Source organism: Rana temporaria, chromosome 5 (genome assembly GCF_905171775.1).
Source record: "Rana temporaria chromosome 5, aRanTem1.1, whole genome shotgun sequence".
Classification (NCBI taxonomy): domain Eukaryota; kingdom Metazoa; phylum Chordata; class Amphibia; order Anura; family Ranidae; genus Rana; species Rana temporaria.
The window spans coordinates 266,332,471-266,620,828 of NC_053493.1; the positions used below are offsets into that span (position 1 = coordinate 266,332,471).

Sequence of the window (288,358 nt, forward strand, 5' to 3'; positions counted from 1 at the left end):
CAATGTTAAGTATGGCCATCGTTCCCGTGTGTAAATTTGAAAATTTTACGTCGTTTGTGTAAGTCGTCCGTGAATGGGGCTGGATGCCATTTACGTTCACGTCAAAACCAATGACGTCCTTGCGACGTCATTTAGCGCAATGCACGTCGGGAAATTTTAGGGACGGCGCTTGCGCAGTTCATTCGGCACGGGGACGCGCTTCATTTAAATGAAACACGCCTCCTACCCGCCGCATTTGAATTCCGCGCCCTTACGCCGCGAGAGAAACGCTACGCCATCGTAACTTACGGCGCAAATTCATTGTGGATTTGAAACAAAGCAAAGTAAGTTACGGCGGCGTAGCGTATCTTAGATACGCTGCGCCGGTGCAGATCTTTGTGGATCTGCCCCACAGATTACAAGGTTACCCTGTTCGAATACAAAGCCTACATCAATCATCAAGGAGGCACCCGGAGCCGGGATGCTCAGAAAGAGGTAAATCGGATTTTAATACCCCTGTGATTTTCATTCCAGGGGTAAAAAACTGGCAAGCGGACTATCTAAATCGCCAGCAATTGCTGCCAGGAGAATGGTCAGGCAATATGCCAGAAATGGGGGACCCCGGATATAGACCTGCTAGCCTCCAGACTCAACAAGAAGTTAGCCAATTTTGTGTCCAGGACAAGAGACCCGCGAGCCTACGGAGCGGATGCTTTGACAATTCTATGGGATCAGTTCTCACTGATCTATGCGTTCCCTCCGATCCCTCTCTTACAGAGAGTGCTGTGCAGGATCAAGAAGGAGGGAATACCAGTACTTCCTAGTGGCCCCAAATTGGCCAAGGAGACCCTGGTATGCCCAAATGATGAAGATGGCAATAGGAAGACCTTGGGTGCTTCCGCTCCTTCACGACCTGTTGTCGCAAGGACCAGTATTCCATCCTTCCTTACAGAAGCTAAATTTGACGGTCTGGCTACTAAGACCTACATGTTGAAAAAACGAGGAGTCTTGGGTCCAGCCCTTTCTACACTCATTAGTGCAAGAAAGCCAGCCTCTAGGCTAATTTACTATAGAGTCTGGAAAGCGTATGTTTTGTGGTGCGAATCCAGGAAATGGAATCCCTTAAAATATGACATAAGTAGAATTCTAGCCTTTTGCCAAGTTGGAGTGGATATGAAATTAGCCCTGAGCAGTGCCATCTTCTTAGCATCATGGGCCCCCGGGCAAAGAAATGCATTGGTGCCCCAACAATGAAGATGGTGACCTGCGGCGTGCTACGCTGTCTGAGTCAAAAGATGGCAGGGGAAGGGGATGGAGCCGATCTAGTTTTCCAGCCACATTGGCGGCACGTTATGAATGCTGGGGCGGCCCCGGCACGCTCTGAAGGTTGGGGCGGCCACTGATGTCACTAGTTGCTAGGCACCAGGCGGCCGCCAATTCTAGCAACCAGTGCAATCAAGTGTCATGCCACAGCATTGGCGACTTGGTGCCCCTTCTCTGTGGCAGCTTACAGCGTCGGGGCATGGTGCACCCACTAGGATTAGCCCTGCCTGTCCTGATGGGGCCCCATGGGCACCTGGGGCCCCTGGGCTGTGCCCAGGTGTGCCCACTGGATAAGATGACCCTGGACCTGAGTACCATCCAGGGTCAAATATCAGCTCTATCAATATTTTTTCAAAGACCATTGGCATCTCATTCCCTAGTTCGGGCATTTATTCAGGGAGTACTGCGAATAAACCCGCCAGTCAAGTCACCCTTGTGTCCTTGGGATTTAAACCTAGTATTATCAGTTCTAAAAGAGCACCCTTTTGAACCTATGCATGAGATTCATTTGATTCTCTTGAGCAAGAAAGATATATTTGCAAGCTACAGCTCAGATACGTAAAACAGATGTTTTGTTCATTATACCAGACGGTCCCAAAAAGGGCCAACCAATATCAAAATCCACCAGTGCCATGTCGATTCGTCAAGTGATTATTCAGGATTATGATTTGAAGGAGATTCCTCCCTTTCCTGTTAAGGCGCACTCGACTAGAGCGATCAGTGCTTCATGGGCAGTGCATCACCAGGCTTCAATGGCTCAGATCTGTAAAGCTGCAACTTGGTCCTCAGTCCATACATTTACAAAATTATATCAAATAGATGTAAGAGCACATGAGGATTCTGCCTTCGGGCATAGTGTGCTGCAGGCAGCGGTCTAGGGCTTCTTGTCTATGGGGGCCTGGTGGATCTGTGTCTCCCACACTTCATATTGAGCATTGCTCTGGGACGTCCCACTATGTAATGAATGAAGGCTCTGTGTCCCGTAGTCTACGATAAAGAAAGTAGGATTTTTAAATAACAGCTTACCTGTAAAATCCTTTTCTTTCAGTACACCACGGGACACAGAGGTCCCCCCCTTCTATGGGATACTTACTGCTTTGCTACTTCCTGTATGGGAGGGGTTATATAGAGGGAAACTTGTTCTCATAGGTTGTGCAAGTGTCCAATCACCTCTGGTGACCATACAACCCACTATGTTATGAATGAAGGCTCTGTGTCCCGTGGTGTACTCAAAGAAAAGGATTTTACAGGTAAGCTGTTATTTAAAAGTCCTACTTTTCTTGACAAACATAGAAGCGCACTGTCCTTTAGTAGACGCACAGCAGTGCCATTGATAGTTAAAGGCACCCCTACATATCTGCTAACGCACACATTTTCACACATACCAAACCACATGGTGCTGCAGCATTATGTGGTTGGGTGCAGGACATTTTTAGAAAAGGGTCATGGACTTCTTTTCCACATTGATACAACTGACCACTACCCAATATGTGTTCACCCATTACTCTTGGGTTTCTGCAGTGCAACACTGTAGATACCATTATAGTGTATGTCACAAACATTACATACCTTACACCACTATTGGGGTCATTTCATACGGTCGAACCACCCAAAGTACTCTGCTTTGAAGTGAGAAGGCGGTTGACAGGACTGTCTCCGCTCACAAAACAAACATACAGTATATGCATGTGCAGCATAAGAAAAGTCTCCCTCTCTCAAAATCGATTTTAATTTAATAAAAGGAAAAAGAAAAAAAAGATTGTTTTTATGTAATGTAAAAAATTACAAAATTAGTATTTTCCAATTAAGTGAGAATCATGTTTTTTGTGCAATATGGGAAAAAGAAAAAATGTTCTGTGATGTGGATTTGATATTTTATATCAGCTTTCTAACACATTTAATTTTTAATGGCCTTTTGCGGGACATTTCTGAGAATGAGCCATTCTCTATTTACTACGGTACTTTGTTATCAATCATTCATTATAAGCCAATCCATGTTCTTGGTGAAAATATTTAATTTCGCACGTATGTCACGTATGTCGCACGTATACAAGTATTTCAGCTCTTGCTGTTCTCTATGGGGAACTGTTTATCACACTACTCCATTTAATGCGGATACGTAATTTGTAGACCAAGGGTCACTAGTTAACTTTTTAGTTTTGTGCCAGCATTAGGGACTAAGAATTCAGGTTAAAGGATCTATAAAGCCAAGAGTACGAATAGGTTGAAACCTGACAGATGTTCCTCTCTAAGACAGTTTACGGCAGTTGTTATGAGACCAAGGTCCTCTTTGAAAGATTTTCCCTCTATTCCTAACCAAGTGACAACTTAACATTAAAGATTTTGGCTTTATATGCAATGCATAAAGTTTTAAAGCTTACTTTTAGAGAAACATAAAAGAAAAAAAAAAAGAGAAAAGAGAACCACATGACTTATTAAAATGCATGAAATTTATTTTTAAATGTAACTAGGTTAAGAACCTGAAATTTTAAATTGCAACATAAAGAGTAATAACTATAGGGAAATCCTCCATAGTGCTAACTCTCTATTTTTCCTGTGATTTTTTTCCGTGTGGTTGATCTCCAGTAGTTCTAATTTACAGAGCAATAGCTGCAGATGTGCTTGTCTGTAACAAAAATACAGTATTTATATACAGAATACACTTGCATAAGGTGATTTAGTAATGATTATTCTCAAAATTGTGCATTGAAGCAATATAAAATACAGTGTTAGTGTTTCTGGTTATATAGGGGATTATAGATACCAGTGATTTTTGCCTGTGCCCTGAATAAAAAAATATGATATGGCATTATAATACTATATCATGTGGTGCAAAATAGTATATAGTCATGCAGCAAAATATATATGTTCTTTCATGGTTATATTACAATAAATTCAGTAGTTTTATGTTACTTATGTACTTTTCCTTATTTTCTGCTGTTCTCTTTACATATAATTACCACTCTAATGCAATTTGAAAGTGTAAAACAATGGATCATTATAAAAACACCACCATCTGATAAAAATGGTGAGCCTAAACACAGTGTTGTTTGGAACTGTTTTAAAGTACAATGTGCTATACAAAGCAAGCAAAGCATCTAATCATCAAAGTATTTGCAAGTTAAATAAATACATTTAATAGACACTATTATCTGTGACATTAGAGCTTATTAAATTCTCAGGTGTAAAAGTGTGCTACTGCCTTTGGTTAATAGAATTGAGAACCCAATTAACACTGTAGGTTTTTACATAATTAAATATAAAAAAAGTAGAAGACAAATCGTAACTTGTAAGCACTATTATTCTCTGTGTACATACCTAAGTTCTGTTCTAGTAAAGGAGCAGCACTGACAGATAAGATGAAGCAGCAGGTTGCAAAGGGCAAGGTATGCACTGTCTGAGATGAGAATAACAATTTTATCTTTTTTTCTCTCTGACTCCGCCTATATTTAAATGCAGTAATTTAACAAGTAACCTAGCTGCCATCTCCATGATAGTCAAAGAGGCAAAATATATTTTCTTAAAATATACAAACTTAACAACACTTTGCAACCTATATTTAAACAGTATTTTGTAAAAAAAAAAAGTGAGGAGCCTTTTTACCCAAAAGTGGATGTAAACCCTCTATACACCCAGTGACGTGAACTGAACAGCATCAGATGATACACAGGGATGAACCAAATCTCCCTACATATGTATTACATGTATATCTGCTGTCTTCACATTTATATACTGTTTAGAAAGTTCAGATCGTGTTATGCTGCGTACACACGATCCGTCCATCTGATGAGAACGGACCGATGGACCGTTTTCATCGGTTAACCAATGAAGCTGACTGATGGTCCGTCGCGCCTACACACCATCGGTTAAAAAAACGATCGTGTCAGAACGCGGTGACGTAAAACACAACGACGTGCTGAAAAAAACGAAGTTCAATATTTCCAAGCATGCGTCGACTTGATTCTGAGCATGCGTGGATTTTTAACCGATGGTCGTGCGTACTAACGATTGGTTTTGTCCTATCGGTTAGGAATCCATCGGTTAAATTTAAAGCAAGTTGGATTTTTTTTAACCGATGGTTAAATAACCTATGGGGCCCACACACGATCGGTTTTAACCGATGAAAACGGTCCATTAGACCGTTGTCCTCTGTTTAACCTATCGTGTGTACGAGGCCTTAGGAGATTTTCACTTCCTGTTTAAAGGGGTTGTAAAGGTTTGTTTTTTATTTTCTAAATAGGTTCCTTTAAGCTAGTGCATGGTTCACTTACCCTTTCCTTCGATTTCCCTTCTAAATGTTTTTTTTCTTTGTCTGAATTTCTCACTTCCTGTTTCTCCTCAGTAAACTTGCCACCATCATTCGAGCCGCCAGAACAGCCTACTGAACAGCTTACTGAGGAGAAACAGGAAGTGAGACATTTAGACAAAGAAAACAAAGAAAAACATTTTTTAGAAGGGAAATCGAGGGAAAAGGTAAGTGAACCAACAATGCACTAGCTTAAAGGAACCTATTAAAAAAATTACATTAGAGTGTGATGTCTGGGCACACAGCCACGATAGCCAACATTGCTGATTGCAGGAAAGGCACACACCCCCTCTCATCATAGGTAGAGACTCTCAGAGGTGATTTGTAATAGGGCCAGCTCCCTGTTAATCTATTTTTGAAACCTCCCCTGACAGAAATTTCAGACTGCTTGTATCTAAAGTGTCAGAGAATTTGTCAGGAGTAATCAGGCTGATAAGAGAGGAACAGTTCAGGAGAGGGCTATGGAACTTGGCTCTAAGAAGAGAGATAACAAAATACTACAGATATATGTGCCCAGCTCTAAAATGTAATGAATTGGGGTTACATCCACTTTAAGGCTGGGTTCACAACTGCAGCACAGAGCGGCTCGCAGCAGGGGTCCGGTGCCTCCCTGTTCAGAATTTCAGGTCCAATAGTGTGAACCCAGCTTTAGTAAATCAGCTTCATACACTCAAGTTGATAGACTAAAAGAAAATGCACAGAAATGCCAAGTTTGAGAAATAATTTTCCCCTGCTGATAGAACATGTTTGGAACCACAGATGGTGAGAAGGGCTTCTTGAATATGCACCTGTGCTGCAATAGAATGCACCAATCGCTTAGTAAATACCCGACCATGAGGGTGTGGATCATCTGCTTTTGCTGGGGAATTCTGCTTTAAAAAGTTTGTTTTTCTGTGTATCTCTTGAATACTTTGTTTATTGTTCTCAAAGTGACAGATATTTGTAGAACTTCTCTATCACTGTCAAATTAAAACACACTGCATGGCTGCTGCCGTTTGTCAAATACATTTTTCCTGTCATGAGAGCAACTCTATCTGGCATTCCTGTGTTACAATTATCCAAAATTGGACCCCACTGAAGTGTATCAGGTCATATATAAGTAATGACATCTTATTATTTAGGAAGTTTATATATCTGTAGAGCCAGGAAGTTTTACAGCTGGAATCTGTTGGTTAAAGAGTAACAGAAAGCATGTTATGAGCATCATGATTGTCAATGTCAATCCTTTTTTTTTTTACTACTTGTTTAAAGTGTAACATTAAACTTCTACTGGAAATGAGTTATAGGGGCACTTATGTACTCTATACTGTACATTTAATATAGTATTTTATTTATTTTATACAACATTTTATTTTTAATGCTACATTTTGGAAGGGCCGAATTTCCTTGTCCTTCCTTATAGATGGGATCTAGGGATGATGCCCATGTCTCCTCAATATGAGGGACAAGGCGCTATTTTGGGACAGCCCACAATGTTGACAAGCATGTGGCGAGAGAGGAGGAAGGGGTGCTGCATGCTCGCTTTCCTACTTTTTCCTGGCCACACAAGTTGCAAACCTGGATACGGGTCAGGTTACATTTGTACACATCATTTATTCATTAAAGGACTCTTTAAAAAAAAAAAAGGGCCTTGCCACACACCCAGCCATGGGTGGCATGATGTAACCTGGTGAAGAATGTTTTGCGTTGATAAAATAAAATAAAAATAAATTCTATGTGCACATATACAGTAATATACGCATAAATATATAACTATAAATAGATATACAGTGCATGCGAAAAGTATTCACAAGGCTTCACTTTTTTCACATATTGTTATGTTACAGCCTTATTCCAAAACTGATTAAATGTATTATTTTCCTCAAACTTCTACAAACAATACCCCATAATGGCAATGTAAAAAAAAGTTTGTTTAAAATCTTTGCAAATTTACTAAAAATGAAAAAAATCACATGTACCGTACTCAAGTATTCACAGCTTTTGCTCAATACCTTGTTGAAGCACTTTTAGCACCAATTACAGCCTCAAGACATTTTTGAGTATGATGCTACAAGCTTGGCACATTTTTGGTCAGTTTCTTCTATTCTTCTTTGCAGCACCACTCAAGGTCCATCAGGTTGGATGGGGAGCGTCAGTGCACAGCCATTTTCAGATCTCTCTCCAGAGATGTTCAATCAAGTTCAAGTCTAGGCTATGGCTGGGCCACTCAACGACATTCACAGTTGTCCCATAGCCACTCCTTTGTTATCTTGGCTGTGTACTTACGATTGTTGTCCTGTTGGAAGATGAACCTTTGCCCCAGTCTATGGCCCAGAGCACTCTGGAGCAGGTTTTCATCCAAGATGTCTCTGTAAATTGCTGAATTCATCTTTCTCTTGATGCTGACTAGTCTCCCAGTTCCTGCCTCTGAAAAATATCCCCACAGCATGATGCTGCCACCACCATGATTCACTGTAGGGATGGTTCTGGCCAGGTGATGAGCGGTGCCTGGTTTCCTCCAGACATGACGCTTGCCATTCAGGCCAAAGAGTTCAATCTTTGTTTCATCAGACCAGAGGAGTCCTTCAGGTGCCTTTTGGGCTGTCATGTGCCTTTTACTGAGGAGCGGCTTCTGTCTGGACATTGTACCATATAGGCCTAATTGGTGGAGTGCTGCAGAAATGATTGTTCTTCAGGAAGGTTCTACTCACCACAGAGAAATGCTGGAGCTCTGTCAGAGTGACCATCGGGTTCTTGGTCACCTCCTGACTAAGGCCCTTCTCGCCAGAATGCTCAGTTTGGCCAGGCAGCCTGCTGTATAAAGAGTACTGGTTCATTCCAAACTTCTTCCATTTACGGATGATGGAGGCCACTGTGCTCCTTGGAACCTTCAGTGCTGCAGAAATTGTTCTGTACCCTTCCCCAGATCTGTGCCTTGATACAATCCTGTTTCGGAGATCTACAGACAATTCCTTGGACTTCATGGCTTGGTTTGTACTCTGATATGCACTGTTAACTGTGGGACCTTATATAGACAGGTGTGTGCCTTTTCAAATCATGTCCAATCAACTGAATTTACCACAGGTGGACTCCAATCAAGTTGTAGAAACATTGCAAAGATGATCACTGGAAACAGGGTGCACCTGAGATCAATTTGGAGTGTTTTGGCAAAGGCTGTGAATACTACGTGATTTTTAATAAATTTGCAAAGATTTAAAAAAAAAACTTCTTTCACGTTGTCATTATGGGGTATTGTTTGTAGAATTTTGAGGAAATTTTGGAATAAGGCTGTAACATAACAAAATGTGGATAAAGTAAAGCGCGGCAAATACTTTCTGGATGCACTGTGTGTGTAAAATATATATATATATATATATATATATATATATATATATATATATATATATATATATATATATATATATATATATACACACAGTGGTGAAAATAATTATTTGAACCCCTGCAGATTTTGTAAGTTTGCCCACTTACAAAGAAATGAAAGGTCTATAACTGTTATTATAGGTGTATTTTAAATGATAGAGACAGATACCCTTATCACCTGTGGTGGCCAGAATCCCAAGTAAGTGGGCTCATACTGCGCCCCCTTTTCCAAGAGATTGTAGGCCACACTCCTTAAAACCATACTTAATCGGGGGGCGCATGCATGGCGCCGAACGTGATGGACATCTGAAGCACCAGCTCCGCTCCATTTGGGCTGATAACGGCTTTCAGAGGGCTACAAACGCTGCAATTTTAACACCCCTCGAGCCCTATAGCAGTGTTGCATGCCGTCGGCTAAGAAAAAAGCACGGGGCTCAGCTCAGAAGTCGCTTACCCACTACCTCCTCCGCATGAGGGAACTCTACGGCATAGCTCAAGATGGCGCCGCTGACGGAGCACACTCTCCAGCTCCTGTCTCTTCCCAACCGTTAGCACCCGGCTCGTCCGAGGACCGCAGCCGTGAGTACTCTGCTTCTTTCTCTAAGGCAGATCTGGATTCCAGTCTGGAAGTCATGTATACCAAACTAGCAGCGAAGTTCCAGACTGATCTCCACAAGACCTCCCACATTCTGTCTCAGGAGATCGCGGCCCTGGGCACAAGGACTGATAGATTATAGACGAAGCATGATGAGCTGGCCCTAGCCCATAGTGACCTCAGCTGTGAACATGACTCTCTAGCATCGGCCTTTTCTCAGATCCAGGCCCAGGTCGAGGACCTTGACAATAGAAACAGACGCAATAATCTGTGCCTGCGTGGGATCCCTGAGTCTGAGACCGACTTAATCCCAACTGTTATCCGGCTCTTCAAGTCCCTTCTCCCGGACTGTGACTCTGCAGCCTTCATGTGTGACAGGATCCACAGGGCCCTCAGACTGAAACCCCTTGCAGACAAGCCACCTAGGGACATTTGTATGAAAGATTTCCTGACTAAGGAGGGGATTCTGAGGGCTGCTAGGAATAAACAACGCATCACTTTGGATGAACATGTTGTCCAAATCTACCCAGATATCTCTCCTGCCACTCTGGATAGACACAGAGGCTTAAAGGAGATAACCACTGCTCTCCAATCAGCTCACATCCGGTATAGATGGGGATTCCCCTTTAAACTGGTAGTTCCGCACAACGGTACTACATACTCGGCTACCACACTTCTAGAAGGACAAGACATCCTAGTGAAATTGGGCCTCATGGATGCCGAAGCGATACACTGCCCCCCTTCAACTCCCAGACCATCTCCTATCTGGTGCACACCTCCTCCTCGTTGTGACTGGAAAAGGATTCATTATGACATCGCAGAGGCATTGACTAACAGCATTGACCTGTTTGCTTCCCCACTTGTACAAACCACAATGTTGTTCCACATGTACCTCTTTTTTAGCCCATAGATTTTGGAGTTCATCCCCTGGAGCCGCTGCATGACCTCCACTCCCAACCGCCATTTGACTTAACTTGTTTGTTTACTTCTATGACTGCTGCACACAGCAAGATCCGTCACCCCGGCTCCCTGCTCTTGGAGCTGAGTTGGCAATATGGCTGGGTAAGAAGAGACCCGGTTGTCTCGTATGGTTGTTCCTATTATCAGGTTGTATATCATTACCTGATCCAATTCACTGTTCTATTTTTTTGCTTTGGTTTTTAACCGCTTCAGCCCCAAAAGAATTTACCCCCTTCCTGGCCAGAGCACTTTTTGCAATATGGCACTGACAATTGCGTGGTCGTGCAAAGTTACAGTGACTAGTGCTATACAAATTTACTGATTACTGTGTAAATGACACTAGGGGTTAAACACTAGGGGGTGATCAAGGGGTTAAGTGTGTCCTAGGGAGTGAGGGGGGATGGGCTACCACTGACATGACAGAGATCACTGCCCTCATCGTGCGGCAAATTAAGGGGGACTTACCTGTACGCCCATTTTCCAACCGCTGCCATTGTGCCGACGTGCAGCGGTCGGCAAGTGGCTAAACACAAGATCCCCATTATTAAGAGATTCACAATATCACCCATCACAGATTATAGTCATAGATTTTTTGCATCAAGAATTTTAAGGTTGGCATCCACACAAACTTCCCTCAGCTGGTGGACCCAAGCAACTAAATAATTTTCAAACATAATACAATAGTGCTATTTTTAAAAGAGCACAATCAGACAAAATCACAACCAAAAGGTCCTGCTTTCATGGAAAGTAACTGACCCAATTGTGTCTGTCACTAGCTATTAAGTAGGGATAGTCCCGATGTTCAAGTCAAATGTGAGTTTGACTCAAACATCAGGTGTTCGTTTGTTCGCAGAACAACAATGAACAAAAGGGACGTTTGCGGCAAGTTTAAGCGCTGCGGAGCGCTCCATAATACACTGTGAGATCGCAGTGCATTGACAGCTGATTGGCCAAAGCATGCACCTGACCTGCGATGTGCTGTGAGAGCTATGATTGGCCTACGGCAGGGTGCCTTTGACCAATCGTAGCTCAGGGGCTAAGTCCACGCCCCACACTATATAAAACAGCTGCCATATATAGTGAATAGCTGCCGTATATAGTCAATGAATGGAGATTGGGCAGGTAGTGTAGTAGCATACAATTCAGAGTATATAGTGTAGTATATAATACAGTTTAGAGTATATTGTGCAGTCAGTGTAAATGGTGAAAACTGAAAGTACGCAAAAATCTGAAGGTTTGTTTTCATGGTTTCTTGACAGCTTTCAGAGTTTGTTAAAGACCCCCCAAACCAAATATTTTCTGAAAGCATAGGACCGGTAGATTAAAAAGAAGGTGCTACTGATTTTTAAGACCCCATGATATTCACGCAAATGCTTATCAAACAATATATTTGCAAAAAATTCTCTAAAATAATTTTTAGCAGATATAAACAGCAAGGGGCAGATCCTCGTACAGCGGCGCATCTGTACCTAAGATACACTACGCCGCCGTAACTTATTTATTTTATTTCGAATCCTGAAAGAATTTGCGCCGTAAGTTACGGCGGCGTAGTGTATCTCTGGCGGCGTAAGGGCGCGGAATTCAAATAGATGTAATTGGGCCGTGTTTTATGTAAATACGTCGTGACCCGACGTAAACGACGTTTTTCTTTAACTGCGCATGCGCCGTCCGTGGGGGTATCCCAGTGCGCATGCTCGAAATTAAATCGGAACCAGCCAATGCTTACGACGGTGATGTCATTCTACGCAAATTCCTATTCGCGAACGACTTACGCAAACGACGTAAAAAATTCAAAATTGTACGCGGGAATGGCGGCCATACTTAACATTGAGTACGCCTCATAATAGCAGCTTTAACTATACGCCGGAAAAAGCCGAACACAAACGACGTAAAAAAATGCGCCGGCCGGACGTACTTTTGTGGATCGCCGTAACTAGCTAATTTGCATACTCGACATGGACTTCGACGGAAACTCCACCTAGCGGCCGGCGGAAAAAATGCACCTAAGATCCGACGGCGTACCAAGACGTACGCCTGTCGGATCGACCCGAGATGCCGTCGTATCTTGTTTTGTAGATACAAAACAAAGATACGACGCTGGAATTTTAAAATTGTGGATCTGCCCCCAAATTTACAAAATTCCTGATAAATTCCTACTAATTTTAAAAGCTTAACCTGTATTGAGTCAATAAATAACAAATATTTGTTATTTTTATATTACGCCTTGTTGCAAAATGGTGAAAGTTGAAAGTAGGCAAAAATGTAAATAACCAAATTTCTCAATAAATCGCAGGGTTTTCATTGTTTCCTTACAGCTTTTAGAGTTTGTTAAAGACCCCTCAAACCATATATTTTCTGAAAGCATAGGACCGGTAGATTAAAAAGAAGGTTCTACTGATTTTTAAGGTCCCACGATATTAGCGCAAATGTTTATCAAACAATATATTTGCTAAAAAAAAGCAGATATATACACAGAACATTTTATAAAATTCCTATTAAATATTAAAGCTTAACCTGTATTGAGTTAATTAACCACTTCTGGACCGCCGCATATACATTTACGTCGGCAGAATGGCACGGACAGGCACATCAACGTACCTGTACGTGCCTGCCTAGACGTGGGTCGGGGATCCGATCGGGACCCCCCCCCATACATGCGGCGGTTCTCGTGGCTTCAGGAGCGAAAAGGGACGAGGGTGCGGCTATTCGTTTCTAGCCGCCCCCTCGCGAACGCTCCCTGGAGCTGAAGAACGGGGAGAGCCGTATGTAAACACGGCTTCCCCGTGCTTCACTGTGGCGGCTGCATCGATCGAGTGATCCCTTTTATAGGGAGACTTGATCAATGACGTCAGACCTACAGCCACACCCCCCTACAGTTGTAAACACACACTAGGTGAACCCTAACTCCTACAGCGCCCCCCTGTGGTTAACTCCCAAACTGCAACTGTCATTTTCACAATAAACAATGCAATTTAAATGCATTTTTTGCTGTGAAAATGACAATGGTCCCAAAAATGTGTCAAAATTGTCCGATGAGTCCGTCATAATGTCGCAGTCACAAAAAAAATCACTGATTAGTAGTAAAAAAAATAATAATAATAAAACTATCCCCTATTTTGTAAACGCTATAAATTTTGCGCAAACCAATCGATAAATGCTTATTGCGATTTTTTTACCAAAAATAGGTAGAAGAATACGTATCGGCCTAAACTGAGGGAAAAAAAAATTATATGTTTTTGGGGGATATTTATTATAGCAAAAAGTAAAAAAATATTGCATTTTTTTCAAAATTGTCGCTCTATTTTTGTTTATAGCACAAAAAATAAAAACCACAGAGGTGATCAAATACCACCATAAGAAAGCTCTATTTGCGGGGAAAAAAGGACGCCAATTTTGTTTGGGAGCCACGTCGCATGACCGCGCAATTGTCTGTTAAAGCGACGCAGTGCCGAATTGTAAAAACCCCTTGGGTCATTTAGCAGCATATTGGTCCGGTCCTTAAGTGGGTTAATAATAAATATTGGTAAATTTGAAATTGTGCCTTTTTGAGAAATAGTGAAAATCGGAACGTACGCAAAAAATTCTTAACAAATCTGGAGGTTTTCATTTTTCACTACTGTGTACTGTGCCCAATTATTTAGACATAAATTCTAAATATTAAAATAAAATGTCCATCCATGCAAGGTGGTGATTGCTTGTTAGTAATCACTCTCCTTTATTATGCAATTCCGTGCTGTGCATGCTGTCCACTGCAAATATTGTGTGAAATCCTCCAACATCCAATTCTCACTCACCAGATAACCATCAATTATAAGCAGGGCCGTTTGAAGGAATTTGGGGGCCCCAAGCAAATTGGACATGGAGGCCCCCCAACCCTCCCCGCACGCAAAGCCTACATGCAGCATGTGACAGTGTGTGCGGTATGTACAGAGGAAGCCACGCACACAGTCAGGGCTGACATTGCATACTCTTCCCTGGCAGACACTCTCGACTCTCCCATTACACCCCTTTACCTGAGGAGGTGACAGGACTGGAGCCAAGACACCTCTGGGCCCTAGAGGAGGTCCACTGCAGTGCAGGCAGCGGGACACAGAGGTTGGGACGGACCGGGTCCAGCTGAGCCGAGGTCACTGGGCTGCTGCTGGGCAGTGGGCTGGAGCGGTGGAGGAGATCGGAGGGCTCGGTCTGCTGTAAGTGACTCACTGTCTGAATACAATGCTGCTCAGTGGCGTAGCGTGGGTTGTCAGCGCCCGGGGCAAGGCAAGTAATTTGCGCCCCCCCCTAACCTGTGGACTTTTCGCACTCCCCGAGTCCCGTCCCTTCCTACACTAGTACTGACCAACCTGACCACTAATCTACCCGATTCCTATACTGAACACTACACTATACAATCTTCTATCCACTACACAATCAACTATACTATACAATACACTGACCACTACACACCACTAACCTACCTGATTCCTATACTGACCACTACACAATACACTGACTCATCTCATTCCTATACTGACCCTTACACTAACCTACCTGATTCCTACATCGACCACTACACCACACCGACCTACCTGATTCCTATACTGACTACTACACTATAAAATACACTGACCACTACACACCACACTAACCTACCTGATTCCTATACTGACCACTACACTACCCACAGACTGCTACACAATACACACACACACTGACCAATACACAAACACACTGACCGCTACGCAATGCACACACACACTGACCAATACACAAACACACTGACAGCTACACAATACACACATACACTGACCAATACACAAACACACTGACCGCTACGCAATGCACACACACACTGACCAATACGCAATGCACACACACACACACTGACCAATACGCAATGCACACACACACACACACACACTGACCAATACGCAATGCACACACACACACACACACACTGACCAATACGCAATGCGCACGCACACACACACACTGACCAATACGCAATGTGCACACACACACTGACCAATACACAATGCACACACACACTGACCAATACGCAATGCACACACTGACCAATACGCAATGCACACACACACACTGACCAATACGCAATGCACACACACTGACCAATACGCAATGCACACACTGACCAATACGCAATGCACACACACACACACTGACCAATACGCAATGCACACACACACACACACTGACCAATACGCAATGCACACACACACTGACCAATACGCAATGCACACACACACACACTGACCAATACACAATGCACACACTGACCAATACGCAATGCACACACTGACCAATACGCAATGCCCACACTGACCAATACGCAATGCCCACACTGACCAATACGCAATGCCCACACTGACCAATACGCAATGCCCACACTGACCAATACCCAATGCCCACACTTGACCAATACACAATGCCCACACTTGACCAATACACAATGCCCACACTTGACCAATACACAATGCCCACACTGACTAATACACAATGCCCACACTGACCAATACACAATGCCCACACTGACCAATACACAATGCCCACACTTGACCAATACACAATGCCCACACTTGACCAATACACAATGCCCACACTGACCAATACACAATGCCCACACTGACCAATACACAATGCCCACACTTGACCAATACACAATGCCCACACTTGACCAAAACACAATGCCCACACTTGACCAATAAACAATGCCCACACTCACCAATACACAATGCCCACACTGACCAATACACAATGCCCACACTTGACCAATACACAATGCCCACACTGACCAATACACAATGCCCACACTTGACCAATACACAATGCACTACACGTTACAGTACAACGACTTTCTGGGTGCTGCCTCTCCCCAGACAAATACCTACTCCCCCCGGGTCAGCAGCAAAACTTACGAGGGAATCTCTCACCTTTTTTTCTTCCTGCTCTGCCTCTGCGCTGCCGCCTGACACACTGGCTGGCCGCCCCCGACGGGGACATGATGACGGATCCATTCTGGACTCAGAGAGGAGGAAGAGACAGCGAGCGTCCACAGCTCGCAGAATATGCCAGGCCAGCCCCGTTCCCCCGAGATTAAGGATAGGCCAGCCCCGCTCCCCCGCTATTGAGAATAGGCCAGGCCAGCCCCGCCCGCCGCACATGTCCACTGTACCCAATCACAGGGCGCCAGGGGCCGGCCTGAACCTAAATATGGCCGCCGGAGCGGGGTCACAGAAATTAAAATTATGCATCGATGGTGACACATACTGGCGCGGGGCCTTTCTCCTCCTCGCCCCCCCCTTACGCTACGCCTGCTGCTGAACTGCTCTCTCTGCTGCTTCTTTTGCCGCGGCTGGAGGAGGAGGTGGGTGGGTGTCGTCTCAGAGAGAGCGTGGCGCTGTGCAGGCAAAATGTGACGTCACTGGTTGCTACACGCCAAGCGGGGCGGCCCTAGCAACCAGTGAGTTATGAATTATTTAATTACAGCGGCAGGCAGTCCATTTTTGATTCTGGGATACTCCTGGGCCACGCTACAGGCTGCAGCACTTATAGCAAGCGGCTGCTGGGGGCCCCTGGCCAGCTCGGGGCCCCAAGCAATTGCTTGCTTTGCCTGTCCTGTTCCGACGGGCCTGATTATAAGCGTGATCATCTAATCCACCAGGGACCCTGTGTCCACTATTATGATCCCCCCTCTCACTCAGACATGTAATAAGAGAATGCCATCATTGCGCAACATATTTATTCAATATATAAAAAAAACATCCAGTTCTTTCACAATATTAACTCCACTTGGTAATACTTAATTACCCTAGTTGTGATTAATCTCTTGCCTAAATTAATATCAGTATGATTCCCTTGTTGTAATGGCAATGTGTAATCCCTTATGGGTCAATGAAAAAGCTGAGATAGGGTGGCTGGATAAACTTTTACAACATCAAAACCCCCTGAAATACATAATCTATTCATTCAAATTTCATATATATTTTTTGCTGTTAATATTGCAGGTGCATACTTCAAGCAGAAGTATTTAGAGATTATATTTTTCCAACCAGACGGGGTGGCATATAGAATGGGTAGTAATTGTATAATTTTATATAAGAATTGCATAATAATATATACAGTAAAACCTTGGTTTGAGAGTAACTTGGTTTGAGAGCGTTTTGCAAGACAAGCAAAATGTTTTAATAAATTTTGCCTTGATATACAAGTGATGTCTTGATATAAGAGTAGCGTCATGTCACAACTGAGTATAAAAAAGAAGTAAGGAGCCTCTATGTGTAGCAATATGGTTACATTTAATGAAGGTACAACATTTAGCAACATATTGCTACACTTAGAGGTGCCTCTCTTCTCTTTTATACCCTGTAAAAAAAATACTTTGATATACAAGTGCTTTGGATTACAAGCATGTTTCTGGAACAAATTATGCTCGCAATCCAAGGTTTTACTGTAAAGGAGAGTGATTACACACAAGCAATCACCACCTTGCATGGATGGACATTTTAATGTTTTGGATTTATGTCTAAATATTTGGGCACAGTACTTGCTAGTGTTGGTATATTTGAACGTGTATATTGATATATATTACAGTTGGAAAGGCTATCTATACATATAATTTTATATCTCAGAAAAATCATACAAACAAGGCTCTACTAAAAACAATAGATATAAAAGATGTATTCATAAAGGAAACTCTACACAGGTGGAATCTCATTGCATTAACAACAGTAAATTTAGGAAGTGGAAAATAAGGTTAACCACTTGTTGCCTGTGGCAATTTTTTTTAATTTTTATACACATGTTAAAATCAGCATTTTTTTTTTGCTAAAAAATTACTTAGAACCTCCAAACATTCACTTTTTTTTATCTTTACTTTTCTAACTGGCTTTATTACCACAATCCAAGCCTCATCCCTATCTCTTTCTTCAATTTTCCCAGTTTATGTTGGACTTGAAATAATTCCTCATGCATAAATATCTGAACATACAGTATGTCACCTATAAGAATCACAGGACACAGTTCTTCTGATTTTATGGCTTTATTGCGTACATTCCACTCATTGCCAATACAATTTCTAAAGTTGTAAATTTGTACAATTAAAAATCGTATCAAAAATAATGTTATAGGATTTTATATGATACATTTTATAAAATATATTTCAATATTATTCAAGTAATTATTGTTTACAAGAAAAAAAAAGTAAGATAAGATGGAAACTGAATGAAGTCAGATTAACAAGATGAAAAATGGATTCATGTTGCTTTTTAGCAATGTTAAGGGTTTAACCTTATGCTCTAAATTATATCGTTTTTTTTTGTTTTTTTTTACTTATTTGCTAGACTAAAGCGAACTGTAAATGGATCATATATTGACCATCTGAACAATACAATATGAGACATGCATTTGTGGATACTACCAGGTAAAGACAGTTTTAGTAGTTCACATTAAGCCCTGGTTCACATTGGTGCGTTAGGACATGCAAATTTGCTGGCAATGGCACGGTCCTAATTGGTGCGAGGTGGCATTTACGGTGCTGGTGCATTTGCGGTGCTGCACCGATTTCATAAAGTAGTCTCTGTACTATTTTTTTGCGATTTCGGGGTGTGATTTCCATTGACATCTGTGCAGAAACCTGTCTGTAAAATTGCCGCCGAAATCGGGACTGACATGCGGGAGTGAAATCCTGCGAATTCAGCAGAAACTCGCACGGCTTCATTCCCGCAGCTCAGTGTGAACCTGGGCTTACTGTCTATTCTTATATACAATGGCCCGGATTCACAAAGCACTTACGCCAATGTATCTCGAGATACGCCGCATAAGTGTAAATATGCGCCGTCGTATCTATGCGCCGTGCCCATAAACTGAGATACGCTTCATCCGACCGACGTAACTTTCCTACGCCGGCGTATCGTGGGCGCATAGTTACGCTGGCCGCAAGTGGCGCTCCCATTGATTTCCTATTCAAATATGGAAATTAGGGAGATACGTAGATTCACGAACGTACTTGCGCCCGGCGCATAATATACGCGGTTTGCGTAAGTCGTACGTCCGGCGTAAAGTTATTCCCCATATATGAGGCGCAACTCATGCTAAGGTATGGACCAGGGAACACAGCCGTCGTATTTTACGTTGTTTACGTAGTACGTGAATAGGGCTGGGCGTAGGTTACGTTCACGTCGTAGGCAGTGATCCGTCGTATCTTAGGGAGTAGTTCCGACGTGATTCTGAGCATGCACACTGGGATACGTCCACAGGATGTACGTTTTAAGTACTTTTATGGCACTCGGCGGGCGCCGAAGAATTACACCTACGATCCGAAGGCGTACAAAGCCGTACGCCTGTCGGATCGAAGCCAAAAGCCGTCGTATCTTGGTTTGAGGATTCAAACTAAAGATACGACGCGGGAAATTTGAAAATACGCCGGAGTATCAGTAGATACTCGGCATACTTCTTCTGTGAATCTGCCCCAGGGTGCGCGTTATACGCCGGTGCGTGTTATACGCCGGTAAATACGGTAATTAACTAATTGTTACCATTAAGCAATAAATCTGTCTATTATTCACTAATGAATGCTTGCCACTTGTGGCCTTTCCAGCCTGAAAATGTTGGTTGCTTGACTGTCAAGTTATGAATACGATAAGGAAAATGTATTGTTTATTATTATGTAGTGTTAACGACATTTATTTAATCTTCTTAAATTAGTAAAATCACCCCGAAGCCTCGTACACACGACCGTTTTCCTCGGCAAAAACCATCAAGAAAACTGCTGGCAGAGCTTTTTTGCCAAGAAAAAAACGGTCACGTGTTTTTCATCGAGAAAACTGTTGTGCATCTCGACGAGAAAAAAAGAGAACATGCTCTCTTTTTTCTCGTCGGGATTCTCAATTTCCTCATCGTGTTTCTCGTCAGGCTGGTTTACGACGAGAAACATGTTTGTGTGTATGCTTAGAAACCTGCGCATGCTCAGAATAAAGTATGAGACGGGAGCGCACCTTCGGTAAAAGTAGCGTTCGTAATGGAGATAGCACATTCTCGGTCGTGTGTATGAAATAATTTTTTGAACTTAGACTTGAGTTACGTCCATCCCTATTCACGGACGACTTACGCATAAAAAAAAAATTCAAATTTCGACGCGGGAACGACGGCCATACTTAACATGGCAATTCTATCTTTACGCCGCAAAATACCAGCTTTAACTATACGCCGGAAAAAGCCGACTACAGACGACGTTAGAAAATGCGACGGCCGCGCGTACGTTCGTGGATTGTCGCAAAACGCTAATTTGCATACCCGACGAACAAAACGAAGTGAACGCCACCCAGCGGACGCCGAAGTATTGCATCTTAGATCCGAAGGCGTACGAAGACGTACACCTGTCGGATCTAACCCAGAAGCCGTCGTATCTTGTTTTGAGGATTCAAAACAACGATACGACGCGGGAAATTTGAAAGTACGCCGGCGTATCAGTAGATACGCCGGCATACTTGCTCTGTGGATCTGGCCCATTCTGAATAGGCTCAAATCGTAAAAGGAACAGGCGTGGGCAGCTTTTCAGCATTCCTGTGCGAATCACATGCAGCGTCACAGTGTGAACCGGGATTAAGCTTCATGTCAAAAGTTGCTTCTGTTTTGTCTGCAATCGGCAAGGTACTTTACCTTAATGCATTATGCAGGGGTGCCCAACCAGTGGCCCGCGGAGCCTTCTGATGTGGCCCGCGACCTCCTGTTCTGGGGTGGAATAAAATAGAATAGAATACTGTTATCAAAGGTAAGTTTATTACTAAAGTCACAGTGTATATATGGGCATATGTGTTCTGCAGTGGTTACTGGGCTGCTTTCAATCTGCAGAAAAGTGCACCTGCGGGTTACTTGCACTGAGCCATAGACTTCTATTACCTGCAAGTTTGGTGTGCTGAGAGTAAAGTGGGCTCTATAGAGCGGAGTGAGCTGCCATCCACCCGCTCCGCTCATTGTGGCCCGTGACCGGTTACCAAGTCGCTTAAGTGGCCCTTGCTCTTAAAAAGGTTGGGCACCCCTGCCTTAATGGATAAAAAGTTGCTAAAGAGATCCATTACCATACTAATGTAAGGCATTGACTAAGTGCTTCTGCACAGTTACTTAGCGCATCATAAATAATATACATTTTATACCATACAGTTGCAAATTTGATTTCATTCCAAAGCCAGGTTCACACACATTGGTTCTCTGAAAGTGATTCACTGTGGATCGCTTTTCAGAGTGCAGCTAAGCAGCCACTGTTAGGCGTTCAGGAGGCGATACTGCTGCCTCCTCAACGACTGTCTTTACTTTTTTTTGCCAAACGGGAATTTTCAATGTGCCCCAACCAAGAGCCAAGCATTTGGCATGCGAGTGTGGCGCAGCCCTATTGACTTGATTATGCGAGTTTGGCAGATGATGCTGCCTGTCTACTCAACAATTGAACAGCCCTTACTAGCTGTATGGTAGGCATTAGGTGGAGGTAAAGTCATGGCTCTACCACCTGTTTTTACAGCCCCCCAGCCACCCATGTAAAAGAGGTCTTAAGGTTAAAAGGTTTAACCCGTACGTTATAGGAATGACACTACTGCTGTCAATATAAGTTATGTGTCACTAGTGCAATGTGTCAGAACTGTCATAGAAAACTAAGAAAAACTCTTGTCTTATAAACTGTTCTTTAAACCCCTTTCCCCAAAATACACTTTGCAATACTCTCAATCTTTTTAAACTGACAATTTTCTGATATATTCTACAAGCATATTGTATGTACAAACAAGTCAATAAATAAAAAAAACTATAAAGAAAAAGAAAAGCATGTGCATTAATGTGCATTACATCACCCACTAACCTGTATTTATTCTGAATGGGCTGCCAATGCACTGATTGGTCAGGAAAATATACCTGTAGTGTTTTTTCTATATCAGCACACCAAAAAGCTTGGTTGTGCATTACAGCCTGCTGCAGTTCACTGCAATGCATGAGTGTTGTGATGGCATTAAAGTGGATGTAAACCCCCAAAAAATGTTTTGATGTCACAATGTAGAGAATAAGATTTCCTATAATCTGTGCCCAGTCTTGCCACACAGAGTTAATCCAGCTCTGAGCAATCCTCTTTTTATTGTTCAGGGAAATAAAACAGACTTCTAGATAAAAACCAAAGTCCTTGCTTGAGTGACAGGTTATTTACATATCTTGTGCACTGCTTGCAGACATACACAGCTTCTGTAAAAATTGCTCAATTCACATCCCCCTCCCCTCTTCCCTCCAGCTCTATGTATATTCTGATGGCTGTTGCATTTCCTCATGGCACTGAACTGTGACTCACCCCATATTTTGAAAACATTTAATCAAAACACAGGGGAGGGGATGTGAATTGTGCATTTTTTTTCAGAAGCAAGGACTTTGGTTTTTATCTGCAAGTCTGTTGTTTTTTACTGAACAATAAAAGAGTATTTCTCAGAGCTGGATTAACTCTGTGTGGCAAGACTGGGCACAGATGATAGGAAATCGTATACTCTACATTGTGACATAAAAAAATCATTTTTTGGGTTTACATCCACTTTAAAAATCACTGCAGAGGACCAATACACACAATGTGCATTACCGCAAAACTAGGATGTGAATGAGCCCAAAATTGATTGATTGATTGATTGATTTTAATATTTCTTTACAGCGCCACATACACCCTGAAGGGTGTGTCTAAGCGCTGGAAGGAGGTCCGCTGGTCTATTCTGGACCAAAAAACAATCCAGGAGAAAAAGAAAAAAGACTTCGTAGACGAACTGATGGCTCGTGTACATAAAAGAAAGAGAAACCATATAAAATATCAACAATAAAAACAAACGGTAGCAAGGGGGTTTGGAGTGAGGGGGACATAGGGTGAGGGGAGGAGGGGCCAGGTCAGTTTAATAGGCGTGGTCATAATCAACTTGCCCCAAAGAGGAAGGTTTTCAGAGCCTTTCTGAAGGTAATAAGAACAGTGGACTTCCTCAAAGGCAACGGGAGAAGGTTCCAAAGCGAGGCAGCTCTGGCTCTGAAGGATCGGCCACCGAACGAAATCAACCTTACTAGAGGGATGACAGCAAAGTCCTGATCGGCCGATCTCAGTGCCCTGGGGGGGTGGTAATGTATGGCCATGTTATTAATGAACAGTGGGCCATGTTGTTTGAAGGCCCTGAACATAACACACAAAGCCTTGAATTCGATCCTCCTTGCGCATGGGAGCCAATGAAGTAGTCTGAGAACGGGTGATATATGGTCCCATCTTGAGGGATGGGACATACAGTTGTGTGTCTGATGTGTATTTTGATTGACACTATGCACTGGCCTATCTAAATTAATCTGACATGCATAATGGTGCAAAGGTGCTTTGGTGCATCTAAAGCTAGTCACATAGCCCAATTTTACAAACTCATTTAGATTTAATAATGCATGCCGTTTGAGGGCCTACCTGATCAGATATACAGGATTATTTAAAAAGATGATTTCAACTTTTAAGTCAAGCAAACTGGAAGGGATAGAAGTACATTCTACACATCACTGGATAGAGGAAGGTGCAAAGTTTTATGATTCTAGAGATTGTATGCACTCAACTTGAATACCATTTGATGCACAACACCAAAATGGTAGACCATTTTTTGCCACACACAAATCCACTGGTCATTAGTTACTGATATTTGCAGCTTTAACGATTCGCTTTCTCAGATCTTGAAGAACAACAGGCATAGGTGGGACAAATACCCTTTCTTTAATGTATCCCCATAGATAAATTTTGCAGGGGGTGAAACCTTGTATACATGTACGGGATTCCCGGCGGTAAAAAGTCGGCCGGGAAACCCAAGGGGAAAACCGAGAACCTGCTCGGTAACTTTTTCCCCGCTACACACGACCGGGTTTCCCAAAAGGAAAACTGCCATGAGAGCTTTGGCCGGGAAAAATGGCCGTGTGTATGCTCCATCCCGGTGTATCCCATAGGAAAAATGCCGGGTTAAAAACCGCCGGGAATCCCGGAGGGAAAAAAGAGAGCTGGTTCTCTTTTTTTTCCGGCAGTTTTCCTGTCGGGAAAACTGCGATGGAGCATACACACGGCCGGTTTTCCCGGCCAAAAGCTCTCATGGCAGCTTTCCCCGATGGGAAAACCGGTCATGTGTACGAGGCTTAAGTCACAGATGATGAACAAGATCTTGTTGTCCACCTCTTCTAATCCATCATCCTGGAATGGTGTCATTCACATAACACTGGACCTCCAAGTGGAAGAGACACAGGGCATCACATCTTACATGAAAATCAAGTCATTTGAATTTTATTGAAGTTGCGGAAACAACCAGTTTTGTAGCAAGTCCAGACAGGAAAATCCTATCACAGTTTCAAAAAAGAAAGGTCCATAACTTTGTTTACAGAAATGGCACAAAACACATCCAGCTTCGATGTGTTTCTTTCGTTTTCCACAACTATGCAAACATTTTCATTCCCCCAAATTCTTACATTATATTGATTAACCTTACCAGAGAGATGAAACGTTGATTCTCCAACAAAATTAGTTGTTTGGAAAAATTGTTCTCTTTCATATACTGCAGAATTGCAGAGCAAAATTCGAACCTTTTGTTATGGTCATCAGGATGCAATGCCTGTAGTAACTGCAACTTGCACAGCTTCATATGCAAATGGTTTTTAAGAATACGCCATACAGGTGTGTGGCATTGAATGGGACTTCAGGGTGAGCTTTTGATTTTCAAACCTTCCTTTATCCCAGGGATGCTTTTGAAGAGCGAGGGCCACTTAAGTGACTTGGTAACCGGTCGTGGGCCACAATGAGTGGATCGGGCAAATGACAGGTCTGTGTCCACTCTGCATATTGAGAGCAGATACAGCCCACTCTACTCTATGGGCCCTTCGATCCAATCCACCCTGGATCCTCTTCTTTTTTTTTGGGAGGTAGGTGATGCACCTGCTGATCAGTTTGAAAACTGCCCAGTAACCACCGCAGAACAGATATGCCCATATTTGGTATCACTCCACCTGTGACAGGAGCCGGTGCTATACAGGAAGCATCGGCTTATGCGTCTCTGCCTCGCAACCACTTGCTTTCTCTACTGCCGGCTTCATTCACAACACAGGTCGTGGGCCACATGAGAGGGCTCCACAGGGCCATTGGTTTGGCACCCCTGCTCTATCCAGTGATGTACAAAATATGTGTCTATCCAACACAGTTTGTTTGAAATAAAAAGTAAAAATTTGTTCCATCTTTTTGAATAATACTGTAAATGGAATGGATAGCTAAAAAGAGCACTTTCACTATATAGTTTTTGGTAATTCTAAAGGAGAATATCAGATTTTGATGTTTGGACCTCCTAATTATCATAAAAACAATAGGCACTCATTGCCAGATTTGAGATTAAAAGGAGTTCCAGCAGCTACTTCAGGTTGTGACATATTTTCTGGTAATGATTTACATTACACTGCAAATCTGTGCATTATTTCCACTTTGTTTCTCTTGTTCCAAAAATGCATTCCAGTCAGGTGGTGTTATGGGCAGCTTGATCTGAAAATGGTTCCAGAATCTAGAAGAGATTGGCATCAGTGGTGTTAATGCAGAAACCTCATTATATATTATAAAAAATATTACACATTCAGACAAACCTTGCAGGTGCTCACAAAAATACCTATAGTACATGCAATAGGTGTATATATAGTGTTTATGTCTATATTTCTATAGTATGGAGACACATTTCAAAGAACCTACCAAGGGACACACAGCCTGCAACTCCAGCCCAGAGGAACAGATTGTTCATGCAGCTCCAGCCCAGAGGAACAGACTGTCCATGCTAAAGAAGGACACCCTGCAACAGCTCAAGGACTGAATGCCACTGCGACACACCTGCATCCAAGATTGATTGATCGCTCAGGGGAGGACCGCTGACTGTGTACAGGATTTGGAGAGGGGGCTTTGCCCAGGAACCTTTAATGCTTTTCATAGAATACCACATCCAAATATTGTCCACAGAGCTCCTACATTGACAGTGAAGATAATAAAACGCAAAGCTTTGCATCCAAGACATTACCGCGGTTGCTCTTAAAGGGGACACACCACGGGTATTGTGTATTAGAGGTATCGTAGGCCGGCCTGGGGTTCCCCTTTAGCCACAGCATCCCACACACCAAAAGTTATTGGGGAGTCTATTTAATCTGTACATATTGTTACCTATTGCTTTTGTTGTTTGCATAGTGTTCCTGACGGTTTTTTACAAGAAGAACTGTGTTGTGTATTCCTGCTGAGTTATTCTATTAATCACATTGCTAGGTGTGCCAGAGGGGCTGGGACAGTTCATTGGGGTTGAAAGGCAGAGTAACGGACTGAACAAACAAAAGCAGCTCCCTCGGGGGTTTGCTGAAAAAGCAAAGGAATGCCAGACATTATTCCCTGGATGCATAGACCCCTAAACTCCAGTACAGCATTCTGACCCATCCAGCTGCAGCATATTTCAGCCTGTCACAGACTTCGGCACGCTGCAGGCAGTAGGGATAAACGCTGTACCTGTACCTCCCAGATGCACTACAACACCAGGATTGAACAAAGAGGAACTATACACCTGAATCCGCGTACACACGGTCGGAATTTCTGACAACAAATGTTCGATGTGAGCTTGTTGTTGGAAAATCTGACCTTGTGTATGCTCCATTGGACATTTGCTGTCGGAATTTCCGACAACAAATGTTTGAGAGCTGGTTCTCAATTTTTCCGACAACAAAAGTTTTTGTCGGAAATTCCGATCGTCTGTAGCCAATTCCGATGCACAAAAATCCTATATCAATTTGACGCATACTCGGAATCATTGAACTTCATTTTTCTAAGCTCGTCGTAGTGTTGTACATGACCGCGTTCTTGACATTCGAAATCTCTGACAACATTTGTGTGACCGTGTGTATGCAAGACAAGTTTGAGCGAACAATCCGTCGGAAAAAAAATCAGTGCAAGGGGCCTTATGTATTTTTGTCATTTTCAGTTTGTGTTTTGTTTGATTGTGTACAAGTCCTACAAATTTAGCAATACAGTACGTGGATAAATGTACAAATATTTGTAAAAGAGAAATCAGAAACATACTGGTGATGGTAGATATCTGGGTCCCTCTGAAGTCGTGTTTGAAATCCAATGTATAAATCATCCCAGAGTAGGCCATTTTTCACAACATGTCTCATGACGGTAGCTCTACTTCTTATCTGTCATAACATAAAACATAAATGTTTTAAATACGGCTTTGAAAATGTTCTTGGAAAAATCAGAAAGTAGTCTAAAATCTGCAGAAATACTGAATATCAGATGATTTGGTTCAAAATCCTGGATCAATTAGTGTTGAATTTCCAACAAAAGACACCTGAACATGAATTATTGTTACCATTACCCCACAGGGGTGTAAACAGACTGTAGAAAGACACATGACTAGGGTAGCTAAGAGCTAACCATACCACTTACTTGTGAACTACCACACACCCCCTTTACCTTTAATAAGAAACCACACTTTTGGGGTAAAATGGCCGAGCCCGGCCTATTAATAACAACCAAATATTAAATTAACAAAAAATAACATTTTTAATAACCAAAAACAGACCTAATGCTTTTGAGGTCCTTGACGGTACTGATCTAACCATACCCTTTTCTTGTGTCAGAGGCACCAGCTAGCTGGGTAGCCACCCCAGTCGCTAGTTATAGACTCAGGGCCTAAAACCCGGCTGACCTCTGCCACCCAGGGTCCTTAATGCTCTCCATTCACTACCCAGTGAATCGTTCCCACTCAAGGATACCATACCTGAGATGAACCAAATTATACCGCTGCAAAGGACCCCAAACTTACGCACATAAGCACACAAACCTAACCAAATATTACGGGCGGGAGGGAGGGATGTTCTTCCCTGGTTATCTCACTAAACTGCTAGGGCCCCACCCCCATTACCCAGTTAATATCTCCCTGGCTACCCCCCCCCAGCCTCCTAACCTACCAATAAGAAAGCCACTATTCAAATACTAATAGCTGCCTAACCCTTTGTTTGCCTGGCTACCCTTAACACCCTGTCATGTGCCCCCCTCTACTGACTCCGTTCCTGCTCAGCTACTGGGCTTTCTTTTTACTGCATGCCAGAGGTGCAGAACTGATCCATGACGCTCGGAAAACACTGACAATATTATATGACTCCTCCTAAAAAGTTGACCAAAGGTGACTGGGTACATATTTTTGTTTTTTTACTATATATAGTCAGGGCTAAGAAATGTTTTTTCTAAATATATGTATTGATATTATCATATTTATTTAAATTTTGGTAAATAAAACTATTGCACATGAATATTATATATTTTCACAGACAGCCAGCAAACAGAGCTCCTGGCTCCCTTTCACATATTTTTTCTGTTTTCTCTTTACCACTTTTTTTAAAAAAAAGCCTGTTGTATATAAAGCTCAATACCTCAAGCTGCAATTTGCACACCTAATTGATTAAACAATTTTCCACAATCCTGCACTCCTGGGGAGATGAAACCCAATGTAATCTGCTGTTGGATCAAACGAATCAAAAAAAAAATTCTCCTAGGCGCCAAACTGACTTAACCCCCTCAAAATGGTAGCCAGTGATTATGCGTGAAAGTGAATAAAGTGCCATGCTCAATATAGAGTATATTATCTAAAAAAAAAAAAAAAAAAACAGTGCACCATACTTAATTTCTTTGTGTCTAAAGCAATTTGTAAACAAATTTTTGAATTTCCATACGTTAACCAGTGTCCATCTATTATCTGCAAAAGCAAAGTCCATACAATATCAAAAAGTCCCAAATCTAAACAATTATCAAATTATACTTTTTGTATTCCTTCACCGTGCTTTGTTACTCATAGATGTGAACTACAATTCACCTCCGTGCTCACACTCAAAAGCAGATATACTCACCTGACCAATTGATTCCTTAAAGTGATTGTAAAGGCTTGTTATTTTTCCTATAAAAATAATAAACATATTATTCTTAGCAGCTCTGTTGCAGTGGATTTGCACAGAGCAGCCCGGATCCTCCTCTACTCAGGTCCCTCTTCTGTGATCCTGCCCCCCAGCTTGCTATGGGGGCACCCAAGCCAAGTCACAGCTCCCTGTGTCCATTCAGACACAGAGCCCCGACCCTGTCCCGCCCCCTCTCTCCCCCCTGATTGGCTAGCTGGCTTTGATTGATAGCAGCAGGAGCCAATGGAGGCAATGGCTCAGGAAGCCAATGAGCCAATGGCTCAGGAAGTAAAATCTCCAAAGGCTATGACACTCGTGGACATCGCTGGACAGAGAGGGACCTCAGGTAAGTGTTAGGGGGGCTGCTGTACACAGGTTTTTTTATCGTAATGCATATTCTATGCATTAATGCATTACGATAAAAAAACACCTGCCTTTACAACCCCTACAACCACTTCAGCCCTGGAAGGATTTGACCCCTTCCTGACCAGGCCATTTTTTTGCTATACGGCACTGCGTCATTTTAACTGACAATTGCGTGGTCGTGCGATGTTGTACTCAAACAAAATTTATGTCCCTTTTTCCCCACAAATAGAGCTTTCTTTTGGTGTTATTTGATTACCTCTGCAGTTTTTATTTTAATGGCCTATAAACAAAAAAAGAGCGACAGTTTAAAAAACAAAAACACAATATTTTGTACTTTTTGCTATAATAAATATCCTAAAAAAATTACGAATTTCTTCATCAGTTTAGGCCGATATGCATTCTACATATTTTTAGTATAAAAACCCCCCGCAATAAACGTATATTAATTGGGTTGCGCAAATGTTATAGCGTCTACAAAATAGTAATTTATTATTATTTATTATTATTATTATTTTTATTTTTTACTAGCAATGTTGGTGATTTGCGATTTTTATCGGGGCTGCGACGGACACTTTTGACACTTTTTTGGGACCAGCAACACTTATACACCGATAAGAACTAAAAATAACCACTGATTACTGTATAAATGTCACTGGCAGGCAAAGGGTTAACACTAGGGGGCGATCAAGGGGTTAACTGTGTTCCCTAGGTGTGTTCTAACTGTGGCTGGCTAGAGGAGGAGAGAGATTGTGTGTTCCTACTTAGTAGGAACACACGATCTGTCTCCTCTGCCCTGACAGAATTGGGATTTGTGTGTTTACAAGTTAAAAGGTAAAAGTGGCAATAAAAAAAATAAAACAAACGACAGCAGCAATCATCATTACCTGATAAATTATGTCTTATCCAATCATAAGGGACAAAAATAAAAAAGTCCAATGATGAAAACAATGAAGAAGAAAGTTCATATAAAAAATGTGATATATATAAAAAAATGTGATCTAGCAAATAATGTGATCAGTTCGGTGAGAAATCAAATTCAAAAACAGCTATCCAAAAAAATAAAAGAAAATCTGGATCAGAGTATAAACCACGGACATGGATCACAACTTCCTGGTATTACTGACCCTTACCAGATAGGACGATCCAAATGGATCAAGCCAAGCAAGTAGCCATACACCTGGGCTGCACAGGGAATCGGAATCTTGAAGCGATCCTCCCAAAGGTCCTCCAGCAGAGTATCCAGGAAAAAACAAATGAACTAAAATAGTGTGATACTGTATGGAGCACTTGCATGTATCATCCCCCAGTGACTGGCAAACGAACAGTGTGACACATACAAACCACCTACACCACTGTACACACTGATCCTTACCAGAGCCCTGGAAATAACAATCGCAAACAGCATATGTAGTATGTGCAGCAGATGAAGGCTTTCCACAGAGCGATCCTCAGACAAGCAATCAAGCGATACACGAGCCAGTTCTTATAAAAGCGTCTTTTGCATTCATCACTGATGTGCTCTGCAAATATGGTCTTCAGACTTTGCAAGCCTTGAGGGGTCTCCACGTATCCCACAATGCCAACCACAACCAGTGGGGGCGTCTCAATGATGGTTACCGCTTCCACTCCTTCCCGCTTGGAAATCTCAGACCCCAGATATTAATAGGCTCCAAGGTGGTCTTTTCTTTATCCGTCAGTGGGTGTTACCTCCTTTTTCCTTTTACAAGGTATCCTTAAATCCTCAAAGACAAGGGGCTCATCATGGTGTAGTATGTTAAAAATATATTTATTTAAAAAAGGTAAAAAATAACACTTACAATATAAAGTGCCTCTGACCGTCACTGAGTGTCTTTGGCAGTGTCAACCGTTAAAAGCCGCTGACCAGCATTTAAATGGCGTCCTAAGAGGTGTGCATGCCCCGCTTTTCTCCGCATGTGTTGCTACAAGGGGTCCTTGCGTGCTAATGTGCTTCACCCTCTATGTGTGTGTCCAGGCAGCCTCTACGCGTTTCGCTATTTGCGTCGTCAGGAGAGCCTTGGCATTGTGGTATACGTGGAGACCCCTCAAGGCTTGCGAAGTCTGAAGACCATATTTGCAGAGCACATCAGTGATGAATGCAAAAGACGCTTTTATAAGAACTGGCTCGTGTATCGCTTGATTGCTTGTCTGAGGATCAGTGGTGTCTCCAGCTTTCATATTTAGGGGGGGCACATGGGGGGACAGGGAAAAAAGTAGGGGGGCCAACTATAAAATGCAATTTTATATATATACAGTATATATATATAAAATCTCCTGGGGCCCTTTACTACGATCCCACAACGGGCCCTTTTACATGTTCTGTCATGAGCTCCCTTCCTACTATACTGGGGCCCCCCAGGGTGGCAGAAAACAAGAGATATATGTCACCAGCACACCAAGAAAATATAAGGGTCCAAAGCAGTGGGAGAACTTTCAGGGTTGCAAAGGTTGTCTTGCCACCGGGGCCTGGTGTTCTGCCACTGTGGGGTTCCCCAGCTGTCATGTCCCTGCTATTTACAGCGCTGGTCTGGCGTCTGTCTCCTTGGCAGGGGCGGCAGTCTATTAGGACCTAGTGCTGGTGACATTATGGGTGCATGCAGGGGAAGGCTGGCACTATTGGTTATAGAGAGCTGAGCCCCCAGCTGGTCACCTAGCAGCAGTAATGCTGTATAACCTTCTCTGTTGACATGCTGATCGGGATGTGATCCAGGTGATGCTCCCAGTCAGATCTAATAAACACAATATTTAATAGCATCAAGAGTACAACCACATATATATATATATATATATATATATATATATAATCAAACGTATGTTCCGCAGCCATGTGGGCTCTATGCCTTTAAAGTGTGGGCTTTGATCAATAAAATCACTGATATTTATGACTAGGATTTGACTGGGAGCATCACCTGGATTGCATCACAATCAGCATGTCAGAGAAGCGCCACTGCTGCTAAGCAACCTGCAGGGAGCTCAACTGTCTACAACCAATAGAGATGGGCTTGGGTGTGTTTGAAATCCCACATGCCCGATCCCGCCAGGAAGCCGACACTCCACAGCGCTAATCACAGGCAGTGAGACCTTTCCTGATCTGTGCAGTTGCGGACCGGGAAATGTCTCACTGCCTGTGATTAGCGCTGTGCAGTGTGGGCTTCCTGGCAGGCTCTGGCATGTGGAATTTTGAACATGCCCAGCCCATCTCTAACAACAAATTGTGCTGGCCCTCCTGTACATCAGCCCCATAAAGTAACCAGCTCTGGGTTCCAATGTCCTGCCGCCGCTGCCATGGAGACAGAGACCAGCGCTGTGAATAGCCGGGACAGGACAGTAACTCTGGTTGTTCCAGCACTGGTCCACACTGGGACGATTCCCCCATCCACCTATAATGTGTAGATGGGGGAATTGGATCATTTCTTTTTTTTTATTATTCAACCTAATAGTTGAATGAAAAAAGTGATCAATGTATGGGCTGCCTAAGAGCTAAGACCAGCCATAGACCGTTTAAATCTCAGCTGGTTCAGCAGGAACTGGCTGAGATTTGAACCATTAATGAGCAGATTCTCTTATGATTATCACCAGTGGTTGCTGTATAGAATACAATTGCTGGGCAGGAGGGATATTCCCGTCAGGACTGTTTGTGTTGATGGGGGAATCATGCAAGTTTCTTTCCTGCAATCTGTGGATGTAGGAAAAAAATTTGCATTGTATATTACCTGCCTAACTGAAAGTGAAAGTGTAACAGAATGGCCCGTGACACCCAGAGACTTTTGAAGGATGGGGTTTACTCCTGTGCCAGCGTCACTATGCCCTTTTGGGCATAGGGTGACTGAGAAATGATAATTATAAATTACATGAGATGGGACATTACTGATAATTCATGTATTGCAGGATATCTTGAAATATTACAAGTTGTTAAAGTCTGACTCCGACAGGTCAATAGAGTGTTTTCATTCAATGGGGGGACACATGCTTTTGAGGTGTTAATTGAGTCTGCTCCTAGACATTCCTTTGTGTGATGCTAATACTGTTTTGTGTCCATTGTGCTAATTAGGTCTGCTCCTAAGACCTGTTCATTGTGTATGCTAATGACACTGTTAAGATGTGGAATGTGACTTGTCAAGCTGTAGTAATTAACCCCTCTAAATGCGGAGCCAGACCATCTGGGTAATAAGTAGTAATTAACTCATCGGAATGTTATTATCTAAAAGAATGTGTATGAAGCCCCCCATTGTGTGATGTGTGGGTGGAGTGTGTCTTTGTCCCTGTGATTAACTGTAACATGCTTGTACTGTATATAACAAAGCTAAGTTACCATTAAAGGATTGATTCATTCATTTCGGAGCCAGTACCAGAGCTTGTTTTGTCTCGTTTATTCTGGGAAATGAAATGGGTCGTGTCTGATGTCTGTCGGACTGTCGGATAACCTGTCGTGGGGCGATGGATTGGAATATCGTAAACGGTGGTGACCGTTACAGAAAGTAAATTGTGAATGTCTTGAAAGAACAGGAGAGGTGGAGGGAGACAGATGGGGGAGAGAAGGGATAGAGATAATGCAGTTCAGTGATTACAGTGTACTGCAGTCTGCAGTGCACACACATACCCACGGTCCAGGCTAGAATCTCAGGCATCATTCACACACATGCTGCTGATTTTCATATTTCCTGAACACACATCCCCTCTCTTCAGATACAGCACACCGAGATAGTGTGGGCGGGAATGAAAGGAGAAGGAGGAGGAGCTTTATTCCTCCCTGCTCGTATGTGAGGAGAGTGGGGGGGGGGTGGCTAGACTCGCTGGGCTGTAAAAGAGTGTCATAGACTGACACTTGGCTCAGCTTGCAGTCACCACTCTCGGAATTTACAGGCTGGTTCTCCTGTCCTAAGGACGGGAGAAATCAGTCTGTTTTTTCAGTAACTGAGATGAAGGCTTGGGCCCCCCTCCCCCACAGTGCTCATGGAGTCCTTTCTGCAACTTGCTCTTCTCCGTGCCAATGAGGATGCAGGGGAAGGAGCAGATCGGGCGGCTGTGGTTGTGTGAACGCTCGCATTATGCAGTGTCAGCGAGCAGAGGGAGGGGGAGGAATGCCCCGCAGAGCTGACTGGGGACGCTCTCCCTCTCAGGAGAGACTGTTACTCCAGCGGCGGCCCGAAAAAAAAAAAAAAAAAAAAGCAAAAAAAAAATAAAAATTTTTTTTGGGGGGGGGGGGCACATGGTGGGGCACAGCATAATGTTGGGGGGGGTCAGGGCCCCCTCTGGCCCCCCCTAGAGACGCCTCTGCTGAGGATCGCTCTGTGGAAAGCCTTCATCTGCTGCACACACTACATATGCTGTTTGCGATTGTTATTTCCAGGGCTCTGGTAAGGATCAGTGTGTACTGTGGTGGTGGTGGTTTGTATGTGTCACACTGTTCGTTTGCCAGTCACTGGGGGATGATACATGCACGTGCTCCATACAGTATCACACTATTTTAGTTCATTTGTTTTTCCCTGGATACTCTGCTGGAGGACCTTTGGGAGGATCGCTTCAAGATTCCGATTCCCTGTGCAGCCCAGGTGTATGGCTACTTGCTTGGCTTGATCCATTTGGATCGTCCTATCTGGTAAGGGTCAGTAATACCAGGAAGTTGTGATCCATGTCCGTGGTTTATCCTCTGATCCAGATTTTCTTTTATTTTTTTGGATAGCTGTTTTTGAATTTGATTTCTCACCGAACTGATCACATTATTTGCTATATCACATTTTTTTATATATATCACATTTTTTATATGAACTTTCTTCTTCATTGTTTTCATCATTGGACTTTTTTATATTTATTTTTGTCCCTTATGATTGGATAAGACATAATTTATCACACATTTTTTAGCGCGACTCCACCTCTTTCTATGTTAATTTTTGTTTGTATAAAAATTTTGAGTTTGCAGCTGTATATTGCACTAGATAAGCACACTTTTTTTCCCTTTTGAAATCATCATTACCTACACACCTGGTATTTAATGCATACAAATGAAAAAATCTGTGTTGCGCTATCAAATTATATACCAATTAATATAAATGCATATCAAAAAGTGAATCATTAGTTAAGATTTAAGTTCAATAAAAAACGCATAACTAGTAAAAAAAGGCATCAAATACATATAATGCTGTGAATAAATATTATAAAAATGAAAACAATTCATAAATGAGTCCCACAAGAAAAAAGTGCAACAAAGCCCTCCACATAAAAAAGTGCCTTCAATGAGGAAGAAAAAGGCAGCACAGGATCATATATAAAAGATTTTTCAAATCACCTCTGTGCGCCAAACCACCTGTGACACTAAAAACAGCTTATGAGAAAGTCAGACCTCTAATTATACAAGGTCTAACAATGCTTATAAGGAAAGATCCTAGGAATGCATGGATGAGAAATGAACCACCATTCCCACAGCAGATCATATTAAAGTAATCCATTGATCAAACATAAGGCAAACATTGCATGAAAGATAAAGGAAAATCTCTCATGGTGTAGCATTAAAAACCCCTATTTATTATGAACTATAGTATCTTATGCCACGTACACACGATAATTTTTCAGCATGAAAAAAAACATTGTTTTTCAGCATGTCCAAAAAATAAAGGGCCAGATTCACGTAGAATCGCGGCAGCGTAACGTATCCTAGATACGTTACACCGCCGCAATTTTTCATCGCAAGTGCCTGATTCACCAAGCACTTGCGATGAAAACTACGCCCGCGCCTCCGGCGCAAGGCGGGCCAATTCAAATGGTCGTGTGCCATTTAAATTAGGCGCGCTCCCGTGCCGGACCTACTGCGCATGCTCCGTTTCCTAACTCCCGCCATGCTTTGCGCGCCGTGACGTAATTTTTTTGAACGGCGACGAGCGTAGCGTACTTCCGTATTCCCGGACGGCTTACGCAAACGACGTTAAATTTTGAATTTCGACGCGGGAACGACGGCCATACTTTAGACAGCAATACACTTGCTGACTAAAGTTAGGGCACCAAAAAAACGACTAACTGTGCGACGGGAAACTAGACTAGCGGCAATGTAGCGAACGCGAAAAACCGTCGTGGATCCGCCGTAACTCCTAATTTGCATACCCGACGCTGGTTTACAACGCGAACTCCCCCCAGCGGCGGCCACGGTACTGCATCCTAAGATCCGACAGTGTAAAACAATTACACCTGTCGGATCTTATGGATATCTATGCGTAACTGATTCTATGAATCAGTCACATAGATAGAAACAGAGATACGACGGCGTATCAGGAGAAACGCCGCCGTATCTCATTTGTGAATCTGGCACAAAGTTTTCCCAACTTCATCATTAAAACGACGTTGCCTACACACCATCGTTTTTAAAAAATGATCTTGCAAAGCGCGGTGACGTACAACACGTACGACGGCACTATAAAGGGGAAGTTCCAATCGCCTTTGGGCTGCTTTAGCTGATTCCGTGTTAGTGAAAGACGTTTTTTTCAAAATTTCCTGTTGATTTTTGTTTAAAAAAATAAATAAATAAACCCAATTTTGATTAAATACCACCAAAAGAAAGCTCTAGCTGTGTTAAAAAAAAACTATACAAATTTCTTATGGGTACAGCGTTGCATGACCGTGCAATTGTCATTCAAATTGTGACAGCGCTGAAAGCTGAAAATTGGTCTGGGCAGGAAGGGGTTAAAGTGCCCGGTATTTAAGTGACATTTCTCTCTGCTGCGTTCTTTTCCTGTCAGAATGAGTCATTTCTGGCAGTTTTTCTGGACAGCGCTGCAGCGCTCAGCCTGTGACTAGCTGAGCTTGTTCTCCATACTGTGTAAAAGGGGGAGGGTTGCTCCCCTTCTGCTATAAGTGCTCAGAGCTGTCTTTCAGGTCCCTGCCCACTGCTCCTCAATCTAAGAAGAAATCCTTTCCTCTTTGACTTTTCAGATTGATATACAGAAAAAATGGCTGCAGATACAGATACAACTCATGCAGGAGGATTCATTTTATCTCTGTGTATAATCTCAGCCCTCAAAATTTACACTCGCCTCTCGCATTTTGCGAGTAAATTTTGAGGGCTGGCGAGTGTCTGTCTGGCTGCTTTTTGGGAGCAGGGGGGGCGAGCGAGGAGAGAAGAGGAGGAGCCGCCGCCGCGGCGTTCAAACTGCAGGAAACATTACAGCTTTCAATTCAATAGCTGTGTGTTCCCCGCAGCGCGCGTCTTATACAGCCCCCCCTCCGGGAAACTGATAGGCAGATCACCCATCACAGTCTTTCAAAGTTTCCCGGACAAGAGGGGAGGGGCTGTATAAGATGCGCGCAGCGGGGAACGCACACAGCTATTGAATTGAAAGCTGTAATGTTCCCCGAGAACCATTCTGCGGCGGCTCCTCTTCTCCTACCCAACACAGGTAGGATGTGGGGTAAGAACTCTGGCTAATATGTGCGGCGGTGGGGGGAAGAGCTCTGGCTAATATGTGAGGTGGGGGGGAGAACTCTGGCTAATATGTGTGTGGGGGGGGAAGAACTCTGGCTAATATGTGTGTGGGGGGGGGGGGGGGAAGAACTCTGGCTAATATGTGTGTGGGGGGGGGGGGGAGAACTCTGGCTAATATGTGTGTGTGGGGGGGAGAACTCTGGCTAATATGTGTGGGGGGGGGGAAGAACTCTGGCTAATATGTGTGTGTGGGGGAGAACTCTGGCTAATATGTGTGTGGGGGGAAGAACTCTGGCTAATATGTGTGTGGGGGGGGGGGGAAGAACTCTGGCTAATATGTGTGTGGGGGGGGGGGAGAACTCTGGCTAATATGTGTGTGGTGGGGGGGGAGAACTCTGGCTAATATGTGTGTGGGGGGGGGGGGAAGAACTCTGGCTAATATGTGTGTGGGGGGGGGGGAGAACTCTGGCTAATATGTGTGTGTGGGGGGGAGAACTCTGGCTAATATGTGTGTGGGGGGGGGGGAAGAACTCTGGCTAATATGTGTGTGTGGGGGGGGGGGAAGAACTCTGGCTAATATGTGTGTGTGTGGGGGGGGGAAGAACTCTGGCTAATATGTGTGTGTGGGGGGGGGGGAAGAACTCTGGCTAATATGTGCGGGGGGGGGGGGGGGAGAACTCTGGCTAATATGTGCGGTGGGGGGGGGGGGGTAGAACTCTGGCTAATATGTGTGTGGGGGTGGGGGGAAGAACTCTGGCTAATATGTGTGTGGGGGTGGGGGGAAGAACTCTGGCTAATATGTGCGGTGGTGGGGGGGGAGAGCTCTGGCTAATATTAGCCAGAGTTCTCCCCCCCCCCCACACACATATTAGCCAGAGCTCTCCCCCCCCACCACCGCACATATTAGCCAGAGTTCTTCCCCCCACCCCCACACACATATTAGCCAGAGTTCTTCCCCCCACCCCCACACACATATTAGCCAGAGTTCTACCCCCCCACCACCACACATATTAGCCAGAGTTCTTCCCCCCCCCACACACATATGTGTGGTGGTGGGGGGGTAGAACTCTGGCTAATATGTGTGTGTGGGGGGGAAGAACTCTGGCTAATATGTGTGTGTGTGTGTGTGTGGGGGGGGGGGGGGAGGAAGAACTCTGGCTAATATGTGTGGGGGGGGGGGTAGAACTCTGGCTAATATGTGTGTTAGGGTGGGGGGGGGAAAGAACTTTGGCTAGTATGTGTGTGTGTGTGGGGGAGAACTCTGGCTAATATGTGTATGGGGGGAGGGAGAACTCTGGCTAATATGTGTGGGGGGGGGAGAACTCTGGCTAATATGTGTGTGTGTGTGGGGGGGAGAACTCTGGCTAATATGTGTGTGTGTGTTATCTCTGGCTAATATATGTGGGGGGGGGGGACTCTGGCTAATATGTGTGTGGGGGGGACTCTGGCTAATATGTGTGGGGGGGAGAACTCTGGCTGCAATATGTGTGGGAGGGGGACTCTGGCTGCAATATGTGTGGGAGGGGGACTCTGGCTGCAATATGTGTGGGGGGGGGGGACTCTGGCTGCAATATGTGTGGGGGGGACGGACTCTGGCTGCAATATGTGTGGGGGGGACGGACTCTGGCTGCAATATGTGTGGGGGGGACGGACTCTGGCTGCAATATGTGTGGGGGGGGACTCTGGCTGCAATATGTGTGGGGGGGGGGGACTCTGGTTGCAATATGTGGGGGGGGGACTCTGGCTGCAATATGTGTGGGGGGGACTCTGGCTGCAATATGTGTGGGGGGGGGGCTCTGGCTGCAATATGTGTGGGGGGGGGGGACTCTGGCTGCAATGTGGGTGAGGGGGGACTCTGGCTGGAAAATGAGGACATTTTGCTGCATTGGTAGACATGGGCAGGCTGCATTTTTGGGCACGGATTAAGTTGTTGTTAATATTTATTACTTAATTCTGCATAAAACATTTAAGTGTAATTTGTGAGATTTATGAGGGCGTGTATAGGGGCGGGATTATGGGTAGTACATGGTTGGGGTTGGGCAACTGGTGGCGAGTATGCCTTGAGGCCTGGCTAGTAGCTCAGGACTTGAAATTTTGAGCCCTGTATAATCTAATGCTGGTCACTTCACTCGGTATATGTCAGGGTTTACAACCACTTTAACCACCCCATAGCAGTTTTACTGCTACAGGGTAGCCACGCTGCGTAGGATCACATATATATTTACGTGATCCAGCACGTCTGAGTATCAGGCGCTAGTGCGCGCTGGCGGTGGCTCGCTCCAGCTGTGATATTACACAGTGGGAGCTGATTAACGGGTCCCGCAAACCCGATGTCCACAGGCACCTGCTGATCATTCGGTATACAGACAGAATGGCAATGTAAACAAGGCAGATTACCATTCCGTCAGTGCAGAAGGCATGGATCCTTTGGTTCTGTAAAGCAGAAACACCAATCCATGCCCTCCACTAGTAAAAGTACCTCCCCCACTACATTGAAACATTAGCTAGGCACACAGTTAACCCTTTGATCGCCCCTGATGTTAACCCCTTCTCTGCCAGAGTCATTAGTACAGTGACAGTGCATATTTTTTTAGCACTGATCACTGTCATAATGTCACCGGTCCCCCAAAAAAGTCAAAAGTGACGGTTAGGTGTCCAATTAGTCCGACGCAATATCGCAGTCCTGCTATAAGACACTGATTACCATTACTAGTAAAAAGAAGAAATATGTTATAGTTTGTAAATTATATAACTTTTGCGCAAACCAATCAATTTATTGGGATTATTGGGATTTTTTGTGTAGCAGAATACATATTGGCCCAAATTGATAAAGAAATTCGATTAATTCTTTTTAATTATTGAATATATTTTATAGAAGAAACAAAATTGTTGGTCGTTCTTTGTTTATAGCGCAAAAAAATAAATGCAGAGGTGATCAAATACCACCAAAAGAAAGCTCTATTTCTGGGAAAAAAGGACATAAATGTTATTTTGGGTACAGTGTCATAGGACCGCGTAATTGTCAAAGTAACGCAGTAGTGTTCGGAAATAATGGCCTGGTCAGGAAAGGGGGTAAAGTTTCCGGAGGTCACGTGGTTAACTGAGGAGGCCTTACATTTTTCATTAAACATTGTGTACAGTAGGTTTCATTTAAGATATGATTGAAGAGACAGAACTAAAGGCTTACTTCTTCATAAGGATGATCACGGTTTGGTCTTTTAGTAGGAAAAGAAAGGTCTGAGAAATCTACCAAGTAGTTGTAGCCCCGAGGCAAGTCAACAAAGTCCTCATCAGTTTCAATCATCTACAAAAAAATAAAAATATGACATTATAATACATGAACAACTTGACCTAATGTGTCTTTCTAGCACATGTTTATAACAGGTGAGAAAAACAGATGGTGTATTCATAGTAAAGGTCCAAGAACACATTTGGGTGATAAACAAGGCCAGAACATCCAATGTTTTTGTTTATCCAGGAAGATTCAGGACACAGGCTTCTCTTAGGGCCCCTTTTCACACTGTTCTGTAGCAAAATCACGGTAAAACCACATATGCGTTTTACTGCGATTTTGCTGCATTTCAGATTGTGTTCCTGTGAGTTCTGGTGCGTTTTGGGTTGCCTACACCTGTGAAAAATTAACATGTGACTCAAAAAACGGACCAAACGCAAATCGCGGTGTGTTTTTACCTAAATTTTACAGCGATTTCCATTCATTTTAATGGGAAGCAACGTTTTTGAAAGATGCAGGACTTTTCAAAATGCACCGCACTCACAGCGCAGTGGTGTGAGAAGTCCCGGAGGAAAACATTTTTCTTGCAAGATAAAAACGCAGGAAAACCGTATCAGTGTGAATGGGCCTTAGTACTCCTCTTCCTATTGCACAGCACTTTCTCTTGAGAACTATACATTTGTTTTGCAAAAGGAGATCCTAACTGATTAGCTAGTGCTTTATGTTTGATAGTTAGTGGAGTCTTTATCCCAAATAAGGGGCCGCAGACCCCTCCAATCTTGAAATGCTTACTCCCCTTAGGGCAGGGGTGCCCAACCAGCGGACCGGGGGCCATATGTGGCCCGCGGAGCACTCTGATGTGGCCTACGACCTCCTGCTTTGGGATAGCAGGTTCGCAAGCGCAGATCGCAGGTTGCTGACCCGTGTGAAAGCAGCCTTAGGCCCATTTCACATGATTGGTTCAACCCACACAGACCCTCCATTCATCTCTATGGAACAGCAGATGTAAACAGACTTGTGTCCATTTGCACCCACCTACCTCCAATCCAATCCACTAAAAAAAAAAAAACAGAAGGGGATCTGTCCCCTTCCATCTGATTGGATCGGATGGGAGGGCCCACAGAGTAGAGTGGGATGTGTCTGTGTCCGCTCTGCATATACAGAGCGGACACAGATTCTGTCTTCTGTCCGCTCCACTTATTGTGGCCCGTGAACAGTTACCAAGTTGGTTATGTGGACCTCGCTCTTCAAAAGGTTGGGCTCCCCTGCCTTAGGGGGACAGAACAGAGTCCTCTGACCTCAGCCATAGAAGTGATGATCGGCTTTGACTGTTGACCAAGTACTCTATATGAATGTGTCATCTCCAGATGAAATAAGCATAGTATTCCCTGTAACAGGGCCTTATATGTTAACATAACAGAGCCTGATTGGCCCCTAATGCTGGCCCTCCCTTTCCTAGCCTGAGATACAGTATATTGTGCAGCAGATTATAAATGCTGAAACCAACTCAAAGTCAGCCTAATGCAATAGCTGAGTTAAAAAAAAATTATAATATATATATATATATATATATATATATATATATATATATATACACACACACACACACACACACACACACACACACACACACACACACACACACACACCCCGGTATATAAAATAAATGCTGCATTGTTTTTTATTTCTATGCAGAATTCAGCTTTAAGAAATAATAGTGATAATACGGACTTAATAAAAGTCATTGTACTTACCCTGACAACCAAGTTATAGTCTTTGAACCCAGCCCAGACGAAATATTCTTTAATCCAAGATGGATAGTTAAAGATCTCATCAGTAAACGAAATAGACATGGCATCCAGGTATGTATCAAAGTCCCAAGAATCTTTGAAGATTTTGGTACCTTCTGGTGGATCAACAATGGCCTCTCTATTCAATGAAAAAGCAGAACTTTATTTAACAAAATGCATGAATATACAGACATAAAACAAGTGCCTGGTCCTTATTTTACAAACGTATAAATTACTAGAAGTATTTTTCTGAACAACGTTTTAAAACAAGAACATGAAATAAAAAAAGTCTGCTGGTGGAAGAGGTCCCATAAGCCTACCAGGTTTTTTAATGTACAATTTGATATGTAGGATTTTAGTGTACAGCAGTTAGTGGTGTACTTTGCACTAGCTTTGTGGTCATTTATTGGGAATTTCACATTTTTTTATTTATTTTTTTCAGAAAAAGGAATTCTAAAGTTTTTTTTTCAGGTTTCAATGTCAAATACGGTGTGATTATACATGGGGGATATTAAAAAAAAAATTGCTGTGGGAATGTCTTAGAATTCACAAAGCCATCATGAATCGACCAACTGTAATGTGCCTAATACGCGTATTTCCTATAATTGTTAGCACCATCTAGCGGTTTTGATGTGGTATTTTCCTGATTGTGACCACTAGACTGAGCTTACAAATAATAGGAAATATACTGGTCTTTGGCAGAGCACGCTTACCATCCAGCAAATAAGGACACCACTCACTGCTAAGTATGATTGAGGAGGAGAAATGCTTCCCAGGCCCAAGGTAGAAAAGTACAGTATCATTACATCTTTATGCACAGAAGAACCAAATATAGGAACCAAAAATAATTGAATTTTCAATAATTTCACTCAGCTTCCCATAGCCCCTTTAAGCCCCGTACACACACCTGGGTTTCCCATTGGGAAAACTGCGGGCAGAACTTTTGACCGGGAATCCTGGCCGTGTGTATGCTTCCTCGCAATTTTCCTGACAGGAAAACTGCCGGGAATCCCGGCAGGAAAATAGAGAACCTGCTCTCTATTTTCCCACCGGGATTCCCGGCGTTTTTAAACCCGGCAGTTTTCCTATGGGGAAACACTGCGAGGGAGTATACACACGGCCGAGATTCCCGGCCAAAGCTCTCCATGCAGTTTTCCCGGAGGGAAACCCGGCCGTGTGTACACGGGGAAACTTACCGAGCAGGTTATCGGATTTCCCCTCGGTTTTCTCAGCGGACTTTTTACTGCAGAGAAAAACGAGCGTGTGTACAGGGCTTTAATCCCAACCAGTCAAAATTAGTCTGCTAAAGTATTTGGATACCATTAGGTGGATTATTTGCAAATAGAAATACTGACATAATAATTTTCAGAACTTTTTTCTTGAGCCTAATTACACCTTTGTGGGTCAAAAAACTCTTGTTTACTATATTATTCAATAAAGATAAGGCAAATATTGCATTTTCATTACCTGTCACTTGGGTCCTTTAATACCCTGCCAACGTCCATCACTGCTCCTGGCTTTGGAGTCCAGGTAATAACATTTGACATTTTAGTTATCAGCTGATTCAATGTTGCAGCATCATTTTTAATGTTTGTCTCCTTAATATACCTGCAATGAAAATAAATCACATTGATGGATGACAGGAAAGCAGGGTTGTGAATATATATATATTTATACAATATAATATACTAAAATAAAGAAGAGAAAATCTGTTACTTCACTTTTGAAAATACAGGTGATACTCGAAAAATTTGAATATCGTGCAAAAGTTAATTTATTTCACGTATGCAACTTAAAATGTGAAACTAATATACGAGATAAATGTAACAGATAAAATATTTGCGCTGTAGGGTGTGTGACAGAAAGTGAAAATAAATAATGAAATTACAAAGTGACTGGTGGGGGTAATACTGCTGTGACAATAAAGAAAAAATCCTTAATAGGACACGGCACTCAGAAAAAGTCCAGATCTAGCACAATCCTGCCGTGTATTGGTGTATTTCATCAAAAGTGGATCCAATCGCCAACAGTGTAGGTATTGTGTAAATAATAATACAAAAACACACTCTTAAGTGAGAAACAAAGAAAATAGTTCTGGAAAATATATATATATATATATATATATATCCCCTGATGAAGTCACGTGTTGTGACGATACGCGTCGGGATTGGCAGGCAGGACACACTCCAGCATCTGACGAACAGACACACGAGTTCGCCACTCGTAGGATTGTTGCAGAGTTCCTGAGTTTTAAATGTGAGTTTTTATTTTGTTTTTAAATAAACCTTTTGTACCGCTGATCGGGCTATACTATGGGTGTTTGTTCACTTCTCCCCCATGTATAATCACGCCATCTGAGCGCTCCATCTGAGGCATCGAGAGAGGGAATAGGAGCCGCTGCAAGCCCATATCAGCTGAGGTATTTCCACACACCGCGAACCATTGGGGAGACTAAAACAGCTAGCCTACTACTCCAGAGACCTAGCAGGAGAAAGGATAGAGGGACTAACGAGCTCGGCGCTCGTGGATACGAGCCTGAGATCTCTCACTTACATGTGAGTGCATTCCCACTCGCCAAGACCCCAGCTACCAGCCCCCTCTGACGTTATTTCACCATCAGCTTTTTGTTTTCTTTTTGCTTTGTTTTCTCATGTAATACACCGGACGGAGACCTGTATGTGTTACCTAACTGTGGACTATACCTACCAGGACCAGGTTGATCTAAACACAGTGTGTTTAATTTGAGGTGAGCAGCTGGGTCCACCAGAGGTGTATACATGTGATCTTGGTGTTGGCTCAACTACTCTATCTCACCCATACTCCGGATCCAAGGGTCTTATATATATATATTTTTTCCAGAACTATTTTCTTTGTTTCTCACTTAAGAGTGTGTTTTTGTATTATTATTTACACAATACCTACACTGTTGGCGATCGGATCCACTTTTGATGAAATACACCAATACACGGCAGGATTGTGCTAGATCTGGACTTTTTCTGAGTGCCGTGTCCTATTAAGGATTTTTTCTTTATTGTCACAGCAGTATTACCCCCACCAGTCACTTTGTAATTTCATTATTTATTTTCACTTTCTGTCACACACCCTACAGCGCAAATATTTTATCTGTTACATTTGCTTCACCTTAGTCTATCGAGGTAGACCTTTATATTTGCAGCAGTATTTCTAGTTTGCCCTTTGTCCCCCTTTCCTTCACTTTTTAGACAGCGCAGGAGTTCACTTTATCCTTATCCCTAATATACGAGATAGACTCATTACATGCAAAGCAAGATAGTTTAGTCCATGATTTGTCATAATTGTGATGATTATGGCTTACAGCTCATGAAAACCCCAAATCCACAATCTCAGAAAATTTGAATATTACATGCAATCGATAAAACAAGGATTGTACATAGAACGATATCGAACCTCTGAAACGTATAAGCATCCATATGTACTCAGTACTTGATTTTGGCCCCTTTTGCAGCAATTACTGCCTTAATGCGGTGTGGCATATAAGCTATCAGCCTGTGGCACTGCTGAGGTGTTATGGAAGACCAAGATGCTTCAATAGCGGCCTTCAGCTCTTCTGCATTGTTCGGTCTCATGTCTCTCATCTTTCCCTTGTGTTCTGTTATATTGTGAGGATAGGACCCTGTGCTGGGTGAGAAATGGCTGTTTTATGCCAGATTCTGTAGAGAAACACACGTTAATGGGTCAGCTGTGGTTTGGGCTTTTTAAGGCTGATCTAAACAGCATTCAGGGCCCCACCCCACAGCCAGGAGGTCTGTGCTAAGGAGTCAGGTGACTCCCAAAAGCTCTGTGAGAGAAGACAGAGTGGATGCATCTCTGCAGGAGGCAGAGGTGATTACTGTTGGAGCAGCAAGAGATAAGCTAGGTGTGTGCTTAGCTGCAGCAGGACTTAAGCTAGACGTGTGCTTATGTCTAAGAAGCTGGTAGTTCTGAGGAGCAGAACTTGGGGCCTAAGCTAAAGGCCTGAACAGCCGGATGGCAAATGTGAAAGCCGGGAGGCTGAATTGTTGATGTATTTCCAAGATACAGGAATGATGAAAACCCCCTGCGAGGGCTACTTTTGTTTTCTTTGAACTTTACTTTTAAATAAAAGTGGGCTACTAGCCCTTAAAAGCTCAGTATTGGATTGGCGTCTCACTGAAAAACGCATCTACCCTTGGAGTCTGATCCCCCAATCTCACTATATATATATATATATATATATATATATATATATATATATATATATATATATATATATATATATATATATATATATATATATATATATATATATATATATATTACACACAGTGATGAAAATAAGTATTTGAACACCCTGCTATTTTGCAAGTTCTCCCACTTGGAAATCATGGAGGGGTCTGAAATTGTTATCGTAGGTGCATGTCCACTGTGAGAGACATAATCAAAAAAAAAAAATCCAGAAATCACAATGTATGATTTTTTTAACTATTTATTTGTATGATACAGCTGCAAATAAGTATTTGAACACCTGAGAAAATCAATGTTAATATTTGGTACAGTAGCCTTTGTTTGCAATTACAGAGGTCAAACGTTTCTTGTAGTTTTTCACCAGGTTTGCACACACTGGAGGAGGGATTTTGGCCCACTCCTCCACACAGATCTTCTCTAGATCAGTCAGGTTTCTGGGCTGTCGCTGAGAAACACGGAGTTTGAGCTCCCTCCAAAGATTCTCTATTGGGTTTAGGTCTGGAGACTGGCTAGGCCACGCCAGAACCTTTATATGCTTCTTACAGAGCCACTCCTTGGTTATCCTGGCTGTGTGCTTCGGGTCATTGTCATGTTGGAAGACCCAGCCTCGACCCATCTTCAAAGCTCTAACTGAGGGAAGGAGGTTGTTGCCCAAAATCTCGCAATACATGGCCCCGGTCATCCTCTCCTTAATACAGTGCAGTCGCCCTGTCCCATGTGCAGAAAAACACCCCCAAAGCATGATGCTACCACCCCCATGCTTCACAGTAGGGATGGTGTTCTTGGGATGGTACTCATCATTCTTCTTCCTCCAAACACGGTTAGTGGAATTATGACCAAAAAGTTCTATTTTGGTCTCATCTGACCACATGACTTTCTCCCATGACTCCTCTGGATCATCCAAATGGTCATTGGCAAACTTAAGACGGGCCTTGACATGTGCTGGTTTAAGCAGGGGAACCTTCCGTGCCATGCATGATTTCAAACCATGACGTCTTAGGCCCCGTACACACGACCAAACATGTATGCTGAAACTGGTCCGCGGGCCAGTTTCAGCATACATGTTTGGTCGTGTGTAGGCGCGAGCGGGCCGAATTCCAGCAAACATTTGCCCGCCGGGCCTTTTCCCAGCGGGCAAATATTTGTGGACGTGTTTTAAAACCATCCGCTGGAATCCTGCCCGCTCGGACATGTACGGTCGTCAGTACAGACCTACCGTACATGTCCAGGCGCCCGCCGTCCCTCGCATGCGTCGAATGACTTTGACGCATGCGTGGAAGCCTTTAAATGGCAGGCCCGCCCACGTCTCCGCGTCATCGTCGCGGCGACGACGCGGACACGCCCCGCGTATTGTTTACGCGCGGACTTCTGTACGATGGTGTGTACAACCATCGTACAGAAGCCCTCTGGCAGACATGTACGGTGAAAACGGTCCGACGGACCGCTTTCACCGTACATGTTTGTTCGTGAGTACAGTAACCTTGGAAACGGTGGTCCCAGCTCTTTTCAGGTCATTGACCAGCTCCTCCTGTGTAGTCCTGGGCTGATTTCTCACCTTTCTTAGGATCATTGAGACCCCACGAGGTGAGATTTTGCATGGAGCCCCAGTCCGAGGGAGATTGACAGTCATGTTTAGCTTCTTCCATTTTCTAATGATTGCTCCAACAGTGGACCTTTTTTCACCAAGCTGCTTGGCAATTTCCCCGTAGCCCTTTCCAGCCTTGTGGAGGTGTACAATTGTGTCTCTAGTGTCTTTGGACAGCTCTTTGTACTTGGCCATGTTAGTAGTTCGATTCTTACTGATTGTATGGGGTGGACAGGTGTCTTTATGCAGCTAATGACCTCAAACAGGTGCATCTAATTTAGGATAATAAATGGAGTGGAGGTGGACATTTTAAAGGCAGACTAACAGGTCTTTGAGGGACAGAATTCTAGCTGATAGACAGGTGTTCAAATACTTATTTGCAGCTGTATCATACAAATAAATAGTTAAAAAATCATAAATTGTGATTTCTGGAATTTTTTTTTTGATTATGTCTCTCACAGTGGACATGCACCTACAATGACAATTTCAGACCCCTCCATGATTTCCAAGTGGGAGAACTTGCAAAATAGCAGGGTGTTCAAATACTTATTTTCCTCACTGTATATATATATATATATATATATATATATATATATATATATATATATATATAAAGAATTAGAGGCCAGATCCACAAAAACCCGGCGCAACGTAACTTTTTCTATTTAAGTTAAGTTGCCCGATCCACAAAGCACTTACCTAGAAATTTTCGGCTGTGTAACTTAAATCCGGCCGGCGCAAGGCGTTCCTATTCAAATGGGGCGAGTCCCATTTAAATTAGGCGCGCTCCCACGCCGGCCGTACTGCGCATGCTCCCGACGTAATTTTCCCGACGTGCTTTGCGCGGTTTTACGTTGCGCCGGGTTTTGAGAATCGCGACGGGCGTAAAAAAAAATACGAGTTGCGGCGGGAAAAAAAAAATTTGAAAAAAAAAAACGGTGACGCGGGGTAGAAGGGTCTACTTTTACAAGGCCTAAACAGTTTAGGCCTTGTAAAAGCAGCCCTAATATTGCGATTGCAAACTAATACTTACGGAGAAAAAACGAAGCGTAAAAGCTTTGTGGATCTCCGTAAGTGCTAATTTGCATACCCGAAGCGGCATTTCGACGAGAAATGCCCCCAGCGGCGGCCGAGGTACTGCATCCTAAGATCCGACAGTGTAAGTCCCTTACACATGTCGGATCTTCTCCCTATCTTTTGGAAACTGATTCTGTGGATCAGTTCCAAAGATAGAAACAGGGATACGACGGCGTATCAGTAGATACGCCGTCGTATCCCTTTTGTGGATCTGGCCCTAGGACTCTTGTACAAAACTCTAAAAAGGGCCATTTAGGGTCTATTGAGCTTAACACTCTGCCGAGACTGAGAGGTGGATTGTACAGCTGCGTACAGCCAGCCTGTACAAGTCTATGACAGGTCTCCTGAACCCATGGCTGTATGAGTATACAGTGGTACCTTGAATTACGAGTATAAATCGTTCCAGAAGAATGCTTGTAATCCAAAGCACTCGTATATCAAAGCAAGTTTCCCCATAGGAAATAATGGAAACTCAGATAATCCTTTCCGGACGCACTGCTAGTGTATGCAGTACCGCATGAAACCAGAGGTGGGGGGGGACCAGAGACATTTGAAAAAACTCGGAGCCGCACAGATGCACTCGGAGAGGCTTGGAGATACTCGGGAATGGAGTGCTCCCGCACCTCTGGCCAAATGCGGTACTGCACACACACCAGAGGCTTTAATCCTGCTTGTTTTGTGAGACAACGCTCGCAAACCAAGTCAGAATAAAAAAATAAATAATAGCTCGTATTATGAGATGCTCGTATGCTGCGTTTTACTGTATAGGCCAAACACATTGTTTACAGTACTTATGCACTGCTCTGGATGCCTTAGTCCCAGTACGCATGTACACATACTTTTGCTGCTTTAGCCAGCTTGTACAGGTTGGCTGTATGTTGCTGAACAATCCACCTGTCACTCCTGGGCAGAGAAATATATTCTAATGTATGCCGTATGACCCTCTTGTGGCTATGAACAAGAGGCCTTAAAGTGGTTGTTAAGCCACTATCTCAATTTTATGTCATCCCCTCTGTCAGATAAAAAGCTGCATCCTAGTGACTGTGCTTTATAAAGAAAAAACGATTTCTACCTGTTTAACCAGTAGAGTACCGGGCCATCGTCAAATGACGGCTCCACGGTGACTCTGAATATTCAACAGGACGTCATATGACGTCCTGTATTCCTGCGGCCACTGGGGGCGCGCGAGCACGCGCCCCCGAGATGCCGATGCGCGTGCCTGGCGGTCGCGATGTCCGCCAGGTACGCGCGATCGGTAACGACAGAGCAGGGACGTGGAGCTCTGTGTGTAAACACAGAGCTCCACGTCCTGTCAGGGGAGAGAGGAGACCGATCTGTGTCCCTTGTACATAGGGACATAGATCGGTCACCTCCCCCAGTCACCCCCCTTCCCCCACAGTTAGAACACAATACAGGTATACATATTAACCCCTCCCTCACCCCCTAGTGTTAACCCCTTGAATGCCAGTCACATTTATACAGTAATTAGTGCATTTTTATCGCATTAATCGCTGTATAAATGTGAATGGCGCCAAAAACGTGTCAAAAGTGTCCGATGTGTTCGCCGCAATGTCACGGTGACAGTAAAAAAAATCGCAAATCGTCGCCAATACTAGTAAAAAAATTAATAAAATAAAAATGCCATAAATCTATCAGCTATTTTGTAAACGCTATAACTTTTGCGCAAACCAATCAATATATGATCATTGCGATTTTTTTTTTACCAAAAATATGTAGAAGAATACGTATCGGCCTAAACTGAGGGAAAAAAAAGTTTTTAAAAAAAAATTGTGATATTTATTATATAAAAAAGTAAACAATAGTGTTTTTTTTTTTAAATTGTCACTCTTCTTTTGTTTATAGCGCAAAAAATAAAAACCGCAGAGGTGATCAAATACCACCAAAAGAAAGCTCTATTTGTGGGAACAAAATGATAAAAAAATTGTTTGGGTACAGTGTAGCACGACCGCGCAATTGTCATTCAAAGTGTGACAGTGCTGAAAGCTGAAAATTGGCTTGGGCAGGAAGGGGCGTAAGTGCCCGGTATGGAAGTGGTTAAACAGCATATCCCAGCGAGAAGATGATTCCAGGCTGTCTGCTCTCCCCATGTGATATCTCCAATGGGCGGGCCCCTGCTGACATCAGCCAAGGAGGAGGGGAGGAGAGGAGCTGAGAGCCTGGAGTCATAAAAATGCTGTAAGACCCTATTAAAACAAGTAGAAATTGAGGGGATGATATACAGATCAGGTTGTTTTGAAGCAGCAGGGAGAGGATCAGATCAGCGATAGTGAGAGATGACAGGCAGGGAGGGGAGGGGGAGGAGGAAGAGAACAGAGAGAGACAGGAGAGCTGTTGATGGCAGTGTATGATGGAGGCCAGGGGCGTAACTAGAAATCACAGGGCCCCATAGCAAAATGTTGTATGTATACAGCGTGACCTGTGCCCCATACAGCGTGACCTGTGCCCCATACAGCGTGACCTGTGCCCCATACAGCGTGACCCGTGCCCAATACAGCCTGGCCTGCCTGTGCCCAATACAGCCTGGCCTGCCTGTGCCCAATACAGCCTGGCCTGCCTGTGCCCAATACAGCGTGACCTGTGCCCAATACAGCATTGCCTGTGCCCAATGCGGCATGACCTGTGCCCAATACAGCGTTGCCTGTGCCCAATACAGCCTGGCCTGCCTGTGCCCAATACAGCCTGAACTGCCTGTGCCCTATACAGCGTGACCTGTGCCCAATACAGCATTGCCTGTGCCCAATACAGCCTGGCCTGCCTGTGCCCAATACAGCCTCACCTGTGCAGAGGAAGAGGCAAGCCGGCCGGATCAGCAGAGCGCGGGATTGCCCGCTGTAATAGCTTTCATTTGAATTTCCCGTCTTTCCGGGGCTCATCGTCACATAGCCCCACCTCCTAGCCCAACGCCTTTGATGACGTCACATGTCCGACACTGGACCGGCTTTCTGTCAATCAAAGGTGCCGGACCAAGAGGTGGAGCTATGTGACATGAGCCCCGGGAACACTGGAAGTTCTAATGAAAGCTATTACAGCGGGCAATTCCGCTCTCTGCTGATACGGACAGCTTGCCTCTTCCTCTCCTCTCTCTTCCCCTGGCTGGGAGACCATGCCGGCGATGCTCTTATCCTCACCGCCCCCCCCCCCAGTGTTGCCAACCTACCAGAGTGAAAATTACTGGCGCGACACCCAAAATTTACTGGCACAGCCAAGTTTTTACTGGCATTTCCAAAAGTTAAAAAAACAACAGTTTTAAGTGCAAATTTCAGTATTTAGGCTACAAACAAGCAACATGTGCAATTAGCAATGTGATTTAAGGTAGATATTAAGTCAAAAAATATATTTCTTACTTTCAGTATAGTAAATGCAAATTATTGTAACCCATCAGTATTTTGTCACCTATGTCAAACTGGAGAGATTTCCCCTTAATTTCTGTCCCCAAAGAGAGAAAGGGACAGCTCCCACATCACCCCATAGAGAGAGACTCTCTGCCCAGCAAACAGAATAAAGAGACTGCTGCTTACTGCTTCTTATTCCCGGCGCTTTAAGTCGGTTTACCTGATTCAACTTCACACACAGTTATGTGATAAGATCACAAAGTATTGCTAGCACTTACTGGCAGTGGCGTGACTAGGGTTGGTGTCACCCTCCTCCCCCAATAATTGTATTCCCATATAGATGCTGTGCAGGCTAGAATTGGGCCGGAAGCACATGGTCAGGGTGTGCACACCAAGCCGGCTTCTGTAAATGTGGATGTTGGTGCTGGCACGCTGATCTGTGTGCCAAGACGTGCTCTAGGGGTTACTACACATTACGCTCACCATTTGGTTGCTAGACGTAACTGCTCACTGAGTGCCGCTCATTGATTGCTTGCTAGAGGTTACTACACACTACCACTCACTATTAGGTTACCGCTCACCATTCGGTTGCTATACATTACCGCTCACTATTTGGTTGCTAGGGGTTACTGCACAGTGATTTGCCTGCAACTCAGTGTCCCCCTTTGTAAATTGCTCAGTCCTGCTGCTTTAATCCCACGCCCGCTGCTGGCAGAATTGCGATAGGTTACAGCGCTCATGGTGTCTGTATACACAATCAATCATTCATGGGATATATACAATTTAAAAGAAAGTAGCACTAAAACTAAAGCCACAACATATGTGTGTGGTCAAATAGTCCATAGAATAGTTGGTCCAATAAATTCCAGTCCATACAGGATACTATAGGGTTAATGAGGATGGCTGACAGGTTCACAGGGCAGCTCTTCAAAAGCGAAGCCAGCTCAGAATATGCAAGGAAATAAAACAAAAGGAAAAGCACCTCTAAATATTCTGTTTTTAATGATATAACACTTAATGTATCCAGCACTTACATCACTACATCACAGTAAACATGGTGAAGCTCGGGAAGCTGGTGCAGTCCTGGCTGAAAATTAATCCAGAATCAGCTGCTGGAAGAAGGGTGAGAAAGAAGTCTTTAATCATTGTGCTCACTCGTGCTGCTGACCGGAGAAGGAGGAGGGGGGCCGGACATCACAGAGAGCTGTCTCTACGTCACTCACATTCAGACTCACAGCCGCTCTGGTCCCGACAAACAGAGAAGCAGGCTCTAAAGAAAATGCAGCCCGCAGCTGTGCCTCTCCTCTGTCACGGTGTGGCCAGAACAAGCGGGGGTGATGGTAATGTAAACCGTAGGGAATGGAGCAGACTCCCACCCGCCTCAATAGTAGTACAGCCACACTTACGGCTGTCTGTATCCTATCCTCTGGTCAAATCTGGCGGGCTGCAGGAGGAGGGCGGGTTACAGTACAGCTCCAAATGCTGATTGGCTCAGAGGCGGTGGTGGGTGGAGCAATTATCAGCGGCGAAGATCAGTCATTTTTACTGGCACTTTTTCCGTTCTACGGGCATTCACGGACAGGGGGAAAAGTGCCCTGTTTTTATTGGCTGTCCATAAAAATACGGACGGTTGGCAACACAGGGCCCCCCTGATCCTCACTCAGCTGCGGGCCCCATAGCGCCTGCGTGGGTCGCTATGGCGGTAGTTCCGCCACTGATGGAGGCATATACATTGATTATGGTGTCAGGGCTTAGAAGCCCTGATATATATGTCATGGTCTTACCTCTTTGCAGGCTTCTCATCACTGACATGTGCTGGCGGCCATCTTGCTTCATGGGGTTCTTGTAACCTGCCTCACTCTGCGGCTCCTCCTTCCCACTGGGAGGAGCTGGCTGCTCTGCATATATATATATATATATATATATATGAAGGCAGCTGCAGCATTTCCTCGCTTGGGCCTCTCGTCTGTTACCCCTTCTGTGATCGTGCTGCTTGTTCCTGGTTACCGACCCGGCTACGGACGTTCCTTCTGGTTCCTGATTCCCGGCTTCGTTTCACCCCGTCTCTGGCTACAGACTCCGGCTTGGCTGACGTTCTTCCCTGGCTATCGACCCTGGCACTGTTGGACGACTCTTCTGGCGGTTACGATCGTCAGCGTGGACTTTGACCTTGCTGTTTGGTTTACAATAAAGATCCTCTTATTCATTTATCTGTTTTGTACGTCTGATTCATGCTTCCATGACATTAGGCCCAAGCCATGAATCCTGACGGTGCAGTGCCATCCTCTCTACCCATGCTGGTTGCCAGACTTGATAAGCAGGATCACCTGCTGGGTCAGTTTCGCTCAGGCGTTGCAAACCCTGCTTGCACGCACTGCTCATCTCGCTCCTGCTGCTGTTAGGCCGGTTGTCGCTCCTGTTTCCGCTCCGGTTGTTGCGCCAGAGTCTACCCCGGCACCCGTTGTTGCGCCTGCGGTGTCTCGGGGTATGACCGGTTCTGGGTGAGCCAACTCAGTGCCGAGGCTTCCTTAACCAAGTGGGCATTTATTTTGATTTTCTGCCGCATGCCTTCCCCACTGAGAGATCGAAGGTGGGCTTCCTGATCTCGCTGCTCTCCGGTTTTGTTGCTTCTCTTCGGAGGGCTTTCGATGTGCCGGCTCGCTCTGCCTCTGCTGCGAAGCTCCTCATGTCCATCAGACAAGGTTCACGATCGGTAGCCGAATACGCCATTGAGTTTCGTACCCTGGCAGGAGAGGTGGGCTGGAATAATGAGGCTCTGGTGGCTGCCTTCTCCCATGGTCTCTCTGACACCTTGAAAGATGAGATTGCGGCTAAAGACCTACCCGTGGAGCTCGAGGCTCTCATTTCTTTCCTGATATTGATTGACACCAGACTCAGGGAGAGACCTTCCTTTAAGGAGAGCCTGCGGAGGCCTCCCAACAGATTGGCGCTTACGTTTGCTTTCCCACCCGTTCCTCCCTCTCCTCCCACGCCTCCTGGGGTTGACGTGTCTGGGGGTGAGCCCATGCAACTGGGGTTTGCTCTCCTGTCTGAGGGGGAGAGGGCACTTCAGAGACGTGAGGGTCGTTGCATGTACTGCGGCCTCAGTGGACATTTTCGGTTGTCATGTCCGAACCGTCCGGGAAACGCTCGCACCTGAGATCCTGTCGGGGACAGATCTTGGGTGGAGTTTCCTCGTCCCCGGTTTTCCGTGCTGAGAAACCACTGCTCACCGTTGTCCTCTCCTGGGCCGGGGGCTCGGTGGCGGCCCAGGCGTTGGTGGATTCTGGTGCTGGTGGCCTTTTCATCGACAGTAGATTTGCTGCCGCAAACTCCATTCCTCTGCAGTTTCGAGCTTCTCCGCTGGTTCTTGAGGCGATTGACGGCAGAACCCTTCAGCCGCCGCAGGTGACTCATGAGACCCTTCCAGTGGAGATAGCCATTGGGGCCGTTCACAGGGAATCGGTCTGCCTTCAAGTCATTTCGTCTCCTCACTACTCGGTGGTCTTGGGGTACCCCTGGCTCCAGAGGCATAATCCGACTTTCGATTGGAGATCGGCCGAGATACTCTCGTGGTCCCCACAGTGTGGGGCTAGTTGCATCCATGGGCCTGTTAAGGTGTTGTGTGCCTCCTCGGACTCCGTGTTGCCTTCTGAATACAGGGAGTACCTAGATGTATTCGATAAGGTGCGCGCGGGTGCTCTGCCTCCACACCGCCCATACGATTGTGTCATAGATTTACAACCTGGTGCCATTCCTCCTCGTGGCAGGGTATATCCACTGTCGGTTGCTGAGAAAAAAGCCATGGAGGAGTACGTGAGGGAGGCACTTTCCCGGGGGCACATTCGCAAAGCCTCTTCCCCAGCGGTGGCTGGATTTTTCTTTGTAAAAAAGAAGGGCGGAGAATTGAGGCCTTGCATCGACTATAGGGGCCTAAATCGCATCACAATTAAGAATGCATACCCGATTCCGTTGATTTCCGAGTTGTTCGACCGTCTCAAGGGGGCTACGGTTTTTACCAAACTCGACCTGAGGGCTGCATATAATCTTGTAAGGATCAGGGAGGGTGATGAGTGGATGACCGCGTTCAACACCAGGACCGGTCATTACGAATCCCTGGTTATGCCCTTTGGGTTGTGCAATGCACCCGCAGTCTTTCAGGAATTTATCAATGATGTTTTTCGTGACCTGTTGCAGCAGTGTGTAGTGGTCTATTTGGACGATATCTTGGTTTACTCTGAATCCATGGAGGTCCACATTTCGGATGTCAAGCGAGTGTTGCAATGGTTACGAGAGAACAAGCTTTTCTGTAAGCTCGAGAAATGTGAATTTCACCGGTCCCAGGTAACCTTCTTAGGTTACATCATTTCCACGGAGGGGTTCTCCATGGACCCCGAGAAGGTTTCGGCAGTCCTACAATGGCCACAGCCCACTGGTCTTCGTTCCCTGCAGCGCTTTTTGGGCTTCGCCAATTATTATCGGAAGTTCATCAGGGACTTCTCCATGCTGGCCAAGCCTCTCACGGATCTGACCAGGAAGGGCAGTAATTCCCATGATTGGCCGGCCGAGGCCATCCTGGCTTTTGAGGCTCTAAAATCAGCCTTTGCTTCGGCTCCCATACTGTCTCATCTTAATCCTGGGTTGCCCTTCGTCCTTGAGGTGGATGCGTCTGAGACGGGAGTAGGCGCCCTTCTGTCTCAGCGTCAGACACCAGAGGGTCCTCTGCTTCCCTGTGGGTTCTACTCCAGGAAACTGTCGCCCGCGGAGTGCAACTACCAGATTGGTGACAGAGAGCTGTTAGCTATCGTGCAGGCTCTCAAAGAATGGAGGCACTTGCTCGAGGGTTCTGTGGTTCCGGTTCTCATCCTGACGGACCACAAGAATCTGACGTACCTTTCGGAGGCCAAGAGATTGACACCCCGTCAGGCCAGATGGGCTCTGTTCTTGTCACGCTTTAATTACGTGGTTTCCTACTTACCCGGTTCCAAGAACGTCAGGGTGGATGCCTTATCACGTCAATTCTCCGAGCTGTCCAGGGAGGATTTGATACCAACTTCAGTCATACCTCCAAATCAGATCCTGGCCATCCGCACCAGCTTGACCTCTCCCCTTGGAGAGCAGATTCTGGCGGCCCAATCCGGTGCTCCCTCTGGGAGACCCAATGGTAGATGTTTCGTGCCTGAGGAGTTGCGTACCCGGTTGTTGCGAACCTACCATAACTCCAAGACCGCGGGGCATCCTGGAAAGAATCAGCTGTCCTGGGCTGTCTCACGTTTGTTCTGGTGGCCTTCTCTACGGTCTGACATTGCCGCATATGTAGCGGCATGCTCTGTTTGTGCCCAGAATAAATCCCCCTGGCACCTTCCGTTGGGACTTCTACAGCCCATTCCCAATGGGGAGCGCCCATGGTCACACCTGGGGATGGACTTCATTGTGGACCTTCCGGTGTCCCGAGGCCATACGGTCATTCTCATGATTGTGGATCGGTTCTCCAAAATGTGCCACTGTGTTCCATTCAAGAAGTTACCCACTGCACAGGAGTTGGCCACGGTTTTCGCCAGGGAGGTCTAAAGAGATAGTTTCGGATCGAGGGAGTCAGTTTGTGTCCAGGTTCTGGCGTGCTTTTTGCTCTCAGTTGGGTATTTGACTCTCCTTCTCTTCGGCTTACCACCCTCAGTCCAATGGGGCCGCAGAGCGATCCAATCAAGCACTGGAGAAATCCTTTGTTGCCATGTCTCCGATCATCAGGACGATTGGGTTGACCTTCTGCCTTGGGCTGAGTTTGCCAGGAACACGGCGGTTAACTCTTCCTCTGGGATGTCTCCCTTCATGGCCAATTATGTATTCCAACCTGCCGTATTACCGGAGTCATTCTCTCCCCAAGATGTTCCGGCTGTGGAGAACCACCTTTCTGCCCTACGTGCTTCATGGGTACAGATCCAGAGGTCCCTCGGGGTCTCTGCGCAGCGCCAGAAGCTCCAGGCTGGTCGCAGACGGTTGCCTGCTCCTTCCTACCAGGTCGGAGATTGTGTATGGTTGTCCACTCGCAATCACAACCTCCGAGTGCCTACTCCTAAGCTGGCTCCTCGCTTTGTTGGTCCCTTCCGTGTGCTCCGCAGGGTGAACCCAGTTGCCTATGCTCTCGCGCTTCCACCTGGTATGCGGGTTTCCAATGTGTTTCACGTTTCCCTGTTGAAACCACTAATATGTGGGCGATCATGAAGAATACGAGGTGAGCAATATCCTGGACTCACGCTTGGTCCGTGGCCGGTTGCAGTTCTTGGGCCACTGGCGTGGGTATGGTCCAGAGGAGCGTTCCTGTGTTCCTTCCGCAGATGTCCATGCTCCTGCCCTCCTCCGAGCCTTCCACGCGCGCTTTCCCCAGAAACCGTATTTTGTGCCGCGGAGGAGGGGCCCTTGAGGGGGAGATACTGTCATGGTCTTACCTCTTTGCAGGCTTCTCATCACTGACATGTGCTGGCGGCCATCTTGCTTCATGGGGTTCTTGTAACCTGCCTCACTCTGCGGCTCCTCCTTCCCACTGGGAGGAGCTGGCTGCTCTGCATATATATATGAAGGCAGCTGCAGCATTTCCTCGCTTGGGCCTCTCGTCTGTTACCCCTTCTGTGATCGTGCTGCTTGTTCCTGTTTACCGACCCGGCTACGGACGTTCCTTCTGGTTCCTGATCCCCGGTTTCGTTTCACCCCGTCTCTGGCTACAGACTCCGGCTTGGCTGACGTTCTTCCCTGGCTATCGACCCTGGCTCTTCTGGCGGTTACGATCGTCAGCGTGGACTTTGCTGTTTGGTTTCCAATAAAGATCCTCTTATTCATTTATCTGTTTTGTACGTCTGATTCATGCTTCCATGACAATATAGGAGTCAGCATACAGATGGTAGAGTAGAAGCTGGCAGGATCAGAGAATACAATACAATACACACAATACAAAGATCCGAAGGGAAAATTCATAAGACGAGCTGTCTGCGGATTTTCGGATAGTTAGTTTGGTGCTTTCGACAGCCGATTTTACTTTTTCGTCAGACAAAAGCTCGATGTGCAGGCAATAAAAATGTATGTCGGATGTGAACTCAATCGGCCAGATTCTCAGAAGAGTTACGACGGTGTATCTCAGGAAACACCGTTGTATCTGTTTTTTGACCCGGGTATCTATGCGAGTGATTCCTAGAATCATTTTCGCATAGATACGGCCAAGATCCGACAGGTGTAAGTGACTTACACTGTCGGATCTTAAATGTAATTCGCTAGGTGGCTTTAACGTTCAGGTCTCATTTGACTATGCAAATGAGCCTGATACGCCGATTCCCGAACGAATTTGCATTGCGTAGTCGTCGCTTACGTTGTTTCCGTAGGCGTAAGGTTACCCCTGCTATATGAGGGGTAATCTTACGCCAGTCCGCCGTATGCCATGTTAAGTATGGCGTCGGGTCCGCGCCGTCTTTTCCCGTCGGGTACGTCGTTTTCCTAAGTCATTCTTGAATACGACTTTACGTCAATGACGCACACGTCGGCGTCATTGACGTTTTCCGTCGTGAGCTGGAGCATGCGCACTGGGCTTTTTTTCAGCCCGGCGCATGCGCAGTTCAATCGACGCGGGGGCGCGCTTAACTTAAATACAAGCCGCCCCCTTTGAATTAAGAGGGAATACGCCGGGCCATTTACACTACGCCGCCGCAAATTACGTAGCAAAGGGCTTGAGGAATACGGCACTTGCTCCAGTAAGTTGCGGTGGCGTAGTGTAAATGGCTTACGCTACGCCAACGCACAATCTACCAGAATCTGGCCCAATGTCTGAATTTCAGATAGTCAGTACAGAAATTCATAACACAAAAGTCAAAAGTACAAACACGCATTCTCTGAATCAAAGAACAACTGGGAAGAGTTTGGTCTCGTAAACTACTGTTCGTAATCTAGAATTAACATTCGTGACATTGCAATTAATGAAATGTTGAAATGCAGTGCACATTCTCATATTCTTTAATGGGATAATAATGAAGCTGCTTTGCTGGTGATACTGATGTAGTTATGCCAAACATTTTTTAAAAGGCATTTGTTTTGTCCTATTTGAAAATCGCGAATCAATGCTTACCAAACTTCTAACACAAAATTAGCAGAAGGGGCCCAAAGGGTGGCGTTTGTTAGGTATGCTAGACAAAATCCTGCACACGCCCTTTTGACAATAATCAGACGCTCTGTCATACAACAATAAATATTTGTGTAAGAGGCCTTAACCGAACCACCCTGAAAACAATGGGAGCTGAATCTGTCAAATCAAAAATGCCTATTTTGTGGGCTAATATAAAAGGTGCTGTAAAAAAAAAAAAAAACATCATGCGGGGGGGGGGGGGGGGGTGAGTGGTCTGCCCTGCCCTGGGGGAACATGAAACAATGCCAAAAATTCATGCCGAAAGGTGTGGCACTGACACTTACAAAATAAAACTTCTTTGTTGTAAAATACATTTTAAGATTTTCATTTTCATCTTTGTAAATGGCTTTTTGGCTGTAGCATATGAGTCAGAAATTAACTTTAAGAGAGTACTTCACAATACACAAAAATAATGCATCAGGTCCCCCAAGATATCCATACCAAACCCTTAAGATTTGGTACAGATTTTAAAGTGGAGGTTCACCCTCAAAAAAAATTCTGACATCACATGGAGTCGAGCCATCCTACCGACAGAATGCCGGTGTTTTTTTTTTTTTCTCAGCACATACCTCGTTATCACGATTTTCACCCCCCGGCAATCCCGCGGGACTGGGCGTTCCCAAGCACTGCCTGTGATTGACAGGCTTCCGAATGGCGCATACTGCGCGTCACAGGTTGCCGAAAAAACCCGAACGTCGGTGTGGGTCTATACGGCGCCTGCGCACCAACGTTCGGGTTCTGTCGGCAACCTGTGACGCGCAGTATGCGCCGTTCGGAAGCCTGTCAATCACAGGCAGTGCTTGGAAATGAACAGTCCCGCGGGATTGCCGGGGGGTGGAAATCGTGATAACGAGGTATGTGCTGAGGGAAAAAAAAAACACCGGCATTCTGTCGGTAGGATGGCTCGACTCCATGTGATGTCAGAAATTTTTTGGAGGGTGAACCTCCACTTTAAGGTGGACTGTTAAAAGAATGCATGAGGTACCCCTAAAAATCCATACTAGACCCTTAATGCAAGCACGCAACCTGACTGGGGAGTAAAGGGGGGTAGACAAGCCTGCGCCCCCATACTCCTGAACCATACCAGATCACATGCTGTCAACAAGCCAAGGAACCCCCCTGGCAAAGCACCTTATCCCCATGTTGATGAGGACAAGGAACCCTTCCCCACAACCCTTGCCTGGTGGTTGGGCTGGTTTGCAGGCACTGGGGCTTATCGGAATCTGGAAGCCTCATATAATGTAACACTCTTTTCCCTGTTTGCTTCATTAACGGGCTGGGTATTTCCAGCCATGTAAATGAATGGGCCGAGTGACGTCAGTGGTTGGTAAAGAGGCATCAGCTTTCTTAATAACCATTGACAACATTGCCTAAATATGGATATGTGGCCATATTTGGGCAATGATGTAAGCTGCTCAATTCATTGACCATTTGCTTATGTGAGTGGGGATTCCAGGTCAAATAAGTGAATAGCCCTTGGGCTTTCACACTCGAGTGAAAGGAACGGCTCTTTCAGGGCGCTTTGCAGGTGCTATTTTTAGCGCTATAGCGCCCTTCAAAGCGCCTCAGTTCTGAAAACAGCCTTCTGGTAGGGGGTCATTGCCAGCTATGTGGATGTAAAACTGTCTGTTTCCTTGTAATTTTTACACCAAGGGCTCCCCGTGTTTGCCCACACAGTTTTGGGGTGCAAAGACTCCATTATCATCACGCATATTGTAATCTCTGCATTTCTGAGGACTTTCTGAGGACTGCTTAATGATGGAGAAGATCAGAAGTGCCTGCATGTCACCTGACCAGAAAAAGAAATAGCATAACGTACAGCAAGTGAAGCCTGTGGGGGTTGTCCCAGACTTGGGCTTTAAAATTAAATCATGTGGAATACATTTACTTTTAAATTTGTCAAGTACAGTACTAAAATGAAATATATACTTTTATTTTTAACCACTCAAGGGCCCCCCTATAGCAGTTTTATCTGGCTCTTCTGGGTAGGGAAGAGCTAATTGGCGGGTATGGCAAACTCTATGGGCCAGATTCACAAAAGAGATACGACTGTGTATCTCCTGATACGCCGTCATATCTCTGAGATCCGCCCATCGTAACTATGCGCCTGATTCATAGAATCAGGTTACGCATAGATCTCACAAAGATCCGACAGGTGTAATTGACTTACACCGTCGGATCTTAGGCTGCAATTCTAGACCGGCCGCTAGGTGGCGATTCCATTGCGGTCGGCATAGAATATGCAAATGACTAGTTACGCCGATTCACGAACGTACGCTTTGCCCGTCGCTCTAAATTTACGTAGTTTCCGTAGAGATACGCGGCGTAAAAATAAGGGTGCCCTCTAGGTGGCCTAGCCAATGTTAAGTATGGCCGTCGTTCCCGCGTCGAAATTTGAAATTTCACGTCCTTGCGACGTCATTTAGCGCAATGCACGTCGGGTAATTTTAGGGACGGAGCAAGCGCAGTACGTTCGGCGCGGGAACGCGCCTAATTTAAATGGTCCCCGCCCCATTTGAATTAGGCGGGCTTGCGCCGGGCGGATTTACGCTATGCCGCCGCAAGTTTACAGGCAAGTGCTTTGTGAATCAAGCACTTACGCTGTAAACTTGCGGCGGTGTAACATAAATGAGATACGTTACGCCGCCGCAGCGTAACACAAATCTATGTGAATCTGGCCCTATGTCCATTGGCACCAAACGATGATTCAGCAGAAATTAAAAAAATATATATATTTTTTTAAATTGTCGTTTATAGTGCAAAAAATAAAAAGCGCAGAAGTGATCAAATACCACCAGAAGAAAGCTCTATTTGTAGGAAAAAAAGTACATAATATTTAATTTGGGCACAGCATCGCATAAATAAATAATGCAGTGCCGTATAGCAAAACATGGCCTGGTCATGAAGGGTATAAATCTTCTGGAGTGGCAATTGATTAATTAGGTAAACACAAAAGGCTGAAATTCATATTTTTGTACAGCAGGTGGGGCTCTATTCAAGCTTTTTTTTAATATATATGTCTCTGAAGATTCTTTATTTGGGCACCTGCTAAGCAGTGGATAGAACTGAACAATTTAGAGGATAAAATCAGTTTAACTATGGATTATCATAGCCTAACAGAAAACGTAAAAGTAGTACTGGGCTAATAATTAACGGGTCCAGAATGCTTTTCATAAAGAGTGTCGTGTATTCAAAAAATTGCACATTGCCCTTATTTTACAACTCTAAATTATTTATTGTAATGCAAATTTTGTGATACTTTGATGACATGTTATATATTTGTATGTTTCACTTATGTAAATGCATTCTTGTTTAGCATTGTAAGAGAAGAATTCTGCCATCTGTGCTCTCACTGAAGCTGGTAGAAGTACAACGCTGTTCTCTTTGTGTCTCCTACTTGTTGATGGAGAAATTGAATACAGAGCAGCATTGTGTTATTTCACCCTATGGAGATGGTATGGGTTTTGGTTGGCAAACCAACTTACCATTGCATGTTATTGATTGGCAAAGTAATCACTGGGAGTGTTAGCTTACTTTTATATTTTCCTGTCATACTAGCTATTGAAATAATTATGGTCTCTTAATAATGCATTTACAAAGGACCCTGAGCTGCAGAAGATCATTGACAATAGGGTTGATTTACTAAGATTGGAGAGTGCAAAATCTGATGCAACTCCACATAGAAACCAATCAGCTTCCAGGTTTCATTGTCAAAGCTTAACTGAACAAGCTGAGGTTAGAAGCTGATTGGCTACAATGCACAGCTGCACCAGATCCTGAATGCACCAGTTTTAGTAAATCTCTCCCATTGTGTCAACATACACTTGTTATAGTTTTCTATCCAACCAACTTTGAAACAGCATTGAAAAAAACTTTGAAACTGTTTGGTGTACAAATAAGACTGGGACTCAAAGTTTATTTATCCAGTCAAAAAAAAACACTATTTCTGCTTATGAGCAGTTTGGATAACAAATAAGGAGCTTATTAGGCTTTTGGTAAATGATAATCCATAACTAATGATGTTTCTTAGGTGCCAAACATACACTACACATGTTTGGCTATAAAGGATGTGGTGCCCTTGATTATCCACCAATTACTTTAATTTAGCTTTTGTTAAAAGATAAATAACCCAAGAACAAAAATGCAGTATATTGCAGCTTAAAGTTCATAGATGTAATGACTAAATCACTCTAATTTAGCTTTTGTTAAAACGTAACTAAACCCAAGAACAACAATGCCGTATATTGCAGCTTACAGTTCATGAATGTGATGGCTAAATCACTGGAGATAAAGAGATACAGCATTGGTTGTAGCCCGTATCAGGAGAGCTACCAAGGGTGTTTTTGCAGAATTATCAGGTGAAAATATAGCAAAGCTTCAAAAAGAAAAGAAAAATGAATGCAGCCACCACACCATAGCCTAGTAAACTAGTAAAATGCAATAGATTCCATTTTCTGTTTTGAGTTTAGTTAGGCTACTTTCACACTGAGGTGTTTTTCAGGTGCTTTAGTGGTAAAAATAGCGAATGTAAAGCGCCTGAAAACTGCCCCACCCCCCCCCCCCCCCTAGTGCTTTGACACTGGGGTGGTGCGCTTGCAGGATGAGAAAAAAATTCATGCAAGCAGCATCTTTGTTGCGCCCTGCCCATTGAAATCAGCGCTTTGCGAGTGCTTTTAACCCCTTCGTAAATCTTTTCTACACTTTTATACTGGGAATGATAGCCTGTAATAAAGGCCATCTCACCCCGTATGTCTTTTTTATTTTATTTATTTCTTAGCAAATCTTTTCTCTCCATTTGACCAACCTCTTCTCTAGTTTTTAATAAGTTTGATTTCCTATACCAGGGGTCTCCAAATATTCTAAACAAAGGGCCGGTTTATTGTCCTTCAGACTCTTGGAGGGCCAGACTTTGGCCAGCGGGAATAGAAATTTTCCTGGCATCATTGTTGGTGAACATCTGGTATTAGGGCGAGGAATAGTGCTCTATTAATTGTGTCAGTGGGATAAAAAGGTGCTCCATTGTTGGTGTCAGATGAAAGAATAGTGCCATGTATCAGTGGGAGGAATGGTGCCCCGAGGGCCGGTTAAGGCAAGCAAAGGGCCGCATCCGGCCCTCGGCCACAGTTTGGAGACCACTGTCCTATACCCTTTTTCTTGAAACCTCTCTATTAATTTATCTGTCTGAAGAATATTCTCTTTTTCATCACAACAATTTCATTTAATCCTTATAAAATGACCCTTGAGGATTGCTTCAATCCACCTAGGGTGATGGTAGTTCCTGGTGGATACATAATAATTTTGTTCACTTTCTTTCAAATAAGTACGTGTGCATAACTGATTTCCGCTCTTATATAATTCCATATCCATAAATGTAATAATTTCTGGATTCCAATTTACCATTAATTTGATATTATAAGCATTATCATTTAATGTCAAAAACTCTTTTTTTTTCTTCAGATCCTTTCCATATTACCAAAATGTCATCAATAACTCTATGATAACTAACCAGCTCTGGCCAACCTGTTGGAAAAACGTCCTCCTCTTCCCATTTATTTAAAAAATGTTGGCTATGCTTGGGGCATATCTTGCCCCATTGCTACATCTTTAATTTGGCTATAATATTCCCCTGGGTGCAAGAAATAGTTATTAGTCATGGCCACATCTAGTCCTTCCAAGATGAAGCTGTTTTAGCTCTGAGTATTTGTGCAGGGCCATTGAGCGGTGGCCGTGGAGGAGCAGCACGGTGTTCTGTCATTGGTAAAACCAGCTGATCCAAAGGAAACTCCAGGTGTTACAATTTTGTCTATGGTGACAACAAGCTTTTTTGACCTCTTTTCTAAACGAGAAAGGTCAACATTTTGCGGTAAGGGGCCATCCTTATATGCACTATTGGGTGTCTTGCATCTGTGAAGGTGGAAACCTGCTTGTCTTTATTGCATGCACAATGCAGATTGCAAGGAATATATGAACACTCTTCATTCAGTTTTATGGACACTTTGCTTCCTTTTTTTCCACAGCTTTCCTTCATGTACTCAGTATATGTATGGGACTAATGCACTATTGCACTTTTTTCTACCCAGCATCCGTATTCTATGGATATTGCACATTGCACATATGTGATACTTCATTGTGATTGTTTTTGATTAATCAATTTTTGGATTTTTTGTTTAATTTATTATCACTAATACTGTCTCACGAGCGCCTCCTGTTTGTTTTCCACTTCTGCATTCATACTTTGAATTTTTGGGGAGCAGCTCATATATATATATATATATATATATATATATATATATATATATTCATTTATTTCTTTTATTATTGGCGCGAGATCCTTATCCACAATATCAATGTAACGTTCAAATTTAACCATACATTTTGGAGGGGCATATTATCCCTCGTTGAGAACCAATAGTTCATTATTCGAAAATTGTGCCCCAGCAAGATTAAAGATCCCTGTATCTAGGCAGCTCGTTTTCTCTTTCTTTCGTCCGCATCTACATCCTCTCGTTCTTCTCTTAGTTCTTGTGGGATTGGGGTATGTTGGGGTGGGCGGTTATTCCTTAATATCTCTTTTTATGTCCTGTATTGATAAAACTAATTTAAAAATAAAAATGTATTTTATAATAATCCTATAGATATATTAATTTAACCTGATTATAGTGGCTTTGAATTAAAATTACTATTTATAATGGATTCGAATTCCCAATTAAAATGAAAATTAGAATTACTAAGTAAAATTACTATTTAACAACTAGTAATTGATTTTTGGTTGTTTCATTAATAATCGGAAATCCAATGTAAATCTGGTGAAGATACCCATGTTGTGTTACTCCTTTTCAACCACTAGATGGTGTCATAAGGTTTGTAACATATTGTTTGATATGAACCTAATGGGTATCAATCTGACTGTTCCCTATAATTATTAAAGTCTATTAATGTTCAATGTAGTACACATCAACTTTAATTAGATCATTATCCTATTGATGTTTTTATGTACAGTAAAACCTTGGTTTGAGAGCGTTTTATAAGACAAGCAAAATTTTTTAATTTTGCCTTGATATACCAGCAATGTCTTGATATAAGAGTAGCGTCATGTCACAACTGAGTATAAAAAAAGAAGAGAGGAGCCTCTAAGTGTAGCAATATGGTTACATTTAATGAAGGTACAACATTTAGCAACTAATTGCTACACTTAGAGGTGCCTCTTCATTTTTTTACCCTGTAAAAAATGCTTTGATATACAAGTGTTTTGGATTAAAAGTATGTTTCTCGAACAAATTATGCTCGCAAACCAAGGTTTTACTGTTTTATGTTATTTTATTAGTGGATTCATTCAATACATTTTAACTATTATTCATTGTATTATGGATTGCGCTTTTAGATTGTATACATGCTAGAGGTTCGCTTTGTGCTATAGTTACCGTATTTATCGGCGTATACCGCGCACTATTTTGCCCTGAAAATCAGGGCAAAATCGTGGGTGCGCGATATACGCCGATACCCGCTTTCCCGCCACGAGTTTGAATACTGCGCCGGCATATACCGAGCGCAGTACACTCGTGAATCTTCGGGCAGTCTTGGCGCCTCTCGCACTGACGTCCTGAGTGTACAGGACGTCAGCGCGACAGTTGCCGAGCCTGCCCGAAGATTCACGAGTGTACTGCGCTCGGTATATGCCGGCGCAGTATTCAAACTCGTGGCGGGAAACGAGTGGGGATGCCGCAGAAGGACCCCCGACCCGCCGCAGAAGGACCCCCGACCCGCCGCCGCAGAAGGACCCCCGACCCGCCGCCGAAGAGGACCCCCGACCCGCCGAAGAGGACCCCCGACCCGCCGAAGAGGAACCCCGACCCGCCGAAGACGGACGCCGGACCCGACGAGGCCGCCGATGGACGCCGCGCAAGACACCAAAACTGTAAGTACAAAAAAACTAAAAACCTTTTTTTCCACAGGATTGGGGGCCACTTTAGGGGTGCGCGGTATACGCGGGAGCGCGTTATACCGCGATGAGCACCTGGCATGTACAATTGCTTTGTAATTGTTTAAAGTCAAGTGCCTTTTGGGGATATTTTATTAATCATGTTTGATGAGTGCTAAACTAGACAGCTTTGGCTTGTCCCTTTGGGCTATATAAGGCTACAATAAAAATGGGCTATATAAGGCTACAATAACAATGGCAGAGCGCAAGCTTCTTGACGATGTGAAATCACGAAATGCATTGAGGCTGCGCACTCGCACGCACTGACGTCACTTCCGGTACACCTGTTTCCAGTCTCTGGATTTTTAGAATGCCGAGAGTCAGAGGAACGGTGTCTTTCCCCACTATAGAGCTGTATAACTAATGCAAGTGCACAATCTATAAGATCTATCAGTTGATGCCAAAAAAGCCATGGAACACCTCCCTTTGATTTGGCTTATCCTTTTAAGGATCTGAATCTTATGCAAGTTTCTATTCCATTAAGCTATTTGAGTTAGTTTCTTTTCACACGAGTGTTGGTGGAACACTGACAATTAAGATCACCTATTACACATTTTTTTTTGAGTGTGGACTCTTTCTTCCAGTACTGTTAATACTATATTATGCACATTTACATATGTTTGATGTAATCATATATATTTTACATTTTTTTTTTATGAATTAGCGTCATCCTTCTGTTGTATATGTTCATGGGTGATTAGTTCACTTGAAAAAGGGGCAGCTTTTTTGGATTTTGTTAAATGCCAATTGATTTGTTTGGCAACATCAAAGGCTGCAATGATGGGCACGGTGACGCTGCAATGATGGGCACAGTGAGACTGCAATGATGGCCATGGTGAGGCTGCAATGATGGCCATGGTGAGGCTGCAATGATGGGCACTGTGAGGCTGCAATGATGGGCATGGTAAAGCTGCAATGATGGGCACTGTGAGGCTGCAATGATGGGCATGGTAAAGCTGCAATGATGGGCACAGTGAAGCTGCAATGATGGGCACAGTGAAGCTGCAATGATGGGCACAGTGAGGCTGATATGGACTGGCACAGAGGTTGTAATGATGGGCACAGTGAGGCTGCATTTGATGGGCACTGATGAGGCTGTATTAATCTCTTGTATCATGTCTGCAGTCTCTGACCATCTCTTGTACCATATCTGCAGTCTCTGACCATCTCCTGTATCATGTCTACATTCTCTTACCATCTTTAATATCATATCCTCAGTCTCCAACCATCGACTGTACCATGCCTGCGGCCTCTGACATCTTTATGTCTCTTGTACCATGCCCGAAGCTTCTGACATCTCCTGTATCATGTCTGTAACCTCTGACCATCTCCTGTACTATGCCCGCAGCCTCTAACCATCTCTTGTACCTCTGACTATCTCTTGTCTTATATCATGTCTGCAGTCTCTGAGGGAGTCTGGAGAGGAGTCAAGAGTGGGAGCGCCGCCGGGATGGGGGTTATGGGAGAAGTCAAACGTGTGTGGACTGAGGAGAGGAGGACCGTTTTCATCGGATGAACCGATCGTGTGTGGGCCCTATCATTTTTTTTCCCATCGGTGAAAAAAAATAGAACCTGTTTTAAATGTTTAGTATGGTTAAAAAACCCAATCAAGTCGACGCATGCTCGGAAGCATTGAACTTAATTTTTCTCTGCACGTCGTTGTGTTTTACGTCACCACGTTGGACACGATCGGATTTTTAACCGATGCTGTGTAGGCAAGACTGATGAAAGTCAGCTTCATTGGATATCCAATGAAAAAATCCATCGGTTCGTTTTCATCAGACGAACCGATCATGTGTACAGGGCATAACTGAGCCCTGCAAGTTGCACCTGGGAGGAGGTCCCTAGCCCTATGTGCTTTCATCTGTTTATATATATATATATATATATATATATATATATATATATATATATATATATATATATATATATATATATATATATATTACACTCTTCAAATATGCTTTAAAATGCATGGTTTTCCCTTTTATGAACAAGAAAATAATGACGTTATGCTGTTGGGCTGTTATAATAATGCTATAGGGCTGGAAATTATTTCCAGGGCTGGTTTTTATTCCCAGTCCGGCCCTGACTATTAAAGTGTTACTAAACCCACAAAAGTCAAATCAGTCTTTATATGCACTAGATCATGCCGGTTATACTCACTGTGGAACCTAATAAGTTAATCCTCCACATTGTGTAAAAAGGCTGTTTGATCCTGTCTTCTCTGATCTTCCCCTCCTTCCTCTGTTCCCTGATCATTTCCTAATAACACAGAATCTATGGAGTCAGGCTGCACATGCTCAGTTTGGTGTGTATTGCTAGAGAGGTTTTTTTGGGGAGAGTGCATATGATCAGCACAGGGCCAATCAGCACTGTCCAAACAGAGGGTCAAGGTTTTTTCTGTCTCATAGGACAATCCTAAAACTCCTTCAACACACTTTAACCACTGCTTGGCTGGACACTGATAGAAGTTATAAGACTTCTCTAACTGGTGATGAGAAAAGGTATTTAGCAGTTTATAGATACTAAAATCATTTTAATGTTCTATGTACTGTGGGAGACCAGATATAGTGAATGCAGAGTCCTGGGTTTAGTAACACTTTAAGGTTGAAATTTAAACAAAGATATAATCAATTTAGCAGAAATCATTTCCTAATTACATTTTTGATGACTCTGCTCATACCAAGTAACGCCTGATGTATAAGGTCAAACATACTTATCTGATGGATGTGCCTCCACAAAGTAACCAGCAAAGGGGCAATAGATACGAGGGTTTAAGTCCTTGACAAGTTGGGCTTTGTAATGCAGCAGTTTCTTTCTTTCTGTCTTTATAAACTGTGCCTTCCATTCCTCTGCAATTTAAGAACAGTGACACCATGCTTAATTAATACTTCATGAATTCTCTATCAATATTAGATGAGATGGAGAAAATGAAAAGTACTATACAGAGGTAAAGTGTTTTAATTTAAAGTTGAAATTTAATAAGCTTATATGTAATTCAGGCAATCATGGTTGGTGGCAGGGCCTAAAGGGTGCTGTACTTAGTTTCCTGAAAACATCAAAGCACCCTACTGCAGTACTCCTCAGCCCTGATGTAAACAATGGCCTGGATCTCGAGAGGAGTTGTGCAAATAACAAAATGTCTTGATGGGTAGATGCCAATCTGGAGGAGTAGATGTTCCTGGGCAAACTGAATTGCTCTAGGTCAGTGATGGCGAACATTGGCACCCCAGATGTTTTCGAACTACATTTCCCATGATGCTCAACTACAACTGCAGAGTGCATGAGCATTGTGGGAAATGTAGTTCCAAAACATCTGGGGTGCCAAGGTTCGCCGCCATCACTGCTCTAGGTAATGCCCACATATGATACTGAGCCTGTATGATTGAAAAAACTGAAGTCCAATAAATGAAAGAGGTAGGTCATGCACAGTAAGGGTATGAAGGAAAGAGCTAGATGACGCTGCATGTCCTCCATTGAGGAAATGAGGCAAGCTCTATTTCCTTAGCTAAAGCAATAAAAAAAGTGGTGTAGTACCACCACCCAGAATTCAGAGCCTTCATATGTACTAAGCAAACATGGTTTCCCCCATTTACATATATAATTATTAGTCATACAGAAAAAAGTTTTAACATGTATTGATAAAATTGTATAAATCAAGTTAATTATTTTTTCATGTTTATATAGAAATACATTGAATGTATATTAAACTCACTTTAATAACTATGGCCCGGATTCAGATTGATCTATTGATACGCCGCGTAACTTCTAGGATGCGCCGGCGTATCTTTTTTTTGTATTCAGAAAACAAGATACGCCGGAATTTTGCTAAGATCCGACTGGCGTAAGCCTCCTACGCCGTCGTATCTTAGTTGCATATTTACGCTGGCCGCTAGGTGGCGCTTCCGTAGATTTACGTGAGGAATATGCAAATTGGGTAGATACGCCGATTCACAAACGTACGTACGCCCGGCGCATTTTTTTACGTCGTTTACGTAAGGCTTTTTCCGGCGTAAAGTTACCCCTCATAAAGCAGGGGTAAGTCATGTTAGGTATGGACTTCGGAAACGTACGAACAGCGTCGTATTTTACGTCGTTTGCGTAAGTCGTCTGTGAATGGGGCTGTACATAAGTTACGTTCACATCGAAAGCATTGACTATTTGCGGTGTAATTGGGAGCATGCGCACTGGGATACGTCCACGGACGGTGCATGCGCCGTTCGAAAACAGCGTCAATTACGTGGGGTCATGATAGTTTAACATAAAACACGCCCACTACCCAAATTTGAATTAGGCAGGCTTACGCCGACACATTTACACTACGCCGCCGTAACTTAGGGCGCAAGTTCTTTCTGAATACAGAACTTGCGCCCTAAGTTACGGCGGCGTAGTGTATCTGAGATACGCTACGCCCGCCGATAGATACGATAATGTATCTGAATCTGGCCCTATATCTTTTTGTCTTCATTTGCAGTCAGGCTCTGTCTAAGGCCTCGTACACACAACAGTTTTCCTCGACAGAATCCATCAAGAAACTTGGTGGCAGAGCTTTTTTGCTGAGGAACACGGTCGTGTGTATGTTTTTCATCGAGGAAACTGTCGAGGATCTCAACGAGAAAAAAAGAGAACAAGTTCTCTATTTCCTTGACGGGAGTCTCAATTTCCTCGTTGTGTTCCTCGTTGGGCTAGTTTTCGACGAGAAACACGTTCGTGTGTATGCTAAAACTCACGCATGCTCAGAATAAAGTATGAGCCAGGAGCGCACCTTCGGTAAAAGTAGCGTTTGTAATGGAGAAAGCACATTTGTCACGCTGTAACAGTCTGAAAAGTGCAAATTGTCTCTTACCAAACTTTTACTTAACACGCAGTAACATGAGATTAGCAAAAGCAACCCCCAGGGTTGTGCCAGTGGAATCGAACTTCCCCTGCCGTTGTATGTGCTGTAAGTCATCGCGTTTGAGAACAAGGAGATTTTGTCTTGACAGTGTGTACGCAGCGCAAGCTTGTCAAGTTTCTCCACAAGCCTGACAAGGAACTCGTCAAGGAAAACGATGTTTCATTTACGACAAGTTCCTCGGTCGTGTGTACGAGGCCTCAGACCTCTAAAAACCAAGAATTGGTTTGATGGCTGATTGATTCTATATTGTTTCACCTTTTCAAGGATTTCCCTGTTTTAGTTTTTAGTGTCAGCATGGAGTAATAGTAAAAATGATGGCCCGGATTCACAAAGCACTTACGCCGACGTATCTCGAGATATGCCGCGTAAGTCTAACTATGCGCCGTCGTATCTGTGCACTGCGCCCACAATCTGAGATACGCCTAAAAATAGGCTTCCAATGACCGACCTAACTTGCCTACGCCGTCGTATCCTGGGCGCATATTTACGCTGGGCGCATTTTCCGCTCCCATAGATTTTCTATGCAAATAAGGGAGATGCGCCGATTCACGAACGTAGTTGCGTAAGTCGTACGTCCGGCGTAAAGTTATTCCCCATATAGGAGGCGCAACTCATGCAAAGGTATGGACCAGGGAACAGAGCCGTCGTATTTTACGTCGTTTACATAGTACGTGAATAGGGCTGGGCGTAGGTTACGTTCACGTCGTAGGCAGTGATCCGTCGTATCTTAGGGAGTAGTTCCGACGTGATTCTGCGCATGCGCACTGGGATGCGTCCACGGGACGGCGCATGCGCCGTACGTTATTCGTATCTTTATGACGCTCAATCCATCATTTACATGGGGTCACGCCTCATTTGCATGGCTCACGCCCACTTCCACTTACGACGAGTTACGACTAAGAAACCCAGCGTAGATTTGGAGGCAAGTGCTTTGTGAATACTGTGCTTGCCTCTCTGCGTCGGCGTAGCGTATATTAGATACGCTACGCCCCCGCATAAATACGCGCCGATGTCTGTGAATCCGGGCCGATTTCTTTAATTTATCATGCCTTAAGCTTGGAGTTTATGCCTCCCTCCTTGGAAATGTACTACATCCAAGAACATATCATTTAGGCCCCTTTTACACGGTCGGACCATCAGGTCCGCCTGTCAGTTTTGACGGCGGACCTGAACGGCCACTCCATACAATACTATGGAGCATCGGATGTCAGCGGAGACATGTCCTCTGACAACCGCCCCGATCAGCCAAAATCAGGCGATTCGTCCCCATCCGTCCATGGCGGATTGGATTGAGTGAGATCTGATGAAGACGAACATGCTGTGGGTTCTCATCAGATTTCTCCATAGGAGACAGCGGCGCTGCACAAGACTTGTCATCTTCCGGCTGATCGGAGATCAGCGGAGAGATCTCCCGCTGAGCCGGCGAGAGCTGACGGACTCCGTAGCGACAGAGTCCGCCTCATGTGGAAGAGGGTTCAGATTTTTGTACTTGTCATATCACAGGTTTTTCAGAGGAAGAGTGCTTAAGTCATTCAGTTGGAACATTCAGCGTGCAATGGAATTTTCATGTGATGGGACGGTTTGGCTGTAAACAAATGACTCCTGCATTGGGCTGGGTTGCAGTACAATAAAGTTCATTTCAGTAACGTAAGAGCCTGTCATGTCATGTCACTTCATTTATTTGCAATGCGTGCTAAGCAGAATGTGCTTTGATATATGTTGTTAATGCACATAGGGATGGGACTGAGTGCAGTCACTTGTTCCAATAAATCCATGTGATTTGTAATGTCAGTTGTGAAATATGGCCATTCACTGCTTTCTGTAAATAAAGTAGCATGTTCTGCTGCATGCTTTGAGTCTCATAAATTCTCAATGTATAATTTGTTACTCATTTAAAAGTATCTTGGTAGTCGTTAAATGAAAACAAAGCCAAAAGGAAGGCCCAGAATGGAGAGGCAAGAAATACAAAGTAATGAAGGGCAGGGCATGACGAGGTGGAGAGGACAAGCAACATAGGGTTAAATTATGGGGGAAGTACAGAGAGGAGGAGGCTAGAGGCTAAAATGAACTAAAGGGGTGGAGCGGTATAAAAGGAGGGGGCGGTAACTTCCGAGAACCCTTGGAGGAGTTTAGACACAGAGAGGAAGCTTTCCCACCCACCCTCCCCGTTGTGTTTTGTTTTCTGCATTGTTTTCTTCTCTTGCAGGATGCATGGATTCGGGTCGTCATAGCAGCTGTGAACAGGCGGTGTCTTTGGTCTTTGACAGTGGCAGAAAAACAGATGTCAGGGAAATGGTGGGGGGCTCATCGGTGGTATGTGCCCCTCTGATGTATTCCAGTGGAACGGTGTCTGCTGGAATACGGTTACGGTTGCTCTGTGGGAGGGGGTTGTCTCCGAGCTGGTGATACGGCTGGAGGCCTGGTATGGTAAAATTATGGTCACGCAGTGTAGTGGTGGAAAGTGAAAAAGTTTGGGGTGCCGTCAGAGACAAACAGACTGGGAGTTAAGAAAATGTGGTTTAAAAATGTTGAATATATGTTAATGGGAAGTTATTTGAATAAAAGTTATTTAATATTTGGAGTTTTTTTATTTTATTGGTTAATTTAAAAAAGGCTGTTATGGCCAGTTATACTCCAACTCCAGTGTGGTCTATTATTGGTAAAGGGGGGTAAGATATGGGGATGTGTTATAAGAAGGGTTTAAGGCTTCATTTCCACTGACGTTTTTACAGCCACTTTTCTGAGCGTTTTTTACAGCTTAAAAACGCCTGTCCATGTTATTCTATGGCATCATGCCCACATAGGCGTTTTTGAGCTGCAAATGGCATAGGCGTTTTTGAGCTGTAAAAAAACGCAGGACCAGGGCGTTCTGAAGCTCCAGAGTAGAGATGTAAAAACGCCAGATGTTAAAAATGCTCAAAAATGCGCTAAAACGCTCAAAAACGCTACCATGGCGTTTTTGAGCTCCAGCTTACAAAAAAAAAAAATTTTTTTTTTTTACAAAATAAACATGGACAGGCGTTCTTAACCACTTCAATACCCACCCATTGTGAAATGACGTCCTGGGTTTAAGTGGGGATATCTGAATGATGCCTGCAGCCACAGGCATCATTCAGATATCCATCTCTTCAGCCGGCGATTCTGTGCACCATAAGAACGATCATAGCGGCGGTTTCGCCGCTTGGTCGTTCTTATAGGCGGCGGGAGGGGACTATAGGGTGCTTCTCCGGGCTCTCCTTTGCCATCGGAGACCCGGAGAAATGATCCGCCGGCGTCGGATGGAAACCATAGAGTAGACTGGTGACCAGATGGTCACCAGTCATCTCTATGATCGTCGGAGGCCCGGGCGCGATGTTATGACGTCACGCCCGGGTCCTGGAATGTAAACACAGCCGCAATCGCGGCTGAAAGCATTAGATCTGTGAAAAAAAATTTCACGATCTAATGCTTTCCAGCCTGGAGGAGAGATGTGGGGTCTTATTGACCCCGCCTCTCTCCATAAAGAGTACCTGTCACGAGCCATTCCTATTACAAGGGATGTTTACATTCCTTGTAATAGGAATAAAAGTGATCAAAAAAAAAAAATGTAAAAAAAAGTGTAAAAATAAAAGAAATTGAGTAAAATAAATAAAAAAATTATAAAAAAAAAAAATTTAAACGCCCCTGTCCCCGGTAGCTCGCGCTCAGAAGCGAACACATACATAAGTCCCGCCCACATATGTAAACGCTGTTCAAACCACACATGTGAGGTATCGCCGCGTGCGTTAGAGCGCCAGCAACAATTCTAGCACTAGACCTCCTCTGTAACTCTAAAATTGTAACTTGTAAAAAAAAAATAAGCGATGCCTATGGAGATTTTTAAGTACTGACGTTTGGCGACATTCCATGAGTGTGCGCAATTTTAAAGCGTGACATGTTGGGTATTTATTTACTCGGCGTAACTTAATCTTTCACATTATACAAAAAAATTGGGCTAACTTTACTGTTTTGTTATTTTTTAATTCACAAAACCGTTTTTTCCCCAAAAAAAGGCGTTTGAAAAATGATTGCGCAAATACTGTGCGAGATAAAAAGTTGCAATGGCCGGCATTTTATTCCCTAGGGTGTCTGCTAAAAAAACATATATAATGTTTGGGGGTTCTGAGTAATTTTCTAACAAAAAAATTATAATTTATGCATGTAGGAGAGAAGTGCCAAAATAGGCCCGGTATTGAAGTGGTTAAGCTGTAAAAAAGGCTAACAAAAGTGGCTGTAAAAACGCCAGTGGAAATGAAGCCTAAAAGTGGAAAAAGGTGATATTGGAGAGTTGGAGATATCTCGAATACACTGGTCAGGATTTGTATGTCTGTCCATCCACTCCTAAGATCTACACATCTCTGTTTTACAACAAAGCCCTATCTTGCAGATGAGGAGAACCTGATACATTTGCGATTTAAATTTCAATTATACAGGTTCTGCTCACTTAACTTGTACAGAACACAAAATTATAAATAACAAAAATTCTGCACTGTACAGTGCATCGCTCGGGTTGGAAGAGCTGGTCGTAAGTCTGAGTGGTCGTTAAACTGGTAAGTGGTTAAATGAGGAGCATCTGCATGTCTCCTCCCGAGAAGCAGCATACTGATTACTCATCTCTTTGTCACTCTTCTCTCACTTATCGGCATTCTCCCTGAACTGCAACACATCTGATTGGCCCCCCTCTCTGAGCTCAGCAGCACAGACCATACAGTGCATATACGTCATACTTTAATATTTAAAAAATATATATTTTTAAGGGTATTGAGTGGAGTATGATTGTACTACATGAGCAAGGTATGTATATGGGCTGCATAGACTCTTTAGCAGTGGCAGCTGGTGTTTTTTTTGAGGGGGGCGGCAAACAACCCACCCAGGCAGCTGGCAGTGGCACTAGCAATGCCCCCCCCCCCCACTCGCTGTCTGCTGGTCGGTCCGGCACTTATCCCATCTAGGGGCCAGGCTGTGGGCAGCGGCTCTGGTGTCCTCTCCTCCAGCACGGCGGACACCATCTAGGTGGCGGGCAGCGGCTCTGGTGTCCTCTCCTCTTCTCCAGCACCGCAGACCCCATCTAAGTGGTGGGCTGCAGGCAATCGGCTCCAGTGTCCTCTTCTCCAGCACGGTGGCTTCCTCTCTCTTCCTCCTAGGCGCTAGGTGTCCAATAGGATCGCCTGATGTTTTAGCCAATTGGGCAACGGGTCTCACAACCCGCTTTTTAGATTGGTGAGGAAGGGATTTAGTGTGAAAATAGCGAATAGCCTACCCTTTTTTGAAGCCTATTAGAGCCTCTGGCTCTAATCATGTGCTTCAAAAAAACACCCCCGCATTGGAATCCATAGTCCGGCGCCCCGTATGTAGATCAGGGGGCCGGATGCATGCATAGGGGGGGCCGCGCCTGTGCACCCCTAATGGAGGGGCCACCACTGCTCCTTAGGCAAATGTGTTACATTCAGTGATCAAAACTATATATCATTTGAGAAAAAAAATGTTGCTCTTCAGCCATGGTCTGCATGGGTTATCTGCTTTATATGGAAAGATGACCTAAAACCACGTAATATAAACAGAATCTACAGTAATTTGTCATAGTATATTAGTATAGTGTAATTTGATCTTACCCATTGTATTCTAACCATGTATTACTTTAAAACCACTTAACGACCGCCCACTGTATATATACTTCCGGTTTTTAAAGATGGATATCTCGGTAACGGCAGCAGCTGCTGCCACAACCGAGATGTCCATCTCTTCAGTGAGCGGTCCTGTCATCGATAACGGCGGTCTCCGCGCCGTTATCGGTGGCGGGAGAGGGGCCTCCCGCCACTCTCCCGCGCCCTCCGCCACTTACCGGAGCCGTCGGTAGCGGCAGAGGCGATCGGGTCCTTTCAGCTGCTGTGTGGGGATGCGAGTGAGGGCAAGATGGCCCCCACCCGTCCCCATAGCATTGCTGGGCGGAAGTGACGTCAAAACGTCAGTCCTGCCCATGCGTCTTAAAGAGACATTTTTTTGTTGTCATTTTTTCAAATGACCAAATTTCCATTTTTTTTTTTTTTTTTTTGCATTTAAGTCTAAATATGAGATCTGAGGTCTTTTTGACCCCAGATCTCATATTTAAGAGGACCTGTCATGCTTTTTTCTATTACAAGGGATGTTTACATTCCTTGTAATAGAAATAAAAGTGATACAAATTTTTTTTTTTATTTCAGTGTAAAAAATTATAAAATAAATAAGAAAACAAAATTTTTTTTTTTTTAAAGCGCCCCGTCCCGACGAGCTCACGTGCAGAAGCGAACGCATACGCGAGTAGCGCCCGCATATGAAAACGGTGTTCAAACCACACAAGTGAGGTATTGCCGCGATCGTTAGAGCGAGAGCAATCATTCTAGCCCTAGACCTCCTCTGTAGCTCAAAACCTATAGAATTTTTTTAAACGTCGCCTATGGAAATTTTTAAGGGTAAAAGTTTGACGCCATGCCACGAGCGGGCGCAATTTTTAAGCGTGGCATGTTGGGTATCATTTTACTCGGCGTAACATTATCTTTCACAATATATAAAAAAATTGGGCCAAATTTATTGTTGTCTTATTTTTTAATTAAAAAAAGTGACATTTTTCCCAAAAAAGTGCGCTTGTAAGACCGCTGCGCCAATACGGTGTGACAAAAAGTAGTGCAATGACCGCCATTTTATTCTCTAGGGTGTTAGAAAAAAAATATATAATGTTTGGGGGTTTTAAGTAATTTTCTAGCAAAAAAAAACAGTTTTAGTCTTGTAAACACCAAATCTGAAAAACACCTTCTGTCCTTAAAGCGGGGGTTCACCCTATAAACCCCAAAAAAATAAAAAAAAAATCTTCTACCATAAAATCAGGCATTGTAGCGCGAGCTACAGTATGCCTGTCCCGATTTTTTTATCCCCGTACTCACCGTGTACTCGTACATCGAAGATACCGACTCCCCTCGGGGAATGGGCGTGCCTATGGAGACGGAGGATGATTGACGGCCGGCTCTGGCGCGTCACGCTTCTCCGGAAATAGCCGAAATAGGCTTGGCTCTTCACGGCGCCTGCGCATAGCCTGTGCGCAGGCGCCGTGAAGAGCCGAGACCTACTCCGGCTGTCTTCGGGGAGAGTGACGTGCCAGGGCCGGCCGTCAATCATCCTGCCTCTCCATAGGCACGCCCATTCCCCGCGGGAGCCTAAATCTATAATGTACGAGTACACAGTGAGTACGGGGGTAAAAAAATCGGGACAGGCATACTGTAGCTCGCGCTACAATGCCTGTCTCGATGGTAAAATCGTGTCACTGAGGGTGAACCACCGCTTTAAGTGGTTAAAGCAGGGATGTCCAAACTATGGCCCTTCAGCAGTTGCAAAACTACACATCCCATGAGGTATTGTAAAACTCTGACATTGACAGACATGTGATGGGAATTGTAGTTCCTGAACAAACTGTAATGCCAAAGTTTGGAGGCTTGTTTTAAAGAAAAAATGACTCAGATTAAGACTTAGCTCTTACTTCTTTGGCTATTGCAGAGTGGCTTGTGACTCTTGCCTACCTATAGCAACCAAGAGCCACAAGTACGTGATGCAACCACCCTGTTGAGAAGGACACATCACACATGTCATTTGTTTTCAATTACTTTTTTCTGTATTGCCAGGACCGACAATTCATGAATAGCCGCTAGTAGTTTTAAATGACTTTTTTCCTTCAGAAATGACACTTTGTGCCGGGACAATTCTAAGCACGGGAAACATGCGATACTTTACAAACATACTTTAGACAGCCCCAGGTACGAAATTGAAAGGAATATTTCACTTTTATTGTTTCACTTTAAGCATTATTAAAATCACTGCTCCCGAAAAATCATCACACGTTACATCACTCTCATGTGACTTCAACAGGGATCGCTCCCCGTTGAAGTCACGTGAGAGTGATGGAACACGTAGGGCGCAGGCATACGGGCACCGGAAGTGACACAACAAGGTCCCGAGCTCGCTGCTCATTTTTATGCAATGCACTTATTTGAAATGTGAGTACCTTTTTTATCTAAATAAATTGTGAACTTTAAAACGCCAAACGTACTACACCAACAGGCTCTGTATTCTCTTATCTATCCATCCATACTCGAGCCCCCGAGTGGCCCCCCCATCCCGCATCCACACATTAAAACTGGAAATGCTGGAGAAGGAAGGAATCCCCTCCCCCACTTCGAATGACCTAGCATTCCACCATATCTTTCAATGCTGCTTACCTTACAGCAGTAAGGTAAGAAGGTAGTACACCCATGGGTGTTACTTACACCGAAGAGCCACCTCTCACAGAAGTTACAGTGCCACCTGTTACTGTTACACAGCACCAGCAACACTACACTCTGCACCCTGGATCCAGAGGAATTGATTTTACCCTTCTGAGATTCGCCAGCACTTTAGCACCTTTTGCTACACTCACAATGGACTTTATTTCCATTTGTTTCTAATTCTACACGCATTGTTTTTTATTCTAATTATTATCAATTTTTGAATATTTATTATCAATGCACTTAATATCATTGCACCTGTAGTCACTTGTTTGCAACACAGCAGCACTTTATATATACAGTTTTATATAATTTATTCTCTCTACATTCATATATCTAGGTTTATATGTTATTTCATGAGGGAGCGCAACACCACTATTTGATTTTTTTGTGATATCCCTCAGATTTACAGCGACTGCCCTTTCAGTGCAATTTCAAGTGCACTTTGGACTTGCAGTTTGCACTTGTAGTGCAAAGGGGATTTGCCGTTCGTAAATAATCCCCAGAGTACCTTCCTCTCTATTGTACTATAGGACAAATTAACCTTGTGTACACAGCTGGCTATTGTTCATTGGAATGAAAGACTCCAGGTGAGAAACTGTTAACCATTAAGTCAGTTTGTGAGAATCATTAATATTTGATTATGAAATCATTCCATTTCTGTAGTTAGAAGTTTATATTTGAATACTGCTACACTAAAATATAATGATCAGAAATTAGGAATCACCAAACTCTCCTAGGCATTCTATATATTTTAGATAGAGTAACCTACTCAAACTTGTTATAGTAAAATATTATTTTATAAGATCTATTTCCACTGGAAAACTAAAATCATAATTTCTGATCCTAGGGTGTCGTCTGGTGACCGTGAGCTAGTACATAGGTAAGCACAGGGTTGATAATTAGATTGCCCCATCAATCATAGAAAAGGTTACACCTTCTGGACCAGGTTTATCACTTTTTATGAATAGAGTGTCTGCGACTCAATAAGAGAGCAAGGAAGGTAGACAGGGACAGAAGTCTATCATTTAGAGTACATCACAACATCATCTGAACAGACCATCACGAAAACACCATGACATCATCTGAAGACACTATTTATTTAATAACACTTTTTTGCACTGGATTGTATTTTATGGAATATTGATTCATCATTGCACCTTGATGTTTATTTGCAAATTTGTATAACTTTTTATTGTGGAATTGCACACACACACACATATATATATATATATATATATATATATATATATATATATATATATATTTAATTAATATTATTATTATTATTAATATGCATTTTTCATTGCATATTTATTGATCATTTATTGCGATATTGCACAGATTGTATATTATTTCAGTTTTATAAGTGTATTCATATAGCGCTGCTCCATCGTATATATATTCCATCATATCATCACAAGATCAGACTCATCATCAAACTTCACCAGACCTCGCCATTCAAATCAGACCACCTCATCTAGATCTGACACCTCACTGAAGCCAGGGCACTAAGGTCTAGCCTATACAGATGCCATTTTGGGGAAAATCAACTCCACCCATTAGTCGGCAGCCATTTTAGGAGTGTCTGGCCAAGTGGCCAATCAGCCATTTTAAAGGGTAACTATATTTTCCATATTTATTATTGACTTTTCTGTGTCCAAGTATTTTTTACTAGTTGATTTGCTACCCCATTAGATCTCTTAACACCCCAAAATGTAGTCATTTTAATTCACCTTAACTGGCATAACTTTAGACAAACTTCAACAGGTAATTTGACTGCAGCGGCTCATGGGTCAAGTTAGTCAAACACAGATCATTATCTAATAATGACAGAATGTTTCCTGCGCATAAGTGTAATAGCCTGGTACAGGGGTAGAAGATAACACCACGACGTTGGGGAATGCTTCAAGCCTTACTGCCCTCTAGGATTTGACACACTCCAGAGTGCAGGGTGACTTCACCGGGATCCTTAATTGCTAACGCGTTTTGAAGGAAACTCCTTCTTCATCAGAGCCTCGAAACACATTAACCATTAAGGATCCCGATGAGGTCCCCCTGCACTCTGGAGTTTGCCAAGTCTAGGACTACTGGGCTATAGATGAGTAGCTCAATGAGCACCGATTAGTTGGCAAATTTTAACAAATTGGTTAGGATATCTAAAGAAGGGGAAAATCATTGTTGTATTCAGTCTCATAGTAACAAATTTACAGTAACAAATCATTTTCAAACCTCATTGCAAGATATAGTGTGTGTCAACCTATTAATCAAACTGTAATCAGTGTTTGTAAGTGACTTATTGTAAATGAATATTAATTTATTTTCCAGCCTCACATACACAAATCTTAGTGTGTTTTTTCTTACAATAATTCTACTTGGCAAAATAACTCAAAATAATTACCGTATTTATCGGCATATAACACGCACAGACGTATAACACACACCCTAACTTTAAGAGGGAAGTTTCAGGAAAAAATCTTTCCACGGCCCCCTGCGTATAACACGCAGGCACAGTTTACCCTCTATTATCATGGTAAAAAAGTGAGTGTTATAAGCCAATAAATACACGAATTAAATTATTTTTATAAATTATTATTGTATTGGAGGCACTGTGGGTGGGCCTTTCCTCGTTCTGAGTGGACAATCAGGAACGTCCTCAAAAACGAGTGCCGATCTTGTGAAGGCTGTGATCACAGGTCACAGTCAAGACAGGATCAGGATATGGGTGCTGTGATTGTCCCTCCCCATCATGTGATTGCTGTGTCCAATCACAGCCTTCACAATGTAAACAGAGACGCGTGTCTCTGTGACAGTTCTTCCTGCTGAGCTCCGTGATAGCTCAGTGCCTGGGGGGATGGGGGGCACAAAACATCTGTTAGTCCCCCATCACATCTGTATGCATGCACAAAACATCTGTCAGTGTCCCAATGACATCTGTACCAGTGCACAAAACATCTGTCAGTCCACCATCACATCTGTTTCAGTGCACAAAACATCTGTCAGTGTCCCCATGACATCTGTACCAGTGCACAAAAGATCTGTCAGTCCACCATTACATCTGTCAGTGTCCCCATCACATCTGTATCAGTGCATAAACCATCTGCCATAGTGTATCATTGTGACATCAACATTTGTCAGTGTTCGCCGGTGGCCAATCAACATCTGTCAGTGTACCAGTGTCCTACCAATAAATAAGTAAAACATTTAAAGCACCCCTGTCCCACATCTGTCAGTGTCCCATCACATCTCTTCCAGTGCACAAAACATCTGTCAGTCCCCCATCACATCTGTCAGTGTCCCCATCACATCTGTACCAGTGCACAAAACATCTATCAGTGTCCTCATCACATCTGTATCAGTGCACAAAACATCTGTTAGTCCACCATCACATCTGTACCAGTGCACAAAACATCTGTCAGTCCACGATCACATCTGTACCAGTGCACAAAACATCTGTCAGTCCACGATCACATCTGTACCAGTGCACAAAACATCTGTCAGTCCACGATCACATCTGTACCAGTGCACAAAACATCTGTCAGTCCACGATCACATCTGTACCAGTGCACAAAACATCTGTCAGTCCACCATCACATCTGTCAGTGTCCCCATCACATCTGTATCAGTGCGGGAGGGTAGCATCAGTGCCGGTGGCCAATCAACATCTGTCAGTGTACCAATTTCCTACCAAAAAATAAGTAAAACATTTAAAGCACCCCCGCCCCCCCCCCCGTGCTCGCGTGCAAAGGTGTCCCGTACGCATGCGTAAACAGCGATCGTACCACACATGTGAGGTATTGCCGCGAATGTCAGAGCAAGAGCAATAATTCCAGCACCAGACCTCCTGTGTAACTCTAAACTGGTAACCAATAAAGGCTTATAAAGCGTCGCCTATGGAGATTTTTAAATATCGAAGTTTGGCGCCATTTCACAAGTGTGCACAATTTTAAAGCGTGATAAGGGGTAATTGGGGGAATATTTGTACTGTCTTGACATGTTAGGGCCTCAAGAAATGAGACAGACAGTCAGCACATCAGGTGTGATCAATTATTAATGTTTGCTACAATATCTTGTGAATTTACTTTAATTTGAAAAATTACTTATTTGCAAAATTGTATAATAGAAACTAAGGCCCCATACACACGAGAGGATTTATCCGCGGATACGGTCCAGCGGACCGTATCCGCGGATAAATCCTCTCGAGGATTTCAGCAGATTTCTATGCGATGGCGTGTACACACCATCGCATTGAAATCCGCGCGGAAATCCTCTGGCGATGACGTGTCGCGCCGTCGCCGCGATTATGACGCGGCGACAGGCGCGACGCTGTCATATAAGGAATTCCACGCATGCGTCAAATCATTACGACGCGTGCGGGGAATCCCTTTGGATGGATGGATCCGGTGAGTCTGTACAGACGAGCGGATCCATCCGTTGGAATGGATTCCAGCAGATGGATTTGTTGAGCATGTCAGCAAATATCCATCTGCTGGAAATCCATCCCAGGGGAGATTTATCCGCGGATAAATATCCGACGGAGTGTACACACCATAGAATCTATCCGCAGAAAATTTATCTGCGGATAGATTCTATGGTGTGTATGGGGCCTAAGACAAACATTTTTTTTTTCAAAAATGTTTTATTTGTAGCACAAAAATTAAAAACCCCAGTGGTGATTAAATACCACCAAAATAAAGCTTTATTTGTGTGAGAAAGAAATTATAAAAATGTACCCATCTAGCCCTGTAAAGAAAAAATCTGTATACATAAATTTTCTGCTCGTTGTGGAGGCGGGTGCAGAGGACACATCCGACAACAGAAGCCCTATAGTAACTCTATGGGTGACATCACTTCCCATTCATTTCACAGCCGTTGTCGGCCGTGTCCTCTGCAGAGCTTTCGCAGCTGGAGATGGGGTCAGATCACCTTCAAAAAAGATATGTATAGCGATTTCTTCTTCACAGGGCTAGATAGGTTAGTGTTAGATCGTGGGTGTCTATAGATGCAGGGATTTTTGTTTTAGCATGGACATATATGCAAACTGTTTGATTGATTACATTCCCCCTCAAACTGCTGAACTCCATCCACTGTATTATACATTACGCTACAATTTTTTCCTGGACTTTCTATTTATCCGGGTCAAGAAATGGGCACATTTTGCTAGTATACAATGGCATACCTCTCAACTTTTTGAGTTAAGAATGAGAGACACCTATCCACAAAATTATGCAGGCATAGGACACACCCCTTGCCACGCCCCTTAAAGGAGAATTGTACAAAAAACAAGATTGGGTAAACCCACAAGTGCTTTTTTTACCACTAATATTCCTCTATATTGGCTTTTGGAATTTACAAATGCAACAATTTAGAAATCAGATGAAAGGTTTGGGACTGGAAAACACTTTTTGATAGATAAAAAGTGCATTTTATATACATCTGTATAGATCAGACCAAAATGAGGGACAAATAAGGAGGAAAGAAGGATAGAGGGACATTGCTCCAAATCAGGGACAGCCCCTCGAAATCAGGGACAGTTGGGAGCTATGCAATGGTGTTGATTTACTAAAACTGGAGAGTGCAAAATCTGGTGCAGCTCTGCGTGGAAGCCAATCAGTTTCCAGGTTTTAGCCCTGGTTCACACTGGGTACGATTTGGAACGATTTGAGATGCGATTTGACATGTCAAATCGCATCTCAAATCGGCGGCAATTATCGGCAATGGCACTGTCCTAATCAGTGCGACGCCGCATCTGCGATTTCAAAAAGTAGTTCCTGTACTACTTTTTGCGATTTCGGGCCGCGATTTACATTAAATTGCGGCCGAAATCGCATTTTACCACGATTTTTAATTCACAGCAGTGTGAACCTAGGCTCATTGTCAAAAGCTGAAGATAGAAGCTGATTGGCTACCATGCACAACTGCACCCAATTATATACAAAGCAAACTGCTACTACTTAGGATCTGCAAGAGTCCCAGATTTTATAACCTACCTGTAAACTTTCCACCACTGAATGTCATTGGAAATCCAGATGCACCTCCAGCAAAGTCACTCATCATTACAGCAACATCTGTGGGGAGCTTTGCACCATTAGGTCGAGTGCAATCCACTGTATTTAGGATTTTATGACCTATCGATACAAAATTCATATACTGGTGTGTGAGTTAAGAATAATTACAATTTACAAAAATACATTAGGAACAGAAATGGAAAAAAAAAAAACTTTACCTTTGTATTCTACAATAATGCAAGTGTCCATTTCAGGATGAACTCCATCCATCAGTATCATAAATCTGAGATCTGCATCCACCTTAAAAAAATCAATAAAAAATCAATTGGAATCCCATAGGATTTATAAAACCGTAAATTATGTAATGCACATTTTGTAACACAGGCCTCTAAATGTATTTCTGTCATTGCAATGCACTGTGAGAAGCTAAGGTGAACCTGTCACTAGCTGGCAAAAGGTAGAGCAGAGTGGCAAGGGAAATCTTCATTATTTTCATGAGCTACAGGTAGGGTTGCCACCTCATCCCTTTAAAACAGAACACATATGAATTACACAGGTTCTGAGGCTAATTTAATGCAGGTAAGGCACCAAATGAGTCTAATTACCACCTTAATTAGCCACAGAACCTGTGTAATTAATATGTGTTCTGTTTTAAAGGGATGAGGTGGCAACCCTAGCTACAGGTGTCCTGACTATCCAACACTTTCATGTGTGTTGGATAGCGTGTCCCCTGCTGCATGTTGTGGTTTCCATTGTCGACTCCTACATCACTACCTGCTAGAAATTCTGTATATAGTTCTATATACCAAACAGTGCATGTCCTCATGGACTTTGCTGCTTACAGCGGATCTTCAGTCATTTCTTAAAATTTCCATCTATTAAATATTTTTCCCTTATTATTTTAACTTTGTGTAGTAAAACATTTTTTTTCTGCCAGTAAATACCTTATACAGCCCACTTACTGTTTCTTGTCTGGTAAAACGCCTAGGCTTATGACATCATGCACAGCTCTCTCTCTCTCACTTTCGAAAGTTTGCCAGGAAGGGAGGGGGGTGAGTCATAAGAGGGCCAATGAGAGCTGCAGAGCTGGAGGTGTGTGTCTGAACAGGCAGCAGCTGCCCACAGTTAAAATGGCTGCAGCCAGACTCAGTGGAGGGAGATTTCGTTAGCATATTTGGAAAGTACAGAATCACAGTATATATAAAATATGCAAAGTGGTTGGAGGGAAGCTTCAGAATGGCAAATGTTTTTTTACAAATTATGTGAGCAGACCGCAGTTCCTCTTTTACTGCAGACAGAAAACAGGAACTTTATTCATTTTTTTTATTTATTGATAGCAGGTATGGTTAGTGATCAAAATATTGATCAAAAAAGAGGAAACTGTTAATATGTAAGTTCTGTATATAATTGTATTCTATACTGTATGTTTTGCACACTGCCCTCACTGTGCACACGACACTAATAATGTTTTCAGTACATGTTCGCATTCTTTTGAGTGCTGATTAGAATTAGTCTGCCTATGTTACGCCCCTTGAGCCAGATTCACAAAAGGGATACGACGCCGTATCTGCTGATACGCCGTCGTATCCCTGTTTCTATCTATGCGACTGATTCATAGAATCAGTTACGCATAGAAATCCCTAAGATCCGACAGGTGTAATAGTTTTACACTGTCGGATCTTAGGATGCAGTACCGCGGCCGCCGCTGGGGGGAGTTTGCGTCGTAAACCAGCGTCGGGTATGCAAATTAGCAGTTACGGCGATCCACGAAACTTTTTCCCGTCGTTACGTCGCCGCAAGTGTTAGTTTGCCGTCGCAAAGATAGGGCACCTTTTACAAAGTGTAAACTTACTACACCATGTAAAAGTATACCCGTCTTTCCCGCGTCGCTTTTGAATTTTTTTTTTTAAAAAAAAGTCTTTTTTACCCGTCGCGATTCACAAAACGTCGGCGCGTCGTAATTTCGCGCAAAGCACGTGGGGAAATTTGCGACGGGAGCATGCGCAGTACGTCCGGCGCGGGAGCGCGCCTAATTTAAATGGGACTCGCCCCATTTGAATTGGCCCGCCTTGCGCCGGACGGATTTAGGATACACCGCCGCAAATTTACAGGTAAGTGCTTTGTGGATCGGGCACTTAGCCAGAAAATTTACGGCGTTGTAACCTAAATCGGTTACGTTACGCTGCGCCGCCTGGCTGTGAATCTGGCCCCTTGTTACCATAAAATTACAATTGTAATATTAATGTGATACCTATGTAATCATGTGTATAAAAACCATAATAAAAAAAAATCATAATAAAGGAAAACGGTTATTTGGAAAGATGCTGAGTGTATCTTTTGTGTTCCCTACTGCAGTAGCTATTCTTAATTTGGAACCACTAATCAATACGAGGATAGGAGTTGCCTATCTTTAAAATGTCCACGTCAAGGGGAAAAAAGACAAAGCATACCATAGATGCAGTTACAAAATTAAAAATGCTGCCATCTACTGGTTGAAGAATATATCTCTAGCAAATATTATTGTACAGTAGTTGTACAAAATACAATTCTGTATTTCAACACTGCCAGACACTGGTATAAACACAAGGGTTGGCAGAAAGAACCACAGCTCACAGCTGGGGCTAGCTATGTCGAATAGCGGTGACGGACATAACTTATGAGCAGAGTTAAGATTTACACACTGACCACTAGAAATAAGTCTTCTTCTTTATGGGGTTATTTTGCTTTAACATCTGCCAGCTATAGCAACAGGATCACCTACAAAATAAACCATTTCTGCCCTGGTTTGTTATCTGTAGTTTCCCAGACAGCCTTCTACATCCTTCAGTTTACAGTAACTGATTTACTAAGAAGTAAAACTAGATGACGAAATAGCCTAGACCCTAGAGACTTTGTAGTTTGGTTAGATTAATTTTACAACCCTTTTAACATGACACAAAGCAATAAATGTCACACAAGCTTGAAAAATGTTCATTTAATGTACTGCTTTACCTGCTGCCAGATTCCAAAAGGGACAACATTGATATTTGTCAAGTTAACACCGCTCTGATTCAGGTACCAGAAGACAGGTCGTTCTGTTTTTCCAACAAATATTGGTATATCCGGTCTTCTTTCAGCAAGCTTTCTGAGTGTAGGATAACTAGATTTGGGGAAAATAACAACGTTTTGCTATTATAGCATATGCTGTTAATATGGCCCTTCTGCATGGAAAAATTAAGCAAGAAAATTACACACATATTAGGTTATTATTGATAAGATGCAAATTATATCAAATGATCTTAGTTAGCCATCTAGTGCAATTAGCTCTCCCTGGAGAAAAAATACATTTTACAATAAGTAGATCCTTTCTTGCAGCACAACAAATGTTAATGCCAAATTAAAAAGATTTCCCTACGAAACCACACCTGTACTGAGAGAAACACCGAAGCTGCCACTGCTGAGCTCCTTCGGCAAATGGTGGCTATCATGCCGATAACACTTCCTGTATCACTCCAGCTAAATCATCTTATCCCCTCTGTACCATAATAGCAAGTGTCCCTGTGCCGGTGCCAGACGCGAGCGCACGCAACTCAACACAGGAGCACACAGCACTAATGGCAGCGCCGGGTTCCTCACAGGCAGCGGCGCCTCGCTTGCTGACACCCCCTCCCCGGCTGCTAGTGTTCTGCCCACCTGCCACCCACCACTAACAGCAGCGGCGCCTCTAAAAAAAAAAAGTATGCGAGTGTCTTCAAAGGCACAAGGGTTTGTCCTTGCTGTGCATGCTGGGGAGGGGTATTTATGGGACAGACGCCATTGGTTCTGGGTCTTCTTTTGTCCAGTGTGGCACCCACCTTTGGGGTGGCCGCATCACGGCACCCCGGGGCGTGCGTGCCACGCGGAGCTCCTGGTTCCGGGGCCGTGTTGGCCCAGAGCATCTGAACCAGCAATGGGGATCCAGTGAGCGACTGGGTTCCCTCTTTTTAAGATCCCAAGCTGGGTGCTGTTCAGTGGGGAGTCGGTCTGAGGAGCGCCATTGAGAGGCTGGTGGTCCAATAGGACTTGGACGAAACCACCGAGGATCACAGGTGGCCGGATGCTGCGGGACTGATCACCTGTCAGTCGGTGCCTGGGCGACGGGTTGAGGGAGATCCGGACGTAGCTCAAGTAGGGAGGCATATCTCAAATAATCCAACCCAGAGGGGACCTGTGGCAGAGGTATCTTCTGAGGCTCTTTGAGAGGGGTCTGTGGCAGAGACTTTCTCCCAAGTTCAAGTTCACCAAGGAGGGTCTGCGGCAGAGACATTCCTATCATTGTCCGGGTGGTGCTCCGGCTGCCAGGTCAGTGGGAGAGGCCTGTCCGGCTGCACTGCGCCCCCTCCGGCGGGAGTGGCATAGGGAGGTGTTGCATTTGGGAGCAGGACTGTTTCCTATCATTACGCCTGAGTCTGCTGTTCTTTCTCCTTTCGGCTTCACTCTCCTGACCACAGGTTTGATGTTTTTGCCCGGCTGGGTGGTAGAGAGCACAGCAAAAGAGCACCTGTCTGGACAGTCCTTTACTTATGTTTATGCACATACGCATCACTCGCCTCTAGAGAATTCGGAGGAGCCACGAGGTAACACACCGCCCAAAAATCCAGCAGCTCCAATGGGGGTAATGCTACAGGTATTTGTAATGTTTTTTTATATATATTGTAACCTGGGGGATAGGTAGCAGGTACAAAAGCTCCCTGGGATGAGCAGGCACAGATACCAAGTCCATAAGATAAGTGAAACAACAGTGGAGTGTTTATTGGTGCTATATACAAAGTCTATTTACAGGTGCTGTACAGTGTGCAGAAAAACAAACAAAACAAAAGTAATTAAACAAAAACTAGCCGTGTCTTGGCTAACTATACAATATATACAGGCCCTCACTACCAGGCTGAGCAAGCCTACAGCTTGTCAGCTTCCACATCAACTGCTTAAAGCGGAGGTTCCGCGGGTTTTGCTTTTTTTTTATCTCCAATGCATGGTAATAATGCTAGCAGGCTACTACTCACCTGCTAGCCGCTCCTACGTCCGTCCGCTCCGTTTTCACCAAAAAGGATACCTTATAAAAAATAGTCCTGGCCTTTTCCATCTTGCTTGTGGGCAATTTGAATCCCACAAGCAAACACTTCCTGGATTTCGGGTCACATGACGCGCTTTGCGAGTCCTGTGACCCGCTTCCCGCGTCACGTGACACTCGAGCTAGCGCGAGAATACACGCCTAGCTATTTCGGATGGTCTCCTGTGAGTGTTGAAACGTCACTCCCAGGAGACCTTGCGCACAGCTTCCAATTACGCCTCGTCGGAGAAAAGGAGCGACACGCCCTCTCCCCGCAGGGAAGAAGACCCGGAAGTGAGGCTGAAAACAGGTAAGTGTTCAGATAGGGAAAAAAAAGACAACGCTAGAGGCATGTATTAAGGCTGCAGACATGATTGTGATAAAGTTAAGTTTGAGGGTGAACCTCCACTTTAACAGTTTTCACCAACCTTCTTGCTCTCACAGATCAGCACTATCTGTGTTTCCCAGGCAGAGCAAAGGCTGTCTGTTCAGGTGCGCTTAAATTGGCCTGGGGAAGTGGGCCAACACCTGAACTGGATCCTGGATCCTGGATCAGAGATCCCTGAACGTGTAAGAGAGGAGCCTGGGAGAGGTATAAACCCCGAACAGGACTTTCCCAGGCTCTCTCTGGGATGCTCTGCTACAATATCTATACACAAATGTTTTGCCTTTCATTTCAGTTTTAAACTGAATGGGTTGTTTTACAAGGCGATCCTTTACAATCACTTTAACTTTCACCTCCTTTCTATTTATTTTCTATGGCAACAGAGACCTGGCAGTTCACCAGCTGTCTAAAGCAAACAAACAGCAGGTGCTGTAGCCTGTAAGCCATTGAAAACGGACTAAAACCAGATGCCAACATCTCTGCTGTAATCTTTGAGGATATAATACATGTAGCTAGAGAGGTCATTGAGGGCTTGTTATAAATATAAGTAAAATAAGTCAAATACAATTTTGTGCCCCCCCCCCTCTCAGGGTACAAAGTGCATGTAGAACTTTGACTGCTAATTTAGCATAGTTGCCAGGGAAACCCCCCCCCCCACTCATCATATTCTGACCAATTTACTTTAAAGAAGGCAAATATTTAATGAGTTTGGGATGACAGTGACTAGGCGTACAGGGAATGCTAAGAGCAGAGGCAGTGGAATGATGTGGAGCTTTACCTGTATATTGTGGGAAACTTGTCTACGTACTCTGTCGGTCACACATCAGAATGCCAGTGCTGTTTAACCCCGGTAACAAAGGATACTATCAAGCCCGCTGATTATGTGATTCTAATGCTGTCAAGTTTAGGAAGTCACTTAGATTTGTGCTGCATCCAAACTCACAATGGATCAAACAAGTTGCAGTTGCTGCAGCCTATTCTTAGCTGCTGTGGTAAGGTTGGGGTTATTGCCATTCTGTTGTGGAAAGCAAAGACAAGAGGTACTTCTGCGCTGTCAGAAGATCCTACTAAGTGAAACTGGGGCGGTGTTTAAGCTAAAGGGGACACTGCTGCAGACACCTAGTGATCTATCCTAAATAGAAAAAATGACATCACTAAGATTGTAGAGGTTCTTGTGGGCCCTCAACAGGTAGATCAGTGGTTCTCAACCCCTCTAGTGCCGTGACCCCTTGATAAAATTTCCCATGTTAGGGGACCCCTAAGTAAAATTATTTTCATAGCGTGGGTTGTCAGCACCCAAGGCAAGTCAAGTAATTTGCGCCCCTAACCCACAGACATTTAGCGCTGCCTGTGTCCCTTCCACTCGTAAAGTATTAAAACCCCTTATGGTACATTTTAGGATGTACCACTCTTTGTTCTCCTTTCTTTCCCTTGTATCTCTCTATTGTAATTTATAGTTTTTTTCCCCCATCCCTCACTCTAGCCATCTCTCTTGTTCTTTCTCTCCCTATTTCTTTGTTACTTCCTCTCTTTTCCTTTCCACATATTCTTTATTTGTATTCCTTCCCTTGCTCCTTGGTGTGGGGGGAATGGGATGAGTGGCAATGCTGGGGGAGAGTTGTAATGAGTGGCAATGCTGGGGGAGTTCTGATCAGCCAACATGGGTGTTCTTGATAATAGTCATCTGCTGATCTTAGAACTGTAGTGGGGACTTTTAATTGCAACTATAATCCCAGGTAGTGTTACTCACTGTGTCTCTGACTTTGTAGTGTCTCGTAGCAGTGACACCTCTACCGAAATCAGGAGATAGCTTCTCCTCCAGCCCCTCCCACTTCATATTCCTCACCAGTCAGCTGACCTCTAGTCTCTGCCCCCCCCGCCATGTCGTAAACTGAATGGGTGGCTGCAAAGAAGCTGAGTGGGCGGCCATGGGCTCCAGGGACAGCCCTGCTGGGTGGACACTAAAAGGCTGGGAGAAAGTTGCAGGCTTCAGGAACAGCCCAGGATTTGGTGACCCCTGGAAAATCATCATTTGACCCCCGAGGGGGTCCCGACCCCCAGGTTGAGAACCACTGAGGTAGATGAAAGTCTCCACTTGCAGCATTAATACTCATATACAGATGCCCCAATAAAAGTCCTAGTAGGACCAAATGCGTCGGGCCAGGTACAACACTCCCCATATTGCTTTTATTGAACTGTGATCACTTTTATTCTTGTATGTTGGTTTTTAATCTACTTTTTTGACCTGCACCATCGGAGCCCCTATTTTTTCTTTTCTTTCCATGTTCTGTGGATGAAAGTTTTTTGAGTTCCTCCATTGGGTCTTCACTGCCCCTTTTGGGGTATCGTTCATCAGAACCCATTCAGTACCCTTGGATTTCTTGTGGATTTCTTTGGCTTTTGATCCATCCGTATGATTGAGATATCAAAACCAGACTGATCTTCAGCTGTGAACAATCGGGTCCATTGGCTTTACTTGTGGCTAATACCATCTGGATATTAGTGAAGCGTACCCCTGATGTTTCGGGATTTCATTGACTGTTCTGTCCAGCTGCCGATTGTAAATATCCATGCACGATTGATCCGTTGTCGCTGACAGTCGGGTCCAAGTGTTCCGGTAAGCGTGTTTAAGTCATACCATTTGTTTGAAGGAATTTTCTATGGAATGGTTCATATGGTGTTAAGACATCTTTACTGTGATATTCTTCACCCATTCATGATCGTGGACTCATTATTACTATTGTAATTTTTTCCACTTCATACCCAGTTGGGTGTACACTGTTAAGTGATTTTTATATTTCACTGTTTATGATTTTAGTGCTACATATTCACTCTTATCATATATCCAGGACCAGGACAAGTTGGAGTAGAAGGGGCATGTACCTCGGGCACTGCATCTCTATGTGCAGGAAGGGCATGCTGAGAGCTCCAGTAGCTCCCTTCTCCCTTTTTTTCACTGACAGGAGTGACCGTTGTGTCACTCTTGTCAGCAGGACCATTTTATTCATCCAGAGTGCAGTGGTACTTGGTACTGCCGCCTCTGGCACTAGCCTTCGGTCACTTGTTCTAAAAGAAGAAGCTGGCTTCCTGACAGTAAGGCCCAAGTGACAGTGCCTCCTCAGTGCAGGAGGAGTGGCTGCCAGGAGGCTGTGTTGGGTTGTCATGAGTGCTTACACAGAGCATGACAGTCCAGCCTCCTAGCAGGAGCTCCTCCAGCACTGTGGATTGGGTACATAGCTAGACTGGGTGTAAGAGCTCTGGACTGGAATTGTGGGGGAAGGGGGTTTTTGTTGTGGGGGGAGGGTGTTGGGGCGATAGCTCTATATTTATGGGGGGATGAGTAATGAGTTCAAAGGTGGCAGAGGCATTTACTACCTGCATGCTGCGGGCAGGGAATACTTCTACCACCTGTATGGGGGGGTAGTTGGGGTTGAGAGAGGAACTCTGTACTGGTTAGGTTGGAGGGAAATGGGGGTGGGGGTAGCTTTGTAATGGTGTTTCTTCCGAGACATCACCCACACAGGAAAAAAAAATATTTTCAGTGACACCACTGACTCAGGGACATTTTTTATTTTTAGTGATACCACCAACTTAGAGACGTTTATTCATTCCACCAATATTTTGGCATCCCCTTCCACTTGGGGTGCCCAACAGGTGGGAGGTGGGGGTGCTAATGAGGGGGGTGCGGTTTACCATTTTTACATTGGGCACTGCATAACCTTGTGCCAAGATTGCCTATATCCTCCTTTTTGTTCACACGCCTAGAGATAGGCCGAACAACCCCCTGTTAGGTTCACGCCAGAAGTCTCGAAAAACACGAAAAATTGAAGCCGAATAATAAACCCCATTAAAGTCTATGTGTTCCGAACTAGAAAAATCAAAAGTGCCCATTTTGGGGGCTTAGATGCAAGTTATTAGGCATATAAAGGATGTGAGGGTCCGGGTACTGCCCTGGGGGGACAGGTATCAATGAAAAAAAATAATAACAATAGAACACGGCGTTCCTTCATGTATAAATTATCATTTTTTTACTAGAAAAATTACTCAGAACCCCAAACATTATATATTTTTTTTAGAAGACGCCCTAGGGAATAAAGTGGCGGTCATTGCAACGTTTTAACTCCAATGGTATTTGCGCAATAATTTTTCAAACACCTTTTTTTTTGCCCAAAAAAAAACAGTTTCATGAATTAAAAAATAACAAAACAGTAAAGTTAGCCCAATTTTTGGGGATATTGTGAAAGATGATGTTACACTGAGTAAATAGATACCTAACTTGTCACGCTTTAATATTGCACACATTCACGGAATGGCGCCGCTTGAATTTTTTTTTACAGGTTACCAGTTTAGAGTTACAGAGGAGGTCTAGTGCTAGAATTATTGCTCTTGCTCTAATTCACGCATAAAGAACCTCACATGTGTGGTTTGAACGGTGTTTACATATGTGGGCGGGACTTACATACGCGTTCGCTTCTGAGTGGGAGCTACTAGGGACAGGGGCGTTTTAATTTTTTTTTTTTTTTACAGATTTTTTTTTAGTTTTGCACTTTTTTTTACCTTTTTTTGTTTTGATCACTTTTATTCCTATTACAAGGAACGTAAACATCCCTTGTAATAGGACTAGTGTGTGACAGGTCCTCTTTATGGAGAGAGGCGGGGTCAATAAGACCCCACATCTGTCCTCCAGGCTGGAAAGCTTGAGATCGGGAAAAAAAATTCACTGATCTTATGCTTTCAGCCGCGATTGCAGCTTTGTTTATGTTTTTAAATTGCTATGCTCCTCATTCGGCGGCGGACGATTAGTTCTCCAGGTCTCCGATGGCACGGGAGAGCCCGGAGAAGCACCGGATGGCGGTGGAAGGGGGATGTCCGGAACTGCCGCTATGATCGTTCTTATGGTGCAAACAATCGCCGCCTGTAAAAAAGGATATCTGAATGATGCCTGTAGATGCACCCATCATTCAGATATCCCCCACTGAAGTCCAGGACGTCATATGACATCCTACGCTACGGAAGTGGTTAAAATTTGCCTTGGAGTCAGGGCCATTGCTGCCACTAGGCAGCCGCCTAGAGCACACTGGAGAGAGGCAGTGGCACTACCACCCAGGGCGCCAGGCCACCGGTGATCCTACTCCCTCTCAGCAACTAACTCAACAGGTAGCCGCTCCACTCTTGAGTCCCTCCGTACAGTGTTAGAGGCACTGGCACAGCAGCGGTGGAGGAATGGAGGAAGGAAAGAAAATATCTCCTGCGCGCCCCTGATCATCACAGTGCCACTGGCAGTGAGTGTGACCTGTCTGTGTACCTGCGGTCACATCGTTACCGTCCACCACCAGTATTTTTCTCAGTGATTTTCATCGATATTGCAGGGACCAGACATTACATTAAAGCCGCAAGCAGTCTTAAATTACCTTTTTCTTACAGTAATCTCATTTTGCGCAGGGACAGTTCTAAACACGTGCCACTACTATAGACACCCAGCAGGTACGATATTTAAAGGAATTTTTCTTTCTTTTTTTTAACTTTAAGCATCATTAAAATCGCTGCTCCAGAAAAAAAAACGACTGTATACTTGCATATTGGGCTTTAAAATTAGCACTTTTGAATTCGAACGTTCGAGTCCCATTGACGTCAATGGGGTTCTAAATGTTCGGTCCGTTCGAAGGTTCTGGTGTGAACAGGGCCAGATTAAGAACATCATGGGCCTGGTGCTGAGGATTTTGCTGGGGCCTTTTAGGCTGCATTCACACCTCCGCGACAAGTAACGCCGCGTACGCGGCGTATTTTGCCGCGAATAGTGTAACTTTTTTTTTACAAATCCTTCCTATTGCTTTGTATGGCCGAACGCCAATGCCGCCTGAAAAAAAGGGTCCGGGACTTTTTTTCATGCCGCAGGTGTACGGCGTCTATGAGATGTGAACCATCTCATAGACAGCAATGGGAATTCTCCCCTCCAGCGGCACGAGCGGCCGGCGTCGGGCGTTTTGTCGCGGAGGTGTGAATGGGGTGTAATAAATAATAAATTAATGCGTGGGAATGACATGAACGCAGCCCAGCCAAGGCAAGTGACCAAAGGCACAGAACCCAGAAGGAAGACCGGGTGAAGATGGAAGTGTCCAGGCCCCGCCTGATTCATCGCAGCACTGGAGGGCTCAGTCTGAAAATTGAAGTGTACACTAATGTGCTAATATGCTGTGCATACATGTACGTTGTGGCATAACCTACCCCAGGGCCTCTAAAAAGTAGTAATGTCAGGAAAGTTTACTACCGCTTTATTATCACAGGATCCCAGGAGCCTCTCATGGGGCCCCCTACTGACCCGGTGGACGGTGGCCCTTGGGCAGTGCCTAAGTGCACAGTTGCCAACATTTAAAAAATATTTTCAGGGCCACTTTTTTATATAAGTGCTATATTTAGAGTAGCTGAGATCCCCAATGTTCCTCTATACATCATAGTAGTAATCACAAAATTAAATGAGTACTAATAATGGGGCAGAACAAATATGAGAACTGAGATTTCCTTTAGTTGAACTAACAAAAGTGTGTCCATTCTAGAGCTGGTAACATTCAGGGTATTCAGTATAATTTTAAAGAACTGTTTTTGTGGGTAAGCGACATAGGGGAGGAGTATGGACGGTATATAAGTGGGAAGTATGTGCAGGTGAGGGAGAGGAATGTAGAGGGTCTAACAGTGGGCACTATGTACAGGAGAGGAGTACAAAGGGTACGGAAAAAAGCACTATGTACAGGAGAGGAGTGTGAAGGGTATGACAATGGGCAGTATGTACAGGAAGAGTGAGGGGGTATGACAGAGGGTAGTACGTACCAGAGAGAAGTGTGGAGGGTATGATGGGGCAGTATGTACAGGAGAGGAGTGTGGAGGGTATGACAGTGGGCAGTATGTACAGGAGAGGAATGTAGACGGTATGATATTGGGCTCTATGTATAGGAGAGGAGTGTGGAGGGTATGACAGTGAACACTATGTATAGGAGAGGAGTGTGGAGGGTATGACAGTGGGCACTATGTATAGGAGAGGAGTGTGGAGGGTATGACAGTGAGCAGTATGTACAGGAGAGGAGTGTGGAGGGTGCGACAGTGGGCACTAAGTACAGGAGAGAAGTGTATGACAGCAGGCACTATGTACAGGAGAGGAGTGTGAAGGGTATGACAGTGGGCGCTATGTATAGGAGAGGAGTGTGGAGGGTATGACAGTGGGCACTATGTACAGGAGAGGAGTGTGTAGGGTATGACAGCAGGCACTATGTACAGGAGAGGAGTGTGAAGGGTATGACAGCAGGCACTATGTACAGGAGAGGAGTGTGAAGGGTATGACAGTGGGCACTATGTACAGGAGAGGAGTGTGTAGGGTATGACAGTGGGTACTATGTATAGGAGAGAAGTGTGGAGAGTATGACAGTGGGCACTATGTACAGGAGAGGAGTGTGGAGAGTATGACAGTGAGCACTATGTACAGGAGTGGAAGGATATTTAGGGACTGAGTAGTGGTTAAGCGGGTCATACATGGATTGAAATTACGCCAATTATGCAGAGACCAGCCATAGTCGATCTATGTATGGGCTAGCTGGTTTTACACAAGTCAATCTAATAATCAACTTGAGTACAACCAGCCTGTTTTTTTCTTCTTAAAACAATCAGTGCTGCCAGCTAAAGTTAGCAACACTGATCATTGTACGCACTGGCAGAACACAATAACACTGCAGGAGTGATTCCCTCATCCACAGGTCAGCAGGTGAGAGGGTGTGTGGGGACAGGCTGGGGAGAGATACTAGTCAGTGGCTGGGTAGGCACTGGTAGTATCAGAGCCAGATACACACAGGTTACATACGCCACGATCGTTAGAGCGAGAACAATAATTCTAGTACTAGACCTCCTCTGTAACTCTAAACATGTAACCTAAAAAAATGTAAAGCATCGCTTAGGATACCAAAAAAAATTGTGCTAACTTAACTAACTAACTGTTTTTTTAATGAATGAAACATTTTTTTCCAAAAAAACATGTTTGAAAAATTGCTGCGCAAATACCGTGCTAGAGCTGCACAATTAATCGTTAAAAAAATCGTGATCTCGATTCAACCCCCCTGACGATCTTCAATGCAGAGTTTGCTGATTCTTTCATATAACAAGTGGAGAGACTTTCAGCTGTCAAAAGAAAATATCTGGGCAGTCTGCCAAGTTTTTAACAGGATACATTGTAACTGACACTTCCTTCTTAGATCAAAGGGATACACTTCCGTGTGTAAAGAACAAATCTGGGCAGTCTGCGAAGTTTGTAAACAAAATGAAACATTGTAACTAACTAACATTGTAACTAAATTTAACCACTTAAAGTCCAACACTTGTTTCTTAAGTTAGAAAGCAATATTATTTGCTAGAAAATTACTTGGAACTGCCAAACATTATATATATTTTAGCAGAGACTAGGGAATACAATGGCTATTGCTGCAATATGTTATGTCACACTGCATTTTCCCACTTCAATGAATAATAAAAACCATAAAAACAAAACAGTGAAGTTAGCCCATTTTTTTTTTTTGTTTGTTTTGAATGAATGAATGAATGAAAACTTATATAGCGCAACACATGCGAACTTAATTGCCTCTGGGCGATGTGAAAGATGATGTTACGCCGCAACAATCGTGAGAGAATCGTGATCTATCTTCTAAGCAAAAAAATTGCAATTCTCATTTTAGCCAGAATCGTGCAGCTCTATACCGTGCAACATAAAAAGTGCAAAGACCACCATAGAGTAATTTTCTACCAAAAAACAAATGATGATTTTTACATGTAGTAGAGAAGTGTCAGAATTGGCCTGTGTGGCAAGGGGTTAATTACCATGAGTAATATACAAATAATTATTATAAGCACTGTGATCCTATCAGTCTGCTGTAGTGTGTCAGCTTGTATTTATATTGGCCGCTCTGAATGTAGCTTCTGACAGGCTGTGCAAGCAGGCCCGTATTTCCGGAGCCATAAATGATAGCCATCCCATATTTTAACCAGTTGTGGGGTAGCTCTTCCCATGCCTACACCAAAATGTGGGGTTTCTGTGACCTCTGGTCATCGAGCTACAACCCCCCAAATTCGATCTTAGAAAAAAAAATCTTAAAAAAAAAAAAATGTTTTTTTTTTTTTTTGGGCAAATGGGCCTATCTTGAGAAAGGGGCCTGGAGCTGCAGCTCCATTGTTAATCCGGCCCTGGGTGTGAACCAAACGGGGGGGGGGGGTGTTCGGCTCATCCCTAATCAACACTTTTTTTTTCTCATTTTGGATAGAGTAGGGGGGGGGGTTATAGCCCCTGTCAGTTTATTTTGTACCATCCCTGTCCAATTGCAGGGATTAGGGATGAGCAAACCCCCCCCCCCCCCCCGGTAGGGATGAGCTTTATGTTCGACTCAAACATTGGCTGTTTGGTGAACAGCGAACAATTTGGGGTTTTTGCGGCAAATTCTAAAAGGAGCGGAAAAACACCCTTTAAAAGTCTATGGGAGAGAATGATAGAATGTTAATTTTAACGGTTAATATGCAAGTTATTGTTTGGTGACCCAGGTCCTGCCCCAGGGGACATGTATCAATGCAAAAGGTTTGAAAACCTGAATTTTTCCAGGAGCAGTGATTTTAATAATGCTTAACCACTTCTGTACCGTAGGATGTCATATGACGTCCTGGACTTCAGTGGGGGATATCTGAATGATGGGCTAACTTTACTGTTTTGTTATTTTGTAATTCATGAAACTGTTTTTTTTTTTTGGCAAAAAAAAAGGCGTTTGAAAAATGATTGTGCAAATACCGTTGGAAATAAAGTTTTAAGGACCGCCACTTTATTCCCCAGGGTGTCTGCTATATATATATATATATATATATATATATATATATATATATATATATATGTTTGGGGGTTCTGAGTAATTTTCCAGAAACAAGATATAATTTTTACATGAAGGAGAGAAGTGCCAGAATAGGCGCGGTATGGAAGTAGTTAAAGTGAAACAATAAAAGTGAAATATTCCTTTAAATTTTGGACCTGGGGGGGGGGGGGGGTATAGTATGCCTGTGAAGTAGTGCATGTTTCCCATGCTTAGAACTAGGGTTGTCCCGATACCGATACTAGTATCGGTATCCAGACCGATTCCGAGTATTTGCGGGAGTACTCGTACTCCCGCAAATACCCCCGATACCCAAATAGAATACTTCCCCCCTCCCCCTCCGCCGCCGCCGTCGCCGTGACGCCGCATCCCGCCGCCATTCGCCGCATCCCCGCTGCCGCCGACTGTGTCATATGCCGGGAACATTACAGCTTTGAATAGCTGTAATGATTGGCGCCGCGCATAGACACTCCCCCTCGCTCGGGTGAACTGTCCAATCCCGAGCGAGGGGGAGTGTCTATACGCAGCGCCAACCATTACAGCGATTCAAAGTTGTAATGTTCCCGGCGTATGACACAGTCGGCGGCAGCGAGGATGCAGGTAAGTGGGACATGGATACATGGGGGGGAGACGCTGGATACATGGGGGGGAGACGCTGGATACATGGGGGGGAGACGCTGGATGGGGGGAGACGCTGGATACATGGGGGGGAGACGCTGGATGGGGGGAGACGCTGAATACATGGGGGGGAGACGCTGAATACATGGGGGGGAGACGCTGGATACATGGGGGGAGACGCTGGATGGGGGGAGACGCTGGATGGGGGGAGACAATGGCTGCATGGGGGGAGACAATGGCTGCATGGGGGGAGACGCTGGATGGGGGGAGACAATGGCTGCATGGGGGGAGACATGGCTGGATGGGGGGTGACAATGGCTGGATGGGGGGTGACAATGGCTGGATGGGGGGGGTGACAATGGCTGGATGGGGGGGTGACAATGGCTGCATGGGGGGAGACGCTGGATGGGGGGAGACAATGGCTGCATGGGGGGTGACAATGGCTGCATGGGGGGTGACAATGGCTGCATGGGGGGTGACAATGGCTGGATGGGGGGAGACAATGGCTGCATGGGGGGAGATGCTGGATGGGGGGAGACAATGGCTGGATGGGGGGTGACAATGGCTGCATGGGGGGTGACAATGGCTGCATGGGGGAATACATTGCTGGATGGGGGGTGACAATGGCTGGATGGGGGGTGACAATGGCTGCATGGGGGGAGACAATGGCTGCATGGGGGGAGACAATGGCTGCATGGGGGGAGACAATGGCTGCATGAGGGGAGACAATGGCTGCATGGGGGGAGACAATGGCTGCATGGGGGGAGACAATGGCTGCATGGGGGGAGACAATGGCTGCATATGTGGGGGGACATCGCTGCATTTGGGGACACATTTAAAAAAAGTATCGGTATTCGGTATCGGCGACTACTTGAAAAAAAGTATCGGTACTCGTACTCGGTCCTAAAAAAGTGGTATCGGGACAACCCTACTTAGAACTGTCCCTGTACAAGATGTCATTTCTCAAGGGAAAAAAAGTTATTTAAAAGTACTCGTGGCTATAAAGAATACAGAGAACAGACATTGGTCAAAAAAAAAAAAAAGCATGGGGGTCCCCCCAAATTCAATTACCGGGCCCTTCAGGTCTGGTATGGATATTAAGGGGAACCCCACCGTCAAATAAAAAAAAATGGCGTGGAGTTCCCCCAAAAATCCACACCAGGCCGCTTATCCGAGCACATTAATAAAGAAGACATTAATAAAGGAATTGTCAAAAACTGGCTATTGTCTTTTTTTAAATTTTTTACACTTTTTTTTGTGAAATGGTAGAGGTACAATGTACCCCATTACCATTTCACAAAGGCGGGGGCAGGATCTGGGGGTCCCCTTTGTTAAAGTGGTCTTCCAGATTACGATAAGCCCCCCGCCCGCAGACCCCCACAACCACCGGCCAGGGTTGTGGGGATGAGGCCCTTGTCTCCAACATGGGGACAAGGTGCTTTGGGGGGGACCCCAAAGCATTTTCCCCATGTTGAGGGCATGTGGCCTGGAACGGTTCAGGAGGGGGGTGCGCTCTCTTGTCCCCCCTCTTTTCCTGTGGCCGGCCAGGTTACGTGCTTGGATAAGGGGTCTGGTGTGGATTTTTGGGGAAACTCCATGCCATTTTTTTTTGTAAATTTGGGGTAGAGTTCCCCTTAAAATCTATACCAGACCTGAAGGGCCTGGTATGGATATTTGGGGGGAACCCCACATCATTTTTTTTTTAAATTTGATGGCGGGGTTCCCCTTAATATCCATTCCAGACCCGAAGGGCCTGGTAATTGAATTTTGGGGGACCCCCACACTTTTTTTTTTATTTTTTATGAATGAATTTTCTCAGAATTGCCGGAACCCGACAATTCATTATAGCCGCGAGTGATTTTAAATTACTTTTAAATTTACAGGCATGCATTATACCCCCCCCCCCCAGGTACAAAATTAAAAGGAATACTTCACTTTTATTGTTTCACTTTAAGCATTATTAAATTCACGAAAAAAAATATTGGCATTGATACATGTCCCATGGGGCAGGACTACATTTATGTTTTTGGTTGTAACATGACAAAATTTGGAAAATTTCAAGGGGACAATTGTTAAGGGGATGTCTTTTTAGGATTTATTGCAGTTTATCTTTAACATGAGAGGAGTTTAGAGCAAGAGATACTACAAAGAATTAATCAGCAACCCAGAACATATTTCCCTCTCCTCTGGTCTCTCTCTTTAGCAGCTTTTCAGAAGGTAACTGGCGATGTTGGAATGTCTAAGGCCCCACAGCTGTAAATCATAGGGTAATCTCAGCAACTAGTTCACTTATGCTTTTGCACAGCTACTAGTCCCAAAAAAAAAATCTTACTCGGTGTCCCAGAAGCTGTCTGTTACCCAGTCTCCAGAGGCAGATCCTTAACAAAATAAATTATTAAAGTTCCTCCTATAGATCCGGAATCTGAAGCAGTGTGCAGGTGCTGAGGCACAAAATGTAGTTTCTTGTCCTGGTGATCGTTCTTCCTGGCACAGCAGCACCCAGGGGTGCTGGAAGCCTCACTGATGAGGAACGAACAGTCTAGATAGGCCTCCTGCAGATTCTGAACGCCTTCAGGGATTGGCCAGGGCATAATAAATATTTAACTGGTCATTTGAATCTCATTTACTATGGTCTAGAACAGCCCTCAAAAAATCCACTCGCCTGCTCGCATTTTGTGAGTGGATTGTGAGGGCTGACGAGGAAGAGCACCGCCGGCAGCCTGTGTGTAATGGGAGTCCTTCTTCCAGTGACCGCGGAGGGGGAAAAGAGAGAGAACCGCCCGGGTGTTTAGAGCGCAACGCGGGGAACACAGGATAACAGTTTTCATTTTAATTGCTGTGTTCCCCGCCGCTCGCTGTCAGACCCAGCCCCACCCCCTGGTCCCGGGACTTTGATAGACAGATCCCCCGTTCAATCCTGGTGACGGGTGATCGGTCAATCAAAGTTCCCAGCCAGGGGGCGCGGCTGAATATGACGTTGAGCGGCGGGAAAACGGCAATTAAAGTGGATGTAAACCCACTCTCATTCTTTCTAAACTACTGCCATAGTGTTGATCTATAAGGATATAGATGCCTCCTGCATGTATCCTTACCTGTCAAATGTCTCCCCTCTGTCTGTTATAAGAACTGAAAAACTGCAGATTCTGTGAGTGAATCTGTTGTCAGGAGCTCTGTGGGTGGAGTCCTGATGTCAGTAGACTCCCCGCCCACCTTTACACTCCCCTTGTCAACATGCATTTTTTCCTGTGTATTCCTTACACTAAATTCTGCTAAGATCACTAACATCCAGTCAAAATCCAGAAAAGTAACCACATGACTTCAGAAAAGGAGTGGGGGTGGGAATTAAAAAATAATGCCTGTCTCCAGGCTAGTGCATGAGATATGTAAATAACCTGTCACTCACAGCAAGGGGGCGGAACGGACTAAGGTTTTTCTCTGTAAGTCCGTTTTATTTCACTGAACAATAAAAGAGGATTGCTCAGAGCTGGATTAACTCTGTGTGGCAAGACTGGGCACAGATCATAGGAAATCTTATACTGTACATTGTGACATCAAAAAATAAATACAAATTTTTGGGTCTACATCCACTTTAAAATGAAAACTGTTATCCTGTGTTCCCCGCGCTGCGCTCTGATCACCTGGACAGCTCTCCTGTTCCTCTCCTCCCCTGCACAGGTAGGCTGCATAGTGGACACTGCATTTGGTAAACACAGGCTGAATGGTGGACACGGGCTGCATTTGGTGGACACAGGCTGTATGGTGGACACGTGTTGCATGGTGGACATGGCTGCATTTGGTGGACACGTGCTGCATGGTGGACACGGCTGCATTTGGTGGACAGGGGCTGCATGGTGAACACGGGCTGCATGGTGAACACGGGCTGCATGGTGATCACGGGCTGCATGGTGGACACCGGCTGCATGGTGGACACGGGCTGCATTTGGTGGACACGGCTGCATTTGGTGGACACGGCTGCATTTGGTGGACACGGTTGCATCTGGTGGACACGGGCTGCGTTTGGTGGACACGGGCTGCGTTTGGTGGACTGCTCTCTGTTTTATCTTGTTGTACACAATTTAGTGCTAGCAGCTTTTCTTTATAAGGTTACATATCAATAATTATTCACATATCAACAATTATCCACGATCAGCGCAGCGTCAACCCTTGTTTTTTTTTTTATAATTTGGTGGACACTGGCTACGCTTGGTGGACACTGGCTGCGCTTTGTGGACACTGGCTGCGATTCGTGGACACTGGCTGCGTTTCGTGGATGCGGGCTGCGTTTCGTTGACACAAGGCTGCATTGGTGGGCATGGGCAGCCTGCATTAGTGGGCATGGATCAGTTGTTGTTAATATTTGTTTTTATATCTTAATTCTGCATAAAACATTTAAGTGTCATTTCATGAGATAATTTATGAGGGCGTGTTTAGGGGCGAAATTAGGGGCGGACTGGGTGGGGCAACTGGTGGCGAGTAACCTTTGAGGCCTGGCTAGTAGCTCAGGACTTGAAATTTTTAGCCCTGGTCTAGAAGATTGTTCCAGAGGCAGGGAGAAGCAGTCAGACTCTCAGCATAGGAATTCTGAGCAAACTAAAATAATCAATCACCACTCCACTCATTACAGTGAAGCTTAAAACCTAAATCAGCCTTGCTGGGAGGGTGCTACACTAAAATGGGCAGAATGCACTTGTTTCAAACTGTTATTCTAAGAACAGTCTTGATGCACAGTGCATGAGTACCAGGCTGGGCCAGAATTATATAACTCCCACATACTTTATGTATGTACATTCATCTTGGCAGGGAGGCATGCTAATAATGTACACTGAGCTGCGTATGCACAGCTCTGTGTACTTTCTACAGCATCTTGTAAAAGGAGGTAAGAAGCCTTTATTGCAGAAGAGACTTTTCTGCATTAAAAATCCTTCCTGCTTGATAGTTTTAAATTCAGTTTCATTTTAATACATTATATGAAGTTGATGAAACAGTAATATTTAATAATCCTAAAGTGCACACTTACCTTAGGTGATCAGAGTGCATGTGGCTTATATAAATTAGGTCAGCATGACACACCCTCTCCAGCCAGTCAGATGGAGGTTCATGAAGCAGCCACCATCCTCGAGCAAAGGCAGGACCAATCACCCAAGGATCAAACACCATATACTTCTGTCCCAGCTTCAGTTCCATGCAGGCATGAGTTAAATAGGTAATCTGCAAATCATTATTAAAAGTTTAAACATTCAGTAGTCATGGCCATATATGAAGAGATATTCAACAGAAATTGCCAACAAAGTCAAACATGGATCAGCAAATATGTTGTCTTGTGGACATACAGGACACATCCTTTAATACTGAAAGCTGTTTAAAACGGACAGCCTTCAAGAGCTCAAATATTTGTACACCAGATCTGAGCAAGTGTTTCTGTTTATAGAGGATAATATACACAGATGCAATGGTTTTGCACAGAGCAGCCCCGATCTTCTTCTGTGATCCCCCTCCGTCACTCCAAACCCCTCTTCTTCATTGGGTGCCCCCACAGAAAGCCGATTTCCATAGGGGCACCCATGCAGGCTTGCTCCCGAGTCCCGCTGCTAAGTCCATTGATGCAGACAGTGGGACTCAGCCCCACCCCCTGCTCCCATGTCACAGCTTTTGATGGACAGCAGCGGGAGCCAATGGTACCAATCTGTCCAATGAGGAGAGCGACATCGGCTGGAGCTGCAGCGCTCATGTACATCGCTGGATCGGATCGGGGTCAGGTAAGAAAAAGGGGGGGTCTGGGGGGAAGCTGCAGCAGAGAAAGTTTTTCACCTTAATGCATAGAATGCAAGGTGAAAAACATTAAGGCCTCGTACACACGATAGGATCGCCAGAGGACAACGGTCTGAAGGACCATTTTCATCAGTCCAAACCGATCGTGTGTAGGCCCCATAGGTTATTTAACCTTCAGTCAAAAAAATTAGAACTTGCTTTAAAATTTAACCGATGGACGCCTAACCGATAGGTCAAAACCGATCGTTGTCATCGGATGGACTGATCGTGTGTACGAGGCTTAAGGCTTTACATTAATGCATTCTCCTTATTAAGGTAAAAAAAAAAAGTTACATGGCAAGCTCCCCCAATACCCCTAATTACTTACCTTAGTGCTGTCTCAATCCTGGTGCTCTCTGTCTCTCCTCACAGGACATGAAGGCCGCAGTGGAGCCATTGGCTTCCACAGCTGTCAATGAAATCCTATAAGAATAGGTGTGCATTAGATGCCTACAGCCCAGGTCAGGATATAGCCCATGTGAATGGCCCCATAGCAAGTGGCTTGCTATGGGGGCACTTGAAAGGGAGAAGAAGCCAAGAGCACCAGTGGAGGATCTGAGAAGATGAGATACAAGGCGGATCTGTGCAAAACCATAGCACAATGCAGGTAAATAGAACATGTTGATTTAAAAAAAAAAAAATCAGCTGCGCTTATAAAATTCTAACGAATAATAATAGTAAAACACCAGCAGCTAGCACAGTATTGAAGAAGGATCAATAAAAAGCATATATAGATAAGGTGCAGCGCTTGTAAATAAAGTCCATAAAAAATCACTTCATGTACAAATATTAAATTCAGTTCAATCAGTGGTGAGCAGGAGGTATATGACAGAAGAAACAAACCATCACCGGTACCTGAACTGAATTGAATATTTGTTCCTGGATTGATTTTCTTTGCACTTTATTTACAAGCGCTTATCAATATATTTAAAAAAAAAAGAACCTTTAGAATCATTTTATATTTCTTGGTTACAACCTTCTCCCCCCTCTATTTCTGATTGGCTACGAAAGGTCCAACACATAGCAAATATGGAAGATCTAATCCACCAATCTTATGATTCCTCTGAAAAATTCCACAGCAAATGGGCATGTTGGTCGCATTTTACGGAATCTAGAGAATTTAGAATTTTGATGGACAACTAGTATTGTATTGAGTTTGTTCATTTGATTTTTATTATTGTTTTTTTTTTTTTTAATATCTCTTGAACTGTTTAGAAGGCTAATTATATCGGTCTATGTATCCTATGATATCCCTTTATTACTTACTAGTAATCTTGTCTTTATGTGAGTGCCCTTTACACCCTCCCCTTATTTTTGAACCCCCATATGTTTCTTTCCTTGTACGTCACATCGTTTACTTTCTATGATTCCGTCATACTTATAATTACCCCATATTTAAAATTTGATTATTCTTTCATTTTGCGATGTATCCTTATGTATTAGTACAATTTTGTAACATTGTAACATTGAAATTTGATTATATCTTCTAAAATCCAATAAAAATATTTTGAAAAAAAAAAAAAAAGAATCATTTTATATTTCTTAAATGTTTATTTATAAAAGTTCGACATCAGAAATACTATGCTATGAATAAGCACTAAAGTTTGATGTGAAACGCGTCAGTTTTTACCCCGTCTGTTGTGGCATGCTTTTTGTGTGTTTTTTGATTTTAAAATAAAAGCAATTTATTTTTGGAGTACGGCTGTCAAGAACGTTTTTCCTTTATTTTGCATCAGAAATACTATGATTCTATTTTTAAGATAACTAATGAAAATGTAAAAGTTTAAAGGAATCCTGAAAAACTCAGCTGCCAAATAATTAGATATATTCATACACAGTATGAGCATACTAATGCAGCCCATACATAGGTCCAATTTCGAACAAATTTTCTTTTGAAAATCAGAATTTTTTTTAATCCGATGGTGCCACCATTGATTTTGAAATTCGACCAACTAAGCCTTCGGATTTCACCTAATATTGCTACAGAAAATACATTTTGTGGTTGGGAATCTTCTTTTCTTCCCATGTCACAGCTCATTTGCATTTATTTTTTGATTATATTTCTTGCATCATTGATTATAAATTTGTTTGCTTTTCAAAAAATTTCCAACATGCCGAATTACTCAAATTTGATGACTGCATGAAAATAGTAATTTGCTGTGGCCCACTAATGGTGTAAAATTCAAAAGAAAATTCTTAGTTACGTTTTTCTAAAGAAAATTATTTCGGAATTTGACACATGTATGGCCAGCTTTAGATATACACCCGAAGACATTCTGTGCTATTCCTCCCCAGTATGGGGATAACATATACTGTATGTAACACTTTTTTGCTGCCTAGAAAAATAGATGAGCTCAAAACCCAATAAGTACTTTCAGGCACGCATAAATAAACACCCACAAAATTAACAATTTTTTTTTTACACACAGCTGTTAATTATTACGATATTTTTCACACAATGCATGGGTATACTTAGAATTACAACCAAAAACACCCTCTGCTGTTTCTCCCGATAATGGGGATACCACTTATGTGAGATTTTTTGCAGCCTAACCACACAGGGGTGCTTAAAAATCCACAAAGCACCTTGGGCTCTTAAGAGGCATAAATTCGACATCTCATTTCTTGACTACCTATCAGGTCTCTGGAGGCCCTGGAGAGCCAGGACAGTAGAAACACCCACAAAATGACTACATTTTGGAAAACAGATGCCCCAAGATATTTTTTTAACAGGCATAGTGAGTATTTTAAAGATTTAATTTGTTGCCACAAGTTTTTGAAAAAGTGGAAAGAAAATAAAAATGTATCTTTTACAGAAAGTTGTTAATGTAATAAAATATTTCTCACACACAGCATGGGCATACTTAGAATGAAACCCCAAAACACATTCTACCACTCCTCCCAAGTATGCAGATACCAAATATGTGAAACTTTTCCCCAACCTAGCCACATAGAGTGCCCAAAATCCAATAAGCACCTTCAGGCTTTCAAGAGACATACATTATGCATTTAATTTACTGACTAGCTATCACATTTTTGGAGGCTCTGGAGCACCACTACAGTGTAAACCACCCATAACTGACCATATTTTGGAGAGTAAACACCTAAAGGTATTTTGAAGGGACTCTGTTAAAGATTTAATTTTTTGCTACAATTTTTTTAAGATTTTGAAAGAAATGAAAGTATTTTTTACGCAAAGTTGTCAATGTAATAAAATACAGTATTTCTCACTGCAGCTTCTCACCTGCGCTTGTACTATTTCCGAAGGACCGTTCTCATCGGTTCACCGATGAAGCTGACTGATGGTCTGATGTGCCTACACATCATCAGTTAAAAAAACGATCGAGTCCAACGCGGTGACGTTAAACACAACGACGTGCAGAGAAAAACGAAGTTCAATGCTTCCAAGCATGCGTCGACTTGATTCTGAGCATGCGCGGGTTTTTAACCAATGCTTTTGCATACTAACTGTCGGTTTTGACCTATCGGTTATCAGTCCATCGGTTCAATTTTAAAGCAAGTTCTCTTTTTTTTGACCGAAGGATAACTGACCGATGGGGCCCACACACCATCGGTTTTGACCGATGAAACGGTCCTTTAGTCCGTTTTCATCGGTTTTGACCGACCGTGTGTACGTGGCCTAACAGTATTCACTCATGGACCACGTAATGATTTAGATCACTGGATCCGCTCACACTCATACTATCTTTTCTCACTACCCCTTTTCTTTCATGGTTCATCCCCAGTAACCTTCAGCACCCACATGATACATCGTCTCCCTCTTCCGAGTCACCAATTGATAATAAGCTTTAATTATCTACCACTCCAGCGATGACTGATTACCCCTTTACTGTTTGCAAACTATACCAGTAATGGATTGCAAGCTTACCCTACCTTAGTAACGCTAAGTTTCTATTCTTCCCATACGTGACTATGTATGTTTGGATGTTTATCATCTTGTCTATACGATGCATGATGGGTCTCATATGTTCGAGTATCACCTTTACTTTCCATTGTATTGTAAATCTTAAAAAACTCTTTGACAAGAAAATATTTCTCACACACAACATGGATATTCTTAGAATTACTTGGAAATACCATATGTGTGCAACTTCTTAAATGTTTGAAATGTGTGTCACAGAAACCAATCATCACCAACTTAGGCCCGGATTCAGATAGAGATACGACGGCGTATCTCCTGATACACCGTCGTATCTCTGAGTACCGATGGTCGGATCTATGCGGCTGATTCATAGAATCAGGTTCCGCATAGATCTCCCTAAGATCCGACAGGTGTAAGTGACTTACATCGTCGGATCTTAGGCTGCAATCTCCCGCTGGCTGCTAGGTGGCGTTTCGTTTTTTTGGACGCAACAAATATGCAAATGAGGAGTTCCACCATTTCAGAAACGAACGCCTTTCCGTCGTTTTTTTTTTTTACGTCGCTTGCGTTCGGCTTTTTCTGGCGTATAGTTACCCCTGCTATGTGAGAAGTGTCCTATGTTAAGTATGGCCGTCGTTCCCCGCTCCGAGTTTTGAATTTTTACGCCGTTTGCGTAAGTCGATTCAGAATACGGCCGGATGCAAGTTACGCTCATGCCGAAACCAATGACGTCCTAGCGACGTCATTTGGAGCAATGCACGCTGGGAAAAATCGCGGACGGCGCTGTTGGATCGGCGCGGGAACGCGCCTGATTTAAATTGTATATATATATATTCGCCAGCACACCAGGGATCATAACGTCCAAAGAATTAATGCATATCTATTATTTCAAAAAGAGCAACGTTTCGAGGCCACGCAGGACCTCTTCGTCAGGCAAAAAGATACAAACACAATAAAGCAAACAATTATATATAAGAAGCTGTCACCAATGAAAATCTTTGAAAAATAAAACCCACCCACCCCAAACACCTCCTCCCTCTACCCACCCATCCAATTAGGAGTCTACATCGGGTATGTTATGCAAGCACCTATTAGTGATCAGTTAATCACAAACGGCATAAGCAAAGAGTCACATGGGGTACATACCCCCAGCTGTGTTCACGGTCAAAACAGCGATCACATAGCTGCTCAGTTGTACATTGCCAGAAAAAATGTATAAATCCCATACCTGCAAAAGGAGCTATCCATGTACCCCTCCGCTGTGTCATCGATCGTAATCACGATCGCACAGCTGATACCACGTGTGCTGTCCTGTGGTATCCCTCAGCCAATGACAGTCTGCAAAATTGCAGTCAGCGTCGTTGTGCGGCCGCCGTCGCCATAGAGACAATGACGTCGGCGCGTCACACGTCGGCTCGGCCAATCAGCTTCGACCAATGTGACAGTGAGGCTTGGAAAGCAAGCCTACGTCACATGTTACAAGGGGCCAAGGAGAGCGCAGTTTAACAGTTCAGGTCAATGTGACAGCGAGGCTTGAAAAGCAAGCCCCTGTCACATGGTAGCAGGGGTCAAGGAGAGCGCAGCCTGACAATTCAGGCTAATGTGACAGCGCGACTTGTAAAACAAGCCGCTGTGATATGGTCCAAGGGGAGGTACTACAGAGGAAGCGTGCTATATTCACCCAGGATAAGATAATAAGTGAAGAAAAGAAGAAACTTTTTTAAAAAAAGGATAAAATGACTAATGATAAGCACCAATACAGAACCAAACACCTAAATAGATAGACAAAAGAGAAAAAAAGGAGAAAAAGAATAAAGAAAAAAAGAAAAAAAGATAAAATTAAACAATAATAATCAACTAGAAAAAATGTAAAAATAAAGAATATGAATGAAAATAAAAATAATAATAAATGTAAATTAACATAAATACATATAAATAGAAAAATAAAAATAAAAATAAATATAAATATAAATAAATATAAATAAAAATAAAAATAAAAATAAAAATAAAAATGAAAATAAATAAATGCAAATAAAAATAAAAATAGAAAAATACAAATAAAAATAAAGATAAATAAAAATAAAACAAAAATAAAACAAAAATAAAACAAAACAAGGCAGAAATCAAAAAACAAAACAAAGTGAAATTACTGAAACAAAAGAAAAGAAAAAGCGAAAGAAAATACCGAAAAACAAAAAGGTAAAAAGCACCAGGGTGAACAGACTATTAAAAAAGTGTAAGATATGACATGTAGACACAATACAAAGGGCTAACGGTCCGGGTGAGAACACCGACAGACAAATGGTCACTCAAAAACTAGCCATATCAATGTACATCCTATATCAAACCTGCCTAAAGGTCTAAGTTGATGGGGTCATCGTCCATACATAGTCAAATGTAAAAATGTCTACATTGTCAACCATGAAAAAAGAAAAAACAAAAATACAGTTAAAAGAAGCCCACGGGGGCTTGAAAAAAAACGATGGTATAAGCAATACCATATGGGATGTCATTCCTAATACGCAATGGCAAGATAAGATCAGAGAATAACTTTAAATAAATACGACGGCGCAAGAATAATATGTGATTGAAAAAGAACACTAGATAGATAAGCCTAATCAAAGGCCATAAAGGCATTGCATAGGGGAGCTTAATGGAAGACACAGCGATCAATCAGCGATCATCTATAAAGCACGTCAGAGACAAATTAGCGTTCAACCCACCAGGTTGCACTGTCCCTAATGTGTGTATCCAATAGGCCTCGCGGCAAAGTAGTGCTCGATTCCGATCACCACCCCTATAGGGTGCTTTAACGTGTTCAATAACCATACCCCGGAGTTCGTGGATCTGGTGTTTGACTGTCACGAAATGTAAAGCCACAGGTTTGTTAAAGTCTACCTGTTCCCCCTTGGCGGTTTTAGTCAGGGCTACCCTAATGTCACTCCTATGTTTTTGGAAACGCTTCTTAAATGGGCCTATAGTCTTTCCAACATATACCAATGTACAGGGACATTTTAGAATATAGACACAGAAGTCGGTGTTGCAGTTTAAATATTCGCGTATAGGATAGCGACCTCCCATATGTGGATGTGAAAAATATTCACCACAAATAAGGGAGTTGCATACATTACAGTTATAGCATCTAAAACATCCGGTTTTGAGGGATATCTTAGTTGCCGTCTTCGCGTACTTGTGTCGTGGGTCAGCCTGTACTAGATGGTCTCGTAGCGTTTTTCCGCGTTTGTACGCCATCATTGGTTTGGTCTTGATTGCAGGACTCAAAGATCTATCTGACTGCAATATTTTCAAATTGCGTTCCGTGGCGCATTTGATTGTGCCTGACTCTTGGTTGTACGTGTGAACTAGCATAGGGCACGAACTAGCCCTAGAACTTTTGCTGCTACCAGTTAATGCCTTATCTAGAGCTTGATCCAGAATTGGTCTGGGATAACCACGTTCGAGAAATTTCTGGTACATGATATCAAGTTCTTTCTTTTTATCTTGCTCATCTGAGCAGATCCGTAAGACCCGTACAAACTGTGAGATCGGCAAATTGTGGCGTAAATGTGTTGGATGTGCACTCTGAAAGTGTAGCAGAGTGTTTCTATCGGTGGGTTTAGTATATAGGGATGTGGTCATACTACCACCAGTGATGGTGATAAGTACATCGAGGAATGGAATACATTCACCCGAAATCTCTGGGTTAAACACAATCCCTGGGAAAATGCTGTTAATATACTCCACAAATTTCACAAAGTCCGTCTCACTCCCCGTCCATATAAAAAAGACGTCGTCTATATATCTCATCCATTTTTTTACATATTGATGAAACAAAGGAGATGGATAAATATACACCTCTTCCAGATAGCCTACAAACAAGTTAGCAAAAGAGGGAGCTGCGGAGCTCCCCATAGCTGTCCCTCTAATCTGTGTATACATCGTTCCTTCAAATCTGAAATGATTGTTCACCAAAATAAATTCAAGACATTCAATAACAAAAGCCCTTGGTAACTCAAGGGAACCTCGTTTAGACAAGAAATGATCAACAGCCTGAAGACCAGCCTCATTGGGTATGCAGGTATATAGTGAGGAAATGTCCATTGTGGCAAGCTTCCAACCGTCATCAAATGTGGAGGAGGGACCAAGTTTGTCAAGGAAATCACCCGTATCACGGATGTATGCTGGTAAATCCTTGACTACCGGTTGTAGATAATAATCCACAACCTGGGCCAATGGCTGGGTGACAGAACCAGTGCCGGAAACTATAGGCCGAAATTTAAGGGGCGTGATGCCCTTATGGATCTTAGGCAATTCATATATGACAGGCGTACGAGGAAATTCGTTGTACAAAAAATCAGCAACCTCGTCTGTCAACCAGCCATTGGTCCGACCGATACCGATCAGTCTCGCCAAACCATTCTTGGTACTCAATAGGGGATCACTCCCCAATAATAAATAACTAGACGTGTCAGCCAACATGGAAAGCATTCCCTCCCTGTAATCACTATAGTCCATGATAACCACCCCTCGCCTTTATCGGCGGGCTTAATTATGATGTTTCTGTCATTCTTGAGGGATTTCAATGCTGAAAAGTCCATAGGTCCCAAATTGGTCTGTGCGTTTTTGGAGGCTTTATGAACGACATCATGTTTGATCGTTCTGATGTAGCTTTCGATCGAATGAAATTGTCCTGGAGGAATAAACTTACTCTTTAGTCTAAATGGAGACGGTACTTTAGATAATGACATAGGTTGATTGTGAAAGAATTGTTTAATTTTCAAGGTACGTTCAAACTTGAACATCTCTACTTCAAAGTCAAATAAATGTAATCTGTTAGCGGGGCAAAATGACAGACCCTTGGACAACAATTTGGATTCACCCTCAGTGATTGGTCTTAAAGAGAGGTTAATCACCGGGCACGCCCGGTTCCCCGTCTCGTGTTCATGCGAGGTAAAGGGGGGACCGGATTTCTTGATGCCCCTCCTGGATCTGCGTTTCCGCCGGCAACCGGAAAAAGGTTTCCGTTACTGGCGTTTCCCGCGTGTTTGTTGCCTGCAGTGGTTCCGGCCTCACTGTCGCTCGATGGATTCTCGGTGGGTCGTACGCCTGTCATATATGGATTGCCTAAGATCCATAAGGGCATCACGCCCCTTAAATTTCGGCCTATAGTTTCCGGCACTGGTTCTGTCACCCAGCCATTGGCCCAGGTTGTGGATTATTATCTACAACCGGTAGTCAAGGATTTACCAGCATACATCCGTGATACGGGTGATTTCCTTGACAAACTTGGTCCCTCCTCCACATTTGATGACGGTTGGAAGCTTGCCACAATGGACATTTCCTCACCATATACCTGCATACCCAATGAGGCTGGTCTTCAGGCTGTTGATCATTTCTTGTCTAAACGAGGTTCCCTTGAGTTACCAAGGGCTTTTGTTATTGAATGTCTTGAATTTATTTTGGTGAACAATCATTTCAGATTTGAAGGAACGATGTATACACAGATTAGAGGGACAGCTATGGGGAGCTCCGCAGCTCCCTCTTTTGCTAACTTGTTTGTAGGCTATCTGGAAGAGGTGTATATTTATCCATCTCCTTTGTTTCATCAATATGTAAAAAAATGGATGAGATATATAGACAACGTCTTTTTTATATGGACGGGGAGTGAGACGGACTTTGTGAAATTTGTGGAGTATATTAACAGCATTTTCCCAGGGATTGTGTTTAACCCAGAGATTTCGGGTGAATGTATTCCATTCCTCGATGTACTTATCACCATCACTGGTGGTAGTATGACCACATCCCTATATACTAAACCCACCGATAGAAACACTCTGCTACACTTTCAGAGTGCACATCCAACACATTTACGCCACAATTTGCCGATCTCACAGTTTGTACGGGTCTTACGGATCTGCTCAGATGAGGAAGATAAAAAGAAAGAACTTGATATCATGTACCAGAAATTTCTCGAACGTGGTTATCCCAGACCAATTCTGGATCAAGCTCTAGATAAGGCATTAACTGGTAGCAGCAAAAGTTCTAGGGCTAGTTCGTGCCCTATGCTAGTTCACACGTACAACCAAGAGTCAGGCACAATCAAATGCGCCACGGAACGCAATTTGAAAATATTGCAGTCAGATAGATCTTTGAGTCCTGCAATCAAGACCAAACCAATGATGGCGTACAAACGCGGAAAAACGCTACGAGACCATCTAGTACAGGCTGACCCACGACACAAGTACGCGAAGACGGCAACTAAGATATCCCTCAAAACCGGATGTTTTAGATGCTATAACTGTAATGTATGCAACTCCCTTATTTGTGGTGAATATTTTTCACATCCACATATGGGAGGTCGCTATCCTATACGCGAATATTTAAACTGCAACACCGACTTCTGTGTCTATATTCTAAAATGTCCCTGTACATTGGTATATGTTGGAAAGACTATAGGCCCATTTAAGAAGCGTTTCCAAAAACATCGGAGTGACATTAGGGTAGCCCTGACTAAAACCGCCAAGGGGGAACAGGTAGACTTTAACAAACCTGTGGCTTTACATTTCGTGACAGTCAAACACCAGATCCACGAACTCCGGGGTATGGTTATTGAACACGTTAAAGCACCCTATAGGGGTGGTGATCGGAATCGAGCACTACTTTGCCACGAGGCCTATTGGATACACACATTAGGGACAGTGCAACCTGGTGGGTTGAACGCTAATTTGTCTCTGACGTGCTTTATAGATGATCGCTGATTGATCGCTGTGTCTTCCATTAAGCTCCCCTATGCAATGCCTTTATGGCCTTTGATTAAGCTTATCTATCTAGTGTTCTTTTTCAATCACATATTATTCTTGCGCCGTCGTATTTATTTAATGTTATTCTCTGATCTTATCTTGCCATTGCGTATTAGGAATGACATGCCATATGGTATTGCTTATACCATCGGTTTTTTTCAAGCCCCCGTGGGCTTCTTTTAACTGTATTTTTGTTTTTTCTTTTTTCATGGTTGACAATGTAGACATTTTTACATTTGACTATGTATGGACGATGACCCCATCAACTTAGACCTTTAGGCAGGTTTGATATAGGATGTACATTGATATGGCTCGTTTTTGAGTGACCATTTGTCTGTCGGTGTTCTCACCCGGACCGTTAGCCCTTTGTATTGTGTCTACATGTCATATCTTACACTTTTTTAATAGTCTGTTCACCCTGGTGCTTTTTACCTTTTTGTTTTTCGGTATTTTCTTTCGCTTTTTCTTTTCTTTTGTTTCAGTAATTTCACTTTGTTTTGTTTTTTGATTTCTGCCTTGTTTTGTTTTATTTTTGTTTTATTTTTATTTATCTTTATTTTTATTTTTATTTTTCTATTTTTATTTTTATTTGCATTTATTTATTTTCATTTTTATTTTCATTTTTATTTTTATTTTTATTTTTATTTATTTATATTTATTTTTATTTTTATTTTTATATTTATATGTATTTATGTTAATTTACATTTATTATTATTTTTATTTGCATTCATATTCTTTATTTTTACATTTTTTCTAGTTGTTTATTATTGTTTAATTTTATCTTTTTTTCTTTTTTTCTTTATTCTTTTTCTCTTTTTTTCTCTTTTGTCTATCTATTTAGGTGTTTGGTTCTGTATTGGTGCTTATCATTAGTCATTTTATCCTTTTTTTAAAAAAGTTTCTTCTTTTCTTCACTTATTATCTTATCCTGGGTGAATATAGCACGCTTCCTCTGTAGTACCTCCCCTTGGACCATATCACAGTGGCTTGTTTTACAAGTCGCGCTGTCACATTAGCCTGAATTGTCAGGCTGCGCTCTCCTTGACCCCTGCTACCATGTGACAGGGGCTTGCTTTTCAAGCCTCGCTGTCACATTGACCTGAACTGTTAAACTGCGCTCTCCTTGGCCCCTTGTAACATGTGACGTAGGCTTGCTTTCCAAGCCTCACTGTCACATTGGTCGAAGCTGATTAGCCGACGTGTGACGCGCCGACGTCATTGTCTCTATGGCGACGGCGGCCGCACAACGACGCTGACTGCAATTTTGCAGACTGTCATTGGCTGAGGGATACCACAGGACAGCACACGTGGTATCAGCTGTGCGATCGTGATTACGATCGATGACACAGCGGAGGGGTACATGGATAGCTCCTTTTGCAGGTATGGGATTTATACATTTTTTCTGGCAATGTACAACTGAGCAGCTATGTGATCGCTGTTTTGACCGTGAACACAGCTGGGGGTATGTACCCCATGTGACTCTTTGCTTATGCCTGTTTGTGATTAACTGATCACTAATAGGTGCTTGCATAACATACCCGATGTAGACTCCTGATTGGATGGGTGGGTAGAGGGAGGAGGTGTTTGGGGTGGGTGGGTTTTATTTTTCAAAGATTTTCATTGGTGACAGCTTCTTATAAATAATTGTTTGCTTTATTGTGTTTGTATCTTTTTGCCTGACGAAGAGGTCCTGCGTGGCCTCGAAACGTTGCTCTTTTTGAAATAATAGATATGCATTAAATCTTTGGACGTTATGATCCCTGGTGTGCTGGCGAATATATATATATATGATTTGCTTTCCGGTTCCCAGCCGGTGATCGTTTCAGCACCCTTTTACTACTTGGCCATTTTGCCGGAAGGTGTGCAATCGGAATATTTTTGAGATGATTTAAATTGTAGACGCCCCCTGAATTTCGCCAGGGGATTAACGATACGCCGCCGCAAGTTTTGAGGTAAGTGCTTTCTGAATACAGCACTAGCCTCAAAAACTTGCGCCGGCGGATCATAAATCAGATAGATTACGCGGATCTTTAGATCCGCTAATCTATCTGAATGTACCCCATTGTGTCCAAAACAGAAAACAGTTGTACTGTAATGCTCGTATGCGTGATCAGGGAAATTAGCTTATTGTAGCGTCACCAAGAATGCTACGTTCTTTATTGCTCCCAGGAATACTATGTTCACTGGCCAGGAAGTACAGAATATTGAACAAATGGTGGACAAAATAGTTCCTGTGGTTACAGGGGTCCACAGGGGATGGCTGGGACTACAACAGATAAGGGTCAGTACAGGTGACAGGCATAGGCTACACTGCATTGGCGTGGGGGGGATCAGGGACAGTGTTGCTGACTGCACTAGTCTAGCAAAACTGTACTGGTTTGGCTGCAATCAGGGACACTGGCTGGCTGCACTGCACTGGTATGGTGACACTCTAACGGGGTGGCTAGCAACCAGGAACACTGTTACTGGCTGATAGTAGGCCAGTCAATGGATCTGAATCCAATAGAATACCGGTGGGTTGTGGTAGAACAGAAGATTCACAGGATGAACGTGCAGTTTACAAATCTGCAAGAATTGTTTAATGCAATTATGTCAACATGGATCAGAATTTCAAAAGAATCTGAAATCTCCATCAATTAGAGGCTGTTTTGAGGAGGCTCTACACAACATTGTATAGTATACCAAATAGATTGATAGGCAAGTGTAAATCTTGACTTTTCATGTAAATGTATAGTACAGACCTGTTTTTTCCTACGTCTGAGACCCCCCTCCCTGTTAATAGCTGATGTTGTCCATCACTTAAAAGGACAAATAAAAAAGGCTTGTGAGTTGGGGATGGGACAAAGTTTAACCTCTGAAGAGACATTGTAGATTTACATATACAGTATACAGTACTCAGTTGCCTTTTTTAGATCTACTTACTCTTTTGCCAGGCATTTTCCTTTACTAAAAGTAACTTGTACTTATGCATGTTTGCATTTATTGTACAGCTTGAAATGCTCAGGTTTGTGACATATTTAATGTAGCATATATGAATGCTAGAAGTATGAGTAAAAAGCATAACTAAATACACTGCAAAAATGTTATTCATTCTTTTAAATTGAGAAGCATACCTGTAACTCCCCTACTTCCAAGTCTACTGGAATCTTTGGATCAGAGTCCCAGGGATTTGGAGGATCCAGTTCCACAAGGGAAATACTGTTGTCTTCATTTTTTTCAATGACTGCTCAAAAATGTAGAATAATACATTAGTTTATGTAAATAATTCCAAGTGAATACGAGACACATTGTGATTGGTAAACTTTTATCGAAGAACATACAATTTATAATTATGTGTTTCTACTACTCCTTGCACATATGCCATAGCTCATTCACAGTTATTAAATAGCACAATGAAAAAATACCCCCCCCCCCCTAAATAGCTTCCTTTACCTTAGTGCAGTCCTCCTTCACTTACCTCATCCTTCCATTTTGCATTTAAATGTCCTTATTTATTCTGAGAAATCCTCACTTCCTGTGCTTCTGTCTGCAACTCCACACAGTAATGCAAGGCTTTCTCCCTGGTGTGGAGTGTCATGCTCGCCCCTCCCTTGGACTACAGGAGAGTCAGGATGCCCACTAACACACAGCTCCTTTCTTTATCTGCAATGTAGAGAGCGTCCTGACTCTTTTGTAGAAAAGGGGGCGAGCACGACACTCCACACCAGGGAGAAAGCCTTGCATTACTGTATGGAGTTACAGACAGAAGAACAGGAAGTGAGGATTTCTCAGAATAAATAAGGACATTTAAAAGCAAAATGGAAGGATGAGGTAAGTGAAGGAGGACTGCACTAAGGTAAAGGAAGCTATTTAGGGAAAAAAAATTGTACCTTTACAACCCCTTTAAATTGGCCCTTTGGCAACCTGTTTCAAACAGCAGAGTCAGTTTGGTAGCCTGGTCTTTCTCTACGCTTATGTAGTACAGTTTTGTCATAGTCTGGGAACTGTCTGCTTTCTCTGCCTGTCAGCATGTTCCTTGTCAGCACATGTGTGTGTAACATACCCGATGGGCAATTTGGGCTGGCCCTTCCTACACTAAGATAGGGATAATATCCTATAAACAGCTATTTTTTTTAGTCCCAACAAAGCAGCAAGTCTTGAATGATATCGTTTTAGCATCTATAGGAAACTTGAGGATAGTACTGTTTTTTTGATGTTTGATAGAAACAATTGAGTACTGTCTGTGATACATTTTTTATTTGCACTAACATACAATTTTTCTGGTCAAGCTTTCAGGGAATTAGTACTGCTTGGACCTTGAAGAAGAGAGCATACCCCGAAAGCTTGTCCTGAAAATGTGTATGTTAGTGCAAATAAAAAAAAGATCACGGACAGTACTCAATTGTTTTTGTCGCAAGTGCACTAATACAGTTACAATCACCTCAAGCATGATATGTGATAGAAAATACACTCACCTCTGCTCCAATGGAACATCCAATCCCCAGGTTCTTTAGAAGCAGTAATGATTTTTATGCCTCTTTCTCTTATATATATGTATAAAATATTAATATTCGTACAGTGATTTCCATATAACAGTTTAAAAAAAGTAATCTTTTAAAAATATATTCATTATTTGACTATATAATAGTTGTATTCTGAGTTGAACCAATGTCAAGTCGGTTACCATGGAACTTTAGTGCAAAAAAAATGTTTGCAAAATATGACCAGAGGGAAGCAATATTGAAATGTGAATTTAGAAGATCTGTCATTTAAAAATAGCGAAAAGTAAAAAAGTTGCCTCCCATATTTATTAGGCCCCTTTCACACTTGTACTACCTAAAAGTAGTCGCACAAATTTTACGTGACTTGAGGCAATGCCTGTGTAATCTTAAGATCTATGGCCCTCAAGTTGCATCAAAGTCATACAAAAGTAGTGCATGGACTACTTTGAAGTCGCTGCGACTTGAAGTCACACAGATATGATCGGTACCCATTGGAAATCATAGGGTATGACTTGTCATGCGACTTTGCAGTCCCAAGCCGCATAAAAAAAAACACAAGTGTAAAGGGCCCTGTAAAACAATCTATATAATGTTTTGAAAACACGTTGCGCTTTTATTTGCATTATAATATACACAGAATATGTAGCAGGTACTTCTTCAGACTGATCAGCAAATTGATACGCCGGCGTAATTTTAAATTTCCTGCGTCGTATCTTTGTTTTGTATCCGCAAAACAAGATACGCTGGCATCTCGGGTCGATCCGACAGGCGTACGTCTTAGTACGCTGTCGGATCTAAGATGCAATTTTTCAGCGGCCGCTAGGTGGCATTTCCGTTGAATTCCGCGTTGAGTATGCTAATTAGCTAGTTACGGCGATCCACGAACGTACGTCCGGCGCATTTTTTTACGTCGTTTGCGTTCGCCTTTTTCCGGCGTATAGTTAAAGCTACTGTTATGAGGCGTACTCAATGTTAAGTATGGCCGTCCTTCCCGCGTAGAAATTTGAAATTTTTATGTCGTTTGCGTAAGTCGTTTGCGAATAGGGATTTGCGTAGAATGACGTCACCGTCGAAAGCATTGGCTTGTTCCAGGTTAATTTCTAACATGCGCACTGGGATACCCCCACGGACGGCGCATGCGCAGTTAAAAAAAAACGTCGTTTACGTCGGGTCACGACGTATTTACATAAAACACGCCCCCATCACAGCCATTTGAATTCCGCGCCATTACGCCGCCAAAGATACACTACGCCGCCGTTACTTACGGCGCGGATTCTTTGTGGATTAAAAAAAATAAAAATAAGTTACGGCGGCGTAGTGTATCTTAGATACGCTACGCCCGGCGCATAAATGCGCCGCTGTACGAGGATCTGCCCCTATGTGTGTATAGAATCGCAGCCTACCAAGGGGCACACAGCCTGCAACTCCAGCCCAGAGGAACAGATTGTTCATGCAGCTCCAGCCCAGAGGAACAGACTGTCCATGCTAAAGAAGGACACCCTGCAACAGCTCAAGGACTGAATGCCACTTTTGACTTACAGTATGATTTTCATATTTATTTAACTACAACAATTAACATTTTCAGGAAAAAGAAGATGTCATAGAGTGAATATATAACATTTTCCATTGAAAAGAAACGTACAAAGCCATATTTATGCTTTGGTGTATCTTATGTGTAAAGTCGCTGTTAACTAAGCTATTTAGATGCTGTACAAATCTATACGTTGGAGCATGTTATCATTGTTGTTGGTTCCTTACCTAGTTCTTCTTGACAGAAGCTGTCTGGTGGGTTGACATACTTCATGGAGCTCACATCCAGTCTCCAGTTGTGCTTTGTACAACGCACGATGCTAACATACATAGAAAAACATACAATTGTTTCTATAACATCCATAAACATAAATTGCAAACTGGCATATTATTTAAATAAGGTATAAAAAGTATTTACACATATAAATATGACTTTCTGAACCTTAAACATTTAGGTATTTTACATCTAGAGTTTATTTATGTAGATAAGTTGGGGTTAATTTGTTTGTGTTAGCTGTGCAGAGCTCCAAGGGCTGGGTCTAGGGTACTTCCCCCTAGCTCTCAGAATTTGCTGGATAGTTCTGGAACTTAGAGGGTGGAGGAACAGAGGCAAACGTCTGAATATCTATGGAGGCTGCAGCTTCAACTGGCATTTGGATTTCATTATTTAACTTGCATTCAAAAGTCCTTAAGAGCTGCACAAGACCAAAAAACATGGAGCACGGAGCCTTCTTCATTCCGATATCTCCAACACAGCAGGGAACAATTTATGTAGGGTCTTTGGGTCTATCACCTATCTAATATTTTGTATCCCGTCTCATCAGTTTAACATGAGATAAAAACCCTATAGGTCATTTGTATGTAGATGGGTGCTAGGATTAGATAGATTTAGTGTTGGCTCACTGTGTTTTGTGGAGCTGTTAGTTTGAATAATGTAAATGTAAATTTAGCCTGTCACAATGTAGTCAGTATCGTTGCAATAGCCGTGTTAGTTAAATGTAATTTCTCACTGTACTCAGTGCAGCTGCCTTTGACTAGTTAGGTCTGCTCAGTGTTCTCAGCTGTTTGCTCCCGCTTCTGTCCAGAAAAGCTGTGAGAACTTTCTGAATCATAGGTGTGGAGCTATGCAGATGGCAGCATGAATATTTAGGCAACCCAGGGAGCAGGGTCTTGAAGGCATGCTCAGAGATTGTATATATTCTTTAAGCACACTGGGCTTTGGGTCTTTTCCTGCAGAGGATCAGTCCAGCCTGGAGAGATTGCTACCCTCCAGCGCAACGCTGACAACTTGCTGTTCATGAGGACTCAAGTGGACAACCCGAGGGCCTGGATGCTGAAGCTGCTGAGAGCAGACTGAGGAGCTGTCTGCTGAAGATCGAGTTTGGTATCACTGGAGGCAAGTTTCACTTGGAAGTTGGAAGGAGGCAACCCTGGACATTGCAGTACAGACTGCTGAGAGGTCTTTGAGACTTTTGGGTTGCTGCCACCCCTCCTGTACTAGGGAGTCAGCTGTGTGGTTGCTAAAGAGGAGATCGGCTGGTGTTCTGAAGAGCTTAGTTTATCCAATTCCTTGTGAAGGAACTATGCTTTTATTGCTCTAAGATAATAAGCTTGTGTGCTTCTACTACAGAGGAGCTCAGCCTATCTAGTTATTTGTGAAGGGGCTCTGCTCTTGGTGCTCTAAAGAAAAAAATCAGTTTCTAACTGCCCCATTACAAGCCAAGTTCACAGTTTGCTATATGCAAGGACTTCTGCTTCCTGTTTGCATAAAAGAGTTCACTGTCCTCCACCTCTGCATTGCTTCGCACTCAATTACCATCATCCCTATCCAAGTTCTCCAAAAATAAAAACAATACCCCTGGTTATTGAGAATTGTGTGCCTAGCTGCAGAACAATCCAGTGGTGAAGAACCTGGGAAAAATTCCAGTGGCTTCTATGGGAGTAACTGCTATATGCATAATTCTTTTTTTTTTTTGATCAGTAAAGGTAATACAAAGGTAATGCCCCCACTCTGGGGATAGGGAGTTGTCAGGCTGAGACAGAAAATGCAGTAAAAAGCACACCTTTAATGTAACGGTAAAAATGGTACAGATCAGGAACGTAGTCAAATCATAAGCCAGGGTTTGGAAGCAAAAACAGGTAATCAGACAAGCTGGTAATCAGGAAGCCAGAAATAAGCGTAGGCTACATTTTGGTGAAGCCACAGGAGGTCTCCCAGTAAGCATTCAAAAAAGAATTGTTTAAAGTGTTCCCGCCTTTTCCCTGACATCAGAGTAAACAATTTTAAAATCAGAGCCATATGAGCCTCTCTGTGGTATTTGTGTACATTAGGTAAACTAATGCCACCCTTTACCAGCCCACAGCAATTCCATGCTTTACCAGCCCACAGCAATCTCCAAAACTCCTAATCTGTTTAAGAAAAGATACCGGAATACATAACGGCAAGGCTTGAAAGAGGTATAAGAAGAGGTATAAGAAGTATAGAGGAGCTCGTTCATCTTGAGCGCACTACTGCTCCTTCCGAACCAGGACATCAATTTTGCAGACAATTTACTGAAATGCCTTTTGATTGAGCCAGGAATGTAGGGAATTGGCAGTGAAAATGTCTCCAACATCAGGTGTGAGAAAGATCCCTAAGTATTTGAGGTGCTTTGAAGTCCATTTAAATGGAAATTGTGCCCGTAAGGTATCTCGGGTCGATTGATGTAGATTTAGGTTTGTGGCTTCCAACTGCAAATTTATTTTAAAATTGGAGAGCATGCTATACGTCTGAAATTGATAATGATTATTTAGAAAAAACCCATCATAAGAGAAACATAGAAGCAGTCTTTGCTGACCTCTTCCTCTGGCACTGTTGTGCTTCAATACTTTAAAGGAGTCGTAAAGGCAGAAGGTGTTGTATCTTAATACATTCTATGCATTAGGATAAAAAGTCTTCTGTGTGTAGCAGCCTCTCCAGCATGCCCTAATACTCACCTGAGCCCCATCTCTGTCCAGTGATGTCCACGAGTCCCTCGGCCATCCAGGACTCTCCTCCTGATTGGCTGAGACACAGCAGCAGCGCGATTGGATCCTGCAGCTGTCAATCAAAGTCAGTTAGCCAATCCGAAGAAAGATGGGGCAGGCCGAATGGCAGCTCCATGTCTGAATGGACACACGGAGCTGCAGCTCGGCTTGGGTGCCCCCATAGCAAGCTGCATGCTGTTGGGGCACCCAGCAGGAGGGAGGGGCCAGGAGCAGTGAAGAGGGACCCGAGAAGAGGAGGATCCAGGATTAAAAAAAAAAAAACTTGTCCACCGCCCCCATCTATAGCTGGCCATTGCAGTAAGCAGAATTGGAAGATTTGTTTTTCATATCACATTGGTGTTTGTATTGGTCCAGCAATGCACCAACACCTTTGCAGCCATTGAGCTACATGCTGGGTGTTTGGTGTGCTCCTGTACCTTTAAGAAGGGGTGGGCTCCCCTTTAGTCCACTTGTCCTCATCTATCCATCAGAATGCATGTGCCTCCAGGGACTACATCCCTGCGGGGAGACGCTGTGAACACAGCGTCTCCCCGCAGGGATGTAGTCCCAAGGGAGGGGGCGAGCACGCTGACTAACCCCCAGACAGAATGGCTCGGATGATGGGGGCAAGCTTACTGAGGAGGAACAGGAAGTGAGAAATTCAGACAAAGAAAAAAAACATTTAGAAGGGAAAATCAAGGAAAAGGTAAGTGAACCAACAATGCACTAGCTTAAAGGAACCTATTTAGAAAATAAAAAATTAACCTTTATGACCCCTTTAACAGTGGTTTTTATCCTTTCCTTACTTTAAATCTAGAAAAAAAGTTTTAGCTTTTCATACGCTTAAATCTTTAAATATTACAGAAGATATTCAAGGTGGCTTTCGGTGGGTTTGTAATAGCTCCCTCTGTGCCTACATTAGAAATCTAGCAGGCTTTATTGAGTCGTCTGATTGATTGGAGTAGACATAGGGAGGAGAAAATCTGGCCGGAGTTAGAACAAGCTCAGTGTGCAGGTCTACTTCACCGAGCTGTATGGTGTTATAGGGAGCTGGCAAAAGATTTGAAGATGCACCCCTTGCGGTTAGGATATAGGTTATTTTCAAAAGGGAAACTATCAACATTAAACTCACCCCTCTTCCTTATTTTGGGGAACCCACAGTTTGGACCAGGATTGATGAAGGGACCTTTTAGAAAACTGGTAGAACAGGGCCTGTTTCAAGCCTCTCATTTTGTAAAGGCAGGAGTATGGCCCACGATTCAGGAGATGACAGTAGGATCTAGATCCTATCAATTGGACTTTTGGAGGGCACTACATCTGCGACACTATTTTGATACCTTGGGTTCACCGAAAAGATTGGAACAAGATTTAACAAAATTTGAGGAGTACTGCAATGGGAACGGGGCGCTTCGACATACTCTCTCTAAAATGTGCAAACTGTTGAACACACCCACCGAAGACTTCCAATTGCCCTTTTTTAATAGGTGGGAGCGGGAACTGGGCAGGGTTTTTTCAGAGGAGCAAAAGAATAAGATAATACAAAATATGTTTGAATCCTCAGTATGTGTAAGAACGCAGGAGATGAATTTTAAGATCACAGTGGTACCGCACCCCAGCAGTTTTAAGTAGATGTTACCCAGATATGCTAGATAGATGTTGGAGGTGCGGGAGAAAAGGAGGGACGTTAATGCACATCTTCTGGACCCGTCTCAGAATACAGCGTTTTTGGAAGAAGGTGCAGGAAATTGTGCAAAAATTTAGAGAGGAGGAGTTGCCGGAGGTTTTTTCTTTTTGTTTTTGCAGGACTCAGATAGTGCGGTTAAACGATATAGGAGGTCGGTCACTTGTCATCTCCTGAATGCAGCAAGAGCTTGTATTCCAGCTATGTGGAAGCAGACTCAGCCCCCGTCAGTAGGGATGTGGCTTAAATGAGTAGAAGATCTGAATAGGATGGAGGACTTGGTGTGGACCTCTAGGCAGAAACGGGGGGTTTATTTGGAGACATGGGCGGAATGGAACCTCTTTAAATATTCAGAGGAGGGGAGGAGCCTCAATTGGGTGCATATGAAGAACCTAAGGTATATGAAGGGAGGTAATACGAGTAAGATCTGGCTAAAGATGGTTATGAATATGAAGTATTATGATGTTGTATATGAGGATATAGTAGACGCAGCAGACAGGGGATGTTGCATGGTGAATGAAATGTAAAATGGACCTCCGAAGCTGTGTTTTATTTTTTGTTTTTTTTTCTCTTTGTTATTGGATATACTTATGATGTTTGGTCAGACCGTTTTTCTTTGTTATCTGTTTGTAATAAAACAAATAAAAAGGATGAATTAAAAAGAAAAAAAAAAAAGCAATCTAGCAGGTTGCTTAAGTCCTTGCTGCCAGGGAAAATAGTGAAAATAGAGTAAAAGGAGCTGTGACTTCAGTGTCTCTTTTGTCTTTTGTGGTCTTTGAGGATAAAATTCTTCATGCTGCCTTCAGCTACAGATGTTAGGGCTTGTTTAAGGGCTAAGGGCGGTGTGGTCTGGCAGGATCCCTGAAATACCGATGCACCAATCTTGGCGCAACGCACTGTTCATTTTAAAATAACTTTTCGGAAATGTCACAAACACAACTGGATGCTGTGTTGTGCAAAGCAGTATTCACCTTGCACTGTGCTGCACTGAAAAAAGTATGGCCTACTGTGCTTTTCAGCACACACCGCCTGCAGACCACAGCAACGCAGTGGTGTGAGCTAGGCATAAAGGAGACAAAGAATTTTGCCTTGTCCTGTGGTGGGATGTCTCAGGAATAGTTGCCAAATCAATCCCACTGCGCCTGGTGTGAATGGACCCTTAAAGTGTTTTTACAATTTGATTAAAAAAAAACAATATTTTAATGTGCATAGTCTGGGCACAGGTTAATTTGAATGATATCTATACTTATAAACAAGCTTGACAGCCTTAGTTTGCAAGGCAGTCACAAGTGGGCAGGCTCAAACCCTCCTGGTCTGCCCGCTAGTGTCCCCATTGGAAGATTTCCCCTCTATTGCTTTTCTGGGGACATCTGTAATTTTCTTTACTTTCAATGATCATGGTAAACAGGACAGATAAAGAAGGTGAATTTCCCTAACGGGAGCGCAGACAGCAGTAAAAACATGACAGGGGTTCTAATCCCTCCCCATTTCATCCAAACCTAAAAAAAAAATGTTTTCCTTTAATAATATTTTATGGATGTTTAGGTACATTTTTTCAGCTGGTACAATGGGATAAATTAGGCAAAGCACAGGGTGTAGTACGGTCTGTACAGTACTTTGTAGGAATTTTTAACTATACAAATATTAGTGGAGTTTTTCGCTGTGTTGAGCCATTTCTAACTTGTCTTCTTTGAGCAGTGGAGCCTAGTTCTTGTTCCCATTTAAATTTATATGAGAATAAATTAATATCATTTGTGGAAATAAAAGTGAACCTGCAGATAGGAAACTTTTGTTGTGTTGTCCCTCTAACCCGAGTGCTTAGGAAATTCTTTCATGTATTTGTTTTTACAATAAAAATATTTATATTAGGTTGTAAGTTCTCACAAACAATGCCCTCTTAATGCCTCATACACACTATGAGATTATTGGACAATTGATCCTCTGTTTTTTGTTGCATGCTAGCCTCATATCGAAAACATAGAGTTTCCTAACGTTATGAAAATTCTCATATACAACTTGGGAGAGGTTTGGAATGTGTTGTATTGTATGGTTTCCGAGTATGCATGGTCTTGATCTGTGTTTTTTTCCAGACGAATATTGTACTGATTAAACGGAAATCGCACGAGAAATTTTCGTGCTTGTCCCTTTGGATATTGTTGGATAAACTGTCGTGATCGGCTCTCGAAAGCTTGTTTATTGACGATCAGATTATCATAAGATCACTTCGAAAGTGATTTTTGTCATCTAAATATCAGATCGTGTGTCCTAAGCATTACTCACATATACTGAATTGAAATGTAACTTTACTGTTTCTATTATTTTGAAAAGTGCTGCACAAACAGTTGGCTGTTTATAAATCCTGTTAAACTTGTGTGAAAATGCATAAGCAGAAAAAGTAATTTTAAAGTTTTTTTTTTTTTTTTTAAATAACAAACATATTATTCTTACCTGCTCTGTGTAATGGTTTTGCACAGAGCGGCCCCGATCCTCTTCTTCTGGGGTGCCCTGGTGGAGCCCTGGTGGAGCTCCTGGCTCCTCCTCTTCATCTGGTGCCCCCATGGAGAGCTGCTTTCGATGGGGGCACCCGTGCGCCAATGGCTCCTGCTGCTATTAATCTATCCAATGAGGACAGACACAGCAGCTGGAGTCACTGGGCTCGTGCACATCAGTGAAACGGACAGGTCCAAGTAAGAAAAACCTGGGGGCTTTACAACACCTTTCCCTCTGAACGAATAGTTCTGGTATAACATGCAATTTCTGTGTAATATAATATGAATGAGAGAGTATTTACCTGCTATCCAGGTCCTCAATATCCTTTATGAAGGTTCCTCCTTGGTGTTTACATAGGTTTTTGCAAGCTCGTAACTCTTCCTCTTCATTTTTAAATACAATGAAATTTTTACCGCTTTCCTTATTTCTCAAGAAATTTACCCCTTCTTTTAAATTTTCTTTCTCTGAGGCTGTGATATGTAGCAGAGTGTTTGCACTTTGTTCCATACTAGAAAAAAATATAAAACAATTATGGATTAGATAGAGAAAAAAAAATTTGTATTTAAACTTACAGTTAAAATCGATGCTTTCAATTGTATGATACAACAGGCAAGGTATGAAAAGTCCTAGAACTCTTATCTGACGTGCCATAGCATACCAGAGCATATCAGCTTCACAGGCAAATGATACAAGATACAAGCTGCTATCAGTTACATGGATGAGTTGTACAGCTTTGCATTGAAAATCCAGTCATCTCAAATGACATGGCCACACGCACAGTGCTGCTGCTTAGAACACAGACCTTGAGCATGAATCTATTGGTAAAGCCCTAAGGTACAGCTAGAGTTTTTGACATAACAGCATTATACCAAATATCAGCCTGGCCATATCACCTCTATCAAATCACCTGTATCCAGGGCCGCTGATAGAAATCATGGGGCCCCGTACAGCATACCTGACGGGGCCCCCTTCAGCTCCACCCCTGATCCCTCCTTCAGCCACACCCCTGGCCCCGCCCTTGGCCCCTCCCCAGACCCCGCCTTGAAACAACGTGCAGATTTGTCTACAAGTGATATTTATTTTTCTCCAGCCAGTTATAAGTTTTATTATCCAAAATAAATACTGTTTTCAGATTAGAACAGACCCAAGACAACAGTAAAGTTAGCCCAATTTTTTTTATATTGTGAAAGATAATGTTACGCCGAGTAAATTTTGACCCCACATGTCACGCTTAAAAATTGCACCCGCTTGTGGAATGGCAACAAACTTTTACCCTTTAAAATCTCCATAGGCAAGGTCTAAAAAATTCTACAGGTTGCATCTTTTGAGTTACAGAGGATTTCAAGGTATAACATTTATTTCACACATGATTTTAACCACATAGCGCTGCACTCTTTCCATGTTTTGAACACATGTGATCTATCTGACCCCCTGACAAACACACTGATCCACCTGACTCCTACTTTCTGCACTACTCACATTACGCTGACCCCCACCTGACACAGACGCTGACCCCCACCTGACACAGACACTGACCCCCACCTGACACAGACCCCCACCTGACACAGACGCTGAGTCCCACCTGACACAGACGCTGAGTCCCACCTGACACAGACGCTGACCCCCACCTGACACAGACGCTGACCCCCACCTGACACAGACGCTGACCCCCACCTGACACAGACGCTGACCCCCATCTGACACAGACGCTGACCCCCACCTGACACAGACGCTGACCCCCCTGACTCCTACAGTAAGCGTCCTACTTCCTGCACTACTCACACACCCCCCTCCCCACAGCTCGGTTCAAATCCGTCCTCCTTACCTCTGTCCCGACTCCCCGCCTGCGCCATCCACCTGCAGCCCGCTCCATGGTGTAAGACTGCACCTCCATCATCCATGCTCCCATCTCTTAGAACCGAGTCGCCCTGCCCCTCTGCCGCCGAGGGACACAGAGCAGAGAGACAGGCGGAGGTGAAGACCGCAGCTCCGGCGGCTCACACTGTGATTGTCTCCCGCCACCATTGTCCGTATTTCCCGTCGCACTGTGATTGGGCGTATAGCGGTCATGTGCGGAGGTGGGACTTCTAGACGATCCCAGACAGGCCAGCCCCACGCTGCACATGACCCCCATATGCCCAATCACAGGGCACCAAACATGGCGGGTGAGATCGGGGACACAGAAAATGAAAATTAGGAGAAGGCACGGAATGTCTCCCCCTAAAGGTCGCGCCTGGGGCCCTGTTTTCTGGGACTCTAGTCTAGTCCGCGGGACCCCCGGACACACTTGGAATTGCGGGAGGGTCCCGTGGAATCCGGGACGGTTGGGAGGTATGTATTTGCAGTGAAACATTTTCCTTAAAGTGGGGGTTCACCCAAAAATAAAATTTTAACATTACATTCAGCCGAATTGTCCTAATGACAATCGGCTGTTTTTTTTTTTTTTGTACATACCGTATTTTACCGCCGCTTCTGGGTATGTCTTCTGCGGGACTGGGCGTTCCTATCTGATTGACAGGCTTCCGACGGTCGCATACAGCGCATCATGAGTTGCCGAAAGAAGCCGAACGTCGGTGCGTCTCTATACGGCGCCTGCGCACCGACGTTTGGCTTCTTTCGGCAACTCGTGACGCGTAGTATGCGACGGTCAGAAGCCTGTCAATCAGATAGGAACGCCCAGTCCCGCAGAAGAGCTACCCGGAAGCGGCGGTGAAATACGTTATGTACAAAAAAAACAAAAACAGGCGATTGTCATTAGGACAACTCGGCTGAATGTAATGTTAAAAATTAATTTTTTGGGTGAACCTCTGCTTTAAATGCTACCACTACTCAGTGATCAGACTGTCTTGTTCTCTAGGGTTTCTGCTATGTGATCTTGTACTTTCAGCTACAGTGGGGTAGCCAGGCCTGAAATAATAATTAGAGTGAGCCTGCAGACAGAAGATCTTGACCCGCCCCCCCCCCAAACAAGTACATTCATACCTGTTATCCTGATTCCTGGACAGGACAGAGTCACTTCCTCCTTGACTGCAGTAGTAGTGCTGGCTGCTGTGCTGTCTGCCTGCCTGGATTCGCTGCCTGGAGTGTCACAAAAAATGTTTTTTTCCTTTCTGCAACGGCCGCTGCTTTGCCTTCTCTCACTCTCTTCCCTGGCGCCGCGGAGGGAGAAGAATCACTCCGCGGCGCCAGGGAAGGACAAGCTGGCCGGGACTTGATTCTGCAGACTGAGCAGAGCAGAGGAGCGGGCGCGGGAGAAGAGAAGTGATACTCTTCCGCGCCCTATTTGTGTATTAGCTGGTCGGATGACTGTGGAAGTTTTTTTTTTTTTATAACATTAATTGGTTCTGTCGAGGCTGCCCGGGCCCCCCTGCCAGCCGGGCCCGGTACAGCTGGGCCAGCTGTACTGGCCTATCAGCGGCCCTGCCTGTATCTACCCCTCTAGAGAAAAAAGAGGATCACCGCTCCAGGTGGGTCGCTATGTAGAGTAGACTGACTCAGCATACCGTGGGTGCTGGCAATGCACTGACCATGCATAAGATACGAAGAGAGGAAATGGATAGCCGCACTCCCATAACCAAAAAGGTTGTCTTTTTATTCAAACGAACAGCAAATACATCACTTCACAAGGTTACAGCAAAGGAACAGGGGAACAGCCGACGCGTTTCGCACTGAGCTAGTGCTTAATCATGGCTAGTAACAGCATTATACCAAATATCAGCCTGGCCATATCACCTCTTTTAAATCACCTGTATCTACCCCTCTAGCAGGCGCACGTGTTATAACATAATCATTTTTTCAAATTTCTATCTTATAGACACATCTTAAAGATTAAAGGAGTTGTAAAGGAAAAAAAATTTTTGCCTAAAATTAATGGGGCATATCCACAAAAAACGGGCTTAACTTAACTTTTCAGAGTTAAGTTACACTGCCGCAAATCTCCCAAGTTAGGTGCCGATCCTCAAAGCACTTACCTGGAAATTTTCGGCAGTGCAACTTAACTCCGTCCGGCGCAAGGCGTTCCTAATACAAATGGGCGATTCCCATTTAAATTAGGCGCACTCCCGCGCCGGACGTACTGCGCATGCCCGTGACGTCATTTTTCCCGACGTGCATCGCGTGTTTTTACGATACGCCGAGTTTTGAGGATCGCGCCGGGTAAAAAAGTTGCGTCGGGGAAAAAAAAAAGATACGGCGGAAAAAAAAAAATTCAAATTGAAAAAAAAAACGTGTCGCGAGGAAGAAGGGTCTGCTTTTACATGGTGTAAACAGTTTACACTTTGTAAAAGCAGCCCTAATTTTGCACTTGCAAACTAAAACTTACAGCGAAAAAACGAAGCTGAAAAGCTTTGTGGATCGCCGTAAGTCCTAATTTGCATACGCTAGCCGGCATTTCGACACGAAATGCCCCCAGCGGCGGATGCGGTACTGCATCCTAAGATCCGGCAGTGTAAGTCAATTACACATGCCGGATCTTAGTCCTAACTATGGGAAACTGATTCTGTGGATCAGTTCCATAGTTAGGACCAGGGATACGACGGCGGAACAGCAGTTACTCCGTCGTATCTCTTTTGTGGATATGCCCCATCGTCTGCAAGGTAGACAGACAGAATAGTGTAATGATTCTGTTAAAAAACGAGTAAATACCTATTAAATTCCTTCATCTATATAACCTCTGGCATTCTAGTTTCTGTTCTCTCATTCACTTCCTGGTTTGCGGCGCTAGTTCATGTAAGAACTACATTTCCCAGTATGCATTGCGGCACGTCCAGTAATTCACATCTCCTTAAAGTCTCTAACATGTAGAGAGCGTCCTGCTGCACAGATGTAGTTCCCAGGAGGGGGCGAGCACGTCACTGACCACTGCAGTAAAGCCTCCCGTCACGGTGGTCAGTAAAATCAGACAAGCAGGAAGTGAACAGAACAGAGAAGAAATAGAGCAACTTCTGAGCAAAAACGAACAATGAGGAAGTGAAAAGAGGAATGTCTGCAGGTAAAGGATGCTTATTATGAAAAGAAAAAAATCCTTTACAACCCCTTTACGGATGCATTCCATTCTCTACTTTATCTGTGATTTTGAGGAATTCTTATATGCATATTTGCAGCAAAAGATGTAATTACAATTATGAACTGGACATGCAAAGTATATTGACATCAGTAAATCAGTCTTTTTGTTTTAAAATATTTTTTATCTCTGTAAAAACAGATTCTTCTCATTTGATACCTAAAATAAAAAGTCTGAATCTCTCCAGAATCTCACCCCCGATATCACATCGAGGATTATTTTTGAAAAAATATATTTTCAAGATATGGTTCAAAAAGGAGGTGTCTGAAAGATGTATAAGGTGCTCATTAGTACACCCTTTAAATTTTCTTAACAATTAGCAAGAGATTTAATAGATTCTATAGCTGAAGAGGACTGGAGGACTTGGGCTTATCGTATCTGCAAAGGCATGAATATGGCCTTGGTTGAGACTTGTTTTAAAGTATGTTCTGAATGATATCTGCTCTCGGAGTGACTTTTGAAAATGTATCCTGTATCATCTTCTTTGTGCTTTTGGAGATGTGGCCAGGTTGGAACAGCTCTACATGTATGGTGAAGTGTTTTTGGATAGAAGTTCATGTCCTGATGAATGAAGTTACCATGGTGAACATTGCCAAAAATGTTTGGGTTGCCCTTCTAAATGAGCCAGTTGAAAATATTCCCAGGCACACTTAATCATTAATCAACTTTAAATTCTTACCAGCCAAGAGAGGTATTGTTATGGTGTGGACTTTTTTTTTTTACTTGCTGAAATGCAAACTCACCTGGATTATGCTTAAGCAGTTTAGCTTAGTAGTTAGCGTGCTCTGACATAAGCAATCAGGGTTTGAAAAGATCTGGAGCCTCTGGCTCTTTTATCTACAAATACCATCTGAATAGTGGTGGATTAGTTGTCGGGCCACAGTTGACTTTGGTATGCGTAACACTCCTTCCCTCCTCTCCCCTTTTCCTCCCCTGTCTCCCTGTGGCATACTCCTCTCTATCCTCCTCACTCTTATATTTCCTAGCCTGTTTCTTTCATATATGATTTATTTTCTCTAAACTGTTAAACGCTGCAGCATACTGCGCTCAAACAGTAGTGTTTTGGTAGGGCTACATACTATAAAAATTGTGATGTTTACATGTGCGCTCTAGCCCACACTGCTTTTATTTATACATGTTTGGGCGAGGCTTAGGCACCAGTGTGGGGACAAGTGGAACCGCTTTTGCTAGAACCTGAACTTCAGGCTGGGAGCTGCTGTCATGTGACAGTTAGCATTAAAGCAGAGTTCCACCCAAAAGTGGAACTCTCGCTCATATGCTTCCTCCCCCCTCTGTTGCCACATTTGCCAGGTGCCCTTATCTACTTCCAGAAACGGGCCACGGCCCGATCTCCCTGGAAGTTCGGCCCCCCTCCTCCTTTCCACACTGCCAGGCCAATTAGAAAGCACAGATCGCTTCGTGCATGCGCAGTACGGAACCCACTGTGTATCCGTAAGGCCTCACTACCAGGTTCCCTTACGAAAAATGGCGGCGGCAGCACCCGGGAGTTGATCTGAAGATCGGCTGGGGTGTCATCATCGTGGGCTCCCTAGACAGTTAAGTGTCCTAATATTAAAAGTCAGCAGCTACAATATTTGAGTCTGTACTGGGCTCCATCAATCCAGCAGTTCAAGTCACCTCCCTCCCAGTGACATATACCATGGTTGCTATGTGATACAGGAAATACTCTCTCTCTCTTCAACCACCATGCTTGCTCTCTTCTCCAGGGGCCTCTCTATACACTGTCTTCCGTGACTCCATGTTGGGGCCCTATGCACTCTGCACTGCAGGTCTGGTCCCAATGAGTTGGGAACCGGCCACTAGTGGAGGTGCCAAGCACTTAATCCCCTCCACTACCAGAGAAACCGTCACCCCTGGCAGCCACCTGTCCCCTGGCTGATTGGCTGTCTTAAGCAATGACACAAACAATGTAGTCCTTACAACAGGGTTTTTCAACCGGGGGTGCCGCAAAGAGTCCTTAGGGGTGCCGTGGCCATGCCCCAGTCTGAGCGCTACTTTTTGTAAACTCCTGTGCGCAGTGACTCTGTGAGGAGAGAGAGAGCACAGCCCACACAGTTTTCTCCTCCTCCTCCCCACAGCTGTGTGAACTATGTGATCTGCTATGTGAACTATTGCCGGCAAAGCAGAAAGATGTGCGGGCTGGCCACCTGCGTCCTACCAACCAAAGACATCATTGGTTGCTAAGGACATGTCGGACAGCACTGCAGCTTTCTGCTTTGCCGGAAACGGTTCACATAGCCGTTCACATATCTGTGAGGAGGAGGAGAGATATGTCCGGGCTGTGCTCTATCTCTCCTCCCAGAGTCACTGCGTACAGGAGTTAACACAAAGTAGCACTCTGCTCCCAATGTGCAGGATTTGACTACTGCCCCTATCTTATTTCCACACTGCTCTTATACAGGCAGCAGAAATTGTGAGTGGGGGCAGAGGGAGTAGGGAGAGGAGTGTGGGGGAGAGTGAACGGGGTGATCCCTCCAGCTGAGTATTCAGTTACATTTTGGCAGAATTTCCCCAGCAATAGCTCCGGGGTCTTGGAGGTGGAGATGTGTTGGTTGACCTGTAGGGGGTGGTAGCCTGGCTGAAAATGTCAGGAAAGACAATCTCTCTCCTGTGTCTCTCAAGGACACAGGAAACATACAAATATTGTAGCATTTAGCACTTGGCTGGCTCAACTAGCATAGGAAATTAGCTCAGCCAGGGGAAAACAGGTGCATTTACATGCAGATATATTACCCCTTGTAGGCACCTGCCTACAAGCAGGCATATTAATGGATACAATTGTGAAAAAAATGTAGCGCCCAACAAATATATAGAGACCCTAAAAAGGGAGAAATTAATGTGTACCCTGAGGGCGAATGACTTAATAACCAGGTCTAGCACCCCTTGATACACGATAGTGAAATATATGAGGTGAAAATACGAACATTGGGAGCTGTGGTGTGATAGATGCTCCTATGTGGCAAAATTACAGACAAAACTGTGCTCAAACCAGAATCAGCAAGCAAATGCACATATGTGAATATCTGTGGTGTAGACCACCATTCATGTGTAGAAAAAATAAACCAAACAAAGTGATATATATGACCAAACTGGATGTTTGTGGTATAGAGACAAAGAGTTAGTTATAAAAACAGTCCTCCAAAACCAACATTCCACTGATGATCAGGTGTGCCCCAATGAGATAGGCATAAACCCAATGCTGCAAAGAAACAAAGTCTGCTGGGGAATGTGGAGTCAAAATACATATAGACACTTCCAGTGTTGGGTGGAGCAGATATCTTCAAATACAACTGTCTTCAGTGCTGGACAAATAAATAAATAAATGGGTGGGTACCCTTACCGGAACTGGTGGACCCTCTCAACCACCGTACGGTGGGAGGGTCATCAGAGCTTGTACAGACCGATTGTCTGGGTCCAGGGGTCCTCACTCCGCGTGTCCAAACCAGAAATGGTCACTGAAGCACTTGTTCTTCCAGGAAAAATGACCGAGATCAATTTATCGATGGTTGCTCAAAACACCCAAAATGGTATAGGAAAGAAAAAATAGAGGTGCTCCTCATAGTGTAAAATAATTTAATAAAAAAGCATTCCAAATACACACACGTGGCGAGAAATGCAGTAAAATTATAAAAAACTTGAAATAGCCACACTTGAAAAGATCAGTCAACTAAAAATCAAACGAATAAAATAGCAAAATGAAAAATAACAGCAGCAAACTCCCACCTTGGATAAAGGTGTAGGGAGTATTCCAAAAAGTTTAGAATGCAATGGGGATGCAGTGGAGTGGTCACCCGACCGGTTTCGTCGCTAACGGACTTCAACTGGGGTATCTGACCCTCCTCTGCTGCCCCCCTGCATTAAATACCTTACATCCAGATCCCTGATTGTTGCCATCTGTTCCACCATGCCTAAACGGCGTGCGTTCCATGATGAGGAACTGGATTCATCATCTGCGATCCAGAAGCCGGAAGTAATAGGGCGGGGTTTGGCGTCAGAACGCGCAATGTGGCTGGATGACTCAGTCACTCCCCCTCTCCTCCTCTGTAATGGGTGGGAGATGTGGCAGTCAGCCGACCAATGGGCATTAATCAGCAGCCGTTCCGCACCGTCATGACGTCAGCACCGTCACGCTGCGTCTCACGATGCGTTTCAGACATGTCCCAGGAAGACGCCAGTGCAAATACACAGGCGTTCCCAGACATTCGACGGGCTACGTCATGTATCTGCCCAGAGGCGGCACCTATTCCACCGGGGTTATCAGAGATCACCCTAGGTCACCCCAACCTAATAGACATTTGCAAAGGCCAAACAAGAACCTATATGTGAATGACTTATATGGATCAGATGAGAGGCAAGTAATCACGGAGGTGGATCCAAGAACCCACTAGAAATATATAACAACGAGTGTCAAAGGGATACATATATAACTCCATCTTCAGAACCACAAAATATACCAAAAATATTGACGAATAAAGGAAATAATAATATGTATGAAAAACAAACGATCATAAGACTCCGTTAAAATACATAAGGTTAGGACTGATTAATGAACGCATTTACGTCCCATTCGACGTTGAGTCCAAATGGGGCGTAACTTTTGAGCGTGTAAATCCAATATACCTCTAACTTCGAGACCCCTCTGGTGCTCGGCTCACCCCTCCAGTGTGGGCCAAATTTGTCAATAATCAAGAAGGAGGTGCCTGTCAATGATTTATTGTGAACCTGTAAATAGTGTCTAGGCACCGTGTGTTTATCGTTACCTTTCCTGATTTTTGCAACATGTTCACCTACCCTTGTGGAAAAACTACGGATAGTACGACCCACGTATTGTTTTCCACAAGGGCAGGTGATCAAATAAACTATGTGTGTGGAAGCGCATGTAGAAAATTGCTTCATGGGATAGTCCATCTTAGTAATACTAGACTGAAAAGAAATGCTTTTCTTTCTCCCATGTATATTTTCAAGGCACACCTTGCATTTCCTGCATGGGTGAAAGCCTTTAGATAAAGGAAAAAAGGATGTTTTTTTTGGCGGGTCAATAACATTGGGGGCAACTTGATTCTTTAAGGAAGAAGCACCCCTATAGATAACTGTGGCATTGCTTGGCAGAGAGGGTCCCAACACTTGATCCTCTTTGAGAATCCCCCAATGTTTACAAATGATATTCTTAATTTGTTTATGTTGACCCGAAAACGTGGTAAAAAATGCATTCCTAAATTTGGGATCTGGTAATGCTCTAGTCCTTTCAAGTGTAAGTGTTGCACGATCAACCCTTCCAATGTGTTTGATTTCTTCCTCAATTCCCTCTCTCGAATATCCCTTATCTAAGAACCTCTGTTTTAAGACCTGTGCTTGTAAGTAGAAGTCTTTAACGTCGGAGCAATTGCGTCGTATACGCAACAGTTGGCTCTTAGGGATGGACTTGAGCCAGGCGGGATGATGACAGCTATCTGTGGGGATATAGCTGTTGCGATCAGTATTTTTGAAATATGTTCTGGTCACTAAGCGATCATTTTTGGCTTCGATAACGAGGTCGAGGAAATGGATGTTAGAGAAACTTGCCTCGTATGTAAGGACAATCCCTACCTCATTATTGTTTAATGTGGCCATAAATGAGACCAAAGAGTCCCGGTCGCCTCTCCATAGGAGGAGGATGTCGTCTATGTACCTGGCCCAGAGAACAATCTCTGGCCGGTTCAAAGCATAGACGACATCCTCCTCCCACTTGGCCATAAAGATATTGGCGAGGCTGGGGGCAAATTTAGCCCCCATTGCCACTCCTCTTTGTTGCAGGAAATAATCACCATTATACCAGAAATAGTTATTGGTAGTCGCAAACCTCAGCAAGTCCATAATAAAATATTTCTGTACAACAGGGATGTTATCATTCCGACGAAGGAAGCATTCCACTGCCTGGAACCCCAAATGGTGAGCGATGCTCGTGTAAAGAGAGGACACGTCCGCCGTTACCAGCATGATGTCCCCACTGTACACAACGTCATTAAGGCGTTGTTATATATTTCTAGTGGGTTCTTGGATCCACCTCCGTGATTACTTGCCTCTCATCTGATCCATATAAGTCATTCACATATAGGTTCTTGTTTGGCCTTTGCAAATGTCTATTAGGTTGGGGTGACCTAGGGTGATCTCTGATAACCCCGGTGGAATAGGTGCCGCCTCTGGGCAGATACATGACGTAGCCCGTCGAATGTCTGGGAACGCCTGTGTATTTGCACTGGCGTCTTCCTGGGACATGTCTGAAACGCATCGTGAGACGCAGCGTGACGGTGCTGACGTCATGACGGTGCGGAAGGGCTGCTGATTAATGCCCATTGGTCGGCTGACTGCCACATCTCCCACCCATTACAGAGGAGGAGAGGGGGAGTGACTGAGTCATCCAGACACATTGCGCGTTCTGACGCCAAACCCCGCCCTATTACTTCCGGCTTCTGGATCGCAGATGATGAATCCAGTTCCTCATCATGGAACGCACGCCGTTTAGGCATGGTGGAACAGATGGCAACAATCAGGGATCTGGATGTAAGGTATTTAATGCAGGGGGGCAGCAGAGGAGGGTCAGATACCCCAGTTGAAGTCCGTTAGCGACGAAACCGGTCGGGTGACCACTCCACTGCATCCCCATTGCATTCTAAACTTTTTGGAATACTCCCTACACCTTTATCCAAGGTGGGAGTTTGCTGCTGTTATTTTTCATTTTGCTATTTTATTCGTTTGATTTTTAGTTGACTGATCTTTTCAAGTGTGGCTATTTCAAGTTTTTTATAATTTTACTGCATTTCTCGCCACGTGTGTGTATTTGGAATGCTTTTTTATTAAATTATTTTACACTATGAGGAGCACCTCTATTTTTTCTTTCCTATACCATTTTGGGTGTTTTGAGCAACCATCGATAAATTGATCTCGGTCATTTTTCCTGGAAGAACAAGTGCTTCAGTGACCATTTCTGGTTTGGACACGCGGAGTGAGGACCCCTGGACCCAGACAATCGGTCTGTACAAGCTCTGATGACCCTCCCACCGTACGGTGGTTGAGAGGGTCCACCAGTTCCGGTAAGGGTACCCACCCATTTATTTATTTATTTGTCCAGCACTGAAGACAGTTGTATTTGAAGATATCTGCTCCACCCAACACTGGAAGTGTCTATATGTATTTTGACTCCACATTCCCCAGCAGACTTTGTTTCTTTGCAGCATTGGGTTTATGCCTATCTCATTGGGGCACACCTGATCATCAGTGGAATGTTGGTTTTGGAGGACTGTTTTTATAACTAACTCTTTGTCTCTATACCACAAACATCCAGTTTGGTCATATATATCACTTTGTTTGGTTTATTTTTTCTACACATGAATGGTGGTCTACACCACAGATATTCACATATGTGCATTTGCTTGCTGATTCTGGTTTGAGCACAGTTTTGTCTGTAATTTTGCCACATAGGAGCATCTATCACACCACAGCTCCCAATGTTCGTATTTTCACCTCATATATTTCACTATCGTGTATCAAGGGGTGCTAGACCTGGTTATTAAGTCATTCGCCCTCAGGGTACACATTAATTTCTCCCTTTTTAGGGTCTCTATATATTTGTTGGGCGCTACATTTTTTTCACAATTTTTTCACCTTACATCCATATGGTATGTTGGCAGCCTGATTTACACTATTATTTGGTTTGCGCATTATTGTATATACACCTACTTTGCATTTTTCTGGACCATTTATATTGCAGCAACCAAATTCAATCACCCCCATGGATATATTTGACTATCGCAATAGTCGGGTGTTGAACACCGAGAGGGTGTTCTCTGTTTCAGACAATGATTCAGAGATTGGGGGGCTCTTTATGAGGTTAAAAAACCTTATGACCTCCGAACTCCACCTACAGTGGGACCAGGCGTTCTTACAACAATACATTAAGGAACGTATGGTCCCCAGAGGATTGAGATGGGATGTTCACCCACAACAGGGTGAACTCGATCTAACATCCTGGTATCAATTTTTTAACAATCAAGGGGTATCACTATTGAATTTTTTAAATGATAAGAAAAAAACTTAAAATGGAGGTATTGGATAAAGAGATAAAGATATTAAAGAAAAATTATCCACTTCCAAGTCCACACCTGAATACAGCACACTTTCCCAAAGTTTAAAAACCCATTTAGATAAAGAAGAGCGAGACCAGAAGACAAAAAAACAAAAAAAATATACCAGGGATGTTGCTGATTACAAAAATGGTATAGTTTTTAGATGGCAGAGTCTTATCATAAAAGATGACGAAGCTGAACATCTAAATCTGGATATGGAGGTGTCCCAACCCTCCTCTAGCGAGGGTAAAGTTTTGGCTTTCTCCCAACCCGGTCCATCATCAGGCCCTTTGGGTAGAAATGAGGGCTCTACCAATAGAGGAACAGGTCCAAGAACCCCCAATCCTCAACAAAGAGGACAGTCCAACAGAGGTAAGGGCAAAGGACCTAGAGGGAGATCTAAGAACCGAAGGGATACCCCCCCAAGACCCTCGGTCCTATGATTCATCCCCTTATGGTAATCATAACCATTATGAACATTCTAATGGATATCCACAGTACACTCCTGGATATGGGGGATGGAGACCCCCTCCACCCAACCCCTATAAACAGTCTAATCATACATATGGTTATATGGAGAGAGAGGACTACCGTCAGGTGAGGTCTCCATATTCATATAATCAAAATCAACCCAGGTCGGAATACCATGGGGATTTTCATCGGGACCGAGAAGACTACCCCAGGGGAAGAGAACGAAACGGGGCTCGAGAGGGGGGCGACGAGCCCGGACGCAAAAGGAAAAAGGTTTAAAGGGGACAGGGATTTTTAATCTCAGTAAAGTCCAATTGTCAGATACGGAGAAAGTGGTACTAGATAAGGGACTCAAGTACGTCCCACCTAAAACGCTGAACAAATTTGCTACGTTTATTGACGTGCAAAAATATATAAGGAAATTAAACATACAGCGATACTTTATTAGTAATCCTTGTAGACCCAACCTTCCAGAAACCTCCTCCCAAATTGTTCACACGGGATTCTCTAACCCATCCCTTTTCAACCCCTCCTGCCCTATGGCTCCAAATGTTAGGGTGTTCAGGGATATGGTCCTCAAAGATCTTGAGGAACTACCTCTAAAGAAAACTTTCACTGACCCTAACATTAGGACTGGTTTGAAAAGTCTTTGTGAACACAAAGATTTGGTGATCCGCCCTGCGGACAAAGGGGGTGGTATCGTTGTGTTGGACAAATCCGCATACCATGCAGAAATGCTTCGTATTTTGGGTGATACCAACACCTATGTAAAATTGCCCTCAAACCCTACTTCTAAGATTAAAGCCTCATTGTGTAAATTACTTACTGCAGGAACACAGAAAGGGATACTGGACAAAAAGGAGCGGGCATACCTTATGCCTAAAGTCCCTCGTATTCCTACTATGTATTTTTTACCAAAAATACATAAGGATATTGTAAACCCCCCTGGAAGACCCATCATTAGTGGGATCAATTCTATCACCTCCCGAATAGGGAGATACATTGATTTCCACTTGCAACCTATGGTTAAAGATACTCCGTCATATTTAAAGGATACCAGACATACTATTGCTCGCCTTAATGACGTTGTGTACAGTGGGGACATCATGCTGGTAACGGCGGACGTGTCCTCTCTTTACACGAGCATCGCTCACCATTTGGGGTTCCAGGCAGTGGAATGCTTCCTTCGTCGGAATGATAACATCCCTGTTGTACAGAAATATTTTATTATGGACTTGCTGAGGTTTGCGACTACCAATAACTATTTCTGGTATAATGGTGATTATTTCCTGCAACAAAGAGGAGTGGCAATGGGGGCTAAATTTGCCCCCAGCCTCGCCAATATCTTTATGGCCAAGTGGGAGGAGGATGTCGTCTATGCTTTGAACCGGCCAGAGATTGTTCTCTGGGCCAGGTACATAGACGACATCCTCCTCCTATGGAGAGGCGACCGGGACTCTTTGGTCTCATTTATGGCCACATTAAACAATAATGAGGTAGGGATTGTCCTTACATACGAGGCAAGTTTCTCTTACATCCATTTCCTCGACCTCGTTATCGAAGCCAAAAATGATCGCTTAGTGACCAGAACATATTTCAAAAATACTGATCGCAACAGCTATATCCCCACAGATAGCTGTCATCATCCCGCCTGGCTCAAGTCCATCCCTAAGAGCCAACTGTTGCGTATACGACGCAATTGCTCCGACGTTAAAGACTTCTACTTACAAGCACAGGTCTTAAAACAGAGGTTCTTAGATAAGGGATATTCGAGAGAGGGAATTGAGGAAGAAATCAAACACATTGGAAGGGTTGATCGTGCAACACTTACACTTGAAAGGACTAGAGCATTACCAGATCCCAAATTTAGGAATGCATTTTTTACCACGTTTTCGGGTCAACATAAACAAATTAAGAATATCATTTGTAAACATTGGGGGATTCTCAAAGAGGATCAAGTGTTGGGACCCTCTCTGCCAAGCAATGCCACAGTTATCTATAGGGGTGCTTCTTCCTTAAAGAATCAAGTTGCCCCCAATGTTATTGACCCGCCAAAAAAAACATCCTTTTTTCCTTTATCTAAAGGCTTTCACCCATGCAGGAAATGCAAGGTGTGCCTTGAAAATATACATGGGAGAAAGAAAAGCATTTCTTTTCAGTCTAGTATTACTAAGATGGACTATCCCATGAAGCAATTTTCTACATGCGCTTCCACACACATAGTTTATTTGATCACCTGCCCTTGTGGAAAACAATACGTGGGTCGTACTATCCGTAGTTTTTCCACAAGGGTAGGTGAACATGTTGCAAAAATCAGGAAAGGTAACGATAAACACACGGTGCCTAGACACTATTTACAGGTTCACAATAAATCATTGACAGGCACCTCCTTCTTGATTATTGACAAATTTGTCCCACACTGGAGGGGTGAGCCGAGCACCAGAGGGGTCTCGAAGTTAGAGGTATATTGGATTTACACGCTCAAAAGTTACGCCCCATTTGGACTCAATGTCGAATGGGAATTAAATGCGTTCATTAATCAGTCCTAACCTTATGTATTTTAACGGAGTCTTATGATCGTTTGTTTTTCATACATATTATTATTTCCTTTATTCGTCAATATTTTTGGTATATTTTGTGGTTCTGAAGATGGAGTTATATATGTATCCCTTTAACACTCGTTGTTATATATTTCTAGTGGGTTCTTGGATCCACCTCCGTGATTACTTGCCTCTCATCTGATCCATATAAGTCATTCACATATAGGTTCTTGTTTGGCCTTTGCAAATGTCTATTAGGTTGGGGTGACCTAGGGTGATCTCTGATAACCCTGGTGGAATAGGTGCCGCCTCTGGGCAGATACATGACGTAGCCCGTCGAATGTCTGGGAACGCCTGTGTATTTGCACTGGCGTCTTCCTGGGACATGTCTGAAACGCATCGTGAGACGCAGCGTGACGGTGTTGACGTCATGACGGTGCGGAAGGGCTGCTGATTAATGCCCATTGGTCGGCTGACTGCCACATCTCCCACCCATTACAGAGGAGGAGAGGGGGAGTGACTGAGTCATCCAGACACATTGCGCGTTCTGACGCCAAACCCCGCCCTATTACTTCCGGCTTCTGGATCGCAGATGATGAATCCAGTTCCTCATCATGGAACGCACGCCGTTTAGGCATGGTGGAACAGATGGCAACAATCAGGGATCTGGATGTAAGGTATTTAATGCAGGGGGGCAGCAGAGGAGGGTCAGATACCCCAGTTGAAGTCCGTTAGCGACGAAACCGGTCGGGTGACCACTCCACTGCATCCCCATTGCATTCTAAACTTTTTGGAATACTCCCTACACCTTTATCCAAGGTGGGAGTTTGCTGCTGTTATTTTTCATTTTGCTATTTTATTCGTTTGATTTTTAGTTGACTGATCTTTTCAAGTGTGGCTATTTCAAGTTTTTTATAATTTTACTGCATTTCTCGCCACGTGTGTGTATTTGGAATGCTTTTTTATTAAATTATTTTACACTATGAGGAGCACCTCTATTTTTTCTTTCCTGTACCATTTTGGGTGTTTTGAGCAACCATCGATAAATTGATCTCGGTCATTTTTCCTGGAAGAACAAGTGCTTCAGTGACCATTTCTGGTTTGGACACGCGGAGTAAGGACCCCTGGACCCAGACAATCGGTCTGTACAAGCTCTGATGACCCTCCCACCGTACGGTGGTTGAGAGGGTCCACCAGTTCCGGTAAGGGTACCCACCCATTTATTTATTTATTTGTCCAGCACTGAAGACAGTTGTATTTGAAGATATCTGCTCCACCCAACACTGGAAGTGTCTATATGTATTTTGACTCCACATTCCCCAGCAGACTTTGTTTCTTTGCAGCATTGGGTTTATGCCTATCTCATTGGGGCACACCTGATCATCAGTGGAATGTTGGTTTTGGAGGACTGTTTTTATAACTAACTCTTTGTCTCTATACCACAAACATCCAGTTTGGTCATATATATCACTTTGTTTGGTTTATTTTTTCTACACATGAATGGTGGTCTACACCACAGATATTCACATATGTGCATTTGCTTGCTGATTCTGGTTTGAGCACAGTTTTGTCTGTAATTTTGCCACATAGGAGCATCTATCACACCACAGCTCCCAATGTTCGTATTTTCACCTCATATATTTCACTATCGTGTATCAAGGGGTGCTAGACCTGGTTATTAAGTCATTCGCCCTCAGGGTACACATTAATTTCTCCCTTTTTAGGGTCTCTATATATTTGTTGGGCGCTACATTTTTTTCACAATTTTTTCACCTTACATCCATATGGTATGTTGGCAGCCTGATTTACACTATTATTTGGTTTGCGCATTATTGTATATACACCTATATTAATGGATACAACCTTAAAGTTCGGTTATGGTTGTCATGATCAAAGGGTCAGGTTTGAAGAACAGTTGCTATAGCAGTGGGAAGCTCACAAAGAAACCAGCAGTATAGGAACACAGGCAGGTCACCCTGGCCAAGGGTCGATAACGAGTGGTAGCAAAATATGGATGGCAGCAGGGAAGACAAGAGCAAGATACTGGCTGAGAGAGCACAATAATCTGGCAAACAGAAAGTGCATCAGGGGGGTACAGGCAGTACACCTGTAAGGGGCCCGGGGGTCCCCAGGGGCCCGGATGGGAACCCCCCCTTTTTTTTTTATAAAAAAATATATTTTTTTAATATATTTTTATTTATATTTTTTTGATGGACAAGAAGGCCTGGCCTGGCTTGCAGTCTCTGCTCTAATTAATTTCAAAGGTGTTCTATCGAGTTGAGGTCAGGCCAGTCAAGTTCCTCCACCCCAAACTTGCTCATCCATGTCTTTATGGACCTTGCTTTGTGCACTGGTGAGCAGTCATGTTGGAACAGGAAGAGGCCCTCCCCAAACTGTTCCCACAAAGTTGGGAGCATGAAATTGTCCAAAATGTCTTGGTATGCTGACGCCTTAAGAGTTCCCTTCAATGGAACTAAGGGGCCAAGTCCAACCCCTGAAAACAACCCCACACCATAACCCCCCTTTCATCAAATGATTTGGACCAGTCCACAAAGCAAGGACCATAAAGACATAAATTAGTGAGTTTGGGGTGGAGGAACTGGACTGGCCTGCACAGAGTCCTGACCTCAACACCTTTGGGATGAATTAGAGCGGAGACTGTGAGCCAGGCCTTCTTGTCCAACATCAGTGCCTGACCTCACAAATACACTTCTGGAAGAATGGTCAAACATTCCCATAGACACCCTCCTAAACCTTGTGGACGGCCTTCCCAGAAGAGTTGAAGCTTTTATAGCTGCAAATGGTGGGCCAACCCAATATTGAACCCTACAGGCTAAAGGATCGCACACACGATCGAATATTCTGATGGACGTGTTTTTTCGTATAATCAAACCGTCTGTACGCTCCATCGGACAAAAGAGCAGAAAAACTACGTAGTTTCATGAATGTTGGCTGAAAAAGTTCTGCCGTGTTTATGCAGAACAAGTTCACGGCCAGTGCCTTTCGGACAAAAATATATATATAATTATTATTATCATTATTATTATTATTATTATTAAAGGGCCCAGAGGTCCCGGATGGAAAGCCCCCTTTATTTGGCAATTTATTTTTATAAAAAAAAAAGGGGGGTTGCCCTGGTGGCCTCCGGACCCCTAAAAAAAATGTTTTTTTTTTTTTTTTTTTAAGGGGGTTCCCATCCGGGCCCTCTCCAGCTGACTTGAGCAAGTCTGGTGCAAAGTTACCTCTGCTTTATGAGGGGTAACTTTGCGCCAGAATTTCCCGTTACGCACACCGGGAGTAGCCTGCGCCGGCCAAACGTACTTTTCTGAATCGGCGTATATCCCTCATTTGCATATTTAAAACAAAAAACCATGGGCGCGTCCAGCGTAAATATGCGCCCATGCCGCACCGGCGTAGAAAAGTTACGCCGGTAGGAAGAAGTCTATTTTGAGGCGTATCTGGTTCTGTGGGTACGGCATATAGATACGCCGGTGCACATTTAGACTTACGGGGCCAGATTCATGTAGCACTTACACCGTTTTTTTGGGAGATGCGCGGCGTAAGTGCAGATTTGCGCCGGCGGATTGCTGCACCGTACCCAGAGAACCAGATTACGCCTCCAAATAGACTTCATCGCCTTGGTGTAACCTTTCCACGCCGGCGCGGCGTTGGCGCAGATTTACGCTGGTCGGATCTGGCGCGGCCATGGTTTTTGTGTTTTAAATATGCAAATGAGGTTTTTGGGCCGATTCATCAACTTAAGCTTGACCGGCGCAGGCTACTCCCGGTGAGCGGAGCTGAAATTTCCGGTGCAAAGTTACACCTCATAAAAGCAGGGGTAACTTTGCACCAAACTTGCAGAGGTCAGCTGGAGAGCAGCTAAAGCAGCAGCATTACAAACGAACTGAGCAACAACACTTGCTGGACAACACATAGAGGCGGTCCCCATGTTGGGAGAGGCCCTCAATAATTACAGCCCTCTCCTCTGGGCTGAAATTGGTCATCCGCCCACCTGAGGATTCCTCATCAGCCATAACTGCCCCACCACAATGCAAACGACCTAGCTTAGAAAAAAAAAAGCTTCAGTACATTTGCACCTGCAGGGCGGAAGTCTGGGCTGATTCATGGACTGGGCTTTGGTAGTGGGTCGGCGTAGCTCAGGGATCACGCCGGGGCGCAGTTCTGAGCATGTGCAGATTGGGGCATTTACCCCTGGATGTCACTGAGCATGTGCGGTCTAAGATGCGCCCCGGCGTGACCCCTGCGCCACGGTCGGCACTTCATTAGCATAGGGTGACTCCCAGTTGGCCTTACCCCGCCTTACGCCGTCTAAAATCCGCCCCGCTGGGGCATCGTAGACAAAAAAAGTTTCTTGAATCACCTAACTGCCTCTCCGCGCTGGACCGGTGTAGTCTAAAAATGATGCACCACGCCAGTGCAAATCTGCACCATTGTTCATGAATCTGGCCCCCGCTGCGCATCTCGAGATACGCCGGCGTAAGTGCTACATGAATCTGGCCCAGGATCATTTAAGGAATTGTCTAGGGAACTGTCTAGCATTCCAGGTAGCTCAACAGGAAAAAACATTGCCTGACACAGCAGAGGTTCCAGGTTCAAATACAGGCCCTGACAATGGTGTTACTTCACTTCTGGCTTCTCCTTTCCCTCTCACTTGTTTGATGGATGGAGGCGCATCTAGATTTGATATCATGAACCTATTTAGTGCTCCATATTGGATGTCGAATACTTCTGTGTAATGTAAGGTATTGTATCACTGAGCACAACAATGAATGATTTGTACTAACTGTTATTTGTTTGCTTTTTGTAAATTTTTGCTGTTGACATGTGAAACTGTTATGCCGCGTACACACAATCATTTTTCAGCATGAAATTTTTTTTTTTTCAGCATGTTTAAAAAACAACGTTTTTCCAACTTCATCATTAAAACGACGTTGCCCACACACCATTGTTTTAAAAAAAATGATCTAGCAAAGCACGGTGACGTACAACACGTACAACGGCACTTTAAAGGGGAAGTTCCATTCGCCTTGGGGCTGCTTTAGGCCCCTTTCACATTGACGGACCGTTCGTCCGTTCATTACAAGTCCGTTTACGGACTTGTAATGCATCCCTATAGGGTCGCGTCCGTTAGCGGATGGAGCATCCGCTAACGTCTGCAACCATCCGCGTCCGTCAGGATCCGCTTTTGCGGACGGAAGAAAACCCTATTTTTCTTCCGTCCGGCGGAACGGATCGACAGTGTGCGGGGACCGCCCTGTCCGCCGACAGCTCAGCGGGGATCCCCGCTGAGCCCACGGACACACACGGAGCGGACACAAAAACGGTCCGCTCCATGTGAAAGAGGCCTTAGCTGATTCCGTGTTAGTAAAAGACGATTTGCGCTTTTTTGTCTGTTACAGCATGATGAATGTGCTATCTCCATTATGAACGGTAGTCTCATAACTTGCTTCTGAGCAAGCGCGTGTTTTTTTCGTCGTTTTAGCCCACACACGATCATTTTTTACAACCCGAAAAACGGCATAGTTTAAAACTACGTTAAAAAATGCAGCATGTTCGAATTTTTTTATTTTTTTCGTTTTTCAGAACCTGAAAAATGATGTGTAGCCCACACACTATCATTTTAAATGACGTTTTTGAAAAACAAGGTTTTTTTCATGCTGAAAAATGATCGTGTGTACGCGGCATAATACTTTCTACCTTCGGTGGAAAATCAATAAAAACAATTGAAATGGAAAATAAAAGTCTGTTTTTGCAAATTTTGTTGTTTTTCTGTACCTAAAAAAAAGTCCCATGGGCATTTGAATATGTTTTGACTATAGTATGGGAGATGGAGGTGCATCATCTTATGTACCAGATCACAACAAAAATGGTCTTGTCAGATCACCTGTCTATCAAGCCAGACAGGTCAGAGACAAGACACAAACTCTCCCAGTCTATCTGTGTACACCTGCTGATCTCTGGCAGCACAAGAATATCCTGGGAAGAGAAGAGCCATGAACTCTACACAGCTACTATAGCATAAAGGCCTGCATAATCATTAGGTACTGGTCACTATCAAAAGGTGGTGGTTGGGGTTGGAGGCATTATCCCACCCAATACTCTACAAACCCTCAGGCTGTAGTATACATACCAAGATATACTTATATTGGAGGAAACTGAAAGACCTGTTTTCCACTAGAGACACACATCGCCAAGTCTGTCACTCTGCATGGGTGAGAAACCTGGGTGCCACCAAACCCTTATTACACCATGACACAGCACAGCTCTGTCACACTATTAATGATAAAATCTATTGATGATAAATGTTTTATTAGGATGCATTGATGTATTTTAATTCCTAAATGCCTTTAAATGAACCTCACTCTGACAGTACAGTGTAGCTATCTAACCGGCTACTGGAGCATCTCTACACTCTAATCTGCCTTCCGGGATATATTTTTTTCATCTATCTAGAACACATTGATATGACTAACTTGTTCTTTGCCAATCCCTGATAAAGGGTGCCTCTTTAAACTCTGAAACACAATGGCTTTCTTTTTTATATGACTTCCCATGGAACCTACATAGGGGAAGGAGAAGGGGGAAAATTGGGTCTTTACGATACCAAGACCATACCTCCCAACATTTTAAGAATGAGGGACACCTAGTAGCAAATGTATGTAGGCATACGACAGGCCCCCTACCACACCCCCTTAAATGAAATATTGTTTTTTAATTTAGCAATTTAGAATATAGATGAAAGGTTTAGCACCGAGAAACACTTTTTGAAAGATAAAAAGTGCATTTTATACACAGCTATATAGATCAGACCAAAATGAGAGACAAATGAGGAGAAAAAAGGGTCAGAGGGACTTTGTTCAAAATGAGGGACAGTCCCTCGAAATCAGGGACAGTTTGGAGCTATACAAGACCATATGGAAAGAAACATGTAATGTTTTACAAAAAATACAACATTTTACTGAGACAACATTAAAATAACTCTTGAAATGAACAGGGACATGTAGTGCAGCAAAAAATAATTACATACACAATTAAAAAGCTCAAGGTGTGCGGTCAGCCATAGGGCACACCAGGCGGGCTGCATCTTCATGTGGGGTCCTAAAGCAACTGGGCTGCTCATCTGGCCCCTCCACTGCTGGCCGCCTATTCAGGTCAGCATTCGGGCCGGGTGGCAGAAACTACCCAGCTGCCTCATTACTGTGAAGGGGAAGGAGGCGCTCCAATGTATCCCATCGCCTGTTGCAGCCTGGCAGACCATCCAGAGAGAATGTGAGTGCCTGGCCGTGCAGCCCTCCTGCGTGCCTGGATAGGAGGAGCGGGGGGGGGGAGCTGCATATAGAGGAATTGATCTTTCCATATTCCTCCTGCAGCCGCTGAATGCCCACTTTCCTCCTGCAAGCTTTCAGAGCCTGCAAGAGGAATATGGAAAGATCAGTTCTTCTATATGCAGCTGCCCCCACCGCTCCTCCTATCCAATTTATTGGTGCCTCCCAGTTCTCCCTGACCCCTTTGCTCTGTGCCCCCTGCTCCCTGGCTCCCCCAGTGCTCTCCACTCCACCCCCCATGCTCCCCCCAGTGCTCTCCTGCCCTACTGCTCTCCAGTGCTCTCTGGTTCCCCTGTGCTCCCTGCCCTCCCCCATGCTTTTCACCCCATAGTGGGGTATAATAGTTCATTATACACCATCATTGGTCATCAGGATGCCATCAAGTCAGTCAAATAGGCCCTCGATGGATCCGATCTTCCCATTCCCCATAAGAATTTTCTTTTGGATGCACTAGAATTTTGTTTATCCAAGAACTATTTTTGGTATGATAACAAATTATTTTTGCAAATATTTGGGGTTGCCATTGGTGCTCGTTTTGCACCAGGTGTAGCAAATGTATTCATAGCATTATGGGAGGAGGAGACCGTCTTTAAAAATAGGCCCACGCAACTGAAATGTTATTTTAGGAATATTGATGATCTAATTATTATCTGGGAAGGCAATATGACTAGCTTACAAATGTATATGTCTAAGCTTAACGGGAACACAAAGAATATTAGATTATCCTGGAATGCCGATGCTTCCTGCATGACATTCCTGGATTTGGAAATCTTTAGGGAAGGCCCATCTTTTAAACCAATTTTTTTTTAAAGCCACAGACAGAAATAGTTATATAACCCTAGACAGCTGTCACTATCAATCGTGGCTGTGCAACATACCAAGGGGTCAATTTATATATCTCAGATGTAACTGTTCGCTTGAGGCTGATTATTTTGCACAGACAAGCATACTGGCTGATAGGAATGAGCTTCGAGTTTGAGTCGAACTTATGTTCGACTCGAACATTGCCTGTTTGCCTGTTCGGCGAACAACGAACAATTTGAGGTGTTCGTAGCAAATTCGAAAAGCCGCGGAACACCCTGTTAAAGTCTATGGGAGAAATCTAAAGTGCTAATTTTAAAGGCTAGTATGCAAGTTATTGTCCTAAAAAGACCCCCACAACCACTTGCCCGGTGGTTGTGGGGGTCTTCGGGCGGGGAGCTTATCAGAATCTGGAAGACCCCTTTAACAAAGGGGACCCCCAGATCCTGGCCCCCCTATGTGAATTGGTAATGGGGTACATTGTACCCCTACCATTTCACGAAGGAAGTGTAAATAGTTGTAAAAAACACACACACACCGTAGAAAAAAGTCCTTTATTAATAAAAAAATAAATAAAAATCCAGCGGTGGTAATCCACTCGGTCCCGGCTCCCTGCTCCAACGTTGTCGGTATCCAGCGACGGGTGATCTCATCTCCGGTCCAGCGATGAGAAGATCGTCCGGGATCCAGAGCGCAGCATGGCCGGCCGCCTCTCTCTGTCGGACACAGCCCGGCGAATGACGCGGCTGAAGCTGTGACATTTCTTTTATTGGTGAGGTGGGCCACCCATCACGTGACCCCGCCCCCTCTGACGCAAGGTGGAAGCCAGGCTTCCCCAGTGACGTAGCAGAGGGTGCGTCAGAGGGGAACGGGGTCACGTGACAGGGTCATCGCTGGATCGGAGAGGAGATCACCCGTCACTGGATACCGACAACGTTGGAGCAGGGAGCCGGGACGAGTGGATTACCACCGCTGGATTTTTATAAATTGTTTTATTAATAAAGGACTTTTTTCTACGGTGTGTGTGTGTGTTTTTTACAACTATTTACACTTCCTTCGTGAAATGGTAGGGGTACAATGTACCCCATTACCAATTCACATAGGGGGGGCCAGGATCTGGGGGTCCCCTTTGTTAAAGGGGTCTTCCAGATTCTGATAAGCCCCCCGCCTGCAGACACCCACAACCACCGGGCAAGGGTTGTGGGGATGAGGCCCTTGTCCCCATCAACATGGGGACATCCTCCCCATGTTGAGGGCATGTGGCCTGGTACGGTTCAGGAAAGGGGGGGCACACTCTGCCCCCCCCTCTTTTCTGCGGCCGGCCAGGTTAATGTGCTTGGATAAGGGATCTGGTCTGGATTTTTGGGGGAACTCCACGCCATTTTTAAAAAAAAAATTTGACCTGAAGGGTCTGAAATGGATATTTGGGGGGAACCCCACGTAAAAAAAAATTTAAATTGAAGGCGGGGTTCCCCTTAATATCCATACCAGACCTAAAGGGCCTGGTAATTGAATTTGGGGGGACCCCCACGATTTTTTTTTATGAATGAATGCTCTCTGAATTGACAGGAGCCGACAATTCATTATAGCCGCGAGTCCGGTTTTAAATGACTTTTTTTCTTTCAGAAATTACATTTTGTGCAGAGACAGTTCTAAGTACAGGATGTGCTACTTCACATGCTTACTTTACACCCCCTTAGGTACGAAATTTAAAGAAATATTTCACTTTTATTGTTCCAATTTTAGCATTATTAAATTCACTGCTCCCGAAAAAACGGACGTTTTTAAAACTTATTTTTGCATTGATACATGTCCCCTGGGGCAGGACCCAGGTCCCCAAACACTTTTTAGGACAATAACTTGCATATTAGCCTTTAAAATTAGCACTTTAGATTTCAAATGTTCGAGTCCCATAGACTTTAACGGGGTTCTAAAGTTCACAAGAACATTTGGTGTGTTCGCAGGTTCTGGTGCGAACCGAACAGGGGGGTGTCCGGCTCATCCCTACTGGCTGAGCGTTTTTTTCAAAAAGCTTATCAAAGAGGAGCTATTACTAGTGAAATCCATAATGTTGGGAACATGGATCGAGCTATATTGGTGTCTGATTCCAAGACCAATAAAAACAAAAAGAAGGACAGATCGGAATTTAAGATTATCCTTAAATATAACATTCAACATAAGAAATTTGAAAAGATTATAATGAAACATTGGGATATCTTGAAGAAAGATTGCATTTTAGGTGCAACGTTACCATCACGTCCTAGGTTTATTTATAAGAGGGCACCTACCTTGAGAGATGTTATAGCCCCAAGTGTTGTGGACCACCCTATCGTGACAGAAAATAGAATATTTTCCTTTTTAACCAGTTTCTATGCTTGTGGCAGATGCCCCCTTGCAAACAATGCAAACACAATGTTAAGAAGAGGAAAGAGTTTGTGGCCTCCACCACTGGCATACAGTATCCTATCAAAAATCTCATTACCTGAAACACTACTGGTGTTGTTTACGTGCTCAAGTGTGATTGTGGGTTACAGTACGTCAGGAGGACATCTAGACCCCTGAGTATTCGTATCGCCGAGCACGTTAACAACTTCAAAAAATTTCATAGTACAGCTTCAGACTCTAAGACGAGAGGGGTGAGTATCCTGCTTTCAGGGACAGTTCCATGGTCTCCGGTGGATCAGAGGTGTGATTCTGATGGGCGCTATCTGTTCCTTAAGGGAGATCTGGCCGGACGTCGTATTACCTTAGCTTCTATATACCTGCCTAATAGGGCACAATTGAGCTGTTTGGATGGAATTCTTAACATCCTACAGGAGTTTATGGAAGGAGGGGTAATATTGGGAGGAGACTTAATGTGGCTCTTGATCCACTGCTGGATGTTTCAAAGTCCGCCTCACATCTGTCTTATTCATATCTCAGACGTGTTAGGAAAGCCCTCCAAACTGTCCGGTTGGTAGATATTTGGCGGGTAGAACACCCCAATGATCGAGATTATACCTTCTATTCGGCACCACATGACAGTTATTCTCGGATTGATTATATAATGGTATCTCAGTCCCTACTACCACTGGTAGTGAGCTCTTCAATTGGTATTCAGACTGTATCGGATCATTGTTCAGCTGTTATAGATCTACAGCTTGATAAGTATGCAACTAGACCGTGGACGTGGAAGCTCAATGAATCTTTGATACAAGAAGGTCCATTACGCAATGATCTATCTGAGGCATTGGCCAAAATTTTTTGTGATAATGATACTGAGGCTTTCTCTCTATTTACATTATGGGAAACACATAAGTGTGTTATGCAGGGTCTGCTGATTCAAAAGGCGACTGAAATAGGTAAAAATAGGCAAGCAGCTCTCCAAACTCAATTAAATTTGGTGGCCAATTTAGAATCCAAACATAAAAAATCACTTTCTAGCTCGGTAGCAGTGGACCTTAGGGTGGAACGAGAAAAATTGGCATCTCTTCTTGGACATGAAACTAAAATATTTTTATTAAAAGCAAGACATATGCAATATGTACATGGGAACAAATCAGGTAAACTATTGGCCCATTCACTTAGGGAAATTTCCCGGAGAAACTATGTTCCATTTATCGATTCTGACAGTGGGAAACGTAAATATATATCCAGGGAAATTGCAGAAGTTTTTCGAGAGTACTATGTGTCCTTATATAATCTACCGACAAACCTATCCACTGAGCAGATGGCTCAAAAGCGACAATTACCGTAGTTCGGGAATATATCTCTTCGTCGGGGCTACCATGAATATCTGAAGACGCCGCTGAATTAATGAACGCTCCAATTTCATCAGAGGAATATATGAGGGCGATTAAGATGCTTAAACCTCATAAAGCCCCAGGCCCAGATGGGTATACAACAGCATATTTGCTTCATGTTTAGCTCCTAGATTTATTAAGGCATTTAATTCCATTTTGGAAGGACGGCCTATACCAATAGACACCCTAAGGCAGTGATGGCGAACCTTTTTGAGCCCGAGTGCCCAAACCGCGACGCAAAACCAACGTATTTCTTTCAAAGTGCCAACACAGAATTAAACCCACCAGCGGCTCTGTACAGAGGATGGGACTGATCATCCTTCTCTGAATGAGCCCTAAGAGGTAAAAAACGTAAGATTCTGCCAGATTCGCTCAGAATGCAGGGTTCAGGAATGCATTGTGCTTAGAATGCACTGTGCAACATACACTGACCTACCTTACACATGCACTGACCTACCTAATGAGGCACAATGTTTCCCAATGACACCAATAATGAGGCACAATGACACCAATGAGGGGGGTAAAATGTTTCCCAATGACACTAAGAATGAGGCCAAATAACAGCAATGATGGGGCACACGGTTTCCAAATGAGGCACAATGACACCAATGAGGGGGTAAAATGTTTCCCAATGACACTAAGAATGAGGCCAAATAACAGCAATGATGGGGCACACGGTTTCCAAATGAGGCACAATGACACCAATGAGGGGGTAAAATGTTTCCCAATGACACTAAGAATGAGGCCAAATAACAGCAATGATGGGGCATATGGTTTCCAAATGAGGCACAATGACACCAATGAGGGGGGTAAAATGTTTCCCAATTACACTAATAATGAGGCCAAATAACAGCAATGATGGGGCACAAGGTTTCCAAATGACACCTATAATAAGGCACAATGTCCCAATGACACTAAGAATGAGGCCAAATAACAGCAATGATGGGGCACAAGGTTTCCAAATGAGGCACAATGACACCAATGAGGGGGGTAAAATGTTTCCCAATTACACTAATAATGAGGCCCAATGATGGGGTACAAGGTTTCCCAATGATACCAATAATGAGGCCCAATGACACCAATGATGGGGTACAAGGATTCACAATGATACCAATAATAACGGGGCACAATTCCCAGGGCTGCTGTTTAAAAATGTATATATATATATATATATTTTTTTTTTCCAATGAAGAAAAACGATAATTTCACCCAACAAAGTGTATGACAAGCAAGTGTATTGGCAAAGAGAAAATCTGCAAAGGCACTTTCTGGAGAGATTCCCAGGAAATCTTTTATTTTGGGGGTTAATCTGGATCCTAGACACAGGGCCAGGATGAAGGAGGTGAAACCAGACAGGAAGGAGTTGAAGTTGAAGGGGAAGGTACCTCCAGCAGTTGGTATGGTTAGCATGGCTCCGGTCAGCAGGATGTACATTAGGAGCTTAAACCTCGGCCTCTAAGAAGCAGGAACTCCACAAACAGAACTGATCTACACATGATGTCCACATCTCACCTGTCTCCAGTGTCTGTGTCTCCCAATCCGACAGCGCGTTCCCGCCCGCACATCACCCCTGATTCCAGCCGCATGGGAGCCATGTTCTCTGTCACACCCACCCCAGACACATCACCGCTGGCCCCAGAGACTTGTGGGAGCCGGGTCTTATCATTCACGCCCACCTCAGACACGTCACTGCTTGCCCTAGAGACCTGTGGGATGTGTAGTTTGATGGGGGCCGAATAAGTTTCTATTGTCCGAGGATTTTTTACAACACCGGTCGGTGTTTGCTTTTCTCCTGGCGTGCCCACAGAGAGGGCTTGACGTGCCAGGTGTGGCACGCGTGCCACGCGTTCGCCATCACTGCCCTAAGGGCACACATTACTGTGATTCCAAAGGAAGGTAAGGACCATGCTCATTGTATGAACTATTGGCCTATCTCCCTACTAAATGTAGACTTGAAAAGTTTTACACGTATATTAGCGGCAAGATTACAATCTCACCTTCAGGATATCATCCACCCTGATCAGGCCGGGTTTTTACCAACAAAGGAGGCAAAGGATAACACTACTAGAGCCTTAAATATCATTCATTTAGCTCATTTGCATAAAATACCATTGTGTTTATCCTCTGACGCAGAAAAGGCCTTTGACAGGGTGGATTGGACATTCCTGAAAGAGACGTTAATCCATATCGGGGTGGGGGAGGGGTTTAGTAAATGGATAGAGGCTATATACTCAGCTCAATCTGCAGCTGTTAGAATCAATGAGGTAACCTCCTCATACTTCAATCTGATGAATGGTACTAGACAAGGGTGTCCGCTATCTCCGTTGATTTTTATATTAACTTTAGAACCATTTCTGCGATACGTCCGAGGAAGCATGGATATTCAGCGTTTTTCAATAGGCAAGACTGATCATAAAGCTGCGGCTTTTGCAGATTATATACTGTTTTTTATTACATCTCCAGAGACCACATTGCCAAACCTATTAAAAGTGTTTAATCGATATTCTGCTCTGTCAAATTTCAAAATTAATATTCAAAAATCTGAAATGCTTAATATTACCCTGTCTCCTGCACGGGCTAAAGCTCTTCAAGCTTCATTCTCTTTTCCATGGGCTTCATCTTATTTGACATACCTGGGGGTCAAACTGACTCCCTCAGTAGACAAAATATTCGCAGCTAACTTTCCACCGATAATGCGGGATTTGTCGGCAGACCTGGAGAGGTGGAATAAGGGGCCCTATACATGGATGGGTAGAAATGCGATTCTTAAAATGAACATTCTGCTCAGGCTATTGTATCTGTTTCAGACTTTACCGATAGTTATTCCAGGGCCATTTCTGAAATCACTGCGTAGTATCTTTATCAGATTTATCTGGGCAAAAAAGCACCCACGTCTATCCTACAATTTTCTGGCCAGGCATAAAACCCATGGTGGTATGGCATTCCCAGATCCAAACCGATACTATCAGGCAGTACACCTTGCCAGGGTTATGGCGTGGTGCAGAGATGGGGGATATAAAACATGGGTAGCAATTGAACAATCGTGCACCAAGATTCCACTTCAATGTGTGCCATGGTTAAGGCCAAATGCACTTGGCATATTGAGGAACCATCCTTTGATAGGGGCAACTCTGCGAGTAGTACAACAAAGCCATTTTTTCTCCAAGGAAGAAGGAGAAATATCCCGGATGTATCCAATATTGGGAAACCCAGCATTTCCCCCTGGATATACAGATAGCCGTTTCAGACAAACAGTGAGACAGGGTAAATTTCGTCTAGGTGATTATCTTGAAGAATATAGGCTGAAGACTAGGGCGGAAATACAATTCATGTTTAATCCACCACTGGATCCATGGCGGATGCAGCAACTTACTTACTTTCTCAGTTCCCTTCTTCGTAAGGAGTGGTCAGATTGTCCGAATACGCCCGTGGAAAATGTATGCTTGGTAAATGCTCCCTCAGCACATGGGGTATCTGAGATTTATAAACTGTTAGTACAATCGTCAGAAGGTTATGCCCCGGGATTCCTTCAGAAATGGGAAAAGAGATTTAGACATTAAATTGTCTGAAGAGCAGCGGAGATATATTTTACATTTTACTCATCACTCCTCAACGGCTACCAAGAGCTGTGTTATAAAATTCTCACACGTTGGTATAGAGTTCCATCATTGTTGCATAAAATTTATCCGTAAAGGACGAATATGTGCTGGCGTTGTCGTGTGGCAGAGGGCAATATGCTCCATATTTTTTGGTTGTGTCAAAAACTGCAGGCATTCTGGGCCAAGGTCCGAGATATGATAAGACAGCTGACAGGTCAGGACCTGGGTTCTGAACCAGCCAAATACTTGCTCCATCTTTCAGAGCTTTCTAGGCGTAAATATAGTAATTCGATGACCGTTCACCTTCTGAATGCAGCCAAGTCATGTGTATCAGCTCTCTGGAAGCGGGAATTATCTCCCTCTGTCTCGCAGTGGCTTAAAAAAATAGCTGAAATATATACTATGGAAAGAGGTAGTGCTACTATTTAAGGCAGAGAAGAGAAGTTTAATAAAAAATGGTCAACATGGTCAGCGTATGTCTGCTCTAGAGAATATGACTGTGCACTGGCGGAGGCGGAATAGAGGAATATATTTTTTTATATATTTTATTTTCTCTGTTTTTGTTTTTGGTTTGTTTGTTTTTGTTCTGTTTTTGTTTTTTGTTGTGCCGGCTTGATAAATAGGAAGGACGATGAAGATTATCTATACCGTCAGTATATCTAGAAAAGAAAAAATGTTGGAACTGAAATGCTCTGTAAATTCCTTTTATTGCAGAATCGATTTCTGATATGTTATATATGTGATACGTATGCAATTGAAGTATGTTTGTTTGTATAAAATTGAATAAAAAACAATAAAATAAGAATAAAAAAAAAACACAACATCAAAAAAGGCTTGAGGACACAAAATGTCTCCAAGCATTTTAGACATTTTCACAATGCCTCAAATTTTGGGGCCTTGAAAGGGTCAACCAGCATTGTAGAGGAGGGAATTATATTCGTCAACTTAGTCGGCGTGAATCCTTCTGGATCCATGAGATGCAGGTTTTGGTTCCAGGAGGGTTGAACGTCGACTTTGATCTCAATTGTTTTATCTCAGATAAGTAGGACATATGACGTTTCCCCTTTACCCTCCCCCCCCCATTTTATGTGGTATACGTGTTTTCTCATTTTTCCTATCTCATCTTTCAATTTATTAGCGTACATTCATATGGTCGCGGGTTTACGTCCCTTTTTAAATTGCATTTTAAAAGTATTTTTTCTTATGCGGTATAGTCATTTCTATGCATTTAGATTTCCCTTCATCTGAGTATACAAATTTATCCCAGTGTGACCATGTTTTAGTATATTGTTCTCTTCTGTCCTGGGCAGTTGGCACTAGATCCTCCATTGCATTGATATTCTTAACCTTGTTAAGCCACATAGCGATAGTAGGAGGATTAGGGTCTTTCCAGCATAAAGTAATACATGCTTTAGCAGCGTTAACCAGATGGCACAAGGCTGATTTTCTATATGTCTGAGGTGGCATTTGTGAGCAGTGTAACAGTAAGAAAGCAGGATCTTCCGGAATTAGGAAGTCTGTAAATTTTTGTGCGAACTTCTGTATCTTGGACCAGTAGTACTGTTTAATCTTCATGCAAAACCAGAAGATATGAAATAATGTACCCTGTTCCTCTTGACATTGCCAGCAGCAATCTGCAACCTCTGGGAAGATCTTACAAAGCACTGACGGTGTAAGATACCATCCTGTCAGTAATTTATAATTCATCTCCTGAATATGTGTACAGATAGATGAACGCAACAAGAGATAAATTATATTCTGACGCTGGACAGATGTAAATGTCCTGTTCAGATCTCTTTCCCATTTGCTAAGGCTCTGCATCAAAAACTAATATGGGGAGCTATTAACAAGGTATATATATTGGAAAGAGTGTTACAGAGAAGCTGTCCCCCCTCGCAATATAGTTCATACTATGTCTGCTGTCGTCTGTAGTTCTCCGGGGGTCCTAATGATTGGAAATAATGACGTAACTGCAATGCTTGCCAGAGCTTTAATCTATATCGATCCTCTGGTTGCATCAATATAGCGATCGTGGGCCAGAAAATAGTAGGCTTGAAAGAATCTCCTCTCCAGTAGACTACGAAATGGGCCTAATGCTATGCCTGGGGGGAAGCCAGGGTTTCCCAATATAGGAAACAACAGTGATTGTATAGAAGAAAATCTGGAAGTCCTACAAACCATAGATCCTACTCTAAGTGTAGGACCTATAATAGAATGTATCTTAAGAGAGGCTGGTAAATCTGCGTAACACCACATACATTGCCCTGTATAGGGGGACTGGACTGTGACAGACCTAGCCGGTGTTCTGCCGAGAAAGGTCCCCCTGGCGGATAATGCCCACCCTGTACTGCGCAGGTGGAGTACAACGCCGAAGATGAACCGCTGTGAATGAGCTGTATGGGCATGTGTATTACTGTTATATCGTGTAAGGGGCGGATTGCTATAGAAGAGGCTGAATTTTAATTTGATGGGCAGAGCTGATAAGTTTGGGGTGGTTTTATCAATAAACTACACGTCTTTGCGAGGCGTGTTTAAACAACTGAAGGGCGGGTTTTGCAATGTTGATGGGCGGTTTTTGCAATGTTGATGGGCAGGTTTGCAGGACCTATTTAACTAAGTAACACAATGAGGCGGATGTGTTATTGAGAAGTGTGTAAGGGGCGGATGGCTACAGAAGAGGCCGTATTTTAAATTGATGGACAGGGATGCCATCCGCCCCTTACACAATATAATAGTAATATACCCGCCCCTTGCAGAGTTGCACGAGCATCGGGAGTGTGCGGGAGCGTGTGGCACAATGTTGTGCTTATTGCACAGGCGCCGTGTACAGCTGATTCACAGCTGTTAATTTTCGGCAGCTCCGTTGTGCTCCGTACTGCGCAAGTGCTGTGCCTGCGCAGTACAGAGCGGGCATTATCCGCTGGGGGACCTTTCTCGGCAAGAGACCAGGAAAGTGACATTTGGAGAGGACTGAATGCTAGCCTCTTGCCTCGTGATCATAGGCCCTGGCTTTCTGGGGGAACAGTGTTCTTTGTGAGCTGTATGCCTGGGGACCCTTGAGGTGGTGTTACTTTGGATTCAGGTCCATGTCCCTCCAAGACACACAGACTCTGGGAACCCTGTATATGCCATATTAGAAAGAGTGACTGATTCATAATGTTTGGACACATACTGTTAGGAGATGCTGATGTCACCTCCAGCCACCTGTCTGTCTGTTGTCTGTTATAATGTAAATGAGTCTAGTATAACTTCTAAGAGTCTTTCACCCATTGTTGCTTGTGCTAATTAACCCTGCTATTGTATGAAGGAGTTCTGTGTTGATATGTATGATCATGTGTATTGTAGTTAGGGAGTCACATTGGCTGCTTAAAGGGATTAGTTAATTAGCTCATGTTAATTTATGTTTCTGTGTATTGTTAGAGTAATATGAGCAGGAGGTAGTAACCTCCTCCACCTCAACTGTATATAAGACTTGTATTCTGGTTCTAATAAACAGTCCATGTTCAGCAACGAAACAAGTATTGTCTCGTTTTGTGCTTGTAAGCGGTTGGAATATCTGATATCTATATTCAGACTGGAAGCAAGTGGTGTATGACAAAAGCACTCAAGCAGAGTGTGGGACGTTTCGTTACATGGACTAAACTGTTGCTCAATAGCCGTCCATAGTTTAAAATCTCTATGTCTGCAGCAATCGACTACTCTACCAAGCTGAGCAGCTTGATAATATTTAAGTGCATTTAGTACCGCTATTCCACTATTACATTTAGGCAATGTCAAAAGGCGTCTGCAAAACCTGGGCTGTTTCTGGGCCCATATGAACTTAGTAAAAAGTGTACTGATTTGGCGGAAGAAAGCTGCAGGGATAGCAATAGGTAGTGTCTTAAACAGATATAGAAATTTTGGTAGTATGCCCTCTTGATAATATTACAACGGCCAAACCATAAATGCAGTCCTTGATGCCATTTGTCTAAAAGAGAGCGAATCAAGCTAAACAAAGGTGAAAAGTTCAACGCAAAGATATTGGCCAGGTTGAAGGAATGTACAGTTGTGGCCAAAAGTTTTGAGAATGACACAAATATTAGTTTTCACAAGGTTTGCTGCTAAACTGCTTTTAGATCTTTGTTTCAGTTGTTTCTGTGATGTAGTGAAATATAATTACACGCACTTCATACGTTTCAAAGGCTTTTATCGACAATTACATGACATTTATGCAAAGAGTCAGTATTTGCAGTGTTGGTCCTTCTTTTTCAGGACCTCTGCAATTCGACTGGGCATGCTCTCAATCAACCTCTGGGCCAATTCCTGACTGATAGCAACCCAGTTTTTCATAATCACTTCTTGGAGTTTGTCAGAATTTGTGGGTTTTTGTTTGTCCACCCGCCTCTTGAGGATTGACCACAAGTTCTCAATGGGATTAAGATCTGGGGAGTTTTCAGGCCATGGACCCAAAATGTCAATGTTTTGGTCCCCGAGCCACTTAGTTATCACTTTTGCCTTATGGCACGGTGTCCATCGTGCTGGACAATGCATTGTTCTTTACCAAACTGTTGTTGGATTGTTGGAAGAAGTTGCTGTTGGAGGGTGTTTTGGTACCATTCTTTATTCATGGCTGTGTTTTTGGGCAAAATTGTGAGTGAGCCCACTCCCTTGCATGAGAAGCAACCCCACACATGAATGGTCTCAGGATGCTTTACTGTTGGCATGACACAGGACTGATGGTAGCGCTCACCTTTTCTTCTCCGGACAAGCCTTTTTCCTGATGCCCCAAACAATCGGAAAGAGGCTTCATCGGAGAATATGACTTTGCCCCAGTTCTAAGCAGTCCATTCACCATATTTTCTGCAGAAGATCAATCTGTCCCTGATGTTTTTTTTGGAGAGAAGTGGCTTCTTTGCTGCCCTTCTTGACACCAGGCCATCTTCCAAAAGTCTTTGCCTCACTGTGCGTGCAGATGCGCTCACACCCGCCTGCTGCCATTCCTGAGCAAGCTCTGCACTGGTGGCACTCCAATCCCGCAGCTGAATCCTCTTTAGGGGACGGTCCTGTTGCTTGCTGGACTTTCTTGGGCACCCTGAAGCCTTCTTCACAAATGCAGTGGAATTTTTTTGTTATGGGATTAAGTCAATTTTCATGGCAAAGAGGAACTTTGCAATTAATTGCAATTCGTCTGATCACTCTTCATAACATTCTGGAGTATATGCAATTTCCCATCTCAAAAACGGAGGCAGCAGACTTTGTGAAAATTAGTATTTGTGTCATTCTCAAAACTTCTGGCCATGGCTGTATGTACCCAAATACTTCAATGCAGATGATGTCCATTTGAAATTAAAATTAAATTGTAAAGTACGACGCAAAGCAAAGTAAAGCAATCCCCATACCCTCGGATTTAGTATCCGCCTCTCTTGAAATGGGTTTCTTGCACAAACGCCACATCGGTCTGAGTTTGTTGCAAATCATTAAGCATCCTCTGCTTCTCGGGGACATTAAGTCTCTAGGCGTTTAGGGAAGTCACACACACACCATATCCATCCTCATTGGGGGGGGGGGGGGTCGTGGGTAAAAGAGAGGAGAAAAAGTAAAATAAATAAATAAAAAACCCCAAAGAACCCCCCCCCAAAAAAAACCTTTGACTAATTACCCTAAGGAAAAAACTTACTTTTTTACCTTTAAAACATATATAAAAAAATACTACTTAAGAGGTATTCTGGGACTTGGTCACTATCACCCGGGTAGGAGAGAGAGGTCCAAAGAAATTTACATAATCTTCTAAAGATTTAACTTCAAGGTATATTCAGACCCCCAGTCCAAATTTACATCCGGTATATAAATTAACTAAACCATAGTAGGGATACAAAGTTCTGCTCTATGGACTGTGATGTAAAACAAAGTTCTGCTTTACATCGGAGTCCATGGTATTCCCTTTTACATCAGGGTCTTTTGTAAAGGGACTCTGATGTAAGCGGGAACTATGTGGACTCTGATGTAAAGACGGATTCTGTAGACTCTAATGTAAGGGCGGGACTCTGTAGACTCTGATGTAAGGAGGAACTCTGTGGACTCATTAGCCACTTGGAGTATCCTGTCGTGTGATGGGCTTATATTGGCACGTGGTGGAAGTGGCGGGTGGTAGTGGGGGGGCCCCAGGTCAACTTTTGCATTGGGGCCTACAAGCTTCAAGCTACGCCTCTGGCTCCTACCTTCTGTATTTGTAATTTTAGTATGCTGACTTCTCAATAAGAACATAGCAAAAGAATAAAAATCCAATGCACTTACATCAATGTACATATAAATTGCCTGTATCGGGAATCATGCGCTCCACAGAGTGGATATAGCGTCACAGGAAGTTCCAGTGGCTTAGTGAAAGAGGTGAGATTTCACTTTGCAAAGAATACCAAATCACAGGCAAGAACATTTTAAAAAATATATTTTTTTGCTTGCACATGATTCGATGATGGAAATAAGCAGAGCTTCAGCTCTTTCACTATGGGCCAAATCCACAAAAGGGATACGACGGCGTAACTGCTGTTACGCCGTCGTATCCCTGTTCCTAACTATGGAACTGATCCACAGAATCAGTTTTCCATAGTTAGGAAGAAGATCCGGCATGTGTAATTGAATTACACTGCCGGATCTTAGGATGCAGTACCGCATCCGCCGCTGGGGGCATTTCGTGTCGAAATGCCGCCTCGGGTATGCAAATTAGCACTTACGGAGATCCACGAAGCTTTTCAGCTTCGTTTTTCCTCCATAAGTTTTAGTTTGCATACGCAAAATTAGGGCTGCTTTTGGAAGGTGTAAAGTTAGTACACCATGTAAAAGCAGACCTTTCTGTCCAGCGACACGATTTTTTTTAAATTTTGAATTTTTTTTTCCCGCCGTATCTTTTTTTTTTTTCTGACGCAACTTTATTGACCCGTCGCAATCCACAAAGCTCGACGTAACGTAATTTTGCGCTATGCACGTCGGGAAAATGACGTCACGAGCATGCGCAGTATGGCCGGCGCGGGAGCGCGCCTAATTTAAATGGGAATCGCCCCCATTACAATAGGAACGCCTTGCGCCGGCGGAATTTAAGTTACACAGCCCAAAATTTCTAGGTAAGTGCTTTGTGGATCGGGGCCCTTAGGTAGAAATTTTAAGGCAGTGTAACTTAAATGGAAAAAATTAAGTTAGGCACGATCTTTGTGGATTTGGCCCTATGTTCCTAAATTCTGGTGTACTGGAGCTAGACATAGAGACAGGAACAGTCTCCTGGCTTTTTATTATTTTACTATGTTCTTATTGAGAAGACCACATCGTAAAATTAAACATACAGAAGGTAAGAGCGTTCAAAAGTTTCTGTGCAAAGGCCCAGCCCTCGGTGCAGAGGAGAGGTAAATAGTCATCAACAAAACAGGTGGGCTCTTCATCAGCAAACAGTACGTCAATATGTGTATCGCCCATCACCCCCTTTGGGGGGGGGGTAATAGAAGCCTTATTGGGGTTCCTGGGGAAGGCCTCATGCCTGCGGATCTTGTAGACTTTCTGTTAGCTGATTAATGGACTTAGAGCCTTTGTGAATTACTGCCAATTATGGACTCTAAGGCCTCGTACACACGAGCGGTTTTCTCGGCAAAAACCAGCAAGAAAACTGCTGACAGAGCTTTCTTGCCGAGAAAACCGTTTTTGTGTACGAGGCTTTCAGGTTTCTCGTCAGGAAATCTGGGCAGAATCTCGACGAGAAAAAAAGAGAACCTGCGCTCTTTTTTCTTGTCGAGATTCTTGTCGGCCTGTTTCCCGATGGGAAACCAGAGAGTGTGCATACTTACCTGTCGCCGTGGAAACCCGCGCATGCTCGAAATGACTTTGACGCATACGCGGTAGCTTACACGGCATAGGTAGGGTGAAGCAAGATGGCGATGATGCCATCAAATGTGACGAGCGCATGCTCGACGTACGCAATGACGTCACTGCGTTCTTGCCTTTCAAGAGAACCGCGGTTCTTTTGAAATGTCAGTGTGTACACTCGGGCGGCAAGAGATTTTTGCCAAGAATCTCGTCGGGAAAAACAGCGTTTTTTTCCTGACGAGATTCTTGCCCATGTGTATGAGGCCTAAGGGATAGATACTACCTCTTGTGGATTGTTGCCTTAAAAAGGATTGCTTTATGGAATGAGTTCTAGTCCCACAGGGACTAGAACTCAGCTCTTGGAAGCTGAGGATTTGATTCTGTAATCATCGAGGCGATGGGGAGTCAAGTGGGGGGAGGAGATCAGATAGGAGGGCCTCCGATGACTGGTTAAATACCTAAAGAAATGGCACATTCTCACAAAACTTTAATGCCGTGTAGAGTTGAGCAGACACCTGGATGTTCGGGTTCGGGTCCGAACCCGAACTTTAAAAAAAAAGTTTGGGTTCCCGAACTCCGAACCCCATTGTAGTCAATGGGACACGGACTTTTAGAAAAAAAAAATGCGCGGAGGTCCCCGCAAATTCAATAACCAGACCCTTTGGGCCAGATTCACAAAGAGATATGATGGTGTATCTCCTGATACACCATCGTATCTCGGACTTAAACTGGTCCTATCTATGCGCCTGATTCAAAGAATCAGGTATGCATAGATATGGCTAAGATCCGACAGTGTTACACTGTCGGATCTTATTTTCAATTTGAAAATGGCGCCGGGGGCGTTCCCGCTGATTTACGTTGAATAATATGTAAATCAGCGAGATACGCGATTTCTCGAATGTACGCGGACCCGACGCAGTGTTCTTACGACGTTTCCGTAGCGGCTTTCCCGGCGTTTACTTACCCCTGCTTCTATGAGGCGCAGCCAATGTTAAGTATAGCCGTCGTTCCCGCGTCGATTTTAAATTTTTTAACATCGTTTGCGTAAGTCGTTCTCGAATACGGATGGACGTCGTTTACGTAAGCGTCAAAACCACTGACGTCCTAGCGACGTCAGTGGGAGCAATGCACGCCAGGAAATTCTGCGGACGGCGCATGCTCATTTAAATCGGCGCGGGAACGTGCCTGATTTAAATAGTACACTCCCCCTAGCCGTGGAATTTGAATTCCGCTGGGGGATTTACGATCCGCCGCCGCAAGTTTGGAGGTAAGTGGTTTGTGAATTACCCACTTGCCTCTCAAACTTGCGGGAGCGGATCTTAAATCAGGTAGATCGAGCGGATCTAAAGATCCACTGATCTACGTGAATCTGGCCCTTTAGGTCTGGTATGGATATTCAGGGGAACCCCGCCGTCAATTTAAAAAAAAAAATTACGTGCGGTTCCCCCTAAATATCCATAACCAGACCCGTTATCCGAGTACGTTGACCTGGCCGTGCGAAGAAAAGAGGGGGGGACAGAGTGCGCGCTCCCCCCCCTCTCCTGAACCGCACCAGGCCACATGCCCTCAACATGGGGAGGATGTCCCCGTGTTGATGGGGACAAGGGTCTCATCCCCACAACCCTTGCCCGGTGGTTGTGGGGGTATGCGGGCGGGAGGCTTATCAGAATCTGGAAGACCCCTTTAACAAAGGGGACCCCCAGATCCTGACCCCCCCTGTGTGAAATGGTAATGGGGTACACTGTACCCCTACCATTTCACGAAGGAAGTGTAAAGTCTTGTAAAAAAAAAAAACACACACACACCGTAGAATAAAGTACTTTTTAAAAAAAAAAAACCTCCGGCGGTGATAATCCACTCGTTCCCGACATCCTGCGTTGTCCTGATCCAGCGACGGCTGCAGGTGATCTCCAGCGATGAGAAGATCCTGCGACGGGTGATCTCTGCTCCAGCGATGATCCATCCAGAGAGCAGCATCGCCGACCTCCTCTCATCGCTGGACACAGCCCAGCGAATGACCCGACTGCAGCTGTGACATTACTTATATAGGGGAGGCAGGGCCAACCGTCACGTGACCCCGCCCCCTCTGACGTACCCTCTGCTACATCACTGGGGAAGCCCAGGAAGAGGGAAGACTCTGGGCTTCCCCAGTGACGTAGCAGAAGGTACGTCAGAGGGGGCGGGGTCACGTGACGGATGGCCTTGCCTCCCCTATATAAGAAATGTCACAGCTTCAGCCGCTCATTCGCTGGGCTGTGTCCAGCGATGAGAGGAGGTCGGCGATGCTGCTCTCTGGATGGATCATCGCTGGAGCGGAGATCACCCGTCGCAGGATCTTCTCATCGCTGGAGATCAGCCGTCGCTGGATCAGGACAACGCAGGAAGCCGGGAACGAGTGGATTATCACCGCTGGAGGTTTTTTTTTTTTTTTTAATAAAGTACTTTATTCTTACGGTGTGTGTGTTTTTTTTTTTTACAAGACTTTACACTTCCTTCGTGAAATGGTAGGGGTAGAGTGTACCCCATTACCATTTCACACAGGGGGGGTCAGGATCTGGGGGTCCCCTTTGTTAAAGGGGTCTTCCAGATTCTGATGAGCCTCCCGCCCGCATACCCCCACAACCACCGGGCAAAGGCTGTGGGGATGAGATCCTTGTCCCCATCAACATGGGGACATCCTCCCCATGTTGAGGGCATGTGGCCTGGTGCGGTTCAGGAGAGGGGGGGGAGCGCGCACTCTGTCCCCCCCTCTTTTCTGCGGCCGGCCAGGTCAACGTACTCGGATAACGGGTCTGGTTATGGATATTTAGGGGGAACCGCACGTCATTTTTTTTTTTAATTGACAGCGGGGTTCCCCTTAATATCCATACCAGACCTAAAGGGTCTGGTTATTGAATTTGCGGGGACCTCCGCGCATTTTTTTTCCCCAAACGCCGATCCCGGACCCGAACTTTTTCCAATTATTCGGGTTCGCTCAACTCTAATGCCGTGTACACACGATCATTTTTCGGCATGAAAAAAAAACGAAGTTTTTCAGCATGTAGAAAAAACGATGTTGCCCACACACCATCGTTTTTAAAAAATGCTTTAGCAAAGCGCGGTGACGTACAACACATACGACGGCACTATAAAGGGGAAGTTCCATGCGGATGTTTCCACCCTTGGGGCTGCTTTAGCCGATTCTGTGTTAGTAAAATACGATTCAAGCTTTTCTGTCTGTTACAGCGTGATGAATGTGCTTACACCATTATGAATGGTAGTTTTACCAGAACGAGCACTCCCGTCTCATAACTTGCTTCTGAGCATGCGCAGGTTTTTAGCGTCGTTTTAGCCCATACACAATCATTTTTTACAGCCCGAAAAACGACATAGTTTAAATGTCGTTAAAAAACGCAGCATGCTCGGAAAAATTTTTTGTCGTTTTTCAGAAGCCGAAAAATTATGTGAAGCCAACATGATCATTTTAAATGACATTTTTTTAAAACAAAGTTTTTTTTCATGCTGAAAAATGATCGTGTGTACGCGGCATCAGACTTTCCTATTCTTTTACAGGCAGAGGTCAAGTCCTGGGGAAAAAAGTGCGGGAACTCCCACCCAAGATCCACTTCCCCATCAAAAAAAAAAAATTATACGCTCATATGCATAATTACTAAACCGCATGTTTTTTTTTTTCGATCCACTGTACCCTAGTAATCCTTTATGTTACTAGGATACATAAAGCAAGTTCTTTCTAAATCCCGCGATAACTCGCGGCAGACCTCCGCAATGTCTCCTGGGAACAATGACAAAAGCTCCCAGGAGACATTGCGGCATCGAGGAAGTGACGGAATACCCGCACGCTACCTGATGAATCCATATACAGGAAGCAGCCAGTAACATAAAGGATTACTAAGGTTCGCCTGCCCCTGACAGTGACTCGAGCTGGGCATCGCCGCTTAGTGAAGGATTGGCTCGGGCGGCTCGGCTGCTCTCGGCTGCTCTAGTCCTGCAAAGGGAACTTAGTTCCTGCTGTGTAAAAATTGCAGGAACTCCGTTCCCACGCGTTCCCGCAGGAATTGAGCCCTGATTACAGGAAACTTATGATTTTAGGGCATGGACCGCTCTATACTATCATTTTAAAAATCAGATGAAAAAATCTAATGAGCTAGCCACCTGGAGCAGATGGATGTGTGGCGGGTGTAATAGAGTAGCAGAGGCTTTGTTTTCTATCCCCTCAAAGAAATTTGAGCAAAATCAAGAACAAAAGCCGCTGTCTGATAAAATGATAGCCGGTGCGTATTATCTGGCAAGGACGTTAATTAAAGACTCAATACAAAGTGGCTTTGGCTAAGGCACCCAACAGCAGTAAACAATTGAGAGTTGAACCAGTGTGCGTGTCCTCTGACACCTCATCGACACCTGTAGACATCTCTGGGAGGACAGCTGATAGCAGCATGAGGGAAGCACATGTCCCACCTCCCTATTTGCTAAACACTACCCCTCCCAGTACTTGTAATAACAGAAAGAAAAGGAAATAAATCTGCTTGCATTACAGGAATCCAGGCCATTTGACTAACGAATGTCCAGCTCCACCTCACCCTGTTGCACCTAAGGCATGGTATCAAGTAACTTCCATTTCAAGGGGAGCGCCAGTAATGAATTTAGCATCAAATATAACCTCACTAGAATTAGGTGTGACAGGGTGAGAACGGGTCTCTATTCCCTCAGTCACATATGTGGCACTACCTCCGTAGGAGCTGCTGGATTAGATTTGGGCCTTGCATGTTACCTCAACGTTCGTTGTCTAGGGGAAGAAAGTCTTTAAAGAACTTCAATGTCCACACAAGTTGTAAAACCTTTAGCGGTTTTATTTTTCTCATAACTTGCAAGAAAGTAGAAGGGTGAAGGAGCAGGGGAAGGTTCAGGTGCACATGCGTGCGTGCATGTATCTACCTGTGTGTTCATTTTGGATTATGTGCATGTGTCTGCAAGTATGTTAAATTGAAATTATGTGTGTGTGTGTGTTTGTGTGTCTGCCAGTGTGTTAATTTAGAATAAAATGTGTGTCTGCAAGTGTTCTAATTTAGGATTGTGTGTGTGTGTGTCTACCACTGTGTTAATTTGGGATTATGTGTGTATATCTTAGTGTGTTAATGTGGGGTTATGTGTGTCTGCCAGTCTGTTCATTTGGGATTGTGTGGGTATTTGTGTGTCTGCAAGTGTGTTAGTTTGGGATTGTGTGGATGTCAATGTGTTCATTTGGGATTGTATATGTGGGTGTCATTGTGTTCATTTGTGATTGTGTGTGTGTTTATAAGTATGTGTGTGTATTTGTCATTGCAGCATGCACACATACAATGATATTGCACATGAAAAAACATTAAAAACACACAGAAATCATCACAAACACATACTGAGATTACACACACACACACAGACCCCATGACACTCAAACAATAGAAATTACTTTCTCGTGTAATGGATCCCACTTGTTCCCTAGATATTGACAATTCTCTTTGGCTGGCTGGCTGCTGCAATTGTTTGTCATGATTTATTTTGACACCTGAGGACGAAGTGACCTGACTGATTGCAATAGAAGCAAAGATTTAGTTCACGTCTGGTCTCTTTTCAGCAAAGCTGAGAAAACAAATCTACATAGGTTTAGGTTCAGAGTTAGTAAATGGTTTAACCATTGGTTGAAGATTGAAAGAGGAATTAAAGCCAACTGATCTTTGTTTCTCAATTTGTCTCTCCATAAATCATCTATCGATCTTAATGCTCATTTTATCATCAAGACCGTTTGGCGTATCTATTCTGGATAGCTCATCTTTTATATCCTCAGAAAGTCCTTTTCTAAAGTGAAAACGCTCTGCACTGTCGTTGCACGTGGTTTTAGTTACCCATCAATGAAATTCGGCAGCATTTTCACCAACAGGACATTTCCCTTTGTGCAAGTTCAGTAAAATAGCTTCAGCAGTTGCGCTGCGATTCAGATCATCGAAAATAAACCCATGGTTGCCACAAACCCTCAAAATCTCATAGAATAGCATGGTCTTGCTCCAAGTACAGAGAAGCCCATGCCAGGGCCTTATCAATCAGCAGAGATAAAATAAAGGCTGTCTTGGAGCGCCTGGTTGCTAATTGGTAAGGTTGCAGCTGAAAGTGCTGTGAACATTGATTCAGAAAGCCTCTAATGTTTGTCCAAGGTTTTTTTTTGAGGGCATGGGGAATCCACAACATTATTGGACATATCCTTAATGTAATTGGGCAGATTTGGAGTCAAATCAATGGAGTTAGAGTAAACTTCTTATCTTGGATGTACATACCTGATACAGTTGTTTAGGCAGGGTTGCTAAGTAAATTTATTTTGCCAGGCAGTAATTGCTCTGGTTAATTATTAGTAAACAGGGGGGTACAGGCATTACACCTGAAGGGGCCTGATGGTCCCCAGGGGCCCGGCTCCCATTTTTTTAATATTATTATTTTTTGCATTACACCTGTAAGGGGCCCAATGGTCCCCAGGGCCCCTTACAGGCCTGTCCGTCCCCCCTCCCATTTTTATTTTTTTTGCACTACACCTGTAAGGGGCCCTGATGGTCCGCAGATCCAGTTCTCACTTAGTTTTTTTTTGTATTATCCAGAGTGTGAAATGGATCTGTCATAGATCCATTACATATCTGTTTCCCTCCCCCTCAGACACATGAGAATAAGGATATGAGCCATGTGCCACCGATGTGCTCTTTTTGCCTTTTGTCTCTGTGTTGCATATATACCTTATATACCTGGAGTAATTTTTGGGGTGATGAATGGGTTAATCTGATGTTAGGATACGGAATAAACCTCAAACAGGGGACAAATTGTGAGATTTTGATCTAGTCCCCTGTTCGAAACACAAGTACAGTAATGCCTCGTTTCCACTGAGCGGATCGGTTCGGTACGGTACGCTATTTTGGGTGTTTCCATTATGAAAGCGTGCCATAAAACCGAACCGTACCGCACCATTCAGGGTCCTGCTTCTCATGTGGGTCCATAGAAAATTGAACGGTATGGTTAGCTACTGGCGTCACACAGTACTTTCCACTGATTGGTGGTCAGAAAACATCAATGCTGACGTCAAAGCAAAGCGCCAAACAATCACCACGTCGCCTTTTTAGTCCATATAAAGGAGAAGGATGCCAGCAAACAACAGCAGGGTCTGGTTATCTGAGGAACTATCTACGTTCTTAGCAATTATCGGTGATGGCGTTATTCAGAGTGAGCTTGATGGATCAGTGAGAAATGAAAAGGTCTATAAATATATTTCTCAGCGGATGGCAGCCGAGGGATTTGAACGGACGTCGGGCCAGTGTAGGGCAAAGCTTAAAAAGCTTAAAGCACAATATAAAAAAATTAAGGACGCCAACAGCCGTAGTGGAAACTGTCCAACTGCTTGGAGGTGGTACGACGCTATGGACGCCATTTACGGTCATCGGCCAGCAAACCAAGGCAGGGAGGGAGGTCTGGACTCTGCAACTGTAATTCTCGAATCCATGGTAGACCCCTTTGGTAAGTTTTTTTTTTAAAACTTGGCATAGGACATCGCTCTGCTTACCATTTAAATATCTAACCATATGTTTATTTTCAGAAACAGTTGATGGACTCTCCACTGATGCATCAAACTTATCAGAAGATGGACCTTCAATGTCTTTCAGCAGCAACAGCAGCAGTATTTCCTCAAGCCAACCACAGAGTAGCCAACCACAGAGTAGCCAACTACAGAGTACTCCCATTGCACCCCGGCACAATGGTAAGACATGATGATAATAAAGTAATTTTTAACTGTGCATTTTCTTAAGCTAAAACAGCAGTGGGGCAGATGTGCAGGAGGTACAGTGTTGGAATAGATGAGAAGGGGGGACCAGCTGTGGGGGAGATGTGCAGGAGGTACAGTGTTGGAATAGATGAGGAGGGGGGGGGGCCAGCTCTGGGGGAGATGTGCAGGAGGTACAGTGTTGGAATAGATGAGAAGGGGGAGATCAGCTGTGGGGGAGATGTGCAGGAGGTACAGTGTTGGAATAGATGAGGAGGGGGGACCAGCTCTGGGGGAGATGTGCAGGAGGTACAGTGGTGGAAGAGATAAGAAGGGGGAGATCAGCTGTGGGGGAGATGTGCAGGAGGTACAGTGGTGGAAGAGATGAGAAGGGGGGGGATCAGCAGGAGGTACAGTGGTGGAAGAGATAAGAAGGGGGAGATCAGCTGTGGGGGAGATGTGCAGGAGGTACAGTGGTGGAAGAGATGAGAAGGGGGGATCAGCAGGAGGTACAGTGGTGGAAGAGATGAGAAGGGGGGGATCAGCAGGAGGTACAGTGGTGGAAGAGATGAGAAGGGGGTTCAGCAGTGGGCAGATGAGCAGTGCTGTGTATTGGTGTAGCAGATGAGCAGGGGGAACAGAGGTGTGGCAGTGAATCAGTGTGGTACAGTCTAGTGGGGCAGATGAGAAAGGAGCTTACAGTATTGGTTTGACAGATGTTACCAAAAGCAATATTTAGGTCTTTTGTATATTACAGGTGAAAGGAGAAGGTTCCAGTTGGATCTGCGCACAGTCATGGAGGATATGCGGGCAGCAGAAGAAAGGCAGCTGGAAAGAATGGATAACCTTTCTGAGAGGCGTTTTCAAGCACTACGTCAGGGTGCACAGGAAGCTATGCGCCAGGAGGCAGAAATTGCCCGGCAGCAGATGGAGCAGTTGGCTACCTTCAACCAGGCCTTCCTCGGTGTCCTTGGTCAGCTTGTTCAAGTGATTGGAGCCAATCGTCAACCCAGGTCACCACCCAGACAGTAGTGCCTTTCATGCAGCACAGGACCTGTACCCATGTTTACGTTTAAAAATATTTAATTAGAGTGGGTTTTAAAGGTTAGATTTTTTTTTTTTTTAAATAGGCTCCTTTGAGCCATCAGCGATCACACAAGATTGGACACATTTGCTCCTTGCTGCACATGGCTTTCTTTGTGCTGCTGCTCTGATTCCCTTCTGCCTCCTTTGCGGTGGAGCCTGGATTTCAACAAAGGGCACCCCCGATCGCTTAATTTCTTCTCACTTTTGCATGTGTAGATGTAATTGTGAATATACTTGGCATTTTTGGTTTACCTTTTCCTTTAATTTCCTTTTTAGATGTTTTTTTTCTTGGTCTGAATTTCTCACTTCCTGTCCCTTCTCAGTAAACCTGACAACATCATCTGAGCTGTGTTTAGTCAGTCAGCACAGCTTATTGAACAGCTTACTGAGGAGGAACAGGAAGTGAGAAATTCATACAAAGAAAACAAAAAAAAAAACATTTATTGGAAGTGAAATTGAAGAAAAAGAAAAAACCAACAATGCACTAGCTTAGGGATATGCAATTAGTGGATATCAAACTGTTTCAGAACTACAATTCCCATGTGGCATAGCAAGACTCTGACAGTCACAAGCATGACACCCAGAGGCAAAAGCATGATGGGACTTGTAGTTCTGCAAAACAGCTGGATTTCCGCTAATTGCGTATCCCTGCACTAGCTTAATAAAAAACAAACCTTTACAAGCTCTTTATTGTAAACAATGTTTCTACATTATCAAAATTTTGCCTTTACAAAATATGTAGGAAGATGATTTTTTTGTGGAATAAAAAACAAGATCGACTTCTCTGAGTATGTCTGATTTTATTTAGCATATAGCAAAAAGTAATTAAAGATTTTAATTATTCACGGTAACAACGTTAACGTTAAGGTGCCTCATCAGAGCCTGACGTATTTCACTGCACTCTTCTTCCATATCCTGTGCTGTTATTACTGGTACTGGCTCTTCTGGAGATGTATTCCAATCCTGGTCAAAGTCTTCTCCATGACTTTCACAAAGATTGTGAAGAGCACAGCACGTTAGGACCATGGATTTGGTAAGTTGAATGTCACTGTCATTCCTCTTCATAAGACACCTCCATCTACCCTTAAGTCTTCCAAACGCATTTTCCACTACAACACGTGCCCTGGATGTTTTCTTGTTGTAGATTTGCTGCTCTGTTGTTAGGCGGCCATTGTCAGGAAATGGTTTCAGGAGTCAATTTTGTAAAGGATAGGCAGAGTCCCCAAGCACATAATAGCCAACATTCACCCCACAAATGTTCTTAGTGCTAACAGGGTACAGGCCTCCCTGGCCAACCAAATCCCAAAATGTTGACAATCGGAGAACCCGAGCATCATGCAAACTCCCAGGCTTTCCTACATTCACATTCCAGAATAGCCCCTTGCCATCCACTACTCCCTGGAGGATGATGGAATGCCAGCCTTTTCGGTTGAAGTAGTCAGTGTGGTATTCTTGTGGTGCTATTATTGGTATGTGTGAGCCATCAATAGCACCAACACACTGTGGAAGGCCCCACCTGTTCTCAAAGTACTCAGCCATGTGTTTAAGCTTTTTCCTGTTAGGAAAATGAACAATTTCAGGAGCTAGCAATGTGCACACAGACTTACAGAAGTCCTGCACACACCGGCACACTGATGATTTGCTGACACCAAAAAGATGACCTATACTTCTGTATTCACTGTTGGTAGCCAGCTTCCACAGTGCAATGGCAATTCTTTTCCTCACAGGCAAACAGGCTCTGAAGTTGGTGCTTTTCTTTTCCATCACTGGACGTAGCTTGGCACAAAGGAATGAGAAGGTTTTCTCTGACATCCTTAAATTCTGCACCCACTGTCTGTGTGTGAATCCTGGGACGGTCACATTCCACCACTCATTGGCACGAGGGAAAGCCCAAATCACTGGTCGGCGGCGCTGCTTTGCCAAAAGGAGAAGCATCTGTAAAAAATGCAGTGTCAGTGTGTATAGGTCAGTGTGTGTGGGTCAGTGTGTGTTTCAGTGTGTCAGTGTGTGTGTGGGTCAGTGTGTGTGTGTGTGTATAGGTCAGTGTGTGTGTGTTTCAGTGTGTCCGTGTGTATAGGTCAGTGTGTGTGGGTCAGTGTGTGTTTCAGTGTGTCAGTGTGTGTGTAGGTCAGTGTGTGTGTGTGTATAGGTCAGTGTGTGTGTGTTTCAGTGTGTCATTGTGTATAGGTCAGTGTGTGTGGGTCAGTGTGTGTATAGGTCAGTGTGTGTGGGTCAGTGTGTGTTTCAGTGTGTGTGTGTGTGTGTGTGTATAGGTCAGTGTGTGTTTCAGTGTGTGTGTGTGTGTGTGTGTGTGTGTGTGTCAGTGTGTGTATAGGTCAGTGTGTGTGTGTGTGTGTGTGTGTAGGTCAGTGTGTGTGTCAGTGTGTGTATAGTCAGTGTGTGTATAGGTCAGTGTGTGTATAGGTCAGTGTGTGTGTGTCAGTGTGTGTGTGTCAGTGTGTATATGTCAGTGTGTGTGTCAGTGTGTGTGTGTGTGTGTGTGTGTGTGTGTAGGTCAGTGTGTGTGTCAGTGTGTGTGTGTGTGTGTGTAGGTCAGTGTGTGTTTCAGTGTGTCAGTGTATGTGTGTGTGTTTCAGGTAAGTCAGTCAGTTGTGCTTACCCTATAGCGCTGCCGTCTTTGTCTTAGCAGCACAAATGTATACTTCTCCTCCCGGCTACACATCCAAGCTAAAAGTTTTCTTCTCTTTTCGGCTGTGTTTCTCATTGCCGCTCGCAATCTTCTCTCATACAGTGCGGTATGTATTTTGCCTATAAAGAACCAAAAGGCTAGCAGAGAAAAGACGAGCTGCTGAATGACCTCCATTGTTGTTGTTGTTGTTGTTTGGCTGACGCTGAGTGACGCTGCATCACGTTTCTCGTCGCACTAGTGTGACATCATGAGAGGCATTTTTTCTAAAACCTGTATGGCCCTGGCGGTCCGACTTGCAGTGGAAACGCTCACCAGAATAGACCGGACCATTCAAACCCGTTCCATTCTAAACGACCCGAACCGATCCGCTCAGTGGAAACAAGGCATTAGAGCTCCGCTTTCCTCTATGGGGGATGGGATAAAAACAGATCCGCCTGTCCGTTTTCATCCCATCTGCCAGAGGGATGGAAAATAGGGTTTCCATCCACCTGGATTAACGGATTTGGATATCAGCGGACATGTCACCGCTGACATCCGTCACTCCATAGAGATGAATGGAGCGTCCGATCAGGTCCCGCCTGAAAAACTGACAGACAGACCTGATCGTGTATGTGTGAAAGGACCCTAACTCACTCCTCATGGGATAGCAAGCAGGAACATTTGACCATACATAAATAAATAAATACCTTAAATAATTTGAATAAATAAATAACAGACACTCCTCTGGGGTATTACGGCCGCGGCTGCTTTATTATTGGTTTTAACATTACAATTTATTCAAACCATTAAACTTTATTCCAAAAATAACTTAGAAAACAACCTAGTCACTACGGCTCAGGCTGCATTTACCATAAAAATTTAAAATTCCATTCTTTAATTTAATATAACTTCATAACAAACACTTGTCCCCCCTTGCAATATATATAAACATACCATTCTTATGCATAAAATTGCAAAGGTGACACACCACCACATAATATCAGCTTGCGACAAAAATAAACAATAAAAAAGGGGGGGGGGAACCACAGCTCCTATCCTCTGAGGCGAATTGATTCCGGTCCCTCTAGGCCTGACTTATATAGCCCTAAATTCAGCCAGCTAAAACTGGATAAGACCAGCTGTGCGGTCACCCCTCAAAAAAGACCGGGAAACTCACGTGTATCTACTTCAAAGTACACGTGAGCCCCAGGTGCAGACTAACCCTGCTTAGCTCCCCCAGAGATAGGGGAACTTGAAACTGCCACTGTACTATTTCCAGTCCTGCTGCCATCCCATGAGAAAAGGGGGGAATTGAAACCGTTTTCCCCCCTTTTCTTTTTTTTTCATTCAAATTTAAGTTTATTTTCAATAAAATAAATACATACATTTGTATTAAAATAGCAGGATATAAGTCAATAGCTTACAGAAATATAATAAATTAAATACATTTCAATTCATATCAATCATTACTGTCTTACAAACTGCCATTTATATCTAACTATCCCATATGCTCATCACCATATGGTGAAAGTAAGGCAGTTCACACAAGCAAAAAGGATATAGTATTTCAAAGTAATAATTTATATTTGAAAGAGAAAAAGAATAGTTCTATATATCAAGGAATTCCTAGGTCCATTGTTACCACACAATTAGTTATATAAAGGATAAAACTAAATGAGTGTACTAGACCAAATTACATAGAACAATTAAAGGATAAGATTACCGGAGTACATCAACCTCTCCGACACCCCTAACGGGAACTTTCTGTGTCCTAGAGGCTGAGCAAAACCTCCAATCCACCCTCCCTCCCTCCAATAACTAATACTGGAACCCACCGGTATCCGAAAATATATTTTCAGAATCCCCATCAAACCTAATACCTCCAAAGATTTGGTAAAATCCTTCAATTACTTTAACATAAACTAAGTTTTTCCAAATAAAACAAACTGAGGATGAAAAATATTAAGGATTCTATTCCCAGATAAAAAAAAAAAAAAAAAAAAAAAAATGACACAAAACCAATGAAGAATCAAAGAAAAAAAGAAAGAAAGACGAAAGACAAAAGAGGAAGTGAAAAAAGAAAGATGGAGGAAAGTCAGGAGAGATAGAAAAGTAGCCTGCCTGCCATCAACCAACATCGTCCTAAAGACTCTGATGTCTTCAAAACCGTCATGGAGTATAAGTTATCCCCATGTATTTCAACCAAGGTTCCCAGATTTCATAGAAAAGAGTAGACTTATCCAACATGGAGCACACCCTTTTCTCTTGTTCCATAATCCATGTGACCTTTCTTTTCATGTATAAGATGGAAACCTTTGGTTTTTTCCATGCAGCTGCGATAGTGATTCCCCCCTTTTATTTACATTCTTTCCATCTCTCTGTCCATCCACCTCCCGCAACACTCCACTACTCTTTCCAGTATAAACAAATAAAAAGACTCCAATGCACTTCCACACCAAATCTGCTCACTACTTACAAAAAAATATATGAATAAACACCTTAAGACCATCAAGCATAATAATAAAATATATAATTATCATACATTTCATAAAACACACTATACAACACCAGAACTTTTCATCTACAAAACCAGCCTGATCCGTGATATTGCTCATGCCTCCCCTCTCCTGGCATGCTGGGATTTGTAGTGCCACAGCCTGACACATGAGGTGGTCATACAGGAGAGGAGGCTGTGCCTGGTGAGCAGATAATGGGTAGGGAGTAGGACAGGGAGGTGTAATAGAGATTGGGGGAGATCTCAGAAAACATGCTCCCTTTAGAAGCAGAGCAGTACACAGCCACACATAAAAACGATCTTGTGTAACAGCATGAGACAGGAGCCTGCTACACATAGCCCATCCTCCTCTCCCCCTCCCCACTAATATATGCAGACAGTCCTGTCAGTGGCCTGTTGTTCAGCTAGCTTAGCTTAGGCTAGGCTGAACTCGTCCTCCACTGCAGGCTGCATGGCTGCATGGCTCCACTCCTCCCCCTCTCAGCCTCTCCTGTGAGGAACTTGAATAAGGCGCGCTGAGAGAAAGGGGGAGGGTACAAGTAACTGCATTTACAGAAAGCCCGCGGAACGAATTTGAAGGGAAGGACAGCCCTTTGTGCACCCATTGGCCGAGGAAGCAGCTGCACCGCCCCCTGCTGCCTACTCAGCCAATGGGTAGCTAAAGCTCACCGTGCACTGTGTGTGTATGTGTGTGTGTGTGTGTCAGAGGCAGAGGGGAGCGATGCGGCTGCCATACAAATGTATCTTGCGGCATGCGGGAATAATGACAACCCACACACGCCGCTGCCATTCCGGGACTCATCCCAGATTGGGAGGACATGTATGAATTCCTTTTTTACACCAGGATTGTTTACAAATCAATCCTCTTTATTTTAATAAGCACATTTCTCTACACCTCCACATCCCCTGCACAGCGCCATACTTATTAGATCTAGGGGAGTTATACCTTCGTATACCTCGTTAACCATTGACACACTGTTCACACGTAAGCACCAATCCATCCAACACTCAATCTATACATATGCACCACATAACATGATATTGCTTCTTCACATTTCATCATATACACTCACCGGTCCCACGTCACTACACACACACACTTCCTATTTTTCTATCCCACTTCCATTCTTTATCATCTTCTTCCCCAGCCCTCTGTTTCCACCCTCTCTTCCATGCTGTATTTTTCATCTCTAATTTTTTTATTTATCTTTATTTTTATTTTCATTTTCATTTTCATTCTTATTTTATATTTATCTTTATTTTTATTTTCATTTTTATTTTTATTTCCATTTATTCACTTTTTTCTATATCATTTTTCACTCACACTCACATGTCCTATTTTCATATCACACTTTAGGGTTAACATACACACTGCATCTGGTGTTAGGCTACGGGTGGAAAGTGGCACACTGCATCTGGTGTCAGGCTACAGGTGGAAAGTGGCACACTGCATCTGGTGTCAGGCTACAGGTGGAAAGTGGCACACTGCATCTGGTGTCAGGCTACGGGTGGAAAGTGGCACACTGCATCTGGTGTCAGGCTACGGGTGGAAAGTGGCACACTGCATCTGGTGTCAGGCTACGGGTGGAAAGTGGCACACTGGTCTCTGAGCATTTTCTGTATCATGTCTGCAGTCTCTAACCATCTCCTGCACTATGTCTGCAGTCTCTGACCATCTCCTGCACTATGTCTGCAGTCTCTGGCTATCTGCTGTATTATGTCTCTTTTATCATGTCCGCTGTCTCTGACCACCTCTTGTATGATATCTGCAGGGGTATATACTTATTAAAGCGGGGGTCCGTACTGAGGGAGGGGGTCTATAGTTAGTGGAGGGGGTCCGTACTTAGGGAGGGGGTCTATAGTTAGTGGAGGGGGTCCGTACTGAGGGAGGGGGTCTATAGTTAGTGGAGGGGGTCCGTACTGAGGGAGGGGGCCTATACTTAGTGGAGAGGGGGGTCCGTACTGAGGGAGGGGGTCTATAGTTAGTGGAGGGGTTCGTACTGCGGGAGGGGGCCTATTCTTAGTGGAAAGGGGGTCTATTATTACAATGTAATAATAGAAATACATTCCAAGCATGGTATTGGGATGATATAAGTGCTATAACCAGCCATTCACCTGACAAAACACTCTGCGCCGAAATCCCGTCAACCCCGAAACTGCATTCAACACGACCCCCCTGGTCCTTTTCAAAATTGTCCCTGAATGGCAATTTGTTAATGTGGTCTCCCTAGGCCGAGCTCCTCCTGCAGTCCGCGTGGTACAGGAGATTCAGTGTCCTGTTCCCAGCCGGACTGACAGGAAGTGCACACACTCAGTGCTCACTTCCTTTTAGTCCGGCCTGGAACAACAAACTGAAATCTCCTGGCAAGTGACACTGCATCTGGGCTAGGTGTCCGTGGGGGCCCCACTCACAGCATCCCAAAGAAGAGTCTCTGCTTCTTCACTTCCAGTCTCCACGGGGATCTCCACCAGACACCTGCCCCTTACAGCAAAGAGCAGCTGACACCAGCGATGTTCCCTGATCACACTGCACAGTGAGTGTTATTCTAGTAGGGGGGGACCTGCCAGCCTCTGTCCATATCATAAGGAGAATTGCCGGGGACACACCAGATTGTCAGAGTTGTAGGAGTTCTATAAAGCTGTCTGTTAGATGGGTGAGCCTGTGCCTCCTTGTCGGTCACTTTCATTACCTCCCCCTCCCTAACCTGCCAGCTTGGAATGCTCCGCGGTGGCCGTGCTAGAAGACCCATAAGTCACTGTGAGGTAAGGAGTGCTCAGGAGGGAGGGGAGAATGTACAGCTGTCAGTGTGTTTGTACACGTCTACTGCCTGTGTGCAGTGGCGGCCCGCCCATAGGGGGCGCCCGGGCACCGCCCCCCCTCCTGTAGGCACAAAAATATATATATATTTTTTTTCAGTGGCCCCTTTAAGAAACTTAAAAAAAAAAATTCCTTTACTTAAAATTCGATTGGGCGCCGGCCACCATTGCCCTATGAAGCGCCACGTCAATGCAATCTTTAGATTGCATACATGGCGCTTCATTTACAGGCTTTTATCCCGCCTATTGAGCGCATTGCAAATCGCTGATAAGCTTCCCGTGCCAGTGCCACTATGGGCGCCGGGACTCCGGGAGCATTACTATACTTCCGGCCATTCGTCTTACAGGCGAAAAACGGAAGTGACGTCACGCGGTAGCTCACATCTCTTTACACTGCCCGAGCGGAGCTGAGCTGCTAGGTAAGCCGATAGATGCCTTGTGTCATGTCACTATGGATTGGCTTGATCGCCCCCAAAGTCATCAGCCCGTGCAGTGCACGGGCTGATGACTTTGGGGGCGATCAAGCCAATCCTGCACTGCTTGATCGCCATCCATCCACCTCGGACCCTGTTATTGTAGTTAAACTGCTGGGACTTGTGGTTCTCCATCTTCTCCTGGGGCTCATGGAGATTGGAGAACTACAAGTCCCAGCAGGTTTTACATACAATAAGGTTCTGAGGTGGATGGGTGTGGTGGATTGCATGCACCTATCAATCCCCGGAGGGGGGGTGCAGGATCAGATTACACTGTTATCTGCAACGGTATTACAGTAATTGTTGCTCCTGGGGGATGTATTAATGTTCCTGGGAGATTTATTGTTGCAAGGAAATTTCTAGAGGCTGCTGGGTGTTTTATAAATGATGCTGGGGCAGGAGCTGCGGTGGCTCAACGCGATTGGCACTGCGCTGACAAGCCATTCACCTCTGCAGCGAGGGGTTCGGATCCCGGTCTCGGCTACAAGTGAATTGAGTTTGGTGGTCTCAGCCCGGCTCCCGGTGGGTGTGCTATGCGAGGTAAGCCTGCGTTTAGTACGCCCACCCCCCTCCCACAAAAACCACCACATTTACACGCACTCGAAATTGGGTTAACATCACGCACTTTGACCACACGGTCTCTAAAAAGAGAGGCGAAGGACTAACGGGGCTGGTTGAGCGGGCTAATCCTCTCACTCCCTTATAGGGAGTCCCTCTGCCCCGTTGGGCTTCAAAGCGGAGCAGGTAGGGCGGGCTGTGTGGGAGGACCCCCTCACACACCTGCCATTGCCACCCGGGGCATGGAGAAAGGTGGCAGATTGCCTCTGGGGGAGGCCTGCCTACTCCCAACTCCTGCAGTCCGGCTCCTCTCTCGAGTACACGCACAAAATACACTTAATAAAAAAAAAATAATAATAATAATAATACATTGTTAAAAAAAATAAATAAAATAAATGATGCTGGGGACATTTTGTTACTGCTTGTGGGGGGGGGGGTGTCCATTGTGGTTGGCATGGAAGATTGTTTTTGCGGTTGGGGTATTTACTCTGCATTCACACCTGAGCAGAGCATACACTGAGTGTATTCTATGCATTTTTGGGGCTTTTTACAGGTGTTTCATAAGCATTTCTGCACGTATATAAAATTTATGGGGCGATCCTGCACCCCCCCCCCCCCGGGATTGATAGGTGCATGCAATCCACACCCATCCACCTCAGAGCCTTATTGTATGTATAATCTGCTGGGACTTGTAGTTCTGTAGTTCTCCAATCTCCATCTTCTCCATGAGCCCCAGGAGAAGATGGAGAACTACAAGTCCCAGCGGATCCCTTGTGTTGGTTATCTTCTTCCTCGTCTTCCTTTAAGCTGTTGCAGCTGCTGCAAAGACAAGTAGCCTAATGTCAATGGTTCATGACCTCCAAGAGAGAAAGACAACATCACACCACACTGTAAATCCAGGAGGAATGATACAAGCCAAATGAGGAGTTATAATGTCACAAAGCTATACTTCTTTCTATTGGCCAAAACAAAAATGGCTAAAATTTTATATACGTGCAGAAATGCTTATAAAATGCTTATGAAACACCTGTAAAAAGCCCCAAATATGCATAGAATACACTCAGTGTATGCTCTGCTCAGGTGTGAATGCAGAGTAAATACCCCAACAGCAAAAACAATCTTCCATGCCAACCACAATGGACACCCCCCCCCCCCCCCACAAGCAGTAACAAAATGTCCCCAGCATCATTAATAAAACACCCAGCAGCCTCTATAAATTTCCTTGTAAAGGGAATGTACAGCATGGCATATAGTTTGGGTGGAATAGAAATATGTCACGCGGCAGCTCACATCTCTTTACACTGCCCTAGCGGATCGTAGCTGAGCTGCTAGGTAAGCCGATGGATGCCTCGTGTCACGTCACGTGTGATCTGTAAGGCTGCGCTATATACCATGACCTGTGATGCTGGGGATATATACTCTGTCCTGTGATGCTGAGCTGTATACTCTGTCCTGTGATGCTGAGCTGTATACTCTGTCCTGTGATGCTGGGGCTATATACTCTGTCCTGTGATGCTGAGCTGTATACTCTGTCCTGTGATGCTGAGCTGTATACTCTGTCCTGTGATGCTGGGGCTATATACTCTGTCCTGTGATGCTGAGCTGTATACTCTGTCCTGTGATGCTGAGCTGCATACTCCTGAAACTATGGGTGGATGGAAGTAGAATACGGTGGACAAAGTAGGTGGATTATATAAGGGGTGTGGTTTACAAGAAGTGAGAGGGGCCAATTGTGGAGGGCGGGGTCTTGCGCCCCCCCCCCATCTTAAAAATTCGGAATTTGGAAATTCCGGAATTTGGAAATTCCGGAATTTGGAAATTCCGGAATTTGGAAATTCCGGAATTTGGAAATTTGAAGTTTTGGAAATTTTCAAAAATTAAGAATTCGGAAATTTGAAAAATTTCGAATTCGGAATTTAAAAAATGTACGATTTTCAAATTTCCGATTTTCAAATTTTGAAATTCCGAATTTTACAAATTTCGAATTTTCGAATTTCCTATTTTCTATTTTTGAATTTCCAATTTTCGAAAATTCGAATTTCCAATTTTCTAATTTTTGAATTTTAAAATATGGAATTTTCGAATTTCTGAATTTCTAATTTCCGATTTTCGAATATTCAAATTTCCGATTTTCTAATTCAGAACACTTTTCTTTTTTTTTTTCAGCTTCACATTTCATCACCACATGGTGGGTTTGGTTTTAGATACATCTGTTGTGGGTATATAAATACACATTTCCCTGTCTGCAGTCCCCTTCGCTAGTACACTCGCTCATAGAGATAGGCTCAACTCATAAACAGCACATCCAATTCACATGACTTCATCTCCATCCTTGCAGAGCAGTGTGGCCTGAATGGGATTCCCCGGGGAAGATCATCAACCCTGTCCCCTGTCTTGCCTTGGACACAGGTTGGGCGTCACTACTCGGCCGGATTGTAAGTTATGCCACGTACACACATTTGGAATTTCTGACAACAAATGTTCGATGTGAGCTTGTTGTTGAGAGCTGGTTCTCAAATTTTCCGACAACAAAAGTTGTTGTCGGAAATTCCTACCGTGTGTACACAATTTAATGCACAAAAATTCTGCGCATGCTCGGAATCATTGAACTTCATTTTTCTCGGCTCGTCGTAGTGTTGTACGTTACCACGTTCTTGACGTTCGCAATTTCCGACAACATTTGTGTGACCGTGTGTATGCAAGACAAGTTTGAGCGAAAATCTGTCGTAAAAAAATCCACAGTTTTGTTGTCGGAATGTCCGATCGTGTGTACGTGGCATTACAGACCTTTTTTTTTTTTTTTTTTGAGAGAGAGATTGTTCTCCGTTTAAAGGGTATCCAATATTTAAAGATATTATTGACTTAATTCCAGACCATTTTACTCTTGATGATTGGCAAGAGCCAGGAAACGTGCATCGAGTATACATCGAACTGATGCCTAGACAAGTTTGAGCATTTGCTTATGTTTATTGAATGGATGAGTGTTTTTATGTAATTGAACTGCTAGTCATGTTGTATTTTATTCTGTATAATAACTGTATATTCATACACGTGTGTCATAGTAAAATGTGCCCTGTATCATCGATTGACACTTTTTACAACGTGATTTGTAATTAACCACTTGCCGCCCGCCAATGACAAATTGAGGTCGGCAAAGTGGTTGTAGAATCCTGACCGGACGTCATATGACGTCCTCAGGATTCTCAGCCGCTGCGCGCCCCCCGGGGGCGCGCATCGCGGCGATCGTTGTTGCGGGGTGTCAGTCTGACACCCCGCAACACCGATCTCGGTAAAGAGTCTCTCACGGAGACTCTTTACCACGTGATCAGCCGTGTCCAATCATGGCTGATCACGATGTAAACAGGAAGAGCCGTTGATGGCTCTTCCTCACTCGCGTCTGACAGACGCGAGTAGAGGAGAGCCGATCGGCGGCTCTCCTGACAGGGGGGATTGTTTATCAGCACAGCCCCCCCTCGGATCGCCACATGGACCACCAGGGAAGCCCACCCTGGACCACCAGGGAAGCGGGCAAAAAAAAAAAAAAGTCTTGAAAAAAAAAAAGTCTTGGAAAAAAATAAATAAAAAAGTCTGAAAAAAAAAGCAATAAAAAAAGATGCCAATCAGTGCCCACAAATGGGCACTGATTGGCAACATGTGTAAATCAGTGCCTCCCCACAGTGTCCATCAGTGCCACACCACAGTGTCCATCAGTGCCACCCCACAGTGTCCATCAGTGCCACCCCACAGTGCCCATCCATGCCCAGTGCCCACCTATCAGTGCCTATCTGTGCCACCCATAATTATCCATCAGTGCCGCCCATGAGTGCCCATCTGTGCCACCTACGAGTGCCCAGTGCCGCCCATGAGTGTCCATCAGTGCCGCCCATGAGTGCCCATCAGTGCAGCCCATGTGTGCCCATCAGTGCCGCCTATGTGTGCCCATCAGTGCTGCCTATGTGTGCCCATCAGTGCCGCCTATGTGTGCCCATCAGTGCCGCATACCAGCGCCGCCAATCAGTGCCACCTCATCTGTGCCCGTCAGTACTACCTCATCGGTGCCCATCAGTGCCCGTAATTGAAAGAGAAATCTTACTTATTTACAAAAAAATTAACAGAAAAAAATAAAAACGTAATTTTTCAGTCTTTTTTTAGTTGTTGCGCAAAAAAAAAATCGCAGAGGTGATCAAATACCACCAAAAGAAAGCTCTATTTGTGGGAAAAAAAGGACGCCAATTTCGCTTGGGTACAGTGTAGCACGACCGCGCAATTGCCATTCAAAGTGTGACAGTGCTGAAAGCTGAAAATTGGCTTGGGCAGGAAGGTGCGTAGGTGCCCTGTATGGAAGTGGTTAATAAATAAATAGATAAATAGAAAAAATTGTAATGAATAATATAAATAAGGTATCCATTCAGTGACATGCCTCATACAAAGTCCCAAGCCTTTCTTTGTTCTATTCAACATATCAGGGATAAACAAACCAGTTCTTCCTCTTGTACCTGCCAAGGGTTTAATCCTTATTACTTTGATTTGGGAGTTGGTCCAGTCAAAAGAGACACCCAGAAAAAGGACAATCTTTTCATTTCCATAAATTGTATATTCGTTATATTCCAAGAACAATGCAAAGGGATCCGATTCCATTGATGTAATACAAAATGTTTCCCATACAATAAATGCAAGAGGAAAAAATTTAAAAATATTCATATATAAAACAGTTATAGAGCTTCTGGAACAGGGTTTTATGATGCCATCACAGAAACTGAGGTTTGTCATTCCACTAACAAAGAGGTAACCCTGTTACAAAATGCAGCTAAACATCAAATTTCCACTACTAAGGCAGACATTCCATCAACTAGAAGTGTCTGGAAAGAAAGACAGGAATTACCGGTAAACCAATTTCGTACACGGGAGACTCTCCATGAACTCTCCAAGGTGGAGCTCACATTCCCTAGACTCCTAGGCCATTTGCTCATTTATGCTCTTTAAGGCTTATGCCGCGTATGTAAAAAACAACATAAAAAAACATCATTAAAACGGCCTTGCCTACTGTACACACGATCGTTTAAAAAAAATGCTCTAGCAAAGCACGGTGACGTACAACACGTACAACGGCACTATAAAGGGGAAGTTCCATTCGGATGACGTCACCCTTTAGCTGATTCCGTGTTAGTAAAAGACGATTCACACTTTTCTGTCTGTTACAGCGTGATGAATGTGCTTACTCCATTACGAACGGTAGTTTTACCAGAACGAGCGCTCCCGTCTCACAACTTGCTTCTGAGCATGCGCAGGTTTTTAACGTCGTTTTAGCCCCCACACGATCATTTTTTACAACCCGAAAAACGACATTGTTTAAAACATCGTTAAAAAATGCAGCATGTTCGAATTTTTTTTTTTCCCGTTGTTTTTCAGAACCCTAAAAATTATGTGAAGTCCACACACGATCATTTTAAATGACATTTTTTAAAAACGTCGTTTTTTACATGCCGAAACATGATCATGTGGATACGACATTAAAGTTAAGCCTAGTACACACACCAATAGCTGAGAGCGCTGACAGGAGTGTTCTGGCAGGGGGGCCGTCCCACTGTCAGAACACAATAGAACAGCAGGGGGAATCGCTGTACTAACCTTGGATTGTTAGCACAGTGACTCCTCCTGAGCTGTCAGGTTTTTTTTTGTTCAGCCCTACTGGGCTGAATGAAAAAGAACTACAAGGGCCAGATTCAGGTACATTTGGCGTATCTCTGCTTCGGCGTAACGTATCCGATTTACGTTACGCCGCCGCAAGTTTTTCAGGCAAGTGCTTTATTCACAAAGCACTTGCCTGTAAAGTTGCGGCGGCGTAGCGTAAATCACCCGGCGGAATTCAAATTCAGCGGGTAGGGGGCGTATATCATTTAAATGAAGTGCATCCCCGCGCCTAACGAACGGCGAATGCGCCGTCCGTAAAAAAATCCCAGTGTGCATTGCTCCAAATGACGTCGCAAGGACGTCATTGGTTTTGACGTGAACATAAATGACGTCCAGCCCCATTCACGGACGACTTATGCAAACGACGTAACTTTTTAAAATTTTGACGCGGGAACGACGGCCATACTTAACATTGGCTGCGCCTCATATAGCAGGGGCAACTTTACGCCGGGAAAAGCCTAACGTAAACGTCGTAACTTTACTGCGTCGGCCGCGCGTACGTTCGGGAATTCGCGTATCTAGCTAATTTGCATACTTGACGTGGATTTCGACGGAAGCGCCACCTAGCGGGCAAAAAAAAAATTGCAGTTTAGATCCGACGGCGTAAGAGACTTACGCCTGTCGGATCTAATGGATATCTATGCATAACTGATTCTAAGAATCAGTCGCATAGATACGACGGCCCAGATTAGGACTTACGACGGCGTAAATGGCACTGCACCGTCGTAAGTCCTTTCAGAATCTGGGCCCTAGTGTGTACTAGTCATTAGGGTTGTTAATAAAGAAAGGTAAAAGGAGGAAAAAGTCAAAGGAAAGTGTGCAACCCATTCATTCCAGAACTCCACCACCGCTGTCATATCATGCATTACCGTCTATATATTCTACCCAAGGATACCATATTTTCTCAAACATTAGCTTCCTTTACCTTGGTGCAGCCCTCCTTCACTTACCTCATCCTTCGATTTTGCTTTTAAATGTCCTTATTTCTTCTGAGAAATCCTCACTTCCTGTTCTTCTGTCTGCAACCCCACACAGTAATGCAAGCCTTTCTCCCTGGTGTGGAGTGTCGTGCTTGCCCTCTTCCTTGAGCAGGAGAGTCAGGATGTCCACTAACACACAGCTCCTTTCTCTATCTGCAACGTAGAGAGCGTCCTGATTCTCCTGCTCGCCCCCTCAAGGGAGGGGGAGAGCACGACACTCCACACCAGGGAGACCAGGGAGAAAGCCTTGCATTACTGTGTGGAGTTACAGACAGAAGAACAGGAAGTGAGGATTTCTCAGAAGAAATAAGGACATTTAAAAGCATAATCGAAAGATGAGGTAAGTGGTGGACTGCACTAAGGTAAAGGGAGTTATTTAGGGGAATTTTTTTTTTACCTTCACAACTCCTTTAAATTACATATTTTCCTTTAGAAATTTCATTTTGCTGCGGGACTGTAAAACACATCACACAGATGCGCTACTTTACAGGCAGACTAAGGGGACCCCCAGGCACGATATTTAAAGAAATATTTAATTTTTATTGTTTGAATTTAAGCATTCTTAAAATCTCTGGGCCAGATTCTCGTACCTTTGCGGCGGCGCAAACGTAACCCATTTACGTTACACCGCCGCAAGTTTTCAGTATAAGTGCCTGATCCACAAAGCACTTACCTGTAAACTTGCGGCGGTGTATCGTAAACACGTCCGGTGCAAGCCCGCCCAATGGGGCGTTTACCATTTAAATTAGGTGCGCTCCCGCACCGGACGTACTGCGCATGCTCAGTTTGGAAATTCCCGCCGTGCTTTGCGCGATGTGACGTAATTTTTTAGAATGGCGACGTGCGTAGCGTCTATTCGTATTCCCGGACGTCTTACGCCAAAACAAAAAAAAATTAAAATTCGATCCGGGAACGACGGCCATACTTTAACATGGCTCGACTAAAGTTAAGCCATGTTAAAGCAGGTGTAAATTTGCGACTGGAAAAAATTACTAGCGACAACGTAACGAACGCGAAAACCGTTGTGGATCGCCGTAAATGCTCATTAGCATACCCGACGCAGGAAAACGACGCAAATTCCACCCAGCGGCGGCCGAGGTACTGCATCCTAAGATCCAACGGTGTAAGTCAATTACACCTGTCGGATCTTAGGGTTATCTATGCGGAACTGATTCTATAAATCAGTCGCATAGATAATTTGAGAGATACGACGGCGTATCAGAGATAGGCCGTCGTATCTCTTCTGTGAATCTGGCCCTCTGCTCCTGAAAAAAAACAGTTGTTTTTCTTTACTTTTTTTTGCTTTTTTTGCATTGATACATGTCCCCTATAGGGCTGTACCCGGGTCCCCATACACTTTTTATGGCAATAACTTGCATATAAGCCTTTAAAATGAGCACTTTGGATTTTTCATGTTCGTGTTCTATAGACTTTAATGGTATTCGCAAAATGTTTTTGCCTGTTCGCATGTTCTGATGCAAACCAAACCGGGGGTGTTCAGTGCACCCCTACACAACATCCAAATAGCCTAGTCTAGACTGTGCCGCCTTTACCAATTAAAAAAAGGCAAACAGGGATTTTAGACTTATTTTTAAGTTATTTATTAAGCTTACAGGTGTGTTATTATGTTCGATGTGAGCTTGTTGTTGAGAGCTGGTTCTCAAATTTTCCGACAACAAAAGTTTTTGTCGGAAATTCCGACCGTGTGTACACAATTCAATGCACAAAAATTCTGCGCATGCTCGGAATCATTAAAATTAATTTTTCTTGGCTCGTCGTAGTGTTGTACGTCACCACGTTCTTGACGTTCGCAATTTCAACATTTATGTGACCATGTGTATGCAAGACAAGTTTGAGCGAAAATCTGTCGGAAAAAAATCCACAATGTTGTCGGAATGTCCGATCGTGTGTATGTGGCATTACAGACCTTTTTTTTTTTTTGAGAGAGAGACATTGTTCTCCGTTTAAAGGGTATCCAATATTTATAGATATTATTGACTTAATTCCAGACCATTTTACTCCTGATGATCGGCAAGAGCCAGGAAACGTGCATTGAGTATACATCGAACCGATGCCTAGACAAGTTTGGCTCACCATGAGCAATTGCTTATGTTTATTGAATGGATGAGTGTTTTTATGCAATTGAACTGCTAGTCATGTTGTATTTTATTCTGTATAATAACTGTATATTCATACACGTGTGTCATAGTAAAATGTGCCCTGTATCACCAATTGACACTTTTTACAATGTGATTTGTAATTAATAAATAAATAGAAAAAAATGTAATGAATAATATAAATAAGGTATCCATTCAGTGACATGCCTCATACAAAGTCCCAAGCCTTTCTTTTTTCTATTCAACATAACAGGGATAAACAAACCAGTTCTTCCTCTTGTACCTGCCAAGGGTTTAATCCTTATTACTTTGATTTGGGAGTTGGTCCTATCAAAAGAGACACCCAGAAAAAGGACAATCTTTTCATTTCCATAAATTGTATATTCGTTATATTCCAAGAACAATGCAAAGGGATCCGATTCCATTGATGTAATACAAAATGTTTCCCATACAATAAATGCAAGAGGAAAAATTTTAAAAATATTCATATAGAAAACAGTTATAGAGCTTCTGGAACAGGGTTTCATGATGCCATCACAGAAACTGAGGTTTGTCATTCCACTAACAAAGAGGTAACCCTGTTACAAAATGCAGCTAAACATCAAATTTCCACTACTAAGGCAGAGATTCCATCAACTAGAAGTGTCTGGAAAGAAAGACAGGAATTACCGGTAAACCAATTTCGTACACGGGAGACTCTCCATGAACTCTCCAAGGTGGAGCTCACATTCCCTAGACTCCTAGGCCATTTGCTCATTTATGCTCTTTGAAGCCTCGTACACACGACCAAGATTCTCGGCAAAAACCAGCAAAAAACTTGCTGGGAGATATTTTTTTGCCGAGGAAACCGGTCGTGTGTACATTTTCGCCGAGGAAACTGTCGAGAAACTCGACGAGCCAAAAAGAGAGCAAGTTCTCTATTTCCTTGACAGGAATGGAGAAAATTGGCTTGTCGAGTTCCTCGACAGCCTAACAAGGAACCCGACGAGGAAAACGATGTGTTTCGCCCGTCGAGTTCCTCGGTCGTGTGTACGAGGCTTAAGGCTTATTCCGCGTACACACGATCATTTTTGGGCATGTAAAAAACAACGTAAAAAACATCATTAAAACGGGAAGTTTGATTCCACTGGCACAACCCTTGGAGCTGCTTTTGCTAATCTCATGTTACTGCGTGTTAAAGCGGGGGTTCACCCAAAAAAAAAAAATTCTAACATTACATTGAGCCGAGTTGTGATAATGACATTATGCTGACCTTCTTCATTTTATTGCCATACATACCGTGTTATCCATATTTTCAACGCGGCTTCCGGGTATGTAATCTGCGGGACTGGACGTTCCTATTCACATGCTAATTGATTGACATGCTTCCGCAGATTACATACCCGGAAGCCGCGGTGAAAATATGGATAAAACGGTATGTACGGCAATAAAATTAAAAAGGTCAGCATAATGTCATTATCACAACTCGGCTCAATGTAATGTTAGAATTTTTTTTTTGGGTGAACCCCCGCTTTAAGTAAAAGTTAGGTAAGAGACGATTTGCACTTTTCAGTCAGTTACAGCGTAAAAGATTTGCTATCTCCATTACAAACGCTACTTTTACCGAAGGTGCGCTCCCGTCTCATACTTCATTCTGAGCATGCGCGGGTTTCTTAGCATACACACGATTGTGTTTCTCGTCGAAAACCAGCCCGACGAGGAACACGACGAGGAAATTGAGACTCCCGTCGAGGAAAAAGAAAACTCGTTCTCTCTTTTCCTCGTCGTGTTCCTCGACAGTTTCCTCGATGAAAAACATACACACGACCGGTTTCCTCGGCAAAAATGCTCTGCCACCAAGTTTCTTGATGGATTCTGTCGAGGAAAACGTGTGTACGAGGCCTCACTTGGCTGCAATAAACTTGTGGCTGTCCACCTGTTGCTCCCCAGGTGCAGACCTGGTTATATGCACCCTTAAATAGGCTTCTTGCATGGGTGTTTTGGCTGGCATTGGGATTGATGCCCTGCTAAATGCACAGTTGTTCCCAAAGGTGACACTATGGCTGTGCATCTGGTATGTAATTCTGTCTGCTTTAATTGCCCCCTTTTTTTTTTTTGTCTATGTGATGTATGTTGTATCTTACTTCATTCAGTGATATTTCTCTAGATTGAATGGATCCCCGTATGGCAGCTGGGATGCTTTTTGGGCTTCACAGCAGCTTGGGGTTGTATAAAAGCCTTCTTGTGGGCTATTGAAGTGTACTCCACTTTTGTTAAAATGTGCATTGATGGTATTTACTATTCCCTCGGGTGAACTGTGTATGTTATAGAATATTTTTATAATCTGTTACAGAGCCCTACCTTTTTTGTTTCTGTCCTGAACAAAACTTTTATCATTGTCCTGCTTTCTGACATGACTGGGTTTGATTAATTATCTCCACTATTTTTAGCCGTGCTATACCGCCACCGTGCCTCCCGCCCCAGTGTGAAAGGGGCCTTAAAGCGGGGGTTCACCCTATGAACGCAAAAAAAAAATTTTTTTTTCTTCTACCATAAAATCAGGCATTGTAGCGCGAGCTACAGTATGCCTGTCCCGATTTTTTTACCCCCGTACTCACCTTGTACTCGTACATCGAAGATACCGGGGAATGGGCGTGCCTATGGAGACGGAGGATGATTGACGGCCGGCTCTGGCGCGTCACGCTTCTCCGGAAATAGCCGAAATAGGCTTGGCTCTTCACGGCGCCTGCGCATAGCCTGTGCGCAGGCGCCGTGAAGAGCCAAGACCTACTCCGGCTGTCTTCGGGGAGAGTGACGTGCCAGGGCCGGCCGTCAATCATCCTCCCTCTCCATAGGCATGCCCATTCCCCGCGGGAGCCGAAATCTTTATCGTACAGGTACACAGTGAGTACGGGGGTAAAAAAATCGGGACAGGCATACTGTAGCTCGCGCTACAATGCCTGTCTTGATGGAAAAATGATGTAAGTGAGGGTGAACTACCGCTTTAATATTATGGAGATATCAAGCCTGCTTATGAATGAGGCACTGCACTGCTGCCTAATAGTCATTGAAGAAGCTCAATGTTTTTTGCCTGTCTTCTGCTTCTGCAGAAAAACAAATGTCCACTCCAAGTAAAGACCAGCGCTACCAATAAAGGTAGGGGACAGTGCCCATCTGCTGTCTTGGCAAACAGCCCTTTTAAGACACTTCCAAAGAGGGAGATGCTGATGAATATGACTGTATGAATCCTTCTTTGTTCAAGCAGTCAGTGATGAAGATGATGAGGACCAAAAGGTTGTCACAATTCATTAAACATGTGGTCAAAACACTCTAAGGCCCCTTTCACACTGGGGCGTTTTTCGAGCGTTATTCAAGCATTTTTCGAGCGTTCTTTGAGCATTATTCGAGCCAAGCCTCATCTGCAATGTCAATGTGCTGGTGAAGCACATCTAAGACCCTAACGTTTTAGGGCGTTTTTGCAGTGCTTCAGTGTGAAAGGGTAAGGCGTTTTTTACAGCGCTTTCAATTCATTTCAATGGCGAGGGGTGTTTTTGGAGCATTTTTTTCAGCGCCCAAAAGCTGCTCCAAAGATGCTGCTTGCAGGACTCAGTGTAAAACGGTCCATTGAGATGCATGGAGAGCGTTTTATGAGCGTTTCAATAGCGCTATTTTAACGCTAAAACGCTGTAAAAACGATTCAGTGAGAAAGGGGTCTAAATGAGTTGTTTGGACTCCTCTTGTGCAAGAGTCATCTATTCTGGCAAGGTCAAGTTTTCCTTCCAAAACCAGCAACTGGTCTCAAGAGCTTTCTCAGGCCAACCAACCTTCTTTAGACTCTTCCAAAGAAAAAGATGCAGATCAGGATGACCTTTATCCAGTTTGAGCCCTCCTTTGAAAGGCTGGCGAGATGCCTTCAGACAGAAGGAAAGCAGTAGAAGTATTTCAAGTGCTTCCAAAGACCGCTTTGCAGTCTCTATAGTGACTTAGAAGAATGGAGCAAAAAGCATGTTTTCACAGCAGATTTCAAAGTTGTGCCCTTGTGAAGAGGAAGGTGTCCAGCGTTTGGAGTTACCCTTTTTCATCAGTGTCCCTTATAGGATTTGTCAGATACATTACTTTACCATTAGAACATGATGTGGCCTTCAAGAAAGTACTCATTAACTGCATTTGTTCATATAAAATGAAGCTTAAATTGACAGCACGGTTCTGTGATTGTGGACAGTCTGGCTTCCTGCATCAAGATAAATGTCTGGGTTGGCAGTTGGCGAATAAAGAACAGGGTCATCTGACCCCTACATAGTCCTTCTGTAATTAGAAGCCCAACTAATCATGGTTTAAAGTATGCTTTTCCTGCTGCATCTTTATGGCAGCATACACTTGTGTTGTGACGCCCCCACAAACTCATAGGACTGAATAGCTATAATTGTAAGAGAAGGCCCCACCGCAGTATTCTCCTTTGTTTTCCTTCACCTGTCCAGGACCGAATGGATCAGCTCCACTTACCGCTCTTTCACCCCAGATAGGTTCAGCCTCTCCTGGATGGAAGTCTTTGCCTGTACAATCTCTAAATGAGCTAGATGGAAGGAACCCCACTATGATGATCTCAGGGGTATGTTGCCTGGCATTACACAAGCCAATCAAATTTTGATTTGGAAACCAAGGACCCAGAGTATGGAGGAAGAATGGAGAGGCACACACTGCAAGATGCTTGAAGTCCAGTGTTAAGTTTCCACAGTCTGTGTGGATTTGGGGAGCCATGTCATCTGAACCCCATAGAGAATATAGGGGGCATTGCCAAGAGAAAGATGAGAGACATGAGACCGAACAATGCAGAAGAGCTGAAGGCTGCTATTGAAGCATCCTTCCATAACACCTCAGCAGTGCCACAGGCTTCCATGCCATGCCACATTGAGGCAGTAATTGCTGCAAAAGGGGCCAAAACCAAGTACTGAGTATATGCATGGGGTCCGATATCGGGGTCCGATATTGTTCTATGTACAATCCTTGTTTTTTTGATTGCATGCAATATTCTAATTTTCGAAGATTGTGGATTTGGGGTTTTTTATATCTGATTTTGGGCGTAATTATCTTTGTAGACTGGCGACACAGTATTTGTAACAGCACTAAGTTATATTTAGTAATTTCTAATTATTTTAAAGTTTTTTTTTTTATAAATTAGATTGTTATTCTTTTTGACAGTTATCATTCGTTACTGATTTTATTGGTTATAGCTGCAACCACATTGGTTGCTTCTTATGCAGACAAGGTTGTACTCACTTATTTGATGTATCATTAAGCGGGTAGGTATACAGATCTCCATGTCAGTATCTTCTGAGACAATATGCAAAGCTGCTACTTGGTCATCCAGAAACACCTTTATGACACATTAGAAAGTAGATTCCGCACAATTGACGACTGTGGAATTTGGAAAGTCAATCATGTAAGCCAATACCTCAATTGCTTGTTAAATAAACTTTTTTTTCTTGCACCCACCCAGTTGGTGAGTTATTTCCCAAGTGTATACTGACGTGATGCGACAGGAAAAAGGAAGAAGAAGAAATTTGTTTTTGTTTTTTTTTAAATTGGGATATTTATTATAGAAAAAAGTCCAAAATATATATATATTTTTTTAAATGTCGCTATTTTTTTGTTTATAGCGCAAAAAATAAAAACCGCAGAGGTGATCAAATATTTGTGGGGAAAAAATTGTCAAAATTTCATATGGGTACAGTCAGGGGCAAAATAAATCATAGAGAACCAAGATGACTTATTAAAATGCATAACATTTATTTTTAATTGCAACTAGGCTAAGAAAAAACATAAATAGTAATAACTACAGGAAAATCCTACATAGTGCTAACTCTAAAAACTTTTCCTGTAGTTGTTCTCAGTATTTCTAATTTACAGCGCAATTGCCGCAATTGTGCTTGCCTGTAAAAAAAAATACAGTATTTATATACAGAATACACTTGTGTAAGGTGATGTAGTGCTGATTATTCTAATATTGTGCATTGAAGTATGATATACAGTATTAGTATGTATGGTTATAAGGGAATTACAGCTGTAATTTTTGCCTTGTCATGTATAGTAAAATATGATATGGTATTAAAAAGATGCAATAGAATATATTGTGATGCAAAATAGTAATACAGTAAAATAATATATGGTTTACTAAAGCAATGTTCATTCATGGTTATATTAAAAACAATTCAGTAGTTGTATGTTAATTATTTACTGTCCCTATATTATTTGCTGTTTTCTTTACATATAATTACCACTCTAATTCCTTTTAAAAGTGTAAAACTATGGATTATTATAAAACACCACCATCTGAAAATATGGCGAGCCTAAAAAAAAAATGGTGAGCCCGTTTTAAAGTACAATGTGATATACAAAGCATCTAATTGTCAAAGTATTTGCAAGTTGATTAAGTACATTTAATCAACACTAATATCTGTGACATTGCAGCTTATTAAATTCTCAGGTGTAATAGGGTTCTACTCTGCCTTTTGTTTAATAGAATTGAGAACCCAATTAACACTGTAGGTTTTTACATAATTAAACATAAAAAAAAATACAAGACAAATCATGATTTTAAGCACTATTATTCTCTGTGTACATACCTAAGTTCTGTTCTAGTAAAGGAGCAGCGCTGACAGATAAGATGAAGCAGCAGGTTGCACCGGGCCAGGTATGCACAGTCTAGGGCTAGTGTAACAAGTTTTTCTTTTCTTCTCTCTGACTCCACCTATATTTAAATACAGTAATTTAACAAGTAACCTAGCTGCCATCTCTGTGATAGTCAAAACGACACAGTGGGTTTTATTTACTAAAGCTGAAGAGTGCACAATTAGGCTCACCTCTGCATAGAAACCAATTAGGTTTCTAACCTAAGCTTGTTCAGTTAAGCTTTGGCAATAAAACCTGAAGCTGATTGATTTCTATGCAGAAGTGAGCCTGATTTCTCACTTTTCAGCTGTAGTAAATAAACCCCAATATCTTTCCTTAAAAAAAAAAATGAACAACACTTTGCAACCTTTATTTAAACAGAACTTTGTAAAAATAAAAAAGGCAAGGAATTTTTACCTTAGAGCATACTGAATGAAGTGAAGCTCTGCTGACTTCCATCATCTAATCATGTGCAAGCAAAAATGCTGTATTTATTTTAGTTAAAATTCACCATTGTTACTGGGTTCTGGGGAAACTTTCTTAAAGAGGAAGTAGACCCTAATGGGTTTTACTTCCTCTTTTTTTCACGTTTGCGTTTAGAAGCGTCTAATTTTTATTTTTTTTCGAAATAGCCAAAAATGAAAAATGCCTGTAAACGAAATGCAGCCTAAGCCCCCATGTGCACGGGACGCTGCTGCAAACTCTGCTGAAATGATTTTTTTAAAAGCTGAAACCAGCGTTTAGAAACGCCCGTTTTGCCGTATTTGCATGCTGCGTTTAGTTGGGGTTTTTACTGCGTTTGCGTCTATAAGCGTTTAGTTAAGAAACATCATAAGACCCTCCCTAAGCTCAAAAATCAGTAGTATTTAACCATTTCAGACAATTTGTCAGACCAGAGTGAGTAGCAGCAGCTGAGAGAGCAGCAGTGTACTTGTATTTAGCGTGTCACTTGCCACATCACCTGCCACAAGCTGTGGATTGTCCACCTGGCCACGTCACCTGCCACGTCTCCTGCCACAAGTTGTGGATTGTCGACTTGCCACGTCACCTGCCACAAGTTGTGAATTGTCCACTTGCCACATAACCTGCCACAAGTTGTGGATTGTCCACTGGCCACATCACCTGCAACGTCACCTGGCCACGTCACCGACTACGTCACCTGCCACAAGTTGTGGATTGTCCACCTGGCCATGTCACCTGGCCATGTCACCTGCCACAAGTTGTGGATTGTCCACTTGCCACAAGTTGCGGATTTTCCACTTGCCATGTCACCTGCCACATCACCTGGCCACGTCACCTGCCACAAGTTGTGGATTGTATACCTGGCCACGTCACCTGGCCATGTCACCTCACACAAGTTGTGGATTGTTCACTTGCCACGTCACCTGCCACAAGTTGTGGATTGTATACCTGGCCACGTCACCTCACACAAGTTGTGGATTGTTCACCTGGCCACGTCACCTGCCATAAGTTTTGGATTGTGCACCTGGCCACGTCACATGGCCACGTCACCTGCCATGTCCCCTGGCCACGTCACCTGCCAAAATTTGTGGATTGTCCACCTGGCCATGTCAACTGGCCACATCACCTGCCACAAGTTGTGAATTGTCCTCTTGCCATGTCACTTACCACAAGTTGTGGATTGTCCACTTGCCACAAGTTGTAGATTGTCCACTTGTCACGTCACTTACCACAAGTTGTGGATTGTCCACAATGCAATGCAAGCAATTACATTTTTTATATTTTTTTTAATGTTTTTTTCATCATTTGCCATAATTTTTTGAGATTTCTAATGTAAAAAAATAGGTCACCTTTAAAAACGCGTATAAACGCAAACGCGGCTAAACGCCGGTACCACATTTCCCACACCGCACCTGCACATTGTAAAAGATGGAAAACATTATTTGGTCTAACTTTGCTGTAGCTGCGATTGTCAGCATTTGTGATGGGGAAGAGATTATGTGCAGTTCTCCCAGGGGAAGGAGGACTGTCATTGGCCACTGCTAAAGCCAATCCCAGTCCTGCTAGCCCCTTCCACCATCTGGAGAAAGATGGCTAGCTTGGTTGCCACTACCATAGGCATCGTTAAGGTGGGGCTATTGAGGTTGGAGCCCCGAATGAGGGCTCAATAGCCCTGAGTGTCTAAGTGGGTCCATTTTAATTTCTGTGTAATGTGCGCCGCGGGGACCGATCTGATCCCACGCGCCACTGATTGACATAGCAGGTCCCGCCTTCTGGAGCCTGCAACGCCTATGATGGGCATCCCACTGGTCCAATGCCAGGACCATCATAGAGGCTGCAGGCTCCAGAAGGCGCCACACTTTGCGCTTGGGCGGGTGGCTCTCCTCTTCTGGTGACTGGCTGCCTGCTGTGATGATGGGCATTGGGTGCACCGCGCCGCACACCACACCACGGCTGAGCTGAGCTGCTGCAGGATACATGAAGTCTGTCTCCTGGTCAGGTAGGTCAGTGTATGTATGTCAGGTAAGTCAGTGTATGTAGGTCAGTGTATATAGGTCAGCTAGGTCAGTGTATGTAGGTTAGTGTATATGTCAGGTAGGTCAGTGTAATAGTCAGTGTGTCAGGCAGGTGAGTTTAATGGTCAGCATTGATAATGTGGAAGCCTCTAGGGTTGGGATTATGTGGACAACAAAAAGAATATATATTCAAAAAATTATAAAAATATATTTTAATACATATACGTAGAAAAATTACAAAAATTACATGAAATACAAAATTGGTGAAAAAGAACAAAACATTTACATTGAAAACATATAAATAGACAGATTGACACTATGCCATGTTACAACATGAAATTCACCCCAAAGAGGTGAATTTGTGAAAGATGGACTGATCCGACGCGTTTCCGAAAAAACTTTTAAAATTTGATCTTCATCAGGGATGTAAAGTGTCTTTACTGTCTAAATAGAGAAAATGTTGATTGAAAAATATATACAATGAAATTATATTCAATATAAGTTCATACAGATGCAATAAAAAAACTCACTTCATAGTGCCTATGGCTGTGTCTCCATTCTACACCTGAAATAACCTCCACAGTGCTGACCCAAGATCCCCAAGCCGATCCGTAATCCAAATCCACATAAAATCGCCAAACACTATCTCATCAGAGATTGAGACCAAAAAGGTCAAAAAAAGGCGTTTAAAAAAGTGAATCTAGCAAAGGAAAAAACAATACATAGTAAAAAGGTCATTCAAAAACTCATGGATGATGAAAGCAAGTCTGTATTTGTCAAAGGACAAAATAAAGAAATCCCACTTACTTGATAGAAAAGTGGACTAACTCCCAAGATGTTTTCCATACAGAGAGAAAAAGGTCCCCAAAGAATATGTAACCTGTGGAGATTATCCAGCAGATATACTAAAAAACAGAGGGAAAAACAGAGGGAAAAAGAACAGCACCATTTAGAAGGAATACATCAATTGGGAGAAAATGATCTTTACCATGAGAAAATGGAGAAAAACTTACTAAGTATGTAAACCAAAAGGACTTCCAGCAGCGAGATCCTGGGTGCTGTTCTTTTTCACCAATTTTGTATTTCATGTAATTTTTGTAATTTTTCTACGTATATGTATTAAAATATATTTTTATAATTTTTTGAATATATATTCTTTTCGTTGTCCACATAATCCCAACCCTAGAGGCTTCCACATTACCAAGTTTAAAGGGATGATGGCAACTACATGGTCAATTGTATAGGCTGGTTTATTTACAATGGTCAGCATTGATGGGCACTGGTAAGCCAGGCAGCAACCAGCAAGTGAGCTTACCCCCCACCACACAACCCCACCGCCAAGCCAAAAAAAAAAGCCTGCACACACACACACACCCCCCCCCCCCACTCCCTGTCATTGCCGACCTTGGACTTCGGGCAGAAGAGCAGGGGGTACAGAGGTGGGGCAGATGTACAGGGGGGTACAGTGGCGGGGCAGAGGAGAAGGAAGGTACATTGGTGGGACAGATGAGCAGGGGGTTACAGCGGTGGGGCAGAAGAGCAAGGGGAACAGAGGTGGGACAGATATGCAGGAGGTACAGTGGTGGGGCAGATGAGAAAGGGGGTTACAGTGATGGGGCAGATGAGCAGATAAGTTCAATGTCAGGACAGATGAGAAGATGGTTCAGCGGTGAGACAGAAGAGCATGGGGGTACGGCGGTGGAGCAGATGTGCAAGGAGGAACAGTGGTGGGGCAGATGATAAAAGGTGGAACATTGGTGGGGCAGATGAGAAAGGGGGTTACAGTGGTGGGACAGAAGAGCAGGGGGTTACAGTGGTGGGACAGAAGAGCAGAGTGGTACAGTGGTGGGGCAAATGTACAGGGGGTTACAGTGGTGGGACAGATGAGCAGGGGGCACAGTGGTGGGGCAGATGAGCAGGGTGGTACAGTGTTGGGGCAGATGTACAGGGGGTTACAGTGGTGGGACAGATGAGCGGGGGTACAGTGGTGGGGCAGATGAGCAGGGTAGTACAGTGGTGGGGCAGATGTGCATAGGGTTACAGTGGTGGGGCAGATGAGAAAGGGGGTACATTGGTGGGGCAGATGAGCAGGGGTTTACAGTGGTGCAACAGAAGAGCAGGGTGGTACAACGGTGGGGCAGATGTACAGGGGGTTACAGTGGTTGGACAGATAAGCAGCAGGGTACAGTGGTGGGGCAGATGTGTAAGGTAGTACAGTGGTGGGGCAGATGTGCAGGGGGTTACAGTGGTGGGGCAGATGTGCAGGGGGTTACAGTGGTGGGACAGATATGCAGGGGGGTACAGAAGTGGGGCAGATGTGCAGGGCAGTACAGTGGTGAGGCAGATGTGCAGGGCAGTACAGTGGTGGGGCAGATGTGCAGGGAAGTCCATTGGTGGGGCAGATGTGCAGGGGGTTACAGTGGTGGGGCAGATGTGCAGGGGATTACAGTGGTGGGAAAAATTAGCAGGAGGTACAGAGGTGGGGCAGATGTGCAGGGTAGTACAGTGGTGGGGCAGATGTGCTGGAGGTTACAGTGGTGGGGCAGATGTGCAGGGGGGTACAGTGGTGGGACAGATTTTCAGGGGGGACAATGATCTGAGGTGTGAAGGTGCATGAATTGGGGGGCGTGAGCGTGCAGGATGTTAATATCTCACTACTACTCAAGTAGTTTACAGCAGGGCTCAAGTCCTGGAACGCGTGGGAACGGAGTTCCTGTACTTTTTTCACAGCAGGAACTCAGGGCCAGATCCGCAGCGCAACGTAACTTTTTAGATTTAAGTTACACTGCCGCAAATTTCCTAAGTTAGGTACCGATCCACAAAACACTTACCTGGAAATTTGGGGCGGTGTAACTCAAATCCGTCCGGCGCAAGGCGGGCCAATTCAAATGGGGTGAGTCCCATTTAAATTAGGCTCGCTCCCGCGCCGGACGTACTGCGCATGCTCCCGACGCTTTTTTCCCGACGTGCATTGCGCGACGTGACGTCATTTTTTGAACGGCGCGTAGCGTATTTCCGTATTCCCGTACGGCTTACGCAAACGACGTAAAATTAAAAAATTAGACGCGGGAAAGGACGCCCATACTTTACACAGCAGAACGCCTGCTGTGTAAAAGTAGGGCTGCCTCACAAAAGTGTAACTAAGCGACGGGAAACTAACATAGCGGCGACGTAGCGAACGCGAAAAAGCTTTGAGGATCGACGTAACTCCTCATTTGCATACCCGACGCTGGATTACAACGCGAACTCCCCCCAGCGGCGGCCGCGGTACTGCATCCTAAGATCCGGCAGTGTAAAACAATTACACCTGCCGGATCTTAGGAATATCTATGCGTAACTGATTCTGTGAATCAGTCGCATAGATGGAAACAGGGATACGACGGCGTATCAGTAGATACGCCGGCGTATCCCTTTTGTGGATCTGGCCCTCAGTTCCCTTTGCAGGACTAGAGCAGCCGAGCCGCCCGAGCCAATCCTTCACTAAGCGGCGGTGCCCAGCTCGAGTCAGTATGTAACCTTAGTAATCCTTTATGTTACTGGCCGCTTCCTGTATATGGATTTATCAGGTAATGTGCGGGTATTGCTTAACTTCCTCGATGCCGCAATGTCTCCTGGGAGCTTTTGTCATTGTTCCCAGGAGACATTGCAAAGGTCTACCGCAAGTTATCGTGGGATTTAGAAAGAACTTGCTACCCCTACCCATTCACCAAAAAAAGTGTAAAAAGAGAATAAAGGCACTACGTGAGTTTTTGACAAGTCCTACCATTAAAGACATAAAAAAATTACGCCCCCCCCCGATGTAGATCCATCATCAATCACGACACCCACCGCACTGCCGGACCCAAAAAATAAAAAAACTCTGCTCGCGCCAAAGGCTCCCACCGTCTGCCTGCTCTGCCATGTGACAGTTCTTAAATAGATAAGAGGCGGGGCAATGGCAACTAGTGGCACCGCCCCTCTCTGACGTCAGCAGCCCAGCATGCATTAGTCAATGACATCACAGGGGGCCGTGCCACCAGGTGACATTGCTGGGTGGCCCATCCCCTTGGCTATTTAAGAACTGTCACACAGGGGAGCAGGCAGACGTCGGGAGCCTTCGGCACGAATGGAGCTTTTTTTCTTTTTTTTGGGTCCGGCGGTGCGGTGGGCCTCGTGATTGACTATGGATCTACACTGAAGAACATTGTTTCTTATTTTTTAATAAATGACTTGGCAAAAACTTGAGTTGTATCTTTACTCGCTTTTTATACTTTTTTGGTGAATGGGTATCCCATACTCATTCACAATTCACACAGGGGGAGGCCGGGGGAGCAAGCTGACAGCTGATGACTCATTGGATGTTAACCCCTTCCTTACCGGCGCATTGTAAAATGATGCTGGCAGGAACCCTCCCACGACCTGGGTGAACGTCATATGACGTCCTTTGTTCCCGACGATCTAGGGCGCGCGCAGCACCGCTTGTGACCCGGCGCGTGCCCCGGTGGCCGCGATTGCCCCCGGGCACCCGCGATTGCCGGTGATCACGGCAGGAGTGTGGATCTGTGTGTGTAAAGACACAGATCCACACAGATCCACCTCCTGTGAGGCCCCGTACACACGACCAAGTTTCTCGGCAGAATTCAGCCAGAAACTCGGTCGGAGCTGAATTCTGCCGAGAAACACGGCCGTGTGTACACTTTCGGCCGAGGAAGCCGACGAGGACCTCGGCGAGGAAATAGAGAACATGTTCTCTATTTCCTCGTTGTTCAATGGGAAATTTCGGCTCGCCGAGATCCTTGACGGCTTCACAAGTTACTCGACGGGCAAAACGATGTGTTTTGCCCGTCGAGTTCCTCGGACATGTGTACGGGACCTCAGAGGTGAGGAGACCAATGGTGTGTTCCCAGTACAGAGGAACACACATCGGTCTCCTCCCCTTGTGAGTCCCCTCCCCCCTACAGTTAGAACACACTTTAGGGAACATTTTAACCCCTTCAGCGCCCCCTAGTGTTAACCCCTTCCCTGCCAGTCACATTTACACAGTAATCAGTGCAGAGCCCAGAGCCGCTGTGGAATTCCTCTGCTTTGTTTTTGAGCAGGGGAGAAGAGCACAGGCAGGAGAGAGCAACTGCTGCAGGGAGACAACCTGACCAGAGATGGAAGCCAGAACCTGGATGGAGAGGATGCCCGACACTGCGATACGAATGTGTTTCAAAGCACGTCGCTTCTTAGCCTATCAAAAAGTGGCTACCTGTCAAAGATAAATACAACACTATAGGGGTAGATCCAGGAATAGCTGTAACTACTCCCCAGTAGGGTCAAAAATATCTGTCTGGGTTGTCTCCCTGCAGCAGCGGCTCCCTCCTGCCTGTGCTCTTTTCCCCCTGCTCACGGCCAAAGCAGAGGAATTTCACAGCTGCTCCAGAGGCGGCAGCTTTGATTTTTACTGTTTTGCACACGCTCCTCTTTTGCGAGTGCGTTTTTAATCATTAATAAATATTGTTCATCTTGTTTACTACAGTATGGAGGTTGGGCTTTTGTTTTTACATTCACATTATATATTGCTTTTGTACAGAGGAACAATGACTGGAATGATGGACATATTACCTATGTCTTTTTTTGTACTGTTTTTCTTTTGTACCAGAAAAAAATTTCAATAAGAAGGAGATTATAGAAAAAAGTGATGGCAGGGCAATAAGCATTGATATACTGTACATCTTAGATACCATATTAACCTCTTCTGGATTGCCCCACGTACATTTACTGCAGCAGGGCGGCGCAAAATCAATCACCAGAACCAATCAATCATTAGGTCCAGGCCAATGATTTATGCCCTGGATCTGCTGATTGGTTCTGACGAATGGCCTCTGTGTAATGGATGTAGCAACCTGATGTTTAGGCAGGGTTTCTATTAAATTTGTTACCTTGGCCAATTGTTAGGAGGTCAATAGATTTTTGCCCTAATTCTGGTATTGCTGCACTTCTCTCTTCTGTCACTAGGTGGTCTGGTATCTGGTGAAATGAGAAAAGGCAAGGGCATTGCAAGGACAGATTAGGAATGAATAAGGGGTCTCAGCCAATGGGCAGGGATTTTCTTGGGTCCCTTGGCCTGCTGGGAGAACCTATTTATTTAAGGTGATCAGGGTTCTGTGCCACCTGGACGGCTGTCTGGGTGGACGTGTGTTGAATTGCCCCGGGCTGCTAGGCCAGAAGCCACCATATAATTAAATGAATGCTGCGTATTTGGTGTTGCAGTCATAAAAAGATGAGATGTCAAATTGTCCCCCCACGAATATGGCTACAACATGGGCAGTATTCCTGCATGTGCAGCTGTCCCCCTGTTGAAGTCTCTGAGTCTGCCAATCGAATCTTCAACCATTTAACCACTTCAGCCCCAGACCATTTGGCTGGCCAAAGACCAGAGCACTTTTTGCGATTCGGCGCTGCGTCGCTTTAACTGACAATTGCGCAATCGTGCAACGTTGCTCCCAAACAAAATTTACGTCCTTTTTTTTCACACAAATAGAGCTTTCTTTTGGTGGTATTTGATCACCTCTGCGGTTTTTATTTTTTGCGCTGTAAACAAAAATAGAGTGGCAATTTTGAAAAAAAAAAGCACAATTTTTTATTTTTTGCTATAATAAATATCCCCCAAAAATATATATAAAAAACATGTTTTCCTCAGTTTAGGTCGATACGTATTCTTCTACATATTTTTGGTAAAACAAATCGCAATAAGGGTTTATTGATCGGTTTGCGCAAAAGTTATAGTGTCTACAAAATAGGGGATAGCTTTATGGCATTTTTATTAATAGTTTTTGTTTACTAGTAATGGTGGCGATCAGCGATTTTTATCGTGACTGCGACATTATGGCGGACACATCGGACACTTTTGGCGCTATTTTGGGACCATTCACACTTATACAGCGATCAGTGCTATAAAAATGCACTGATTACTGTGTAAATGTGACTGGCAGTGAAAGGAATAACCACTAGGGGCTAGGAAGGGGTTAAGTGTGTCCTAGGGAGTGATTCTAACTGTTAGGGGGCGTGGCTACGAGTGACACGTCACTGATCGCTGCTCCTTGTCACTAGGAAGAACGGGGAGATGTTGTGTTTACACTGACATCTCCCCGTTCTTCAGCTCTGTGACCCGATCGCGGGACACCGGTGGACATCGAGTCTGCAGGTCCCGATCACAGTGCTTTTGGCAGGGTCACGGCGGAAAATTTAAAGGGATGTACATGTACGCCCATCTGCCTGTCTGTGCCATTCAGTCGATGTATAGGTTCATGCGGCGGTCGGCAAGCGGTTAAGGGTGTCCTGGCCCTTCATTCAAATTCATTGGAGTGTCTACTTTTCTAAAAGGGGTAATTTGGGGGTGGGGGGTTGTACTGCCCTGCCATTTTAGCACCTCAAAAATGAGATAGGCAGTCAGAAAGTTAAACCACTGGTAAATGTTTCTACTCCAGACTCAGTCCACTGCTTGCGCAGGTCCCCCAAGGTCTGGAATCGGTCCTCAGGGTCCGGTCACCTCTTCTCGTTGTGCAGCGTTTTCTGCCACACTTTTTCCTTCCCACAGACTTCCCACTGAGGTGCCTTGATACAGCACTCTGGGAACAGCCTATTCGTTCAGAAATTTCTTTCTGTGTCTTACCCTCTTGCTTGAGGGTGTCAATGATGGCCTTCTGGACAGCAGTCAGGTCGGCAGTCTTACCCATGATTGCGGTTTGGAGTAATGAACCAGCCTGGGAGTTTTTAAAAGCCTCAGGAATCTTTTGCAGGTGTTTAGAGTTAATTAGTTGATTCAGATGATTAGGTTAAGAGCTTGTTTAGAGAACCTTTTCATGATATGCTAATTTTTTGAGATAGGAATTTTGGGTTTTCATGAGCTGTATGCCAAAATCATCAATATTAAAACAATAAAAAGGCTTGAACTACTTCAGTTGTGTGTAATGAATCTAAAATATATGAAAGTCTCATGTTTATCAGTACATTACAGAAAATAATGAACTTTATCACAATATGCTAATTTTTTGAGAACCACCTGTATATATATATATATATATATATATATATATATATATATCAACATAGAGGGTGGGCAGGCAAATCGAGAGGGTATGGTCTCCATGGATAGTTAGATACACTAGGACTGAGCACATTCAATCTTTTGGGGGACAGGCTCCTTCTTTGACAGAGAATGCACAACTTTCTGAATTCATTCCTACCCAATGTATCTGCAGTATTATTTTCTCCATGGTGTGATGTGCTAATGTGACCTAATGTCTTCATGCTGTGTGCACTCTGGAAACTATTTTCTGATTTAAGTAAAAATTTACTTGATTTACTACATTCCTACATACCCATGTTTATGTGTGCTGTACCATCTTTGTTACCCTTAGGTGTAATTCCATGCGTTTTTCGCTCAAACTGTATGCTATTTTTCTGCTGTTGCCCCTGGGCTTGCACCATTGTGATTTGATGTTGTTAAAATGTGTCATAGCAGGACTGAATAGACATGCAAACCACATTTTAGTCATTGCATTTCTCACAGAACAATGACCACACCTAATGAAAGAAAATGTGAATAAAAATGTGTTGCTACCAATATGATGTAAACAAAGTAATAATATTGTAGAATTCATAAAACAGAACAGATTGTACAACATAATTTCATAGGGAACGTTGACTGTGAGTCTGCATATACTGTTATTTTATTCCATTAACAGGCATTGGGGTTAATTTACTAAAGCAGTGCGCCGTCATTAGAGGCCCAAGGCGAGGCGCAACCCACATTTCCATATTACGACATGGTGCGTCAGTAAGAGAGTTCAAATGCCCCATTTACTATTGTGGTCTCGGCGCACGGGAGAATGCAATCTGTACGCCTCTATGGACATGGCGCGCAGCATCTCCAATTCAATATTAACATAAGATGGAGGTGGCAATGTTAGGGGGTGATGTGAGGAAGTTTAATAACACCTGCCCAAGTAACAGACATGCCCAAAACAGAATGAGAAAGTAACTTTTTCAGAGATAACCCGCTGCGCCTGCAAGTACGTTTAGAACTGCTTGAGATCCATGTAAGCATTGCTCATGCGCAAGCGGCTTATGCGCCCATTCACATGAGTTTTTTCATTGTGCGCCCAGAATCTTAGTGAATGTTAAGCAATGTACATGCAGTTGCATGCATTGAAAGGGCGCACATCCAATCTTTGTGGAAGTACGTAGCTCATGACTCATTTTTTTTTTTTAAGCTGTTTCACCTTTATGTATTTTTTTTAGGAGATTTGCACACAGGTCATAGGAGCATGTTATGTTGCCAACATGTGACATGTACCTTGTTAAAATTATGTAAAAAGACTCTCGCTCCTCTAGCTCCTTTTTTTAAGGCCTAAAGGGGAATGAGGTCCCCCCTCTAATGCATATGATTTTCTTTGGCTAGCTTTTGTTTTTAATGGGGAACTCCACTCCATTCTCCAATGCTTATCTCCCCCTTTTAATTCCTTTAATTTCCTAGGGCTAGCTTTTGCTTTTAAAGGGGAACTCCACACTCCACTCCATTCTCAAAAGACTGTGAGCTGCTTTTACCAATCCAAACCACATACTTTTTCAGTGCATACAACAGGGCCAGCTAGGAAAGGGGTGAGAAGAGCGAGAGCCCAACCTCCTCCTGAACCATACAAGGCCACATGCACTCAACATACCTGTAGCTGTCTGCCTTTGTGGCATGTTGGGCTTAGCCCAATACCAACCACAAAGCACCTTATACCCACTAGTTTAAAGGGGCATTTCACATTCCATAAAGCCCCCTGTCTTTCCGCCCCCCCCCCCCCAGCCTAGGGTTGTGTGGAAGAGGTCCTTGTCCCTCTGAATATGGGAACAATGTGTTGACTTTTGGGGTGCCCCAGACCCTCCTGCCCCCAAACATCCACTCCCCTCTTTCACGTGGGGTCCTCATTTTAAGCCTTAACAGACCCAAATGGCCTTGTATGTATTGGGGGGGCAGGCCATTTTTTTTTTTGGTTAAAATCTTCCAGCTGCAATGTAGATTTGTAAGTTTTCGTAAAGCCATACATCTTTGAAGAAGCATTTTGGATACATGCTACAGATGCACCACTTTACAGGCAGAGTAAGCCCCCCCCCCCAAGTGGGGAGTTGCAAAATTAACAGGTCAGTTCCCATAGACAAGTGCATTTTGCTCCCCATATCCCCATATTGCTTTTATTACTCATGAATTGTGATTACTTTTTATATTTTTTTATGTATATTTTTATTTTTTTTCATTAAAACCTCTTTATGACCTACACCATTGGAGCCCCCATTTTTTTCTACTCTTTACATGAATTTGTGGAAGATAAGTTTTTTTGAGTCCTCTCCAGTTGGTTTCCAGTACCCATGCCAGGGTTCTTACTTACCTGAACCACATCGTGTTTGGATGTTCGGAGGATCTTTATGATTGCCATACCCACGGTTTATTAGGATCTTCAGTATTGGAGCAATCGGTGGTCGATGAACATCTGGTTTTCCTGCCCCTTCTTGGGTCGATGACATCTGATTGCCTATGAGGTAAACTCCATTTTCTTCTGGACTTCCGGTGACATCTTTGTGGGACATCCCAAGCTCGATTGATCCACTGTCGTACAACATTTGGGTCCAACGGTTGCAGTAAGCGCATATGTATTTCACCTTTATTTGAAGATTTTCGTTGAGAAGTTCCTTATCATCTCATGATATCTTCATTGTTTCATTATTTTTCATGGACACTATATCACACTGTAGTGGATGTGATAAAAATAGTCAAACTAAGATAATGAAATGCCTATTTCAATGCACAAACACATGCTTCATATCACATATGATCATATATATATATATATATATAACGTATGCAAATAGGTTATTGATTGCTATAGGAATAATCACATATAATCGTAATGCATAATTTACCCCTTTGCTAATATAATGTTGTATTTCAGAGATGCATCACATGGTTTATCAGAACAGGAACTCGGTCTGCAAAACAGCTATTTTAGAACAATGAAAAGTCCCTGGAAACCACAGAACCAGACAGATGCCAGACAACAGGATGTCATCAGAACGTCACAAGAATATTACATATTAATGAGAATGTTGAATGTTAATGAATATTAATGATTGTGATCATGTGCTCTTGAATGCGCTTGTAAACCATATAAAAGACACAGCTTGAAATAAAAAAAGCAGAAGTAACGGTCTTCACCCTGAGTCTGAGTGTAGATTATTTACTTTAGTTTGTACAAACGCTTCTTATCTAATTTGGCTCAGGAAACAGATACCAAACACTCCGGGCATTTGGCTCGGGTCCAAGACAATTGGCACCCAACGTGGGGCTTCGGGCTTCCTGATTCGGGCCAAGCCGATCGAGAGGGGACCGGGACGGAGACCAATGCGGACGGGGCGCAGAGACTGATCACCTCTGAGAACGGTAAGACACTTTTTAATTTTGTCTACTGTTCATCCCGCCCGTGGTTGGTTAGTTCCTGTTCCCGTGTCGGCTTGCCCTCGATCAGCAAAGCAGGCAGATAATATAGCTTGCCCGAGGGTCATTTATAAGGACCTGCATAATTGGTATCTGCAGCCTGTATTTTGTTTCCTGTTGTTTTTGTTTTGTTCTGTCAAGCTTGTGACGGCTGTTGGGAATAAGGGGATTAATTATATAGTCACGGATGAGAATTGACGTGGTCAAACTCCTCCTGGGGGAATAAATAATTGTGCTGTGAAGCACGGATGACCAGGAGGGGGCGTCAGGAGAACGCATAGTTGCGTGGGGATCCCGTGAGGACTAATAATCCTATATTTCACTGCGGTTGTCACATATCTTGGTGTTTTGTTATATGTGCTGGCCTCTGATGTTTGGATGAGACAGGCAGAAAGGAATAGAGTCACAGATGCGATAACTGGCTGTGACAACGTGGTCAAACTTCTCTCAGGGTTGTTGTAAGGTATACCTGAGAAGGTGCGCACAGTTCAAGGATATCAGGTACTCAGGTACTGCAGGTGCAGGGAAATCCTGTGATGTTGTTCTGAGGTCTCATCTTTTCATCACATGAGCCAGGGATGTCATGTCCTGAATGTGTCTGTGGGCTACTGTTAGGAATTCATTCAGAGGGTTGGGGGCTGGTGAAAGTGATAACCCCGGGATACAGGGAAGAAATTCTTGGCCTGAAACCTTTGTTGGTAGATTTTCCAGATGTGTTGGTGTTCAGATTAAACGTACACTACCCAGTCAGAATTGAAGTCGGTGCATCATTGCCAGCAATAGAAGGTGAAGCTAGAGAGAGGGGATACTTACCTATTAGGTGTCCACTCCAGCCAGAACAGCCAGAAAAGTGTGAGGAGGGTGAAAAAGACAGAATCAGAAGTTTTGGGTTTGCCTCTGGGACACGTAAATGACATTTAAAGGAACGCACTGAATTTAACTGCTGTATTGTTTAAGCTCGTCTGTCTGCAGCAGGCTGACACTTTCGATTTCAAAAAAAAAAAAAAAAAGGAGAAAGTGTACTTTTAAAAAAAGAGGAAGTGACAGCGCAGAAAGATCTCAAAAGAGCATGCAGCCAAAACTTCAAACTTGTGTCCTAGACAGCCTTGTAATACAAAATCCAGAAATCTGAACGTGTATTGAACGTGTATCCCTCCATTAGATAGCAATGGGGCAGAAGTTAGAAAAGCCGAGGGAAGGCAGCTTAGCTTACAGCTTGGTTTTAGAGAGGGAGGGAAAAACAGCAGTTAAGAGGATAAATGAACTTGCAAAAGTATGTGACATCAACATGCACATGGGTGGGAGAAGAATGGCGGGTGTTGTTAAAACGGAAAAAAGGTCTATTGTCTGATCATGGCTTATTAGCTACAGCTGAAGCCTGGTACAGAGTATCGCAAGCTGTCCAAGTAGAGGGGTGGTCAGAGCAAGAGACAAATCAACATGGATATATTGTATATGTGTATCATAAACCAGAATGTACATTTGAGTCTGGACGGCCACCACCCTATAATGGCGTCCGAGCACAGGACAGGAAACCCTGCCCCTCAGCAACCGTCCCTTTGCTTGATCCTCCCATCAGACACCGTCCCAATGTACCACCTCCTTCACCACCCATGGCACCTCCCAAGGGCAGTGGCCATCTTACAACACCCAACACTGGTAACACAGGAAGACTCCCTATGACTGCTTCCTGTGACGGCCATATTGGTACACCCATACCTATATGCCCAGTGTTAGATCAGACCGGAGCATATTACAAGGAAGGTGTTAACCCATTAATGATGTTAGAAGGTGATGAGGATGAGGCAGAGGAAAGCAGTGACAGTCACTGCCCCTCACCTGAGCCCCAAGAAGTACTAGTGACCAAGGGGGGGCGTCACTCCAGCTGGTACCACTCCCAGTTCAACCAGTCATGAAGGCCAGGGCCCAGCTCAGATTATAGTGTCTGGAGGCCTGTCGGATGTGAACAACAGGACAACTACACTTCCCTACCAGGGCCATGAACCAGTACATCCCCCCCTTCAGTCACCTCACAGGGCGCTGCAGGAATTCTGTATAGAATCTGACCGAGTGACATCCTCACATCCCCATCCCACTTCCACAGCAGCACGGCCTACATCCGCAGGCCCGTGGGGAGCAGCGCAAGCAACCAGGGTTGGTGCTAGGTACTCACTCCCATTGTATTCCCCTCCTCATTCACAACCGTTCTCTGAGGACACAGCGAATGTCTCAGTAGGACCCACAGGTGATTCACATGACACCATACAGTATGGCCCCCCCACAAAACAGGGGACTACCTCTTCAACCACCACAACAGGGAAATTACTGGAGACTTCCACCCAGTGGGTCGCAACCTCACATACCAAGGGGGGGAAATGCCGCCTGCACCACTAGGCGCACCCCTGACGTATGTGACCTTTAGCCCTCAACAAGCATCATCCCTTGTAACCAGTCTACCAGATCCTGAAAAACAGCCCATGCCATTTTACAGAAGAGTTGCCCAGATCCAGAAGGCATACTCCTGTGCCTGGCGGGACCTGGTAAGCCTCTGTGAAATCAAAGCAGGGGATGCTTACTGGCCAGTAATGCTAAGGTGTTTCAAGGTGGACAGTGGCATCCCTGACAATACATATGGTTCGGGATGTGAGTTTGTGACGCAGTTACAACAGTGGGCACGTGACCGCCTGGCAGACCAAGCAACAAACATCCAAGACATTGCACAAGACAAGGCTGAATCAGTTGAGAAATTCCATACTAGGATGTTACAGGTGTTCACCGATTTGGGATTCAGCACACAAAACAAGGCACATACGCAGATGCTATCCTCTGCATTTGTAACAGGCCTCAGGGACACAATCCGGAAAGGCCTGCTACTATCTCGGCCAGAGTACAGAGTGTTACCTCTTGACACTCTACTACTGGTAGCAAAGGGCATAGAGTCCTCACAGGGTAATAGGAAGGCAGTCCCTCTCATGTTGGCTTCTGACACACCATACCCGCCACCACAAACACGAAACCCGCGAGCCTGCTGTTACAACTGTGGGAAGCCCGGACATTTTCGGAGACAATGCCGAAGCCCGTGGAGATCCGATCGAAGACAGCCCGATCATGGGGACCAAAGAAGAGGAGATGCTCAACACCAAGGACAAAACGTCCAGGGGAATCCCAACTCAGCACCCAATGATTGGCCTGATCCTCCTCTGTTTGGCCATATGGATCCATAGGAATTCGGCAAGCCTGTGTCATACACTCCAACCATGATCGCAACACACAAAGATTCAGGGGGACCGCTAGCCAAGATAACTCTCAGCATCGAGGGCCGGCCCACTCAGTTTATTTGCGACACAGGTGCTGCCCGGCCCGTCTTTCGAACGAAAGAATTACCCGATATCTCCTTCCTATCTGACAATGACATCACATGCGTTGGAGTGGATGGAACACCCCGAAAAAGTCCTCTAACCCGCCCCCTACAAGTTGGCAACATCCCTGACCTGCTAACAAGATTTGTGGTTTCCGACACCTGTCCCTTGAACTTACTAGGGGCTGACGTCTTATCCAGACTCCAGGCCTCAATCTCCTTCCAACCAGATGGTGGTATCCGAGTAACCTCACCACTGACTGATGAAGACACGTCAGCATTATGCTCCATTCCGCTCTTGCTGTCCCTAAACGTAGAAGACAAGACTGGAATTCCGGAAGAGGTTTTAACCCGAATACCTTCCTGCCTGTGGTCTACAGGCCCAGAAGACATCGGTCATCTAAAAGTCCCGCCTGTCATGGTCAGAATGAAGCCTGGTGCCCCTTTCCCCAGAAAACCCCAATACCCCCTCAAGCCCTCCGTGTCAGCAGCAATCACTCGCCAGATAGAGGCCCTCCTCCAGAATGGGGCTCTTATACCCTGCACAAGCCCCTGCAACACCTCACTCTTCCCAGTCAAGAAGAAAACCCCAAAAGGAGAACCTGTGAAATATCGCATGGTGCAGGACCTGCGAGTAGTGAATGAAGCCACCATACTGGAGACGCCCATCGTACCCAACCCACACACCTTGCTGGCAGGAATACCACCCACGGCCAAGTACTTTACTGTGGTGGACCTAGCGAACGCCTACTTCAGTGTCCCCCTAGACCCGCGTTGTCAATTCTTATTCAGTTTCGTCCACGAAAGGAAAAGCTACACCTGGACTGTAATGCCGCAAGGTGCCCAGAACTCCCAGTCCCAATTCTCCAAGGCAATGAAATTCATTCTGGACACGTGGATCAAACTCCACCCAGACGTTGTGCTTCTCGAATATGTGGATGACCTCTTGCTTTGCGCAGATACCCAAGATGAGGCTGCCACCCACTCTGAAGACCTTCTTTGTTACCTGGCTGAACAAGGCTGTAAAGCATCAAAACAGAAGATCCAGTGGTGCAAGCAAACAGTGGTCTTCCTTGGACATTGTATCTCACAAGGCGTAAGACAGCTTACTCAAGAACGAATAGCTGTGATCAAAGCAATTCCGGTGCCAGTTGGCCACAAGTCTCTCCATGCTTTTCTGGGCCTAATATCTTATTGTCGTTCATGGATTCCAGAAGCATCTCTGCTAATGCAACCACTCTATGATGCTCTAAAGACTGATCCTTTCACTCTGCCACCAGAGGCCCTTACAAACTTTGAAATTCTGAAACAGATCCTGTCGTCGGCCCCTGCCCTTGGCATACCAGACTATGAAAAGAGCTTCAAGCTATTTGTCTCAGAGAGAGAAGGACACGCCACAGGAGTACTGGCCCAATCTTGTGACAACAGACTTAGACCTACCGGGTACTATTCCTGTCGATTGGATCCAGTAGCTAGGGGGGCACCCTCCTGCCTCAGAGCTGTTTTCGCAGCCCAAGCCCTTCTGGACAAAACTGCAGATCTCGTGCTGGGCCACCTCCTCATCCTTCTAGCTCCGCATGACATATCAGCCGTGCTAAACCAAGTACAACCAAAACATATGTCAGCAGCAAGACATCTCAGACTTCAATGCACTTTGCTCCTCCCGGACAATATCACCCTCCTCAGATGTAACACCCTCAACCCGTCCACTCTGCTCCCGCTTCTCGAGGGGGGAAACGACCCTCACGATATCTCTCACGACTGTCTTGAAATCATGAAGATGGAAACTACACACCTGCCAACAGTTAGCAGAGTGCCTCTGGACGACCCTGACCTGACTATCTATGTTGATGGATCAAGATATGCAGATCATGAAGGGAGGTACCACACCGGATATGCTGTCACTACCAGAGACACAATCCTCCATGCCTCTGCATTGCCCCCCTCTAAGTCCGCACAAGAAGCAGAACTTCAGGCCCTAATCATGGCATGCAAGCTGGCGGAAGGGAAGAAAGCTAACATTTATACGGACTCAAGATACGCTCTTGGAGTGGCCTGTGACTATGGTGTCCTGTGGAAGAATAGGGGTTTTCTGACAGCAGTGGGTACACCTATAAAACACAGCGCAGCAGTCAGGGACCTGATTGATGCTCTGCTACTTCCTACCCAAGTGGCAGTTCTCAAGGTAAAGGCACATGGCAGACTGAACACTCAAGAAGCACAAGGTAATCACTTGGCAGACACTGCAGCAAAACATGCCACGAAAGGTGTGCGAGAAGTTGTACGCAGAGTGGACGTCCAAAACATTCCAACACAAGAGACAGTACAAGCCACCATGATCTTGCAGAACCCTCCTGTGGATTGGGCACGCTTGAAGGAAATGCAAGAGGCAGCAAGTGAGGAGGAAAAAGGAACATGGACGAAGAAGGGAGCCATATTGAAGGATGGACTCATGGAAGTGAATAAGAGACCATGTTTACCACGGTCCATGTTCCCAGCTGTGGTGCAGTGGGCTCATGGTGCTTCTCACCTGTCGAAGACCTTGATGAATTCTTTGATCAATAAATACTACCTGGCCCCAGGAATTACCCCACTTACCAACAACTTCTGCAAGTCATGTGTCATCTGTGCCAAGTGCAACCCAGGCAGAACGGAAAAGACACCCATGAAACATCTAGCTAAAGCTCAATATCCCTTTCAACGAATACAGATTGATCATATTCAGATGCCGAAGAGTGGCCGGTATTAATACGCTCTAGTAATCGTTGATATGTTCAGTTCCTGGCCCGAAGCGTTCCCTGTGACCAACATGACAGCGAAGACCACAGCCAAGAAGCTTCTAACGGAAATAGTGTGCAGATATGGTGTCCCAGAGGTCATAGAGAGTGATCAGGGGCCGGCTTTCACGGCCTCGTTAACCAAAGAAATATAGACAGCCCTAGGGGTCACACTAGCTTTCCACACCCTGTATCACCCTCAGAGCAGTGGGAAGGTAGAGAGATTGAATGGCACAATAAAATCCCGAATGTTGAAAATGTCTCAGGAGACAGGGATGAGCTGGCCAGACAGTCTACCCATCGCCCTGTTCAGTGTGAGATACACTCCTAAAGAGAGCCATGGTTTATCACCTTATGAAATACTGTTTGGTTCAGCCCCAAGATTAGGGTGTTATTATCCACAACAATTACAGTTACAATCCGATGTATTAACTGATTATGTGACTGCTTTGTCTCGTGAATTAACCCGTATCCATGCAAAGGTTTTCTCTTCCATTCCAGATCCTGAGTTAGATACAGGAACACACAAACTGGTCCCCGGTGATTGGGTTCTGGTGAAGAAATTTGTGCGAAAACACCCTCTTGAACCAAGATATGACGGTCCCTTCCAGGTCCTCCTAATAACAGCTACATCTGTGAAAGTTGCAGGGAAGAATACCTGGATACACGCCTCCCACTGCAAGAAGGTCACCATACCCAAGGAAACGAATAAAGATAAATCATGATCATATATATCCTTTGTCTGTGTGGGTTGACTGGGGCACAGCATGCAGCCATTACTAAGAAAGATGGGAAGGTCATTTTTTGGTATAATTCATCTGATACCCATATAGCCACGTTTGACTTCCACCCGTGTAAGATACTCCCATGTCCTGAGCATAACAGCAGGTCAGAACGGTATGAAAAAGGTGACGGAGAGGGATATATATGTGTCACTAAAGGGTCATGGGGAAAAAATTGTGACAGTTGGGGAGCAGCAGCTTGGAACACAGGGACACCCTGGGGATATAACCCTCTGCCAGCCTATGACAGTAAAGACAGCCAGGGGGAGCCCTTGCTAACCCGTCTTACCCTCACCAAGCCAGGGCCCAGTATGACACTTGTCCTAAACATACGGAATCCGAGCCCATCCGATAAGGGAGAGTATGTGTTGGGGTGGTGGTTCGGAGGTGGTCACTGGGGTCATAGAGGGTCTTTCCGTCTAGAAGATATGTACAACAACAATGAATGGCAGCCAATCAAGAACCTGCCGCCCCCACCAAACCCCTTAAAGCCCCATGTACAGACCCTGGAGGACATGGTTGCAATAGCAGATCCTACCTTCAAGGATACAATGGAGGTTGAGACCGGCCTTTCGGAAATCAATCTCTGGCTAGAATGGATGAGATATAGCGCCAGCAGACATAATAAAACCAACTGCTATGTCTGTGGTAGTGCTAGGCCACATTTGGGTACAGTCCCATTAGTTATACCTAAAAAAGAGCAAGAGTGCTTCCTAAGCCTCTACGCTAACATTTCCACCAACCAATTAACATGTGAAAAATGGAAAAAGGAATATCCCATAGACACCAGTGCTTCAATACCTAAGATAGCTATCACCTTATACCCTGGAAACTACACTTGTTATGCTCACCATGAAGGGAGGGGTAAAAACCTAGGTAACTTCTCCAAAGGTTACTGTGCTTCTTACAGTCATGTCCCGGCCAACTTAATACAGAATCAAAGTCAATCCTTGGGGGATGTGTATTGGATATGTGGAGACATGCAAGTGAGGACCAGATTGGAAGGACAATGGAGGGGAGAATGTGCCCTTGCAAAGGCCATCATGCCTCTGCACATCCTAACCCTAACGGAAGGTACTCATAACACACAGGGTAAGAGGACAAAAAGGGAAGCCCTTCCGGGAAGTTTTGACCCTCATGTGTATTTAGATGCCATTGGAGTTCCGAGGGGGGTCCCTGATGAATTCAAGGCCCGAGACCAGGTAAAAGCAGGTTTAGAGGCCCTAATCCCCATAATAACTGTTAGCAAAAATGTAGACTGGATAAATTATATATATTACAATCAGCAAAGGTTTGTCAATTACACGAGAGACGCATTCCAGGGAATAGCCGAACAGTTGGAGGCCGACTCTCAAATGACTTTCCAGAACCGGATGGCTCTGGATATGATATTTGCAGAGAAAGGAGGGGTTTGTACTGTGATAGACAAAATGACCAGCACCACTTGCTGTACCTATATTCCAGACAACACCGGCCCGAATGGCCAAGTCACTGTAGCCCTTAAAAAGTTGAAGAATCTGTCAGTTGAACTAAAGAAAAATTCAGGCATCACAGATCCATGGGACCAATACTTCAGTTGGATGAACGGGTGGCAGAGAATTTTAACCCAAATAGAAATAACCATACTAATCTTTCTATTTCTCCTCGCTCTGATAATTTGTTGCATACTCCCTTGTTTAAAGAAATGTATAGAGAAAGCAGTAGAACAGGGAATCCCTACGTTCGTGAACCAAGACATAGGGCTCGAGGAAGAGGAGTACGAAGAACCGCACATTCCACTACAGACATTCCCAGTTTCACATCATGAATAGGCAGGATGACAGGGACAGATAGGGTAGGAACCTCGAGGCCGCGACCTGGGTCCAGCTGCAGCGAAAGCCATCCTCACCACTAGAGGCTCTGGGGAAAACCTGCTGACCTTAGACTCCGCGCGCCCTGGGGTGGGGAAACTTAGATTAAAACAGGGACAGATTAAAATAGATTAAAATAGACATTTCAAGGGGGGTGCTGTAGTGGATGTGATAAAAATAGTCAAACTAAAATAATGAAATGCCTATTTCAATGCACAAACACATGCTTCATATCACATATGATCATATATATATATATATAACGTATGCAAATAGGTTATTGATTGCTATAGGAATAATCACATATAATCGTAATGCATAATTTACCCCTTTGCTAATATAATGTTGTATTTCAGAGATGCATCACATGGTTTATCAGAACAGGAACTCAGTCTGCAAAACAGCTATTTTAGAACAATGAAAAGTCCCTGGAAACCACAGAACCAGACAGATGCCAGACAACAGGACGTCATCAGAACGTCACAAGAATATTACATATTAATGAGAATGTTGAATGTTAATGAATATTAATGATTGTGATCATGTGCTCTTGAATGCGCTTGTAAACCATATAAAAGACACAGCTTGAAATAAAAAAAAGCAGAAGTAACGGTCTTCACCCTGAGTCTGAGTGTAGATTATTTACTTTAGTTTGTACAAACGCTTCTTATCTAATTTGGCTCAGGAAACAGATACCAAACACTCCGGGCATTTGGCTCGGGTCCAAGACAGGGTTCTTACTTACCTGAACCACATCGTGTTTGGATGTTCGGAGGATCTTTATGATTGCCATACCCACGGTTTATTAGGATCTTCAGTATTGGAGCAATCGGTGGTCGATGAACATCTGGTTTTCCTGCCCCTTCTTGGGTCGATGACATCTGATTGCCTATGAGGTAAACTCCATTTTCTTCTGGACTTCCGGTGACATCTTTGTGGGACATCCCAAGCTCGATTGATCCACTGTCGTACAACATTTGGGTCCAACGGTTGCAGTAAGCGCATATGTATTTCACCTTTATTTGAAGATTTTCGTTGAGAAGTTCCTTATCATCTCATGATATCTTCATTGTTTCATTATTTTTCATGGACACTATATCACACTATATCACATTTTTGTTCATATTGTTCACTTCAATGATTTGAACTTCACATTCTGTTGTTGGGCAATTATTGCCATTACATTTTTTGTGTCACACTACATGGTTACACTTTATTAGGTATATACAGTGTATTGCCATTGGGCTCATACATAGCACTACAAAATTATCAACACTGTACTGAATTTTGTCATATTTCTGTGTATCTGCTTCACTCCTGTCTAGGTTTTTTTTTTACACATTAATTTTCGTTTTTGGGTAGCGCACATATTTTTCTCTTTACATAGTTCCCATAGACTGCTGCAATGGTATTTGTATAACTTTTTCCCATGTTAGGCTGTTTGTTTGCTCCCTGGACTGGGGGCTGTTTGTCCCATCTGTAATTTTGTAACATGCTGAATGATGTGCTTAACCACTTACGAACCGCTCGCTGACGTTTTACGTCAGTACTTTGAAGAGGAATATCGTTGTTATGGCAGCATCTGTTTCAGCGGGCAGTCCGCTTTCAGATAAAAGTGGTCTCTGCAGCAGATTCGCCGCAAGATCACTTTTATCGGCAGCGGGAGAGGGCCCCCTCCCGCCTCGCTCTGGTGCCCTCTGCTGCTTACCAGCGGCTGAGGTACTCGCATCCGCTCTCCTCTGTGGTATGGAGCTGAGTTAGGGGAAGATGGCCCCCACCCCTCTCCATACCGTAGCAGGGTGGAAGGGATGTCAAAACGTCGCTTCCGCCCTGCATAACTCTTAACCACTTCAGCCCCGGAAGGATTTACCCCCTTCCTGACCAGAGCATTGTTTGCAATTCTGTACTGCGTCGATTTAGCTGACGTTGTACCCAAAACAAAACTGACGTCCTTGTTTTCCCACAAATAGAGCTTTCTTTTGGTGGTATTTGATCACCTCTGTAGTTTTCATTTTTTGCACTATAAACAAAAAAAAAATGCTATAATAAATATCCCCCAAATATATATATATGTATATATAAAAAACAAATTTCTTCCACAGTTTAGGCCAATATGTATTTTTCTACATATTTTTGGAAATAAATTGTAAGTGTATATTGATTTGTTTGTGAAAAAGTTATAGCGTCTACAAAATAGAGGATAGATTTATGGCATTTTTCCTATTATTATTTTTTTTACTAGTAATGGTGGCGATCTGTGATGTCGCGGATCTGCGACATTATGGCGGACACATTGGACACTTTTGACACTATTTTGGGACCATTGTCATTTATACAGCGATCAGCGCTACAAATAGCCACTGATTACTGTATAAATGACACTGGATTCAAGGCTGCACTTTCAGCATAAATTAGACCAATGCAGCAGCTACAGACATCTACTTATGCAAATAGGCATTTATAATTTTTTCATAATTTTTTGATAACTAATTTTTCTTTGGTCTTTTTACTACGATTTGCATTCTCATGCAAGATGCACCAATAAGTTGTTATGCATATCATTATTTATTCCTTTTTCCTAAAATGCGATTTTCTTATTGCATCCTCTGGTGGTTTCATCACTAATCATGACTGTGCATTTTAATTACCAATACCATGGCCCCTTTTTTAGATTAGTTTACCATTATGTTGTATATACCCGTATTAAGATTTATTTTATAATCCCATAGAGGTGCTCTATGATTGATTTGTATTTATATTGCTTCTTGATCTTTATTGCTAGTAATAACATTAGGGCTGTTGCACAGCTGTTTACTATTGCCCTCCCTAATGGTTTAGCATGACCGGCTATAAATATGGTCACAGGTAATCCTTAAATTGACTGATGAAAGGGGAACCCTCCCAGAAACATGTCCCTTCCTTTGGCACACATCAGTTGATGACGTCATTCCAGTGAGCAGGTCAGTATCTAACAGTGGCCAATATCTCCCACCTCTGCATGAGCCAGCAGTCTATACCATAGCCTTGGTTTGTCTGTGCACACATGTGGACTGAGCGGTTTAGTGGCCCCTGAACTTATGGATTACATGTCCTAGTAGTTTTGTGAATTCATCTTTTCACTAAATTTAATAAACTACATTTGAGTTTTCTTTTCAGTGTGAGAGGATTGTCAAAAAGTGCTCAAATCTCTCAGCAGCAAATTATTAATATCACCCATTAAGTGTGTGCATTTTATCAAAGTGTTTTTTCATCTATCCACAGCCACGTATACAAAAGCAATGGTAAGGCCTCCCTCTGCTGGAAAAAGCAAGCATTGCACTAGTTGCTTGCTACTTTTTTAATATGCATTATTCCAAACATTATTAGTATAGTAAATTATGTACTAAAGAGTTGCTACCATTGCAGCATTACAAAATGTCTGTATTATTAAACAATGACATTGACAGAATGGGCAGACCCTTTTCTATTTTAATGACCTTATGCCCTTTTCGCTACCACCGACATATTACATAAATTGCCAGCAGTAGGGGTTTTAACTGCTTGTCAACCGCATCACTTATGAACAGCGGCACAGCGGTTCTTTTGTGCCAGATCATGTACCTAGAAAGTAATCTGGCACCTTTGGGTAGGGGCGCGCGGACAAGCACCCCCGGAAACCCGGCTGTGCAGTGATTAGACACAGCACAAGCCGATCAGGGGGTACTGGCTAATGGATGTTCGTCGGCACCCGCTGATCGGCATGGAGAGACACAGGACAGAACTCTGTCCCCTGTCTTGGCCCATTATATTGCAATTCTCCCACTGCACTCAATCCTTCCAGCCTTCCATAAAGCTTTCCCCTAGCACAGTAGACCCCATAGGTGCAAACCATCATATAGGTTGTACCCCAATTAAAAATCACCCTAGTGCTTTACCACTTAACCCCCGGACCATATTGCTGGTCAAAGACCAGAGCACTTTTTGCGATTCGGCACTGCGTCGCTTCAACTGACAATTGCGTGGTCGTGCGACGTGGCTCCCAAACAAAATTGGCGTCCTTTTTTTCCCACAAATAGAGCTTTCTTTTGGCGGTATATGATCACCACTGCGGTTTTTAGTTTTTGCGCTATAAACAAAAATAGAGCGACAATTATGGAAAAAATTAATATTTTTTACTTTTTGCTATAATAAATATCCCCCAAAAATATATAAAAAAAAAAAATTTCCTCAGTTTAGGCCGATACGTATTCTTCTACATACTTTTCGTAAAAAAAAATCGCAATAAACGTTTATTGATTGGTTTGCGCAAAAGTTATAGCGTTTACAAAATAGGGGGTAGTTTTATGGCATTTTTATTAATATTTTTTTTTACTAGTAATGGCGGCGATCAGCGTTTATTTTTTTTTTCGGTACTGCGACATTATGGCGGACACATCGGACACTTTTGACACATTTTTGTTTACACACACAGCTCCCGGTCCCTGCTCTGTAACGAGCAATCGCGGGTGCCCGGCGGCGATCGTGCCTGCTGGGCACACGCACGGGAGTCAGGGACGAGCGGGGCGCGCACGCGCCTCTGGCGCCGCGCACGCGCTCCTAGTGGCCGCTACGAGAGCCCGACGTATAGCTACGACGGCGGCTGGTCAGCAACTAGTTAAAAACCCAAATCCTTCCATTTTGTACCAGGTCTTCAGTCATGCATTTAGTTCTCCAAGCTTCCATTGCCATTTCTGTTTTGTGCATGGCACAAACAATATTGTAAAGAATATGACCTTTGAGGTCCTTCCCTAACTTGCAGTCTAGCTCTTTAAACATTTTTTTAAGGATAATCCATCTTCCATGCATTGTTTGATTGGTCCCAGCATGAACTGAGACAGTTGGGTCATGCCAAGCCCCTCCTAGTAATTTTTAATTCTCAGGCAGCCTATCCCCGTAGACGTCCGTATTGCGACGAAACGCGTAGGAGGAGCTTAGCCACAGTGACGTCATCACGCTAGAGGGAGAGACACGTGACGGACGGAGACACGAAGCAAACGGAGGATTGAGGGAACGCCATCCTCTCCACACCATATCCCATATGCAAGTTTTTCAAGGCTTTGCTGTAAGTGCGCATCTGTTTCTATTAAAAACCTAATGTTTACACAGTAATGCACTATGTGGTTTCCTACTATTCTTTATTGTTATGAACACCAATGTTAAACTAGAGCGGATTTGAATAGGATCCTATCTTTTGGAGTTATCCATACTGGTGATTCATAGCAGTGTCCGGAATAGTCTTTTTCAAGGAAGACTTTAAACATCCTTATGCTGAATTAGACCGTTGAAAGCCCGGTCTTTTTCTCTGGTAAGGAGATTTCATTTCCCACATATTGGGTGACCTTTCTGGTGGAGGATCCTTTCTTGATTAATTACAGCTGCTCACCTTAATTGGACTCAATTGCACTGATTTTTTATGGACTATCTTTATTTCACTTTATTTATTCATTTGGATGGATTTGTTACATTGATTATCATATTGTCAATTCACCAATCTTAATTTTTTGGTCATATATATTTTTTTGGGTATATATTTCACATTCATTTTTATTGTGTTTATTCAATTTTTTGAGATATATTTCACATATATTTTTCACAGGTTTATTAGCGCCGTATTATTTTGTTTTTTGTTTCTTTGCTTACTATGGTATTTTAGTAATTAATACTGGCAGCTTTTCACATTTATTTTATTTATTCAATTTTTCACTGTTATTTAATTTACACGTTAGCGCAGTGTTTTTTTCTGTTTATACAGAGAAATCCCTTTCCTCCTAGTAATTTGTCTACTCAGTTCACCACATACAGAACCCAGGTACCAGGGAGACAGCACATATTTCACTGACATGACATTGACCTGAATGGTAAATTGTAGGTCAATGAGCCAAATACTCAACCAGTACGATCATTTAAAAATAAAATACAACATAGTCTGCAAGCAGTAAGAAAATGTTTGCAGTTTTTGTCCCAATATCTAGCTAGCTAACTTTCTGTCTCAAACTAATATTTGCACTTATTTAAGGAAATATACTTTTTTTCACCATTAAAGCTGCTGTTGTAATTTCTACTTCTATATCCATACTACTACAGTGTACTAACATTTGCACTTGTTTGAGAACCCGTTTTTTTTTTGTCCTCAATTATTTTTAATGTTGCTATTTTAGTGCAAGCTGTTGACCATCTTTATACACAGTCACTGTAGTAGAAGCTGCATTTTTGGTCAAGGGAATCCTGCCATTTGTAAAGTCAGACCTCAAGCTATGGTCCCGAAGCCCAACCAAGCCAAAACTCAAAGAATTAAAAGGTGGCTTGATTCTAAATTATACTATTTAAATTGGCCTATTGTGGGGAATAATAATCAAAAACACAAGCAGAGATACATTGAACCCACGCTGAACCAAAATCTCATGGGGGAGAAGGGCAGGGGAATAAATATAAATGTAAATATATTGACTATATTCTAAGACCCCATGTACAGGCATTGCCCTCCCATACTGAAGACACAAGAGATTTTGTAAAACAAGTTATCATATTTAGGCTGGGTTCACACCTATACAAATTGGATGAGGGTTTTCTCTATGGAGCCGGTTCACACATCTCCACAGCAGCTCCAGTGTGAATTGCACAGGATCCCTGTGTGTGTCTTTTGGTCCATTTTAGGTCTGAATTTAGCCCAAAATTTGGGCTGAAATCGGACCTGAAACAGTGAATGGAGATGCACTGGACTCCTGCTGTGAGCCGCATGCGGCTAAGATGTGACCTCAGCCTTAGTGATTTTAGATGATACCTTCCTTGCCAGCCTGAATATGGAAGCCCTTTAAACCAACATTGGGCATTCTTTAGGCTTGCAAGTGTGTGAACACTTCCTCCAGATGAGAGGGGAGGTGTTTTCTACCCATACAAGTTTGTGCTGAAGCTACTCAAGTTCATATTGGAACACAATTATTTCCTTTTCAATGGAAATATATCTAGACAATGCATGAAGACTGCAATGGGGACAGCTTGTGCACCCACCTACACCAACCTATTTTTAGGTTGGCGGGAGGAGACAATTGTGTTCACAGAAGGTATGCTTCAATACACATCATGCATCTTGCAGTGGACAAAGTTCATTGGCGATGTGCTGGTCCTGTGGAAGGGTACTCAAGAATCCTTCCAACAATTTGTGGAGTGTCTCAATAACAACGCCATCTGAATGTATTTCACTAGTAATATACATTGGGAGACCATCAATTTCTTAGATGTGAAAATCAGTAGAGATGTGGAAGCAGCGATTTATACTACCATCATTTGCAAGTCCATGTCAACAGTCTTTTTTACCCCAAGTACCTGAAGAGGGGAATCCCCACAGGACAATTTGTGTGGACAAAACTTAATTGCACCACACAGATTGAATTTGAACGTGAGTGTAGAGTGCACTCGGAGAATTTTACTATTGGGCTACCATGATAACTGGGAGGAAACCGGACAAAATTATTATTGTTACATATTTGCATCAGTCGGGACACATTTATAACATCATCAAGAAATATTGACAAGTTCTGTTGGACGATAAGGACCTGAATACAGTTCTCCCTAGGTAGGAATCATTATTTATAGGAGAAAATCTTAGGAACTCTTTGGTCCATAGTCATGTGGCAAAGGTCTCAACATCAACAGTATCCAGCTATCCTTTATGGCTCCCAATGAGGCCAAATGGTTCCTATCATTGTGGGGACTCTAAGTCATATGTGTATGTACCAATTACCAAGTATTTTACAAACCCAAAGAATGGTGAGCAGATAGAAATTCAATTGTTTTATAACTGCAGTTCACGTGGGGTGACCTACACAGCACAATGCCCATGCCCTCTGTTATATGTTGGCAAGACAATCTGACAATTCAGACAGAGAGTGCTGCAACATATTAACAATGTTATCCTCAAGAAAGACAGACCAATAGAGAGACATGTATGGCTAAAACATTGGGGAAAGCCTGAATGTCTTAAATTTTGGATAATACAGGAATTTAAATTGGGTCCCAGGAAGGAGGATCTAGACAAGAGATTGTAGGAAAGAGAGGCAAAATTGATTTTCAGACTAGGATATAGATCACTGTGTGGCCTTAATGATGGATTCACATACTGTATTTACTGTTTGTAACTGAGTAGCAAACAACCCGGAAATACTGAATATAGCATAGTGTCTATGAGCCTCCCTATTAGATAACTACAGTTAGAGTATTGCATTTGTTTAGATCATGGCAGATTACTGAACATCCATTGAAGGTTCAGACTTGTTGCTGTCATTGATGATGATGATGTAATCGATTATGTCAATGAAGATGATGTCATTTATAATGATGCAGTCGCGGATTATGTCATTGGTGACATCATTGAAGATCATGTCATCCGTGATGATAATGTCATCAGTGATGTCATTGATCAAGATGATGTCATCAATGATGATGTCATCGATAATGTCATCACTGGCGATAAAGTCATCACTTATGATGGTGTTGTTGCTAATGGTGATGTCGTCAATGATGATATTATTGATGAAGTCCTTGATGATGATGATTATGTCATCAATTATGTAATCTATGATGAAAATGTCATTGATGATTATGTAATCAATAATGCCAATCACATAAGTGAATACATCTATGATAATTATGGTGATGTCATTGATGATGTAACTGCTGATGATGTCATCGCTGATGTTGATGTCATTGATGAAGATGATGTCATTGTTAATGGTGATGTCATTTATGATGTCATCATTGACAGTGAAGTCATCGATGAAAGTTATCGGTGACACTGCCATTGATGATGATGTTATCAATGGTGATGATGATGTCAAAGATAATGATTATATTATCGAAGATGATTATGTCATCAATTATAATATCACTGATGAGGGTGTCATCGATGAAGATGTTATAAATTATGTCATTAATGATGTCACTGGTGATGTCACTGATGATTTAATCAATGATTATGTGATCGATTATGCCATCACTGATGATGTCATTGCTGATGATGTCATTAGTGATCATGATTATGTAATTGATCATAATATCATTCATGGAAATGTCATTGATGATGTCATAGTAGATGATGAGGTCATGGATGATGATTTCATCGATGATGTTGTCACTGATGTCATAGGTGATTATGTCATTGACGATAATATCATTGATGATGTCATCAATGATGCAATTAATGATGATGTAATTTATGTCATTCATGCTGATGTCATAGATAATGACGATTATGTTATTGGTGATGCCATCTATACAAATTGGACATGAATTTCTCATATTCCGACCTATTTTAATCAAAATACTCTCTTCTTCAAGGATACTGACAAGGTACAAAGTATGAAAACAAGACAAACAAGACATCGCAAATAATCTTAATATCAATAAAAAAGAACATACAGTCTTTTTAACTTTTTCAATGTACACTTACAACCCAATAGATCTTATCGCATGTAGCTGCTAAAAAGTTTAAAAACACATCACACTGAGAGGGTGCATCACTGTCATCACACGATAGGCCAGTCATCCCAATTGACATGGTCTCCAGATGCCAAACTTATGTAGATTTTGACAATGATCTATTTTATGATAATGACTTTGATGATGATATAATTGAGGATGATGGTATCATGGATGATGATGCTCTCATCAATTATGTTTTTACTGATGATGTCATCAATTTTGATAATGTCATTTATGATGACATTGATGATGATGATGATGATGATGCCATCGATGATATCATTAACATAAGCAATGACATATTTATCAGCTGATCGTGTATTAACTGATTATGTAATTGATTATATAATTGCTGATGATGATTATGTTATTGATTATGTCAATGCTGATAATGATGTCATCACTTTTGATGATGTTGTTGATTATATCATCACTGATGATGTAATCACAGATGTATTTGAGGCTGCTGGACTTCAAATTTCTGAGGCACAACGTCAGGGATTGGAGTGAGGGTGGGCAGACACAGAGGAGTAGGGGTAGAAGGAAGAGGTGCAGATCGAGCCCTCTATCCTCTCCAGTCTATATGTCCGGGTTTCAGGCAGTCTGAAACCTGGGCGCATGATCCCAAACCCAAACTGTCCGGGTGAATCCCAGACAGGTGGTAACCCTATTCGGACATGTTGTATTTGTAAGCAGTGCAGCTATATTTGTGCGCAGCCACAGGTTATGCAGAAAGCAGGTGTTTGTGATTGGAGATCAGGGTTGCCCTTAATTTGTTTCTTGTGGCATTTAATTGTTGGAGCAGGGATGCAAGGGGGGGGGGTGTTTTTTTCTCAAGTTTGGATATCCAATAGGTTATTGAGTAATCAGAGTTTTTTTCTTCTTGGCTACTAATTGTATCAGTATCCATCTAATATAAGCTTTGTGTGTGCACCAAAGGTTGGTGGTGGAGGTAGAAGTTTGTTCATTAATTGTAAAGAATTTTTATTTTTTTTTTCATTCAAATTTAAGTTTATTTTCAATAAAATAAATACATACATTTGTATTAAATTAGCAAGAAATAAGTCAATAGCACGCAGGAATATAATAATTTAAATACATTTCAATTCATAATAATCATTCCTGTCTTATTAACTGCCACTTATATCTATCCATCCTATATGCTCTACACCATGTGGTGAAAGTAAGGCAGTTCACATAAGCTAAATTAAAAGACTATTTCAAAGTAATACTTTAAACTTGAAAGAGAAACAGAATATTTTCATATATCAAGGAATTCCTAGGTCTAGCGTTATCACACAATAAGTTATATAAGGGATAAAACTAATTGAGTGTACCAGATTAAATTACTTAGAATAATTAAAGGATAAGATATCCGGAGTGCATCAACCTCTCCGACACCCCTAACAGGAACTTTCTGTGTCCAAGAGGTTGAGCAAAACCTCCAATCCTCCCTCCCTCCCTCCAATAACTATTACTGGAACTCTCCGATAACCGAAAACAAATTTTCGGAATCCCCATCAAATCTAATTATTTCAAAGGTTTGGTAGAATCCTTCAATTACTTAAACATAAACTTATCTTTTCAAAATAAAACAAACTGAGGACCAAAAATCTTAAGGATTCTATCCCCAGAGATAAAATAATGAGATAAAACCTAAGAAGAATCAGAAGAAAAAAAGAAAGAGTGACAAAAGACAAGAGAGGAAGTGAAAAAAGAAAGAGTATAAGTTATCCCCATGTATTCCAACCAAGGTTCCCAGATTTCATAGAAAAGAGTAGACTTATCCAACATGGAGCAGACCCTTTTCTCTTGTTCCATAATCCATGTGACCTTTCTTTTCATATATAGGATGGAAACATTAGTCTTTTTCCATGCAGCTGCGAGTGTAATCCTGGCACCCATCATAATATATAAGATGAGTTTTCTGGTAACCTTAGAAGTTAGAGGTAACATTCCGTTAAGTAAAGCAATAGTAGGAGATTGATGCAGGTTACAGCCTGTGACTCGTCTGATTATATTGAACACCTTATTCCAGTAACCCCGAATTTTGGGACATTCCCACCAAATATGTATCATAGACCCCAATCCATGGCAGCCTCTGAAACATAGGGGAGAAGTTGTCGGATACATAGAGGTCAGTTTGACGGGAACTAAATACCATCTAGTATAAATTTTTATGTTCGCTTCTATAAGAGAGACATTCACATAACCTTTAATGGATCTGGTATAGTAAAGAATTATTTTAATCTGTCTTTCAACACAGACAGTGTTTCTCCTGCAAAAGAGGATAAGTATTTCTCCAGGGAGAGGTATTGTCAGGTAAATGATTCAGCGATATACATATTGAGATCAGAGCGTGATCTGACCATCAGATATTATGTATTTGCATGTCAGTTACTTTCTATAGGAGAGGCCTGTCTGTTATGAAGAAGTCAATACGAGTATAAGACTTATGAGCATTGGAAAAAAAGTGAATTCTTTTTCAAATGAGTGAAGGCATCTCCAGGGGTCAAAAAGAACCTCTTGTGAGAAGAGGTTGTTTATTACATTTCTTACGGTACATTTCTTGTATTGGTTCCACCTTCAGGTAGTAATCCCCAGGACTCGAGGATTTTTAGGCTGTCTTCGATTGAGTATATTGTGTAGAAGGTGTTGTATATGTCTATCGTTAGCTTGGTGGGGAAACCCCATTTATATATGATCTTATGATTACGAAGAATCTTGGTGATAGAGTTCAGGTTCTTGCATGCCAGTATGGTCGTTTGAAAGAGGTCAGAAAAAAGTATAATAGCCGCATATGGGTCTGGTAGTGGCCAGTTTAGCCGGTCGAAATTGCATTATTGCTCTTGTACGTGATAAAAGTGTATTTTTGAAATCACGTTGCATGGCAGTTTCTGTGGTATGTGTGAGGGCTTTGGGAGCCTGTGTGCCCTGTCTATCACCAATTCTTGCTGTGTTGCTGTTGGTAGTAGGTCTAGGATCATTCAGCATAAGAATTGCTTTAAATCCGCATTCCTAACATTTTCTAGAATGCCACGAAATGTTATATTATTGCATCTAGACCTATCCTCTAGGTCTGCTACTTTTAAGTTTAGTTGTTCGAGTTCTTCTTTGAGTTGAAAGTGTGCATCAACCAGATCGTTGTGTGCTTCAGTGAAGTCTCCTATTTTATCTTCAACATATTCCACCCCTTCTCCTAGTGAATATATTTTCATTTTGGATTTTCGCATGAATTCTCTCATGTCATGTTGGATTGCCCCTTTAAGTGACAATTACATCGCCTTTAAGTCAGTATCTATGACTGGCTGGCCTGAGGTAGGGAAAGTATGTAGTTTATCCTCATGTGTATTCCCTATATTCATTTGTTCAGTGTCATTAGTTGTTCCACTTATATGTTTCTCTGTAGAGTGGATCCTCCTTTTCTGCTTTACAGGGCTGTTTATTTTGTCTCCCCTGCTGTGCAGATCCTCCTGATCTCTCCCCTCCTCTCCTGCATGGGCAGCCTCTATGTCCTTGTGCCAGTGTGAGGAGGAGTCAGCGCCATCTTGCTTTCTAGGAGTCCCGGACGGGCTGTAAAATGTATCTAGTTTGCAGGGACCGTCTTGAGACTTTAATTTCTCCGTGTTCCTCTGCATGTTGCCCGAGTTCTCCGGTGGCTTTAGGTACCGTTAGGTTTGCTTTTAGTAGCTTTTAGCCACAGTATGGAGCCTCTGTATACCGAAGCTTGGCTAGTGTGTGTCAATCGAACTCCGCTGCCAGCCCCCTGCAGCAACCTTTTTTAATGAGTTTGAAACACATGCACTTCATAGCAGGGGACTCTGCAGTATTTTCCATTTTTTAGGGCATCTTTATAGCTCCTACAAAGGGAGGTACAAGAGAAAAGTCAAAACCCTAATATAGATAATCCTTCCCTGAATCTTCACCTTCAGACAAGAAGTGGGCAGGAGGAGAAAGTGCCCTAGGTGCAGTGTTGTGTAGTGAGTTTAGTGAAAATTTTGAGTTTAGTGAATGTATGGAAAATGTCCATACAAATTCCTGGTCTGGCAGAAGATGTGCATCTTGCCCCAGGTCAAAGTGAAGAGTTTGGAGGGAAGCCTGCATGCGCTCCACCTCCCAGGTCCTGATTATCTTCACCCACCAACCTTTACCATGTCCCGCTGTATACTTACCCTGGACCCAACAACATGGGCTCTGTGCTGTTACTATATAAATCCACACTAGTGGCAATGTTTTAAATGGGAGAAAGTCAGCCAGGTACAGTGAACATGGGTCCATGGTTTTTTAAAGGTATACTGTATATGTACATATGTATGACTGTATGTAAGTGTGTGTGTGTGTATATATATATATATATATTGTAAAGGACTAGCATCAAATGTAGAGCTTGAAGGACAGCGCCACTTGCTGGTTCTTTTGAGGGCTTTGTCTGCCCATTTTTATTAAAAGAAAGTTCAACAGGGATTTCAGCATTCCTTTTAATCAACAAAATGACATTCAGTCTAGGTGGCTCTCAGTTGCAGCACTGCTGCTCTGGCCTTACACTCCAGGCCCTTGTCTGTCTCATATAGACTGTTTCACCGACCACCTTGGTGCAAACAGCTAACAGCCTCTTGCTGCACTCCCACATGGAGCCCCCCTGACTCCTGTTACTCAAACTTCCTGTCTGCTGGGGTGGAGCCCAGAACTATGGTCAGGTTACTACTAAGAGCCCAGCACACACCTGACCAATCAGTATGCTGGTTGTTCTCAAAATCAGGACCCAGGACTGCGGATTTCATCCCTCTCAGAAATCCACTGGCTCCAGGTCCCAAAGTGGACTTTTCTAAGAAAGTAGGAAACTGAAAAGCCAGTTTCCTCTTTGTTACATCTCTCTTTTGCTTCAGTGTGACACTGCCCCACACAGTTAGTAAGCACCTCCCTAGGGAACATTTAACCCTTTGATTGCCCCTGGTGTTAACCCCTTCCCTGCCAGTGTAATTTATACAGTAATTAATGCATTTTTATAGCACTGATGCTAGTGTCACTGGTCCCCAAAAAGTGTCACTCACTGTCAGATTTGTCCGCCGCAATGTCGCAGTCCCGCTAAAAATTGCAGATCGCCGCCATTACTAGTAAAAACAATAAAAAAGAGTCCCTAAATATATTCCCTATTTTGTGGACGCTATAGCTTTTGTGCAAACCAATCAATATATGCTTATTTTACAAAAAAATATGTAGCAGAATACTAAATGGCTTAACTTTATGAAGAAATCTATTTTTTTTATTGGGAATGTTTTATAGCAGAATGTAAAAAATATTATTTTTTATTTAAAATTGTTGGTTTTTCTTGTATATAGCGCAAAAAATAAAAAGCACATAGGCGATCAAAAACAACCAAAAGAAAGCTCTATTGGTGGGGGAAAAGGGACATCAATTTTATTTGGGTACAGCGTCGTACGATCGTGCAATTGTCAGTTAAAGCAATGCTGTGCCAGATCGCAAAAAATGGCCTGGTCAGGAAGTGGGTAAAACCTTCTGGAGCTGAAGTAGTTGAAGGCCCTTTTTCTATATTGCTGTCTGCCTAGTTTTATTTTTGTCCATGGAGTCTGCATTGCATTTGCCTAAGGGTTTCCTGTGCCCTACCCCTCTCTCCCACTGTTCCTGTTAAGAGAAATAGAACTCTCTTTGTTCATTTTTAAAAGTGACTGGCGCCCATCTTTTCACCTAGCACTACACCCACCATGCCTAGTATCCTGCACCATGATGAGGATTGTCAGCCCTGTCTGACTCTGGGGGTCACCACCAGGCCTCTGGAGGTCAAGAGAGTGCTACACTTTTATAACAGATATTAAAAGAGAAGTGCCGGAACTAAAAAAAACATACTCCAATGCTGCATCTGTCCCCCACCACCTCCAAGACTGAGAATTGAGCAATTAAAGACGGCTGAGTGCTCCATTCTCAGCCTTCAGTGAGCTCTGGCTCTCTGCTCTGCCCTTCCAGCGTCAGATTGTGGAGGGGGTGGGAATTGCTGGCTCAGGCTCTCAGCAGCGTACTGAGAGGCTGAGACAGCTGCCACTCAGGCACCTGGGTCCATCCCTACAAAAAAAGTCAGGCTGCTGTCGGCTTGATAAGGGTCACAGGAGTGCAGAATTAAGTACACTCCTGTGCCCACAGGAGAAGTGGGGTGAAAGCTTATTTCTTCTCTTTAAAAAAGCCCATTACAAAGCTCATACGACTACTGCTGTATCAAATGGATCACCAGAACATAAGCAAAAATAATTAATAAACATATATAGAACATAAAAAATGTTTAGAAATCATAGGGGGATTCCATAAAGGGCATCTATGAGCCAACGCACCAAAATTGTCTGTGCCTGTGGCCAATTCATGTAACTATCACAGGCAGGTACATTAATCTGTTGGTGCCCAGTACTGAAGTCAAAATGTCCATACTGGGAGAGTGTACATTCCTGTGCGTTCACCCACTCTGGCCACCGCACCCATCACACTGACAGGCGCATGGCCAAGGAGTTGTAGTAGGGTAGGACGGATCCTGATGGGAAACGGAGAAATTAGTTCCTAATCAGGTCTGCCTGGCTGTTGACTTTGACAGTGCATGTCAGTAGGATGATCTATAGCCGCTTATCAGTCCAATAGCAGCTTTAGAATCTGCCTACTGCTGTGCGCTGACATTAAAGCAGTATTAAACCTTCATGGTTTTGAGCACTATAAAATAAACATTACCTAGTAAACTATTTATTAAAATCCTTATCCCAGCACTTGCAGTACTGTTAATTTGCTTTAACAGTCCCTGTGTCTTGATCTGGAGTCAGGCTTAAAGGCCAGTGGCTGTAGCAGATTCATGAGTTGTCAGCTGGATTATTACACAAACAGATGCCCTTAACGAAAGACACGGTCTCACCTAAGACACTGGGTCTAGGCACTAGTCAGTCTTAACCATAGCTCCTGTGGTGGAGATAAGTTTCACTGCATTCTAATGTAGCGGGGTCATTCTGTCAGAGTCTAATGACAGGCCATCCCCGCTGGAACTTTATTCTTGCTTGTAAGATACCTTTAAGAAAGTTATGCATTGTGGGACCGCATGTAGCAGGAGATATGGACTCCATTGACTCTTAGGAGAAACAGACTACACTTCCCACAATGCCCTGCGTCACTTGAACATGTGACACCTCCGCACAGACTTATGGGGGAGGTTACTTAAGGAAAGGGAGTGGCTGTTTTCGCTCTCTCGGGACCAGCATTGTTCTCCTCTGCAGAGCTGCTGACACAACACAGTCCAGAAGCCTGGGCCTAGACCCACCGAGAGACCAGCCATCCAGAAGCAGGGATGGACTGGCCATTGGGACTATAGGGAGTTTCCCGGTGGGCCGATGACTCAGTGGGCCGTTTTCAGTGACAGCGGACCGCCGCCCCCCTCTGCTCCTCTGTCTCTCCCTTCCCGCAGCGCTCACCTCCTCTCCCTCCCCGCAGCGCTCACCTGGGGGAAACAGAGAAGCAGGGGGAGGACCAGAGGAGCAGGGGGGGCGACAGAAGAGCATGGGGGAAGGGACAGACAGCTGACTCAACAGCTATGGCCTGGGAGTTTCTCACTTCTGCCTAATCTTGTCCCGGGTGAAATAATGTCTAGCTTCCCCACTGGTACTGCCTATAAAAGTACCAGTACCAGCCGTTCTACTCTAATAAAGTAGAACAGCTAGTGAAGAGTGAGAGGGGGCTTGGGTGGCCGGGGGGGGGGGGGGCGGTGCGGGAGATGTCCGGCCGCCATGGGAGAGACCTGTCAAAGTGGGCCAGTCTGGATGAAGTCCAGGGCCAAGTTTTTGTCCCAGTCCAGCCCTGTCCAGAAGGAAGCAAGACTCCAACTTATCTCCACCACAGGAGCTACTGTATGGTTAAGACTGCCTAGTGCCTAGACCCAGTTTCTTAGGAGAGACTGTGTCTTTCGTTAAGGGCATCTGTTTGTGTAATAATCCAGCTGACAACTCATGAATCTGCTACAGCCACTGGCCTTTAAGCCTGACTCCAGACCAAGACACAGGGACTGTTAAAGCAAATTAGGACTATCTTTATATACCTATTGGTATAGGTAAATGCAGTTCAATTCAGTTGATTACTGTTAATTAGAATAGTGCAGGTGTTTATCTATAGCTGAGTAATGTTGTTGTCTTGTTGATTGTATGTACAGTGCCTTGCAAAAGTATTCACCCTCCTTGGCATTGTTCATGTTTTGTTGCCTCACAACCTGGAATTAACAGAATTTACAGAACATGCCCACAACTTTGAAGTTTTTTTTTTTTTATTGTGAAGCAAACGATAAATAATATGTAAATCAGCGAGATACGCAAATTCACAAACGTACGCGGACCCGACGCAGTCTTCTTACGACGTTTCCGTAGCGGCGTACCCATCGTATACTTACCCCTGCTTTCATCAGGCGCAGCCAATGTTAAGTATAGCCGACGTTCCCGCGTCGAATTTAAATTTTTTAACGTCGTTTGCGTAAGTCGTTCTCGAATACGGACGGACGTCGTTTACGTAAGCGTCGCAACCACTGACGTCCTAGCGACGTCAGTGGGAGCAATGCACGCCGGGAAATTTCGCGGACGGCGCCTGCGCATTTAAATCGGCGCGGGAACGCGCCTGATTTAAATAGTACACTCCCCTAGCCGCGGAATTTGAATATTGAATATTGAATAACACCCCCCTTAAGTCAAAACTTTGTAGAGCCACCTTTTGCAGCTATCACAGCTCCAAGTCGCTTTGGATAAGCCACTATGAGAGATTGCCACATCTTACCACTGGGATTTTTGCCCATTCCTCCTTGCAAAACTGCTCCAGCTCCTTTAAGTTGGATGTTTTACGCTTGTGAACAGCAATCTTTAAGTTTGACCACAGATTTTCTATTGGGTCTGGGCTTTGACTAGGCCATTCCAACACATTTACATGTTTCCCCTTAAACCACTCAAGTGCTTTAGCAGTGTGCTTGAGATCATTGGAAGGTGAACCTCCGTCCTAGCCTCAAATCACACACAGAGTGGTACAAGTTTTGCTCAAGAATATCCCTGTATTTAGCACCATCCATCTTTCTCTCAACTCTGACCAGTTTCCTAGTCCCGACTGCTGAAAAACATCCCCACAGCATGATGCTGTTCCTTGGGTGATTTGATGTGTTGGGTTTGCGCCAGACATAGTGTTTTCTTTGATGGCAAAAAAGTAAAATTTTTATCTCATCAGACCAGAGTACCGTCCTTTATACATTTTGGGAGTCTCCCACATGCCTTTTCGCAAACTCAAAACGTGGCATTTTGTGTTTTGATAAAAGTACTGGCTTTCTTCTGGCCACTCTGCCATAAAGCCCAACACTATGGAGCGTACAGGTTATTGTTGTTCTATGTACAGATACTCCATTCTGTGCTGTGGAACTCTTCAGCTCCTCCAGGATTACCTTAGGTCTCTGTGCTGCCTCTCTGATTAATGCCCTCCTTGCCCAGTCTGTGAGTTTTGGTGTGCGGGCCTCTCTTGGCAAGTTTGCTGCTGTGCCATGTTCTTTCCATTTGGTTATGATAGATTTGATGGTGCTTCTAGGGATCAAAAATTTGGATATTTTTTATAACCTAACCCTAACTTGTACTTCTCAACAACATTGCCCCTTACTTGTTTGGAGAGTTTCTTGGTCTTCATGGCAGTGTTTGGTTAGTGGTGCCTCTTGCTTAGGTGTTGCAGCCTCTGGGGCCTTTCAAAAAGGTGTGTATATATAATGATAGATCACGTGACACTTAGATTGCACACAGGTGGACATCATTTTACTAATTATGTGACTTCTGAAGATAATTGGTTGCACCAGAGCTTTTAATGTGCTTCATAACAAAGGGGGTGAATACATACGCACATACCAATAATCATTTTTTCTTATTTCTGAAAAATAATTTCATGTATATATTTTTAAAATTGTACTTCGCCAACTTAGGCCGCGTACACACGGTCGGTCCAAACCGATGAAAACGGCCTTAAGTCCAGTTTCATCGGTCAAAACCGACCGTGTGTAAGGCCCATCGGTCTGTTGTCCTTTGGTCCAAAATGTAAGAACATGCTTTAAAATCGAACCGATGGACCGCTGCCCGATCGGTCCAAACCGATGGTTAGTACAGAAAGCATCAGTTCAAAATCCGCGCATGCTCAGAATCAAGTCGACGCATGCTTGGAAGCATTAAACTTTGTTTTTTTCAGCACGTCGTGTGTTTGACGTCACCGCGTTCTGACCCGATCGGTTTTTGGAACGATGGTGTGTACGCACATCAGACCATCAGGCCACTTCAGCGGGGAACCAATAGAAATGGCCCGTCGGACCATTCTCAACGGTTTGGAACGACCGTGTGTACGCGGCCTTAGACTATTGTGTTCTGATCCATCACATATAATTCAGATTAAAAAAACATTGAACTAAAGGCTGTAATGTAACAACATTGTTAAAAAGCCAAGGGGGTGAATACTTTGGCAAGGCACTGTATAAGTACACTTGCTAATACTCTCTTCTTTTAGGCTATGCTTGGCCTAATAAATTCTTTGAAATACCTGAAGGTGAGTCGGTAAGTGCTGATCCAGTTAGGTGTCATCTGCAGATGTGCAGAAAAAACATAAAACAATTGAGCAGTTCCTCTGGGTGTAGCACTACAGTATAGAAGGCAGTTTTTTAATATTACCTTTATACATGCACAACTGGTTACGATGCATACATTGATTCAACTGGGATTGGAAAAACTGGCTCAGAATTCCGCACAGTTTGCAAATAAGATCATTAACTAGAAAACAACCTGTAAGTTTGCCTGCCCTTAAAATCTGCTTCCATCTGCTCTCCCTTCGCTATTCAGCAAACTGAGATGTAGAAAACTATAAACAAGCTCAGCTAGAGGAGGAGAGTGAGGCCTCGTACACACGACAGAGATTCTCGGCAGAATTCGCCGAGAAACTCGGTCAAAACCCGGATTCTGCCGAGAATCTCTGTCATCTGTACAGTTTTGGCTCGATGGAGCCGCCGAGGAGCTCGACGAGAAAATAGAGAACATGTTCTCTATTTTCTCGTTGGCCGCGTTGTTCTATAGGAGAAGGCGGCCCGCCGAGCTCCTCGGCGGCTTCATCCCAAAACGAGACGAGGAACTCGACGTGCCAAGCACGTCGAGTTCCTCTGTCGTGTGTACGGGGCCTTATTGTTACACCAGCAGATGGCTCCCAGTGACTGCCAAAAAACTGCTAGTATCCAATTAGGATTTCTACCATTGCATCTGGTTATACGAAGGAAGTAATAGTAAGATGTTAAAACATTTTTCAAAATTAACTATGATTAAAGACAGAGGGCTAGATTCAGATAGAATCGTCTATCTTTATGCCCGGCGTAACGTATCTCAGATACGTTACGCCGCCGTAATTCAGGGCGCAAGTTCTGTATTCAGAAAGAACTTGCGCCCTTAGTTACGGCGGCGTAACGTATCTGTGTCGGCGTAAGCCCGCATAATTCAAATGTGGATGATGTGGGCGTGTTTTATGTATATTAACTGTGACCTCGCGTATTTGACGTTTTTATAACTTCTCCGTGGATGTTGACGCAGTAGTGCTATGACCATGGCTGCCCCTGGCATGTTGGCGTACGGATGTGTTGTCCTGCAAGTGTGGATGCTCTGCTCGTCCGTAACGGTGCTGCTGCAGCTGCTCTCCAGCTGACCTGTGCATGTCTGTTGCCGGGTTGCGCCTCATGTATTAGGAATAACTTAACGCCGGACGTACAACTTGCGCGCATCTCGCGTAGCATGCACCGGGCGCACGCACGTTCGTGAATCGGCGTATTCCCCTCATTTGCATGTTTTCATGGCTAATCAATGGGAGCAGGACCGTGCGCCCAGCCCACATGTGCGCCCACCCTATGCCGGCGTGCTCACCCTACGTCGGCGGGGGGTAGCCTGTTATTAGGCGCATGTTGGTTCGTGGGTCTGCCGCACACATACGCCGGCGCACATTGGCATGTACGCCGGCGTAACGTGCTGTACATCGGCGTAAGTGCTTTGTGAATCTGGGCCATCGTTGTTGGCTTCTATGAGCTCTAAAGTACATGAGTTTCCTACTGCCCCGTACACACGATCGGAAATTCCGATGGAAAAAGTCAGACTGACTATTTCCATCGGAAATTCCGACCGTGTGTATGCCCCACCAGAGTCATTCCATCGGAAATTCCGATGAATTCCATCGGAGTTTAGATAGAGAACATGCTCTCTTTTACTCCGATAGAATTCCGTCGGAATTCTGATGTGTTTGGTCAGACAAAGGTCTGATCGTGTGTACGGGGCATATGTGTGCTTGCATATAACAGCATATAACAGCAGTTTCCTCCACAAAGCTAAAAGTCCTCTTTAATCAACGGAAAAAATTTGATGACAATCCCAGGAGAGTCATTTTAGGGAGGGGGGTTTGAGGATATGTGTTAGGGGGTGCTATGTTTTGGGTTAGAAATTACTTGTGCTGAACAAAGGGGGGCATATTTGAAGTTTAACCCCTCCAGCACAATTCCTTTCCCCTCCCAAAGCACCCCCTAGCACATAGATGTATTTTATTTTTTTCCTGTTTCCTGAGTTGGGCTTTAAAGCGTTTGTTAACCCCCCCCCAAATATATAGATCCTGGTCCCTTAAAGCAGATTACACAGCACAGTGTAATCTGCCCCCCTCTAAACTGTAAAAAAAACTTCCCTGAACTTGCCACTTCCAGTATGCCCTCTGCGCTGTCCACAAAAATCATGGCTGCTGAGCCCTGACCACTGTGGTCAGAGTGCATCCCTCCATCATACGCTGCCTGCTCCCAGCTCTCCTCTCTTCCCCCCCCTCACCCCCTCCTTCCGTCGCACGACCGCGCAATTGTCAGTTAAAGCGACGCAGTGCCAAATCGCAAAAAGTGCTCTGGTCTTTGACCAGCAATATGGTCCGGGGGTTAAATATTAAAAATAAATTTAAATAGCATTTTTGGTTTGTGGTGCAGTTCCACTTTAAGCTTTAAGTCCAAATGGCATACTAGTATTTAAAGTTGGAGTTTAGTATATTTTTGGGGGGATACAGTGTCATACTCATTCATGTTTGTGTTATGCTGTGCATTCCATTTCCTGCTTAAACTTAGACTTAGACTCATCTTTGCAGCATCTCACTTACAGCCTCTGATATTGGCGTAAGCATTTATCTTTCCGGAGCATTGAAGGTTAAGAGCAGCGGCTGCTATAGAGAAAAGTTACACTGCTTGCCTGTCCCCTTCTGCCCTCTCCACCATTCATAGAACTCATATTACTGCACTCCCACAATGCATTGGGTTCTATGAATGGGTGAAGGAGATCATGTGATTCAACTGTTCCTCCCCCATTCACAGAATGTGATGCAATGTATTATTTTTTGCTGGAGTTCTGCTTTAAAATAAAATCCCCAAAATATCCCTCCTATACACTCAAGCAACCACATTCTCTTACACTACCTCCCTTATCTTTAAATACCCTGTATTTCGAACTCAGAGACATGGAGGATCTCACCGCCACCTTGCACAACAGGGAGGAGACCTTCCGGGAGACCTGGAGATAGGGTGACCATATTTCCAAACTGCCATTCAGGGACACCCCCCCCCCCTTCCTAAAAAAAGATAACTTTTTATTAAAAAAAATTGTGACCCCCCCCCCCCCCCATGGTTTTCACCGGTTCATCCTGGGACCTGTAGTTCTTCACTAGTTGGGGGGGGGGGGTCGCATCTTCAGCTCTGAGGGGCCCATGGTGGGACCTGTAGTCCTTCACTTTTGGAGGTCACATTCCCCCCAAAAGTGAAGGACTACAAGTCCCAGCATGAACTCCTAATATCTAAAGATGTGACCCCCCCCCCCAATTTGAAGGACTACAACACTCAGCATGAAACCCCTGAGATCTAAGGATGTGATCCCATAGATTTCACAGGTTTATGCTGGGACCTGTAGTTCTTCACTATTTGGGGGCAGGGGGTCTCACATCTTCAGCTCTGGGGAGGGGTTCGTGCTGGGACCTGTAGTCCTTAACTTTGGGGAGGTCACCCCCCCCCCCAAAGTAAAGGACTACAAATCCCAGCATGAACCGATGATATCAAAAGATGTAACCCCCATCCCCCCCAATTTTGAAACTCCCAGCATGAACCCATGAGATCTATGGGTGTGACCCCATAGATTTCACAGATCTATGCTGGAACCTGTAGTTCTTCACTAGTTTGGGGGGTGTCACATCTTAAGCTCTGAGGGGTTCATGCTGGGACCTGTGTCAGTTTCATTCCGGGACACTGTATTGTCCCAGAGTGAAGGTGCCCAGGACAGACCTGCAGAATGCGGGACTGTCCCGGGCAATCCGGGACACATGGTCACCCTACCTGGAGACCTTAGCAGCACTTTACATATACGGATGCTTATCTGCAAGAGGTTGCACAGTCCGACTGATCCAGTGGGTGTGTTCTGCTCCCTAGTCGGAGGGTGCTATCTTGTTCTACACATTTTCTAAGCTCTGCTATCTGCTCTCACTTTACACCATGCTCCCCCCCTCTTCCCTCCCCTCCTGATCCTCTACTCCTCCCATTTCCCCTATTGACCTTACCCCCTCCCTATAATTTTTACCCAATCATGGGCTGTTTGGTCAGATTCTGTGGATATTCTGATGTGCATTACTCCTTCATGTGTCCCATGTTTGGGCCCACCTGGCCACTGGGTTGCTTTGCCTCCCAAACATCTATTATAAAGACAAATTCTTGTTGTTGGCATAGCATTGCATGCATTGATGTTAGTTCTAGGTCGTACAAGTGATTGTCAGGATGCCTCCACGGCTGCGCACACTGATATTACCTCTGTATTGTTTTTTCCACGTGCCTTCTTAGCCCCCATTCACACCTAGGCGTTTTGTCGCCTGTAGTGTGACGCCGCAGCAGCCCCGAGACGCTGGAGGGATGAAAACACATTGCCCTCTATGGAGATGGTTCACATCTCCACGCCGAACACTGTACGCCTGCCGCCTGAAAAAAAGTCCCGGACCTTTTTTTCAGGCGGCTTTCGGCGTTCGGCATAGGAGATGTGAACCATCTCCATAGAGGGGGTGAGGCTGCATTCACAATCGCTGCGTTTTGTCGCCGCAAATCGCGGTACAAAATGCCACAATTTGTCGCCGCAATTCGCGGGACAAAACGCCGCGATTTTGTACGCCTAGGTGTGAATGCAGCCTTACTGTGCAATGCCGGAGTATCTATTGTACCTCTCTTACTTTGTGACCATGTTTGACCCTACTGTTGGATTTTTGACATGTATCTCTGCTATCTGTGATGATTGTCAACTGTACTTTTTTACGAAATTAAAGACCTGAATTAAAAAAAATACCCTGTATTTCATGAAGGAGTAACCCATTCCATGTGCATAGTGCCTAGATATATTTGCAATCCTAACATTGCTGATGATGTATATGATCTCCAAACTGATACTTCATTTGGTCCATGTATTCAGTTTTACATTTATCAAATGTAAGTAGGTATTGCAGATCATAATATAAATCATTATAGACACCTAATTGTTTACTTTCTAAGTATGGATTGATATGATATAATATATATATACTGTGTATATATATATATATATATATATATGTAGCGCCCCCTTACTTTCAGTATGGGCACTACGCTAAAGTTAGTGGGGAATGGGAGAGTTATTTTTTTGCTCCCATTCATAATTTGTCAAATTTGGGCTGCTGTCATTCCAGAAATGTCCTGTAGGTCAGCCTGCGCTCCAGGGGTGTTGTTTCCCCCCCTGGGCGACAGGTGGCGCTAGAGGGGTTCTGGTAGAGTAACTTTCCCCAGCAGCCAAAGAGGAGTTTTCCCTCGCAGAGCATGCTGGGGAGGGGTATATCTGGGGCAGACGCCATTTTTCTTGGTTCTTCTTCCCGCGGGTTCCAGGTTCCAGGTGTGGCATCCACCTTTAGGGTGTGCGCATCCAACGGACCCCGGCGATGACCTTCCAGGCCGGAGTCAACTGCTACACGGAGCTTTATGTTGCCGAGAGGGGCCCCAGTGACTTGCTGGGTCCCCAGTTCTATTGAGAGGATCCCAGGCTGGATGCCGTTCGATTGGGGGGTTGGCTTGAGGAGAACCCGGAGGCAGGTTGTCCAACAGGGCTTGAATGAACCAATCGGGGATCTGGTGACCGGAATGCTGACAGGTACACTTTGCTGTCATTCCGGTGACCTATGCTAAAATCTACTGGGAGGACTCGCTATATTCGTTCATTTAGCTCATTCAAAGTAATAGGCCTGTGGCAGAGGCCCTAGAGCCGGGTCTGTGAGAGAGATCTGTTCCTCCCAGCAATCTAAAGTGACACTTCGGCTGCCAGGCTTGTGGCAGGAGTCTGTCCGGGGGCACTTCACACACTCTGGCTAGAGTGGCGACGAACTGCAATTTGGTACGACTGAGAGCAGGATTGCTCGGTTCTTATCCAGGCCTGATACTGCAAAGTTCTCTCTTCATCAACCTTTTTCTTCCCATTTGATATTGATGTTGGCCTTGTTGGCCTGGAAATAAAGCATTGGAAAACCTTTATTCACTGTCTGGACATTCGCTCAATACTCTGTTCTCCAACTGCCCCCCTAGACAACGCTAAGGTAACTTAATACCCCGATTCCAACAACAAATCAGCGGCTCCTGAGGGGGTAGCGCTACACATATATATATATATATATATATGTATGTATATAGATAGATAGATAGGTAGTATGGCCCAGATCCACAAAGAAGTTACGTCGGCGTATCTATTGATATGCCGCGTAACTTCTAGGATACCCCGTCGTATCTTTGTTTTGTATCCACAAAACAAGATACGACTGAATGGGGGCTAGATCCGACTGACGTACGTCTTAGTACGCCGTCGGATCTTAGGTGCATATTTACGCTGGCCGCTAGGTGGCGCTTCCATTGATTTCCGCGTAGAGTATGCAAATTAGCTAGATGCGCCGATTCTCAGAACGTACGTCCGGTCGGCGCATTTTTTTACATTTTTTTTTTTACGTAAGACTTTTTTCGGCGTAACGTTACCCCTGGGTCTATGAGGCATACGCAATGTTAAGTATGGACATCGGGCCAGCGTCAAATTTTCCGTCGTGTACGTCGTTTGCCTAAAACGTTCGCGAATAGGGCTTTGCGTAAATTACGTTCACGTCGAAAGCATTGGCTATTTGCGACGTGATTTCGAGGATGCGCACTGGGATACCCCCACGGACGGCGCATGCGCCGTTAAAAAAACGTAATTTACGTGGGGTCAAGTTGAATTAACATAAAACACGCCCACATCTTTGTCATTTGAATTCCGTGCCCTTACGCCGGCAGATTTACGCTACGCCGCCGTAATTTTAGAGGCAAGTGCTTTGTGAATACAGCACTTGCCTCTCAAAGTTGCGGCGGCATTACTACGATACGCTACGCCCATTTAAAATTACGCCAATCTACGTGGATCTGGCCCACAATATACAGTATCTTACAAAAGTGAGTACACCCTCACATTATTGTACATGTTGTACATCTTTTTATGTGACCACACTAAAGAAATTACACTTTGCTACAATGTAAAGTAGTAAGTGTACAACTTGTACATTAATTATATTATATATAAATTTGCTGTCCCCTCAAAATAACTCAACACACAGCCATTAATGTCTAAACCGCTGGCAAAAAAAGTGAGTACACCCCTAAGTGAAAATGTCCAAATTGGGCCCAAAGTGTCAATTTGTGTGCCAACCATTATTTTCCAGCACTGCCTTAACCCTCTTGGGCATGGAGTTCACCAGAGCTTCACAGGTTGCCACTGGAGTCCTCTTCCACTCCTTCATGACGACATCACGGAGCTGGTGGATGTTAGAGACCTTAAGCTCCCCCACCTTCTGTTGGAGGATGCCCCACAGATGCTCAATAGGGTTTAGGTCCGGAGACATGCTTGCCGAGTTTATCACCTTTACCTTCCGAACTCACATTTTATGTAGCAAATCATTTTCTGTTTCCGGCAGGTTCCTCGTCCGAGGAAGAAAAAAGGAAGGGGAAGAAGAGAAAAAAAAAGACCTTTTTCAAGGCGACTCCGCTAGTAGACTTCAGATGATCCCATCTTCCAGGTCAGGAGGCCTCCGGGCCTGGCGCAGCGCACCCTCATTAGCATCAAGCCAATCCGAGGCCCCCGCAGGATGCTCGAAGAAGTGGGCTTGCCCCCTCAGGATGATTCTGAGTTTCGCCGGGTAGAGCATTGCATACGGCGTCTGTAGTTTCTGCAGGCGCTTTTTAATTTCAGTGAAGCGTGCCCGGCTTTTCTGGACTGTAGCAGAGAAGTCTGGATAGAACGAGACCCTTGTGCCATTAAACTGGATATTCCTCTTTTCCCTGGCCATCCTCAGTATAATTTCACGGTCTCTATAGTTTAGCATCCGGGCTAGTATCGGGCGGGGGGATTACCCGGTGGGAGGGGCCTAGCCGGTATTCTGTGGGCCCTCTCGACTGCATATAGGTGTGTGAAAGCGTCCTTTCCAAACACGTCCATCATCCACCGTTCCACGAACTGCGTGGGGTCGCGACCCTCCACTTTTTCTGGCAACCCCACTATACACACATTATTGCGCCTGAGACGGTTTTCGAAATCTTCCGCCCTTGCGTCCACAGCCCTAGCTAGCCGTGCTGCGGACTGGGCATCTCTAGTCAGCGGGGGAAGCTTATCCTCCAGGTCGCTGATCCTGCTCTCAGCTGCAGTAGTTCTCTCCCTTATATTCTGGATGTCCTGCCTGATCAGGCCGACCTCCTCCAGGCTCCCAAAGCGTGCCTGGAGGGTATTCACAGATGCTGTGCACTTGTTTATGGCCTTCAATATTGCAGCTAATGTGGGTTGCTCTCCCCCCTCAGGCTCAGGATCATCATCCTCCTGCAAGTCAGGGCCGTTCTGGGTCTGCTCAAACATGGCGCCGGCTCCCTGTACACTCTCCCCCTCCTCCATGTCACTATCTCCAGGGGCAGCACAGTCATCCAGGGGCTGCTGCTCGCCCATGCCCGCCTTTCCTGTCATTTTCAGGGCATAATATCTCATGTCTCTGGGGGGCTCCCCGGGCTGTTTTTCGGTGCTTTTGGGATGTTTACTCACCCCCTCCTTAGGCTTGTCTCCCGTTCGCGCCTTCTATGCTGACGGCGGAGCGGCGCCATGTTGGGAATCCTGCCTCGCGGTCTCTCCCTTCTGTCCACGGGTCATCATGCCCCCTGGAAGCCGCGGATTGTCAGCCGGGTAGTGAGGGAACGTTCCCCGAGCAGGATGGCGAAAAAACGGGTCGTTTCGATGGCCGGAACCCGGATCAGTGAAGGATCAGTGCGGGAGCTCTGTGAAGAAGCGACTGCTCACATGCCGCGCTGGCCACGCCCCTCATCACCTTTACCTTCAGCTTCTTTAGCAAGGCAGTGGTCATCTTGGAGGTGTGTTTGGGGTCGTTATCATGTTGAAATACTGCCCTGCAGCCCAGTCTCTGAAGGGAGGGGATCATGCTCTGCTTCAGTATGTCACAGTATATGTTGGCATTCATGGTTCCCTCAATGAACTGTAGCTCCCTGGTGCTGGCAGGACTCATGAAGCCCCAGACCACGACACTCCCACCACCATGCATGACTGTAGGCAAGTCACACTTGTCTTTGTGTTCCTCACCTGGTTGCCACCACACACGCTTGATACTATCTGAACCAAATATTATTTATTTATTTTATCTTGGTCTCATCAGACCACAGGACATGGCTCCAGTAATCCATGTCTATAGTCTGCTTGTTTTCAGCAAACTGTTTGCAGGCTTTCTTGTGCATCATCTTTAGACGAGGCTTCCTTCTGGGACGACAGTCATGCAGACCAATTTGATGCAGTGTGGGGCATATAATCTGAGCACTGACAGGCTGACCCCTTCAACCTCTGCAGAAATGCTGGCAGCACTCATATGTCTATTTCCCAAAGAAAACCTCTGGATATGATGCTGGGCATGTGCACTCAACTTCTTTGGTCCACCATGGCGAGGCCTGTTCTGAGTGGAACCTGTCCTGTTAAACAGTTGCATGGTCTTGGCCACCGTGCTGTAGCTCAGTTTCAGGGTCTTGGCAATCTTCTTATAGCCTAGGCCATCTTTTTGTAGAGCAACAATTCTTTTTTTCAGATCCTCAGAGAGTTCTTTGCCATGAGGTGCCATGTTGAACTTTCAGTGACTAGTATGAGAGAGCGATAACACCAAATTTAACATACCTGTTCCCTATTCACACCTGAGACCTTTTAACACTAAAGAGGGAAAATGGCTAATTGGGCCCAATTTGGACATTTTTATTAGGGGTGTACTCACTTTTGTTGCCAGTGGTTTAGACATTAATGGCTGTGTGCTGAGTTCTTTTGAGGGGACGGCAAATTTACACTGTTATACAAGCTGTACGCTCACTACTTTACATTGTAACAATGTGTAATTTCTTCAATGTTGTCACATGAAAAGATATAATGACATTTTTAAAAATGTCAGGGGTGTACTCACTTTTGTGAGATACTGTGTGTGTGTGTGTATATATATATATATATATATATATATATATATATATATATATATATATATATATATATATAATTTACATATATAGGCCCAGATTCTCAAAGGCGTTACGACGGCACAACACCATTTGCGCCGTCGTAAGTCCTAATCTGGCCCCGGGTATCTATGCGACTGATTCTTAGAATCAGTTACGCATAGATACCCATTAGATCTGACAGGCGTAAAGGCTCTTACGCTGTCAGATCTAAAATGCAATTTTGTTTCCCGCCGCTAGGTGTCGCCGACGTCGTTTTCCCCGTCGCTTATGTAAATTAGCTAATTACGACGATTCACGAATGTACGCGCGCTCGACGCAGAGAATTTACGACGTTTCCGTAGCCTTTGCGACGCGTAAAGTTGCCCCTGGGTCTATGAGGCGCAGCCAATGTTAAGTATGGCCGTCGTTCCCGCGTCGAAATTTTAAAAATCTATGTCGTTCGCGTAAGACGTCCGTGAATGGCGCAGGACGCCATTTACATTAACGTCTAAGCAAATGACGTCGGTGCGACGTCATTTAGCGCAATGCAGGTCGGGTAATTTACCATTTACCATAGTACCATTTGAATTGGGCAGGCTTGCGCCGAGCGCTTTTACGATACACCGCCGCAAGGTTACAGGTAAGTGTTCTGAGAATCAGGCACTAACGCTGTAAACCTGCGGCGGTGTAACGTAAATCACATACGTTACGCTGCCCAGGAGCAACGTAATTATATGTGAATCTGGGCCATAGTCTGTATATCCTACCACTAGAGGGCATCAGAGTACCTTGATGATTCTGGTCTAGGGCTTGCATATGTTTGCAGTTTCACGTTTCATTCATGTTAATACTATATGCTACTTTAGCTACATTTTATTAATAAAAATAATAATAACAACAACATTGAATGTATGTTCAGGTTTTTAAAGGTGTTGTTACTAACATTAAAGGCCTCGTTCACATAGGCAATGACTCACATGCGATTGTATGGATTTATATATGTTTATAGGCCATTTCTAAATGCCTAAAAATGTAGTTCAGTGTTTTGAATAGTATAGTGCACACTGTGGCCCGGATTCACATACATCGGCGCATATTTATGCCGGCGTAGCGTATCTAATATACGCTACGCCGGCGCTGCGCACAGAGGCAAGCACTGGATTCACAAAGCACTCGTTCCCACTCGCTGTTAAAGATACGCTGGGCTTCCTCGGCGTAAGACAGCGTAGGTGGAAGTGGGCGTGAGCCATGCTAATGAGGCGTGAGCCCATGTAAATGAAGGACTGAGCTTTATAAAGATACGAATAACGTACAGCGCATGCGCCGTCCCGTGGACGCATCCCAGTGCGCATGCTCAGAATCACGTTGAAACAACTGCCTAAGATACGTCGAATCACTGCCTACGACGTGAACGTAACCTACGCCCAGCCCTATTCACGTACTATGTAAACGACGTAAAATCTGACGGCTGTGTTCCCTGGTCCATTCCTTAACATGACTTGCGCCTCCTATATGGGGAATAACTTTACGCCGGACGTAAGTCTTACGCAAACCGTGTATATTATGCGCCGGGCGCAACTACGTTCGTGAATCGACGTATCTCCCTCATTTACATATTCGAATTCGAAATCAATGGGAGCGCTCCTTGCGGCCAGCGTAAATATGCGCCCACGATACGACGGCGTAGGAAAGTTACGTCGGTCGGAAGAAGCCTATTTTCAGGCGTATCTAGTTCTGTGGGCACAGCGCATAGATACGACGGCGCATATTTACACTTACGCGGCGTATCTCGAGATACGTCGGCGTAAGTGTTTTGTGAATCCGGGCCTGTGTGTTTACTGCATTAATGTGCATTGAGTTAAATAAAAAAATAAAAAAAATCTCTGCATCTAGCATCAGATTAGATACTTTGAACAAATCCAACACATGTAAATGCATGTACTTTTCTAGGGCTGCAACTAACGATGTTTTTAAAATCACACAATGCACTTTATTTATACATAATTGTTAAATTATATAGAGCTTTAAACATACTTGTTGCATACCTCACAACTTTTGAACATGAGAATGAGGGTCACTTGAGGGAGGAAGTGATTATCGGTGCGCTACGTGTGCTGCAGCAAAGTGTGGGTGTGGCCGAACTCTTAACAGTGGGAAGGGCTTAAGGAGTGTGGTTAAACAAAAGCCAGACAAGGGTCAGCTGGGTGGAGAGCAGGGGTTATCAGGGCAGAAGACAGGGGTCAGCAGAGTGGAGGACAGGAATCAGCATGGCAGAGGAGAAGGGTCTGCAGGGCAGTGTACGCAGGTAAGCAGGGCAGAGAATAGGGGTCATAAGGACAGAGGACAGGGATCAGGAGGACAGAGAATAGGGGGTCAGTAGGGCAATGTAAAAGAGTCAGCAGGATGGAAGATGGGGTGTTAGTAGGGCAGGGTACAGGGGTCAGCAGGACAGAGGACAGGAGTCAGTAGGGTAGGGTACAGGGGTCAGCTGGATGGAGGACAGGGAATCAGTAGGGCAGGGTACAGGAGTCAGTGGACGGAAGACAGGGGGTAAATAGGGCAGGGTACAGGGGGTCAGCACAATGGAGGACAGGGGGTCAGTAGGGCAGGGTACAGGGTAGGGGAGGGTACAGGGGTCAGCAGGATGGAGGACAGGGGTTCAGTAGGGCAGGGAACAGGTGGACTAAATAAACTTGTGATAGAAAACTACTACACTATGGGAGGCATTATATATGTTTTGTCCTAACATGTTGATGAGCGCCATAAACGACGCCTTAAAGGGACCAGTACTCCAGTTTGATCAGTTCACATGGGAGGATAAGGAGTACACTTGTAATCAAAGGTGATTAGATCATCTACTGGGATTTATTATATGGCGCATTTGAGTATGTATTAAGGTGATGCCCTGTACACTCGACCAGATTTCACGTCGGAAAAAAGTTGGATGTTTTTTCCGACTGAATTCCGCTCAAGCTTGTCTTGCATGCACACGGTCACACAAAAGTTCTCTAAACTTTCAAGCGTTAAGAAAGCAGTGACGTACAACACTACGACGAGGCGAGAAAAAGAAGTTCAATGCTTCCGAGCATGCGTCAAATTGTTTCCGAGCATGCATGTTTTTTTCCCATCAAAATTCCATACAGATGAACGTTTTTTCCACTAGGAATTTTTTCCGTCAGGAAAATAGAGAACCTGCTCTCTATCTTTTTCCGGCAGTTTTTCCGTTCTGTGAGCACTAAGGTGATAAGCGGAGGTGGAAGTGCACAATATAGTTTTTTACCACCAAGCATGGATTAAAGTGTAGATTTTTATTGCGATTGGATATCATTGACTTATCATTCATTATACACCCGGCAGCACTGATTTATTTTGTGGTTTAATGGACACTGCCATTGTATCTAATTTACTTTAAACATATTTTTATCTATTATTGTATACAATGGTGGATTTTGAATATGGTTATTTCAGGATAATTTGTTCATAGGCTGTGCAACTCCGTTGACACTAATATACCATTAAAAAGAGCAGCCACCAGCTGTGCAGTGGACAGTTTGTCAAATAAAGGCAACATACAGTAGATTGTTGTGATACATCCAAAAGAGTAGCCACTATCCATGTTAGTGAACAGTTTGTCAGATAAAGGCAACATAGACAGTGGTGCTGCATCCACAGGAGCAACTACTAGCTGTGATAGTAGACAGTTTGTTAAATACAGGCAATATATACTGTGGTATATAGCTGTGACCGTTGAGTGTTTGTCATATGAAAGCAACATAGACTGTGGTTCTGCATCTAGAAGATCCAACACCCAAACACCAGCAAAGTAACTTGTTATTTGTAGTGCAAAGGCCTGTGATATAGCAACCTGTCAAAAAACGAATGGTCCAGCAGTGGAGAGACTAAACCACAGGTAAACACTCAGCAATTTTCCTACACCTGAGGGAAGAGAGACATTCTTTTGAAGACAGTGAGGCGCACATTTTGGACAGAGAAGACAACTGCTTCACAAAAGTTGTGAAAGAGGCTATCTACGTCAAACTGAGCGGTCATTAGCCAGGATAGTGGACAGTTTGAGATATAAAGGAAATGTAGAGCGAGGCAATGCATAATATAGTAGTGGACAGTGTCATATAAACATATAAAGAAAAATAGACTGTGGCCCTGAACAACCACTAGCAGTGATAGCAAATGGTTTGACATTTAGAGACAACATAGACTGTGGCTCTGCACCATAGCGAACGGTGTCGTATAAGGAAAACAGACTGTGAGGCTGCATGATAGTGAACAGTGCAAACAATACTATATTAAGGATGCAGACTGTGGCGCCGCCGTATGTTTAAGCGTATGCTCAAACAGAGATACGCTTAAACACCTATGAGGTGGAATAACAATGTTAACCACTTGCTTACTGGGCACTTAAACACCCCTCCTGCCCAGAGCAATTTTCAGCTTTCAGCGCTGTCACACTTTGAATGACAATTACTCAGTCATGCAACACTGTACCCAAATGATTTTTTTGTCCTTTTTTTCCCACAAATAGAGCTTTCTTTTGGTGGTATTTGATCACCTCTGGGTTTTTTATTTTTTGCGCTATTAATGAAAAAAGACCGAAAATTTGGAAAAAAAAAGATTTTTTCTTAGTTTCTGTGATAAAATTTTGCAAATTATTAATATTTCTTCATAAATTTTGGCCACAATTTATACTGCTACATGTCTTTGATAAAAATAACCCCAAATTTTTGGAAATTATTTGGTCTGTGTGAAAGTTTTAGAGTCTACAAGCTATAGTGCAAATCATAAAAAATTGTCACATCTGATCACACCTGATGTACTGAAGGCCTATCTCATTTCTTGGGACCCTAACAAGCCAGGAAAGTACAAATGCCCCCAAAATAACCCCTTTTTGGAAAGTAGACATTCCAAGGTATTTATTAAGAGGCATGGTGAGTTATTTGAAGTTGTGTTTTTTTCCCACAATACTTTGCAAAATTAAGATTTTTATTTTTCATTTAAAAAATTTCTCAAAATTGTCATTGTAATAGCTTATTTCTCTCACATGGCATGTGCATACCACAAATGACACCCCAAAATACATTCTGCTACTCCTCCTGAGTAAAACGATACCCCATGTGTGAGACTTTTTCACTGCCTGGCCACATACGGAGGCCCAACATGCAGGAAGCGCCATCAGGGGTTTTAGGAGCATAAATTGCACATCTAACTAGTTGACTACCTATTACACTTTTGAAGGCCCTGGAACACCAGGACAATGGAATTACCCACAAAGTGACCCCATTTTGGAAAGCTAATACCCCAATGTATAATCTATGAGGCATAATGAGTCTTTTGAACGGTTTATTTTTTTCCAGCAGTTTTTGGAAAATGTGGAAAAAAAATGAAAACGCATTTTTTTTACACAAAGTTGTCCATTGATAAGATATTTCCAACACATAGCATGTACATACCACAAATGACACCCCAAAATACATTCTGCTACTCCTCCTGAGTAAAACGATACCCCATGTGTGAGACTTTTTCACTGCCTGGCCACATACGGAGGGCCAACATGCAGGAAGCGCCATCGGGGGTTTTAGGAGCATAAATTGCACATCTAACTAGTTGACTACCTATTACACTTTTGAAGGCCCTGGAACACCAGGACAATGGAATTACCCACAAAGTGACCCCATTTTGGAAAGCTAATACCCCAACGTATAATCTATGAGGCATAATGAGTCTTTTGAACGGTTTATTTTTTTCCAGCAGTTTTTGGAAAATGTGGAAAAAAAATGAAAACGCATTTTTTTTACACAAAGTTGTCCATTGATAAGATATTTCCAACACATAGCATGTACATATCAAAAATTACACCCCAAAATACATTCTGCTACTCCTCCTGAGTAAAATGATACCCCATGTGTGAGACTTTTTTACTGCCTGGCCACATACAGAGGCCCAACATGCAGGAAGCGCCATCAGGGGTTTTAGGAGCATAAATTGCACATCTAACTAGTTGACTACCTATTACACTTTTGAAGGCCCTGGAACACCAGGACAATGGAATTACCAACACACTGACCCCATTTTGGAAAGCTAACACCCCAACGTATAATCTATGAGGCATAATGAGTCTTTTGAATGGTTCATTTTTTTTCCAGAAGTTTTTGGAACATGTGGAAGAAAAATGAAAACTCATTTTTTTTACACAAAGTTGTATGTTTCTAAGATATTTCCAACACATAGCATTTAGATAGCAAAAATTACACACCAAAATACATTCTGCTACTCCTCCTGAGTACAACAATACCACATGTGTGAGACTTCTACATAGCCTGACCACATACAGAGATCCAACATGCAAGGAACACCGTCAGGTGTTCCAGAGACACATAGTATGCACATACCAAGAATTACACCTCAAAATACATTATGCTGAGCAAAGCGTAAACAAAAGATTACCTGTGGTAATAGTAGCGCAGTTCTACAGCAGGATAGCACTGGTCCAGGCAGCAGGCAGGGACTTGGTCAGCAACGTCCAGGCAGGGATACTGTCCCGTCAGGGTTAGTGCAGGTGGTCAGTTCATGCAACAGGCAGAGGCATGATGGCATAGGTCCTACAGGCAGCAGGCAGAAGTAGGGCCTCGTTCAGGACAGAATGGGGACAGGGGTAGAGGCTTCTCCCACCCAAATCTCTTTGAAGCCTCCGGGCAACCAGACCCTAATCTAGGATGAGAAAACGAAAAAGTTTTCTTCATCCAGAAAAACTTTTCTGGCGCCCCTCACATATGTGAGACCGCTGTGTTCCCACTAGTCCAGTAGCAGGGTACAAGATCAGTCCATGAGGCAGGCAAAAACATGGTCAAACAGTCCGAGGTCAGTTCCAGATCAGGCAGAGGCAGTACAGAATCGTTAGGCAGAAGAATGGTCGAAAAAACAGTCCAGGGTCAATTCCAAATCGGGCAGAGGCATTACAAAATCGTTAGGCAGAATCGTGGTCAAAAAACAAGCCGGGGTGAGTTACAGAGCAGGCGGTGGCATAAGGGGTGTGAAGGTGTGTGAAGGCAGGAACGGAGGATTAATACTTTAGTTTGGTGTGGTAACGGCGAAAACAGTCAATTATACAGAGGCCTGGTTGGGAAGGACAATCCACACAATGGAAAGATGTGTCTCGTCTGACTCCTTCACTGGCGCATACCTTGCATCGTTTTTGACGTCGTCGGCCTGTTTCTGTGGGAGGGACTTTAATCGGGAAAATGACGCTCGGCGAGACGACTTAAAACATCAGATCGGATGGTTTGGGGTGCATCGTTGTGGAAAATAAGGGCAGTGATAAGGTCCTCTTGGTAGCCAAGGAAGCGTTTGGGGTTTTGGGTGGAGTTGCTGTAAATTACAAAAGAATTGTATATGGCCAATTGAAAAAAATAAATGGCAACTTTTTTGTACCAATGGTACGTTCTTCTTGTGGCAAGATAGGGCTCAAGCATCTGGTCATTGAAGTCGACCCCCCCCATAAACAAATTATAGTCCTGGATGCAAGTGGGCTTTCGGATGGTGGTGCCACGCCTTCTGCGGGTTTCAACAATGGTGTCATTGTGGATAGTAGATAGCATATAGACATCCCTTCTGTCCTTCCACTTCACCGCCAAAACCGCATTGTTACGCAGACTTGCTGATTCTCCTCTTTTCAACTTTTGGTTCACCAGGCTTTGAGGAAAGCCTTTCCTGTTGTTTCTGACGGTGCCACATGCTGGCGTCTGCTTCCGGTGCAGGTTGTGGAACAGGGGAAGAGAGGTGTAGAAATTATCTACGTATAGATGGTATCCTTTGTCTAATAGGGGGTTGATTAGTTCCCAAACAATTTTGCCACTTGATCCCAAGTAGTCTGGGCAATTAGGGGGATTGATCTGGGTGTCCTTGCCTTCGTATACTCTGTAGGCATACAGGTATCCTGTGACTCGGTCACACAATTTGTAGACCTTCACACCATAGCGGGCTCTTTTGCTGGGGATGAATTGTTTTATTTGGAGTCTGCCACTAAATTTGATAAGGCACTCATCCACACAGATGTGTTGGTCCGGGGTGTACAATTGGGGGAATTTCTCGGAAAAATAATTGAGTAAGGGCCGGATTTTGAAAAGCCTGTCATGTTCTGGGTGATTTCGGGGATGGCACTGGGTATTGTCGTTAAAATGCAGGAATCTCATGATGGTGAAGTATCGGGCTCTGGGCATTATGGTGGAGAAGATGGGCATGTGGTAGATCGGGTTTTTGGACCAAAAGGCACGTGAAGTGTTTTTTGGGTTGAGTCCCATACAAAATGTGAGGCCTAAAAAAAATTTGAACTCGTCCAACGTAAGGTCTCTCCACTGGAAGGGACGGGCATAGTAGGACGTAGGATTGTTTTCAATAAATTGCTGTGCAAATAGGTTGCACTGGGCCACAATTTCGGATAGCATGTCCTCTGTAAACATGAGGTTAAAATAATCGATTGGGGTAAAATTCTCCGTGTTCACTTGGATTCCTGGCTGGGCCGTGAAAGGGGGAATGTTGGCTTCTCCTGAAGTAGCAGGAAGCCACAAGGGGTTCTGAAGGGCATAGGGAAGGCTGGCATGGGTCTTGGAAGTTTGTTGCCGAGGCACTGCGGTGCTGGCAGATGGCACGGCGGTGCTGGCAGATGGCACTGCGGTGCTGGCAGATGGCACTGCGGTGCTGGTGGATGGCACTGCCTCCTCACGCCTTCGTTTAGCCGGCCGGCTATCTTCCTCCTCTGAGTCACTCAGTGTTGCGCTACTGATGGCTGGCTCATAAGCGACGTCAAACTCCGAATCAGAGTTGGAAAGGGACTCTGAAAGAGAGAGCTCCACGTTGCTCTCGTCGGGGGCAGAAATTATTCGGAAAGCCTCCTGAAGGGAATAGGACCTTTTGGACATTTTGCTGGTGTGTGCTAAACCTTCACTGATGGGCACTGATTGGCAGCACAGGTGGGCACTGATTGGCAGCACAGGTGGGCACTGATTGGCAGCACAGGCGGGCACCGATTGGCTGCACAGGCGGGTACCGATTGGCGGCTCAGGCGGGTACCGATTGGCGGCTCAGGCGGGTACCGATTGGCGGCACAGGCGGGCACTGATTGGCGGCACAGGCGGGCACTGATTGGCGGCACAGGCGGGCACTGATTGGCGGCACAGATGGGCACTGAATGGCGGCACAGGCGGGCACTGATTTGCGGCACAGGAGGGCACTGATTGGCGGCACAGGCAGGCACTGATTGGCGGCTCAGGCGGGTACCGATTGGCGGCTCAGGCTGGTACCGATTGGCGGCACAGATGGGCACTGATTGGCGGCACAGGCGGGCACTGATTGGCGGCACAGGTGGGCACTGATTGGCGGCACAGGCAGGCACTGATTGGCGGCACAGGCAGGCACTGATTGGCGGCACAGGCAGGCACTGATTGGCGGCACAGGCGGGCACTGATTGGCGGCACAGGTGGGCACTGATTGGCGGCACAGGTGGGCACTGATTGGCGGCACAGGTGGGCACTGATTGGCGGCACAGGCGGGCACTGATTGGCGGCACAGGCAGGCACTGATTGGCGGCACAGGCGGGCACTGATTGGCACACAGGCGGGCACTGATTGGCAGCACAGGTGGGAACTGATTGGCGGCACTGGGATGGCACTGGGATGGATTGCACTGGGATGGATGGCACTGGTGGATGGCACTGGGATGGATGGCACTGGTTAATTGGGACTGGGATGGATGGCAGGCACTTTGTAAAACTGTAACACTGTAACTCGAACGATTTTCACTCACTTCTCTCTCCTCACACGCTGTCTCTGTGTGAGGAGGGAGAGGCGGCAATGAGAGATGATCTCATATGTTTACATTTGAGATCTCCTCTCATTGGCCGCCCAGATCGCATCGCAAACGGCCACTCTGATTGGCCGTTTGCGGCGATCTCTAATTGGCTGTGTCCAAGGGACACGGCCAAAACAAAATTTCCCCGCTGCGCGCTCTGGAGCGCGCACGGGGACCACCCAAAGGGGCGGCCGTCAATTGACGGCGCTCTGGCTTTTGGGATCCGCGCTGTAGCCGTCAATAGACGGCGCACGGATCCCAAATGGTTAAAGTATGGCCGCCGTTCCCGCCACGAGGTTCGAATTTTTTACGTCGTTTGCGTAAGTCGTCCGCGAATCGGGAGTTACGTTGTTTACGTCCACGTCTAAATCAATAGGCCCGTACGGCGTACTTAGCCGCAATGCGCACTGGGAAATGTAGGCGCCAGGCGCATGCGCAGTAGTGAAAAACGTCAAAAAACATGAGGTCAAGCCTCATTTCCATACAACAAGCCCCCCTCCAACCAATTTGAATTAGGCGCCCTTATGCCCGCTCGTTTTAGGCTACGCCGCCGTAGATTAGCAGGTAAGTTGATTTAGAATCATTACTAGCCTAGCTAATTTACGGCGGCGTAGCCTAAAAAGGCTAAGCTACGCCGCCGCAAGTTTAATCCTATCTACCTGAATCTACCTAAAAGTAGACAGTGGCACTGCATGATAGCAGACAGTGTCATATAAAGGAAACATAGACTGCGGTGCTGTGTGATAGCAGTGTCCTATAAAGGAAACATAGACAATAGGGGTGTGTGATGGTGGACAGTGTCATATACAGGAAACAGACTGTGGTGGTGTGTGATAATAGACAACGTCATATAAAGGAAACCGACTGTGGCTGTGTATGATAGCAGATAGTGTCATATAAAAGAAACATAGGACTGCGGCACTGAATTCATTGCCACAATCACTAGCTGTGATAGTGGAAAGTTTGACATATAGAGACAACATAGACTATGGCACTGCGTGATAGCAGACAGTGGACGCAATTCATTAAAGGACATCACATGTGAAATTTGGGTCATGCGATAGTGAATTCCTCCATTCACATTGATGTGGAAGAAGAAATCTCTGCCAGAAAAAAGTATAAGCTGAGCATAAGAGCTACTTCCCCCCTGACCACCCCACGCCCCTAATGCTGGGCATAGAAGTTATTTTTTTTAACTGCAGATGGAGAACTCTCACCCTGCAGAGCTGCAGGCACTGACATATGTATTCTGAGAACAGCACCATGCTGCTCTCAGAATACACAAATCAGTGCTTCAGCTAACAGTTAACTATAACACATGGTAATAATATAACATTAACTCAATAAAACAATCTATTTTTTTTATTTTTTTTACTTTTCCAGCCTTTGATTTTAGGGTCTCTTAAAATGTGATAGTTTCCTGACTACCTAACATCTTTAGAGACCCTTCTTGTGCAGAATTGTGTGGACCACTATCCTGCGCTGTGATGTACCCTAGACTAATAGTCTACTACAGTGTGGTAGTGATGGAAGCAGTCCTTGATTCATAGGCTAGGTTGGCCAGGTAAGGATAGACAAAAAAAACGGATGTCACACCTTATCCCATGTTTACCAGACAAATTTTTTTGGGGACGACTTTTGTGTTGGGGTAGGTTGGAGGACATCTGAAAAATGTTTCTCATGCAAAGGGCTTATTGCATCTGGATTTGGGTCACAGTCTCTCCTGGATAAAAAAAGAGCCGAGACGATTGCTTCCTACATTTTTAGGAAGAATCCAATTCTTCTAGTAGCTTTGTAAATAACAAATACGTTGTATAGAGCCAATTGGAATAAATGTAAAGAGACTTTTTTGTACCAGTGTATAACTCAAATACGGCTTCATCATTTGGTCGTTAAACGCTACACCTTCCATATTTAGATTATAGTCGTGGATGCAGAGAGGCTTTTCCACAACACCAGACACCGTGTGAATTTGGACCGTCATGTCTGGGTGAATGGAAGACAGGATAAATATATCACGTTTTTCCTTCCATTTTAATGCTAGTAGCTCTTCATTTATCAAGCAGGCTTTATATCTGTTTCTCTTTTCTTTTCAAATTCTTTATTTAGAGTACAAAGGCAACCAACAAATTGCATCAATATCTGAACAGCGAATATGTAGTCAAACAAGATAAGTGCAAAAATAACATAATACCTCAGATCACAAAATGTACAGAGATGAATAGCACTGCTATATTATCGAATATAAGACCACTGCATAGAAACAAGGTTGGATACCCAGGTTTTTGTTATATCAGACGAAAGGAAAAAAGACAGGAAAGGGTGAAAAGGGGAAGAAAAAAACAAACAAAAAACACACTAGCCAAGGGGGATATTTAGGGCAGCTGGGGGGCATCTAGCAGAGATCTGCCTTCATCTGAGTATATAAACCTATTCCATGGGAGCCACATTATCTTATAACATTTGTTTATGTTTTGTGCAGAGAGCACTAGGTCCTCCATTGTGTTGATGTCTGTAACCTTTCTGAGCCACATTTGGATAGATGGGGGTCAGATTTAGCAGCGTTAAGTAAATGGCGTAAAACTGACTTTTTATATGTTGCAGTAGGAATTTCAGTGCAATGAAGCACAAAGAAGGCTGGGTCCTCTGGAACAGTAAACTGTTGTGCAAGTCTGCATACTTCCCTCCAGAAAGTCTCTAAGCCTGGACAAGCCTAAAATATATGTAGGAGTGTCCCTGGTTCTCCTCGGCATCTCCAGCAGGGAGGCCTTTGGGAAGAAGCGGCTTAAGACTGACGGAGTGTGATACCATTTAGTAAACAACTTATAGTTGCATTCCTGGATGTGTTTGCATACAGAAGATTAAAGGGCAAACTGAATGTTTTTTTTTATCTTGATCAGGGGCAAATGGCGACCCCAATTTGATTTAATGAGGAAAGGCAACCTAAAGTCTTCAGGCGGAGAGATCAGTAGAGTGTACATTATGGAAAGGATGCGAGGGAGCGTGCATCTATCCATGCAATGAGACTCAAATGGAGTTGGCGAACGTCTATGCACTGCCGGGGGACCCAGCGTATGGAAAACGTGGTGGAGATGAAGTGCCCACCAAAAATCTAGGAGAAATCATCCATCCAGGTGCATCAAGAGTCAATATTGAGGGCCAACTGTCTGAGTTGAGGAAATGTGAAACATGGAAGTAGCCTGCCTCAAGCAGGTTTTGGAATGGGCCCTCACTAGGTCCCAAGGGGAAGTTGAGATTGCCCAAGACAGGTTATAGAGGTGACTTGGTGGTGGAAATAGCTGGGATTTTACATGCAAGATTACAGACTCTAATGCCGCGTACACACAATCATTTTTCGGCATGGAAAAAAATGACGTTTTCGGGATGTAGAAAAAACAACGTTTTTCCAACTTCATCATTAAAATGACATTGCCCACACATCATCGTTTTTTAAAAATGCTCTAGCAAAGCATGGTGACGTACAACACTTACGACTGCACTATAAAGGGGCAGTTCCATGTGGATGACGCCACCCTTTGGGCTGCTTTAGCTGATTCCGTGTTAGTAAAAAGGAAAATTTATATGAAATACTTACCGTAATTTTCCTTTCCTGATGGACTCCATGGCAGCCTACGTGTGGGTTAACCCCGCCTCTCATACCTCATAGGACCCTACTCCCATAAAGCTTTGCTTCCTGGCCATAGACAGTGTTCCGTAATATAGCCTACTCCAGCAAAAGGGAGGGAACTCCGGCTGCCATGGAGTCCATCAGGAAAGGAAAATTACGGTAAGTATTTCATATAAATTTTCCTTTTTCCTGACAGACTCCATGGCAGCCTACGTGTGGGAAATGACTAGCCAAACACACCCGGGTGGGCAATTGCTGGTTAAAGAAACAAAATTTTAATTGACATTGTCAACAGATAATATATTCAAACCAAAATTAACCGACGACAAGGAGGCCGGTTCTACGCAATAGTGCGTCATAAATGTATTTAAAGACGACCAAGAGGCCGCTTTGCAAATAACTTCAGGGGAAACATGTCGGGCAGCCGCCCATGACGTAGAGACGCTCCGCGTGGAATGAGCGGTTACCGCTTCAGGAGGAGCCAACCCTTTAGCCTTGTAAGCCCTTTGGATAGCTTGGACGATCCATGCGGCGATGGTTCTGGAGGAAGCACGCATGCCTTTGTTTTTCCCATGGAATGACACAAACAAATGATCAGATTTACGGAAGGACGCTGTGGCTTCCAGATATTGTTTAAGGATTTTGCCGACATCCAGAGGATGAACCATAGAACTTTCAGAAGAATGAAACGTGGGAAGTACAATTTCCTGGTTTTCATGAAAGATTGACGTGACTTTAGGCTTGGAACCCAGCATTGGAATCAACACTACCCGGTCCGGAAAAAAGGTGAGGAACGGTTCTTTGGAGCCTAGAGAGCCAATTTCGGAGACCCTTTTGGCAGATGTTATAGCCACAAGGAAGACAATCTTGAGGGAAAGATCTTTGATAGATTGATTAGTTGAATCTTGATCTCCTGAAAAAAAGTCCAAGACTAATGGGAGATCCCACTTGGAAAATCTTGGTTTTCTTAGAGGTCTTAACCTCATGGCTCCTTTGAAGAATTGACGGACAAGGGAATGTCTGGCCCACGAAATACCTGTAAAGGCAGAGATTGCTGATACTTGGACCCTCAAGGAGCTGACTGATAAGGGTAGGTCAAGCCCAGTTTGGAGGAAGCCCAAAATGTCTTGCACTCTGGGGACTTTGGCTGAACTGTTCATGGAGGAGGTGTAATCCGAGAACTTAGACCATATCCTCTGATAGATTTTGTTGGTGCTCACTTTCCTGGCATTTAGTAATGTAGAGTATGCTTGGCTTGGGCAACCTAGCGCTTCCAATCTTTCCCTCTCAAAAACCAGGCCATCAGGTGCAGATGTGATGGACAAGGGTGAGGGGTCGACCCCTGGAGCAAGAGATCTGGTCTGGATGGGAGCTGAACTGGATCCCGGAAGCTCAACTGAAACAACAGTGGAAACCATGGTCTGTTGGGCCAGTAAGGAATTATTGCGACCACTTCGACATCCTCCCATCTGAGTCTCGACAGGAACCGGAGAATAACTGGAGTTGGGGGAAAAGCATAGGCTTTGTGGAACATCCACTGATCTGTTAGAGCATCCACCCCGAACGCTTGGGGGCAGCGATTTCTTGTGTAAAATTTTTCCAGTTTGTAGTTGCACGGGGATGCAAATAGGTCTACTTCCGGTGTGAATCCTAGTGACAGGATCCAGACGAAAACCTTGCTGTGGAGAGACCACTCGTTGTTGTCGAGTGTCGTCCTCGATAGGAAATCTGCTTGAACATTCTGAGTTCCGGGGAGATAAACTGCTGTTAGATCTGTCAGATGTGTCTGAGCCCATGACATAATCGGCTCCACCTCCCTCAGAAGGGACAGACTGCGTGTGCCTCCTTGTCTTTTTATGTAAGACACGGCTGTCGTATTGTCCATCCTCAGAAGGACTGACGACCCCTTTACCAGATGGGTGAAGGCTTGAAGGGCACAGAAGGCTGCACGGAGTTCCAGGATATTGGATACTACCTTCCGAGATGGAAAATCCCACTTCCCTTGGGCTACTTCTTTCAGGCAAAGAGCACCCCAGCCGCTGTTGCTGGCGTCGGATGTAACTGTGATCCAGGAGACAGGGGCTATTGAGAGACAATTGAGGAGATTTCTCCGCAGAAGCCACCAGAGGAGGCTGTCCCTCATTGACTGAGTTATCCGGATTAATTGGTCCTGGGGCTTCGGATCCCATTGTTGGAGAAAACCCCTCTGGAAAGGACGCATTCGCCATTGTGCCCATCTGACCATGGGAGTCGTGGACACCATGGTGCCTATAACTTTGAGGCAGAGTGAAGCTTTGAGAAAAGGGGACTCCAATGCAAGACGAATTCTTTCCCGGATGACTGGGATTTTTTCTAAGGGTAGAGAAATTGTACTCTGAATCGTATCGAACTGGGCACCGAGGAAGACTAGAGACTGTGTGGGTTCTAGATGACTCTTTTCCCTGTTCAAAAGCCAGCCGAACTCGGTCAAAGTGAGAATAACTTGAGCCCGATGTATCAATAGCTGTTCCCTGCTCTGTGAAAGTAACAGCAGGTCGTCTAAATAATGGTGTAGACGGATGCCTTTCATTCTGATTAAGGCCACGACAGCCAGTAAGAGCTTTGAAAACACTCGCGGCGATGTTGTAAGCCCGAATGGGAGACACGTGAACTGAAGGTGAACACTGCCTACTGCGAACCGAAGGTATTTCTGAAATTCTGCCGCTATGGGCACGTGGAAGTAGGCATCTTTCAAGTCGATTGACACAAGCCAGTCGCCCGGTAGAATGGTCTGACGAATTGTGAGAAGTGACTCCATCTTGAATTTTTCCTTTTTTATAAAGGTGTTTAGATGCGTCAGGTCTATCACTGGCCTCCAAGAGCCGGACTTCTTCAAAATCATGAACAGAGGTGAGTACATTCCCTGAAATCTTTCTGCCGCTGGCACTTGTATAGCGGCGCCCTGGGACAAAAGAGTGTCTGTGTATGTCAGAAGGATATTTCTCTTTTCTTCTGAACGAGGCAGAGTTGTGGGGACAAACTGAAGTATAGGAGGGTTGACAAAGGTCCAGGAGTGACCTAAGGATATTGTCTTGATCGTCCAAAAGTCTTTTATTGAGGCTGCCCACACGTGCCGGAATTGCAGAAGCCGAGCTCCAACCTGCTCCGTCTGAGCGATCCCAATATCGAAAAGATTTAGGGGTATCTCGGTTACCCGGAGTTGCCCCTTTTGTGGGTTTTTGACCCGAAGGTTGGTTTCTTCTCCAATTTTTCCTGAACTCTCTACCCGGCCTGTATCGACGGGCCTCTCTAGCACGATCTTGGTCTTGCCTGGGAAAAAATTTTCTTTGGTTGAAGGGACGACGGTCCTGGGGAAGGAACCCCGACTTACCCCCTGTGGCACGGGAGATAGCGCTGTCAAGTTTGTTCCCGAACAGGGAGGACCCTTGAAAGGGAATACGGCACCAAGCCTGTTTAGAGGCTGGGTCGGCTACCCAAGGACGGAGCCATAGGGCACGTTTGGCTGTAACAGACGAAAGCATGACCCGTGCCACCAGGCGGATAATGTCAAGGGAAGCCTCACCCAAGAAGGCAGCAGCCATTCTTAACTCATGAACCGGTAAGTCTCTGACCAGAAGACCAGACATATTGGATAGAGTAGAATCCACTTCATCCGTCCAAACTTCCATTGCCTTGGAGAGGGCCGCGAGGGCCAGAGCCGGCTTACATGTCATACCTGCTGTGACATATATGCGCTTCAGATCTGTATCAATCTTTCTGTCCAAAGCATCTTTAAAGGAAACTGTGTCTTCTAAAGGAAGGGTAACATGTTTGACCAGTCTCATTAAAGCGGCGTCCACCAAAGGAGCTGATTCTAGATGTTTCACGTCTTCGCGTTTAAATGGATACATCTTTGATACTTTAGAAATCAATGAATTTTTCCTTTCAGTGGAGGTCCACTCATCAGTGATCATTTCACCAAGTTCACCCAAGAGGGGAAAGCTGGGACGCTCCTTCTTGAGGTGTTTAAAATATTTTCTCTGTTTGTTAGGAGATTCCACCGGGTCTTCCCATTTTAAAGCGACTTTGACTGCCCTTACCAGATTTGGGACTAGAGAAAAATCAAATCCTGTGGAATTGACAACACTCTCCACCTCACTAAGGGAGGACATACTTGAGGAACGATTGCGCTGAGATGGACCCGGAACCTCAGAGTCATCCTGTATAAGGACAGGTGCTGGAATTACAGGAGAAAAAATGTCACCAGAGGAAACAGGTTTGTTCAGGGATTCCTGAACCACCTTCCTGACCAGAGCTTCAACTTGTTGGTCTCCATCCACTCTCTCTCTTGCCGCACGAGAATAGCAGGGATCACAGAGAGATTTCCCTTCCGGGACCTGGGCCTTGCACCCCCAGCAAGATCTTCTTCCAGAATAGCCCGAATGACGGTGGGAATGGCGATCAGAGGTGGATCTATATTTTTCCCCATGATGTCTGGAGGGTGACCTGCTCTTTGGACGTTTAGAGCTTGACCTGGAATGATGACGATGTGCATTAGCGACGTCAATGTTTTCCTGAACTGAGGGCTGATGATCAGACCTAGAAGGGCTGAAGAAGGAGAAAGAAACGATAAGAAAAAAACAAAATACAGAAACCCAAACAGCAGGCAGAGGAAAAGAAAATTTTCCATCCTACCTGCGGCGTAAGGGTTGGCCACTGGGGGGCGGTGACACATCCATAGTGGTAAGATATATCCACTGAAAACAATTATAAGCAGAATTAAAAATATTAGCATGAGAGCAGAGCACAGGCAATAAGGTATAGGAGACAATTGATGCAGTATATGAACATAGTGCAGCCAAGCACCCTACCTTCTCCAATGAGGATTGAGCCTGGAAGCAACAGTGATCCTAGGAGAAATCCCCAGAATCAGCTGTAGCAGACAGCTTTTTAAAACTGCCGCCCTCGATGACGTCACCGTGCCCGCCGCGTACGCCGCGCACCTGCGCTGTGATTGGCGTGGCCCTGACTGCCGAGCGCGCCTGCGCGAATCGGCAATGGACTCTACTGCGCACGCGCGAACCCGAGACTTGCGCGCGCACACAGAGGAGACTGAAGGAGGAGAGAGTGGAACGCACAATGCGTTCCAGCAGCCATAGACCCGGAAGGTAAGGAAAGAAAACGGCGCTGACAAACAACATACACAAACAGCTGCCATAAAGATATTGTAATCGATACTTTACCAATACGATCCGGTCCAGCCTGGGAGTGGGAGCATAATAAATCACCTGGGCACCATCAGTGGGAAGAAGGTCTCCTGCTAATAGCCAGGACGATTGACCATAAATAGCATATTAGCCAATGGCTAAATAGTAAGCTTCTACCAGGATTTCTTTCTATAGTGTGCAATCCGCCCGGCTAATAGCTGGGACTTGTTGGACTCCAACCATTTAATTTCTCCCAAAACAAACCCCGCCAGGACTTGGATTTAAAGTGTAAAAACGTTATAGGTCCTAGGAGGAGGACAAAAAAGGAACACTGTCTATGGCCAGGAAGCAAAGCTTTATGGGAGTAGGGTCCTATGAGGTATGAGAGGCGGGGTTAACCCACACGTAGGCTGCCATGGAGTCTGTCAGGAAAAGACGATTCGCGCTTTTCTGTCTGTTACAGCATGATGAATGTGCTTACTCCATTATGAACGGTAGTTTTACCAGAATGAGCGCTCCCATCTCATAACTTGCTTCTGAGCATGCGCGGGTTTTTAACGTTGTTTTAGCCCACACACAATCATTTTTTACAACCCAAAAAACGACATAGTTTAAAACGTCGTTAAAAAATGCAGCATGCTCTAAAAAAAAAATTGTCGTTTTTCAGAAGCCAAAAAATTATGTGAAGCCCACACACGATCATTTTAAATGACATTTTTTTAAAACAACGTTTTTTTCATGCCGTAAAATGATCGTGTGTACGCGGCATGAGGGTAGGGTAAATGTTAGGGTGCATTTTAAGCAACGGGGGTGAGGCCTGGAAGAACCAGGGGGCTCTACTGAGAGGGATAGTGTTGAATTGTTCTTATTTGGCCCATAGCTTTTTTGATCGCTGTGTCTGCACCAGTCAATCATCCGTGTCTCTCCCCCTTTCTAAGTGGGGTGTTAACAAGCCTTTGGGGAAAGACCATATGATTAGATTGCATGGTGCCACAGCTGACAATTTTTGCACTGTGACATACTGAAGCAGAGCACGATCCCCTCCCTTCGGAGACTGGGCCGCAGGACAGTATTTCAACATGATAACAACCCCAAACACATCCAAGATGACCAATGCCTTGCTAAAAAAGCTGAGTGTAAAGGTGATTGACTAGATAAGCAGGTCTCCAGACCTAAACCCTAATGAGCATCTGTGGGGTATCCTCAAATGGAAGGTGGAGGAGCTCAAGGTCTCCAACATCCACCAGCTTCGTGATGTCATCATGGAGGAGTGGAAGAGGACTCCAGTGGCAACCTGTGAAGCTCTGGTGAACTCCATGCCCAAGAGGGTTAAGGCAGTGCTGGAAAGTAATATTGGCCACACAAAATATTGACACTTTGGGCCCAATTCAGACATTTTCACTTAGGGGTGTACTCACTTTTGTTTCCAGCGGTTTAGACATTAATGGCTGTGTCTTGAGGTTTTTTGAGTGGACAGCAAATTTACACTGTTATACAAGCTGTACACTCACTACTTTGCTACAATGTAAAGTGTCATTTCTTCAGTGATGTCACATTAAAAGGTATAATAAAATATTTAAAAAAATGTGAGGGGTGTACTCACTTTTGTGAGATACTGTTATATATACGGTATACACACACACAAGGAAGACCCTAATGGCGGCAAGACTACAAAGCCCAGCAGAGCCGTAACAATAAAAATAACACAAAGTGCATGTAAATAGTTGCCGACCACCTAACTGGGAAAATACAGTACGTCATTACTTTGATGTTTAACCACTTCCATACCGCGCCTATTCTGGCTCTTCTCTCATTCATGTAAAATTAATAATTATTTTGCTAGAAAATTACTCAGAACCCCCAAACAATATATATTTTTTTTTAGCAGACACCCTAGGGAATAAAGTGGCGGTCATTGCACCTTTTTATCTCGCACGGTATTTGCGCAATAATTTTTCAAACGCCTTTTTTGGAAAAAAAAACGGTTTCATGAATTAAAAAATAACAAAACAGTAAAGTTAGCCCAATTTTTTTGTATAATGCGCAAGATGATGTTACACCAAGTAAATAGATACCCAACTTGTCACGCTTTAAAATTGCGCACACTCATGGAATGGCGCCAAACTTTGGCACTTAAAAATCTCCTTAGGTGACGGTTTAATTTGTTTTACAGGTTACCAGTTTAGAGTTACAGAGGAGGTCTAGTGCTAGAATTATTGCTCTCGCTCTAACGCACACGGAGATACCTCACATGTGTGGTTTGAATGGCGTTTACATATGTGGGCGGGCCTTCCATGCGCGTTCGCTTCTGAGCGCGAGCTACTGGGGACAGGGGCGTTTAAAAAAAAATCCTTATTTTTTTTTATCACTTTTATTCCTATTACAAGGAATGTAAACATCCCTTGTAATAGGAATAGTGTGCGACAGGTCTTCTTTATGGGGAGATGCGGGGTCAATAAGACCCCACATCTCTCCTCCAGGCTGGAAAGCATGAGATCGGAAAAAAAATGTGGCTTTGTTTACTTCCGGGTATCCGGGCGTGACATCATAACGTCGCGCCTGGGCCTCCGACGGTCATAGAGATGACCGGTGACCAAATCTCTATGCTCCTAATTCGGCGGCGGCCGATTCGTTCTCGGGGCCTCCGATGGCACGGGAGAGCCCGGAGAAGAACCAGATGGTGGCGGGAGGGGGCAATGTCCCCTCCCACCGCCTATAAGAACGATAAATAGGCAGAACCGCCGCTATGAACCGACTTTGGTGAGCAGAATCGCCGCATGAAAAGAAGGATATCTGAATGTTGCCTGTAGCTGCAGGTATCATTCAGATATCCCCCACTGAAGTCCAGGACGTCATATGACGTCCTACGGTACGGAAGTGGTTAAAGCGGGGGTTCACCCTAAATAAAAATTCTAACATTACATTGAGCCGAGTTGTGAGAATGACATTATGCTGATCTTTTTTATTTTCTTGCCGTACATACCGTTTTATCTATATTTTCACCGCGGCTTCCGGGTATGTAATCCTGCGGGACTGGGCGTTCCTATTCACATGCTAATTGATTGACATGCTTCCCACCGGCGCATACAGCGCGTCACAAGTTGCCAAAAGAAGCCGGACTGCGAGTCGGCTCTATACGCCGCCTGCGCACAGACATTCTGCTTCTTTCGGCAACTCGTGACGTGCTGTATGCGCCGGTGGGAAGCATGTCAATCAATTAGCATGTGAATAGGAACGCCCAGTCCCGCAGGATTACATACCCGGAAGCCGCGGTGAAAATATAGATAAAACGGTATGTACGGCAAGAAAATAAAAAAGATCAGCATAATGTCATTCTCACAACTCGGCTCAATGTAATGTTAGAATTTTTTTTTAGGGTGAACCCCCGCTTTAATGTTGGGGTTATGGCTGAGGCTAGATGCCAAAACTGTGGTATTGAAATTTTCCTCAGGTGCTGGCCTTTCTGATAAAAGTGGCGACAGGAGCCCGGGAACCGCCACTTTCCGGAGGTTTCTGGGCTTACCTAACAGACTGGTATCCCTGAGAACTGATTCAGTGCTGGCGTCAGCCGGTCACAGAGATGAGCGAAGGAAATATGGCCTCCGCTCTATAGCGGAGCGACATCATGACAACACTTCTGGTTCTGGCCCAATGTAAACAAGGCAATTTTTTTAAAACATTAGAATAGATCAGCATTTTTTTTTTTTTGGTCTCATGCTTTCCATTGTAGAGGAGAGATTTGGATCCATTGAAACCCCTACATCTCCCCATAAAGAGGATCTGTCATGCTGTATTGTTATCGCAAAATGTAATAAAATATATGATAATTTTTAAAGCGCCCCTGTCCCGCCATGCTCACGCACAGTGGTGTAGGGCTGCAACTAACGATTATTTCCATAATCGATTAGTTGGCTGATTATTGTTGTATCTAATCGAATAATCGGTTAATAACCTGAAAAAAAATTTGCTGCGATTTCCATTTTTTTTTTGCCCAATTTGTTGTTGGGCAGATTAAAATACACAAATTGCCACAAAAATGCATTACATGCTTTCCTGAAGCTTCCCAATTGAAGTGCAGTATATTGAACCAAAAAAACAAAATAGCAGCGTTAAATAAAAAAATAAGAAAAAAAAGATCCTTGCCCTTTCCAAATATGCAGAAGCTGGAAAAATCATGGATGTGAAACCATGTAAATGAACTGTAGTGTCCTTCTGCAAAAAACACAGAGATGTGACCCAGGCCTGAGATGTTTGGTAAACTAAAATTAGTACAAAAAGAGAAAATAATCGCTACTGTAAGGGGTTCATTTGTTACTGTGGGACAGTGAAAGTAATAATTACAGTAGAGATTTGATCTTTTTGTACTATAAAGGGACAATTTTAGTTTTTTTAACCCCATTATGTTACTGGCCGATTAATTATGAAAATGGTAATCGATTAATTTCATAATCGATTAGTTGTCGATTAATCAATTAGTTGTTTCGGCCCTAGAGTGGTGAACACATATGTAGGTCATGCCCACATATGTAAACGGTGTTCGCACCACACGAGGTATCGCCGTCAACGTCAGAGCGAGACCAATAATTCCAGCACTAGACATTTTTAAAGTGTCACCTATAGAGACTTTTAAGTTCTGTAGTTTGGCGGTATAATTATAGTGTATTTTTTTTGTTTGCTTTTTTATTCATTAAAGTATATATTTTTTCCAAACTTTTTAGAAAAAACTGCTGCGCAAAAACCATGTGACATACAAAATTGCAATGACCGCTATTTTATTTTCAAGGGCCTCTGCTAAAAAATATATAGTGTTCAGGGGTTCTAAGTAATTTTCTAGCAAAAAAAATACAGATTTTTATTTATAAACAGATAGTCTCAGAAAAAGGCCTGGTCCTTAAATTGTTTGTTAACCTACAAATAAAAAGGATCCTGGCCCTTTAAAGCATGTTATACAGCACAGTGCTTGTGCTGTGTCACCCCCCCATATCACTTGAAATACCTGGCTGACCCTACCAGTTTCTGCCCTCTCCCCTGTAATCTGACCACGGTATATCATAGCTGCTGAGCCCTGACACCATGGTTTACATGTCTCCGTCATCCGCAGCCCTGCTCTCCTGTCTCATCCCCCTCCCCTCCCCTTCCCTCCCTGCCTGACAGTGCCCGCCCCACCCCTTCCTGCTTCTGGAATGACTCTGAATAGTATCAGCGCTGTCTCCTAATGACAAGTGAGATTTATAAAAATAAAGCATTATATACGAGATCAATGAGCACCGAACGGTGATCAAGTGATCAGCTGGCTCTCTCCTTCTCCCCTCAGCCCCGCCCCGCTGCATCTGTCAGATTGGGAGAAGAGAGTCGGCTGGTCATGTGATCGCCGGGAATTACTCTGAAATCAGGTATATACTACTTTATTTTTTCTAAATCACACACACAGGGGGAATTTTTTATTAGAATACAGCGCTGATACTATTAACAGGTCAGAGTGTCTTAACGACCACTTTAATTGGTTAAAGCAAATAGGTAATATATATTTAAAAAAGGGGCTACAATTCATTGAGGCAAATAAATTATTTACAAAGATAAAAATGACAGTAAAAAATTATATTAAATAATAAATAAATGCAGATGTAATGTACTATGGATGTACTTCTATTATCAGACCACCGATAATCAAAAAACCAGACCACGCTTGACAACCAAGGAGAAAGAAAAAACTGTAAATAAGTATATTGACATCATTATTATACTTATACTTTTTTATACATTTCTGTTTATTAAAGGTTTTATGCACATACAACAAAAAAGAAAAGCAAAAAAATAACATACCTTGGCACATCACCAAGGTTAATTGTCGGCCAACATGACCGGGAACATAAAAACTGTGCCATCGCAGATGGCGTATTTACAACAAAAACCCCTGCGGAACTCCCGTACTCAGTTCCCGTCCCCCACCAGCCTTAACCCGGGACAACTTCAGCAGAAATAGTCCCCTCTGTGGCATGTCACAAACAGCATCCCCGAAACACCTGGTCAGCTTATATACATACTTATTTATAAATTAGCCAACTGTCCTTTACCCAACCGTGTGGTCTGATTCATACCAGGCCCTCCACACCTTCTCGAATTTCCCGACACATCCCCGTTATAGGATAGGTAGGTTGCTTTATAGTAGGGTAGCATAGCGTTCACCAAACCTTTCCAAAAAGCAATTTCAGGGGCCCCTGAATTCCTCCATTTGAGCAAAATGGCTTTCTTCCCATAAAACAGTAAGATACTCAGTAATGTTCTGTGAGCCCTAGATGGTACCACCTCTTCCACCAGACCCAGTAAACAGACACTAATTTCCCGTGGGACAGGAACCCCCAGCACCTCTGCAATACAGGCCGTGACCCCAGTCCAGAACTGTTGGATCTGGGGGCACGTCCAGAACACATGTTGCGCGTCAGCAGGTGAAAAAGTACACCTCCAGCACTCGGCCGGCACCGATGGGTATATCCGTGGCTGGGGTATAATATATTCTATGTAAAAATTTAAACTGGATTAGCCTGTCCCTCGCTGCCACTAAGTATTTGAACGGGCGGTCCCACATTTCCTCCCATTCCTCCCCCTGTACTCCCGGAACCTCCACCCCCCACCTCTCTCTGCACTTGAGTAACGCTTTGGGACTCGCTTTATACAGTTCTTTGTAGGTTACTGACAAAGTCTTAGGCAGGTCCTCCGTCATCAGTAAGTCTTCCAACCTAGAAGGGAAAGATTCAACCTTCTGAGATCCGAATTGTGACTGATATGCATGTCTCAGGCTTAGATATCGAAAGAACTGCGAGTTCGGAAGGTCGTATTTGGCTTTCAGTTGATCAAATGTTAGCAGTTCCCCGTCCTGAGTAACATCCTTGAGTAGTTTAACCCCCTTAGACATTATACTTATACTTATGTCCTATTGAGAATATCAGCATTATTAATATTGAAAATGTGTATATATATATATATATATATATATCTATATATCTATATCTATATATATTATATCTAATGTACAGTATATTCAGAGACAGAGCAGGGGACTGTATGACTGAAAAAAAAAAGAAAAGAAAGGAGGGCGCACCGACCTTGTGCATTACCACTTAAAATTTTATTAAAAACAGAATAAAAAGCAATGGTCCTACTCACAAGGAAATTTAAGTAAGCGCTTTTCAGACAGCTGTACTCGACCTCACGGCACCTGCCAGTAGAACCTCAGACATCTGGACGGCTGACGCGTTTCTGGGGCGTACCCCCTTCTTTAAAGCCTAAGGGGTCCGTGGTCAGACCACGGACCACTTAGGCTTTGAAGAAGGGGGTAAGCCTTGTGAGTAGGACCATTGCTTTTTATTCTGTTTTTAATACAATTTTAAGTGCTAATGCACAAGGTCGGTGCGCCCTCCTTTCTTTTCTTTTTGTTTTAGCCATATGAACACCCTTTGTTCTGTGGAGGGCTGCAAGACTTCAGACTTTGCCGTTAGACTATACTGCTGTACCTGGTTTTGGCGAAACACCAAAGTGCAGGAGTTTTTTTGTTTTATGACTGTATGACTGACAAGCTTTTATATATAAATGTTGAGATAAAATATATATATCTCATTTATATTTTTTTATAAAATAGTTTCAACCTCAAGTTCTTCATTTAACCCTCCAGTGGAGAGAGTGTCTAGGATGTAGATCAAATATGTTTCCCGTTGACAGAGCCTATGAAAGCTTTTGGAAGACTCTTGGGAACTGCTTCAATTACCAACACTTGCAGCCCTGAAGTAGATTTATTATGAACCTCTATGAACCTCTGAAAAGTGACAATGGACACTATATTGATCTTTTCTTTCCTCAATAAAGTGGTGGTGTTTGCCAAATCTCTTTCTCAGTGGCCTAATAGTGCAGTCCACATACAAGAGCTCACACAGACAGGTAAAGCAATACACTACAAAAATCAGATCAACAGTTGTAAAAGTCGTTCCATCTTGCAGGTCTTGCCCTTGGACACAAATTCTTTTTGACCATGTCATACGAAATTGCAGGTCTTACAAAGGGCCTTACAACACTGAAACATACCCTTGAGGGGAATGAGACATAATGAGGACAATTCAGAATGGGTTTAATTTGCTAGGAGCTACTTTGTTCTTTAAATTGGGAGCCCTTCTATAGGATCTTCCTTTGTTTTCCTTCATCTTCATTTCTAATGGGGAGTCTTTTGGGAACCAATAGTTACATATATAGATACATAGTTGGTAAGGTTGAATAAAGACAACAATCCATCCAGTTCAAATATTCAGAAATAATCATAACTGAAAGTGCTAATCGGAAACAACTCCTATGGAAAAATTTGTGGATAAAGTCAGTGTAATAAAATCAGTTTATTGTTGACATGAAGTAAGGTTGATGAATACCAACAGTTAAAATCTCCTTGCATAGATGGAACAGCTATACAACATAATTACCACTCTGGCAGTACCTTGTTAGGCGGTGAAGTATGGATCAGCTGTGAGAAGCAATGCTGTGGTGGTAAACTGAGCTTCTTATGTGCCAAACCTACTCCAATGTGAAGGGACAACGGATATATGCAGAGCTGGGATGGAGGGTCAAGTGCATCAAACCGCAGCTCTGGTGGTGAGTGGCGGGATGGCCGCAGAGAGGAGCCGATGGAAAGCTTTGAAACACCGCTAGCAGGACCCAGCAGGTGGAAGCGCCCAAGCGAGACGTTATATGCTCAGGGAACATGGATCCAGTGCGAGGCTTGGAACACAGAGTGGTGGATGGCGAAGTGGGTGGCTGTTGTCGTGTGGCCCTTCTTCAAGTCCATACAGTTCAACCTGTGTAGGTGTGTGTGTAGAAAAAAAAGAGAAGAAGAAGAATGATGTACTTGACTTCTTACCCTGTTTTGGAAGTTCATTAGGACTAATATATAGAATTGTACGTTTTGGTCTTCCCTGTCCTTTCTTTGCCGGTTTCCTCTCCCCCTGTTTTTTCCCCCCTCTCCTCTCCTTTTTCCTCCCCCCTTTCCCTTCCCTCCCCTTTATGATCTGATTCTTAACAACCTTGGCCCAGATTCAAGAAGCACTTGCGCCCGCGCAACCATAGTTGCGCGGCGCAAGTGCTTACTTGCTCCGGTGTAACGAGTGCTCCTGATTCAGGAACCTCGTTACACCGACTGCAGCCTAGGATGTGACAAACATAAGCCTCCTTATGCCTTCACATCCCAGGCTGCATTCTTGCGTTGGCCGCTAGGGGGCGCGGCCTTTGTGATCGGCGTATAGTATGCAAATTGCATACTACCACCGATTCACAAAAGTTGCGCGGGCCCTGCGTACGCAAGGTACGGAGTTTCCGTACGGCGCCTTTAGCATAAGGCTGCTCCTGCTAATAGCAGGCGCAGCCAATGCTAAAGTATAGCTGCGCCTCCCGCCCGTGAAATTAAAAT

The 288,358-nt window shown here is 44.0% G+C and overlaps 2 protein-coding genes and 1 long non-coding RNA gene across 5 annotated transcripts in view; all 3 read right to left on the reverse strand.

Moving 5' to 3' along the window:
- Nucleotides 1–4,765, reverse strand: part of LOC120940782 (cytidine monophosphate-N-acetylneuraminic acid hydroxylase-like) — a 241,566-nt gene extending 236,801 nt beyond the window's left edge. Inside the window, exon 1 of the mRNA XM_040353817.1 lies at nt 4,621–4,765. The gene's annotated coding sequence lies outside the window, so the exon portion shown is untranslated. The remainder of the gene's footprint in view (nt 1–4,620) is intronic.
- Nucleotides 4,766–25,383: 20,618 nt separating this feature from the next.
- LOC120940783 (cytidine monophosphate-N-acetylneuraminic acid hydroxylase-like) lies at nt 25,384–207,417 on the reverse strand. Of its 3 annotated transcripts, XM_040353819.1 has the most exons (15): nt 207,349–207,417; nt 166,064–166,213; nt 134,863–135,069; nt 127,613–127,704; nt 124,487–124,596; nt 109,900–110,090; nt 91,919–92,066; nt 89,146–89,227; nt 88,910–89,047; nt 72,433–72,568; nt 44,782–44,922; nt 43,279–43,453; nt 41,480–41,596; nt 27,625–27,740; nt 25,384–26,083 (listed from the first exon to the last, which is right to left on the reverse strand). In XM_040353819.1, the coding sequence occupies exons 3-15, from the start codon at nt 135,066–135,068 to the stop codon at nt 25,972–25,974; spliced, it is 1,764 nt and encodes a 587-aa protein (XP_040209753.1). In that variant the 5' UTR covers nt 135,069; nt 166,064–166,213; nt 207,349–207,417; the 3' UTR covers nt 25,384–25,971. The 3 variants fall into 3 exon arrangements, with proteins under 3 accessions (XP_040209753.1, XP_040209752.1, XP_040209754.1); XM_040353818.1 differs by lacking the exon at nt 166,064–166,213 and having other exon boundaries at nt 207,349–207,412; XM_040353820.1 differs by lacking the exons at nt 88,910–89,047; nt 166,064–166,213 and having other exon boundaries at nt 207,349–207,412.
- Nucleotides 207,418–210,278: 2,861 nt separating this feature from the next.
- LOC120939639 lies at nt 210,279–210,723 on the reverse strand. Its single transcript, XR_005749330.1, has 3 exons — nt 210,679–210,723; nt 210,402–210,571; nt 210,279–210,315 (listed from the first exon to the last, which is right to left on the reverse strand). It is a non-coding gene; the product is annotated as an uncharacterized LOC120939639 (long non-coding RNA).
- Nucleotides 210,724–288,358: the final 77,635 nt, after the last annotated feature.

What these genes read in the sequence shown, in the direction of transcription:
- LOC120940783 (XM_040353819.1), bottom strand. Translation starts at nt 135,068, where the DNA reads ATGGAACAAAGTGCAAACACTCTGCTACATATCACAGCCTCAGAGAAA. An exon ending in ATTGAGGACCTGGATAGCAG is followed by an intron (nt 127,705 to 134,862) that starts GTAAATACTCTC and finishes TATGTATGTTAG; the next exon opens with CATCGTGCGTTGTACAAAGC. An exon ending in TTAAAGGACCCAAGTGACAG is followed by an intron (nt 43,454 to 44,781) that starts GTAATGAAAATG and finishes TTCATTGAATAG; the next exon opens with AGAGGCCATTGTTGATCCAC.